The sequence below is a fragment of the Lytechinus pictus genome, chromosome 4 (assembly GCF_037042905.1).
Source record: "Lytechinus pictus isolate F3 Inbred chromosome 4, Lp3.0, whole genome shotgun sequence".
Classification (NCBI taxonomy): Eukaryota; Metazoa; Echinodermata; class Echinoidea; order Temnopleuroida; family Toxopneustidae; genus Lytechinus; species Lytechinus pictus.
In genome coordinates this window covers 11,065,691-11,346,843 of record NC_087248.1, presented here as the reverse complement: position 1 = coordinate 11,346,843, position 281,153 = coordinate 11,065,691, and the positions used below count along the sequence as shown (strand labels likewise).

At 36.7% G+C, this 281,153-nt stretch overlaps 11 protein-coding genes across 17 annotated transcripts; 5 read left to right on the top strand and 6 right to left on the bottom strand.

The window, feature by feature from the left end:
• Positions 1-7,127: 7,127 nt before the first annotated feature.
• On the bottom strand, positions 7,128-11,895 carry LOC129258444 (uncharacterized protein DDB_G0271670-like). The gene is made up of 3 exons (XM_064098969.1): positions 11,881-11,895; positions 11,405-11,660; positions 7,128-10,414 (listed from the first exon to the last, which is right to left on the bottom strand). Exons 1-3 carry the CDS (start codon positions 11,893-11,895, stop codon positions 9,735-9,737), a joined length of 951 nt encoding a protein of 316 aa, XP_063955039.1. The 3' UTR covers positions 7,128-9,734.
• A 3,084-nt stretch (positions 11,896-14,979) lies between these two features.
• On the top strand, positions 14,980-21,199 carry LOC135153874 (uncharacterized). Its single transcript, XM_064098382.1, has 5 exons — positions 14,980-15,462; positions 16,420-16,687; positions 17,281-17,539; positions 18,431-18,581; positions 19,185-21,199. The coding sequence occupies exons 1-5, from the start codon at positions 15,247-15,249 to the stop codon at positions 19,443-19,445; spliced, it is 1,155 nt and encodes a 384-aa protein (XP_063954452.1). The 5' UTR covers positions 14,980-15,246; the 3' UTR covers positions 19,446-21,199.
• Positions 21,200-23,646: 2,447 nt separating this feature from the next.
• LOC129259024 (uncharacterized) lies at positions 23,647-62,446 on the bottom strand. 3 transcript variants are annotated; one of them, XM_064098381.1, is made up of 17 exons: positions 62,296-62,446; positions 61,226-61,384; positions 55,490-55,591; positions 54,650-54,763; positions 51,045-51,136; positions 44,622-44,720; positions 39,843-39,957; positions 38,097-38,462; positions 36,594-36,723; positions 34,103-34,817; positions 32,083-32,292; positions 31,721-31,796; positions 29,143-29,373; positions 27,198-27,779; positions 26,630-26,853; positions 25,270-25,964; positions 23,973-25,011 (listed from the first exon to the last, which is right to left on the bottom strand). In XM_064098381.1, exons 1-17 carry the CDS (start codon positions 62,443-62,445, stop codon positions 24,023-24,025), a joined length of 5,049 nt encoding a protein of 1,682 aa, XP_063954451.1. In that variant the 5' UTR covers position 62,446; the 3' UTR covers positions 23,973-24,022. The 3 variants fall into 3 exon arrangements, with proteins under 3 accessions (XP_063954448.1, XP_063954449.1, XP_063954451.1); XM_064098378.1 differs by having other exon boundaries at positions 23,647-25,964; XM_064098379.1 differs by having other exon boundaries at positions 23,780-25,964; positions 32,083-32,289.
• Positions 62,447-88,035: 25,589 nt separating this feature from the next.
• On the top strand, positions 88,036-110,504 carry LOC129259025 (NADP-dependent malic enzyme-like). Of its 2 annotated transcripts, none has more exons than XM_054897293.2 (12): positions 88,036-88,391; positions 95,349-95,504; positions 96,196-96,396; positions 98,416-98,577; positions 99,170-99,273; positions 100,990-101,099; positions 102,564-102,661; positions 104,167-104,280; positions 104,972-105,083; positions 105,567-105,709; positions 106,359-106,532; positions 107,060-110,504. In XM_054897293.2, exons 1-12 carry the CDS (start codon positions 88,245-88,247, stop codon positions 107,309-107,311), a joined length of 1,773 nt encoding a protein of 590 aa, XP_054753268.2. In that variant the 5' UTR covers positions 88,036-88,244; the 3' UTR covers positions 107,312-110,504. The 2 variants fall into 2 exon arrangements, with proteins under 2 accessions (XP_054753268.2, XP_054753269.2); XM_054897294.2 differs by lacking the exon at positions 88,036-88,391 and adding an exon at positions 91,316-91,590.
• A 4,829-nt stretch (positions 110,505-115,333) lies between these two features.
• On the bottom strand, positions 115,334-135,396 carry LOC129259026 (dehydrodolichyl diphosphate synthase complex subunit DHDDS-like). Its single transcript, XM_054897295.2, has 8 exons — positions 134,587-135,396; positions 133,451-133,664; positions 130,748-130,890; positions 129,413-129,529; positions 124,639-124,740; positions 123,073-123,187; positions 121,424-121,531; positions 115,334-120,310 (listed from the first exon to the last, which is right to left on the bottom strand). The coding sequence occupies exons 1-8, from the start codon at positions 134,619-134,621 to the stop codon at positions 120,035-120,037; spliced, it is 1,110 nt and encodes a 369-aa protein (XP_054753270.2). The 5' UTR covers positions 134,622-135,396; the 3' UTR covers positions 115,334-120,034.
• LOC129259027 (PH-interacting protein-like) lies at positions 135,279-177,293 on the top strand. The gene is made up of 35 exons (XM_064098375.1): positions 135,279-135,517; positions 135,632-135,690; positions 135,779-135,808; positions 136,005-136,064; positions 138,936-139,086; positions 141,398-141,496; positions 142,117-142,277; positions 143,337-143,558; positions 144,237-144,337; positions 144,643-144,713; positions 145,332-145,432; positions 146,382-146,521; positions 147,067-147,226; positions 147,646-147,780; positions 149,211-149,339; positions 149,817-150,042; positions 150,436-150,612; positions 151,365-151,539; positions 152,491-152,587; positions 153,049-153,252; positions 154,822-154,901; positions 155,592-155,760; positions 156,802-157,050; positions 157,594-157,718; positions 158,415-158,609; positions 165,539-165,600; positions 166,149-166,288; positions 167,235-167,494; positions 167,746-167,872; positions 168,311-168,460; positions 168,747-168,899; positions 169,684-169,799; positions 170,541-170,875; positions 171,369-171,752; positions 172,517-177,293. The coding sequence occupies exons 1-35, from the start codon at positions 135,469-135,471 to the stop codon at positions 173,137-173,139; spliced, it is 5,715 nt and encodes a 1,904-aa protein (XP_063954445.1). The 5' UTR covers positions 135,279-135,468; the 3' UTR covers positions 173,140-177,293.
• A 1,099-nt stretch (positions 177,294-178,392) lies between these two features.
• LOC129259558 (guanine nucleotide exchange protein smcr8a-like) lies at positions 178,393-212,619 on the bottom strand. 2 transcript variants are annotated; one of them, XM_064098376.1, is made up of 20 exons: positions 212,506-212,619; positions 207,566-207,635; positions 203,425-203,507; positions 202,503-202,633; positions 201,631-202,019; positions 200,639-200,804; positions 199,603-199,787; positions 198,569-198,693; positions 197,664-197,724; positions 194,709-194,827; positions 193,925-194,088; positions 191,753-192,130; positions 189,823-189,954; positions 189,319-189,427; positions 188,682-188,735; positions 187,922-188,102; positions 186,868-187,028; positions 186,359-186,470; positions 185,508-185,654; positions 178,393-183,425 (listed from the first exon to the last, which is right to left on the bottom strand). In XM_064098376.1, the coding sequence occupies exons 1-19, from the start codon at positions 212,562-212,564 to the stop codon at positions 185,532-185,534; spliced, it is 2,802 nt and encodes a 933-aa protein (XP_063954446.1). In that variant the 5' UTR covers positions 212,565-212,619; the 3' UTR covers positions 178,393-183,425; positions 185,508-185,531. The 2 variants fall into 2 exon arrangements, with proteins under 2 accessions (XP_063954446.1, XP_063954447.1); XM_064098377.1 differs by having other exon boundaries at positions 191,753-192,103; positions 212,506-212,601.
• Positions 212,620-230,626: 18,007 nt separating this feature from the next.
• LOC129259032 (DNA-directed RNA polymerases I, II, and III subunit RPABC2-like) lies at positions 230,627-242,133 on the top strand. Its single transcript, XM_054897300.2, has 5 exons — positions 230,627-230,752; positions 236,206-236,263; positions 236,457-236,590; positions 237,396-237,467; positions 239,153-242,133. Exons 1-5 carry the CDS (start codon positions 230,727-230,729, stop codon positions 239,238-239,240), a joined length of 378 nt encoding a protein of 125 aa, XP_054753275.1. The 5' UTR covers positions 230,627-230,726; the 3' UTR covers positions 239,241-242,133.
• A 3,576-nt stretch (positions 242,134-245,709) lies between these two features.
• On the bottom strand, positions 245,710-254,211 carry LOC129258445 (uncharacterized). Of its 3 annotated transcripts, none has more exons than XM_064098372.1 (4): positions 253,723-254,211; positions 251,227-251,656; positions 249,546-249,686; positions 245,710-247,781 (listed from the first exon to the last, which is right to left on the bottom strand). In XM_064098372.1, the coding sequence occupies exons 2-4, from the start codon at positions 251,596-251,598 to the stop codon at positions 247,620-247,622; spliced, it is 675 nt and encodes a 224-aa protein (XP_063954442.1). In that variant the 5' UTR covers positions 251,599-251,656; positions 253,723-254,211; the 3' UTR covers positions 245,710-247,619. The 3 variants fall into 3 exon arrangements, with proteins under 3 accessions (XP_063954442.1, XP_063954443.1, XP_063954444.1); XM_064098373.1 differs by having other exon boundaries at positions 253,864-254,034; XM_064098374.1 differs by having other exon boundaries at positions 251,227-251,631; positions 253,723-254,015.
• A 3,574-nt stretch (positions 254,212-257,785) lies between these two features.
• Positions 257,786-265,898, top strand: LOC129259028 (large ribosomal subunit protein bL19m-like). Its single transcript, XM_064098369.1, has 5 exons — positions 257,786-258,131; positions 260,452-260,751; positions 261,556-261,690; positions 262,127-262,314; positions 264,426-265,898. The coding sequence occupies exons 1-5, from the start codon at positions 258,032-258,034 to the stop codon at positions 264,681-264,683; spliced, it is 981 nt and encodes a 326-aa protein (XP_063954439.1). The 5' UTR covers positions 257,786-258,031; the 3' UTR covers positions 264,684-265,898.
• A 2,892-nt stretch (positions 265,899-268,790) lies between these two features.
• On the bottom strand, positions 268,791-280,683 carry LOC129259559 (cystatin-A2-like). The gene is made up of 3 exons (XM_064098370.1): positions 280,383-280,683; positions 275,303-275,404; positions 268,791-270,654 (listed from the first exon to the last, which is right to left on the bottom strand). Exons 1-3 carry the CDS (start codon positions 280,596-280,598, stop codon positions 270,526-270,528), a joined length of 447 nt encoding a protein of 148 aa, XP_063954440.1. The 5' UTR covers positions 280,599-280,683; the 3' UTR covers positions 268,791-270,525.
• Between the last annotated feature and the right edge of the window lie 470 nt (positions 280,684-281,153).

The window sequence follows — 281,153 nt, the reverse complement described above, 5'->3', positions numbered from 1 at the left end:
AATTCAAATGAAAATGTGAATGTAAGTGACAAAGAAAAATCACTTTTTTAATCAAAAGATATTGGATTTCTTTCAGTTTGTTTGCAAAAGGGGTTAGGTCCACAATGATAATTTTTTCAAAAATATATAGAAAAAAAAATTGAAGACAGGTAAATTTCTTTTATACCCAATTTTATGTTCATATGATAGAGTAGTACATCATGGCAATTTCGTTTCTCATAAGAATATTGCAAGAAGTGAGAATAAAAAATATGGTTTTTCTCGGAATGGTCCAAAGTGGACCTAAACCCTTTTGCAACTAAACTCTTCATATGATGATGATGATAATATTAACATTATTTATACTAGTAATTTTAGTGGGGTTTTTTGTTTTTCATTTTAATTTAGGGCCGCGGAAGCGGGGGGGGGGGCTGGGGGGCTTCAGCCCCCCACTTTTTTCCAAAACCGTGTACAAAAACGTAAAAATGACCATATGATTGTGATTTTTTGCATATTCATGCAGCCCCGCCCCCCCCCCCCCCATTTTGAAAACAGTTCCGCGGCCCCTCCATTTATAACTTTCGTTTATGATAGTTGGCCTATTCCTTCTTTTTTTTTCTTTATCCCTATATTTTTGTGCTATATTTATAATATTAAATTTATGTCTGAATTCTGTTATCTCTCTTTTATATAAAATTGTCATGTTCATGTGATGTAAATCATTTCCAATTTTCAATAAAATGCAGAACCTCCTGTAAAAAATATAATAGTAACAATAATAATAGTAATCTGGGGAGCGTTTCATCAACATTTTCGTCCGACAAGTTTTTTTTCTTGATTGTGATTGGCTGAGAGAGTGAGAGGCACTGTTACCATAGTAATTAACTCTCGGATAAAACAGTACTTGTCATATAAAACGTCCGACAAGAACTTTCATGAAACGCTCCCCTGGCCGCTTATCGGGTCATGACCATTTGCATTATTTATCATCAAATCTATCTCTAATATAAATTATTTTGCAAAGCAGATACAATTCTTTCAGGAGCAAATTAGCAATCAAGATGCCCCCTTTTTAAAATACTCCTCGGTTGCAAACGTGTCTCCATATCTTTTTTTCTGTTTTTATTGGTTTTCATAAAATAACAATTACAAACAATATAGGCTGACAATAAGTTCAAGACAATTTAAACACATTGACATTAACAAGCTAAATTATCTCAAATTAACTTAATAATCAGCCACAAACATTCATCCTCACACCATACCACTCACACATACACACACACACGCACGTCTTCCCAATGTTAAAAGCTTGCATAAATTCTAACTTTCTTCATACTTTCCTACGTTTAAAAAGAGGACCCTCATTACTGCATAACATGTACAAAATAAGTAAAATAATTGAACCAGGATAAATTTCCTTAAAACTGTATGCTCCATTATTTCTTGAAATGAGCACTCAACTTATTCTTTTTTTTAGCTATCTTATATATTCTACATTTTGTTTTGATTTAACCATTGAGATAAAAACCTCAAACCTCAGTTCTTTCTCCTGAAATTTACATGAGTAAATGTAAAATTTCAAATACAAAAATAGAACATTAATACAAGAGTCATGTTTACTTCCCGTATGTAAACCAAACAAATAATTGAATTTTGAGAATACCTTGTCTCCATATCTTGCTCTCGCTTCGTGTGCGCTTCCACGTTGTCATACAACGTAGTCGCGTGTCAAGCTAGTTTGAGAGTAACCACTCTTCGTTATCAATACTCTTCCTTCAGTGATGATCACTGCTCAAAAAGTGGGTGGTTCCCCGACCCCTCCCCTCCCCCACACACACACCCATGTCACTCAATTTTTTTTTATATTGAATATCCCCCCCAAAAAAATTATAATCCAAAATTGTGGACTTTATAATGGATTATTCCATTATAAAGTCCACAATTTTGGAATACAATAAGGATAAACCAACGAAAAAAGGTGAAAATTGAAATCTAAACATGATAAACGCGCGGCAATAGGCCTATACGATCCTCCAGTTGCTTGCTTACAACATTTTTGCTTTCTTAACAGTCAGGTTAGAACCAAAAACATCACTCCATGGGTGCCGATCCCGGGGGATGGGGATCATATCCCCCCCCCCCCAATATTTCAGGTGGGGATGTCCTGTGGTATAATATATCCCCCCGAAAATTTCAGGTTGAACATTATAATATTTTAATAAAATGAATCATATGACAAGTATATAATAATAATGATAATAATAATGATGAGAATAATAACAATAATAATAATCATGATTATTATGATGATGGTAGTGATATTTATCATATTTACTCATTATGACTATTGAGATAGTTTCCAAAAAAATCATATTTTTATTGCTGTTTTATGAAACCATTCATTTCGGAAGATACAGGCCCTATTACAAACAGGTGGATAGAGAAAAACAAATTTCAGGGTGAAATATAATATATTTTTTTAATTCACCCGAGTCCGCAACCAAGCACATGTGATATGTGGTCCGGTTATTTACCACACTTTTGAATATCACTTCATTTTTGTTAATTTTCTTTATTCAGATTAATGATGATTTTAAAAAAGCGGAGAACATAAAATGATAATTTAATGATCTGTATACTGAAGAGAAATAACCATTAAAACAGATAAGAAACTTCAAAATGGCTCATTTTCCGGCGTGTCATTTTTTTATTAGCTCGCGCGCTTCGCGCTTGCCTTATACTTACGAAGGACCTTGTCTTGTAGATATACTAACATTAATACATTCGGTCATAAGGACTACCAACCCCCCCCCCCCCCGCACCTATAGTGGCGTACAAATGGGGCTTGGGCCATGGTCACTCGGTCAACATATTCCATGGCCAAGCAAGAACTTCAAGGAGAAAAGAAAGAAAGGAAAAGAAAAAGTGTGAAATGTAGGCCTGAAGATTTTGTATTAAATCAAATGAAGGAGAGGAAGAAGAAGAAGAGGAGGAGTAGGAGGAGAAATAATAAGAAGGAGGAGAGGAAGAAGAAGAAGAAGAGGAGGAGTTGGGGGATAAATAATGAGGAGAGGAAGAAGAAGACAGGATGAAGAAATGTGCACCAAATCATATTACCCATGCAAGCCAGACCAATACGTGATTTGTATAATAATAGATTCAATTAAGTCATGTACTTCATAATAATAAAAAACATATAAAATTTTGTAATCCATTATCTTTCTGTTCAAACACTGCAGAATGTTTCTGTCTGTTTCTGTTTATACTATAGTATAGGCCTACTTGACATTTCAGTTTCCAGAAATTGCATATGTGTTTATTTTAGCACTAATTGCAAGGGCGCCATCTTTTGATCGAAATTTTGTGAAAAGTAATGCCCATTCTGATTATGTAATATGATTATGGCAAAGAATAAAAATATAGAAAATCAAACCCGAGGTTTTGATCGAGTAACCTATATCGATTGATCAATCAAACTTGATAAATTTGATCAATACATTAACTTACAACCCACTCAACAAAGGTTTATAAGCAAAATACCCTATATAAGGATGGATCTATATCCCTATATCAAACATGGCCATATGCAGGGGGGGGGGCAGGGGGCAGTCGTCCCCCCCCCCGAAATTTGGAAAACTTACATTTTTTACTGAACATTTTCACAAAATTATCCAAATGGATGCAATCCTTCAATTTTACAAAATGCAAAAGCGCCTCAATGACAAGCTCGACTTTTGAGGTTTTTTTTTAAGTTTACACGTGCTGCCCCCCCCCCCGTGATTTTTTTTTTGTGTAAGGCCATGATATCCAATTTTCCGATCGTCTGCTCCATCGAAAAGCAAAGAGCCTGTTAATGAGAAGGGAGGGGTATTCGTAATAAATGATTGCAGTTAAGTCTTTAACTTCATTTTCACACAACGAAATAAGGTATTCACACAATGGTGGACAGTCAAGCTATACCCGGAACGACGATTATCCCATTTTCAGAGCACCATGCAGCTAATCATTCATTCAATCAACCAAACAATCCATCAATCAACCAACTAATCAATCAATCAATCAGCTAATCAATAAACCAACCAACGTACCAATCAATCATCCAACCAACCAACCGATCGATCAATCAACTATCCAATCAATCAGCTAATCAATAAACCAACTAACCGATCAATCAATCTATCAACCAATCAATCAACTAATCAATCCCCAACCAACCAATCAATCAACTATCCAATCAATCAGCTAATCAATAAACCAACCAACCAATCAATCAATTAACCAACCAATCAATCAATCAACTATCCAATCAATCAACCAACCGATCAACCAACCAATCAATCAACCAATCAATCAATCAACCAACCAATCATTCAACCAACTAACCAACCAATTAATCAATCCATCAATCAACCAACCAATCAACCGATCCATCAATAAACTATCCAATCAATCAGCTAATCAATAAACAAACCAATCAATCAACTAATCAACCAATCGAACCTCAACTAATCAACCAACCAATCAATAAACCGCTTGATCAATCAATCAGCAAATCAATCAACCAATCAATCAACTAATCACATAATCACTTACGCAACCTATAAGGAGAAGAAACCATCCAATCAACCAAATAGAAAATCAATCAACCAACCAAATAGATCAATCAATATTCACACCAATCAACCATCAATCAATCAATAGACCAATGAAGTCATTATAATCAACGTATGAACTATGGTGCATGGTAGGTGTTCTGATCATAGAGGGGGTCAAGAATTGCGAATTAAATGAACCTATTGAAATACCTAATATATAAATAAATCAGGACTTCTGCTCATTAAACCAATATAAAGAGGAGAAACAAACAATAGTTAGGGAGTTGTATAGCTGTTAGAAAAGTTATGTGTAAAGTTTATGAAAAAGAATTGGAAAAAAATACCAAGATATAAAAGAATTTTGATACTTTTTCCAATAATGCATGGCTAATTTCAAGTATTTTGAATCAAATCGTGACAAAGCTATACACTGAATGTGTCTTTGAACTGTAAGCATTTTGTCCATTCAACATCTGCTAATGCAATTTTTTTGTTCTAGTCATTCATAATGTTACTCCTAACTGTATTCTTAATTTAAGGAACAGCTTTATTAAACGCCAGGAACTCGCAAAATCTTGCAATCGCAAGTGTCAATGACTAAAGTCAATGTATAAAAATACAAACACTCGTAACATTTCATTAAATTGGCTTTAATTGTTCAACAATAAACCTCTTTCTCATATTTTAAAGAATACAAATTATCTACATGTACACAACAGAAAATATTGGAGCTCTCAAAAAATAATTTAAACTAGGTAAGGAATGTTCTATTTCATTTCTCTAAATCATACTGCAGTATATTACAAACCAATTCATTCATATGTACAAAATAATAGGTCTGGCAGGGGAGAGGGATACTGAGGCTTGCGAGTAAGACACAGAGTCATCCAGAAGAAAAGGCATGAAGAATGAATACTGAGATTTGTGTGTCCAGACAGTTTATGTACACCTGACCGATTTAGAGATTAGAAACGGCAATGGGAAAATGTTCATATTTCAGAGTATTCTAGGCTGTACATTGTTTACCAGTTCTTTTAATTTTGTTCATCTGGCAGTAAAATTTACATAAAGTATGCCAGTTTAAATCAAAGAGAATAAAAAAATCATGAAGCAGGGTTCATAGGTAGTTAACTCCTTCATTCTTTCTTTGTGGCATGTACTCTTTACATGACATCAAAAATCATCCAATGGTAAACTAAGACATCCATTGGATTTTTTTTACTGTTGTTCTTCTGGGTGACCTTCAAGAAATGTTCACCTTGATATCAACAGTTAAACTCTTAATCAAAGCAGAAATATAAAGTTTATAAACCAGTGAACACTAAGAAAAGGGGGACAAAAGTACAAGTTTCGAATTTTGCAAATTCATGGATCGAATGGCATAGATTTTAATTATTTGGGGCAGTTTTTTCTGGCAAATATTAGTCTTGAGATCTGACACCGAAATCAAACCCCTCACTCTGCTGTACATTTGCAATAAAGTAATAAAAATAGGGTTGATTTCGCTCAAAATAGGAAAGGTATAGCATTTCTCATGAGTACAGAGAGAAATTAACAAGAAGAGTAGGAAAAAAACATTTTTAAACAGAGCTCAGAAAGATAAAATTTAGATTATTTCCTCTAATTCAACTGTTTTGTCTACATGTATCCATGAAATTCATTCATCGTAGAAGACAAGTACACTAGGCCCCCGTAAGATATGGCTTAGCGATTGATTGTGGGGCCAACCTTTAAGTTTGGTGATACACAATGATCAATGAAATCAGCCCCATGATAAGGTCAAGTCCATCCCAGAAAAATCTTGATTTAAATAAATAGAGAAAAATCAGACAAGCAGAATGCTGAAAATTTTATTCAAATCAAATTTAAAATAAGAAAGTTATATTTTACAGTTTCGCTTATTTTTCACAAAACAGCTATTTGCACAACTCAGTGATATGTAAAAGAGGATCGATGATGTCCCTCACTATTTCTTTGTATTTCATTATTTGAATTATACAATATTTCAAATTTTACAGATTTGACAATAAGGAACAACTTGCCTGAACCGTAAAAATAATAATTCCACATGTAAAGGGAAAAATAAAACTTTGTTTCACAAGACAATGAGGACAAAATTATAATATTTCTTATTTCACATAACAAAATACAAAAGAAATAGTGATGCCATCAGTCCCCTCATTTGCATACTGACCAGGATGTGCATATAACTGTTTTATGAAAATTAAGCAAAATTTTAAGATGTCATAACTTTCTTATTTTACATCCGATTTTGATGAAATTTTCAGTGTTGTGCTTGTTAGATTTTTCTCTTTTTATTCAAAACAACAAAACTGTTGGGGTGGACTTGTCCTATAATTATATTACAGGACCAAGGTGAAATGTAAAATAATATTATTATAAAATTGGTTGCAACTTGCAACCTTTTTCCATTTAGAGGGCAAGCAAATTCACTACTGACCTGTATGATAATGTCCTCTTATTCATGTAGCTCTCTTAGTTTTTATTCTAAAACATGTTCCTGATCTGTTTTTCTGATTCTTAGCTTTATTATTTTTTGTTTCATCCAAACTTATTATTGTGGTCCTCCCAATATAACACAAATAATAATATGTGACTTTGAATATATAAAGGCAAGCATTTCTATGCAAATGTAATAAAATCTCAATCATAAATGTACAAACATATTTACAAAATATGGTAAATTATCTAATCTATAATTTATTGCCACATACTATAAATTTACAAATAATTCAACAAATCAATTAAAACACAAGATTTGACAAAGACGTTAGTGACAACAGGACAACAACAAAAAAGGAATATAATTTTGATATTTTCTGAGGCACCATCCATCAAATTTGAAAGCCCATTTAGGTGATCATTTGCATGGTAGTAAAAACAATTCATATCTTTTAACATTGGTGTTCCCAAATGAACGTTCAAATCATTTCCCAATTATTTACATATTATTTTCAAAATGAAAAGTATACAAGATAAGTATTATCAAGATGCTGATGAAACATAATTAATATTGCACTGTAGTTATCACCGAAGACACACACTGGTTTTAAAACACATTTGAAGTATTTGTTTAATGCTGTTGTTGTTCATTTTCATTCTTTTACAGGTACAAATTACAATAACATGCATTTTTTTTTTCAATTTTTGCAGCACGTAACCAGGAGGAGAAATTCAATTTTTTAATGAATGACAACAAGATCAAAACAGGGAATACTGTACACAAGGAAACAAACTAAATGCTTCCTGTAATATTCTAAATCCATAACTTAAAGTGGACGTGAAAATGAATGATTCCAAGAATTTGTAAATGTTTTTAGCCAACTTGAGAATCAACCTCAACTATATGGAAATCCATCAATGACATAATTTATTCTACGGGAAATTTGCACAATGTTCATTTGAAACAAAGAGAAGCACAGTTAATATTCAAGAAAACAATGAATGTATGAATATACACCATATCTAGAAATATTTTCAACAATAATGTATTTAAATGTTGATGTTGCTCGCTTTCCATCGTTGTGATTGATTGGATCAATCGCAACTCAGGGCCCCATCTTACAAATAGTTATGATTGATCTGATCAACCACAAGTCAGCAACATCAACATATAAATGCATGTTTGTTCAAAATATTTTCTAGATATGATGAATATTCATACATTAATTGTTTACTTGACGATTTAGCATGCTCCTCTTTGTTTACAAAAGAACATTGTGCAAATTGTTTGAAGGGAAAGCTACGACATTCATGGATTTCCATATAGTTGACTTTGATTTGATCAACCACAAATCCTTGTAAGACAGGACCCTCATATATGTGAAACTAAGAAAATAATGCATGCTTTGCATTTTCTGGTCTGAAGAATTGCTTTCACTTAGCCAATCATTTGACTGAAAAAGATAACTGTACATTAAACAGTTTTTGAAAAAAGTTATTACACCATTTCCCTACCAAGCTCCCATATGGTATGGTCTAATAATTACTTCCCAAGCTGTATACACTACTGAAGAATGATAAACTACGCAGCATACCAGGTGGGTGTTTCATAAAGCTGTTCATAAGATACAAATGACTTTACGCACCACTGGTAACCCTTTCTCATGCCAAAAGATATATCCCTATATAATTGAGTTAGGACCGAAGATTATGTACCAGTTGTGTGTAAAGGTGTACGTAACTTTACGAACAGCTTTATGAAACGCCCACCAGAAAGAATGGCCCGTATTCTGAAGTCAGGTTTAACTTAGACTCAGGTTTAAAGTTGTGGTTTAAGTATGGGAAGCCAAAAGTATCATTTTTTTTTATTAAGTTGTACGTTTCTTATGTTTACTGTGCTTTTTCCTGATTCATCGATGGTGAATACAATAATCTATATATACTTCCTAGACAATTATGAATGATTTGAGAGCCAAATGAGCTGAAATATGATATCTCTACCATTAGTGATTTATGTAACAATTGGCTGTCCATACTTAAACCACAACTTTAAACCTGAGTTTAAGTTAAACCCGACTTCAGAATACGGGCCTATGAGTTTATCCTATCCATGAATCTCATTGGTACTATCCCAGGGTCCAATTTTACAAAGACTTGCTATCGTTGTAACTACCATGGTAACAGGGTTCAGCAGCCAATCAAAACCAAGTTTTCCATGGTAGTTAGCAACAATTGCATGCAAATTTACTATGAGTCTTCATGAAACAGGCCCAGAACCAGAACGGGAAGTGCACATATTGAAAGACTACACACACCATCAGCCTTCACCTCATGCAAGCACTGTAAATCCCTAAACACTGAGTACATGCATAATTAAACTTTTGATATAAACAAACTTTGCATAGTGTGTATCATGCTAAAGGCATGACTGGTCTCCTTATCATGTCAACGGCACTTGTGGCATAAATTGTACAATTTTGGGAATTACGTACGATTCATAAAACACTAACTGAAGCCTCATTCAGGTGTAAAAAAATCCCCCAACATTGCACCAGGAATAGACATAATGTTTTCACCATATACATGCGAGTACAAACAGACTTTTAAACTTGATAGCTAAAGCTCAATGCATCAAAGTACATGTAGGCACAAAATTATGCTCCCGGTTGGTGAATAATGAAGTTGTCCTCAACATTACAATGGCATATCAGTAGCATCACCACTGTGTAGGGTACTGTTGCTTGAAGTTCCGCTCACGAAGTCATTACAGTTGTTGTTATTATTGGCATTGTCTTCATTATTTTTCAGTTCCTTCTTGTGCAGATTGCGATACATCTTGGCCATCTTGCTCAGTTTCCCAGTGCATTCGTCACTGTTGCTATTATTAGCATTGCTCACACTGCTTGAAGGCATCTTTATCCCTGCAGTTGGAGACATCACCTGTTTGGTCCGCGGTGTCCTACCCGGGCTGATGGCTCGATTTTTGGAAGAAGGGCCAGGACTGGTGCCTCGCTGAGGTTTAGTGGGACCGGGACTGGTGCCACGTTTTGTGGGGCCTGGACTGGTGCCTCGCTTGTTGGTCCTGCCTGGGCTAGTGCCACGCTTGCTTGGGCCGGGGCTGGTGGCTCGTTTGGCTGCAGCGGAAGCGACGGAAGAAGAAGAAGATGAAGAGCTGGAGGAGGATGAGGAACTCCTGGAGGAGCCGTTCATACTGAGGTTTTGGGTGGAGGTGCTGTGTTTAATTGGGAGCTTAGAGGATCCACCTCCAGGAGGGGAGATCCTGTTGGAGCCAGGAGACATCAAACGGGATTGCTTGTTACTGCTAGCCTGTGATCCAGCAGAACCTCTCCGTTGTTTGATTGGAGAACCGCCATCTAGGGGAGAAAACAGAACCAAGAAATTAATTTCTTTTTTAGTGCATACATTAAAATTGTCTTCAAGAACAACTACATGTAACACTAAAAAGCCTTCCTTTCATAACTTTTATACAAGACATGAGGTCATCTTCCAAAAACAGGGGTACTTTTTCTCATCACCCAATATCAAAATAAAAACTGCCCCTTCGTCTATTGATGTATTTTTTTTTCATTTTTGGTGACAGGATTGAACAACAAATTAAACTTGGGGAATCGGCCAATCTTTATCATCAAAAGTAAGGTGGGGAAAGTATTAATCATACATTATTTGCCTCCCCCTTTTGAAAATTGATAATTGTTCGATGTACCAAACTTTCATACAGATTTTAATGCAAGCAAGATGACTACATTGCAGTTAGCAAGACATCAACTTAGGTGTAACCTCCAATTATCTTGTAGAGCATGCAAGTGCTAAGGTCTTTCTTCCAGTTGCATCATACATGTATTTATCATGCTTGCACTAACGCCTTTTTGCCAGGTAGGCAACAATCAGGCAGGCAACAAAGTAAGGACCAACCCTGATATAAAATCTCAATTTTCCAAGAAATAGGAAAAGAAAAAATTTCATGGAATTAGGGAGGTACACAGAAGGAAAAGAATTTCCTGGAAAACAAACACAATTTTTAGTGCCAAAACAATTTGAAATTCATGAATATTATTAAAAAAGCAAAATCCAATAAAAAAAGATGTGCATCAGTGAAATATCTGCTGAACAAACCTGTTTGCAGTGTTCAGCACTTATCTGTCGAGCTTTCCTTGTATATTATGCAGGGTGTACATAATGGCAACTTATACATGTTTCCAAGATTTTTACTGTTTACAACTTCTTTTCTATATTATTTGTTAAGTCATCAGAGAAACACAGGATTTGTTGTTTAGAATACCCCCGAATATAGGATTTGCATTTTTGAAAACTGGGGACCCTATAATACTTCTGAAAAACCCCACCTGCTTCCGATTGCATCTCCAGCTCATCCTCCGCTTCCAGCTGCTTCTGAAGGTAAAGATTAGGCTCGGAGCCACTTCGCTTGATCTGGGGTACCTTGCTGCCCTTCTTCCCGGCCTTGATGCGCCCCTTACAGGCACTCTGCCCCCCTCCGCTGGGGCTAGATAGGGTGGTTCCACCGCTCTTGGAGCGAGACCTGGCAAAGAGAGGCTGTTGAGGCTGGCTGTCAGTGGATGGGGATTCAGGCTTTGTCTTATTCTGAAAGAAAGATCATTAGAGGTACATTAGCCTGAGAGCAAAAGTTCAGCAAACTCTTCACATCGTTTCTCACCAAACGCACAAAATTTGGTATACTATCTGATTTTTTTTTTAAGTCAGACTTCTATCAAAGTCATCCCTTTAAAAAACAACAATAGGTAGGGCTTTTCTTACTTCAGTTTGGGCAGCACAAAATGACATTCGCTAGAGATACACATACTTTTGTGAAATACATATTTATAATCTTAATGTCACATCAGTCATCTTTGTTCTCCAAGGGGAAGCTCACCCTCACTGCAAGTTGATTTTAAATTCAATAAAAGCACAGAAATTACAAAATTCCTGCATAATAGATTTAAAAAAAAAACACCTAAGAATATCAGAGTTACGAATATGATACATATTTTTGCACTGTAATGTCAATGCAGGCATGACTGAAAATATTGTTTCATACTTCTATGCTCAAAAGTTAGTGAACTCCACCACAAAATGCACTCCTTCATGCCGAGTGTTGAATATAGACAACAATGCAACAATGTTCGGTGGGCCCAGAGAAACTCTATTGAATGTAATATTTTATCACCTGACTTCACAATTAAATATCTAAAACATGGCAGAACTTAAACACCTTTGAATTATTTATTTTCTGGTGGGGTTCACTAACTTTTCAGCACCACTGTACATGCAAAAACTGCCATGGGTTTTATAACAAAATGCATGTATTCATAACAAGCATGCAACCAAGTTATTACCGGTCTTTTGTTTAATATGAGTATTTCAAGTGTGAGAAATGAGAACAAAATCAAGGTAATCTGGAGGAAAGGAAATGACTCTGATTGTAATTTGCATTGTACACACATATGTTGTGTTTCAATGCCAAGTACAAATCTGGGATAGGTAGCTTCGTAGTGCATGCATACACTAAATGAATAAGCAGCTGTAAACTTCTACCAGAGGGGTCAGACTCAAGTGGATCCCACACTGGTTTCAAATTTTATAGCCAATTTAAATTGATCAAAACCTGGGGCCAGTTTCATAAAACAGTTAAAACAAGAAGGGAGTAACTTATTCATTAAAGGGATGGTCTAGGCGGAAGATATTTACATGTATATCTAAATAAATAGAGTAAAATTCACAGAGCAAAATGCTGAAAATTTCATCAAAATTGGATAAAAAATAACGAAGTTATTGAATTTTAAAGTTTATCAATATTTTGTGAAAACAGTTATCTGCACATCATCATGAATATTCATTAGGTAGGTTGATGATGTCACATCCCCACTTTCCTTTTTCTTCTGTTATTACATAAAATCATAAATGTTTCATTTTTTCATACATGTGTATATGATGTGTCTCTATTATGATGAAATAAGTTGCAGCAATAAATGACTAATGCACATAATCAGTTGTCAATTAGAATAGTTTTAGTTCTTGATAGAAAAATTTTGAATAAACCTAATTTCATATAATAAAAAAGAAAAAAACAAGTGGGGATGGGACATCATCAGCCCACCTAATAAATATTCCTAAGGACATGCCTAGAACTGTTTCACTGGAATAATGCAAATCTTTGGAATTCAATAACTTTGTTATTTGTCGTCCAATTTCGATCAAATTTTCAGCATTTTGCTTTGTGGATTTTACTCTATTTAATGAGATATAAATATCTCCAGCCTGGACCATCCCTTTAAGACAAGAAATGCATGGAGGCATCTGTACTGTGAATTAGTTCCGACTCTTTAATCAGAGAGGTTTCAGGATTCAAAGACTACTCCTGGAGAGCGTTAAATGAAAGGATTTGTCAGATCCGACAAGTCCTGTTTTATGCGAGTTACCATAGTAACAATGCTTCTCAGCCAATCAAAATCAATGAAAGTTATCAGATCTGAAAACTAGTTTAAACCTTTTTTTTTTGCTTGTCAATTTTTTTTGGTTACGAGATGACGTAATTTTTCTAATTTTTTTGGGGGTAAAAACCTTTTTTTTACATTTGCTTGTCAAATTTTCATTCAACTCTACCCCCCCTTTCAAAAATCCTGTGTACGCTAATGGCACCACCCCTGCAGGCACTGTATTGTTTTCACTGGAAATGGTACTGGTCATATTGATTTTATTTTTCACACGTCACGGCGCTAATCTGACGTAATTTAGCTCACCACAAATTTCCACTTGGGTACTAGTCTCCACTAGTCGCGTACGATTCAACTGGAAAACAATGGCTCTACAAATCTGTTGTTTTAACTCGGCACTACAAAAATGCGACCCTTTACTTTCAGGTTACATACTCATATTAGATGTAGATTCAAGAAGACTACTAATATGGGAGACATTTGTTCATGAAACAATGGCTACGGGCTTTATTTCTTTGCAATAGGGTTTTATGTTAGGTTTAGGGTTTGGGTGTGGTATAGTGATAAATTCAGTGTTGAAGTTTATAGTTATTCAATAAGTGTGTGGAATTTATAGAGGAGCAATTGTCGCTGGAGCAAATGTCATGGAACCACTAGTAAGATATAAATCTGGTCGAGCAGTTTCATAAAAAAAAACTTTATTATGATCTAACAGTGACTAAATATTGCATCAATCTATTATCTTACTATTTATTCAGTTATCACGCATCTTGATATAATTAAGCCATCTTTTTCATTCACATTTAAATCTCAATCCAAGGCCTTGAAAATGTTGGAGGACATGAAAAATTAATATCAAACTAAGATTAAAGTCTCTGGCAAATCACGTACCCCCCAAAAAATGTACAATTGATTATAAATATTAATAGTTCATCATATGGTCATTTTTCCCAACAACTCTGAAATTCCCCAATCAGTATTCTAGGCAACCTTGCCCTTTACATCTGTTCCATCCGACAACACACAAAAAGGGCATAACTGTGTACAAAGGCCAGTCAGAGGATCACGAGAAAAGTGGTCTTCATACCCAGGTTCTACAGCTTGTACTTGCATTCCTTTGGTAAACACCACAAGAAGAACTGCATTGAAGGGGAATAGATAAATGCGGCCTTTAAAACCTGATGGAAGGCTGATGAAAGTATGACTGTATATTTATATCTTTATGCGTAAAGTCTGATGCTACTGCACGACCGCTCTCCCCGGAAGTTCACAGCTTGGGGAAGTGCGGTAAATAGAGAGAAAGATGTTAGGATTATCACAGTATTTGCTGTATGACTATAAGGCTCAAGGACACAGAGCCGACACCTTGCAACACAATGTGGCAAAAATCAATCTCTGCAGCATCCCCTTCAGAAAAATAATCAATAGGAATCCTACAAGTCCTCATAAATATGCTGTATACTGGAAATAATCTATGCTTGGTCAAGGGGCATAATATTTATGATTGTTTCACCTTGCCAAATCTGTGGCTTCATTTGTTGTTTCGTTATAAAGACGGAGCTATATTCAAAGCAAAGGCTTGACTGGAATTATACATTTGTATACTCATAGCACAGTGATGTGGTTGTAGGGATATCAGAGATAATTTGCCGGCTTCTTGGAACTTGAATAGAAAGGTAATTATTCGCATAAGAGGAGAGGAGAGAGATAGGAAAAGTATTGGTCGGGTTGAGGCCATGATGGAGTACAAGGATTTGGGATTTGTCCTTGTCCTCATCCTCTCAATCTGCCATGGTGGGGGGCTGCCGGGGGTCACAGGGCAGCGGACAAACTTTGCACGGGGCAATTTCTTTCAAGATAAGTTCTGCGAAATCTTCTGCCCGAAAGACGACACTCACCCGAGGCTTACGTTGACGGACGAACAGATTGAGACCATTCTCAACAGCGAAGAGGTGAGGTTTAAACAAGTGGGGGCCCGTAACACAAAGCTTAGCAATCGTCATAGAAGAAAATCTGTGTACTTGATTGCATTGACCACAATGTATAATCGATCGTGAAAATGAAGCATGTGATCGATCGTTAACCTTTGTGTTACAGGACCCAGTTCATGGTTCCATTCTGTGCATGATCAGAAAAGGGTTATTGGAACTCAAAGGGCATGGTGGTTTAATATTCAACGACATTAGCGTTATCTATGAGGTCTTGGTTATTCACCTATGCTTTTATATTGTGCTTTTCATTAGATCCACTGTAAAGCATAAACGTGTCCATTAGTGGCTGGTATTTTACAATGCAATCACAACATGCATCCTCAGTAGAAATGCAACAAATAACTTAAACCCCTAAGAGTTTATTGAAATGCGATTCTAGTCACCTGATTTAGGCAAATTCTGAATCCTGCTATGTCAGACATGCTTACCTTACATAATATCTTTCTTCGAAATTTGCCTTTTTATGTGAGAAAACTTGCCAACAAGATAACTCTGAGCTGGTCTATTCAAAGGATAATGTTACTTGAAACCTTTTAATATTTGATCAGATTTCGTCATTTGATTTTTGCCGAAATTTGAATTTTCATTTAATTTTTTCCTTTGAAGTTTAAGCATCATAAATGAATAAAGACTGCTAATGTGTACTAATGTGTACATGTACATAAAACATTACTAATCTCAGGTTTCATATCTTAATTTCATATTCTACTCAATGTAGAATATTGCACTGACTTAATCCTACATTGTAAGTAATAAAATGAAATGTTGACATTCAGAACTTTTTTGCATCCAAGCCTTCAGACAACTGGCTGTAAAAATATAAAGTTGTGGATATATAGAAATTTGTAAAGAATACTTTTATGTCATAGTACGCAAATATCATCCTGGCAACCCTAACTCTATGCCAATCCCATACAGATTATCAAGATGCTGGAGGAGAACCCGGAGCTACTGCATGGTGATGAAGAACTAGAAGGAGCCTGCGTTATCCAATTCAATAACGACCAGAGGGACTCCATACTGGCCCAGTACGGGGGGTTCTTCTCCACCAGCCAAGAGGCAACTGAGCTCGAGGAAACAGCAACACGGGTCAACGTCCCGACAGAGTCACTTTTAGACCCAGTGGATCAAGAGAAACTGGACGAATTCCTGGATAATAATCCGGGAAGAACTGATGATGATGCAGGTGAGCAGGTGCGATAGTGTGGTACCAGAAGTCTGTATAAATTTTCATTGACGGAATTCTCATGACATGCAGTAACACAAAATTTCTTAAAGATGATCATTAAAACCATGATATTGAAAAATGTTAGAATGAAGGCATTTTATGCAAAGGACAATACTAAGGTTTCCTCATGACAAAAAAATAGTGTGTAAAAATGAAGGAATGCACAGGCATACATGAAGGCACTTTTTTTTTGGGGGGGGGGTTGCTTTCTAAATCTCAAAGTGACATGGTTATGTTTTCTTTAATATATCACATTTTTGCTTTAGATTTTTTTATTAATAATTCTTTAGTTTTGTCTTCAAAGATTCTCTTGATGAAGCAGAATGTAAGCGTGCTTGTAAGTTATTCCACAATTTTTGGACTACATCCTGTGAAATCCCTCTTTATTTATAAAACAACTCTTGCAAAATATCAAACGCTCATTAAAACAAGGATGATTTCCACAAATATATGAGATATAAATGTTCTTAAACCTGAATTCTGTAACTACAAAGTCTCTGCTAAATCTTGTTTAAAGCTCTGCGATTCTTTCGATGATTCATCTTCACCAGGTACTTCTGGTGAACAACAGGAAAAGACCCATGACAGTATCTTGAGATATTACGGAGGTAGCAGTAGCAGTAGCAGTGGCAGTCGCAGCTATGAATGGAGAAATTATGGCTCTTCCGGTAGCAGTGGAAGCGACTCAAGGCGGCGGAGAAAGAGACGAGATGCTAATGCTAACACCATTAGGGATTCCCATAGGACACTCAAAGACCAGTCTCGAGATGTGAAGCTGCTAAGTGATATCAGCGTGAAAAATTCAATAAGGTTGGGTTGGTTTAGCATATATGTGCATTCTAAGGTTAATCTTCACCAAGATAAACGGTTCAAGAAGACAACATTTGGGCCCCGTTTCATAAAACTACAAATGAGCAATAACAGTTGAAAGCTACTGAAATTGTTCAATCTGATTGGCTGATAGTAAATTTGTTATAGAAATCATGCATTTGTTAGTATATCAAGTCTTTAAGAAACAGGACCTTTGTTCTTTGCTCAAACTATTCTTTGCACCCATGAGTGCATCGCATTTTCTGCAGCATTCCCGATGGACAGGTCACAGGTCACCCTTGAATTCAAAGAGATACTCTCTCAGAACTTTAATTGGTGGGAGGTGTGCAATAAAACTGCAAACATTTTCTGAAGAGTATGCATATCATTTCAGAAAGAATTCATACAATGTCAGAATCAAAACACACAAACACTGAAAACCAATCTAAATGAAGCATACTTGATTATTCCACCATGGAAAACTCTGCCTGGAATATTCAGAGAAAAATGGATACACCATGTGCAGGAAAGTAAAGATTAAATCAGGGTATTGCAGTAATATACCATTTTGAAAGTCTGCATAAATTGGTCTATTCTTGAGTTGAATAATCGTGTTAGTCCTACTTACAGTATGTAACTTTTTGTGAAACACCCCAAGGTGGCCTTTTCATAAAGCTGTTTGTAAGTTTCAAATGACTTTATCAATATGCTTGACTGGTAACCCTTTCTTCTTCTAAATGATAAATCCCCATGTAGCTGACCTATATGTAGCACCTAAGAACATGTACCTCTCTCTGATATTTGTGGTCACAAGATATTCGGCACTCAACTCGGGCAGAAATTATCATCATCACCACTATTATCAACTATCACCAACTCTCTTTTATTCAGGAAAAGATCCCTACGGGGCAGGACCCGGTCAAATGGTGCAGCTCGAGTCAAGAGGGGCCCTACATCTGCTCCTCTGTGTGAAAGTATAATAGACGCAAAGGCCATTGACATTGCATTGACATCGGACAATAAGCTGGTACAACTTCCTCAGGTAATAGCAAAATCATAAGCTAAAAACATACATAGGGGTGTAAGGAAGGATTCTTTACAGAATAACTTTACACAAGGCTTTGGGTGATATCGCCCTGAAATTCTCAAAAAAGCCAGAGAAAGATATAAAAAGAGCCAAAAAATCCCCATTCCCTACAGTACAATGTTAAAGCTTATAATATCTAATGTTTCAAATTTAGGCAGTAGTCAGTGAAAAGTAGCCCCCCCCCCCCAAATAAAAAAAGGTGGCCCATCTAATTTTACCCCCAAAATGTCAACATGACAACAAATAACCCTTGAGCAATTACAAAAAGGACCCCTATGATTTTCAAAATTTTTATTGTTGATACCATAAGATCATTTACCCCCCAAAAAAACCCTATGAATTGTTGATTTAAGAACGAAACACGGTTCTAGGAATCTTCATGCATTTCAGTGCAAAAACTCTGTATCAATCACATGTAGTTATTACTTCAGAACCCAATGACCGGATAATAATACATCTCTACAGTGCTAAAAAAACCATTCCAATGTGACAAAACGAGATGGATCATCATCATTACAGTCATTTTTATGGTCTTCCAATAATTTTTGCTTTGAACAGTTCAGCGAGATCGGACTGAACCAGTGGTTCCTGACGGAAACCTGTAAATACCCATATTCCCTGGTCCATGAGGACGTGGGCTGCTACAGTACAACCCGCGGCCACAAGGCCCTCGCAGTGGATCTATCAGTGGACCCCACGGAAAACAACTCCACCATCTTTGAGGGCATCATTATGATAGAGAGCTGCAAGGCTTTTATTTCCGGAGCACAGGAAGTAAATGTTGAAGGGAGTACCAGCAGCACTAACAGCACCAGCTAAAGTCCTCAACTTCTTAAATCTAGCCAGGTTCCTACCCCATAATGCAATGTTCTCAGCAGTGTAGTCTTGTAGAATAGGCCCACTTGAATAATAACATGCTAATTCACTACTTAATCCATTCATATCACAGTAATTATATTACCAAGTAGTATTGAAACATGTTCTTCTCATGAACATTTTGGTTTCTCTATACAAATAATGCTAATTTATTCTCTGTATTATAAATGGTTATCTCAAAAGGTATATTCCAAGACTAGCCATTAAAGGTCAAGTCCACCTTTAGAAAAAATTGATTTTAATAAAATTAAAAAAGCATAAAACTGAAAATTTCATCAAAAGTGGATGTAAAATAAGAAAGTTACGACATTTTAAAGTTTTGCTTATTTTTCACAAAACTGTTATATGCACAACCTGGTGACATGCAAATGAGAGTCCATGATATCTCTCACTCACTATTTCTTTTGATTTTACTGTTTGAATTATACAATATTCTAATTATTACAGATTTTACAATTAGGACCAACTTGACTGAACCATAAAATGTTAAAGTACTAGTAATGGTACATGTAGTTTGACATACAATAAGAAAATTATAATATTTCATATTACATATAATAAAATACAAAATAGTGAGTGGGTGATGTCATCAATTCCCTTATTTGCATACCAACCAGTAAGTGCATATAACTGTTTTGTGAAATTAAGCGAAACTTAAAATGTCATAAATTTCTTATTTTGCAATTTGCATCCAATTCTGATGACATTTTCAGTGTTATGCTTCTTAGATTTTTCTCTATTTATTCAAATCAACTTTTTGTTGGGGTGGACTTGTCCTTTAATAACATGCCACCAATGAGAAACCACACAGTGTTGATCAGTTTGCTGTCCCTTTAAGTTGCCCATATATAGATATCCTCTGCTGCAGGCATTCATAGAGGTCTGTTCGAAGGATACAATCATCTTGTAGATTACAACATTGGAATCATTTTGATCATACTGTCGGGAACAGGTGCAATTCTGCAACATGGCCCATTGCATTGGTAACATACAAACCAATCACTGTTAAATTCTAGAGACAAGAACTGCATGAAGAAATAAAACCAATCCTGAAGAGACTGGGGCTGATTTATCCTCCCCCCCCCCTTACAGGTTTTTTAATCAATTTGTGACATGAGAAACTCTTGCCAGGACACTTAAGTACTGTTTTACCCAGATATGTTGTTTCGAATTTACAAATAATATTATATCCTACATTGAGTAAATCCTGTATAGTGATTGGTTCAAGTAGCATCATGTGACCGAATATATTTCAACTATGATGTTGCGTGACGTCAGACCTCGATATATTTTTGGATATATCGAGGTCTGACGTCATTATTTCACAAAACTGGATATCTAGCTAAACCTATGAGCTAAACTCTCGGGCGTACCGGCCAGCGCGCTCTCTCTCCCGGGCAAGTCCAGCATAGTGGGAATTATTAATCCTCGGTTGGACTGGCAAAACTACTATATTTCCCTCGGGGCTTCGCCCCTCGGGAAAAATAGTAATTGCCAGACCAACCTCGAATAAATAATTCCACTATACTTTCTCAAAGCCTGATATATTTGTTTATTGTAACTGTATGAAGGACCAAAAATTAATACATGATGTAATTTAATGCAACACAGGGCCCTCAGATAACATGGGTAAAAAATAAGTTAAAAATTCATGTACAACTCACTATATCAATAAAATATGAAGTGACTTAGGAAGGAAAAATACTAGAGTATTGTGTAATCTTTGAATAAATCAGAATTGAATGAAATGAAATGGAATTAAACTTGACTATGGAGGCCTATTCAAATTTAAATCTTGATAATTTGCATTTGGTAAAGATTTGGATTTGGACTTTGACTTGACTTTGAATATGATTTTGATTTTAATTTGAATAATTGGATATAAATGTAAATTAGAAGTGAAATAGAAATGGAAAATGAAACAAAAATTGATAATGAAAGTAAAATTGATATCAAAATTCAATCAATGTCATTGGCTATAATAGACATCAATTTAAATTGGATAGGGATAATTAACTACATGTATATGACTTGACTCAGTAAGCGGTGTGCTGGTAAACTATGCATCTTCTGTACATCTATTGCAAAAAAGACCTGGGGGCCGTTTCATAAAGCTGTTCGTAAGATAAGAACGACTTTAAGAACGACTGGTGATCCTTTCTTGTGGTAAATGGTATACACCATAGGCGATGGTTTAGCGCGTAAGAAAGGATCACCAGCCGTTCTTAAAGTCGCTCTTAACTTACGAACAGCTTTATGAAACGGCCTCCAGGTGGGTGTTTCATAAAGCTGTTCGTAAAGTTAAGCACAACTTTACGATCGACTGGAACATGATCTTAGGTCCTAACTCAATTACATAGGGATATCACTTGGCATGAGAAAGGGTTACCAGTCATGCGTAAAGTGATTCGTATCTTACGAACAGCTTTATGAAACACTCACCAGGGCCCTGTAACATAGAGCTAGTGACTGACTGTAGGGATGATTACCATGATTAATTGCATTGAGTCATGCTCAACAATATAGCATTCAAATTAGACTCATGCAAAAGATGTTTTCATTCAATCCTAGACTATTCATGCAGCCTACCAAAAGTAAGAGCTACAACTTTCACACAAGAATTCTCCATGCATCTTTTTACTGCCATCCCTTAAAATTCATCATAAACCAAACAAGGAAATGTGGGAATGCCACCTGAAAAGGACATACAGTATAGGCCCGTATTCTGAACTATGGTTTAAATTAAACCCTGGTTTAAAGTTATGGTTTAACTATGGAGAGCCATTGGGCCACCAATCTCTATTTAATGGTACATGTTAAATGTATTAACTATTATGACACACATATCAATTATAACAGTCTCAGAATGACTGAAATACCTTCTTCATTATAAAAACAAAGGGAAGCAAAATAGTAAATATAAGAAATATACAATGTAAGCAGAAATGTTGAGTTTTTGGCTCCCCATAATTTTAGCACAGAATTAGACCATGGTCTAAGTTAAAGCTGACTTCAGAATACGGGCCTCAGGCCTGTGTTCTCAAAAGAGGTTTCAATTGTACCATGGTACAACACCATGGACTATGCAGATTTTGGTGTACATAATGCGGAGGCGCGATAGCTCAGTCGGTAGAGCGGGGGATTCGTATTCCGGTGATCCGGGTTCGATTCACACTTGGTGCGCTAGTGCCCTTTGGTAAGGCATTAATCCTCATTACCAGGTCCTTCGGAGAGGACCTTAAGCCGTCGGTCCTCTGGTTGCTTGCTTACAAGCATTCATGCTTTCTTAGCAATCAGGTAAAAAAATCCCCACTTTCAAACTTTCAAACTAATTACGCTTATCATGTACACTCAGAATAGTCCAAGTATAATTGCGTGCTTTTGGGAGCTAAATTCATGCTTAAATGAAAAGGGATAACTCAAATTTGCATAATCCATGGTTTTGTACCATGGTACAATTCAGTGGATTCACAATATGGTATACCATCTTTCAGTTACCGCAGACAGGCAAATTTCTAACTTTGGGGTTGACATCGTGCGCAGGTGCAGGCAGTGCTAGTGTACTGTATGTGACTGTGATGCTTCAAAACTGAAAGCAATATGGAAAAAGCGCAGAAAAAAATCACCCAAAACGATCTAAATTTCGAAGAGAAATATGCAGCAAATTTCTCTCCCACCCCCTGGACCCTGGTAAACAGCATAATTGCATCCATGAACTAGCACCCGCAACATGTCGACCTTTTCTCACAAGGCATTGCAGATTTCTTCCTGTCCGCTGCAACCGAAAGATGGTGCACCGTATTGTGAATCCACCGAATTGGAAGCTCTTTTATGAATACTGCCCAAAAGGTCTTTATAGCTGGATTCAAAAGGACTGTACATCTCTCACAGCAACATTCTTGCATTTCCCATTGTGTTTTAGAATGAGGATTAGAAATGAATAATACTCCCTTTTCAATTGGTAAGGGGCATTACAGACCATCCTATCCTACTGTTCATCATTTTTTTACATTGATTTGGATCCAGTTGAGAATATTTCGTCAATTTGCATGTTACTGAACGTACATGTCATCTGGTTTATAGCTTTGCTGTAGCAGCGCAGTACATTCTTTAATTCAAAATTAAAAACAAAATTATTTCTTTTCAGTAAGAATTCCTAGAAATCGTGAGCAACTTATAATTTTGAAGCTGCTTTGTAGTCGATTTCTCTCCTTTTATAGCTGTTTTGTCACATAGATGGGGACTTCGTTTACAGCGATTTATCACTCATTTTTTTTAATCAAGCTAGTTTGATCTATTTTCATGCCAAGGTTGAATTCTGTATCACGAAAAGGGAAAATCCAACAGCCACATATGTACATATGTAGCATATCCATGGAATAGTCTACATGTATAATACTGGCTGTGCAGAGATCAATGTGCAAACTTAAGACGAGTTCATAGCTAAATGTAGTACTACATGCACATTCATACAAATGCACTGGGTTTATGATTCCAAATCGTGATACTTCATCATGCATTTATGGCATTACCTGGCCATTGCCATTTCCGTTTGATCCGTTACCCCCAGGACTCTTCAAGATCTCCAAGGACGGGGTACTAGTTGTACGGTGGACACCGCCACCAAGCCTCAAGAAACCTTTGGTTGGAGAGGGTACTCGGACCATCGGAATCCCTGACCCGCCATTACTCCTAGACTTGTGCTGCATCATTGGGGAGTTTATAGGGCTGAGGATTGTCTTGATGTTGGTAGGTCGTGTGGCTCTGCTTGGCCTATCATCAGATTTGTTCTGTTCCGTGCCATCTCCTGCTTTGGAGCGGTTGTTTGTCTTGGCTTCCTCGCTGTGTTTGGCGCATACAGGAGCCTCTTTGGGTTTGGGCTTGTTGGGCTTTGGAGCCAGAGAGAATGAGACAGTCTGCTTGGAAGATTTGTTGGAGGAAGCACTGTGGTCGCTAGGAGATGCTTCATCTGAGGACATTCTGCTGTCTTCAAGGCTTGATGAACTCACCACTCTCTTAGCTTTGCCCTCACCCAACCTCAAATTGACTGTCCTATCATCACTGTCATCACAATCACTCACAGGCAAGGACTCTTCAAAGTCCACTGAAAAAGGATCATGACCTACACTCACCCTGTGTGATTCATCCATTTCGCTTATCTCAGTCATTGTATTTGCACTATTACTGCTGGCTGATTTTGAAGTGAAATTGGCTGCCAGTTTTGACAAACGAGGGCTGGGTTTGGGCTTTGGACTTTTGACAGGAGCATCCTTCTGTTCAGACACAACTAACAACTTTTCTGAGGTGGCAATCTCTGCTATTCCTGTTGGGGATTGAGGGTAGGGGATCCCACCTTGGAAGTCAAAATTAAACACTGTTTCTTCTGTCGCTTTCATGGAGAGCTGTTCAACTCGTTTAGAAGATTCAGCAACGCTCCCTAAACTCTGATTTGGCTCTGACCCATTCCCTGCTGATTCAGGCTGAGGAACGCTTTCTTTCACTTGTGATTCTGAGTTGGAAGGAGAATCAGTGTGTGTATTGTTCTTATTGCAATGTAAAGATTGATTGTTGCCACTACCCTGTGAGTCCCCATTACACAAAAGGTTTACACCTGAGGTATCATCTAAACCCTGAACACCATTACACTTGCTTGCTTCATTTACATTTTCAGTCCCTAAACCGGCTCTACAACCATTACCCTTTTGACACTCACCCGACCCCTCTTTCACTATCTTAGACAAAACCTGCACATCATTTGCTTTCTCACCAATATGTCCGTCTACTACGCTACTTTGGTTAACCACCAGTGGACCTTCCTTTTGGGACGACGCTTCAAGTTTTTGGACAGGGACAACTTCAATTGCTCCACCACCTCCATTTTTCTTGTCTTCCTCAATGGCATTGGCTCCTTCCACATCAGGACCAACATCAATAAGAGCAATGATGGCCATCTGGATAGCAGTGTCAATTATATGTTGACTCATCTCAACTCCAACAGACTTGGCAATGGCCACTTTCAAACCGTCCTCAAGGTCCACAACAGAGGGCTCAGCATCGATGTCTGTTTCTCTTTTTGATTTGACAGAAGCAGGCTGCATAACTTGCTTTCCATTCCCTGCTTTAGTAGACTCTCTTGCTGACTTAGCATCATTCTTTGCATTCTGACTGCCGATGTTGGACTTGTCCTTCAAAGCATCCCCTCTGCTTGAAGAGCCACTGGATTTCTTACTCAAAGACTTCTTGGGGGATTCCTTGGAAGCTTCTGAGGATGTCTTTGAACTGGATTTCTTCTGGTTCTCCTTGCTGCTCCTTGGACTGGCTACTGGACGTTGCTTTGCTGGACTTGTTTTCTGAGTTTCTGCAGGGGATGCCTTCTTGGCCCGTGGAGATTGAGGCAATGTCACCTCGGCTGTATTTGAATCATCAGACTCAGTGTTTGGTCCAACTCCCCGAACAGAAAATCTAAAAATATAAAAAAGTACCAAACAAAAGTCATTTGCAAGTCTGTGTCAATTAAGAGATTGAAGCAATACAACCTTAACGTTTTATCTTTCAAATAAAATAGATGCAGTACTAAATATAAAATAAAGAATTAAGGATATGAAAATATATTTAAAAGTTTATAATAATCAACAAGCTCACAACAGTTCTGAACCTATAATCACAAAGAATTGTTTAAAAAATAATTCAATGGATATATAACATTCAAAATAACATTCCCTATATTTCATGAAGATGAGACCCCCGGCAAATGTAACAGAAAACATTATTTTGTGATAATTTACTGAAATAAATCAAAATGTACAGTCCATGAATATGACTTATTGAAAGGGTTGGTTTAATATTTAGGTTCAAATTTATACATACAATTCTTTTTAAACCATTCAACTGAAAAAAAAAACAGAGAATGATTCCAAAAGATACATTGTTGTCTAAACAAATCAATACAGCAGTTCAAAAATGGGACAGAACTGCAGAGACTTTTGGCCTTCATGACAGATTCCAACTATATATAATGAACAAATACTGTACCTCAAAAACAAATATAATTAACCAAACATAATATAAATGAACACCATGATAGCAACATGTGCAAAAAGGAGGATAGACCATGACATGTTCCTGACCTGTAACATCCTGGAGTAAGTCCCCCCAGGATGGCCTGTGGATAGGGCACATCCATCACTTCTCTGTGATTCTCTCCCAGCTGAATGAAGAGCTTGTAACCCTTGATGGGACTGATGAGCTGCCTTGCCCCACCCTCCTCACCAGGCATGGATGACGGCTTCCACTTCAGGGCAATGCTTGTGTCTGAGCGAGCTGTGGCAACTAGCTCCGTGGGGGCTGTTGGCTGTAGGGAAGAAAGGGAAAAGGTTACACAAGGAACTATCACCCATCATTTTCTGTAACTCTTAACTAAAAAGGAGGAGGTCCAGTAGCAGAAGTGAGCATTGCTATTGAAAGAACAATATTCAGAAATGAACTGCCACTTTCATGGTAATTCATGTATGGATAAAATGTAGGTGGGTTGTAGAAAATGGAACGGTTCATGAGTTATTGTATTCAAACGCAAAGAGAATCCCTTAAGTTCATATCAAAATCAAAAGTTTGGGATATATACATAAAGTAAATAGATCTAAGACATTTTCAACATGTTTTCAAGGGATTGAATAAATACAACAACATGATGATTACTTTTGGTTCAGCGTCTTCCTGGTCCTTCTCATCTGGTAGGAAATGTCCAGCCTGGATGACTGAAGGGGCGGCTTGAGTAGCCTGGCTGGTGGCATCTGCATTACTGCTTCCTCCACCTGCTCCTGCTCCTCCTCCGTTACCTGCAATACCTGCCTGCTCCGACATCCACTTTGCTGCACTGATTAGAAGCTGTTGCACATCTAATGGATGCAGACCTTCTGGAAGGTTGTTCAGCGCCTGGTTGATCATCGCTCCCTCCCATGGTGCAGGCAGGGTGACCCCTTGAGTCGCTCCAACGCTACCAGCAGTAGCTGGTACTGCGTTGTTGGTATTGATATTTCCCTGTGGGCTCTTCTTCCCATCCGAGAATGGCTTGGAGGTGATCTGAGATGGACTTGACTTTGATGCTACCAACGAGGGTTTGTCTTTGGATGCAGCCTGTGATGGTGGCTGGGTGAGCGATTGGTCTTTAGCAGGAAGAGGGGTGGCAGGGAAGGGTGCAGATGGAGTTGAAGGGTTGGTCACATATCCGGAGGTGATGAAGGTTGTGATGCTGTTAATCGACTCCTGCAGGCGACCAACCTGTCTCAAGAACATAGAATTGCTAAGATTAGTTCAATTTGCACACCACATGAATAACATATTGACAGAAATTGCGACAATTTTTTTTTTCTCAAATATCAGATAAAGAGGCAATACTCTCAGTATACAGTTCATCGAATCCATGGTTCATAAATGAAGTAAAAAAAACAAAAGATAAAAGTGATTTAGAGAATATGACTACCAGTTAGTCTGCACTTTTGTAATGCTCAAAGAAGAATTATCAGTTAATTCAATTAATTCCAACTTTTCCTCCATTCCCTGAAAATTTGGGAAATGCTAAAACATTGATCGGATATGGAGCATTTCGTGAAACAAACACTAGTAGATTCTCACTGACTATTTGTTATAAGCTACTAAAATCCTTGCATCTGATTGGCTCAGAGCAAAATAATCCGTGAAAATCACTATTTCTCATGACATATTCCTAAGAATGATCCTACAATATTCCTTGATCGGATTGGTGTTTCATAAAGCTGGCTGTAAGTTAAGAGCGACTTTAAGAACGACTGGTGATCCTTTCTTGTGGTAAATGGTATACACCAAAATGTTCACTTGGCGATGGTTTAGCGCAGAGGAAAGGTGGTTCACCAGTCGTTTGTAAAGTCGCTCCAAACTTACGAACAGCTAGCTTCATGAAACATCCCCTGGTTCATTTATCACAAATGAAAGTGTCATGCCAGAACATCTTTTGTAGTATTGAACTGAACAAGATTCCTCTTCAAGATTTAAGGTCACTGCCCTTGCCTTCTCATCAAAGGAAACCAAAATACAAGGAGAGAATCCATCTTATCAGAAAGAATAAAATGAGAGGAACAATCTAAAACTTGTTTCATCAAAATTGGTTATAGAACAAGCGAGTTATGGAAGTTTGAAAAGTCTTGTACTTTCTATGGGGATCCTCAAATTAGCCACCATGCTTCAAAATGGCTGATTTTGTGGACAACTCTCCATTTATTTTGAACAAAATTTTTCAGATTTTCCCCTTTATTTTACATATTTCACATTATCTCCTCCTGACCTTGACATATGTGGTGTGAATTGTATTTTCTCATGACACATGTTATGCTCAGAAGGAGGCAAGATGCAATTTGAAAGAAAATGGGGTAAATTCTGAAAATTTGTGTACAAAACAAACAGAGAGTTGTCCACAAAATCTGCAATTCTGAAGTATGGTGGCTAATTTGAGGATCCCCATAGAAAGTACAACAAGACTTTTTAAACTTCCATAACTTGCTTATTTCATAACCGATTTTGACGAAACTTGTTTCAAATGGTTCCCCTCATTTTACTCTTTCCAATAAAGTTGGTTCTCTTCTTGGGTTTTGGTTTCCTTGAATAATACCTGCTTCTGTAAACTGCTGCAGGTCTTCTCCAGTTGGACTTCCCTGACGGTCGAGGCAGGCGTGTCAAAGAGATCCTGGGCATCCTTGAACTGGGATCCTGTACCACTGGTATCACCGTGGGAGGGTGAGGGGATGATGGAGGGAGTGGTAGGGGGCACTGGGAGGGGTCCACCGGAGGGGGGTACGTCCCTGCCATCCACGTCTTGCTTCCACTCCTGCAGGGTTTTCACCTACACAATTGAATTTAGATCAGGAGTGAATGAGCATAGCAGGGGGGTGTTTCACAAAAATTTCACTTAAATTCCCAGTTGGGTACAGTATGAAATGCATCACCGCATTGGTCGAATCATGCTCAGAGGAGGCGCACTACTGCATGTTAATCAAGAAATTGTGAGTTAAATATCATCTATTCATAGGCACTTAACTCTTTGTGAAACACCGCTTGGCATGCATAACGAAATTGAAACAAATCACATTACAATTTACCTGTATATTAATCAAGAAAATGTGTATTAAATATCATGTACACATACATGTAGGCACTACATGTAAGTGTGACTTTGTGACTTTAAGTCCCAATTTACATTTTGTGAAACAACCCCCTGGTATGTATGGTGGAATTGAAACAAATCACACTACCCATATGTCTTGTGACTGTTTCAAATTGATTTTAGTTTGATTCACAATTATACATAACCACAATCTGGGGAGAATAACGCCATTCTTGTATAGCACATATCACATTATGACATAACATCTCTATGCGCTTCCAAAGGACTTGGATATAATTACCCTGGCTTTAGCCCGGCAGCCTTTTACAGCGCGGTGGCATTCCAAGGAATTAATTCCTGCCAGGTACCCATTTACCTCACCTGGGTTGAGTGCAGCACATACTGCAAGGTCACCAATAAAATAATGCAATTAATGTTTTATTGCTGCAGAGGCGACAAAATAGTGCGTCTCAAAGAAGTTCAATTGGCTGCTTTTGCATTTTGCAAACTCAACGTGAACAAATAATTTGCAAATTGAAAAGCAAAATTGAGAAGCAAATGTGTATGACAATAGGTACACCATTACACATGTATGAGCATTCTGAATTTCAGAATTATCTTAAAGAGAAAATATAAAAATTGGAACCATTGAGACAATATGATGGAATAATCAAACTCTACAATATCAGTACATTTTTGTAATTGTATTCATAAAAACAATGAGAATTAGGGAGAGAATAAAAGTTGAATTGACAGGATATGATAAAAGTAAACATAAAAGCAGCATTTTTTTAAAATTGAAATCATAAAAATGTTCATACATGTATGGTTCATTAGGATTTGTTGTCTTCAAAACAAAAGATTTTAAAACAGATGAGATTGAAACAGTCAATAAGAACCTGTATGACACTAAACATGAATCTCCATGCCGAATTTGAGAATGATGAAATCAAACACCACAAAATAAGTTATTGAATTCTTTTATTATGTATTACTTCATTCTCAACGATATTTGTGTCCAAGGCAATACCATTGCATGCATGGCAAATATCTTTTATATCTAATATTTTAAGAGTCAAAGAATCAGGACAGCAGCACGTAAGAGTGTATCAATAAGCAGGGCCCTGTCACATATTGCTTACCAATTGATCATAGGGGTGATTGCATAATTGACTATTGAGCATGATCGATCGCAAAAATGAGCCCGATGTTCAGTCACTAAGCTTTATGTTACAGGGTCCGCCAGAATCCCGAAACACAAAGGTTAGTGATTAATCGTACGCTTGATTTTCACGATTGATTGTATATTGTAGTCTATGGAATCAATCGTTGAACAAAGTTCTAAGATCATTGCTAAGCTTTGTGTTACGGGCCCCTGGTAGTACAAGTGTAAATGGCGATGTAAATAGGAGATAATAAACTCCATGTGCACCATATTTATCAAGAGATCACTGCCAGGTATGCTAATTTGATATCACTCTATAGGAAAAGGGGTACTAAATCTAGGTCTAGGTGGGTCCTTGGGGAGTTATTTAAAGGTCATGAGTGCCTAACAAGATTATATCTGCCAGAAATTATAATTAGGGATCGATTATTTATAGATGGACCGCAGTTTGGAGGAGCAGTAAAAATGTTTGTGGCCATTTCCCCCCTGAGAGTGAAGGCATTTCCTGGACAAGAGTCAGCAGTTTTGGGTTAGCACTAAACTCTCTGTTACTCTCCCAATCTCCTTTTCTCTATTTCTCAATTTACATGTATTTTTCCTCTATCTCACTATCTCTATCCATTTCTTCCTACCCAGTTTGGGAATAGGAGTCAACTCTTCATCACTCTCTCCATCTCTCCACCTTCTTTTCTTTATTTCTCCTACATTTCTCTCCTGTCTATCTACCTTCTATCTCTCTCTCTCTCTTCCTCATACTCTATCTTCCTGCTTCTCCTCCTCTAACTCTCATACTGTCACCCTCCCAAATTAGCAAGCAATCCCTCCAAACTCCCCTCCTCCACTCTCTCTCTCTCTCTCTCTATTTATCCAACGAACAACAGCCCCCCACCCTTTCTCTTTACACTTTCTAAAGTGATTTACCTGATTCCAAAGTAGTTTCAGGGCCTCCATTTGCAGTTCTCTTAGATGTTTCTCTTGTTCGTACATCTGACGTGTCCTGCACACATCAACAAAATTCAAAGGGTAATCTTAACATGGTACATCACATTTGGTCTGGTGATGGACTTACAAGTATGTATATTGGTGGGATTGAATATGTAGATGCTTATGTTGATTCTAGCTTAAAAGCACTCAAAGTGAAATAGTGAGTTGGAATCGATATAAGGTTGGCACGGTTATCAAACCTAGAAATCACTTATTATTATCATTATTATTATCACTATCATCCTAAATCAATAGGGCTAATTAGCTTATTAAAACACTTTAAGATCCAAGTGACATACCTATCGAGCTCCATGTTGAGGTACTTGATATGTTCTTCCACCCTCTGTTCTTGCATCTGTTTCTGGGCGCGGCCAGCCTTCTCGTCCCCTTTGCGGCCGTGGTGCCCCCTCCAGCTGGCCTGTATGGTGCTGGCGGCCCCATCCTTGCTCTCCTCTTTACCCCCACCTGCCCATGCCTCCTGAGCGGTCATTTGTTCCGCTTCAGGTCTGCTAGAGAAATTAATGATATTTAAAAAATTAATAAATAAAGAATCAAATAATATTAATATTATTGATATTGTTGACGATGATAATGATCATTGTGATGGTGATATCAATGATCATAATGATGATAATGTAAATGATGATAATTATAATAATTATAAATTACAGATAATGATGTTGATGATGACTATGACGACAATGGCCATTACGATGATTAGGAAAATGAGAATGTATATTACGCAGGCCTACTATTTCAATAATTTAGGGGCAAAGCCACTGAGCCATAGGGCATATTTCTCCATGTACATTAGAGCAGAAATGGGGAAAACAGAAATGAGACAACAAATTTCCAAGGCCAGTCAACAGAGCTTCCACATCAGTGGCCTTCGTGGCTTTGGAAGTTGAATCAATTTTAAACCCTCTGTACATGTATGTATGCTCAAACATGTCGTTTGATAATATTACAGAGGATTCAAATCTTGACACACCAAAATTCAGATATTTGTTGGGAGCAAAGAGATCTTGGAATAGTCATTACATTTTGGTGGAATAAGATACTCTTGCTATTCCATCAGATTTTGGAAGCACCTTCAGAGATGGTTCTTCTAAAATTGAATGCAAGCCGTCATCCTTTTATAATGATTCAGGTTTTTATTCTACTTACTCATGAACTCTAATTTCATTTGATTTCTGATTTACTGATCTTTTTTAATGCAAAAAAGCACAGTGATATGAAATTTCAACAAACAATCTCTCTATCCTCTCCACTTCTTTCTCAATCATAAAGAGACTGTTATTTCAAAGAGAACACACAGTCATCATATGATTAGCTCTCTCTGCTTTCCCTTCCTCTCAAATAAAAAGTGTTATTTCAAAGAGAGCAAAGAGACGTCATGTTATCACAATGTGCTCTTCTCTCATCGCCTGCATCTCAGCAGAGGAACAGAGCGATTAGAGACCGCAAACATCCCGCCGGCCAACAACAACATGGCTTTCAGGGGCATCCTCTCTGTACCATAATCAGGATATACACAAGCTTCCAGTATGGCCAAAGGCGAGGTGGCAGCTATCTTCCTTTTCCAGACCCCCAAAATATCACATTCTCATCTTAGTTTATCATTGAAATTTTTCTGCCAAAGTATAGGGTACACGGACAAGGAAACGAGTCCCTGCTCGCTGATATAATGTGTGTTTGGATTGTACTTATACAGTATACACACTTGAATTGACAAGGATAACACCCTGAACACAGATTTATTCTTTCACTCAAAGAGGATGTTGTATATATGCTTTCTGCAAATCCGACATGGCAGATCTGAAAGTCTAACTAATATACAAGTCTAATTAATAACTTGAAGAAAAGCAAATTAGAACAGAAACAAGTCATTTCTTCTGAAAACAATATCTCCCATTGGTTTTTCTTTTTTTTTTCAAGATTATCATCATGAATTCAAGTATTCTTAGGTATTTTAACACTCATGCATGTAGACAAGAATCTGCATATTCAACTTTTTCTTCACAGAAATGCAAGAGAAAAGTATTGTTTCTTACACTATTCTAACCTGATTGCATTTTTTTCCTCAATTTTATTGCATGATTTGATTAACCAAATAAATAAATACACGTACATTCTTAAAATGAATAAATCATAGCATTCCACATTATTTAAAGCAAAATTTAATAACAATGACTGCTCATGGAAATGTTGCCCCAAATCTTTGTCTTGTTACAAACTGAGTGTTGACCTTGCCCTAAGGCAATTTCTACAGGTAAGTTTATACTCCAGACTGATCTTATCAAGGTCTTGAATACATACCTCTCAAAGTCTGGGTTGCCGTTGACCTCCCAATGTCTACCACTCTGACCTTTCCCCTGCTTCCTGGAGCTGCTTGTGTCTTTGCCATGTTTGCCATCGCTCTTTGATCCTGAGGATGCTCCCCTGAGATCCCCACTGCTTCCTCCTCCCGCTCGCTTCCCGAGATGTCCCCTGCCCTTCTCCCTTCCTGCCTTGGACGAGTGGTGGAAGTCATGTGGGCTGCGAGGCGTGGGGGTACTGGGGAGACTGGAGGATGAGTGTCTCGGGGTCGGGGTAGAGGGGAGGCTCGATGACTGCCGAGGAGTTGGTGTGCTTGCCTTCTTCGTAACCCTCCCGTGGCCGGACCCGTTCCCTTCCAGCTGCATCTTGAGCATGTTTGTTGCCAGAGGTTTAACAGGGCGATCCTCGTATGCCTGGAACTTGGATACGGGGGAGGACGCGTCGCCCCCGCTCTGGGTCTTCTCCAACTGGGTTCTAACATGGGATGCAAAGGATGCTGTGTCTGTGATACCATGAGGCTGCCTCGTCGGGGGTACATCCGTGTATTCTTCCGACACGTTAGCTTTGGCCTTGCTATGCTTGGTAATATGTGGGTGCTGTGCCTGTTGGGCTGAGGCTGTGTTGGGTCTGACCTGTTGGGCTTCTCTGGGCATTGGATGGTGTGGGAGGAAGGATGCCTCGGAGGCAAGGGGTCCCAGCTGATCAACTTCACCATCTACACAGAACACAATCAAGATAATTCATGTGAGAGAGTAATATGTAGAAACTGGTAATTCATTCAAAGAGTTACATTAAAGTAGCGAGAATGCAAATTGATAGCAGTACATACAGCACATCCAATTGAATTTAAAATTGTTCAGTATACTTTGCATGAGCATTTTGACTCTAGTCAAATTTTACATACACTAAACAAGTTAAACTCAGTTCCTGTAACTCAAATAAAAGAATTTGAAGCTTCATTCTTCTCATACAGGATACAAATTCAAATGACAAAACGACAACAAATATAACCTCAACTAATTATAAAATACAACTGCATGCTTCAATGGGTACAACATCTAATGATGGGTGTTTACACTTCATATTAAGTTTATAATATAATCCTCTCTTCATTTCAACTCTGACTGACTGAAGAACAACTTTCATTACTTTATACAAGCATCACGATATGAGGCAACTACATGAATTCATTAATAACAAAAGAAAAAAAAAAGTCCCTCTGCAAATTTAATAAACCCCTCAAAAAAAGTTTGGAAATCTGTGTTTGGCTATTAATTTCTCCCAACTCTCAATTTTACACAATGCATATTTTACATTATTCAAAAGATCATTTAATTCTCTTTAAAATGATACCATGCTTGTTATGATCATGCCATCAGGAAAAGAGCAGGATTCAAAAGTGATGGATGAGGTCTGAATTGAAAAGCTGCAAAACGAGCAGAAATAGTCATGATGGGTCAATACAGAACATGATTCTTTTGTCTGTGTCAATAGAGATGAAAATCCATTCAAATCAAGCCCCAGCTTCTGTAGTGATGCGACTGTGAGATAACATGGTTTGAGTCGTGGTTTGAAATACCCATGCATGTTTGTTTGTTATGTTTTTGCTTGTGCAGAGGTGTGTTTGATTCCATGTTAATGTTGATGTTTAGCTGCATGAAAACAATTAAAAGAAACTGCTGAGAAACTCACTCATCACCACTGAAAAAAGAACAGTGACTTTCAATATTGTGTCATTTTGCAACTTTTGAATTTTGACATTTCAAGGCACTGCACCTCCATGTGAACGATAATCATATCATGTAGGGTATCATTTTAAAGAAAATTAAATGATCTATTCATTGATAATAATTACACATAGATATCTACTAAAACCGATGAGGAATTATCGATCAAAGTAAAAAAAAAAACGCTGAGAAACTCACTCATCACTACGGAAAAACAAACAGTGTAATTTTGCAACTTTTGAATTTTGACCTTGCCCCACATTTCAAGGCACTGCACCTCCAAGTGAACCATAATCATATCATGTAGGGTATCATTTTAAAGAGAATCAAATACTTTATTCATTGCTATTGATTACACATTGATATTTACTAAAACCGAGGAAGGATTATCGATCAAAGTCAGATTTCCAAACTTTTTTTGAGGAGTTTAGATAGAATAAATCCAAAGGTAGAGAATTTTTTTTTTCAGGGGCTATTTCTTTCATTTGAAGGGATATGTTTTTTTCAAATAATGATCGATTCTGTGTCAAATGAAGCATCACCTTTCTGGTGTATGTACAATATTGATTTTTTAAATGTTCTTGATATTCTTGAAGACTGATTGTGGCAGATCTAGGGCAACTCAAGAAACGATAGTCACCCGAAAGCATTTCACTTGGGAAATTTTAGGGACGATTTGGGCTGTGAAATGGGTGAAATCGCCTGTCGCCCTTGTATATTTTCTACTCTGTTAGAGCCTAGAATGGGGCAGAAAAGTGGCATACCTTCAATATCTTGTAGGAAGACATCAGCAGCCCCAGATGGAGGAGAGTTCTCTCCCACCGGTTTGAAGTTACGATGAAGCTGTGAGTTCTCATTCCTGTCGGAAGGCCATGCACTACCGGGGCTCAGCACCTAAAAGATCAATAAAACACACCCACGCTTACTTTAGCATATGTATTGATTATCTACTGGACAATTGAATGGTGAGTTGTTACTGAAAACCTGGCGGATGTTTCATAAAATTGTCTGTACTTGATTTTAAAGGACAAGTCCACCCCAACAAATAGTTGATTTGAATAAAAAGAGAAAAATCCAACAAGCATACCACTGAAAATTTCATCAAAATCGGATATAAAACAAGAAAGTTATGACATTTTAAAGTTTCGCTTAATTACACAAAACAGTTATATGCACATCCTGGTCGCTATGCAAATGAGGAGACTTATGACGTCATCCACTCACTATTTCTTATGTGTTTTATTATATGAAATATGGAATATTCTCATTTTCTCCTCATTGTCAAGTGAAACAATGATTAATTCCTCCCTGAACATGTGGAATTAGCATTGTTTAATACTATATGGCTCAGACAAGTTGGTCCTTATTGCCAAATCTGTAAAAAATGAAATATTGTATAATTCAAAGAATAAATAACAAAAGAAATAGTGAGTGAGGGACATCATCGACTGTCTCATTTGCATGTCACTGAGTTGTACATATCACTGTTTTGTGAAAAATTAGCGAAACTGTAAAATACCATAACTTTCTTATTTTACATCTGATTTTAATGAATTTTTCAGCGTTTTGCTAGTTTGATTTTTCTCTATTTATTCAAATCAACATTTTTCTGGGGTGGACTTGACCTTTAAGTACAAAGAGTGACCCTCTCCTTGTTTGCTAAAATCAGATTTTCATTTTAGATTTCCATCAGCTAAAATCTTTAAAAAAATACAAATTATCTTTGATTAAAAGCATCTGAAATTGAACACATTATATTTTACAAAGTTTACATACTGTCACGTATGTCAGTTTATGGGAAATGCACTCTGATTATATGAACACATGAAAAACTTGGGGTATCTCATTGAGCACAATATAACACTCTATCAGTTGTGAATTCATCTGTGTGTGAAGTTGTGCGCAACTTAAGAACAGCTATAGGAAGTTATCCCAATACTCAGTACCAAAGAGCTCCACAGTTTGCAATTAGTTACTCTCAAGGTATTTCATGAACTTTTATTGAAATTGTGGATGTGCTTCTTTAAACACAAAACAGTCTTTCAAGAACAACTTATTGCATGCTATCTTCTATTAACAGAGTAAATGATAATTATTCTTCAGTTCTAAATTTTCTTCCAGTGCTAAAAAAAAAATCTGAGATGAGATGAGAATACTACACAGAAATCTCTCCTTTCAATCAAAAAGCTAATGAAAACAAGAAGTATCTTCCTTCAAAGTGTGGCTTATATGTGACCAAAATCATGAACAAATCCACAGAAACTCACCTTGGAGGGAGAGGGGCTCCTCAGGGGCGAAGGCATCCTCTTGGTAGGAGACTTCTGACCCCCATTACCACCCTTCTGACCGGGCATTGAGGGGGTCAGTTTGGTAGGCGAGAGCCGGGTGGGGCGCATGGCGGACCCAGCAGGGGCGTTGCCTACCGGTGTTGACGGGAGAGATGATGGGGTGGATGGCGCATGTGCCCCACCCTGGGCCTGGGCTTGGGGTGGGTTTGAAGGGGATGGGGATGGAAGCTGTGCCTGGGCGGAGTCGGGACCACCTATCGCTACTGGGAAGGGGTGTTGCTGTTGTTGGTACTTCTTCTGTTGTTGGAGGATCCTCATCAACCTCTCATCTTCTTTTGCCTGTGTCTGATCAATACAAACAATAAAACAACCATTAAATGCAATATATGACCGCAAAAACTGGAGACATTCGTCTCACCCTTCAATACAGATACAGATACAGATTTCATGCAAAATACACTGTGATACTTTTAGAGGAAAGATCGCTTCCTGGATCAGAACCATTCACAGTTCACAACAGAAAGGGATCTGGACACCCACATTATGAAATGGTTATGTGAACTAGATCCGAAGATTGCTTAAGGAAAAGAATATTAATATGTTTTGTCAGATTCAGTTCAGAGAAGTGACAGTGAACAAGACCAAACATCAAATGTAAAAGATAGGCCTATACTTGCAGATATTCCTTAATACGAAATCAAATCATCATTATCACTAACATCCTTTTAACAAACACTACAATCTTTCCCACTGTCCCACTTGTATCACAACCTTCAGCATACCCATACATCAAACACTGAGGACCATCATCATAACAATCACTCCCAATATCTTTACTATTGTAATAACCACCACTACTTTGACCCACCAACTGATCCCTCTCTATTGCAATCACCACCATCATCATCATTCACTCCAGCTATCTCATTCTCAACCTTCACAATAATTATCGCCACCACCAAAACCATCATCATAACAATTGCTGCCACCTCCAGCATGAGCCATCTGAATCATTACTATTACAATCTCCACAGTAATCATCCCTCCCAATATCTTTACTATTGCAATAGCCACCAACTTTGTCCACCAACTGATCCCTCTCTATTGCCAACACCACCATCATCATCAATCACTCCAGCTATCTCATTCTCAACCTTCACAATAATTATCGCCATCATCACCACCAACAACACCATTACCATTGCTGCCACCTCCAGCATGAACGATCTCCATCATCACTTCTACCATCTTCACAGTAATCATCCCTCCCAAATATCTTTACTATTGCAATAACCACCACTTCTTTGACCACCAACTCTATTGCAATCACCACCATCATCATCATCACTCAAGCAATCTCATTCTTCACAATAATTATCGCCATCATCACCACCACTAACATAACCATTGCTGCAACCTCCAGCATGAACCATCTCCATCATCACTTCTACCATCTCCACAGTAATCATCACTCCCAATATCTTTACTACTGCATGCAATAACCACCACTAGTTTGACCACCGATTGACAAGTCTCTATTGCCAACACCAACATCATCACTCTATCTCACATTCTCAACCTTCACGATAATCATAGACATTTCTGCAATCTCCAGCATGAACCATCCCCATCATCACTTTGACCATCTCCACAGTCACAAAACATCTACTAGTACCAACACCTTCATCGCTACCATCCAGGAAATTCATGAATCTTTCTTAATACCTCAGACACCACTGTGAGAGGGCATGTGTTGCCGAGGTATTGCACAAGTTGTAGGTGTTGTCCTGGGTGGTACCATCTTCCTTTGCCTTGACTGTACAGCCACTCAGCCTTCAAGCTGCGTGATATAGAAGATAACAGTAAACTATGTCAGAAACAAATATTAAAGGCGCATCATGGTAAAATGTAATTGCATAAATAGAGAGTCTGCAACTTCAACCACAACATGTACCAAATTTATAAATTTACATGTAAACAAATACAGATTCCCAAATACATCATCACATTTGTACAAACATCAGGTAATGTACATTAGTCTGAAAAGGATGTCTGAATTTCAATATTGTCCTTGCTCCCAATACTTGAAATGAGCAGAAAAGAACTGCACCTCTACAGAAAATGGAGCTCCAATGGCAGCTGATGCCTTAGTGCGTGACAGAGTTAAGAGGAAAGGGAAGGGGTAATTTGCAATGCCGGTGACAGGCAAATCACCTTAATTATAGCACAAGCTGCAAGAACGTGAGACTCGAAGAGATACGTGTGTTCATACCTGTTTGAATAGTAGAATGGAGAGGTCAATGGTGCACAGTGGTGTGAAACTACAGTGTCAGTGTGAAAAGTATAGCAAATAGACATGAGTATGATGGTACGAGATTTCACATGAGGTGACAGAAACATGATTTATTCCACAAGGCGTAGCCGAATTGAACATAGTGTTTCTATCTTTCACCGAATGAGAAATGAATATTGTACCATTGAAGGAATGAGAATACTCGCTATTTGTGTTGTACAATGCACGATGCAACAGCGCTGAAAGGCAGCTCGTGCTAAAGCCGGGGTAATAATAATAATAACAACGCGCCTCGGAATATATTATATCTAGATAGATGGCGCTATACAAATGCCTATTATTATTATTACAATGCCTTGGAAGTTAGCAAAAATATGATCAATTATCGATTTATGCTATGTTAGTTTATGAAAGTGAGGAAAAATTGAAAGCAAAAAGCAACAGCAGCAGTGCGCATTTTGCAAGTTGGCCCTACGCATGTTGCATCAGCATTTAAAGCACAATGAATTGAAATGCAGATATGGTCTATCACCTAGGGTAGGTGTTGATCTTCTAGAAGGATATGGTAATGTTTCAGTGTGTTATCTTTTGAACTACACAGGATGTAAAATGCTTGAGCTGACGACTTTGAAACAATCAGGGCTCTTGTTTATAGTGTATGTGCTACCTTCAGTTCCTATAAATTCTTGGAGATAATGATTACCGGAAGCAGAGGCAAGTTTGTATATTTGAGGATATTTGTGTTGAATATGGAAAAGGTACATGTACCAGCTAGAATTTAAGGAGTACTAGTATATTAACATTGTAATGCAGATGTACATGTACTGTTATCTTCATGGTTGACATTCTTTCCAACGTGTATGTGTATATATATCCTGAAAAGCTACAACACTGGAACTATCACTGTAATATTTGAGCAACAGAGAGTAGATTAAAGCCTTGTGTGTCCTTGAAAAGAGTAGCATGATGTGATATATAGAGCTTGATTGAATCATGCATACCCTTAATCCCTTCATACACTTTTAGGGCGGAGGATGGGCTTGGTCCCACATACCTAATCCTCTGTGGGTAAGTCTCCCTGAGCCTACTTGCCCACGCTCAATGGCCATGACAGCCACCAGCATTTCTTCGCAAAGTAAAATACATGTACATGTAGATCCACCGTCATTAAAAGTCTCTGTTGCTAGATAGAGCTATCTCTTTTCTATCTATACATGTACTTCTATACTGCATTTACATGTATGTCTGTTTGTATAAGTCTGCATGTTTGTGCTCTCTCTCTCTTTCTCTCTCTCTTCACATGTACGTGGATATTTTCCTTTTGTATTTCCTTTGTCCACATCTCTCTCGCGGAATAACTCCCCCCCCCCCCCCACCACTCTCTATATGTATCTGCCTCTCTCTTTATCTTTCAGAAATTCTCTAACTTTTCATTTACCATTATCTTCTCTGCCATGATCTTTTAATATTATGGTAGCCCTATATTTCTCTCTCACTCTCTTCTACCTCTAACAGTCACTCTGTCTCCCAGTGTCTAGCATGTATATTTTATGTATCTCTCTCTCTCTTTCTCTCTCTCTCTCTCCCTGCTGTTGTCACACTGTCAATTCCCAATGAATCACCCAGTAAATTGGGGTCCCACAGCTCAGAACGATCGCATCAATTGTTTCCTGCATTTGACCGCAAACAACAACAGTCTACGGAGAGAGATTGAGACCGGCAGTGATTGACAGACTGGAACAGGTCTACTGGGATAGGCCTGGCAAAATCGAAATTCTGTCAAACATCAAGGATTCTGTTCAGAGTTGATTGGTATATGCAGAGACTCAATTGAACTGTCACATGCTGATGCTGGTGGATGTTTCATAACGCGGTTCATAAGTTAAATTGACTTTAAGAAAGACTGGTGCCCTTTCTTGTGGTAAATGATAGACATCTGGAGCCCGTTCTACGATTGATTCCATTGACTACAGTGTGCAATCAATCGTAAAAATTGAGTGTACGTTTAATCGCTAACCTTTGTCTTACAGGACCCAGATGTTGATTAAGTTTCTAAGAAAGGGTCACCAGTCGTTTGTATAGTCGCATATAACTTACAAACAGCTTTTTGAGACATCCACCAGGATCAAGTAACTTCTAATTGCATTGAGAGGAAAGCACATTAGCATACTGCAATGCTCCTTAAACATAAAACTACTTCTCTCTACCACATGGCAAACTGATATGTTAATAAATGCCAAATCAAGGGTCAATAACTTTAAATAGTACAGCCAAAGCAAACTTATCAAGGTACCAATGACACCAATTTTTACCAATGATAATCAATTTCATTGCACCCAATATCAATCATAATGGGTAGAACTGTCTATTGTCAGTTTCCTATTAATAGAAAGTCATTTCAGTGCTGTGTACAACGATCAGCAGTCAGTGCAAACATTGTTACAGGTCTGTCTGAAGAAACAGTGACTAATAGGCAATGGTCAGTACGTTCTATGACACATACTCCATGACACCTGTTGGTGACAACTGCTAGCTGTGTAGTTTTCTCATTTACATACAAAGATCTAAGAACAAATGACCAATGACCATTCTGACAGGTGGTTACACACACCAATGTACATTTGTCTAGCAGTCATTGTTAGCAGGAACAGTCACCGTGGTAATAAGGCCTTGAGAAGCATGAAACATGGTCTTCTGTGTCTTCTGATACACATGAACTGTGGCTAATATCTTGAAAACCCATAACCTAGAATGACATATGACTACTTGGAATGTGGTTACACATAAATTAATGCACAGAAGCCACCAAGTCATTGACCAATAAAAAGACTGGAAGCTTTAGATCAGTGCCCATACTCACAAGTCTAGCCGTCACCTACTACATGGGCCACAGTACACATGGGAGCACTAGATTTTTAAAGGTTTTATGAATACTTAAACATACATGTACATGTAGTGGACTAAACCTGTTGACTTCCTCTTAGGACAATGCGCATTCGTCACATCCTCTCATCTTCCACAATTAAAATCTGGAACATTGCAACAAAAATTATATTGCGCGCTGATGTTGCAATTTTGCACATTCATACAATTAAATTCAACAATCGTAGTAATTGGTTTTCTTCCCTACCTTCAAATTAGATAAGCTAATAAAAGGCAATACGGTAGTTCTTGGATGACATCTATACAATAATAATAAGTATTAATGGTGCAAAATGGATATCTTGAATTAAAGAAAAAGACATGGAAACAATTGTCATTATTTTCCCCAAAAAATTAATTCAGCGTGCAAATAGTTAAACATTGTCCTACATATAGATCATGCACCAGTTTTCAATAGGCAACATCATCATAGGCCAACTTTCCATAGCCTAAGTGCGATCTAAGAACTTGTCACTTGTTGTCCATGTAGCCACTGGACTATGTTTCAACTTGGAATCATTGGACTGGAATACAGCTCTCATCCACACAATCTAAAACTCCCTTTTCACTAGTGACATCACTAAAAACGTTCCATGAAAAATTCCTCTTACAAAAAATGGCATTATGTTCAATATCCTTGCAACAATACTCCTCGAGTCCGAAGACCATTAGGTGGTTAAACACACCTACAGTGTATAGGAGCCTCCCAGTCAATGACAAAAGATTGCATAGGAACAACGACAGCAGCGACGTCACCAACACTACTTACTTTGGTTCCATGACACAATCACGTTTTTCAAGCAACTGCCCCGTGGTCAATAACGTAAGTCAAAGAACAAGGTCATTACCCAAATCAAATAAAGCAGGCTCTGTGTCACTGACAAGAGCTTGTCTGCAGAATGATGAAGACATAATGGTGAGTAGCTTCCCTGACATATAGAGTACTGGTACCAAAGTAATCATGTCAATTATGTAGGCCTATTCATTTTTGGCCTGGTCCCAAACAATAGAACCAGGCCAACAGACTTAAATGAGGCTAATTAGGTATTCATCTGGTCATACATGTATCTCAGATCCCCGTTAATCTGATGCCTACCAAATTCGGACTGTGGATGTTTTTCATCATGCTACTCCAAGATATGACTGTAATCTATATTTCTACTACAACAATTTTGCCATTGGAGGGTATCTAGTTCATACCTTCTCAAAGAATAGCATACCATTGCCATCATGAAAGCTGGTATACCTTCCTTGGAACATTCTTGACAAAAAAATATTCTAGTACTTACTTTTCTTTGTGTGTGATTGCATAACCATCTAGGATGTGTAGTGTTGGAGACCAATTGACGATGTAAGGCCTGTAGTCGAACCCGCTGTTGAAAGGCGATCTGAAGTTGGAGTTAAGGAATTCTTTGGAAACTACAAATAATTTCAAAAGATAATACTCGTTTCATACCTGAATTGGTGCATTCATTGTCAAGTCTTAAATTTGACATTGCATCAACGTTCTTACTCTGCAGAGAGTAATAAGGTCGAAGGAAAAAAATAAGAACATCTCCTGACCTGTCCACATGCCATATTAACCCATTCTTAATGGGGCAAAGTCTTAAAAATGAACACAATATGGCATTCACCCTGGCAACATATACCATTTATTTGAACAAGAATGATAAAGGAATTAAAAACAACTCCTACATACATACATGAACATGTAATGGGTCATTGCATGTAAAGTGTCTTGAACTGAATTATACTCTTTGTCTACTTTCTGAAACAGAAATCAAATTATTTCAACCACTGGAGGCACTGATGGTATCTGTCAAGCTGCATTTGTAATGAACCAAAAATAACTACTCCCTTTATTAACTAAATCCATTTAGATGGTTGTGCCTTTCTGGGTTAGGATTTAATCTGCGCTGGTGTGTCTGTAATTGGGATTTCTGGTCTCGCTCGTGAGCACAGACATCTAGACTGGTGAGAGAGATAGACCACGATAAAAACAGACGCAGAAAGATAGAGAGATAGAGAGCAGTTAGAGGGGAGGGGGAGATAAAAGCAAATCAAAATGCAGCAACATTCTGTTGGGCAGAGATGAAAGTTGTCATTACAGAGAATGAAGAGAAATTAAGGAAAGAGTGAGATAGAAACAGAAATGAGAGAAAGAGAGGGGAATAGAAAAAATATAGGGCAGGATAAAACTAAAATAAAATAGAGTTGTAGATAGAGATGTACATGTATGCATCGTCTTTAACATCAATAGTTGTAACAAACTTTAATCAATCACTTGTTTGTAGTTCCCTATCCCAAGAATAATTATAAATTGCAGATTAATAATTTATAATTATAAAATGCAGATTATTAAAGTTGAAATTATCACTAATGTGTATACCAAGAAAGAACCCATTTATACAAAAAGTAATATGGACAGGGAATGATAAAAAACAAAAGTACAAAAGATCATCAAGAGAGAGGCCATGTTGGAAATCCACCAAACTTGTACGTGTGCAACCTGTTTTTTTTTTTTTTTTTTTTTTCTGTATGAATCAAACCCCCCTCATTGTGATATCTCTGCAAACATCACAACTGTTCCAAAAATGAAGACCTCTTCAGCCTAACAGTGCCTTTGGGGCTGTCATAGATACCTAATAAACTCTCCTGTGTGGGTTTGCTTTTTCCGCTGATCAGCTCTCGTAAGTATCAGGTGTAAATATGCATCATATCCATAGCAACAAAATCTCTTGTCTAAATGTTTTCATGACTTTTCCTCTCTGTACCCTCATCGCCTGGTTTCAAACATATGATCTGCATCAGGATTTACCTCCATGTGTTGCTATGGTAACTTTCTTTAAATGATTCTTAAGGGAAGGCAGCAAAGGCAATCTTGTTTCATCTATCTCTTGAATCAGTAAGACTTCACACGTTGAACTAATTTCTTTTGGCTTTTAATAATCATATATATGCAATACCCCCCTTCCACTCACATGACATCAATTTCTGACATGCACCTCCACTCTCTTGTTCCCTTTCTTAACTTTTAAAATCCTTTTTTTGCAGTATTTCTTCTTTTCTTTTATCTGGTACAGATTCAAATGATTATTTGATTCAAATAGCAATTCCTGAAAACAGTAAGTGTTAAAAGTTTTCATATTCCCTTGATTTGTTAAACCTTAGCAACCAATCTCACTATAATCGCAACAATTTCATTAAACTCGAATCTCCACAATAACAGTGTATTACACTATAAAACTAATTTTTTTTTTATATGTAGCACCTCTCTATGGCAAAAAAAAAAATGAAAGTGTGGATTGTTTTTTACATAATCAGCTACATGTACATCTTCTAAAGCTAATTATGTTTAAACTTGGGTATCAAGTTGCATACCAGTACCTATGATAAGACATTAAGTATCAATACAGAAGAAAAAATTATCAAAAACACATGTAAAAACTGAAAAGTTTCACTGAGATTTTCCACAGAATACCTTCCTCCCTACAGCCCTGCTAAAAATAGAAAGACAGTGTGGCGATCAATGCCAAACCTCATTTACGTCATGCAGTGTTGGCTCAAGACTGCGCCCTTGCAAAATCAAGTTTTACACATTGTCTTCCGTTTACATGTCAAAGTTTGAGATAAGACAATGCTGCAATGAGATGAAAATAAGGTCGTCTGTGCAAGGCAGAGTATTCAAAGCCTATTCAAAATGTATTCATATCTCAAAGGCCTGTTCAGACACAGCATTTCAGGGACTCTTTTCTTAGGCATTTCCAGGATGAAATTCATCCCCACTCTGCAGCATTTGTTTTACTCCAGGGCCCCGTCTACAAAGAGTTATGATTGATCCAATCAATTGTAACTCTATGGAAATCCACCAGTGTCATTTTTTTCTACTGGAAATTTGCACAATGTCCTTTGTAAACAAAGAGAAGCACAGTGAATTTTCAAATAAACAATGAATGCATGAACATACATCATAGTTAGAAAATATTTTGAACGAACATGCATAATGGATGTTGACGTTGCTGGCCGTCCATAGTTGTGATTGATCGGATCAATCGCGACTCTTTGTAAGACGGGCCCCTGATGAACATCCCTACATGCACAGTATAAACAGAATACAAAAAGTATCTTCTGGTTAGCAGCCAAGAAGTTCTATCATTCTAGCCTCACAGTTTTATCCCATGAGATGTACATGTAGCATGCTGCCGTCATCTTTTTATCAATCACTTCGACTGCTTCTCCATTTCTTTGTAAAGCAACAAAACGTTGAAGAGATGGCATTCGATGACGTAGCCCTTTTCCAGAGAAAATAATGTTTCATCATATTTTCCTGGGGCCATCCCTAGTTCTGTTACGTGACCAATTGAAATGAAGTCAGGCAGGAATGGAATGAATCATTACAGGCTTGAAAATGGATGAGGAGCATATATGTATGACAATGCACTGTTCCATTATTACTATGAAATGCATATATAGAAACTGAATTATCAATATGTCCAGTGGATCAATTCTCTCTGATTCATCTACCCTATTCACAAAAATCCAGATATATTTGACCAATCTCTTCACCCAAAGGAAATCCATGCAAGCTGTATCATAGCCTATAGTCTAGGCGGAAGCTGCATTTACAGGTGTATGTTTGCTTTTACACTAAACTTAAGCAATGAGTCTGATACATCACGACTACAATGGGTACAACAACTGCCTATATGTACATTTATACACTCTTGTCTTACATCAGCCGTTGTTTTCATCTTATTGACTACTGTATGATGCAGGTTTTTTTCATACAGAAACTGCCATCAGACATTCATAGATAAAAGGAAAACAATGACTAAAGCAAGACAGGAGTGTATAGGCGATGGCTGCTCCACTGTCTGAAGTCTCGCTGAATCACTTTAATACATTTTGTGTGTAACAGCATCAGACTCGTAAAACCAAAGACAATAGTTGCACCCCCTGCCTGCCTGCCTACCATTTAGATTATGAGCTAGCTGTATCATAATAACATGATACATGTAAGACTGAACTCCTGGCATTAGCTAAATTGATTGATTGATTGATAAAAAATTAACGACACTATCAACACATGCGTGTCATATAAGTGTCGGACAGTTAATCTGGAAAGGTTACTTTAATACAGTACAAATTACCCTAATGCAACTTTACAAAGAAACAGGATTATAAATTAGTAATTGTCAGTAATAAATTAATACGTTAACTACTTCCCCGGGATAACTTCCCTACTCTTTACGAAAAGAGGAGTAGGTTTTTTAGCGTGCAAATGGTGTGACTCTCCTTTACACGGGACTGACGGCTTAGAGTCTCCTCCGAAAGACTATCCCAATCACAACAGGTATACCCTTGGGCAAGGTATTTTATTCCAATTAGCTAAATTGAATATAAACCTATTTTGAGAGGGAATGAAGGATGATATTTCCAGTGAACTTGCACTTTACACCTTTTTTTTTTTTATGTAAAAATTTTTGGTTGATATATTTTTTGATGCATTGAATTTCATTATGTTCATAGGATGTCAGCATAACTCTACTCCAATCCAGGCCTCAATACACCTTGATTGAATTGAGGTTGCATTTCACTGCGTGGGATAGGAGTTTACAAGCGGGACGGAACTCCCCTCTAATTAACTCGGGGATGGGGGTGGGGGATGACTTTCCTGTTTCAAGATTGGTTGCTAGGCAACCATCATCTTTGGGGAATAAGCTGGGCCGAGGGAGGGATAGTCATGGAAGATGCAAGATGAATTGAAGGAGGAGGGACTAATTTGCATCTTATGTTGGCATGAAACCCACTCATTCACTTATTCACAACATAAGTTTTTTACCTAATCAAAGGAAAATTAAACAATTATAAAAACCTATTGCCAGTCTCATGAAGAAGTTAGACCATAAAAAGTAAAGGTTATTGCATTAAAGTTATCACAACCAACTTTCCTAGGGTAGGTTTATATTTTTTATGTTACCATGTAGTGGAAAGCCTGTATGAACTTGGTCCTTATGGAGGAAGAAAACAATATTCTTAAAGAAAAAGCCTCGAGCAAATTTATAGACTGTACCCCGGGGGGGGGGGAGGGGCACTCTGTATATAATGCATAGTGGGTATGTGCCGCGGAGGGGACCCCCATTTTTACACTCAAATTTCCATTCCAAGGCATAGCATTTTTGTCTTATTGAGACAAAGAACAAAGAAAGTCGCTCCAAAGCATAGCATTTTCTTCTTATCGAGGAAAAAGAAGAAAGAAATCCGCTCCAAAGCTTCGCATATTTTTCCGTTACGCCGTTCCGGCCGTATTGATCTGCTACGGTGAGCCACAATTTTGGTGAAAAGCGGCCGCAAAGCGCTGTCCGACCATCGCCTCTGCGCTAGCGCACCCGGCGCCCGTGCCGCCGGGTGCACGTATGCCCGTTCCATAGGGGATGAATACGCACTCACGCGAAGGCGACCCGTTCCAAGGACCCCCGTTTTCACAAACATTTGTAGTTCCGAAGTCCGTTCCGAGGACCCTCCTTTTTACAGTTAGCCCGCTCCAAGGCCCCCGTTTTTTGTCTCGCCCGCGGCACAGGCCTACTACTTTTTTGGTCGAGTGCCCCCCCCCGGGGACTGTACAGACTGAAAAACTAGTATGTATACAAATAGCCATATTTTAAATGTAGGTTTGATTTGAAGTCTTATTTTTAATACCTATTATTGGGACATGCTATATGGGAATGATTATAAAAGAACAGATATGGGCAACTGAGGATTTTACCATAGTGAAGGTGATACTTATTTCATTATTCAATTACTATTCAGACTATAGTAGCATAGTGACGATGCCATATTTTTTCCCTCTAAAGTTGGATATCATCTTGTTTTATTTTATATCTCAGTAGAGCATGATGAAATATATCCACAGCCCAAATTCGGTAGGAATCAGCTTAACAGGGCCCAAGATATGACCATATAATTTGCCCCACTGAAATAAATGTACCATTGGCCTGGTTCGAAGCATTTCCTATCACATTTAAAACATGTACATGTAGGCTTTGGATGTTCTTCATCATGCTCCTCCACGATATAAAAAAAACTGGAACTCTGAAAAAATAAAAAGCAAAATCTGTTGTTTTTTAATGACATCACACTTCGGTGCTCTGTATAAGCCAAGTTTATGATCATGCTTACTACTATGTATTTGAATCTAATCACGGTTTAGAATATTTTCGGTCAAACAAGCATATTGTATTCATCTGATATCCACGTCCCCTCTTGAGTAGACTCTTAGTGTACCAAGTGTCTATGACTGGGAGACTCACAGGACATCCTACACTGCCAAACAGATGCAGATGATGATGATGAGTTGATGATGATGACGAGGACGATGAGGATGGCAATGATGATGATGATGATGATGATCATGATCATAAATTGATGATGATCATGAATTGATGATGATGATAATGAAATGATGATGATGATAATGAATTGATGATGAATTGATGATGATGATGATGAAGGTGATGATGATGGTGATGATGGTGATGACGATGGCAATGATGATGACAATGACGATGGTGACGACGATGGCGATGATGGTTACGATGGCGATGATGATGAGGAAGATAATGATAACGATGACATATAGCAAGTTTATAATTATCATCATCATTTCTACCTTTAACTTTTAGCAGTCATAGGACTGAATGTGAAAAGGATACGCATTGGATGAGCAGGGTGTGGCCATGAGAACGCAGGGGTTGTTCATGACAGACAGCTGCTGTAGACTGTTTAGACAGGAGAGATATGACACCTAAGGATGAGATCAAAATGGACAGACAAATAAATTTCAAGATTAAGGTACATTCCTAGGATTGAAGAAGGGCTGTTGGACAGTTTTGTGGCGTGCTGTAACTGTTACTTGCCACCATCTTCATTACAAAGATCATCAAATATAAACTAGACCCCCAGTGTACTGTACATGTATGTCAACTAAATATAAGGCCTGTTGATGTGTTTATGGTGGAGCAACTTTTTATAGGGCAGATTTCTGTTTAAATACACACTTTTTTTTTTTTTTTGGGGGGGGGGGCATTTTATTAAAGGGCATCTCCAAGGCAAATGAGATAAGCACTACTGGTATTGCCAATCAATGGAAAATCTATGGCCATGGGCCATGGGTGACAATAGATTGATTCAATCCAAGAGAAATAAAAGCAGGCCTGCTAAATGCCTTCATAAACATACCATACATGTACACACTATATTGTTCATTGAAAGCTGTGAAAAATAAGCACACATAAACATGTATATTCACATCAGGTTCTTATTACTACATGTGCAGAGCGTGTCAGGAAAAACAAATTATATACTGTATGTTTCTGATCTTCATACTGATTACTGATAGGCCATGAAGGTGACATTAAGGTCAATAAGTACAGAAATCCATATGATGACTAGTATACAATATGCCAAATCATGTAATTATGAATGAGGGGATCTAGATATCAAACAGACTCTTTCAATTAGTAGTGTGTCTAAAAGAGGCCTAGTCTAAAGTAGTATATTTACACCGTACATATGCAGAAGGGACACAATAATGTTCAGGGTTCTTTATTACCAAGTGTCCATTTCTTTGAATACATAAACATACAAGAAATAATTACTTGATTCTTAAATGGCGAAACTGCCATTGTCATCAAGTGATGATCATGATAACAGTGACCCTTTCATTCATAAATACATGCATGTTCATTTTTCTTTCTATAATTGTTTTGATCAATATTTTTCGCTGATTTTTCATGCTGTAAAAGTCAATAATATGATTTGTATGTATAAATAAACTCAAACTGAGTAGTTTGCTTGTCTGCTATGTTTTGAATTTGCTGTTTTTTCTCTCTACACTTCTCAGAATGAATTCCCATACTTTTCTTCTGAACCTTTAATTTGAAATAACTGAACAAGTGATGCAAGCTTGTTTGTTTATCTTTGAACAGGGCCTCATCTTCGCAAGTTACACTTTTCTTGGGGTTATAACTCAAGTTTTTAATGGAAAATTAATGAACTGAACTGAATTACAATGAAAAAGTGTGAATAATAATAGATTAAATTTACGTGACATGTACATGAAGACAAAATCAAGGAAATAAACACAATCATTAAGTCCAAATAATTCCAAGAGATTATGATGATGAGTCACAATCACTGTATGGATTATACTTGAACAATATCTTGGCAAAGAAAGGATATCATGATAATCTCAACTAAATAACATGAAGGTCGCCACGTCATTCAGGTGAGAAATGTATGGAAGGGAGGATTAAAAATGGAAGGTCTGATTTGTAATGTTATTCAATAAAGGTTCAAATTATACGTGCCCAATAGGCCATATCATACTCGGTGAATTAATGTAGTTTCATTTTGTGCCTGGTTGTTTGGTGGGTTTCTTTCAGGAAAAACTTTTATCAAGCTGAACATTATTTTTCTTGGGGGGTGGGGGCAGACATTAGCCAAAAATTATAGTTGGGTATCAGTAAATCTATGCTGTGGAAGATACCTAAATTAAAACAAAAGAATGATATGTTATAAAACACTACACTAGCATGTTATTGATGATTGTGCATTATGTGCAGTTATGAAGTACAGTGTACAATGCTAAAACATACATTCTATCATCTGTAATTACATATATTGCAATTAATTTATGATTTATCAATTCACTTCTCAAAGATTATGATGCACATTGAATATACAGACTCCAAATAATTTTCTTTTCCAAGTACGCACTTCATTCGTGTCATTGATATTTGCATGATTATCCTTATGTTTGTTTATTTTTGCATATTCATGTTTATGTCATTATGTTCACATCTATGTTGTATAATATGTAATTGTCACCCTGTATTGTGTTCGGTATGAACCGATAGCTTGGGTTTTGTTTATTACCATTGTGTATATGATTTTTATGATTGATCAATAAAGAGCTGATTGAAAAAAATATAAATAAAAGGTTCGAGTAGATTTAAAAGCAAAATAATGAGTAAACTTATTTCTAAAGATGACCTTTGAGCTCAAATATCATAGATGTGTGAATGATTAATACATACAACTGAAACATGCATGATGATATCCGGAATTATAATCAAGGCCATCACTAAAACGAGCTTCAGGGCTCTGTAACACAAAACTTAGCAATTGATGGCATAGTTGATTTGGACAACTGATTGCACATAATAATTAATGCAATCAATCATAAATAACAGCCCTATGATAAAGTTCTAAGCTTTGAGTCACCGGGCCCAGAATGGGCTTATTGATCTTGCTAGTTTCTAGGGCAAACAATCTGCCTGCCACTAACAAGTACATGTGTATGATCTTTACAAACTGATATGGGCATACTTAATGTAGCAGCAGTCAGTCAGTCATCAAACATGGATTAGCAGCAATAGACATATTGCACTGTTTCTAACATGCATATGAATGTTTACAAATACAAGTTCAAAAGATAATGTATGCTGCTTTGCATAAATGTCACAAAATTTGTTCTACACTCACATAAAAAGTGTAGATAGTATCTCACACAGATAAATTTTGATGCATTGTGTATATAAAGTAATATAGATTTATGTTTGCATGGGGGTCTAATATCTTAATCACTAATGTGGTTTGGAATTGCATGTTGTGTGTCTCACAATCCTATAAAAGTTAATACATTCATGTAAATCTAAAGGAAGGTTATTAAAACATAAGGGTGCTTATTTAACTCTGGTTTAAGTTAAACTCGGGTCTAAAGTGGCTAAAAGGGATAGCTGATTGTGAGTAGATGTTCCATTGGTCAGCATATACATTTATGATGCTCATTCATTCCTGACTGTCTGGGGATAATGTCTAAAATAGTTTTCCTCACCATAAGAGCATGGGGAAACAATAAAGGAAACATAACAAAAAAAATAAAATATGAACAGAATTTAAATATTTTTCACTTCCCATAATTTCAGGACAGAGATAGTCTCTGGCCTAATTTGAACTGACTTCAGGGCCCCATCTTACAAAGAGTTTTGATTGATCCGATCAATCGCAACTATGGACGGCCAGCAATGTCAACATCTATTATGCATGGGTTTTTTTCAAAATATTTTCTATGATGTATATTCAAAATTCATTGTTTTCTTGAAAGTTCACTGTGCTTCTCTTTGTTTACAAATGGATTTCCATAGAATTACGACTGATTGGATCAATTGTAACTCTTTGTAAGATGGGGGCCTGAATTCAAGCACTGTAATAGCAAAAACGCTTAATCTCACGTTTTATTCTACAGTAACCCTACCTCTGTGAGATCTGATATTTCATTCTCTGCGAGTGAGAGAATCTCAAGTGAGTGCGGTATGCAGCTGGGTATACTGCGTAGCGTCGTCAGGATGTTACCATGGAGAAGCAATGTCTGTAAACAAAATAAGATAAAGGAAACGATTCATTAGAATACAATATCAACAGATAAGTGCATCGATCATTTTACAATGCTATTATAAATGGCAAGCCACCGCAGGCCATATGTTATGATCAACTTCACAATTAAATCTATTCTTCAGCATTAATACTGACAGAGAGTAGCCATTTACAAGTACTGTGAACTATAAAATAGGATTTTCCTTTACATCTGGGAATGCATACGTGTATGGGTTCTGGGGGACAAATTATGGCATGACGGGATTTCTAGAGTTGTGATTAATTTGCATCAACTGAATTTTTTTATAAACTTTACAAGATAGAACCCATTAAATGATTTAATACAGTCCTCTGCTCTCACAACACACAAAAGGAAGAGAATCCCTCGGTGTGTCTGTGGGTGTGTGCGATTGAGTTTCAAGATGAGAATCAAGCATATAATCTTTTACGTTAGGGTCCAACATTTGACGTCACAATCTCTTTGTAACATCCTCATGTAGCTTGGATAACATGAGCATGCCACAAGGCCAAGTTGCCTTTCTACATGTATATTGATATCTTTCTTCACCCAAGAAGAAATGTCTACAACAGTGAACATCCCCCCCCCCCCACCCGGAAAATGATAAAAGTAATTTGGTCTATGCTGTAACAGAGCCAACATATGACCATGTACATAGCCTTTGCAAGTTCCATACTGTAAGGTTAGAGGTTCAATACCCACCTTGAGGTTGCTGAGCATTGAGATGTCCATGATCGAGGAGACGCTGTTGTCCGACAGGTCAAGGTGACGTAGCTTCAGGTTACTGCTGAGATGGTCAATACTCTACGGGTCAAACGTCAGAGAAGAATTATGTAAATAAAAGGGGCTATTCATGTGTTAGTTGGGCAGGTGCCCCAAATATAGGTATCTTGTATAGTAATTGACAGTTTGTGAATAAAAAAGTGCAAATTGTGAGCCGTCTTCATTATCCAGTCAGCAAACAGTTGAAAGTGGTTAGCTTTGGATATCTGTGGCAGTTTATTGCTACTGTGCCTATGATGCTCTTTATCTCAAAACACCTACAACAATGTATGAATGAGTATGGATGCATATCCCTAGAGCTTATACCTGTATTGGGCAATTCCATAGGTTGGTGGACATGAGCTCAATGTGTCTTTGTACATATAGCCCATCTGAACCGTAACGTGAGTAACCACTTTATCTGCACCCCTAGTAAAAACCATGTGTTCTTTATTTTTTGAATTATATACAAATTTGTCTCCCTGATATACTTCTTTGAAATGGATATAATCAACTTTCATAAAAGCCTTGCATGAGGACACTTCACTTATGTCCACTTTTCATTTTATGCATGTCCAAATCATGTAACATGAGTAACCGACACATTTCAAAGATTTGCCAGGAGCATAATGAAATTTCCCAAGTTTTGTTTTTATACAAAGGATAGTCAGACTGCGTACTATGTTGTGATAAAGAGATGTTTAGTTCCTATCAATAATAATGGAGTTACAGCTCCAAGTATGAGTCAAGGTGTCTCCAAATGTAACGTGAGTAACCGTGGAATAGCCCTATTTGATCTTCAAACACTGTACAGAACCTTCAATCAAAGCTTTCAGGTTGATGTGATCAGCTCTTTGTTGAAACTTCACAAGCTTTGCCAATGCTACATAAGTGCAGTGATATAACCCAACACCAGGCAATAAGTTCTAAGAATCTCTGAAAATAATGGCCGTTTCACTTAACTTTGCATTACATTACACAAAGTGAGAGTAGTTAGAGATCATTTGCACATGTTCATGTAATCATTGAGCTTATTTCAATACTAAAGTTCAGTGCTCAACCTTTATTCTTAATGCAGACATACCCCCCCCCCCCCCTCCCCAAATCAGGTGGCACTACAAAGGTGCAAATTGAGTATTGCAGTGTTCCAGGTCACATGCCATACTAGATTTTCAGCTCAATTCTACAGAGCTCCAGCTGGCTTAGCTAATTTCTGTTTCATTCAAGCTCGTACCACAGTTTGCTCTGTGGTCATAGAAAATTGGCAGTAGACGATGTCACAAATTGCAACAATTAGCCTGGGTACAATTTCATAAAGACTTGTTACAATAACAGATTATAAAAAATTTCTAAAACAAGTTTACAATCAGCCAATCAACTTGAACAGTTTTAGTAGCTTTAAACTGTAAATTGCAATTTTTTTATTATAAAAAGTTTGATGAAATAGGCCCATGGAGTTGTAACTGCAGATACTATTCCATTACCAAGTTTGTGCTGTGTACAATTAAATAAATCAGTCATAAAAAATGCAACAACAAAAAGTTTGTGCCATGTGCACAAGATGTACTGGAGATAAGTATGTAAATTGCTACAGGTTTGTACATATGTACGTACAGTACACTAATATCAATTTGTTTATCTGGGCTTCTGAATGAAGAGATAATGAACTTCATTTGGTATGTTTTATCCCTACATCCTTCTCATTGCTCTCCGATTTCCTTTCTACACCAACTTAGTCACTGAATCAATAAAACCCATAATAAAACAACGAATTGTACACTGCATTGTATCATTTGGTACAAGCATTAATCCTTCCCCCAAATCAGGAAAAAAATAATGAAAAGTCAGCAATTGGAAGTTTACATTTTGCTTATATTGTATAACAATATCACACTCTAAGTCCACACTTTCTTACATGAATTTAAAACTTGCAAACATCACTGATCAGCTCACTCATTTGCATTTGATATATAAATCACTGTATCACAAATATTAAACTTTTAATGCGATGGCTGTCATTTGGCATCCGATTCTGAAAGATATTATTTGTTTTGCTGAATTAATTTGTCCTTTTTATATAACCAAGTTGATCTGAAGGAGTATTATTTCCATAGTTACCATAAGATTCCTTTCACTCAGAGAATTTTCCTGGTATCACATTGTAAATTGCTTTGCATTCATTTTTTATTGTTAATACTGGTATTTTTTTTTTTTGTGATTACTACACAGGATTTCTTTTCCAAAAAGATTTAATTTTTATCTAGAACTACATATAATCGTTGAAATTTTTTCTGATATGACCAAAATTGCTAATCTAATTCTAGTAATAAATTGATTAATACCCAAAGCAAAAATACTGCCTTCAATACAGGTATGTAGGATAGACCAAAATAAATCTTAACTTTTCACCCCTTTTCGCTATATAAAAGTGTATCCTTCCTCTTGCCAACATCACTATATACCTCGGAGACAAATTAATTTATACAGCAAATTGCACACTTGCAGGTCATACTGTCAGATAGGGTTTTAGCCTAGGGTTGTTGAGCTCTGCTTCTGACCTCGCCAATTTCCCCCTTCCTTCCTTCAAGGGGCTTCCTAAAAATTCTTATTAAAGTGTAACAATCACCACAAAAATACAGTGCGTAGTAGGCACCTGACTGAATATGGATGAAGGTTTCTGAGAATAGCAGTACTCCCAGATCATATTTCAATTAGCCAGCAGACAGATATAGACAAACTATGTGTAAATGTATCCTTAAATCAACAAAAATAGAGTAGCAGGGTTTGGCTCACTGCTAATGTACATTTAATGCTACATGTATATGTATTCAACTGCTGTATGACGAAGTATCAGGTCACTCTACATGTATTTGTAATATTAAGAAGTTATAAATATGTTTCATAGTCAGGGCTTGCCTTGTCATGACTGGCTTGTCCTGAAAAATTTCAATATCCATGTATCTGATAACAGAATACTGTGGCCCGTATTCTGAAGTGGGGTTTAATATAAACTCTGGTCTGAAGTTGACGTTTAACTATAGATAGCAAATTGTTACATACATGTACCGGTAAATATCGCGAATAGTACAAGCTCATTTGACTCTCAAATCAATAAACCATCTGGGAAGGATAAATGAAGTAATTGTCTTCACCATTAACGAATTAAAGCACAGCAACATATTGAAACATAATTACCATGTGAACAAATTTTGACATGTTTGGATTCCCATAATTTCAGCACAGAGTTGGACCACAGTCTAGGTTAAACCTGAGTTTAGAATACGGGCCTGCATGTACCCAAAAGTTCTTTCCATTCTCTTTTCATAATTGACATTTTCCCACTTTAATCAGCTACAACATAATAAGGTACTGACACAACTTTACGCACAACTGGAACATGGCATAAGAAAGGATCACCAGTTGTGCGTAAAGTCATTCGTATCTTACAAGTTACAAACAGCTTTATGAAACACCCACAAGGTCATATATCTCTCTAACTTGGCTCTACAATGTAGTGTATGTTCATACACTACTAACAACATAAACCTTTGAGTATAATAATGCAGGCCTATATTACATACAGACAAGGGAAAGATGGAGAGGAGGAAGAGACAGAGAAAATGGAGCAAGAGAGAATGAAAGACTGAAAGATACATAGAAATAGGGATATAAGTGGAGGCAAACTGAGAGAGAGATAACAAAACAGTGTGCATGTAAAATGGACAGGAGAAATGGGAGAGGAAGAAATGGAAGGAGAAAGGGAAAAGAGAAAAAAAAGGAAAGATAAAGGGAGAGAGAGAGAGAAAAAGAGATATGGAGCAAAAGAGAAGCAGAGGCTGAGAAATTGGTAGTACAGGAGGGATATTGAGAAAGGAGAGAGAGTGAGAAAAAAGGGAGAGAGGGAGAGAAAGGAGAGAGAGAAAAAAACAGATGGAGGCAGGAAGGAGCCATCACTCAGCTCCTAGCAGGGCTGAGTCTAGCTGATAAGGGGGATCAAGCACAACTCGTCATCTATTCATGCGCTCTTCATGTCGTCATTCCGCACAAACCACATTGCTATCGCTGTAATTTTGCTTGCCAAGTGTTATTCAAATGGATTACAAGAGACAAAGGAGAGTTTGCATGACTACTGTGCATGGAACTGCCATGCAACCATTGCTGAATTATTTCTGCATGTCATCGTCCAGTTATGAACTCTGTCCTTTCCCTGGTGTGGATGCAAGATGGACATGGCCATATATCTTTAAACCGTGTGTAAAACTTCATGCAGACCAAGTTCTGTAGTAGCCCTTAAAATTTTGAAATTGAAAATATTAAGTACAATAAAAAGATGATGAAGACAATTCTTTGCTGCTGGCTTTTAGCATGTTCAACTTTCAAAGAATTCGTGGGATAAGCAATCTTCCCTTATGGAGGACTAGCCCAGTGGAACTTCCTTCATCAGGATTCCAAGTGTAGGCCTTCACAGTATCTCAAAGTCCCATTTCTTTGGAGTATGTCTGAATAACAGATATCATATTTTTCTGGGTTTTTTCCTTCCTTTCAAAGCAAAAATTTAACGAATTTGCCTCATGAAATGTCATAAATATATGAAAAGTACTATCAAAGGTCCTTTCTGCCACGGACAAGGACCTTTTTCCTGGCTAACATCAATGCATTTCTAACTGACTTTATTCAAAGTCATCACAGGCTTGGCATCCAGACTCCTGGACCTGCATGCTTTGTCACCAACAAAGACCCAATTACAAACAGCTTCCTGTATGTATTATACCCAGACAGATTACATCACTAACATTCTGGGAGGCCTCTCAGTCCTCTGACCATCTACATGCTGTAGCCATACATGTGTATTGTAAACTCCATTCAATCTCTGGCAAACCTGCAAACGACAGACCTATAGCTTTAATAGATCGTGATGTCTCAAATAAACCCACATTTTAAGGCAACTTTTCATACATGTAAGTCTGTGCCGCGTCTTCTAATAGCAGGAATCACGCTATAAGGCTGCAATGTGTCTTTACATTGCAGCTTTTATGCAGCCCCCATTGTTTTGTGTACAGTGACTGTGATGATTTGTAATGAAAAGCTTCTTGCAGGATTCCTGCTGAGTGTTTCATAAAGCTGTTCGTAAGTTAAGAGCAACTTTGAGAACGACTGGTGATCCTTTCGTGTGGTAAATGGTGTACACTAAAATGTTCATTGGTGATGGCTTAACGCGTAAGAAAATTTCACCAGTCATTCTTAACTTATGAACAGCTTTATGAAACAGCCCCCTGCACTATGTTAAATACAAAGTGGGATGATTTTGTCAAGAATATTGGTAACCCAAAATTTCAGAGTTCAGAGTTTTAAAGACTGGTAGTAAAATTATTTGCCAAGTACAACGATATTGGTGATCTTAGAGTTGCCCTTGCAAACTGTTTCTACTGTCTTAATTTCCCTAAAGATGTTTAGTGAAGTACTGTGTATGAGGCTGATCGGGTTTGGGGCCATTGCAACGTGGATAGGGGTTGGTGTCAAGGTTTAAGATTCAGCTGTTATAAGTCCATTGATGTGCCAATAGCTAGAGGAGAAATAGCAATTAAACCAAATTTTAATTGAATCATTAAAAGATCTAATATATTTCTTGGTCGTATCCAAGATGAAAGGAAAGAAGTTTTACCACCATTACTGTACCTTGATACTGTTTCCCGACAGATTTAGCCACTCAAGTTCTGGAAGGTCCCTCAGACCTTCTATAGTCTGGATACTGTTGTTCGGCAAGTTGAGGACTCTGATGCTTGGCAGTCTCGAGATTCCGTTCATCCGCACCAAACGATTGTGTCCAATTGACAGCTGCCCAGGAAGACAAGCAACAAGATAAGAATGTACTTGGTCTACAAATTGTTATTTTACTTCATACTGTAGATAGTCTAATACCACATGGGCTAAACCTTTTTGGTCTACTATCATTTTTGTGTAATAGCTGTTAGTTGGGTCTAATACCCACTTTCACATTATCAATTTAAGTCTTATGTCCAAAATGTCTCATTTCCACTTCATTTTTACTTTAATAGTCATTTTGAATCTTGTCAAATCAAAATTTGGGTCATTTACAATTCAACTAACCATATGTAAAGACTAAGTGGTGTTAGGCAAAGTGGATATTTAATCAAATGGGTATAACCTATCAAATTGTAAAATAAACAAAACAGTATGATACTAAATGAATATTAGACCAAATGAAAGGTTGACAAACTGGTTGGAAACGAGGTAGGATTAGTCCATGTGAGATGAGACCAAAAAGAAAGTTGTCGAACAGGGTGTAAACCCATCGGCAGTTGTGATACCAAAGAAACATTCAACATCATGCAGGATTCCCTTTCTTTGAAGACTTGCAGCCAGCAATTTAGAACAAGTGGGTGTATTATCTGCAATATATTCAATTTCACTGAATACAACAAAATTTTGGTTGAGAAATTTTTTTACCAAGCTCCATCGAAACATGGTATCAAAATACAGAAAGGCATACAGAAAATCCTACTGGAGTGTTTCATCAATATCTTTGTCTGACAAATTGTCGGATCTGACAACTTTTCTTAATCTTGAGAAGAACATTTACTATGGTAACTATTGGATTAAACAAGATTTGTCTGATAAGATGTCTTACAAGTCCTTTCATGAAAAGTTTCCCAGAACAACAATCTAAACCTAATTTTCCTGGCTCTGACCTGACAAGTTAATGTACATCAATGTAATGTCCATACCTGTTGAAGGTTCTTGAAATCCTGGAGATTGTCAATGCGTGATAGTCCATTATGATCCAGTATTAGGGTTGTGCATGTTGCGTGGGTCTCTGATGTGGGCAGGGACTCAAGCTTCTTCAGCCCCCTTCCGGCAAGGTCCACAATCACCATGTTTTCTGTTAAGAAATTAGAAGATAATATACAGTCAGAATGGTTATTTGAAACTGTCATCCTGAGGTTGTTCCAATTTATTTCAAATAGAATGGAAAAACATTAATGAGTTGGACTTGTCACTGCCCTGTAATATTAAGAGGTACATGTATATTCAGTTGTAGAATCAATCCTTTTAATTCAGTAGTATATGGTTTGCTAAATGTATCAATTACAAGATTTATCCACAGAGGAGGTCCTAAGATATGACTTACAAATATGATGTGAATTTTGTCCAACAGACAGTTTTTACCAGAAAGGAAAATATATTACAAGTCAAAACACTATCCTCTAGTAAAATAAACAAACAAACAAGTGGAATGCCTCTGGCCGTCTCACCTGCATCACGCGATTCAATATAGCAGCAGTGCTGATTTTGAAAACTACTATAACTCGCACAAGATGTTCAGTGATACTTGGTTACTCTTATTTCCACGTTTTATGAACTAGACCAATACACTTATAGAGATATGATGGCAATTCAACAAATACCCCCAACGTGGCCAAAGTTCTTTGACCTTACATGACCTTTGACCTTGATCATGTGACCTGAAACTCGCACAGGATGTTCAGTGATACTTGATTACTATTATGTCCAAGTTTTATGAACTAGACCAACACACTTTCAAATTTATGGCTGTAATTCAACAAATACCCCAATTTGGCCAAAGTTCATTGACCCTAAATGACCTTTGACCTTGATCATGTGACCTGAAACTTGCACAGGATGTTCAGTAATACTTGATTACTATTATGTCCAAGTTTCATGAATCAGATCCATAAACTTTCAATGTTATGATGTTAATTCAACAGATACCCCCAATTCGGCCAAAGTTCATTGACCCTAAATGACCTTTGACCTTGGTCATGTGATGTGAAACTCATGCAGGATGTTCAGTGATACTTGATTAACCTTATGTATAAGTTTCATGAACTAGGTCCATATATTTTCTAAGTTATGATGACATTTCAAAAACTTAACCTTAGGTTAAGATTTTGATGTTGATTCCCCCAACATGGTCTAAGTTCATTGACCCTAAATGACCTTTGACCTTGGTCATGTGACATGAAACTCAGGCAGGATGTTCAGTAATACTTGATTAACCTTATGGCCAAGTTTCATGAACTAGGTCCATATACTTTCTAAGTTATGCTGTCATTTCAAAAACTTAACCTCAGGTTAAGATTTGGTGTTGACGCCGCCGCCGCCGCCGCCGTCGGAAAAGCGGCGCCTATAGTCTCACTCTGCTATGCAGGTGAGACAAAAATGATTCCAACTGAATTTTGAAAATTCTTCGAGTTTAAATTGAAGGGCTTGTTGCATGAGCAATCATCTCTTACAACTGTACAGGGTACATTAACTTGTAATGTACAAATTAATATATAACTATGTTAATGTTATATGGATAAGCTAAAACTGGGAAAGAACTTTACCTAAACATTAAGTCACAAATGTAGAAACTACACACATACATGTACATGTATACAATGAATAACTTGATCACTGAGAAATATCCCTTATGGCGATAGGCACTATTCAAAAATAGCCCAAGAATGAATGTTTCCTATCATATTAATGCACCTGTCAAACTGTGGCCAAACTACATAACCAGTGGTCACTGACTGATGGAAGGCAAGATTCAAATCACTGGTCATTGACCTACATGTATGATGAGGCATCTGGCAAGTCAATATCATCAATCCAAAATCAGAATGACCAGAATCACAGCTGATCATCAACAAGAATTTTAAGTATCAAATGGGTTCCTGAATCTGTCACATACCTTTAGAACAAATATGATAGCCTGGAGCAAAACAGTGAATCGGGTTTGTTACCAGTTATTTTTTTGTTCTACATTAGCCTCCTTGTAAAAACTGGAAGGAAAGGTGTAATGAAAATCAAAGCCAAAGTCATACAAGTGGAACGCCTCTGGCAGTCTCGCCTGCATTACACGATTCAATATAGCAGCAGTGCTGACTTTGAAAACAGCTATTGAATTATTAATCACAAAGAAAACACTCATACGTCCACTGACCTAACATGACCTTTGACCATAATCATGTGACTTTCAGACATATTCAAAACATACTTGATAACTCTTATGTCTATGTTTCATGAACTACATCCATAAACTTTCTAAGTTATGATGCCAATTCAACAAATACCCCCAACACAGCCAAAGTTCATTGACATTAAATGACCTTTGATCTTGGTCATGCGACCTGAGCGCACACAGAATATTCAGGGATACATGGTTACTCTTATGTCCAAGTTTTATGAACTAGATCCATAAACTTTTAAAGTTATGATGCCAATTCAACAAGTACCCCCAACACAGCCAAACTTCATTGACCTTAAATGACCTTTGATCTTGGTCAAGTGACCTGAAACTCAAGCAGGATCTTTAGTGATACACTATTACCCTTTATAATATGTCTGGTCTATGTTTCATGAACTAGGTCCAATACTAAGTTATGCTATGCAGATGAAACAATAAACTGTAATTGATTTAGTTAGTTTGGGTGATGCTCTTTACATACATTATTTGAAGGCGAATCAAGCCTCACCAGAGATTACTAATTTTAGAATCACATTGTCTTTATACCTAGGAAACCCTCCAGCTACATGGCAGATAAAAGTTGTACATAACCTTAATTTTAAGTTGGATTGGATGCAAGTATAAACTTTGAATACAATATACTTGAATTTAGATAATGGCTATGCAGTAATCAAATTTTAAAAAGAAAAAAGACAAAACAAGAAAAACATTACGTCTTCTGTGGCTAAAATAGAACCTCTCCACAGACACAAACTCCATCATCTTGAAGCACTTTCCAAAAACAGTCAGGCCAAGAAAACCTGATGAAGGACTGCTTACATCAGCTGTTGTCTAGAATTCAGATGACATAGCAAAAATATAAATTCTGCAGCATCTTGACCATGTTCAAGGTGAATAAATGGTTGATTTTCAATATACAGATCAGAGTTTCACGCATCGAATCAATACAGCCTTGTCCCAAGTTATTGGCATTAATTTTGTATACTGTATATGAACGGTCCAACATTCATATAGTAGTTCAGCAAATTTCAGAATCCTAGATGACATAACCTCATTCGCCAATTCATGAAGCAAAGAACTAATATAGTACAAGTAGGTGTGATCCAGAGTTCATAGTTGATGGATGGAAAAGACCTTGATAATTTGTCCAACTCAAGAAGTGAAAAAATTTAGTCTTCTTGACATCATGACTGACATTCAGAGATCTCGCAATGAATTGCTGAATGACTATTTATTTGAAAGTCCTTGTTCAAAGTGTGTCCATTTGTGGCACTTGTCCATCCTGTTGCACTTATCAAAGAGAGAAAAGATTAAGTGTCTTGTACATAACTATTTCGACTACTTTGTTCGCACAATCATCACTTTCTGAGTTTCATGTGTCAAGAATGGCAACGACCCACTTTGATGGCACGAAGCATGACAGAATCTCCAGCACAGATCATCACCTGCTCAACACAAGCAGGAACAACGATAGTCATCACCTGTAAACCTCCATGGACCAACGTCACATCAACATCTTGGTAACGGGTTTCATGTCCCCAGAAAGGTACTACCGATGTCTTTGACCCATGTCTCTGCATGGCATGGAGACGGCTTCCTGGACTGAAGATAGCGATCGATGCAGAGATGATAAACATCTTAATCCCGATTCAGGTAGCAATGGATTGCCCCTTGAGGAATGCAGACCCTGAACTGTTGCCACAAACGGCTTTAAAGGCTACAAACACCAAGTGCGCATACAGCAGTTGAACCCATCTCGGATGTTCCACAATGATGAAACCATCATGTGAAACATAATAGTCTAAACCAACTCGATTTAACCTGTTTTGCTTCTATTTTTGTCATCAAGTGCTGTCATCGTTCAGTGAAACTATTGTGTGGCTAATAATCTTTTCCAACAGCTTCTAAGCATTTCTTGACAGGTGTTAAACTCAGTACTGCCATGGGATATGTTAGAGATGTTTAAAGGCCATGTCTGTCACATGATTATATAGATCCATGTAGGTACCCGAACTACATTTAATAGTAAACAAAACTTTGGCACAATGTACTCCGGGTTCTGCATTTTCAAGAGGAAACACTAAACTTTCTTATCAACTTCGTAAACTATAAGCTGTGCATATTGCTTAAAATATGAGAGAATGTAAATAGGACTCCAAATTATTTTCATTTTTGCGCACTCTGGTAAATTTGCTACTCAATTAAAATCGTTATCCTTTTGATTCCTATATTGCACTTTTAAATAATTTATAAACATCATTATCACCCCCCCCCCCCATTTTCTAATTCACCTGAAGCAATACAGACTTGAAAACCATGGACTTGATGAACCTCTCTCAAATCCCATATTTCCAAGGCAATGTTGAACAAGGTCAAAGGTCATTGATGAATCAACCTCACAGGGAGGACATACACCTGACCTTAGAGGGGGAGAGGGAAATTTGACAGGAGGGGGGTAAATCAAGAATATCCTGAAGAGTAATGGGTGCTAGATACAGTGTCAGGTAAAATAACCCTAATTGGATACCTAAATTGCGATACCAAATATAACATACATGGTTAAATCTAGTTGAATACTGGAGCTACATGTATAATTATTATCAAAATCATAAGTACAAATCTAAGTTGCTGAAGAAATAATCTAAATATATTTCTGGTTTGCAACAAATAGATGTTTGATATTAGTGTAGCTTCCTCATTAAGACTTAACATTTAAATGAATACACAGTATAATCATTAAACCATACAGCAAAATAATCAAACTTGTATAATTGACTCAATATGAAAGCTTGTAATGTAACAGTGAATGACTATTGCATTTACCAGTATATTGATTATATTGAATCCAAAGTACAAGGCGGATTAAAAGATTCAAGGATTGTTGAATAGCTGATTCAATTACAATTGATATTAAAGAATGGATTGAAGCAGCTACAGTTGTTAAGTGTATTTATTGTTAAGTAGTATAATAAGAATTGATTCATTTGGAGGTTGTTTAATAGCAAGAATGTAACGGTAATTCCAGATCATTTATTGAAACAACAAGTGGAATGCCTCTGGCCGTCTCACCTGCATCACGCGATTCAATATAGCAGCAGTGCTGATTTTGAAAACTACTATAACTCGCACAAGATGTTCAGTGATACTTGGTTACTCTTATTTCCACGTTTTATGAACTAGACCAATACACTTATAGAGATATGATGGCAATTCAACAAATACCCCCAACGTGGCCAAAGTTCTTTGACCTTACATGACCTTTGACCTTGATCATGTGACCTGAAACTCGCACAGGATGTTCAGTGATACTTGATTACTATTATGTCCAAGTTTTATGAACTAGACCAACACACTTTCAAATTTATGGCTGTAATTCAACAAATACCCCAATTTGGCCAAAGTTCATTGACCCTAAATGACCTTTGACCTTGATCATGTGACCTGAAACTTGCACAGGATGTTCAGTAATACTTGATTACTATTATGTCCAAGTTTCATGAATCAGATCCATAAACTTTCAAAGTTATGATGGTAATTCAACAGATACCCCCAATTCGGCCAAAGTTCATTGACCCTAAATGACCTTTGACCTTGGTCATGTGACGTGAAACTCATGCAGGATGTTCAGTGATACTTGATTAACCTTATGTATAAGTTTCATGAACTAGGTCCATATATTTTCTAAGTTATGATGACATTTCAAAAACTTAACCTTAGGTTAAGATTTTGATGTTGATTCCCCCAACATGGTCTAAGTTCATTGACCCTAAATGACCTTTGACCTTGGTCATGTGACATGAAACTCAGGCAGGATGTTCAGTAATACTTGATTAACCTTATGGCCAAGTTTCATGAACTAGGTCCATATACTTTTTAAGTTATGCTGTCATTTCAAAAACTTAACCTCAGGTTAAGATTTGGTGTTGACGCCGCCGTCGCCGTCGGAAAAGCGGCGCCTATAGTCTCACTCTGCTATGCAGGTGAGACAAAAAAAGTATTACACTCCATGAACAGTATAATCATAGCAGCACTTGTATTGATATCTACCTGGGTCCCGTAACACAAAGATTAGTGATTAATCGTACGCTTGATTATCACGATTGATTGTACATTGTAGTCAATGGAATCAATCATAGAAAAAGTTCTACGATCATTGCTAAGCTTTGTGTTACGGGCCTCTGGACAAATCATTTTTCACTCCAGAACTCAACTCATTTTTCATTGATTGGATTGTTCCATTTATTTGTTATATAATCATTTATTCATGAATTATTAATTTACCATGTTTAATATCCACCTATTATTTATCCATTGGCTCATCATTTAAATATTTCATTATACATACAGTATCTACATTTACATATTATTGACCTACCTACTATAATTTACATATCATTTTCCAATTCATTGACATATTAAAATGTATCTGTTGACCAACTTATGGATCTACATATTTACTGTGCATACTGTATTTAATTAATTTATTTATTTGTTAATTTCATTTTTATTAACTTGGTCATACATGTACTTTAAAAAAGATAATTTGTCAAGTAATTAATTCATTCATTCAATTATCCACTTTTAGCACTTTTCATCTCATACAATTACAAGCCTCAATCATTTTTTTTTTGGACTGATTAATAGATGAAAACTTCATTTCCCCCCCCCAAAAAAAAGAAGGCTATCGTAACTTGAACTTTATATACATGTACATTGCTTTCTTGTTCTCTCATCAAATTAATACACATGTACTGTACATGTATGTTCTATAATATGCATTTAAACATTTTCATAACATTGGAAATGATAATTTTATTTTGATTTGACCAGATGGACAGATATTTTTCCCCCTTTTCCCTTTCATTTCATATTGAAACAAATACTCTATACTCCACTATATTATCTATACTACCACGCATATATTCCCAAGTATGTGTACTGTCGAAACATATGGATCCTCATTGAAGCCTGTATTGTTCACATGACTGGGATTAATAGTAATGCATACATCTACATATTCAGCATAACACAGCTGAGCGATGCACATCAGGCAGCCACCCACCCCATACAGGAAGTGTTTAATCTCTTGTAAATACCCCTATCCTTGTCAAAGTGGGCGTCGTCCCCACCCCTGTACAAAAAAATTAACAAATACTTGTGTGGAATGCTTCCTGCCATGTAATTAATAGACTCCACTCATGTCAGTACTTGTACATGTACATTTCACTCATTTCTGCCCTGGTAAAATTGCAACAAAAAAAACTGCCCAGGTAAAATTGCATACACGCGTTGCATAAAAATTTACCATTTACATTAACATTGCCGTTTAATGGTAACTTGCGTGGAATCCTTGATTCTGATTGGCTGTTGATCAGCATTACCATGGTAGTTACCTTTTCAGAAGCAATAACACATCCACAGACTCTGACGTGCACTTGTTGGGACAAACTGAAAGTCAAGTATTTCAGACCCGTTAAAGAGTTCATTTGATGGTTAATTTGTCAAATTTTGTCACATTTGGGAAAAGACGTCTGAATTTGTCTCTTAACATTTAGGCACATTAAAAAGTCAAAGTGGACATGTATATAGGCCTACATTGTAAATCCCAACACTTATGAAAGAAGTGAATGATAAGGACATCTAATAGTAGAACAAAACACTTGTTCTCATAATCTCTAATTTGACTTGTGGAATTTATATCAGTTTTGACAAGGGCATGGGTATTTCAATCTAAAGACAAGTGACATGATCAAAGATACAGTGTATACTGATATTTCAACAGTAAATGCCACCCTCCACTGCATAGTTCAGTAATAAATGTTGCTATAAATATTTTATGACAAAGAAGGTGGATAGAAGGCATATATCTATAATGCTTCCATTGAACATTTTTTTCAAGCATATATGCCTTTTGACATTTTCAGTATTGAAACTGCATAATCGGGACTGATGCACACTCTGGATTGCTGTTTTAAGCACATTTTTCAGTCAAAAAGATGGTAAGTTTTTTTTATTACTATTTTTAGAGAGAGTAATTCCTTCCCTGTATGGCCTTGAAAATATGAATATACTGTACAGTAGTGCAGTCCTCATTGTGCACACTTCACACCTATCGAGAACTACCAATTAACAGAGCTGCCAACGTTAATTATGATTTGTGGAAAAAAAAACAGAATTTCTTTTTATCCTATTTTCAAGCCTAAACTCCTATTATTCTTAAGAATTTTGAGAAAAAAAACAAAAATCATCCTTCAACAAGTTCAAAAAATCTAATTTCCAGGGGAAAAATCATATTAAGTGCCACTTTCCCCTTAAAATCCCTAATAATAGAATACAATCCTACTACTTGGCAGTCCTGCATTAATACATTTCTTGCTCAACACAAACCCAAAAAGTCCTCACTGTGCACACCTATCCAAAACTACCATTAATAAATTTCTGGCTAAACAAAAATCCAAAAGGTCTATTTCTTTAAATAAACTGCAATTTTTACTGACTTCTCACACCCTGCATCCTACAGAAAACTCTGTACACCCTCAACTGACACCCCATGTTAAGGAAATGTCAAATTTAAGATGCATTACACATGAGACATGAGAAAATACTCATTGGCAATGTCTCGTGCACATCTGGTAGCTAGAGTCCTCTCATCCTATTCAAATGTACTTCCTTCATGATTCTCAATCCAATCCACCATACATATTGCATCCACACGAGGATATTTTCCTCTCTTTTTTTCAGAGGGATTTTGAGAAGAAAAGGGTGGAAAACGGTGGAAAGTTGAGAAAATCTGCAGCTAAGTCACGGCTTCCTGCTCGTAATCTACCCCAGGAAATCAGGAGCGAGGTGGGGATGCTACTAACCCATGACACTTGACTTGGGCATGTTCACATCGGGTGTGAAATTTTGTAGACCATTCACAGTACATCAGTACCCTGTTTCATACCACTTGTTACAATAACAAATTTGCAATAACCGTTAAAAGCTACTGAAATCCTTCTATCTGATTGGCTGATGGTAACTTGGTAAATTTGTTATAGAAATTGTGCATAGGACAAATCTTTATGAAACATGACCCTGGTCTTAATACCATGTATAACATATGTAACTAGGGTCCTCCATCATGTTATTTTGTTTCTGTGCAGTTTTATATTCTGAGTACATTCACAATACAACCAGGGGAGCCTGGTTGTAAATTTTCCATCTGACAGGTTGTCAAAGCTGACAACTTTCCTTGATTTTGATTGGCTGAGAAGCACATTTACTATGGAAATTGTCAGATAAAACAGGAATATTGGGAAAAATATCTGACGAGTTCTTTCAAGAAATGCTCCCCTGACCACAAACAAAATTGGTTTACATTCATTTGAGGGTTTCGAAATCAAGGGGGAAATTACACAGGGGTTCTGGATGAATTCACCCCTAAAGAGCCCCATTTAAGAGCCCTGAAAAAAAATTAAAAGAATCCCTGAAATTCCCATAATTCCTATTAATAGCAATAATATTTGAAATCTATATTATATAGTGCATTAATTTAGTCAAAAGACTCTCTATAGGCTTCACAAGTATTAACTTACTAAATTATACATTAAAACTAATTAAAATTATCCATTAAAAGTAAACCTCAAACCTTGTCAATGATTGTCAATTGAGCCTTAAAACTTTGATTTTATCAACGATTGTTTCATTGGCTTTAGCTGCATGAAACTGCCAAATGTTATACTAAAGTTAAAGTTTGACCTCGCTGCTATTGTTCTGTCTATCAACCTAAGGTTAAATGAATATAAATCTTTTGACAGTGTTTGAGATATAAGAGTCTGCATGATTCAAGCCAATTATTTGTGTAAGTTTAAAACCCTAAAATGCCTACATGAAATTCCCACATAACTCATAGCTGGCTACTGGTCTGGTCTCAGAGAAAAGTTGGATCTTACAGAAATAATTATTATTTGAAGGAGGTGGAAATAACTAGACTAACATGTAAATGGAGTACACACACTTCAAAACCCAAGCAAACAATAATTAATTGGCTAAACTCCAACTGAAGCTGTTAGATTCATGTGGCTGTTCTGGTTCAAACATATCCTTGTCTTTATCAGATTTGCTTGAAGCTATTATAAAGCAGCTGTCTTGCCAAAATAAAAATAAATATTTTATGTTTCTCTACCCCCTCCCCCCAAAAAATATATATTTTTGGTATTTATATGACAAAAACTATATATCATTACTTTTATGGGATTCCATCATGTCAAATGCCAGATTAGCCTATGCGTCAGGCTAGTGGGCAAACTACTAATGGGCAGTCAGTCTCCTTCACGCAATCAGTAACTTGCCCACTAGCCCGGCGCATATCAGATAAGACTAAATCCAGATATGCAAGTAGGGAGGGGAAGGGGCTTTAGAGGATCTAAAAGTAGTATGTACTGTACCACCAGAATGAGAACACCCAGAAAAATCTTTGAAGAGCCCATAGATTTCAACAATTAAAACAGCTATTGAACCCACATGAAGACCTTTTGCTTCTGAGCGCCCTTCCCAGCAATAGTAACGTTTCACATAAAGAGCATATGAATGGACTGTGTCATACACAGTTCCCACTCAAAGATGAAATGAATTCTTAAACAAATGTTTACAATTTCATTTATCTGCAACATAGTCATTTTGATATAAATTTAGTAAAATAACACTGAGAACAAGTAAAAAATCAAGAAACATTTCCAAGTTCAAAACATCAAAATTGAATGTCTATTAAAGTTGATTTATAGCAAAAATACATGTACAAACACATCTTTGAGGTGTCTCTATTTGGAGTCTCCTTCTTTGAGCTTGATTGAAATAAAAGGACAAACCTTCATTCTCTCCTTTCTCTTCACTTTCCGACCAACGGACGGAATCTGAGTTCATTCCACTGGAAGCTGCTGAATCCATACTGCCGGAACTACAATCCATTATACTTCACAGTTAAAGAAAGAAACTCTCATGACGATTCTAACCCAAACTTTCCCCTTTTCCCCTGAAAGGAAAAGTTTAGCAAATCAAGATGGATTAATAAAGATGAACGGGTTCAACATGTATCACAGTCCAAACATGAAAAGTTTCCAAAGCACAAGAGGTTATTAATAACTTTCAACTGTGCGAACAAAAATCAACAGATGACGATACTATGTTTACACTGTACCGAGTAGATCTACTCCTGCTGCGGTAAAAAAAAACTTAAAAATTTAGAACGCCCCACGAACAAACACTGCAGAATCAAACTGATCGTATCAGCAGCCAAAGGATAAGCTCACTCGACCTCCGTTTGTCTACCCAGCATGCACTTCACTTGCGTGTCCTGTGATTGAATAAGGGGCAGAAGGGAAATCAGACATTACGCGCAGCGATGTTGTCTAGCGCCTTGAAGCACTGCTCCCAGTAGCTGTATAGTTCTTAGAATCAGACCTCAACAGAGAAAGTAAAGTACTTGGAGTTTAATAGATGATCAATCATATTCATTACTCGGACAGGAGCAGGATATTGAATTGTTATAAAAATGTTTAGAATTCAGACAGCACTCTTCTGGTGAAAGACTGAATGCCCGTACCAATTACAAGCATCCACTCTGCACATTTCAATACACAACTTGGAACAGGGTCTTTATAGCAGACTAGCTAGACCTTAGGAAGTTCTTACTCACTGCTGCTTCTCCTCTCATAGGAACTGGCAAATTTTGATGAATCTTTGGCAAGGATTACTTTTCATTTCCCCAAATTTAATTAGCCTTCTGGAATACCTACACACACAAATGCATGGCAAGCATAGTTTTTGTGTGTTTTTTCATAATAATGCAATTAGAGTTGAAAATAGTTTGAACCGTTTACAATGTTCATGTACATGTACAAGAAACGTAGTAAGAAACAACGTTACAGCATCATCATAAAGGAAACTGTGTCTGCCCTACAAGACTACTTGTACCGTATATATTACTTATATTTTGCCATTGCAATCCTGAAAATACAGCCTGAACTGACAAATCTTGTCTCCACTCAAGTCTCAATACTGTGGGAACTTTGAAGCATCATTGTGCTTGAGGTCCATAGTAAGAATATGAAGGAAAATGCAGCTGGCTTAAAAGAGGAAGATGTCTTAAAAGCTGGTCTGGGAGCAATCGGGTTGCAATCAAAAGGAACATAGTAAAGGAATAACACAGTTTCTGTTACCCTTTGGAATGTTTGACAGAGTTGCTTTCTTCCTTTAATATTTTGAAAGACAATGTTGAAAACTCTGCCTTTGAACCGCCTGCAAACAAAAACCAATTAATCTTTATCGAGATCATCTGTTAACAAAGACCACATTTTGGGTCCCTTAATTGAACAATGCAGTTGAGCTGAAATACATGTAGGTTCAGTTTACTCCTTGATGGTCCCCTTGATCATGTGTCACAACATAAAGTAATATCGACTCGGACTGCCTACATGTCATACCTTTAAAATAACCATGTCTTCACTGATTGAGCTTCTTGCCAATGAATAAAGGTTTCACTACAAAATGTATATTAAATAGGATTTACTATGAAATAAACAGCAAGGGACTGAAGGTGATTTAGCCCAGGAAAAATGTCCAAAATAGCCAAGTAGCAAACACCCCTGTACTAAAACTACCATGTTTAAATACCAAAGGAAAAAATATGCTAACTGTAACCAAGTCAGCCACTCTTTGAATATATGGGTATCTCAACCCTAAAGGCTGGATAATTGAATAAATATAGGGATTCAAGATAAAATCATAATAATTTTTTTTTATTGAAATCGGCTTAGCAATGGGTGGAATCGAAGAGATGAGAATTTTTAAAGATATTAGACAAAAACAACAAGAAATTTGCAGTTTTTAGAATACCACTCAAGGGTTCTGGCAACAGACTGTCAACAGCTCCCTCTTTAGTCCATTTACAGAATAGGTTGGGAACTCTCCGCATTTCAGCATAATTGAAGAATTAACTGCGTGAATGTATCTTTTGTTTTCCCATATTTTAAGAACAGGGGTCTTGATATTTTTTCTTGAAGGAGGTAATTTGTGGAGGTACCATTACTGTGAAGGAGCAAAACAACCTAGCTCATGCTCATAGGGTGGACCATTTTCAGCTTTGCTATTTAGCCAATTTCCCCCTCTTATTGTTTCTTCTCCTTTTCTTTTTTCTTCATCCTATCCTCGTTTCCTTCTTATTTTTCTCTTCTCTCCATGATTGCAGTTTAACAGGAGGAGGCTGCTCCTGGATCTGTCTATGGGGGGGGGGGGCAGGTGATTGCACTGACAGATCCAGGCTTTCATCATCAGGGGGTGGGGGAGGGGGTAGCAGACATATCCATTTAAAAAAAAAAAAAATTTAACAACCACAAATGAGGGGGGTATTGAGAATATGGCCCGAGTCTCTTCTCTTATTTAGCCAGGCATTGGCGGAACATCAGACCCCCCCCCCCCCCCCCCCCCCGTTCTCCATTGACAAGATTGAAGAGGTGGCTGAGTTGAGCCAACATGCCCTCTCTATTAATCATGCACGTATATTCCCAGGGGCCTGCCCCCCCCCCTCCCCCCGAAAAAATATGGGAGAGAAGAAAAAAGGAGTGAAAGAAGAAGAAAGGGGAGATAGGGGAAAATGAGAGAAGGGGAAGAGAGAAAGGAGAGAGAGAAACTAGAGAAAGGAACAGAGATTCAGATGTTCATAGGAGGGGGAGGGGGGTAACGATGGTGATTGGACATTATGCGAGTCCATTCATTCATAATTCATACAGAAACACTAGAGAGAGGGAGAGAGAGAGAGAGAGATTGCAATCGAAACTAGAGAAAGGCGGGGAATGTAGCCCATTCATGTATGTACAAGAGTGCGCTCATTCATTCGTTCATGGATGTTGGTGTGACCTTAATTCGCGCGGTACCTAATTTTGCACACGGTCGAATACCTCAATATCAAATCAAAATTTTGAAAAACTTATATCACCAACACAAAAAGCGACCCAAAATTACGCAGTAATTTACGCAGTAATTTTATTTAAAGGAGAATGAAACCCTTGAAACCAGCTGAATCCATATCAAAGAGAAAAATCAAAGAAACATATTGTTGAAAGTTTGAGGAAGATTGAATGAACAATAAGAAAGTTATGAGCATTTGAATATTGAGATCACTAATGCCATGTAGTTCCTCCCATTGGCAATGCGACCAAGATCTGTGATGTCACACACGTACAACTCCCTCATTACTTTAGTACTTATTTCACTTATATTTTCACTTTTATAGAGTCTATCACAAGGTGAGGTGTTCTCTTTATGAGAGGACAAGCACAGAGGTTTCACAACATTATATCATTGATGAATCGTTTGTCATATGATTAGAATGAGCAAAAAGAGATGTTTTGGGGTATATTTTCAGTGTCCAAAAGGGGAGAGTTGTTCATCTGTGACATCATAGATCTTGGTCGCATTGCCAATGGTAGGATCTCCATAGCATTAGTGATCTCGACATTCAAATGCTCATAACTCTTCTATTGCTAGTCCTATTTTACTCAAACTTTTGTTGATCTTATTCTTTGATTTTTCTGCTTTCACAAAAGCTAACTTGCTCCAAGAGTTTCATTCTCCTTTAAGGTAGGGTCTCAATTTGTGAAAATATTGGCAACACATCGGCAAATTTTTTTAACTTTTGTGTCAGCTCCGAGAAAATCTGAACTTATCGACAAACTTCAAGAAATCGCTAGTTTACAAGCAGAGATCTCCAGAACAGTAAGTAAAATGTGATACCAACCGAATTGATGGCATTTTAACTTCCATCTGATACACAATTATCTTACCTTTGTCTGCTTGATTTCTTTTCTACATCTGACTTTGCAAAATGATCGTGCGCAAATTAAGGTTAGATCTAGATCTAACATTACACTTTTTATGATACTTTTTCAGCTGAGCACGCACAAGTCTACGTTAGTCGATCGTCATGGAATTTGAGATCGCGTTACCAGTGAAAACCATTGCATATTGGCATTGCTTGACATAGTCATACTCATAGTCCTAACTTAAGTGAATTTGACTTTGGGATCTTGCCTTCCATTTGGTATTCATGATTTTGATTAATTTTGTGTGAGCTGTGAGAAATTTTTGATTGAAAATCAACTTCATGAATAAAAAAATTTAAATTAAACATTTGTGCACAAATTATGGTCACCATGCCCATGGCATGGTCACCCCATCATTCATAGATCTAGAAGAAAAAGTAGAATCTAGTTAATGTACAACTCCCGACAAGTCCATGCGCCCACTGCGCAGTTTAGTTGTTTTTTAAGCTCAACTTCTGAATAGAATGGCATTATGATTATCCTGGTTTAAAACTTTAAGTCACCTCCATTCACATTTCGTCAGCGCCCAGCCTAGACCAAAAGCTTCGGTCTCTGTTATGTTGGTTGTTCAGCTGAACTCCGTTGGCTTCACTCACCAAATACAGAGACCGAAGTTCTAGCGCGATCTGTACAGGGGACTCAATGGCCATATGTTTATGTACTTAAGATCGGATAAAACGGGGAAGTGAATTTGCGCGACAGCCGAGGTAAGTCACTGTTTTTGTTCCTTTTAACTTGATTTTTCTCCCTTTTTGGGCAATTAATGCCAAGAGGGAATATTAATTTGCATTTTGGTCGCGTTAATTTTCAAAATTTTTATTCATTAAAGTCTAAAGACAAAAATTGAAGAGCCCCGACGGGGGGATTTCGCATTGCAAGTCCCCTAATGGTGGCTGCACGCTAGCGAGCCGTCTGTGTACGAGGAGAATTTTTAAAAAATATGTTTAAAAACTCCTCGAAACAGACGGCTGCCAGCTGTCTACGCCCAGCCATGCCAGCGGTGGTGACTTCTTTCCTCTACTCTAGCCTAGGCTCTAACTTTGTACACAACGAGCGCACACACACTGACACACACGAGAAGAGAGGTGACTTATTTCAGGATAAGGCCGAATAGATCTAATAAACGTTTCCATGTAGGCCTAGACTAGATTCTACGGAAAATATATTCGCCCCCGGCCCCGCGCCCCGGCAAGCGATCGGCTCCGAGTCTGACTTGTGACTCTCGCCCGTACATTCGGCGAAAGATGGGTCAGAGTTGCCGCTGAAAAAATGACAACTGCGGTGCAGCAGACGCCATCTCGGTCTCGATCTCGACGCTCACCCCCAAATTCACACTGTAAAACCGGATTCGAAATAATTGAAAACTAAAAAAAATACCAATAAACAACCAGCAAGGCTGTCCATTAATTAATACTCTTTTCAATCCACGTAAATCACTAAATTTCTTACCCTTTTTCTGATATTGGGTTGAGGTCGCCATTTTGAAAAGCGCGCTGAGGAAATTGTTCGATATCGTTCCGATAATTATCTCGATCGAGATATCCGAAAGAAAGGTTTATGAAGAAAAATGGAAACTATTTTTATGACAAGTGGTGACGAGATGAAAAGGTATGAAAAGATGTAACAATGTTACATTGTATTTTTGCAAGGAAGGGGTATAAAAATACTGAACTTTTAACCCTTGGTCAAGCCAGTCTAATAATGAAAAATGCCCGCTAATTTGTTTACCAAGTAAAATTAGAAAAATGCTGAGGTGCATGGATTAATCCCGGATTAATCCAAATAAAATAGTTTCACATGAATGGAAATAATTAGGAATAAAATCAGTCACTCTCATACACAACGCATTCCAAAAGGGTGCTACAGTGTATTTTAGGGCATACAAAAAAACAAATGATCCAATGTCTCGGGTGTCGCATTGCAAAAGGAGCATAATGCATTGGTTTTCGTTCCTATTTTTGTGAGCCATTTATTCATTTTGTAGGTTAAGTTATTTAAAAATTAGTTATAGTGTGTGATTCGAAGTCTGGTGTCAATAGTGATTCGTAATGGAAGAGTTAACAATTTGGAAGTTTGTTGCCTATCGATGTTGTGAAGTTGATTAAAACGAGTATTGACACCTTTGAGGTTTCGGGGTTATTAATGTTTAAAAAAGTGTGATACTTGTTTTGTCGATATATTCTGAATTTTTCTAAATGCAGATTCACAGAAAAGAGAAGGGAAATACCCAGGATCCTTTACAAGATGGTACGGTAGTTTTGTTAAAAAAAGAGAAAACTTTCAATTTTCCTGGCATTATTTTATAGCACTCTAACAATTTAAAATACTAAAACTTTAACCCCTTTTCTTTCGCGTCCCTCCAGCGTAGTGGGTGTTTAAATTCATCTAACATATAAATAATTTTAGTGAATCCCTTTTCCCTTTTCTTTATGTTTGGTTTATAAATATATTTTCCTTTAAATGTGATATATGGATTGTTAAACTCATTGGTAATATCTATTTTCCTTTCCAATAAACACCATGTTTGTAAAATGTCCATCAACCAATTTGACACTTCAATATTTTTATATTTCATATCAAAATTACAATAAGAAAATGTATTCTCCACCGACACAGGTGATAACAATTCTATATATACATACTTATCTTTCCAGCCCTTCGAAGTTGAGGAGAAAAGTCTCGGAACCCATTTAATTTTCTGAACTTGAATAATCGATTTGATACAAGTAATCTTTAACCCCCCCCCCCCCCCCCGTCATCGTATTTTTAAACAAAAACTTCACGTTTTACTTTATCAGGTCCACCCCATATTCATACACTAGTAATGCATGTGTTCACCTTATGAATTAATGAATAAGGTATAGATACCCTAATTATGCTGACTGCATATAAAAGCTGAGACACTATAGCGTACCTACGGGGGGGGGGGCAGAGGGGCAGACTGCCCCCCTGACGAGTCACAACCCATGCAAGGGACATATCCCTGCCCCCCCCCCCCTGACAAGTCTTTTTTTTTTTTTTTTTTTTTTTTGCTTGTCAATTTTTTTTCTGGTATACGAAATCCTTTATTTATGGTTGTTAAAATATTAAAACATTGTTTTTGTGTATTTTAACATAAATCTTGTCCGTCCCTTTTCCGCAATCTGATTTTTATTATGATTCATGAAGAATTTCATCATAATCATCTTTTTTGGGGGGTTGCTTTGATTTTCGTTGTACATCTAGTTTCTCTATGTTGTTCAATGGACAAATCCACCCAAACAAAAAAATCATCTGAATACAAAGAGAAAAATTGAACAAGCCTATATACACTTAAGTTTCATCAAAATCGGATGTAAAATAATATAGCTTTGACATTTTAAAGTCTCGCTTAATTTCACAAAATGTTTTTATGCATATCCTGGTTGGTATGTAATATGAGGGGACCGATGACATCACCCCCCCCCCCGAAAATTTAACAAGCAAAAAAGTTATCACCCAAAATGTAAGGTCATTTCGTCCAAAATAAATTTGACAGTCAAGCAACAACAAAAAATGGTTATCACTTTCAAAGGAGGGAGCACACTATGAAAAAAAAAAAAATTTCCAATACAAATGTTTAATGATGTATAATAGACCCAGTGGCGTACCGTGGGTCACCATCAAATTTTTTTAATCACTTAGTGAGCGCGCGAAGCGCGCTCAGTAGCCAGATATACTGACCTATTAATAGAGACATTTTAAGGACAGTGTCATTAAGCGAATATGTATCTCACTGATCAAATAATGCGAGCGCGGACCGCGAGCTGAAATTTTTGTATATATTGACCCCCAAACAGGGACATTTTAAGGACTATATTTTTAGGAATACATCTCACCACATAGCTAGCCTATAGTCATCTAATGCGAGTGCCAAGCACTTGCTGATTTTGTTAGGATTACATCTAAAGACATGAAGCACTAAAGTCTTGTATTTATTATAAACATGATTAACATACACATCTCATTAATCAGATATTGCGAGCGCGAAGCGCAAGCTGAAAATTTTGGAAATTCAGATCTAAAGAGTGGCATTTTAAGGCATGTTTGTAGGAATTCATAACGACCACGTGTATTTCACTAACCAGATGATGCGAGCGCAAAGCGCTAGCTGAAAATGTTTGGTATTCAGATCTGAAAAAAGGGACATTTTAAGGACTGACTGAAGAGAAGACAAATCTAACCAATCCACTAATGCGATCGTAAGCACGGACAGGATATGTTTTATATGCAGACCTTAAAATGGGGGCAATCACTTAAAGTAGCCATGAAAACGAAGCATATGCATGTCACTACATTACAACAAGTCTCTTATACACCAATGTCAACCTGCACGCACACTGCGATCATCCCAATCTAGTATTTTATACATATTCCACTATCTAAAAAATCCTGGGGTGATCGAGCCTTTGCTCATGGCCGGACCAGCCCTGTGGAGTTCACTATACCACAGGAGCTGAAGAACTCAAACTCTGAAAATTGCATTTGTTCACCAGCAGGTACTAGGTTTGAAGACAGACATTTTTCCTCATTCGTAATTTACCCTTTCTTGTACTTCTTAAGTTATCTTTACTTTTATGTTTTGCTCTCTTCTAAGCGCCTTGAGCATTTAATCAAAATGGATAAGACGCTATATAAATATGTATTATTATTTATTATCATTACATAAGACAATAATAACTCGAAGTGCGAGGAAATATAATTGGTGTATATTGACTTGAAAACGGGATGTTTTGGTATACAACAGGATTATATATCTCGTTAAACAGACAATGCGAGCATCAGGAACAATGAAGACGTAGGCCCTGAGCAAATTAATTATGTATAAAGTTATGAAAAAAATGTTTCCTTTGTGATATAACACATAACATAACTATAATATAATTAAACATTATAGTGAATTTTGTTTTTCTTCCTTTCTCCCTCTTTTTCTTCTTTCCCCCGTTTATTTTTCTTTTTGCCAGCCGATGGGGGGGGGGGGGCACGTGCCCCCATCCCCCCGTAGTTACACCACTGAATAGACCACAAATAGTAGGGGGAGATTATTTTGATATTGTGTCCCCCCCCCCGTTTAAAATGGTAGGGGGGCGCGTCCCCCTTGGGATTTCCGCCCATGCACCCACTCACTATTTCTTTTGTATTTCATTGTACGGAATATGAAACAATTTAAAGTTTTATTCCTCCCTGAACGGTAGAATTACCATTGTTTTGACATCGGTTCAATAAAAAATAAGGATCCTTATTGTAAAATCTGTTTGTAAAAGTTGAAATATTGCAGCTAGAGCTGCCAACTTTAATTGTGAAAACCCTTCTCTTTATTTATTTTTATTCTATTTTCAAGCCTAAAATCTTGTGTTTCCTTAAAATTTTGAAAAACGTAACGAAAAATCATCATTCTTACAAGTTTAAAAATAGATCTTAAATCCAGGGGGAAATCCTATACCTCTATCACTTTTTCCCTTTAAAAAAATCTCACTTAATGGGATAAACTCTTACCAATTGGCAGCATATTGTATAATGCAAAACTAAGAAACAAGTGAGTGTGTGATATAATCGACTCTCTCATAATTATCTCTGACTTGTGTGTATTATAACAAAAATGTGAAAAATGAGCGGAACTTTAAAATATCATTACTTATTTCACACCCGATTTTGATGAAATTTTCAGTGTTATGCTTCCAATGACATTACTTAATATTAATTTAAATCAACTTTATTTTTAGGGTGGACTTGACCTTTGATAAATAATAATTGAGTAAATTTCACTCACTTGTTACGCTTCTGTGGTGAGTATGTTTTATTTTTTTTCTATGATCGAGACCAATACTATTTTGTAATGATATTCATTCACTGCAATAAGACAGGCTATAAAATAGGCCTACAAGGCAAATTGAGCGATATATCATGAAAATCAACTGACCAATTTATAGAGGTGCATTTATAAATATACACAAAAAAATATGTAGCCATGAAAATCAAATGAGAATTTCATGATTTAACACAGACAAAAATTGTAAAAGAAAAAAACTTACAAAAAGTTTCATATCGCACTGTATGAAAAATAATAATAAACAAAGAGATCAAGTGCCCCCGCAACAACAACAACAACAAAATAGAACAAAAAAAGAATTAAATCACATGGAGAGAGACAGAAACAAAAATAATGGAAGAAAGAAACTGAAAGAAAGAAAGAAAGAAAGAAAGAAAGAAAGAAAGAAAGAAAGAAAGAAAGAAGAAAGACAAAAGGAGAAAGAAAGAAAGAAAGAAAGAAACTAGAAAAGACAAAAAATAATAATAATGAAAGAAATAAAAAAGAAAGAAACTTGGAAGTCGGCATCAAATTGACTCGGGAAATTGACTCCTTAAAGGGGGAAGTCCACCCTGACGAAAACTTTGTGAAGGTTTGAGGAAAATCCAGTAAAGAGAGTTATCAGAATTTCATTTTTTTTTAAATATGTTATGTAAAACAAAATGCATATATTTTATTTTTTAATGGTTTGTGATGACTTATTTTCTTTTTAGGAGTGGGTGTGAAATAATTTGTGTATTGATATACTGGAAGAATAATAAAATGCATTTTCAATATTCTGTGAAAATGACATTTCATTTATTTATTATTATTATTTTCATTTGTTTACTATATACAATATAGTTGGTAAGCTGCTCGCATTATGACCTCAAAAATAAAATAATTAAATTTGTTTAAAAAAAGATGAATTAGTCTTTGATAGATTTCCTCAAACCTTCGCCAACATTTTTTTTGGATATGATTTTTTCTGTTTTTTTACTTTTACAGTAAGCTTTTTGCGGGGCTTTTTGTCAGGGCGAGCTTCTCCCTATGCAAAACACACGGCACTATAAACTGTCCAAACTCGGGCCAATACTTGTTGTTGCTAAAGCAAGGTTTCCACTTTGGCGAGTTAACATCGCGAGTTATGGCGAGTTATAGCGAGTTGCCAAAATGAGGCACTCGCGATAACTCGCATAAAGCTCACCATGAAACTCGGGATAACTCGCGACAACTCGGCATGGCTCGGCGGAGCTCGTTCAAGCTCGGGACAACTCTCCTTGAAATCGTGAGCAGTTTCAAAATTTTTGAACATGTTCAAAAATTTTGCTAACTCGCTGTAACTCGTGCTGAACTCACCTAAACTCGTTATATACTCGCAGTACTCGCAATAACTCGTAAGAAGCTCGAGATAAACTCACAATAACTCGGAATAACTCGCCACATCTGAGTATACGCGAGTGCGTTCCGAGTTTTCAAGAGCGAGATACGAGCATCGCGATCGTTTTACGAGTCAACTGGAGGTGCCCACGAGATTAGCGCGACTTTAGATCGAGCACCCCGAGTTACAGCGAGTTTCGTATGAGTTTATTCCGAGTGCGTTGCAAGTGCTCAGAGGCATGCCAGCTGAATGATACATGTCCAGTGATCTATATTTTCCCCACATATAAACCCCTCAAAAAAAGTTTGGAAATCTGAGTTTGGCCATTAATTTCTCCCAACTCCAAAATTTACACATTGCATATTTGACATCATTTAAAAGGTCATTCAATTCTCTTTACAATGATACCATGCTTGTTATATGATCATGCCATCACGAAAAGAGCAGGATTCAAAAGTGTTGGATGAAGTCTGAATTGAAAAGCTGCAAAACGAGCAAAAAAGTTTGGAAATCTGAGTTTGGCCATTAATTTCTCCCAACTCCAAAATTTACACAATGCATATTTGATATCTTTCAAAAGATCATTTGATTCTCTTTAAAATGATTCCATGCTTGTTATGATCATGCCATCAAAAAAAGAGCAAAATTGAAAAGTGTTGGATGAGGTCTGAAGTAAAAAGCTGCAAAACGAGCAGAAATAATCATGAAGGGTCAATACAGAACATGATTCTTTTGTCTGTGTCAATAAAGATTTCATTTCATTTCAAGGCACTGCACCTCCATGTGAGCCAAAATCATATCATGGAAAGTATCATTTTAAAGAAAATTAAATGATCTATTCATTGATATTAATTCAACATTGATATTTACTAAAACCGAGGCAGGATTACCGATCAAACTCAAAAGAAACCGCTTAAAAAACTCACTCATTACCACGGAAAAAGGAACAGTGACTTTCAATATTGTGTCACTTTGCAACTTAATTTTGAATTTTGACCTTGCCCCACATTTCAAGGCACTGCCCCTCCATGTGAACCATAATCATATCATGTAGGGTATCATTTTAAAGAAAATCGAACGATCTATTCGTTGATATTAATAACAATTGATATTTACTTTAACTGAGGAGGGAGTTTTGATTAAAGTCGGATTTCCAAACTTTTTTGAGGAGTTTATTTTAAAGTGAGAGCACATTTTAACTGACCCACGCAATGTACACGTACTTTTAAAAAGGCTGCTGCCACTGTATTATTACAACTTTCAACAAATAAGGAGAGAAATATGCCTCGATCCAAAAGATCCAAGAGTTGTGGCCATTCAGATAGGGAAACAGCGAAAGGAGATGACATTCAAACAAGGGTAGAAGAAGTGCAGGAAGAGACAATTGAAACGGAAGAGGAGGTCAATGACGAGCAGAGCCAAGGTAAAAGAACAAGACAACAAACTAGACAAGGTCCAAGTGAAGCGCCTCTGGCAGTCTCAACTGCATCACGCTATCCAATATAGTAGCAGTGCTGACTTTAAAAACTACTATAAAATAATTATTTACAAAAACACCATTCATACAATGATACAATACTACGTTCATTGACAATAAATGACATTTGACCTTGATCATGTGACCTAAGACTTGTCAGTGATACTTGATTACCCCTATATCCACATTTTATAAACTGTATCTAAACTTTGAAAGTTATGACAGCAATATAGTATTAATCTCCAAAATGGCCAAAGTTCAATAACCTTAAATGATCTTTGACTTTGGTCATGTGACCTGAAACTGGCATGAGATTTTCGGTGATACTTGACTACTCTTATATCCAAGTTGATGAATCATATCCATAAGCTTTCAAAGTTATGATGGTAATTCAACAAATACCCCCAACATGACCAAAGTTCATTGACCTTAAATGACCTTTGACGTTCGTCATGTGACCTGAAACTCGCACAGGATGTTCAGTAATACTTGATTACTCTTATATCCAAGTTTCATGAATCAGATCTATAAACTTTCAAAGTTATGATGGTAATTCAACCGATCACCCGAACATCACTAAAGTTCATTGACCTTTGACCTTGGACATGTGACCTGAAATTCGCACAGGATGTTTAGTGATACCTGATTACTATTATGTTCAAGTTTCATGAATCAGATTCATAAACTTTCAAAGTTATAATGTTAATTTAACAAATAAGTACCCCAATTGGCCAAAGTCAATTGACCCTAATTGACCTTTGACCTTAGTCATGTGACTTGAAACTCAAGCAGGATGTTTATATACTGTAATAACCTTATGTCCACGTTTCATGAACTAGGTTCATATATTTTCTAAGTTATGATGACATTTCAAAAACTTAACCGTAGGTTAAGATTTTGATGTTGATTCCCTAAACATGGTCTAAGTTCATTGACCATAAATGACCTCTGACCTTGGTCTTGTGACCTGAAACTCAAGAAGGATGTTTAATAATGCTTGATAAACCTTATGGTCAAGTTTCATGAACTAGGTTCATATATTTTCTAAGTTATGATGCCATTAATTTCAAAAACTTAACCTTCGGTTAAGATTTGGTGTTGACGCCGCCGCCGCCGGCATCCATCTTTGAGTGCCAAAAATGTGCATATCCCGCCCCTTGGTCGTATGAAACTCTTATCACTCGTAACAAAATCTGTATAACTCGTTCATAGCTCGCTTTAGGTCGTATAAAGGTCACCGCAACTCATACTAAGCTCGACCTGACTCGTTTCGCGCTCGGTTCACTCGTACAGCGAGCGTAGTGAACTCGATTTTGAGTCTTTTGTCACTGAAGCAAATTCCAGGAAAAAATGTAAATTTCACGCGAGCTTGTGCGAGCTAAGGCGAGTTAAAGCTCGCGCAGCTCGCGTATGACTCGCAACTCCAACTCGCCAAAGTGGAAACCTTGCTTATACTTTTTATCGAATATTGACCAATCACAAGCAGATTAGAAGATAAAGGATTATTAAGGTTATTCTATTTGAGCTAAAAAGGGGGTGTGTTGCAATTACCTCTTGAAACACGCAACAAAAAACCCATTAGCGTAAGAACATTATACCCTGTGAAATTAGATTTTATATTGTATTCAGATCAAATTATGATGGAAAATCATAAACAAGCAGAGACTTTGTACATTCAGTTCACATCTGCAAGTTCACAAGGTAATTTATCACCCTGTCGTGTGTGAGTGATTTTAGGATGAACCATTGATGATTGACAAGGATTGATTGATATAGTTAGTCTGTTTTCCGCAAGTTTAAGTAATATAAAACAGGTCAAACATTTCTTATTTTAGCGTAGCAATCTCAAAACCTTATTAAAATATAATTTTTCTTTGTAAAGTCCACTTTATTCAATATTTGTACTTAAAATTGGGTAATATTCTCAATAATGAGTTTGAAATGTTGAGCATTAAACACTCTCTCTCAAATCGGGACCGGTGTGTCGAGACTACAGTACCGTATAAGGCTCTTGAAATGGCCGTCTCATTCCTTCCGAAATTTCCGTAGTCTATTTCGTTTTCATCTGAATTTGAAGTTTGATTTCTTTGGTGTGCAGGAGAAAGGCTCTTCATAAACCCTTGGATTTATCACTTCAAGCCATTATAATTCTACTTCCTGAATATCTTTCATAAGGATGGAAATTACGGCGAGTGTTAGAACAATGTTTAAATCGAGTCGAGTTCTCGCAGGCTGTTGCCGCCGCTATGCAGCCTCCACCTCTGGAGGTGACCAGGCCAGACTTCAGGGGCTGAAGGCTCTCCGGCTTCCGCAGATGAATAAGGTAGTCTGGCCGTGGAGAAGAATATCTAACGTTAGCCAATTGACCTAATTCATTGATGGCACCCACAGCCAGGCAGGCAAATATTTTGAATAAGAATAAGGAATGGGCCTACATGGACAGTAAATTGGCAGATGAAAAGAGCGAGAACCCAACGGAAGTGAATGGAAGAGAATTTTGACAACTTTTTTGTCTTTTTAGTTTACTTTTATATTATAATTTAGTCATTTTTTGTTCTTCACTTCTTGACTTGAATTGAAAGGACAACTTAAACACCAACGGCCAAGATCACTTTTGTAAAAACTAAAAACAAACAGAAATATTAATAAGAGAATAGAGTAGCCTACGGTCTAAGCCTTTATACTAAGGGATAAAATCAAGCTCTTTTTCATAAAGAGGAGGAAAAGAGGGACTTTAGTTTAAATGTAGGATGGGGGGTCGGGTGTCCGGACAATTTATATTTTGAAGCCTTTTTTGTCTTTGGATTACAATAAAAATGAGAATTCAATAGTTGTAATCATCTTCTATTTTGTTCTTTATATTTCCTAACATTTTGTACTAAAAATTGATGAAACTTCGCATGTAAATTTTTCCAAATGACTTATTAAAATTGATCGTGCGGACAAACAACCTGTCCGGACACACAACAACTGGGTATAAGATCAGGATGTGAATGTTCTGTGAAAATAACATTAATGATTAAGCAAAATTTTATAGCATTTTTACATCCGATTTTGATTGAATTTTCAGTGTGAATTATGTTTGCCCATATTTTTTATCAACTTGTTTAACTTTTTTAGGACTTTTTTCTAATTGTTTGAAGATATACACTTTCCTTCCTTGCCTACGCCCCTCAATATTCCATTTACTATACTTAGTCTTAGATCTACATGTAAACTCCATATAACAGTCATACTCATTGTTGCTTGCTGTAGGGTCGTAGTAACCTTTCACATAATCCTGGCTGTGTGACTCAGTCTCAGTGTGATTGTATTTCCTATGAAAAAATCTTTATGAAACTTTTTTGAGGATGCACTGTTTCAAGAATGAATTCCTTATACCCTCCATAGACCCTCACAATTCATGTAGTATACGACTTGTGCATCTAGAACACTAGCGTACCCAAGGGGGGGGGGGCAGAGGGGGCAGACTGCCCCCCCTGACGAGTCACAACCCATGCAAGGGACATATCCCTGCCCCCCCCTGACAAGTCTTGAAGACCTTTTTTTTTTTTGCTTGTCAAATTTTTATTTGTGGTTGGAGACCTTTTTTTTTTTTGCTTGTCAAATTTTTTGGCGGACGAGATCGTTTATTTGTAGTTGAAGACCTTTTTCTTTTTTTTTTGCTTGTCAAAGGACGAATTTGCCCCCCCCCCCCTGTGGAAAGTCCTAGGTACGCCACTGTTCTAGAATGGTTTTTATGTGATGATGACTTTTTTGTTTATCTTTATTGATTGTCTTGTCTTGGTTTATTGTCTATAAAAAGAGATGAAATCTCATTCTATTGTGAAGCACGATGACCATCCGAGGTTTGGGTTTTCTCAACATACATGTATGCATCATAGAGCAGAAATGAATGTGAAACCATATTTCTTGTAATATTGTTTCACTTTACCATCAGGCAATCTTTGTCCGAACAAACAACATGTCATGTAAGTGTTCATTTCAAGAAATTAGTCTTTGAGTTAACCTTATTTTTTAATAAAATAAAGATTTAAGATTTTTTTTTAAGAAAGTAAATGTCATACCATAAAAAGCTATAATTAAAACCTGCATTTTCATTGGTACTTTTCCCCTTTTCTCCACAATGAAAAATAATTAAAGGAAAAAATTTGAAAAAAATGTTTGCAACATGATACATGAAGCTGGAAAGAAGTGCTAAGTCAAAAAAGCACAAAAAGACCAAACACAAACAAGCAAAGAATATATAAAGTGTATTATAAATAAAATACAATAATAGCAAAGTCATGTTTTGCCATTCAGAGACTCGTTGCAGAGAGGTTATTATTGTTGTTACTTTTTCACCAATTCAATTCAATTCTTTATTCCATTATCATTCAAAACATAATACAAAGTAATAATATAAATCAGATACAATTTTACAGATGAACATTCTTACTTCGTAAAAAAAAACAGTATAAAATTGAGCATAAATGGAAATGAAAGGGTTCGCTAAAAGCAAAGTTTATAAAGTGTCGATCCCCCTTGGAAATGAAAAAAATATTGTTGATTTATTCATATATATATATGCGTATATACAGGAAAGAAAAAAGAGAAGGAAAAAATGTTAACTTCCTTGAAATCATTTAAGTTCATTTTGATAGGCTGTTGAGCATTATTACCGTGGTACATGTAGTTATCATATGAGGGTAAAGTTACCATGATTAAATTTTCATGCAGCAGGTATGGTCTGAATTTTGTGTGACTTACATGGATATTTACTTGATTAGTACTAGTACTTTGGTCTCTGTACATTGGTTGTTCTGCTATAAACTCTGTTGGCTCCTCTCAGAAATTTTAAAAAGTAAAAAAAAATGTTTAAAACTCCTCCAAAATAGACAGTTTTCAGCTGTCCACTTGATTAGGTGCTTGTTTTTATAGGTTATAGACTTGTTTATTTGGTGAAATGTATACAGAAAGCAAGTAGGAATATGTGAATATCAATTATCAAAATTTAAATTTTGTAGACCTAGACCCCTATTAAAAAAATAATAACTGCATCCAAAACACGATCTCTGGTAAAGTGGGAAAAGATGGCAAATCATTATACAAGGGACTGAAAATGTAGACACTATTTAGTACTTTCCAACATTTATTTTTATTCTGCCATTACATATTTATGTTTTTAGTGATTTGACCTGTCGTTTAATACTAGTTTAAAGTCTGATTTTAGAGACTACGTCCCAGGGGCGTGTTCACGCCTATGGTTCACGCGGCATGGCATGGCGCGATCGATCAGCTGTGCTTAAGGTGTGTGCGCACTTTTTGTTTACAATTTGCATTCGAGCTGCATTGCATTACATGTATATCTGGTCGACTGAGTCGAGGACCACTGAGCTAGCGGAGCTGTGCATTGGTTTTACTGACCCAAGAAACTAATTATTTTAACGATGTCTTCGGCACCAAAACATTTCCAAAGGGACCATCTCCAACATTCCAGACATTATGGACCAGATATTTTACGGGATACAAAGTTGAATAAGGTAGATTTACGTACATAGGCTATCCGATTCATTTCGTTTTTCGCCGCTGCGCTGCGTTAGCCAAGGACATTTGATAACACTGCCTTCGCCTCGGATCTGGCTGGGTGGTGGGTGATTGGGACGGGTGAGCCAGTGACACAGCACAGCTTTGACAACACGGACGACATCACACGATGGCCAATGTAAATAATGGTTTTGGCATGCCATGGTTTTCAATTGAGTCGTTCGAACGGTTCGACTTCTAGGCCGAGATAGATCTATATAATTTTATTTTGACTGACAACCTCATGCATGCCTCAGTCAGAAGTCAGAGAGAAAAGCACAGACCAACTTCCAATGACTGGTTTGATAATCGGCACCAACGTTGCGTTGCTATAATTCTTGTATCTTGTCAGTCAACATCTAACTTAGATTATTTATTAACGTTATATCATGTGATTGTACATGTAGATAGATCTAATTGTGAGTCAATTCAGTTGTTTAAACAGGATTACCCCAAAAATATCAATAAATAAAAATAATTAAGATACATGTAGAGTCTAGATCTGTTCCTTTTAAGGTTTTACACTCTCAACTTCAATTCATTTTCACTATATGTTAATGTAATATGAGGAAAAACAGAATATCCAATGCCAACAGTAGGCCTGGATTTATTCAATCTCATAATTTGGTAATGATTTCACTGAAAAAAAAAATGCATAAAATTTAAAATGCAATCTAATGAATGTGGGTATGGCTTGGCAAGCAGATGTGCTTACAATATGTAGGTCAGACTGTGACAGTATCAGATTCAGGTTGTGGCGCAAGGGATCCAAATCCCCTCTCTTTTTTAGAATGGCCCATGGAAGTAAAAGTATCAATAATGTAGCAGAATCCTACAAAATTTATGATTTGCAGCCCCTCTATTCAATAATCTCTATTTCAAAATCCTGGATCCACCTCTTTAGTGATGCATTGCATCCCATGAATTCAAGTCCGTGAACCAAGTCAGGGGGGGGGGGGCATCGTCAAAGATAGCAATTATTATAATTACATGCATGTATGTTTGAAGAGTGTGAAACTGGAAACATGCCCCCCCCCCCCACTGTTTGTATAAAACTTGAAGAAACTACAAGGAATGATTGGCCGACATGTACGTAGATATGTCAAATCCTTTCCATCCTTTCCCTTTCTACTTATGTACAGTAGTCCTTGGTGTAAAGAGTGGCATTTTTGTGATTTATTTTTTTATTTTTTTTACCATAATTTATATTCCTAGCTAGAGATAAACATGCCTATGAACAGATGATTGGTTTATTGCTTCTGGTGCCAGGAAGTAATTAAAGCACAAAGGAAGGTATTGAATGGATTGTGCTGGTAGTCTGATATACAGCATACTTTGATTCTCCATGATATTGCAATTTGTGTCTCTAGAAATATGTACTCTATTAAAAAAGGACAACAAATTCTATTCTTTTATTCAGGTCTGAAATTTTATAGAGTATACTGTTTCAACATTGTAGTGAAGGTGGAGGTTCTGCTACATTAGATGCACGTTAAATGAATCAAAAGTACATGAATAATGAATTGGGAGAGATAAAATGGTGAAATCAGGTGAATACATTAATAATCTAAGAGACATAGTGCATTTTGTTGGCCTTGGACACTTGATATGATTTTGAATGATGACATTTTATAGCTTCATGAAGATTTTGTAAAAGATGGCCCAACATAATTTGTGTAAATGCCAGGCCTGGTAGATGTAGTAGATGAAAAAAATATATAGATTTGTGAACAATTTGTTCTCACTTGGTAGGAACTGAATATTTCATCTTGAGTTTTAATCTTTGTGGAGTGGGTGTGAGCAAATATTTACACATTAACACACACACAGAGTAAAATATAGATACAGAGTTATGTTTTAAACAGAGGTACAGTAGTTTTGAAGAATGGATGGGGGGTGGATTCTGGACTCATACTCAGACAGTATGGCCGGACCATTCCAAAGTCCAGCTTATCTTGAACATGTACTTTATCCAAGACAACAAGTTACTGAAAATCAATTTACAATGGTTTCTTTATTTTTATTTTGCTGACTGTACGTTCATGAATTTAATATTGTGGGCGTAACTACTAAAAACTTATATTTTCATGATATGGCAGAAGAAAAAGAGACATGAAAATGGTGTAGAAATAGAAATTGTTACTTTGTTCAGTTTGTTGCCTACATGTACATGTACAAGCTTTGCAAATTGCCATTAATAAAAACAAATAATTTTGTATTTTCCCTCCTCATCACTGATACCGTAATAGCATCATTACTTGAATCTTTTATCATATTGTATTATTCTGTACATAATTTGAAAAGTGATATTAACAAAGTTATTCATGAAATGTATAAACGGAGCAAAACATCATGGGTACAGACCGTACAGGATCTTTAAAAAAGAAGAAGTTATGGTTTATAATTTGGTGATTATGGGCCACTTTTCATTATATTATGATATAACTGCTGCTATTATAGCACAATTACAATATAAGTGTTGATTGAAAGTTGTAAAATATTTTACAACTTTCAATCAACACTTTGTACTTGTGCTATAATAGCAGTACCAGAGCAGAGTTCCCTAAAAATACTGTAAATACCCCTATATTGGTATTGACATATCATATCAAAGATGCAATAAAACTGCCAAGTCATTGAGCTGATTTGTTTATAGTGCAAAATACATGTACTTGTTATGATCAGCATTTCAGGGGACTGTTTCATATAAAGACATATACTATAATACAGTTTCTATGAGAAGTTTATTATAAGCCAATCAAATAATGATTTCAGTAGCTTTAAACTGTTTGCAAATAACAAGTTTTATGAAACAGGCCCCAGATGACACCGCGGTCCCATTGTGATCCAAAGTCAACCCCTGCTTGATTGTTTTGCAATTTTCTTTTTAGAATGTTTGCAAACCTATATTGTATATTGTAGAAATATTTTAGAAACCAAAGTCATTTGTAATATCTGCTTCAGATAAGCTCACAGTATACAGTACTGTTTTTAATCTTCTGAAATAAATAGACTATTTGTGAATTTGCACAATTTGTTGAAACGAATCCTATTAAATTTTATTAAATTTTGTAAGGTTTGGAAACTCCAGAAAACAACCTTAATTAACATAATCTGCTTTGGTATACTTGATGTTGGGAGCTGAGCACAGATGCACAGATCAGCACATTGATATGATTTATGTTCTGAAATTATTAACTTTATTTTCTTTATGAAAAATCAATGCCTCTTCAGTAACTTGAGTAAGGGCAGAAACCGCAATGCAAGTTACATACAATGCAGGACGAGATGCCCCAAATCCACGCTATTTGTGTACACACTCATGGTGTACATGTAGATATGCGATACCTCCCTTTCTCTTACAAAACCCGAAAAGCAATTCAGACTTCACTCCCAGGGGTCTGGGTCTCTGCGGACAAATTTTAAAGAGTGGGTGCTGGTTTGGAAAAAAATATTGTTAAGCCTCCCAAAAGCTTTTCACTGCAAAATGATGATTTTGGTCAAAGAACATTTTACAAGCAAAAATAAAAAAGGGTTTTCTCTTAAAAAAGAAGTAACATTTCATCATATCAACCTGATTTCCAATGGTACTGCCTACGGTGTATAACATACGCACCGGCCACCCCGTAACAAGATCTTGGGGGGTGCTTCAGCACCCTTGCTTTCAGGGACCATGTTAACTCCTTATTATTACTCTCTTTTATGAATAATACAGGGTACAGCATTCACCTTGAGGGAGCGCCAGGCATTGGGTATCCATGGATTGCTACCACCTGTCATCAGCTCTATGGAGCTACAGGAAGAAAGGATCCTACACAACCTCAAAGATCACAGTCCTCTGGATAAATATGTACAGCTTATGGATCTACAGGTAGGTACATTAGTAAGGCTGTGATGTTTCTCTTTGTAATATTTATAATAATGATAATAATATGTCCATTTATATAGCGCAGTTACTATGTGCATATACTCAACTGCTCTTTGATAGTTGGTATCATATTATTACCCCGGCTGTAGCCGAGCTGCCATATTAATAGGCGCTGAAGCGTTCAAGGAATAAACCCTACCGGGTACCCATTCACCTCACCTGGGTCGAGTGCAGCACAATGTGGATAAATTTCTTGTCGAAGGAATTTATGCAATGGCTGGGATCCGAACCCATGACCCCTGTTTCAAAGTTCGCAGACTAATCCACTGGGCCACAACGCTCCACACAATATTTAATAAAATTTGTAATACTAGTATTTAGTGTGTCATGTGTAAAATATATACCAGTACTCATCTCTTTCATCTTGAACACAAGTACTGGTACATGTATACACTTTTTATTTCCTCTTCGAATATTGACCCCCCCCCCCCCACAGATCGAGGGAAAGGTTTAAAATGGGTAAGTCATTCCTTCAGCTCGCCCTGTAAATAGAGTGTTTTTTGTGTGTTTTTTTGTACTACATATTAAAGCCTACTGATTCATTTTTACAAGTATTTTCATTTTCAAATGCATAATTTGTTACAAAGGACTTGAAACTACACTTTATCAATTTTTTGTATTTTTTTGTCCGTAGGATCGTAATGAGAAGCTTTTCTACAGGGTCTTGTGTAATCACATCACAGACATGATGCCCATCGTGTATACGCCCACTGTTGGGTTGGCATGCCAACGGTATGGCTACATCTTCCGCCGACCGAGGGGGCTCTTCATCACCAAGTACGATAAGGGACATATCCGGGACATCATCGCATCCTGGCCAGAGCAAAACGTGAAGGTAAACACTCTTATTAAGAAAATTACAAAAAGTGTTCAAAACTTTCAAAAATAGTTGAAATGGAAATTGAGAGCAAAAGAGGTACATGTTTATTAAGTGTACCGGTTATCAAGGTAAAGAAAGAAATAGTTATATTTCATAATGCATGATAGCATTACACTGTATGAACGACTTTGAAAGGTCTTTGGATATAATTTCTCTGATGGCGCTTCATGCGTCTCCATCATCCATTTTAAGTACCCAGTTAATAGGTTAATGTACAAATGAAAATCGGTTGGTGCTATCCAGTGTAGATATGAAACCTTTGGGTACTCATAGAACACAGCATGTACATGTGTACATTGTGACCATTTAAGCTGTTGCCTACTAAAGTGCAGATATTATGGGAAGTCAACTTTATAGTTCAGATTACTCCTAGAAACAAGTGTTATAATATCAATACATGTTTGTATGGGATGTCTGCAGAGTGGACGAAGACCCATTACTACTTCATGAAACTGTTCCCTCAATCCTGCTTCGCGGAACTGTCACAAGCTCAGCTCTAGATACCCAATAAAATGTGGGTACTTTCATAAAACTGACACGCATTTCTATTGTCCATGAAAATTTGACAGTTTGGAAAAAAATTTGACCCTTAGACTCTGCAGAGGGATTGCTGCATTATTTTGCCAGGAATCAAAGTTCAAAATAAGGACATAAAATCAAATTTATTAAGGACATCGAGGCACCTTGTTGACATTTGAGCAGTTAGCCGATATGAAGGCTTTAGTAATTAACCATTGTTTTAATGATAACGTGACTATTAATGAGTTTGTCATCCAGCTGTGAGAATACTTGTGTTGACAAGTGATTAACATGTATCTTACAGTACACATAAAGGTGTTTACCTTTTGTGTTGTCAGTCCATACTATTGTACGGCTATGTGGTAATGATTTGTTATGTACAGTAGCCACTACATGTAAATGTAATCTACAACTACTGTATCTATGGTGAAATTTTGAAATGATAAATGTTTTTCCTATAATTTCTTTTTAGGCAGTATTTTTTTTTTAAAGCTCTTGGTAGGCCTATTTACAAAATTATTCTGTTGAGTGTTTCTCTCTCAGGAGTCTGATCAATTGTCAGGTATAGAAAATTCATGATTGATCTAATTGAATTTTTGTATCTAGATCTTTGTGGCAAGGGTCTGTAATTTTAGATTATAATTGAACAGAAAAAGAAAAGTATAGTAAAAAAAAGAAAAGGGTGTACATGTAATAGGTACTGTTTGAAGGAAAAGGTCGAATGGTTTGTAATATCCAGTTCCACCAGTTTTCATTATTTTTCGTTTTTCCTCCTGTTGTTTCCTAAATTCCTATCAATAATCACCTGTTTGACCTCATGCATCCTCTTCTACCACCCACATCAGGCAGCCTCTTCTTGAAAACAGTGATTATTGATAGAAAATAGAACAATGACAGGATATACATGTATGTATTGCCTCAAATTGATTGGAAATAGAGAGGCAAAAACAGGATGCTATATATTGTTGTCCTTCCCCTGGTTCTTCCAACAAATGTACATGACTCCCTCCATTCTGAGCAATTCTTTTATCTGTTTTCTCTAAGATCACTTTCGTTCATTATATATTTTGTATATATCCTGAGCACATGTACATGTAGATACCTGTGTTGATATGCACCTTAGACTAAGAATTCTGCATTAATATCAGCCATTATTTATCATATATGCTCCTCAATGAATAATGTACAATTTAGTTTGCAAGTTGTAATCTAAATTCTTGCCCAGTTTTATGGGATCCTTCAAAAAAAAAAAAAGATGGGCAAACTTTGTTTTAAACATTATTGATCAATATTGATAAAACTGATGGTACGAATATATTTGTTAATTTTGCTTCATCACATTCAACTCGTTCATCTGCGCTGTAGTTAATTTCTACTGGCTCTGAACTGATACTGTGTACTTTCTGATCTTATTAATAAGTTTTGCTTTGTCTTGTCTTCTTCATTCTTTTGCAGGCTATTGTCGTTACTGATGGAGAGAGAATCCTAGGCCTGGGTGATCTAGGCTGTTATGGGATGGGTATTCCTGTGGGTAAATTAGCTCTTTACACAGCCATTGCTGGTGTTCATCCTTCACAATGTCTACCTGTCATGATCGATGTCGGAACAGACCGCCAGGTATTGCATATTTTCGCTTTGCTCGAAATGATGAAATATATACATTATTATGACTTTTAGAAACCTCTTTTGTCTCACGGTCATAGGTGTACTCTGTGAAGGTTTTTTTGTTGTTGTTGTTTTCTTAGTTTTTTCAGTCACTGCTTCCTGTCCCCCCAGAAAAAAAAAGACAGTATACGTAAGAACAGGGACACTAATTACAATGGAAGAGAAGTATGACATACTTTTCTGTAAAAAGTGATCAATGATGATAGTCCAGTTGCCATTGTTAAAGGTTAAGATAGCCATGCCCACTGTTTTTTTTTTTTTTTTTTGGTCAGCTTCACCTTTAAGATATCGCATCAATTATCCCAATTACGGTACATATTTATGATTTTGTATAATAAAATGAGAGGGTTAGAAGGAAGTGGGGATACTCACAAGTGCTAGAAATCCTAGCTATTTTCAAATTTATAATGTCAGCAGCTACATGTATTTCTATTCATTATCATGAAAAATTTGTATGGAATATATTTGATGAATTATTGTAAAGCACATTACACATAATGTATTGCATCATGTAAATGTAATTTCATGCATTACATTACTCCAGTCACTCCTTGACGATCCACTCTACATTGGTTTGAAGGACAAGCGGGATCGATCTGAAAATTATGACCAACTAATTGATGAATTCATGGAGGCAGTGGTTGAAAGGTAAATAACAAGATCTGGGGGGTGTTTCACAAAGATTTAAAGATTTAAGTATGACTTAGAGTCGCACTTAAATGCCTAGTTACGTGCATTACATAAGGCATAACCACATTGGTCAGATCATGCAAAGAGGACGCGCACTACTGCGTATTGATCAATTAGATTGCGCGTTGTATTTTAGATGCACGTCGGCATTTAAGTGTGACTTAAGTCATACTTAAATCTTTGTGAAACACCCCCCTGGCCCCTATAACTCAAAGTTAAGCTATTAATCGCTTATTGAATAATGATAATGATAATAGATGGGATTTTTAATGCACCTAATCCTCTCTGCAGAGTGCCCAAGGTGCAGGTGGCCTATCAAGATCATCGTTGCATGCGCATTTTGCTCAGTAGGCTGACTAGGAACCAATCAGAACTCTTCTTTCAAATTATTGATTAATCGCTAACCTTTGTGTTATGGGGTCCTGGGCCCCACATTAAGCTTAGCGATTGATGGTGTAGCTGATTTCTAGGATTGATTGCATTGAGTATTGTGTATGATCAATCATAAAAACAATGCCATCATTTTATCGCTAAGCTGTATGTTGTGGGGTTCTGGGTGGTGTTTCACAAAGTCGCACATAACTTCACGCACACTGGAACAAGTTCTTAGGTGCTGAGTCAGCTACATGGGGATATATCATTTAGCACGGTAAAGGATCACCAGGGCCCCGCAAATCGCTAATTTGAAAGAACAATTCTGATTGGTTCCTGCTCAGTTTACTGTGAAAAATGTGCATGCAACAATGACCTTGATTGGCCTTTTCATTTAGCGATTAATCGCCAGCCTTTGTGTAACGGGGCCCAGTTGTGTTTTAAAGCAATGTGTATCTTATGAATAGCTTTATGAAATGGTATCCTGTAACATAACGCCTAGCAGTTAATCATGGAACTAATAGTTGCGATTGATTATATGCAATAAAGCAATCAATCATATAAATCAGCCCCGTGATCATTCACTAAGCTGTATAATATGGACCTAGACTATTTGTGCATTAGAATGACTGATTTGATAATTTTCTCCACTTTTTCCATGTAGGACCTTTTTTAGAGCCATTGCAAGGTCATTTTTTGCCGTTTAGGGATTTAGGATAGATTAATCAGTATGTAAATAAGATTCAGTGCCCTGCCTTACAAAGGTTTGCTATAGTTTAAAAATCATCTCAAATTGCAAATGATCAAAATTTCTTGTCTGTTTATTACACACATTTAGATCATTTGCAATTTGAGATTGATTTCAATATCACAACTCTTTGTAAGATGGGGTCCAGTTGAACTAGGTCCAGTTGTAGGCAAAGAATCTCTTCATGATTGGATGTTTAAACAATATAAATAGAGACTCCTTGAAAATGGCTGCAGCGTTAGAATCCATAACCAGAACTAATTTGGTCAATAGAATGATGTAATGGTTTAAATGTTGTATGTCATGAATGAGTTTAATACCCAATGCATGTGTATTACCCTCATTAGTTTCATATTAAACTCGGCTCCAAATAAATCAGGCAATTCAAATATTAACTGAATCATGTCCTTGTTATTATAATACTCAAGGATACATGGGTTTTACTTCTTTATTCCAAATAAATCAGGCAATTCAAATATTTGAAAATCTTATCTGAATCATGTCCTTGTGATTATAGTACTCAAGGATACATGGGTTTTACTTCTTTGTTTCAGGTATGGACAGAACTGTCTGATCCAGTTTGAAGACTTTGCCAACAGCAATGCGTTCAGGCTTCTTGAGAAATACCGCAACAAGTACACGGTTTTCAATGATGATATACAGGGTAAGCTTTGATCGAACACTTGGCTCTTAACGTTATAAACCACCAATGTGCACCACATAACACACATAAATTCCATATATGACATGTGAAGAAGAGTCATTAAAGAGGGTATCTCACTGGCTTCGTAACTCAACTAGTTTGCAACTCCAAATTTTGCTACAATTAGTTCCAGAGATGTCTCCTATAAATTATGGAGTCTCCTAGTTGTTGCAAGAACTTTGAAAGTTCTAAACTTTAATTGCAGACTTCAAGATTATGCACTTGCCCCGGCTGTTTTTTTTGTTGTTGTATTTTTCTATCCCTGTATCTGGTGCAACTATTGCGGAATTCATATCCAGTGTATCCATATTATTGTTGATAAGCTGAATCAGGTAGATTTGATTTGCCACAGTGCTTAGATTTATTGTTTTGCATTGCATGATGCAAATTAGACTGAACTGATCGATCCATTGATTGATTGATTTTATTTCTGCTTTCATATCAGAGATAAGTATACAAGGTAACATATATAAAATGTAATATGTAACAAATCAATAATGCAATAGTCATATAAGCAATAAAAATGAATATCAACAATATGTGTTATTCATTGAACACAATGGCAGTCTCCTGCATTCTGGATTCAGGTGGGTGTTTCATAACCTGTTTATAAGTTACAAATGCCTTTACGCACGACTGGTGATCCTTTCTTACGCCAGCTGATATATCTTTATGTAGCTTATTAAGCACTTATGAAAGAACATGTTCCAGTCGTTCGTAAAGTCATGCATAACTTTATGAACAGCTAATGCCCACCTGGTGGGTGTTTCATAAAGCTGTTCGTAAGATACGAACGACTTTAAGAACGACTGGTGATCCTTTCTTGTGGTAAATACTATATTGAATTGGCGATGGTTTAGCGCATAAGAAAGGATCACCAGTTGTTCTTAAAGTCGCTCTTAACTTACGAACAGCTTTATGAAACGGCCCCCCCCCCCAGCTGATATATCTTTATGTAGCTTATTAAGCACTTATGAAAGAACATGTTCTAGTCGTTCGTAAAGTCATGCATAACTTTACGAACAGCTAATGCCCACCTGTTTCATGAAGGACTTGCAACTGTTGTAACTTTGCCATTGTGGCAACTACCATAGAACCTTGATTCTGATTGGCTGCTGAGCCCTGTTACCATGGTAGTTGCCATAATGGCAAATTTACAATAGTTGCAACTCCTTTATGAAACGGGCCCCAGGTGGGTGTTTCATAAAGCTGTTCGTAAGTTAAGAGCGACTTTAAGAACGACTGGTGATCCTTACGCGCTTAACCATCGCCGATGAATATACCATTTACCACAAGAAAGGATCACCAGTCGTTCTTAAAGTCGCTCTTAACTTACGAAAAGCTTTATGAAACACCCACCTGGTTTGTGAGATTGGCTCAAGCTTATGACTCTTTGATATGTTTTGTTCTATTGGATCTCTACAGGTACAGCATCAGTGGCTGTTGCAGGGTTACTTGCTAGCTTGAGGATCACCAAGACAAAGCTCAGTGAAAATAAATTCCTTTTCCAGGGTGCCGGTGAGGTAAGAGTTCTTAGATCTTCAAATCTAGTTTAGAAATAGTTTGATCATGTATATATCGTGTTACTCTGGTATTCAAATATTCAAACCTTGGAAATCTAATGTGTTCTAAAGGTGTGAATTGATATGATCCTCACATTGGTAACAACATATCTTATTTTTTTCTACTGTATCTTAAATAATGAAAACAAATGATTGAAATAATATGAAAGATTAATCTGAAAATCAATTGTTTGTGAATTCTTGGTGGACTTCACTTGGCCTGAGTTCCCTTCTACCAGAGCTTCACATGTGTTATTAAAAATGTATTTGTAATTTGTTATAAATGCACAAAATCAAACTATAAAAGGGCACGCAAGTCAAAATTGTATGGTCAAAGCCCTGTTTTTTATTGCCATGTTATGAATAAGAAAGTGGAAGATTAACTTTATCTTCAGAATGTACATGACTCTGCCTACGTTGAATCTCTTGTGATCAGAGAAATCTGTTGTACTTAGGCAAAATTTGACTTAGAAGATATTATTAACACACATTTTGCATTTTCTTGGGCCTTTTTCATAAAGAGTTACGACTGTTGTAACTTTGCCAATATGGCAACTACTGTTTTGTTGGGATCGTTCATATCTTAGTTGGGAGCATCAATGATCACACAGGAATGTTCGATGTACAATTCAATCAAGAAACTTTATTAATAATCAATCTTCAGCAATATTACATGTAGAGTTGAAAAGTATATCACAACGTACGTCGATGTAGATCTTAACCCTGTGATGATCTTAACTTATCTAACCTCCACCCTTGGGTGTACACTCTATATTCAAGCTTCTACATAAATTATAGACCAAGGGTTTGGGTATAGGACAAAAGGGGGTTTGATTATTGGGAAGGGGAAGGCAGTTCTTTGTTCTATGATTAGGGGTTGTTTGAACTATTAACAATAGAGTTTTATTGGCGTGGATGAATAAGGGTTCTGAGAAGGGGGTATTTACATTATGATTTCTAGACTATATGTATGTAGTGATTTATACAATCACTACATTACACTACCATGGCAACAGGGCTCAGCAGCCAATCAAAATCAAGGTTACCATGGTAGTTGCCATAATGGCAAAGTTACAACAGTTGTAACTCTTTATGAAACAGGCCCGTGGTCTGAAATAATGCTTCAAGTTAAACAATTGTTCAACTTATGGAAGATTGAATTATGCAGAGTCTACAAGCTCTGCTTCTGCTTTTAGTGCCACATTTCTCATGTTTTCTGTATTATGTGTAATCTAGTTATGAATTTTTATGTATCTATTAGATTTATTGCCAATATGCCTCAATCCTTGTGTACCATTTTTTTGTGATATTGTTATGCTGTATGAACCTTCAACTGTTTTCTTAACACATGAGTGATACAAGCACTTGAACTGAACTGGTTCAGCGTAATGAAGACCGATGTTCTGTGAACTGTGATTTTGCTCATTATTAAAATGCAGAATGAATGATATTTTTTATCCCCACAGGCCTCATTAGGTATAGCTGATCTTATAGTCAATGCCATGCAGGAAGAAGGGCTTAGTGCAGAGAACGCTAGGCAGAGGATCTGGCTTGTAGATTCCAGAGGCCTGATTGTCAAGGTAACCATTCATGTACCATGTTATGGAGGGATTTGGACCTGTAAATACACACAAAGGTCCTTATTCTCAAAAGAGGTTTCAATTGTACCTTGGTACCAAACCATGGACTACACAGATTCTGTGTACACTAAGAAAAGTCCAATTATAAATGAACGCTTTTGGCAAAGGTTGCTAAAGTCATGAGTGATAATGAGAGAAATCTGCGTAGTCCTTGTTTTTGTACCACGGTACAGTTGGAACCTCTTTTGAGAATATGAGCCACAATGAATATACTAATAGTATGTGTTTGGTAAATAGCCACTTGGTCCACACCCACTTTGTCTACTTTCTATATGGTCTCATATCATATTGTCTTATTCTAGTTTCTCTGCTAACCATATTTTGATCTATAAACATTGCCATTTAGCCCATTTACCATTTTTGTCTAATTTCCTTTTGTGCTATACCCATTTTGTCTAATGTATAGATTTTGCTGGTCTATATTTTAAGATAATGTAACATTGTTCTTTGAAATTCTGTATTGGTTATTTTCGTGTACAGATATTTTTGTAAGTGGCTAGGGTCCGGACATTTTCGCAAGTTGCGATCGCGAAAAATGACAGCTTGTACAGTATGTCATGTCTGACTGCAAGTGTGAAAAATCCATTGAGACAAACTAACTTTCTCTTCTTTTTAATGATTGCATGTACAGGGTAGGCCTTCTGGCGGTATCTCGGACCACAAAGCTCGCTACGCCCATGACCACAAACATTTGACAGATCTACCTGAAATAGTCAATGCAGTCAAACCAACTGTACTTATCGGTAAGTTCAGAAAGTCTCAAGACTTTCCTTCATGACCGTCCAAGTGTGCGTTTTATAGGGGTTCTTAGGTCATAGAATTAATTTTTTTAAACAGTCTTGGGTGTTGTTTCATTAAGGATTACAATATCTTCCTGAAAATTTATCTGTAATAAGGTCAGCTGCCCCAAGGTGTTAAAAGCATGCAAAAAAGAAATTCTATCGTTGAGAAATTATTAATACAGCCATTCAAATTGTCAAAATATCTTCAGTGATTAGCACCTTGATGATGGGTCATGTTCTTATCAACATTTTTTTTTTGGGGGGGTAAAACCAGCTTGCTAATAGCAGTCTTTTGGCTGATGCAAGTTTTACATGAAAAAAAATACATCTCATCAATCATTAAACTTTCTCAAGCTCTTTACACTAATTATCCCTATTATTATTTGATTATTGTGATTACCTTCTGATAAGTTTGGGTTTTTACCTTTAACCATTTCATTCTAGGTGCTGCTGCAATCAGCGGCGTCTTCACACCTGATATCCTCAAGGCTATGGCATCCTTTAACAAACGGCCCGTTATCTTTGCGCTGAGCAACCCCACCAGCAAGGCTGAGTGCACTGCAGAACAGGCCTACACTCACACCAATGTAAGTGCACATTTAAACATGGTGTTTCATAAAGCTGTTTGTAAGTTACGAGCGACTTTACTAAAGACTTTACGAATGACTGGTGATCGTTACTAAAGTACTAAATCAACATCAATGAAAATTTGGTGTATATCAATTACCACAAGAAAGGGTCACCAGTCTTTCGTAAAGTTGCTCGTAACCTAAGAAGAGCTTTATGAAACACCTACCAGGGGACTGTTTCATAAAGCTGTTTGTAAGTTAAGAGTGCCTTTAATAACAACTGGTGATCCTTTCTTGTGGTAAATGATATTCACCATTAAATGTTCATTAGTAATTATTTAGTGCATAAGAAGGGCTCACCAGTAGTTCTTCAAGTCACTCATAACTTACAAACTGCTTACTGAAACACGTACCAGTTCTCCTTGTGTAGAAGATCTGCATTTGGTGATTGATTTTTAAATCTGTTCACACGTTCTCTCATCATTTCAGCACATAATTTCATGTACAGTTTCCCTTTCCATACAGGGGCAGCTTGTGTTCTTCTGTACATGGAAGTTCTTGTTGGCAATTCTGTAAAATGTGTACAGCTGGTCTGTATGTCAATTGACATTGTTTTAATCAAGTCATTTACGTGTAAATTGTAATAACCCTATCTCTCCTCGCACAGGGTCAATGTGTGTTTGCCAGTGGAAGCCCCTTTGATCCGTTCACATTACCCAACGGGAAGACACTGGTACCAGGACAAGGCAACAATGCTTACGTCTTTCCCGGCGTAGCTCTTGGTATCATCGCCTTTGGGATAAGGCATGTCAGTGATTCAATCTTCCTTGAGTCGGCAAAGGTAGGAATTCAAACTGTCTTTTGTCCGCCGTTCCCACATCTGTCATTTTATCTACAGTTGACTTTGAAAAAAAATCTTACAAATCACTCTATTCAATGTTTTTGTGACTGTTGACCGAATGGAGGGCTGATTTTGTCCAAAATCCAGAATTCAGATTTTTATTGATACTTAGAAACTACTTGATTAATAATGTTTTTGTCTATAAGAACACTTGTATGTATGCCTCAAACATTGACCCACATCCAATTTTTTTTTCAGACAGTTAATTTCCAATGTTGCCAATTCCATTTCTTTTGAAAAGTGTCCTTTCAGCAAAATTAAGGAATTGACAGCACATGAAGTTAAATGATGGAACTCCTTTAGGGGGTGCTTCAAAATTTAAAAGAAATAATGTTTTGTTTACAACACTCATAAAAATTGAGGAAAAACAAATCAACTTATTTATTAGTCAAATGAGACAGCTTGGTATAACCTGATGGTTGAACAACCCATAATCCTATCTGTTCTATCCAACACATTTATTCCAGTGCATTGCCAATTTAGTGACCGAAGCTCACCTCGGCGAGGGACGTGTCTACCCCCCTCTCGAAGACGTGAGAGAAGTATCCGTCCAAATCGCTGTCCGTGTCGGCGAGTACGCTTACGAGACCGGTATGGCGTCCAAGTACCCCCGGCCAGACGACATGGAGGCGTATGTAAGGAAATGCATATATGACTACGAGTATGAGTCGTTCACGCCTGAATACTACGACTGGCCCACCACCGACTCCAAATACTAGGTGCTATAATCGTAACCTCTGTGATATGAACTAAAAATAAGTTGAAGGAAATACAAATATATATATATATCTATAGATTTATAACTAATTTTATGCCATTTATGCCATAGATGAATCTATTTTGCAATTTGACATTTGCTGGTTATTTAAAGATTATGCAGATATATCCCACCTCATTTGGTTGGCTTATTCTTACACTTTTTTAATTTTCAAAGTGCTCATGTATGTGTGGTGTATGTAGAATGGTGGTGATGAAAGATATAATGAAAATTAGTGTTTATTAATATTATATAAATGTATGTTTTTATTCTTTTGAAAACTCATGCACAAAACTGAGAAGAGTGCAGTGATCATGGGAACGGTTTGTGGATTTTTTTTACCCTTGTGCACTTCATTGTTCCCTGATATGTATATTCTATTTTGCGGAGACCCCTTTCGTCGTTAAAAGACTATTTACTTAGGTATTCAAATGTGGGGATTTTTCTTTTCCTGGAACCCTATTAACAAGACACAGCCTGGTATTAATAAATTAATCAGAATTCTTGTAATTCAATCCATATCTTGTTGATATTTTTGGCACCATTAGTCAGTCTTTCAGATTGACATGTGCTACCTTTGTCTAAGAAGTATTCATACATGTAGATCCGTGTACGTTAGTGAATTGTTCTACTCTTCCATCTGTATTATGTTGTCTATAATATGACTTTTGGGAAAAAATGTACTTACATGTATGCTCCATTGACTTAGTAACACTTTTTTGCTTGTTATGAAGGAGAAGTATTATAAGTAAGGTTTCTATTATATTGAGGGGGGAAATTATTCACCAGCAGGTCTGTTTCACTTAGAATGCGATTGGACACTAATCATTTTGTTTAAAATGTGAATATTGAGCTTTTTAACCTTTCTGTAAGCTACATGCAGACCTATACAAAACTACCGAGGGGCAAATCCCACTCTTGTATATGATTGCTATTTCACTTATGCAATAAAAACAGTGGTCTCTTACATAGAGTGCATCACTGCATGTCTCATTGTTGCAGAATCATCACCCTAGCTTGATGTGGATATTAAAGGACAAGTCCTCCCCAACAAAAAGTTGATTTGAATAAAAAGAGAAAAATCCAACAAGCATAACACTGAAAATTTCCTAAAAATCGGATATAAAATAAGAAAGTTATGACGTTTTTAAGTTTCGCTTAATTTCACAAAACAGTTATATGCACATCCCGGTCGGTATGCAAATGAAGGAACTGAGAAATCACTCACTCACTATTTCTTTTGTATTTTATTATATGAATTATGAAATATTCTAATTTTCTCCTCATTGTCCTGTGAAAGAAAGCTTTATTTCTCACTGAACATGAGGAATGACAATTGTTTAACATTTTATGATTCAGTCAAGTTGGTCGTTATCATCAAATCTGTAAAAATTGAAATAATGTATAATTCAAACAATAAAAAACATAAGAAATAGTGAGTGATGGACATCGATTCTCTCATTTGCATGTGACTAAATTGTGCATATAACTATTTTGTGAAAAATAAGCAGAAATTTTTTAATGTCATAAATTTCTTATTTTACTTCCGATTTTGATGAAACTTTCAGCATTATGCTTGTCTGATTTTTCTCTATTTATTCAAATCAACAATTTTCTGAGGTGGACTTGACCTTTAATACAGTAAACTAGTCGTATTATAAGGAATTTATTCACTAGGTACATACATGTATTTACCTCACCTGGGATGTAGATCCCTGTCTTGCCAAAGAAAATGAATGCTGTGACAGGATTTGAACCTCTGACCTTGTGGTTCACAGCCCTGGTACTTTCCTACTGGACTTTGACACCTTGCCAGATGATGTATCACTTTCAAGTGTCATTGGCCCAAATCAACAAGAGGTTTAAACTCTAAGGGGGTACAAAACCAAGGACTATGCATATTTAGTATAGATAACAAGGAAAGATCCAATAATAAATGGATGATTTTCGCAAAGGGCGCTTTATGCATGCTTGAATTAATTAAGATTGTACAAAAAAAATCTGCAATGTCCATAGTTTTGAACCCTCTCCTAGTTCGAATTTCTCAGTGCCTTGTGAATTTGTGGCCATTGGGTTTGTGAAGTACAGTACTTTTCATCATCATAATATAGGCTGGTAGTTCACCGGACTGAAGGTACCAGGTTCAGTTTTCAACACGGAAATAGTATTAGAAGCGGAATTGTCTCTAAATACGGTTGACGCAATATTTGCTCCGGGCTTAGTATCGTCTAAGGTGTAGGGTTATTTTTAGGGTTGCATTAGGGTTATATGTTACGTTTAGGGTAGGGTATAGTTAAGCTTTTTCGGTATACCGGTATTAGTAATACCGTTCGGTATGAACGGCATACCGGTATGGATACCGCCGTTAAAATTTCAATACCGAAATACCGTCATACCAAAAGTTGAAAATATCATACCGGTATTTTCTTCTGTATTGTCCTCTATGGGTATTTTTACAGTAAAATTAAGCCAAAACAATAAGTTGTTTGGCTCTCTCAACGTATTTAATGAAATCAGAATCCGATAATCTAACCTCGAAATGAATACATCGCCCCTGAACTAATGTCTGAGCTCCGCTAGCCGCTGCATAAGGCCTCGGCCCCACCGCTACGTAGCTAGGCCTACATGGGGTGCATATCGGCTGCATGCACTTGTGCACACAGCTACAGAAAACAAACGAAGTCGATCGAGATGGGGAGCATTTCATGAAGATTTTTCAGTGGTTTCAACAACAGATTTGCTTTCCTCCAATCACATGCGAGGGTTTGTCATAGCTTGTAACATCCCTCTATAAACAAACAAAATCACAGACAAAACTCTTTTTGAAACACTCCCCAGCCTGCCTTTTGACCACGTGGTGTCTTCAACAAAGTATCAACCTTGGGGCGTTGACTGACAAACCACAGGGATTAACACTTGCTTTTTTCTTTATGCAAGTTTTTTTTCTCGGACTGCTCTTAACTTTTTTTTTGGGGGGGGGAGGGAGGGGGTGCTGGGCATCGACAGACAAACCACATGGATTAACACTTTTTTTTTCTTAGTGAAAGTTTTTTTTCTCGGACTGCTCTTAACTTGTTTCAATTATGACAAGTTTACTTTTATGCAGCCTGCTACAAAAGTCGTTTGACACCCCCCCCCCCCAATAATAAATAATACATACATAAATATAAAAAATAATAACAAATAAATAAAAAACATGGAAACAAAATGTTACGCCATCCCTCTTGGTTTATTTTGAAAATGATCTGTGAAGTGATCGTGAATGGAAGAAAATGGCTGGAATATTTGTGTGATTTGTGATGGGTGATGTATCCTTTTTGTGCATGTGCGGTCATGAATAAAATGAAATAAACTATTGGATTGATTTTAATTTAAATTTATGATGGACTGGTGGCGTGATAAGATGATCAACTCAATTTTGGCATGTGTGAAAGATAGAATTGACATTATTAAAATGAAAAAGTATTGATGACCAGGACTTGGGGGGGGGGGGGGGGCAAAAGACAGAATTAGAAAAAAGGGGGGAAGATCGAGACTCGGAGAAGAGGAGGATGTTGATTGTTTGTGGTAAGAGAGGGGTGGTGACGGGGAGAGGAAAGAGAGAGTGAGGAATTAAGGGGCTGGGAGATAAAGAAAAACAAAATCAAGAAAAAAGAGTGAGAAAGAGGCGGCCGCGGGATAAGAAGTCAAGGGGGAGGTTTTTACTGTGGAGATTCACAAGAGGGAGAAAACATGGCCTGAAGGGAGTTAGCTAAGAGGGGGGGGGGGTTCAACACAATGGACATAAGAAAAGTTATTTACGAGATGTCAAAATTTGAGGTCGACAAACTTTGAACCTTCGACGAACACGTGTTGATGTGAGTGGTAAAAAAAGGGGCGTATCTAAATGTGAATGAGTGGGGCCAAATCGGTGAAGGGAAAATCACGCAAATCTCCTTGACTGTTTCAGCAGGGAATTTGGTGCTTGGAACTTGGGGCATGTACACACGTTTAGCAAAATAGCAGTGAGTAGGTGCGGTATAGCATTTGGTAACTTGACTACATCTAATTCATTTCAGCATGGAGATAGGATTAATAAATTGTACCACGTGCTTGCTGAGATAATTTCGCGCACGTGCACAGGTAACTCTCTCTCGCCGTCTCGGTGGGGCCGGGAGAGAGCATGATCGTATAACTTTTTGCTCAGGTCTTTATAATAGTTGGGACTTGAAATACGATAATTTCTCATTTTCTAATCTCTCTTTAATAAACAAATCATGATTATTTCCATTTGAAAATCTAAGGTTAGTGGTGACTTGCAAGGCTCAAGACAAGTCTCAACTTCGTCATTTTTAATTTTTTTTAATCTATGAAAATATGTTTGAGAAAGTTTCTGTCAATGAGAACGGACCATGCTGAGCATTCCTCAGCTGACCGCAAGCATCCACTCTTTATCCGAGGCCATATCAGGGCTAAACAAACATTGGACACTGTTTGCACAATGAATTGGGAATTTACACCGGTATTAGTCGGTATACCGGTATTGAAGCAATTAGTAATACCGGTATTGAAAATATCAATACCGAAAAAGCTTAGGTATAGTGTTAAACCCAGGGTTGAAGTTGGTCATTTGATTAGTGTGTGGAGCGCTGTGGCCCAGTAGATTAGTCTTTTGACTTTGAAACAGAGGGTCGTCGGTTCGAATCCCAGCCATGGCGTAATTTCCTTCGGCAAGAAATTCATCCACATTGTGCTGCACTTGACCCAGGTGAGGTGCATGGGTACCCGGCAGGGTTTATTCCTTGAACGCTTTAGCGCCTATTAATATGGCGGCTTAGCTACAGCCGGGGTAATAATATGATACCAAGTATCAAAGCACAGTTGAGTATATGCACATAGTAACTGCGCTATATAAATGGACATATTATTATTATCATTATTTAGAGCAGAGCAATTGCCGCCAGAGCAAATGTCATGGAACCCAAAATATTGCAGGTAAAAGCGTTATCAAGGTATTTATTGAAGTGGGTAAGCGAGTCAACATGTGCACCCCTGGGCCTAGACAGATAGTCCTCCAGTAAGGGGGTCGAGAAATAGCTTGGTGTTTCGTATAGATTGTATGTTATGCGCGACTTTACAAACAGCTAGTGGCTCTTGTTTAGCACGAAGTCAGATTCTCAATTTTGATTAATCCGCTACAGTTGAAATCACATCTTTGTAGATAATACAATATGTACATGTGAAGAAAAACAGTGTCAGTAGAACTGAAATGAAGCAAATTAGACTTACTGCCAGCTATCTTGCTACCATTGAAATATTAATAATACAATGCAGTATATGTTTCACTGATATTTCCCACCTGCACTATTAAAAAAATGTGTTATTTAATTGTTGTCCTTGATAGTAGCAGTAAGGAACATAAATGTACTTTGAGCAACCCTGGTATAAATTTGTCCTTTGTAAATTCATTATTCTTGGATGTGCTTGAAAGAGGTGGGGGGGGGGGGAAGGGGGGAGGGGAGCAAGTTCCTATCTTAAGCCATTTTTTATTCCATGATGCACAATAGAGAAATATGTGATTGTAAAATTCTAGAAAAATAGATGTATATCTGTTACCTCAATTGTGTAAACTACACATTAAATGTGACCAGTATTGTGTATTATTTGTTGTGAGTATTCATAGTCTTGTATTATGTATGTGAAAACCTATTGCAACCAAATCAGTTGTTGGATAATAGGTTAGGATTACACGATTATGAAATAGTGTAGTTGTGAAATGTAATTATGTACTATCAAACAAAGTGTATTGATAAAGAAATAAATTATATGAAAAAAGAAACTTTTAACAGCATTAATCTTTATTACGCAGATGAAATATTTATGAATTACATGTAAAAGCAAGATATTCTTTATTCATGAATCTAAAAAAATGAAGTTGAACTTGCCAGTGACATTTTAGAATTTATCTGTGGAAGCAATCATTCTCAAAAGCCAAGAAAAAAAATGACATTGAAAGGAATTAATGATCTCAAGCTTATTCTTGCATTGTTTATGTAATTTAATTGGTGGGGTATGTTGGTCCATAATGTGGTTTGTAAGAAATAATTCTGATATAGTGTACTGAATAAACAACATCTGTGGACTGGTATTAAAATGTTCTGTGGGTAACTACATAATTGTGGCTTAAGTCATTTTATTGTTTTGACACCAGTGGCGTGTGGAAAGAAGCATTTGACTGAATACTAGATGGCATATCATAGTTTTTATCAGCAGAAAACTGTAGGAATGAATAAAAACAATTTCTTCGAGATTTGAAAGATTACATGTACCGTATGCCAAAAGTCTAGTAAACACATATCTAAAGGTGTACATAGGGTTTTCACATTTTGGCTACCTACATGTATACCAATAAATGTGTTTTCATCACTGATTTTAATAACTTTGCCTGGCTTGGTGAATCTTGGCCACATTTTTACATAAAATATCCACAGAACAGTGTTCCAAACTATCAGTCCCACTGAAGATACAGGAAAATCTGTTGTACAAGCAAGTGAGCTCCTGCCTGTGTAAAAATGCCAATTATCTATAGCAAGACCATTTGTGACCTCATTTTAACTTCTCCTGTTGGGGGTAGACATGTACTGTACACACTTTAATGAATTTGTCAACATATGTATAGTTATCAGGTACAGTATGTGAAATAATGTCAAGTACTGATATATACAATGTTGTTTAAAAACTATATTGGACAAGTTTACTACCAAAGTCTTTAGTGCTTCCACCATTAGCTTTTGTAATGTGATGGTAGGTCTGTGTGATATTTGCGAGGCAAGTGGATGTGAAAACTTGGAAGGTACATGTAGAATAAAAGAGTAATACCCCATGCCAGAATAATTTGTGTTAATGTCTTGTTTTTTTATTTGTGTGTATGTTATGCTAATTAAAGTATCCTGTCAAATTCACGAAATGTGGGAACATCTGTGGACTGCTGCCATATTTGAGCATTAATTAGTCTATATATCGGTGGATTTTTTTTAACAAGAAAGGAATAATAGGCCTATCTTATAAAATGTTGGTATCACTTCCTTTAATTTGAAGCTACATGTATGTGGCATTTGTTAGAGCCATTTCCCCTCTCACACACTTTTTGCGTGCGTGATTAATTTCAACACTGCACGCTGAATTTATTTTTAAGGGAAAAAAACTAGTTTTGCGCTGGATATTTTCTGTCAACTCTGCTTTCTCTCCAATAGGGCATATCGATGATTAAAAATTAGAATTCCAACACAAGAACATAAAAGATTTCATGATTTCCCCCACAGAAATAAAACTTTGCAAATTATTTGAAGAATGGAGAATGTTCTAACATTTGTCGTCTGTGACAGACAAGTTGTCCGAGCTGACAGCTTAAAGTTGGAAATAGATTTTTTTAATGAAACTGTCAATTGCATTTAATCAAAGAAGCTACTTTGTTCTTGTATGGAAAGAAATAATAAAACTTGTTCTTAATATTGTCTCCTGTGAACCTTTGAATTGACAAGTCTGCAAATCAATTTCATTTTGATGCAGTCGAGTCAATAAGTATAGGAAGACTTCTACGAAGTTATTCTGCTTGAAACCTTAATTTTATTAGAAAGTTATACCATAATACAACATTGGGGAACTTTTTACGGTATGTTCTTGTCTGTTCCATGACATTTTCTCTGACAATTGCTCCGCAGCGGCTCTAGATTCCACCCATTACCTAATCAAATTACTAACATCAACCCTGGGTTTAATACTACCCTACCCTACCCTAAACCTAACATAAAACCCTATTGCAACCCTAACCCTACATCTTAGATGAAATTAAGCCCCGAGCAACTGTCGCTCGAGCAAATGTCGTGTCACCGTTTTTGTCTAATGGAACATGGTAGTGCATCAAATATGAAAGGGGATCATCCTACATCCATCAAGTTCTATGATCACACAGCCATACAAATAAAAGAAACCTGCACACTGAATCTATGTAAAACCATGGCATAAACAATTATTTTATTGGAATTGATATTTGCCAATTGGTACATGTAGGTCAAATTTGTATTCTGACCAATCAAGTTCCCCACTATCCTTTTCCAACATCATCCTATACTTAACTGATGAATCCATTGAGAAGACAAATCTGAGTGAATATCAATCATAAAAATGCTAAAATAAACTCTATAGGAAGCTTTTAATTCTTGTCACATCCATTTTCAATTAGATAAACATTACATGTATTTCAATATGACCAGACCTACAATAGTTGGTTTGTATTGATGAAAAGTCCGCAATATATTGTTACCATTTGTGACAGGAAAATGTCATAAAAGTGCTGCATACAGTATTCCATTTACTAAAATCACAGAAAATTTTATTTTGGGTTACCCTTGGGAACCTCAACAACGTTACTGTTCTTCCACAGCCCCTAAAATGATTGTAAGGTGACAAATATACTTTGGGCGCAACGAAAAATAAAAAGGAGAAAAAAAATGACCCCCCCCCCCAAATATGAATTTGAAGGGGGCTGAGGACAATTTAACCACCAAAACATGAAAAAATAGCCCTCATAATTACAAGAGAGTTAAGAATAAATGACACTTTGGAATAAACAAAAGTAGGAAATACAGAATTTATATTTTTTCCGGCTTGGGTAGAGCGTCAAATGTAGATAAATGCCCACAACATTTTTGTGTTGCACTTGGACGGGAAATAGACACAGGAATGAAAGACTAAACTGGTATAATGGTAGTGATTTTTTACCCGATTGCTAAGGAGGCATGAATGCTTGTACGTAAGTAAGCAACCAGAGGACCATGGCTTATACCTTGGTCACATTTGCTCTACGGCGGCCGTACGGCGAGTCGAAAACAGCCGTTTTATTCATTTTTATTCAACCACCTATGTATAGCTGGTAAAAAAGAAAAATTCAAATGGCTGTTTTCGACTCGCCATACGGCCACCGTAGAGCAAATGAGACCAAGGTATTAAGGTCCTCTCCGAGGGACCAATTAATGGCATAGAGGGTCAATGAGAAGTCCTAGAACTATAAACCATGAGGTCTGGGGTTCAAATCCCATTGCACCACTACTAGCCTCTCAGAGGCATGCTAACCTACATTTGCCACTCTCCATCCAGGCGATAAATGGGTACCAGGTAGGATGCAAACATTGATGAGTTGGCCTGGCAAGTCGAGGGACTCGACTGCTCATTGCTGGAACCGGTATTACTCCCCAAGGAGTGGATATTGTAGATATATTTGAGGAGGCATGATAGCTCAGTTGGTAGAGCCGGGTTTCAAATTCCTGTGACCCAGGTTCGATTCCCACTTGGTGCGCTAGTGCCCTTTGGTAAGGCATTAATCCTCATTACCAGGTCCCCCAGAGAGGACCTTAAGCCATCAGTCCTCTGGTTACTTGCTTACAAGCATTCATGCTTTCTTAGCAATCAGATAAAAAAATCACTACCATTTACACTTTACACCATTTACACTTATTATGAGCAGAAGCCAGAATTTGATGATTGGGATTATTGTTCATCTGTAAAGCACAAGAGACATTGTTCTGATATGTCATTAGTGCAAAGCAAAATTATAACATTAGTATAATACCCTGTTTTGTATGACAATTATTCTATTTCATGATTGTTAATATTATTCTAGATTAGAAGGGAATACCGGTATATTGCATTCTTTAACATTAAACACCATAAGTACCATGATGTTTACATTCCGAACATTTTCCACACCAAAAAAAGAGGAAATTCTTAGTGAGGACTGACTTGCAAAATTAAGAGGAATTAACGACTAGGAAATAATCTTGTACTTATATGTATACATGACTATGTTCGTGAATGGCATAAATGTACATGTATCAAATACATTTTTTAAATACTGTCTTTCAAAGCAGAGGAGTGAGTGGATATTCATAGAATTCTGAACAAAAACATTGTGAAAGCTCAACTTAAACTTAACCTACAATCAAATCTGGGTTCCATTTCATAAAGACTTGTTATAATAACAAATGCACAATCTCTATAACAAGATCACAATCAGCCAATCAACTTGAATGATTTCAGTAGCTTTTAACTGTTATTGTAGATTTGTTATTATAACAAGTTTTATGAAATGTGAGCCTGGAATGCAGGGGATGGAAGTATAAAGCCTACTGATTGCTCATTCATGTAGAAACTGAGATTATACACAATAATCAATGCAATCAATCATAGATTTCAGCGAAGCTTTATGTTACAGGGTCCAGAACAAATCAATAAAAAAATAATAATAATTGGAGATAGCAACAGAAATAATTTTCAGTTAGTTTGATTTTGTAAGCAAGTGAGAACTTACATATCTCAAGCAAAATTTTAATTTACACCCAAACTTTAAGATCTAGTCATGTTGAAATTTCTGTGGATTATGTGATTGTGTTCAATGATCAAGTCAAGTGCATGTATACAAGCATTTGGTATTGATGATATAGGGATGAATATTTTCTTAGATTTTGCATAAAGTGATGGCAAGCCCATACCAAAAATATCCAAGATCTATAATAGAAAATATTCCTCTTGGATTGAATTAATGAAAACTTGTCTTTGATGATAATGGTAGAGGAACTTTCTATTTGAATGACTGCAATGAAATGACTTTGTGCTATTTCATTAAATAAAATGACTATTATTGGAGCAGAATGTAGCAGAGGCCCGTGTCCCGATTCAAACAACTTAATGACATTTGAGACATTAATAAACTAGTGTTACAAACTTTCATTATTGGATAACCTCTGGAGGCTTCCATGGCTTAGAAGAAATCAACATACTCATAGGGGTACACTTTTGTCGAGCATTGTGGCCCAGTTGATGAGTCTCCAGACTTTGAAACAGAGGGTTGTATCTCAACCATGGCATAATTTCCTTCAGCAAGAAATTTATCAAACTGTGCTGCACTCTACCCAGGTGAGGTATACGGGTACGCAGGAAGTTAATTCCTCAGAATAGTGTGAACACAGAATCAGTAGCCTCGCTTGGTCAGGGTAATATAGGAGCACCTTGAGCAACAAACAAGGTGGACATGTGCTCTATACAAATACCCTATATGAATTTTACGATAATAAATTGGACTTGTACTGCCCCAACACCACTCTGTAGAGTGCTCAAGGCGCTTCCCAAGAATGTCAAAGGAAATTAAGAAGAATTGAAAAGAAATGTTTTGTTAATTTGTTATTTTTTATTGTCATTATTGTTATTACATTCTATAACCTTTCTTGGGTAGGTCTTCGATTCTGAAAATCAGTACCCAAAACTCATTTTCAACAAGGAAGTTCTTGTCATCTTCAGGAGCAAGAATTTTTCATAACCATACACACGGCTAAGATAGAAAATTGTTATTTGCTACGGACATCATGGAATTTTATTGGCTGGGAGCAATTGTGATTGATAATCACAAAACGGGAGAGAGAAGAATGGACTTTGGAATGATCTAAATGCAAAGTTGTTACATGTTATCATAAGAATAGAACAAATCGTTGTATGTGAGGTATTATGGCAAAGTCTTTTATACAGTGTAGGGCAGTCCACATATTCTCACATCCTTCTCATGAATATGAACTAAAAGAAGTTCATTGAATTATTTTAATATTGGGTTGCAATTATAAGCATTAATCTTCAAAATGGCAACACTGTGATTGCCGAGCATGATTTTATAATTCAATTTTATACTACATCTGATATGTATTTTAAATTGTCATTTGAAGAAATGAATAAAATCATTGGAAATATATGGATGCAAATACCTCATTCATATTTAAAGGGCAAGTTTAACCAATTTGCAAGTTTAAATGAATAACAAAAATTTCATAAATACTGGAAATGCTTCATCAAATACAGCAAAAATAGGAGTTATGAGGGTGTTTCACAAAGATTTAAGTAAGACTAAAAACACAACACGTAAAATATCAAGTTGCGTTATGAATTTTTGAGATGCCCTCTACATGTATTGTATATTAATCAATGAGATATACTTGTTAAATACCATGTGTATGTTGGCACTTATGCAAATTTTTATGTCAGACTTATCTCTCTGTAAATCACCCCTAGGATTTTCAAAATGTTCTCAACATTGAATTTTATTCAGTAAAAAGATGCATCACATATCCAAACAAGTAATATTGATATTGTTCTCTAACCACTCCCCATGTAATCCAATTCAGAATCTAATCAAAATCCAATTTCAAAACGGTCGTTTCCATGTGTAATCATGATAATCAGTTCTTGTACAGCAGTAATCACATAATGAGTTATGTGCTTCATTAGGAATTTATTACATTAACAAGTCACCAAGTTTGCAAAATTTATTACTTTTCTATGAACAAATAAAGAACAAATGAGAGGATTATCAACTCATTAATTTGACTGCATACGATATGATAACATAGCACCGTTTCAAAAACTTGTGCTTAAAAATTTGAATGAGATTTTCATCATGTTTAGAATTATATTTTCACTTAAACTTACAAAAAGGCCCAAATTGCCCTCTCAGTAGTCAATATTTAATTTCCTCATCAGTACTTGTTCAAAATATAAACACAATATTAAATCTCTCTTATATATTCATTCATAAAATTCTTGGAACAATAAAAAGAAAAAGAAACAAAACAAATTGGAAAGTTGCTGGAATACTCCAATAGCAGAATTAGGATACAAGTTGGCATCGAGTTCTTTCAGGTAATAAACTAATTAAAAAGTCTTCTCTCCTCTTGTGAAGTGATCCTAGAAACTTTGCTATCCTCGACTCACGATCACGCGTGTACTTTGAAAGTCTTTTATGGAATGAATCCTCATTGCTAGGCGTTTCTATATGATCCGAGATCGTTGTTTGATTACTGTTGTTTAATTGATCCAGAACGCATCTGTGGTCCGATTCCAGGACGGCTCTCCTCCTATTGTCCAACATGGCTTCCTTTGCAGTCTGGCGAAAAAAAGAAGAAAAAAATCAAAATTACATGTGAAGACAAATTATCTGTTTTGGTTGTGAGATTAGAATACATTTGATTTGTACTCAATGTTATAGGAACAAATTTATTATGGGCAATTCCACGAGGAACATATGTCCAATCCACTTTAGGGAACTTATCAAAAGTCTGTACCTCGCAGGAATCCCACTATAACAGTGCTAGGCAGCTTTCCCGCATTCACTTTTATGCTGTCCATGATGAATTGTAATGAAAAGCTGCTTGCAAGATTCCTGCAGCAAATCTATGTCTCTGACCGTTTGACAAGGTGCCTTACATGATTGACATTATTCATCTCAGTCTGTTTTCTTAATTGAATCAATAGTAGCAATGCTCTCATATTATCATGATATGACAGCAGTAAATGAAATGAAGGAAGGTCTGCCCTTATAATGCACCTGGGGGCCGTTACATAAAGATGTTTGCAAGAGCGACTTCAAGAATGACTAGTGATCCTTTTTTGTGGTAATTGTATACACCAAAATGTTAATTGGCGATGGTTTAGCGTGTAAGAAAGGTTCACCAGTCGTTCTTAAAGTCACTCGTAACTTACGAACAGCTTTATAAAACGGCCTCCTGGTAAGTATAAGTTCACTGTTTTGACAATCAAGTGTGCTCCTCAGGTACAAATTATTTGTCTACAAAGCCCCAGGGAAATTTGTTTCCTTGGCAATCCCCTTTGTTTAAACAGGTACATCGTGCAAATTTCTTTATGACACATGACAATGATGGATCTCCATAGCTGAGATTGATTGGATCAATCGTGACAAGTGCCATAAACATAAATATAAATATACAATCAATTGTAACTCTACCTCTATGGTAAATAATTGACCAAAAGTTCTATTCAATTTCACTGATTGAATTTCTTTGTTAGAGCCCTTAGGTCCTGTATCATAGAGACTTGTTATAATAATAACAGATACCATATTTCTATGACAAATTTACCATCAACCAATCAAACAACACTATTTCAGTGGCTTTTATAATTGCTAGTATCCTTTTGTTTTGGTAGTTTGCTGAAAGTGGACCTGAGGTGGTAAAAATTTTGTTTGCCTGGCAGAACTTACCTGTACTGCATTATATTTGGTTTGGTAGTGAAGAACTGCTGCAAACAAGTGCCATATGGAGAACTCTGGCCATAACACCTCAACGAAAGACAGTACTGAATAGCCGCTCTAAGGTATACAAGAAAAATATATAAGTTGTGTATTAAAGGAACCAAGTGATCAAGAGTAGATTAAATACATAATCAACATACACTGACTACTATCAAAAGCAGCCTATTTCAGAAGGGACGTTTCTTACCAGGGGCTGTTTCATACATGGATATCTACATATTTGTATTTGTTAAGTTGAACAGGACTTTATAAATAAATGGAACATGTTCTCATGCTAAATGGGACACCAATAAATATCATCCATTGTTTTTAGAAAGGGAGGACTAAATTTTCTGTAGCACATATCAAAGTTTGGTTAAAAAAAACTTTGAATCTAGATTCTTCATAGCGACAGGAATATATTAAAACACCCATTACAAATGCCATATAAACTGTAACTGATTGAAATATTAATATCATAATATACCAGCCAATGATTAGTCAGACATTCTGACAAGCAACTAGGGATCTTTACATGTATTGTAAAGACATTGCTCTACATAAACTCCTAACACCAAACTTCAAGACTGGAGTTGGAAGCGGGTGTTGACATGTTTGGGCAACAGGAACATCACCTTCCAACACCACACTCAAAATTACTCAGTGTCTCATCTGCCATAATTAGAAGTCATTCAACCCGACTTCCCCCAATATTCTAGCAAGTAGTTCAGACCCTTATATTTATTACTAGTACACAGCCATTGCTCTGTAAACTCCTTAACACCACAACTTGAAATATCCTACCTGCCATAATAAGAAGTCACCCTGACTTCCCCCTTGTTCTAACCAGTAGCTCAGAATCTTTATACATCCATTGCTTTATAACTCCTTCACACCAAACACCACTATTGGAGTCGTATTTAGCATCTCTAACACAAGAATTTAACACCAAACTTGAACTTACTCAATATCTTGTGCCATAATAATATGTCACTTAGCCTGATCCTTAAATTTAGTAGTAGTACACAGCCATTGCTCTGGAAACTACTTAGCACCAAACACAAATATTACAGTTGGAAGTGGTGTATTTCACAACTCTAACACCAGAATTTAACACCAAACTTGAACTTACTCAATATCTTATCTGCAATAATAAGAAGTCACTTAACCTGATCCTTACATTAGTAGTACACAGCCATTGGTCTGTAAACTCCTTAAACACCAAACACAAATATTAGAGTTGGAAGTGGTGTATTTGGCAACTCCAGAATTTAACACCAAAGTTGAAATGTCCTATATCTGCCATAAGAAGTCACTTAACCTGATCCTTACATTTATTAGTAGTACACAGTCATTGCTCTGTAAAGCCCTTAGCACCAAACACCAATATTAGAGTTGAAAGTGGTGTATTTGGCAACTCTTACACCAGAATTTAATACCAAACTTGAACTTACTCAATATCTTATCTGCCATATTAAGAAGTAACTTAACCTGATCCTCACATTAGTAGTACACAGCCATTGGTCTGTAAACTCCTTAAACACCAAACACAAATATTAGAGTTGGAAGTGGTGTATTTGGCAACACCACATTTTAACACCAAACGTGGAATGTCCTACCTGCCATAATAAGAAGTCACTTAGCCTGACTTCCCCCGACGTTCTCACCAGTAGTTCAGGATCTTTACATCTATTAGTATACAGACATTGCTCTATTAATTCCTCTGAAACATCACTGCAAAAAAGAAAAAAAAAACAAAACAACAATGATTGAATAGGGGCTAGTAGCATCAAGAGTCACAAAATGCAAATTAAAAGAAAAATGCAAGTCCAAAATACATGTATCTACACTGGATGACAATCTAGTTATATATGGCGATTCAAGTTGCCTTTGTAACTGAACTCTTCCAGCAAATAGCCCACAGAACATGAGTAGGGACAGTGATTTTCCATTTTAAAAAATTGCCTTTTCCGTTTCAGAAAATCTTAAATGTCAGAAAACGGAAATTCCGTTTCCCCATAGACTTTGTGTACAAAAAAATTTGACTATTCCGTTAATATACCCATTGAATAGCAGTATCACAACACTCGCGCTGGTCAAAAATTGTATCTGCCACTGTACCAACAACGAAATAAAATCCGTTCTAATCACATCTATGCGGGTGCACAAAATATTTTGACGAACACATTTAACATGAATACATCCTCACCTTTCACATTATTAGCATTATTTTACGGTCAAATGAAATTTCATCGATAATTTTGGTTTTTTTTTTACATCGTTATCAGCAGTCAATGACTTTCGCCTATCAGCCATTTTGGATTTTAAGACCTCGATATTGTGCTGTTACATCTTTGAACGTAGAGGGCAGCAACACACGACCGTGTTGTTCAAACGATGTGGGCATGTGAAGCCCAACCCGGCGCCCGGCCGGGTACGGGCGTGGGGTACGATCGAGTGTGATGATATCGCGTGCAGTCACGATGTGTGAATTGTCATGATTTTAGCGAAGTGAGATCGCGTTTTCTGGGATTTTGTGGCCATTTAATATTCATATTTTGATGAGATTTTGGAGTAATTTCTGTTGCTTTTCTGTGTATTTTAAGGAAAAATATGTTTTCCGTGATTTTCCGTTTGAAATGCCACTTTCCATTTTAAAAGGCCCTTTCCGTGAATTCCGTCCGTTTTCCAAGATCGCGGAAAATCACTGTCCCTACATGAAGTACATGCACAGGAATATACTGAATACACAATTTATTGCAAAGCAGATCAGTTTGCTATTAGAAGTTTCCATGAGGCAAACTCTCTTAACACTGATCTCTACATCCAGTGGCATATTGGAATATGAGAAGATGATAAACTCTGCCTTTAGAAACCACAGAGTCACATTACAAGTCAAATAATAACCCAGGCTAACATAATTTGTCATATTATATTTAGGGGTGGCTCTTGACAAAAAGTATGAAAATCATAAAAGATGTGATCCTTTTTTTATCTTTATTTCGCTCCTCGTTGCCTTCCAAGCTCAGATTGTTCAAAATGCTGTTAATTCCCTTTTTCTTCACTTTTTCTTTGTTGATTTTTATTTATTACTGTGTTTGCTCTTTAATAATTAAATGTGCAAGGCAATATTTTTTCAGCACGTCACTACTTAGCGCCATTTATGAATTCATTAAAATACATACCTTGGGAAGAGGATTCCTTCTTCTACTCCTAGAGCTACCTCCTTGACTGCATTGGCCATCTCCTGCCTGGAGGTATACGCTAGACATACATTTAGTGTTGCCCTACAAGAACAAGCAAACAAATATAGAATCTGATAACACAGTAACTAGCATTATCCTAGTCATACTCCGATGACCCTTGCGGTTGCTTAAAAGGACATTCCCAAGACATGCTTGTATGCATCCCTTTCTGCGCATATTTTACGCCATGCGCATTGACATCACAATAAGTGAACAGGTAAGTAATCAGCTACGGGTTTCAGCTGAGTTTTCCAGTTATCTGCACTCCAACAGCAAATCTTGATGTGTTATTTCATGAAGCTATTAGCTGAAAAAAAAAAATCTATGGACCAATTTTTTAAACGTCTCTCCTTCAGAATTCTTTACTCTGCAGTGGTGCGAAGTATGACGAATATGACCTCCAGTTTGATTAAATGGGATAGTGGTGTAGAATTTTTCTCTATGTAGATACATGCATCTTGACACATTTTTTGTGTTTTTTAAAGCATATTGGCTCGAAAAAAAGTGCTGATAGTTTGAAAACAAGCACATGAACCCCCATGTTAATCTTTACATATTTGGAATATTTAGGTGCTAAAATAACTCTGTGCAAACTTTGGTGAAAATAAGTATGGATATCAGATTAATTGTGGAACGTGATTTTTTTTTATGTACATGAACATGTATTTTAACAAATGGACAATAGTTTAACAAATGGGCACACTGATGTATACATGTTCATATCACTGTAGGCAGACAGCCAAAAGAAAAGGACAACATACGAAAATCCTGCATTTTATCTATACACATAGCAAAGTAGAGGTGACTGAAAGATAATTTATCACAACCATGTTTTACAAGAAACTCTTTTATATCCAGGGATAAATATCAATTCAAAAGTCTTAATTTCTGACATTCCAAACAGTTATCATTCAGGTAAATCCTACATTATTTCAATGCCGAAAATGACAGAGAAGAAAGGTACAAAGGTCACTAGCTTCATAACAATTGTTTTGATTACTTGTCCAAGATCAGATTCCAAGATCAGAAAGACACCTTCATAGAGAAGATTGGCTGATGAAATAGATGATGATCAAACACTAGACTTGTATATTTCTTTGAGCTTAGGGTTTCTGCTTGGGCATGTACAACATCAATAACAGAACAATACAGTGCGTCCCAGAAAAAACGAAACCGAGATTTAGCGATGATTTATCATAACTAAATCATAAATAAAGTAGACAAATGACCTACCAATGTAGAGCTTAGAATCTCCTCTTTCATCTGATATTACTTAGATTATTCCTCATTCACGCATGAGTGAGCAAAAACAATTTGAAGAAAGGATACCAAAAACTCATTTGGCGGGGGGTGTCTGAATTTCAAAAAGAAAATCACATGCCTAAAAAGTTCAATATCTGCTCTTTTATTTGATACCTTAATCACATAAAATGGTAAAGAAGTAAAAAAATTATGTTCCCTCGAAACAATGCTTGTATTTCCATAATTTCATTAAATAAACGTGTTTTCACCGGTTTCCAACAGAAGCTATCGCACGGTTAACAAAAGACGTAATGCATGGCTGATCGTCAACAAAACAGAGTGTCGAGTGAGTTTGAACGCTAGCCTGTAAAACCTCTTCATTTTATGAAATTATTGAAATTCAAGCCTTATTTCAAATAACCAGAACTTTGTTATTTCTTGACCATTTTCTGTAATTGAGGTATCAAATTAAAGAGCAGATATTGAACTTTTGAAAAATGTGGTTTTCTTTTTGAAACCCAGATAGAGCCCGCCAAGTGACTTTTTGGTATCCCCTCTTCAAATTGTTTTTGCTCACTCATGCGTGAATATAGAATAATCTAAGTAATTTCAGATGAAAGAGGAGATTCTAAGCTTTACAATGATAGGTCATTTGTCTATTGTTTTTGTGATTAAGTTATGATAAATCATCGCTAAATCTCGGTTTCGTTTTTTCTGGGACGCACTGTACATTGTCTGAAGATACAAGTATTAACTCAACCAATCTCAACCAACTCAATCCTGAAATCAAAACATGTGAAGTTTCATAAAAAAATGACTTTCTCATAGATCACTTTCAATATTTTTTGTATCTCATTAATTCTTACTAGTGATTTTTTAACATGGAATTATAGGGCAAATCAGTGTCAACTTATCAGTTTTAAGTTCTTAAGCATATACACAAAGTATCTTTCTTCATTTTCATTTGGGATAACATAATACCTTCAAAAGATTTCCTACTTTGTTTCTTTAGTTTACATTGGACCCTAGCAGAATTTCAGGGACTCTTTAATAGTTTTCTAGTTTTTTTTTTTTTTTTTTTAGCATTTTGGGAAAAATTTGGACTGAGCTCCAGTGTACTAGTATAAATATATGACTGTTCCATTGCCTTGCCAAAAACTACAACAGATTGGCATCATTCTAGTCCCCAAATCATGAAAACCAACATGGAGCATACCATGAAACACAAGTAATTTCATATACTTTGGATTGTAAAGTTGGGCTATTCCACGGTTACTCACGTTACATTTGGAGACACCTTGACTCATACTTGGAGCTGTAACTCCATTATTATTGAATGATAGGAACTAAACATCTCCTTATCACAACAAAGTACACAGTCTGACTATCCTTTGTATAAAAACAAAACTTGGGAAATTTTATTATGCTCCTGGCAAATCTTTGGAATGTGTCGGTTACTCACGTTACATGATTTGGACATGCATAAAATGAAAAGTCGACATAAGTGAAAAGTCTCCTCATACAAGGCTTTTATGAAAGTTGATTATATCCATTTCAAAGAAGTATATTAGGGAGACAAACTTTGTACATAATTAAAAAAATAAAGAACACATGGTTTTTACTTGGGGTGCAGATAATATGGTTACTCACGTTACATTTTGTCCATGTATAGTTAACAACACAAATGTCATTAAAAATTCAATGTGTGTAAAATTCATTGCTAGGAACATCAAAAAGAGAGATTTTATACAAAAAATTGGAACAATTGGAGCTTTATTAGGAAGTAAGAGGGAAAAGTATGATTCTGCTTACTAATTATGCATAAATTAGCATAATTGCTTAATACCAATTTGAATGAAATAAATTACTGTATAGTATTGTAGATTATGTCCAAGACAACCTGCGTGCAAATTTTCGGCGTGATTGTGCAGCCAATGGCCGAGATCTCAAGGGGGGCCTGGGAGGCCCCACCCACCCCCCCCCCCCCCGGGCCATATTAACTCCCAAAATACCCCAGCCTAGATAGGGTTACAGGTAAGGACATTCAATGTGTTGTTCGAACACTCTTTAAAGTTTGGTTAATCGAAACCAAGTCTTACTAATGCACTCTCGCATTGTGAATACTTCTACTAATATTCAAGTTTTTGTGTGATTGTATGACCACTGATATTTTGATGAACAAAGAGTCACATCAAAGAGGTGTACCCTCATTTTGCTTTTAATCAATCAAAAATAACTTCCCAACTCACCATGAGACTTAAAACTTGACATCCCACAGAAAATGTTACCTAACTGCATCATTTTTACTGGTTACTCACATTACTAAGTTACTCACGTTACAGTTTTTCTTCATCATTTTTATAAAAAATTGTACTTTTTAATGATTTTGATAGTCATCACTGTGTCAAAGATTGTTTGAAGGAAGAGAATTTAAAATACCACCAATTAACTGTGAAGATTTTTTCTCTCAGAAAACAAAGTCATTTTTTTCGGTTACTCACGTTACATCACCTGACCAGGTTGCAATATTCATTTTTGAATGAGTACTACAAATTTACTTGAAAAGCTGTTGTGTATTTTAGGTAATTTGACTCTTCTAAACTTCAGAAATATATAAAGTGGTATGTTGTTGCAATAACAAAATGGTAATAAGGCATATTTCATTTTTCAATATTTTTCTTGTATTTTGGTACAGAATGGAAGACACAACTTTTGACCATTTTTTTCCAAAGTATAGATATGAAAATAAACTTTTTATTTTTTGTTCCTGAAACTATCATGTATGAAGGACTTAAAGTATTAAAAAATTCAAGAAAATATTGAATTTGAATTTTTAAGCTCATGTCCACCAACCTGTGGAATTGCCCAGTTGATGAAGCATAGCCAGGAAGCCTTGCTTAACAGTTACATTCATAATTGCTTGACCATTCATAATGAGACAAGCATATCATGGCATACAATTGAGAAGATATGCAAGAACAGGAAGGAAGTACATTGTTCACACTGAGGTGTAAGACCATTGTTGTAATGACCTTGACCAAAGGTGTGAACACGACACCTCTGCATTTGTGATTTAAATACATACAGACTCAGGAAAATTGGACAGAGAATCTAATGCAAGATTCGGGTGATACAGAAAGTAAAAAAGAATTTGTAAAATATTGTGGGCTTGAATTACCCACAATTCTGTGAATCTGTGCCACTGACATGCAAGTGGGTCTTCAATAGCTCAAAGTTATGAGTTTATTCTCACCTTGTGTTATTGTGTGACATAGATATGGCTTTGACAGCTGCAATTTCTTGCCCATCTCTCTATCCTACACTCAACTCTTTGTGACTCGGTTTTCACTGTGAGTAATTGTGTGATATAGACATGGCTTCTGCTATAACTTCTTGCACATTCCTGGAGAAGAGGTTGTGATACCCTATTCATTCCCTGCAGGTATCAATATAATTATGAATCTGTTCTCACCTTGTGTTATTACGTGATATAAACATGGCTTCTGCAACAACTTCTTGCACATCCCTGGGTAGGAGGTTGAGGTCTCCTATAACTTGTACACAGACACCATGCTTCATGATTTGATCTCTGAAAACAATAGAATGTGAAGAGGGAGAGAAAGTGATTACTATTATCAGAAAACACAATGAAAACATAGTATGGAACACAAAGTTTAACCATAACACAGGGATTATTTTCAAAAACATTCTCGGAGGCACATACAAAATCCAAAATCTAACCTTCAGGCAGATCTGTGCAAATTGACAGGGACAAGCTCCTGACATCACCTAACATACAGTGCACTCAGGACATGAGCTTTATCTTAAACATGAGCAAGGAGACTCACTTATTAACCTGTACATTTAACTATGCTCAATACAAAATTACATACCAACAAACAGACATACTCAGAAGGGATAAGATATTACATACTATTCCATTTTCTAAAAAAACAACAACACAGAAATAACAAGTCTCTTCACTGTAACCTTACAAGTGACACCTCCCCCCCCCCAAAAAAAAAAAAAAAAACCCATAGAAATGCCTCCTTCAACTTCAAGGATATTCCAGAAGACTGAAATGGCAGTTAAAGTATTTCACTACTGGTCTTTCATCATATAGATGGATTAGAAGATAACATTATTATTGGATTAAACCAAGAAGAAAGGGGGGGGGGGCAAAGATTATTAGCTTTTCTCTAACAGAGGTACAACGTATCACCTTCAAGCATTGACATACCATGCAATAGACTTGAACAATATCAGAGTAGACATCATAGTAGACTTGAATAATGAAAAATATGAATATTCAGAATAAAAAAATTGCATGCCAAAATGCTGAAGATGAGATGACACATAATTGAAAATTCTCAAATATACATTGTAATCCAGCATCAGAAATAATTGCTCATGTGACTAAATACAGGAGTACTTTGCTTAAACTATTAAGAGCTATTGTTAAGAGAAGTTTGTTGACCTTTGATCTGAATTGTGCCAAGCTATTTATCTCTTTCTCTCTCTCTCTCCCTCTCTCTCTCTTCCTCTTCCTATTGTCACTCTAATTGAATGCTACATACTTGTACATGGAGTACAAACCAAACATGAAACATACATTTCATGCAAAATGTAATTTAAAAAAAAGTATTTGCAACACTCCACCAATACTCCCAAATTTCCAAGATGTTGGTCAGATTGTTAATGTAATAAAAATATAATTTCTCTGATATAAATCTCATTATGTAAAAAAAAAAAGTTTGTACAATACGGTGAAAATCATAAGAAATAAACAAACAAAAATTGAACTTACTTTTCTTCTAATAATCTGAGAAATTTCTTTCTTGCCAATTCCATCAGTCCGTCCACTTCTTGCCTTGATCTCTTGAAGTTTTCTATACTGAATGCATAGACGGTGACTTCTGTAATACCTAGATCTAAACACCATTGTAGAGTCTGAAAATATACCGAAAACATATAATGTGTAGTAATTATAGCGTTTAATGATAATGTGTACTTCATTAAATGTTTTACAATATTTTTTTTTCACTTTACAATGAAATCAATCAATCAACATATCCCAATATTTTTATTTTTTTTAAGGGGGAGGGGGTCATTCTATTTTCACTTTATTTTTCATAGAATAATTCTCCCCTCTTAATGATGTTTTTGTAATGTGTATGAACCTCCAGTGCAATATTTAATCTTACTCTTATGTTCTTATTTGATTTTTTCGTAGGTATATATTCCTTTCAGTTTCATGTAGGCCTATTTTTCTTTTTTCTGTGAACTTTGTAATGTGTCAGTCTTCTGACTGTTTTTACAATGTCTTCATATAATAAACCGAATGGAAGTAAATTATCGAATCATGTCATGGGGTGTGTTTCATAAAGAGCTACAACTATTGAGATTTTGCCATTATTGTAACTAGGTAGTAGGTACCATGGAAAACTTGATTCGGATTGGCTGCTGAGCTCAGTTACCATGGTAATTGCTATTGAGGTTACCATAGTTCAAACTAAAAACAAAATGGGTCCCTAGTGTACCCCAAAGACCACACATGTAAGTTTCCCACTAAAATGATTATTCAGGAATTATCTTTTTCTTTAATGCAGCTATTTTTCAAGTAATCAAAGAGGTTTTATTGACTTGGAAACCAAGAATAAATAAAAGAATTATTTTTTAATGCAATCCCAATTTAGGCCTACCCTTAATGTTCCAAGTACTGTAGGCCTATTATTTTTATTGCATGAATTATAACAATTTGTAAAGTGAGTTGATAAATTCACAAGTGACTTTGCAGCCCACTATTAAAGAAATTGTACATGCAGACTCACACGCGCAGCTCTCTGTATCACTATTAACTTCTCTAAAATGATATTGTACATGAAATGATAATCAACACATTCACTTGGTAACTCCCCCAAACACACATGCTTTCTCTTTTAGTCATTCAGGAAATCCAGTGATAGCATGTGCACTTTAAAGGGACTGGGTGAAAGTCCACATTATCTATCTCTTAGTTTTCATTCATTCCAATTATAAGTAAACATTGTTTTCAAAGTTTCCCATTCTCTGTTGGTGAAAGTGACAGATCTATATTTTTATTGGGAAAAGTAAAAATCACATTATTTTAGGTTTTTATTGCATATTGGTCTATTGAGCATTTATTCATTTGGTAATTAAGAGAATGATCAGTAACAGTTTAAATATAATTTAAAAAAATCAACATTTTGGGTAATCAATGATCACATCTGACCAATATTCACATTTAAACATTCAATGAAGTTCTGTAAATTGTATTGCATTCTGGATGTTCCTTTCAGTGTTTTTTTTTTCAAAGGAAGTCAAGATATTTCTTCTATTAAATTACACTGTACATGCAAGAAAAGGGCTGTGAACACCACATGTAGTACAGATGCATAATTATGCCTGTTATTATTAGATTGAGTGTGAAGAAGAATGGTTGGTGATTCTTTCATTCCCCCTCTACTAATATTCTGCATGATATTATAGAAGGGGGGGGGGGTGGACTGCCCCTCTACCATTTTCAAAGAGAGTACCAAAGTGATGACGTCACAAAAAAACTTTTTTTTTTAGCATTTCAGTGCTTTGATACTATATTTTTTGAGAGCATGATGAAAAACCCCCACTACCAAAATTTGGCTGGAATCGGTCCATGGGGGCCTGAGAAATGACCTCATGAATACATTGACTTCAATGGGGCTAATTACATGTACTGTATGTATTCATGAGGACATTTCTCAGAACTTCAGAAGAGTGTAAAAAAAAAAGAAGTCTGGAAAACTGGGACATGAAAAGAATAGCGCATGTCATTCTTACATGTCTCAAGTGGGGTAAAAAAAAGATGTTACTTTCAGGTTACCTTGCCCCGCCCCACCCCCCCCCCCCCCATCAAGGTACCATGGTATCAACCATGTACTTGAGGGTTTCCTAAAACATAATTTTCCCACCCTATACTTTGAATACAAAAGAAGACATATCCGGAAAGACTGATCTAGCAAACACTGGGTTTGCATATCCCTACACCTTTGTTTGGTTCACCTGTTACCAGAAAGTATCAATGGAAGAATGGACATTTAACCAATTGCGTACTGAATTATTGCGTCGCCATACTATAGACTGGACATCGAGACATGCAGCTGATAGGAAGTACTGATTTTTTTTTCTTCACTGAAGATAGCCAAACATATTTCCAGTGACCCTCCTGTCTAGAATACATTTTTGAAGCTTAAAAATTTCTGCACAATTTCTTTGGAATTTTTTTTTTTTTCATTTATAATATAGAGAATGCAAATATAAAGATCAATAATAAGATCAACTGCATATAACAAAGATATTCCTTTTTCTTCAAGCTGCCTTCATGTAGGCTTACAATTACACTACAATGGCTAGGCTGGCAATTTGCATCTTCCGGAGAAAGTGCAATATCATTATTAACTTGCAAAAGATTTATAAAAAAAACGTGCTTAAATTTTTTGGATTTCACTCTCACCTCCGCTAATTTCTCAAAACCAAGTGAATGCCCATCTAGGGTCTGAAAAGACTTCTTCTTAGCAAATCTGCGATTGCCATCCATGATGAAGGCTACATGCTGAGGCACGGGACCACACTTGAGGACCCGCAGACAGAAGGACTGGAACCATGTCTTCTGGGCCTGGTACTGCTTCTCTGGGAACCATTCTGAAGTAGCTGCTGATGCCTCGATCCTGCAATATAATGAAAAATTTGATTTGATCTAGCCCAGTCTAGAAAAAGAATTTTAAAACTTTTTTTACAATAAGCCATGATTGGGTGAGATCTACATGTAATAAAATGTGAAACATATTGAAAAGGGTAATTCCAGGACTTGATAAAGGGGACCATAATATTCTGGATCTGGATGTATACGATGCAGGGCCCTCCTGGGCATAAACGCATCATCGGGTGACTTGACCTGAATTTTGCCTGGACCGGCGGGTGCAACACACCGGCTGAACACCGTACTCTTTGTCACTTTGACTAGTATTGGTTTTAACGTGCATAGCTAGGTTGTGACTCTCCTATACACGGGACCAATATTTGCATCCTTTCCTACATGTATGCCATGGATGGAGTGTTTTCCAACTACATTCACACCTGCACTGAATACACAATGCTATACTATACTAGTTTTACTACTGTCTATTAGCATCAGATATTTTTTTTACTTTTAGACGCGTTTTAGCATGAGCGGGACGAAGTACGATCATATCTGAAACATGCGCTCTAACCGACCAAGCTACGCTCATAATTTCATAATTTGTTTAAAACCTGATAACTGATAAACTATTCTAAAAACATGAAAAAGTGAAGCCAAGCAGCATAACGTTACTAAGTCGTTAGATTATCTAAGTTAGATCTAGGCCTACACAGTATTGCCTAACTTTAAAGTCTCACTCTAAGTTAGACCTACATGTAGATCTAACTGTCACTGTCTCACTCTCACAAGTCTCAGTCTATTCACATCACCATCACATTCTCAGTCACAGTTCATAAAAAAAAATTCTAGATAATTTTTTTTATTAAAAAAAAAATAATGGCCTAAAATAAATATTGTATTATTATTTATCTAGCTCTTAAAAGAATTAAGTTAGATTTAATAATACTCACCAATGTTCATTAGACTTTCTAAGTTCTGGATCCATGTTACATTATCCAACTCATTAAGGTGAGGTAATTATTCTCCCACTCCCAAGACAGGGCCCTAACCTAAGCGTAACTCGACAATCCAAACACCCGGGACTTTCGGCAAGCAAGCACGTCGAGTTATGGTCGGCGTCGAGCGGTGAAGATCTGATGCAAGACTCGGTGCCACATCGGAGGTTCTAATTCAGGTACCGTAGCACCTAGCTGCATGCACGGGGTTTCGTCGAAAGTCGCTCGCTGAAGTTTCGGCGAAAAATGTTACTGCAAAATCGTTCTCGTGCATCTAGCTAGCGCAGTATGCCGCACAGAACACATGTGTATGGCTTCTCATACGTTACACACACACTTCATATCACACATGCACTGGAAAGTATCGAGCCTGTATGGCGTTGCCCACGTTGCACACATACGTTCAAGACACTGGCAATTTCAATGCATGCAATTCAGTGCATTATGCATGCATTCAATCAAGTCAAAGGTCAGGGAGAGCGGATGAATCATTGACCACAAAATTCTGGACTTTTCTAACTCTAGATTATTTTTTATACAAAGGAGTAATTTAAAGAATATCATAATTGAGTTCTATCCTATTAGGTTGAGTATTTACACTGTCATATCCAGATATTTTCTCACAAAAATGAGATATTTAACGAGCTATATTAGCATTGCGCACTGATACTATGCAAACGCTCGACTAAGTACAGTGCAGGAGCAGCAGGAACAAGGCCGGGAATTTTTACGGTGTTTATTGCGAGGTTGTGAAACACATGTATCTCTTCTGACAAAAAATTATAATTATCTGCTTGTTTTCCATTCGTTTCCTTTCTTGACAGACCATGTTTAGATATGGCTGAAGAGAATGTAGGAAGGGTAAACGACAGTACTGCTGAATCAGGTAATATTTTGCTGTCATTTTCCTCGGGTGCTGTTCACTATTTTATCCGCGCCTTCGCAGCGAAGTGTAACGACAACAAATCTAACGACCCAATTTCTCTCAATTTGTCCACAGAATTGTACTTCTTAATTGCCAAATTTCTGGAAAATGGACCCTGCAAAGAGTCAGCCAATGTAAGTATTACGTCTTCTTAAACATCTCTTGTGTATTTTTTGTGATTTTTCATCAGTTAATATCGTATATTTTCCTTGTCTTTGGCAGGTTCTCCGACGAGAGATCGAGCAAAATGGGGTGAGTGCATTTCATTCGTTTGTGTTTGATGCATGATGACTCGTTTTTGAAAGTGAATTTCGGCCGAAAATTCAACATTTCTTTGGATTTCGACGTCTACATTATAATTTGAATTGATAGAATGTTAGAATAATAGTTGTTTTAAATAATTGAATTAGAAATGATTAATAGAAATTGTTTATCTCCATTTTCTCAGTTATTTTCTGCCAGATTTGATTGGAAAGGCAACCAACATCGACAGAGCATCAAAAACTTGGTAAGAGATGTGAAAAACTTTTTCTATTGGATTTAATTTTTGAATTTCCCTCTAAAATCGTCAAATTTGTTAAATGTGAAAATTTGTGGATAGTTGGTTGTCAAATGGGTGTAGCAATCATTTGATACCAATAATAGGACTCACTTTCCATTTTTTCCCGAAAAAATCAGAAAAATACGTCTGAAAATAGCTTCTTTCCCATCCCCATGAAACGCAGGCATAGGCAAGTGATTTGCATAATGGATCGAGCAACCTGACCCCCCTAGCTATGACATCATTGTATGTGTGATCACCAAGCCAATCAGAGAGCCTGTAAGGGTTGTGAGGTGGCCACCTCATAGTGTTTGCAAAATGAGCTATGATTGGATGAGCTAAAATGCATATTCATAAGGGATTGTTTGCACACGGCACTGAGTTGTGTGCAGTGTGCATCTTCATGTTTTCAATTTCGGTGAAGTGTGTTGAATTGAGGAAACCTTTGGAGAGAGTCTGCTTGTGTCGTGAATGTGTACCCATTTGAGTACAAGAAAATGCGCTGACTTGAGTGATAATGACAACACTATACTAGTACTAGTTACCAATAATAATAATAATTAACAATGACGATGATGGTTATATTATAATAATAAAAGCAATAATTTAGTAATAATAATAATATGATAGTAATAATTTAATGATTAACATGATAATGAATGATATAGTAATAATGATAATTATTTAAATTATGCATAAGTAACTGGTACAAATTAGTACTACTACTACTACTTCTGCTGCTTCTACAACTACTACTATACTTCTACTACTACTGAACTACAACTACTTCTATGACTACTAAGACTAACTGCTGCTACTTTACTACAAGTGCTACAAAGATGCATAGGCTATATGATAAAAGAATAATTTGGTATTTATTATGATGAGGATAAATATGTTAATGAATACATGCATGCTAGTATATTATTTTGTTTTTCTTCCAATAAGTAAAATTACAATGCCCTTCTTGTATATAAACATCAAGTAATAAAATGAATAGGCCTATCGATTATGAGTATGTGACATCCACATTGATTTTCTCGGCTCACTTATTTTTGGGATTGAAATTCCAGAAGAGAAATCTATTTAAAACATGCCTTAACTACTTCAACATTTCATGTCCATTTGTGTTATAAAAAGGTGATTGTAAAAATAAATAGGTGATTCAAAAAACTCATTAGATATGGTAATTTATACACCATGATGTTTTCATAGTTATAATTTCAACTGATTTTTTTTCAGTGGGGGATCACACGTATCTAGTAGAGCTGCAGATGTTTCCCCAAATTCTACACAAATAAAAAATATTGTCAATTATTATTTGAATGCAAATTCATGAAGAGTTTCATTCAAAGACTGCACCAAATAATTTTTATATTTTGTAGAATTATGTATTATATTTTTTTCAGTAGAAATTTACTTTATTTCATCTTGAACAACATGATGTGTTCTTTATGTTTGTTATTGAAGTATACAGTACAATATTGTTTTCTTACATCTTACAAGGTTTTCCTCGAAAGAAGGGCATTTTATAATATAAGTTTATTATTATAATGTTGTAGAGCTCTATGAGTTTCACTAAACTTCTGCACAGAATTTTGATATTTTGCTGTTCTTTTTGCTTAGTTATGTTACAGGGCAAGTTATCCCAAACGATAAAGAATAAATTTTTTATTTCATAAATTCAAAATATAGAAAATTTGAATATGGAATTAAAAAGGCTGAGGAGATGAATAGCAGTATTTTGTCAAAACTCGCTATTCACAAAATCAATATTTTCCAAGTTTACACAACTTTATACAAAATTTATGTTGAGGGGAGGCTTGATATAATTAAAGGGCAAGTCCACCCCAACAGAAAATTGATTTGAATAAAAAGAGAAAAATCCAACAAGCATAACACCGAAAATTTCATTAAAGTTGAATGTAAAATAAGAAAGTTATGACATCTTAAAGTTTTTTTTATTTTACAAAACAGTTATATGTACATCCTAGACGGTATGCAAGTGAGGAGACTGATGACGTCATCCACTCACTATTCCTTTTGTATTCTATTGTATGAAATATTCAAATTTTTCTCATTGTCAAGTGAAACAACTTTGATTTCTACTCTGATCATGTGGAATTAGCATTGTTTAATACTATATGGTTCAGTCAAGTTTGTCCTTATTGTCAAATGTGTAAAAAATGAAATATTGTATAATTCACACAATAAAAAACAAAAGAAATAGTGAAGGACATCACCGACTTTCTCATTTGCATGTCACTGAAATGTGCATATCACTGTTTTGTGAAAAATAAGCAAAACTTCAAAATGTCATAACTTTCTTATTTTACATTAGATTTTGATGAAATTTTCAGCGTTATGCTAGTTTGATTTGTCTGTATTGATTAAAATCACCATTTTGCTGGGGTGGACTTGACCTTTAACTATAAAAGTAATGAAGATGATGAGTAGAAAGGGGAGTATGGTGATGATGAAAGATGGTGATGATGATGAAAGATGGTGATGATGGTGATAATGATGATGATGATGACGATGATGGTGATGATGATGATGATGATGGTGATGGTGATGATGATGATGACGATGATGATGATGATGATGATGATGATGGTGATAATTTTAATAAATGATATGTGGAGGAGTAGGAGGGATGGGAGAGGAGGAGTCACTGTCCACAGAATAAATGTTGTCACCAATGTAGCTTTAGTCATGATGACTCCAAAAGACGTAAGCAATTCAAATGTCTTTCAGGAACTTATCATCCATTGAAACGGAAATTTCAGTGCATTTATTAGGTCCACTAGAATTTTCTTCATCTAAATTTGTTTTCAGGAAAATTGCAACGGTCACATTAAGAATGATCATCTGTTGAAAATTGTTGGTCGTATCGGACATCTCCTGGACAAAGATGTGAAGCCAAGAGTGCATGGTGTAAAGTCACTGCTAGGGGGCGCTAGACAATCCCTTCTACGCACAGCAGCAGGTAAGAAGCTGCTTTGTTTGTTTTTCATTCTAACTTCTTAATCAAAGGTATCCCTTTATGATTTATCAGTTAAAAGCCTCTTTTTAAGTTTTTTTAAATCCCTCCAAAAAAGTTGCCATTTGAAATAAATGAATATTTTACAATATGTGAAACAAAACCTGATTTTTAGGGGTGGTTTTCTGAGATCCATTTTATCTCAGATAAAATTAAATATTTTATCTCTGTTAACATCAGTGAGATAAAATACCCTTAAAATCTCCTCGAATTGGTATTCTGAGAACAATTTTATCTTCATTTTATGGGGTTAATTCACCTAGAAATATTGGTGAAATCAACGCCGCAGAGATAAAATAGCCCCTACCCTCTTTTAAGTCTATTTTATTTTTTCTTCAACATGGGCGCAAGCACACATCCGCGTTGCAATGGCCAGATACGCGATGGGTATGTCTACGCAGGCACTGTTCTTTTGCGTATTCCTTATATAGATACGCAAGATAAAATTTATACGCAAGATATATAATTGTGAATTTTATCTGAGAGATAAAATGTTATCTCAGAATACCAATTTCATTTTAAGAGATAAAATAAAATATTTTAAAGATAAAATGACCTCAGAATACCGCCCCAGGGTTTTTGTCTCGCCTGCATAGCACAGCGAGACTATAAGCGCCGCTTTTCCGATGGCGGTGGCGTCAACATCAAATCTTAATTAACCGAAGGTTAAGTTTTTGAAATGATATCAAACTTGGACATAAGGTTAATCAAGTATTACTGAATATCATGCTTGAGATTCAGGTCACATGACCAAGGTCAAATGTCATTTAGGGTCAATGAACATAGTATTTCATTATCATATGAATTGTGGGGTTTTTGTAAATAAGTATTCAATAGTTGTTTTTCAATGTCAGCACTGCTGCTATATTGAATGGCGTAATGCAGGCGAGCAATGGCCAGATATGGGATGGGTATGTCTACGCAGGCACTGTTCTGTTGCGTATTCTTCTATAGATACGCAAGATAAAATTGTGAATTTTATCTGAGAGATAAAATGTTATCTCAGAATACCAATTTCATTTTAAGAGATAAAATAAAATATTTTAAAGATAAAATGACCTAAGAATACCGCCCCAGGGTTTTTTGTCTCGCCTGCATAGCACAGCGAGACTAGGCGCCGCTTTTCCGATGGCGGTGGCGTCAGCATCAATCTTAATTAACTGAAGGTTGAGTTTTTGAAATGATATCAAACTTGGACATAAGGTTAATCAAGTATTACTGAATATCATGCTTGAGATTCAGGTCACATGACCAAGGTCAAATGTCATTTAGGGTCAATGAACATAGTATTTCATTATCATATGAATTGTGGGTTTTTTTGTAAATAAGTATTCAATAGTTGTTTTTCAATGTCAGCACTGCTGCTATATTGAATGGCGTAATGCAGGCGAGACTGCCAAAGGCGTTCCACTTGTTGACTGTTAAACGCCAAGCAGGCATATAACCTAGGAAACATCAAAATCTTAACCGAAGGTTAAGTTTTTGATATGTCATCATAACTTCGGAAGTTGATGGATCTAGTCCATAAAACTTAGACATAAGAGTAATCAAGTATTACTAAACATCACGTGTGAGTTTCAGGTCACATGATCAAGGTCAAAGGTCATTTTGGGTCAATGAACTTTGGCCAAGTTGAGGTATTTGTTGAATTATTATTATAACTTAAAGTTTATGGATCTAGTCCATAAAACTTGGACATGAGAGTAATCAAGGATCCCTGAACATCCCCTGCAAGTTTCAGGTCACATGACCAAGGTCAAAGGTCATTTAAGGTCAATGAACTTTGGCCATGTTAGGGGTATTTGTTAAATTACCATCAGAACTCTGAAAGTTTATGGATCTAGTCCATAAAACTTGGACATGAGAGTAATCAAGGATCCCTGAACATCCCCTGGAAGTTTCGGGTCACATGACCACGGTCAAAGGTAATTTAAGGTCGATGAACTTTGGCCATGTTGGCGGTATTTGTTTAATTACCATTTATTTATGGATATATTTTATGAAATGTGGACATATGGATAATAAAGTATCACTGACAAGACTTGGATCACATGATCAAGGTCAAATGTCATTTAGGGTAAATGAACGTAGTATTATATCATATGAATGGTGTTTTTTGTGAATACATGTAGTTATTCTATATTAGTTTTCAAAGTCAGCACTGCTGCTATATTCAGTTTCATAATGCAGGTGAGACCGCCAGAGGCGCTCCACTTGTTTTATTTTTCTCACAATATAACATTTTTTTATACCCTAGATGTGAAGCCCCCTCTATGGAGTCCGTCTGTACATGCAGCACTTTACCACCAACGGCCCATAGCTCCACCAAATAAACTTTCTCAGGTGCCAAATGTCTGTGAGTATCAATGCTTTTCATTTAAATCATCTGTAGCAATAATTCAGCAGGCATCGTATTTTGAATCTGATCTGTGATATTATAATGCAAATTAATTATTGTTGTTCGTTTTTAAAAAGCACAACTGGAGTTGTAGTGAGCAGAAATTTGAGAAAAAAGCTTTTAAATCCTTGTCCAGCTCAACAGGAGTTGTGTGCAGAGAGAGAAAATTTTGAAGTCATTGTTTGATTATTGTACCAACATAGACACTATATAATTCTATGGAGTTCTGTGATATTTTAGTAAACCAAATGTTGTAAAATGAAGGAGTATAGATTGAATACTGATTACACAATGAAAGTCACCTACACAGAAACATGCATATGTGGGCACAGAATAATACTATTTCTTGGAAAAAGACCCATTTATCTTATAGAATAGCATGCTTTTAATAGCAACTTTGCTTGTTGCTCAACAGTATAACCATTTTACTACCAGAATCGTTTGACACATTCAATTTTTTTTCATGCATCTTATCAGATTATGTTCAAATTCAAATTATCGTTGTACAAGTAGAATTCATTTCAACTTCAATCATTTGTTTGTAACTTTTTTTTCACTGTATTATATCCATCTGTTAGACAATGTTATCCGAGGGAGACAACTAGCTGGCGTAGCTCGCCTTGATCACGTAATGCCTGGGGAGAGGTATGGCCGGACGAACCTTCACATTCGAACCCTGGGTCATCTGTCTTCAGCTTACTGTGTTCTGTTTGATCAGACAGGTCGCAGGATAATCACAGTAAGAATATTTGAATGCTTATGTCTAGTGGTGATCCCAGGGCCCCGTCTTACAAAGAGTTACGATTGATCCAGTCAATCGTAACTCTATGGAAATCCATCAGTGTCATAATTTTTTCTATAGGAAATTTGCAAAATGTCCTTTGAAAACAAAGGAGAACACAACAAATTGTCAAGAAATCAATGAATTTATGGATATACATTCATATCTAGAATTTTTTTGGAACAAACATGCATTTAACATGTTGACTTTGCTGGCTTTCCATAGTTGCGATTGGATCAATCGCAACTCTTCGTGAGATGGGCCCCATGTTACATTCAATCTATGTCTGAAGCTAGGATTGCAAACATGAGGCATGAATGAAAACTTGGTTACTGCGAGGTAGAATTCAAGCAATTTTTCATCAATGCTAATACACTTATTCTCCCTCATGTCGAGCTCAGCTGCTTGACACAAAAGGTAGAGGTCAGTTCACACTGGAACAAGGTCTGTCATAAAATCATGATAGAGATTTTCCTATTGTGTTCAAGCCATTTGTAACGACCCTGGATCTGCAGAGGCTTTTAATTGCATCAAATAAAGTAGAGGTCACTTTGAAATATACGCAGTACGCATGTCCAAACTTGGAGGACCGACAAAGAAACATATATCGATTGCATTCAAGTGATTTTGGCAAAGTTCATTTTTTTCTGTAGAATCAACTTTCAAGGTTTTATGTAAACGTTTTGAATGATTTCTGTTTTAGGACGAGTAGAAAATTGCTTGAATGTAGCTGTGGTTTGAAATATGCTTCTTATAAAACCTTTGTTTCCAAGGTTTGAAAAATTGTTAATAGAAATCAATTTAGGTCTTCCACATCAGTGCACTCATGCATTATAATGTTTGAGAAAGTACAAATAAAAGTATACCTGTTTTTTTCCTGAAATGGATTGAAATAGATTCTGTGCAGAAAAAAAATGGTTAAGGAAATGATGATCCACAATAGACCAATAGGAATTCACTCAGGAATAGAGAGGGTTTTTTTCCTCACAAACAATTTTGCCTTTATTTGTCTTACAGGGTGCAGACGACCACTTGGTCAAAATATGGAACGTTGATGACGGCCGACTTCTGGCCACTCTGAGAGGGCATGCTGCCGAGATCGTGGACATGAACGTGAACTACGAGAACACGCTGATTGCTGCAGCAAGCAATGATAAAGTGATTAGGGTTTGGAACCTTCAGTCACTCACTCCTGTGGCTGTACTGATGGGTCACACAGCTATGATTACGTCATTGGAGGTAAGCTGTATGTGGTCTTCCCACAAGGCCGAGGGTCGACTCGGCCGAGGATTTGCATTCTGCTTTAGCCTTTTATTAAAAACCTTGCTTTCTGTTACTAAACATCATCGACGGTGCATAGTTTACTTTGTGGTTAAAATGACTGTAGTGTTTTCTAGATTGTATAATTCAGTTTAAATTGAAGATCAGGCCAAGCAGAAAATCTCTTGATGCATATGTAGACAGGCGTACGTAACACTCAGTCTCATAGACCCCCCCCCCATCTGTTTATATATGATCGTAGTCATAGATGCATAATATGCACTGCTTTATTCTTTGAAAGAAAAATAAATACATATTTTGACTAAGAGTGAAGGAAGGCAAGACATAATTTGTTAAATGTGTCGGGAACTTAACTGCATTGGTAACAAAATACAGCATACTGTAAGTTCCTCACATAAGGCTGCCATGAAAGGGCAGGGATGTTAATCACTTTCACTGATACTTGTAGTTATTTCACATTTAATTCACATAAAGCTATGTCAGAACAAACAATATCTTTAATATCAATTATATTGCCCCAGTTAATGTTTGATTGGAATCAGCTTTCATGGAAATGGATTATTATTTGCTGATGCCAGACTTTGCTCAATATGACCTCTCTACTGACGAGTTTTCTATATATTTTGTCTTGTCTAGTTCTCTCCATACGCCAGGGGATCAGCTCGTTACATGGCTTCTACAGGTGCAGATGGATGTGTGTGTATCTGGGTATGGGAGAAAAACACTCTCAAATTCAAGTAAGTTTTTTTTTTTTCATTCAATTTGCTTTTCTCTCTCTCTCTCTCTCTTCTTTTTTCTTCTTCTCCTCCTCCTCCTGCTTCTTCTTCTTCTTCTTTGTCTTCTTCGTCTTTGTTTTCTTCTTCTTTGTCTTCTCCTTCTCCTCCTCCTTCTTCTTCTCATTCTCCTTCTCTTCCATCTGCTTTTCCTCCCCCCATCCACATCCTCCTTCTAATTATTCCAGTTGTATTTAATTTTTTTTAATTGAATGTAGCTTTGTTATATGTTTTGTACTTATTCTCTCTGTTTCCTTTTTTGTGTGTAGTAACAAGCCAATCAAATTCCAAGAGCGAAACAGACCTGGCTCACAGATGCTTTGTCTGTCTTTCAGTCCTGGTAAGTCTTCTACAGTGTAACTTTTACCCTCAAAGGTGTTTTTTTTCTTCCCCTCTCAGAAAGGTTTATGCAAAAAAATATGTATGTATGTACTTAAAAATGCTGGTAAAATAAGTACATTTTTGTAATAGTTGATAATAGACAACAAACTACACCAAATAGGAAAGAGCAATATATATGTGACAATATAAATGCATTCAAAAGCGTAAAATGGTAGGTTTTTTTATTATCTTGTGACGGATTTTAATCAAACTTTAATTGATTTGTTCATTTTACTACTTTTATTTCACCAATTTGATATCATGGTAGGCTTTCCTTTCAAGTTGATGTAATGCAAACATTCTTATACACAGGTTTTCTTTACATGGCTGTACCAAACAAAACATACTTTGGGGAATCTTGTAGATTGATATGCATTATGCAAGCAGGGAAGAATTAAACGGGGGCCTGGCTCAGGGCAATTTTGAACCAAAGTCCCCATCAATTGCAATTAATCTGCAATGTCCAAATTTGCATATTTTGGCAATCAGATGCAACACAAAATATTTTACCTTTATGCAAGTTTCTTTTTTCAGCGTCATGGTCACTGATGTCATTCTTATTGATTTTTTTTCATAGGTGGTACATTCCTGGTTGCCGGTGGCACAGATAATGCCATTAGAGTCTACAATTTCAACACTATCCCTCCTGAGAAAGTAACAGAGCTTGAGGCACATACAGTAAGGAAAATCATTTCAAACTCAATCAGACAATCTTGTATCAATCTGATATATTTTATTGAGACGTCAGTGAAACATGTTTGACAGACACACAGGTAACTTTGCTGAAGGCAAATCGAGTTGTACCACAGATATCTGTTGAAATTTGACTTAAAAGAGGTATATAGCACTTTTTTTGCATGTATCTGGTCTAAAAAAATTGCTTTGACTGCTTTGAATTTTCCACTTATTTAACATCAACTCCTGCAAGTTTGTCTGTAAAAGAGGGTTACCTGAAATTAAGAAATGTATGAAAGCATTGATTTAAATTTGAAGTTGAGGTTCATGATATTTTCAAAATGGTTATGCTTTCCAAAATAGGAGGAAAAACATGAACACACTGGTACTCTAATGGAGCGTTGCAAGAAACTTACAATTAATTGCACGTCTGTTTTCAGTCCCTTAATCAATGTTTAACATGTTTCCCTGACGTCTCCCTTAATGAGGCCGCCATCGATACCAAGCTTAACCGCTCACTGTGGCGGTCTCCTGCATTAATTAATTAATGTTTTATTATTATTATTATTAAAAATGAACACTTTTATTTTGCATTCATTATGTATCATGATTATATACTTAATAGTATGGATTATTTTGTATATTGCATATGTAAACACATTATATTGTATTATTTTCAATGCAGTAATGAAAGTAGAATAAAAACAAATTTGTGATTTATTGCTGAACTGCTTCTTGCAAGAACTAGTGTAATCTGATTTGCCACAGCTAAAATTGATAATTGATATTAAAATTGCCGCAGAAAATTTGTGATCGATTGCAAACATTTTCTTGCAAAACCCCCTAAAGCTAATTCTATGAAATTCTAACGACAAGTCATTTCAAAATCATAAAATTTCCTTGACAGTTTTGCAAGGGTTACCATGGATACTGTGATTCTTTTGTTATCTAGGATCGAGTGGATAGCATCGGATTCTGCCATTCTGGGTCTCGCTTCATCAGCGGTAGCAAAGATGGTACGGCCAGGGTGTGGCGATATGAGAGGCAAGGCTGGAAGAGCATCCTCCTCAACATGAATTCGAGATTACCAGGGTAAGTTGTGATTGCAGATCATGTGATGAAGATTATAATAAGATCATAGTGATGATGATGATGACGGTGGTGATTGTAATAGTAGCACCAATGATAATGATGATTATTATGATTGCCATGCAAATGATAATAATGAAGATTGTTAAAACTACATGTATAATAATGGTGATGATGAAGGAAAAGACGTTGGGACCAGAAGTAGATGCAAAGCTGAGATTGCTGTCTTTGCTTATCATCAATGTATACCCTGTATATCCTGTTTAAATTCTTAATAGATAATCTCATCATATTACAGGTAAAAAAAACATCTAAAAAAATACCAATTTGTCTTTGAAATGTTAAAAAAATCAAAGAACATGGATAATAAATGATGAATAAAGATAGTAATTACAAATACAGAAGATGAAAAATGAGTGAAATAGATGAATGAATTGAGAATGAAAATGATGAAAATTATAATGAAAATTTAAAAATGAAAATTCTTTAAAAGTTTTGAGTGGGATTTGTTATTTATTGAGCATGTTGTTTCGATTCCCTCCTCTTAGTTCCAAAGCACCAGGTCTTGACGAGGGCAACAAGATAGTGAAACATCGGGTAACAATGGTTGGATGGGATAAGAATGATTACTACGTGGTCACTGCCGTCAATGATCATTCCTTGCGCGTCTGGAACTCCAACAGTGGCAAACTGGTCTATGAGCTATATGTGAGTAAAGTAGCTATGTCCCAGGCGCTACTTCTTAGCTTTCCCTATGTATTTTAACCATTTGTATGAAGCCCAGAGTACTGCCTGAATGATATGAAAAGTTCAGTCCTGTATAATACAAGCATTTCCTGTGTGCATTTTGTGCCCATATTGTGTTCTCTCCAGCCCATTAATCATATGAGATGGTTTGCCAACTATGAACTACTCTAAATCAACATGTTATAATGTTTACTGTATTTTTTTACTCTTTTTTATTATTTGGTATTACATTTGTAACTTGTATGTATTTTTTTCTATCTTGTATTATTTCTTATGATCCTTAAAATTAAGTGTTTCTTTGAAAATATGAATGTTGTGATGATATGTCTACCAAACTCACAATTTATTTTTGTTTCACTGTCTATTTGTTTCTACCGTAGGGTCACACAGATGAGGTATATGTCCTAGAAGGTCACCCTAAAGATGTTAGGATATTCCTGAGTGGGGGTCACGATGGTCTAATCTTCCTATGGGATCTGACTATTGGTCAGCAGCTCTACCGGTTCCTCAACACGGTAAGTTAGTTAATGAGTCTGTCGCAGATATTAATTTTTTTTTCTTGTTACTCTGAATTCATAATGATATTAATGGTCTGCTAAATTAGGATGTCATCAGAAATTTTTTTTTTTATATTTTAGCATTAAATTACGACTTCATCAGAAAACCTCTATTATATTTCAGCATTTACATGACCATATCATGACATGGTAGTGTGTGATGAAAAGCCTTCATACTCCAAATTTGACATGAAGAGTTTCACCAAGGTACATATGTGAATGCTGGTTCAAACTGTCTATCCAGGCAAATTTTCTCTGATATCAATGGGGCTATTAGGTGTTCATGTGGCAACATCTAGGTCCCCCATGAACCTGACCAAGCTTGGGCTGTGGATGTATTTACACCACGCTCCAAGGAGACATGGTATCCAAAATGCTGAGGTCAGAACTTCATAGGGATAATATTGTATATTGCACGAAACAGAAAACGTTCAAGGTGCTGGCAATATCAAGACCTTGGCTTAAGCATTGCTACCATGATAGAGCGCATTCAAGGAATTCCTTCAATGGGCTACCCACTACATCACCTGGATGTAGAGTGGCAAATGTAGATAAATGTAATACCAAGTTTTTTATGTGGTGGGATGCATACCTCAGAGTGAGTGGTTTAAAGTCAACTTATGTATACAATACTCTATATGGTATTCAGTGTCTATCCAAAGATATTCCTTCTGTAATGGGATCCAGCTCATTTGAATGAAAATAAACCCGGTTTTAAGAAAATATTGTGCAGAAAATTCTGTTGGCAAACTTTGTTTTCTATTAGCAATGCTCTTTATCTATTGCATAGAATTGTATTTCCTATGCTTGGAAGACATATCCCTCCCCATGAAACTATAAATGGCATGATTAAAGGGGAGTTCACCCTGGCAAAGGTTTAATGTAAAAATAGGATAAAAGATGATAAAAACTATTGCCGAAGTTTTGAGAAAAATCCATCAGAGAATGAATTTTTTTAAAGACTTTTCATCATTTGATTTGTGACGTCATATGCGAGCAGCTTTCCTACATATTGTATGGCAAAAAAATCAAAGAAATGTCATTTTCTCAAAAAATTGAAAATGATTTTTACTGTACCTTCAGTATATAATTAGTCAAAAAACAAGTTATCACAAAACATTATGCACTTTATATTACATAACATATGGGGCAGCAGCTCGTTTATGACGTGACAAATCCCAAACATAAAATTCTAATAAACTTAATCTTTAATGGATTTTCCTGAAACCTTCACTAATATTTTTTTCTACTATTTTTACATCAAACATTTTTTCAGGGTGAACTTCCCCTTTAACATTGTTTGAAATTGAATATTTCTAGATTTTATATCCTTTTTTTTTCCTTTCACTTTCATTAATCTGTATCTTTGCCAATTGTTTTACTTTTAGATTGAGGGCCAGGGGTACGGGTCTATCTACGATTGCAAATTCTCCCCAACCGGAGAGCAATTTGTAGCCACTGATTCACATGGTCATTTCAGCATCTTTGGCATGGGCTCAAGCAAACCTTATGACAAGGTTAGTTCTCACAATCATTAATTCTTTAAACTTTGCTGTTATTCGTTTGAGTTGGAGCTACATTTGATTGATATTGTTTGATGGTTCAGGAGGCCTTGTCCATAAAGCTGTTTGTAAGTCACGCATGACTCTCCACGCAACTGGTGAACCTTTCCTTTGCTAAATCATAAACCCAGATGTACCTGACTTGCACCTAAGAACATTTTTCCGTTGTGCGTAAATTTACAATCAGCTTTATGAAACATCACCCAGACTTCAAAAAAGCAAAGCATATCTTCGAAGCAATCAAGCAGGCAAATACACAGCAGAAAAAAATACATTGACAGATCTGATTCCAAAAATCCTTTGTCATGATGAAATATAGTCCTTTGACCTTTTTTCTATTTCTTTTCCCCTCGTTACTAAGGTCTTAAAATGCAAATACTTAAATTTTGAGATAGTTGATGAGAAATCGTGCTATTAAATTTCTCTTTGTAGGTTCCCAGAGAGCAGTTCTTCCACACCGACTACCGCCCTCTAGTCCGTGATGCCAATAATTATGTCCTTGATGAGCAGACACAGCAGGCACCACACCTCATGCCCCCGCCCTTCCTGGTTGATATCGATGGGAACCCCCATCCTCCTAGGTACCAGAGGCTTGTTCCGGGTCGGGAGAACTGCACGGACAATGCGCTGGTTCCCCAGATTGGTGTGGCCGAAAATGGTTAGTTGTGATCACAAGATGCCATTGTTTTACAGAATTGGTGTAGGTTTTTACACATGAGCTATTTTTGTAGTTTTTGTATCGATATACTTTTTTATATATTAGCTATTTTTTTTAGTTTTTCTATAACGCGCATGTCTGTGTAAGAGATTTATGTTATGATTTATTTCTGGGGGTTGCTTCCTAAATCTGTTTGTATTAAAGTTATGCACAATTTCAAAATGACTGGTGATCCTTTCTTGCATTAATTGAGATACTACTCCATATTTTTCTTGTTTTAACATAAGGTAACCACTGGGGTAATGATATGAAAGAAATATGATACTAAGTACTAAAAACACTATGGAAGTATTTTCCAACTATTGTGATATGCCCGCTGTTCCCTTCTTTCAGGTAACAATGAAGTGATTGGGGAAGGAGAAATGAGGGAGCCGGAGCCTCTGAATGAGGAGAACGAGGCCAATCAAGCCGCTAGTCTCCTGGATGAACTGATTCATCGGATGCAGCAGGAGCAGGATGGGGAGAGGGGGGAGCCCCAGCAGGAGGGCCCTCGTACTCCTGGTAGATCAGGTACAGTGAAGACAATCTTTCAAGAGTTGGTCTATATAGAGTGGCAGAGAAGGGCTCTAGTTTAAGACATTTTTTAATATGACAGAGGTGTTATTAAAAAATCCTGAACTTTAATGCGTGTTGTATTAAGTATTTTTTTTAAAGGATCAACTACCTCCATCCCCAAAGCCCCCAAAACACCTAGGAAGAAAAGAAAATCATCCAGACACTTTCAGGATGTCTATGATCAACAAATCATCAATTTCTTCAACAGTGATTATCATTCCTAACACATATAGTGTAAGGAATGAGGTTGGAATGGTGTTTTTGGATTATTGTAGAAGCATTTGAAGCACTGGGTAATGGTTTTCAGGTGTAATTTTTTCAGAGCTTCATTTTCGTCTCGCCTGCATAACACAGCAAGACTTTAGGCGGAGTTGTATCCAACAGCAGCAGCAGCGTTATCAACATTGAAATCTTAACCTAAGGTTAAGTTTTTGAAATGTCATCATAACTTGTTCATGAAACTTCGACATGAGGGTAATCAAGTATCACTGATCATATAATATGGCAAGAATTTAAGGTCACATGATTAAGCTCTAAGGTCATTTAAGGGTTAATTAAACCTTGATCATTTTGGGGGTATTAACAATGAGAACATACCAAGGTCAAGTTCTTAAAATGTCAGAAGTTAGAAAGTTATGGATCTAGTTCATTAAACTTGGACATTTGAATGTTGAAAAATTAACTTCATTTCTTCCATTCTTCCAAAGCAAATGGTCCACTATCCCCGTCCATGTCCCCAAGAGGATTACGGAGAGCAGGAGAGATAGAGGGCGTTCGTCAGGCCACTGGAAACGTTCCCGTCAGCCAGCGGGCATCTCAGGCGGAACTGCTGTCGTTCAAAACGAGGATGGTTGTGCCGGCATTGTCGTATGCTGTGGCAAGGTAATTAATATTGTATCATCTGTTTGTTTATAGTTAGTGCATATGAGACACATCGAGGCCCTGTCTTACAAAGAGTTATGATTGATCCGATAAATCACAACTACGGACAGCCAACAACGTTGACATCTTTTATGCATGTTTGTTCAAAGTATTTTCTATGATGTATATTCATGCATTCTTTGTTTTCTTAAAAATTCACCGTGCTTCTCTTTGGTTACAAACGACATTGTGCAAATTTCCTGTAGAAGAATATTAGGACACTGATGGATTTCCATAGAGTTACGATTGATTGGATCAATCATAACTCTTTGTAAAGCGGGATCCTGGGCACTGTCTTACGTAGAGTTATGATTGATCTGATCAATCTTTAACTGCATGGAAAGCCATCAATTTCACAATTTCTTCTACTGAAATTTTGCACAATGTCCTTTGTAAGCAAAGAGAAGCACAATGAATTTTCAAGAAAATGATGAATGTATGGATACATAACATATGTTGAAATTATTTTGAACAAACATGTCTTAGATGTTGGCGTTGCTGGCTTTCCATAGTTGTGGTTGATTGGATTAATCGTAACTCTTCTTAAGACAGGGCCCTTGTCTGCTTGTCACATGGTCTGCAAGGAGAATCCAGCTGTAGCTAGCAATAACTATACCCAGCGAAACAAATTACAGAGGGATTATTAAATACTGATAATAATGTATTATAGCATATGAGTTCATCCCTTGTGGTGATTGTTCCCCCTCCTCAAATTTTGCGCTTGAGATTTGGCATACACATTTGGCTTGGGATGGAGATGTGTGCAACACTTCTTATGATTGTTTAGTGGCGTTTATGTTTTATTTGAGCCAGACAGTATAAAGGTTTTTGTTGCTTGGGTGTCTTATAGACATATAAATTGTGTTTTCCTTGTTATTATCAAATGCCCCATTTTATATGATTTTTGTTTAGGTTCCGGGAAGAGTTCAGGAGAAAGTTAGATGAGGAAGCTTCTGGGCGGTTCAAGGCAGAAAGGAAAAAGAAGGTGATGCCCTCTCCAGTTGAAACGGTGAGTCTATCGAAATGCATGAACTGCCCAATTCATGATAATTTGAAAGTAAAGGAACTTTTGATATGAACTAAAAAGAATGTAGACATATCTTTTCAGGGAGGTCCCACATATAGGGGTTTATTGAAGTTTCCCTAACTGTATTACCTTGAGTTTTTGCAAGAAAATTACAGGGTTTTTCCACAAAATCATGCCTCTTAAGCTTACAGAATCCTCCAGCAATGGGATACATTTCATAAATGACTTAGAATTACAGTAACTTGCCCATTCTTGTATAACTAACATGGTAAGGGGGCTCAACAGCCAATCAAAATAAAAGTTTTCATCACAGTAAATCGTAAGTCTGTTAAACAGCCCCCTGTTTGGAATGTAGGCATCCTTGTATGAGGGATAATCTAATCTATGAAATTTGGTTACACAAGAAACATGAAATGTTTATTAACTCACATTTTACCTTGCAGACTGATTCTGGCGACTCTTATGAGAGATTGAGGAGAAGGAAGAAGCCGAAGAAGACGGCAAACCACAACTACAGGACCAGAGCCAACCAGGATGGGACTCCCCTCCAGGAGGGTATTGGGATGGAGGAGGAGAGGAGGAGGAGAATGAGGGTGGAGGAAATGGTAGCAGATGAAGGGGATGATACGCTCACCGATGTGGATGAGGTACGGTTTAGGGAATGGGAAGAGGGAGGAGGAGGGGGTGCTGGATGAGAAGCAGGATGGGGGAATGAGGGTAGATTAAGAGGACCGATGGTCGAGGAAGTGGTGAAAGGAGATGAATGGGATGATACGTTCACTGATGAAGATGAGATAAGGTGTATGGAATGGGAAGGGGGAGATGTAGAGGGAGGAAGTGTAGGGGAAGAACTAGTTGGATGGAGGAGGAGGAAGAGAAGAGGGCATTTGGATGGAGGAGAGACAGGAACATGAGGGTGGAGGAAATAGTAGCAGATGAAGGTGATGATACGCTCACTGATGTGGATGAGGTAAGGTTTAGGGAATGGGAAGAGGGGTGAGGCGGGGAATGAGAGGGAGGAGGGGTGGGGGAGGAACAGGATGGGGGAATGAGGGTAGGAGGTTGAGGGTGGAGGAAATATACATGTACATGTAGTAGGAGAGGGAGGGGATCATATGCTCGCTGATGTAGATGAGATAAGGTTTATGGAATACATAGGGGGTGGAGAATGAAGGGGGAGGAGGGGTGGGGAGAAGCAGGATGAAGGAATAAGGGTAGATGGAGAGGACCGATGGTCGTGGAAGTGGTGAAAGGGGATTATGCGTTCCCTGATGTAGATGAGATAAGGTGTATGGAATATGTAGGGGGTGATGTAGAGAGAGGAGGTGTAGGTTAGGAACTAGTGGGATGGGGGAGGAGGAAGAGCAGATGGCATTTGGTTGGAGAAGAGACAGGAGAATGAGGGTGGAGGAAATAGAAGCAGATGAAGGTGAAGGTGAAGGTTTGGGAATGGGAAGAGGGGTGAGATGGGGAATGAGAGGGAGGAGGGGTGGGGAGGAACAGGATGGGGGAATGAGGGTATTGGGTTGAGGGTGGAGGATAAAGTAGGAGAGGGAGGGGATGATACAGTTACTAATGTGGATGAGGTAAAGTTTAGGGAACGGGAAGTGAGGAGGTGGAGATGGAGGGGGAGGAGGAGGGGTGGGGAGAAGCAGGATGGAGGAAATGAGGGTAGACGGAGAGGTCTGAGGGTTGAGGAAGTTGTGAAAGGAGATGAAAGGGGTGATACACTCACTGATGTGGATGAGGTAAGGTTAGGGAATACATAGGGGGTGGAGAAAGAAGGGAGGAGGAGGAGAAGCAGGATGGAGGAAATGAGGGTAGACAGAGAGGTCTGAGGGTTGAGGAAGTGGTAGAAGGGGGAAGTAGATGATACGCTCACGAATGTGGATGAGGTAAGGTTTAGGGAAGGGGGGGGGGCTGGAGACGAGGAGAGAGAGAGTGAGTGAGTGAATGAGGGTAGAGGATGTGGTTGCAAAAACGACAGGCAAAAGGGATGAGTGAAGTGAACAGAGGATAGGGAAACTGTGGAAATATATTGACTGAAAGCGTCTGTATATATTTAGAGACCATTTTCAACAGCTCTTTATTTTTTATTAAAATGATGTGTAGAAAGAGCAATGCATTGCATCATAAAATGTGTAGATTAGAGATATTGCCTGGATGTCAGCTTGGAAAACTGACCAAACAATGGAGGTATTCCTTTTATCTTTCAGCCTGCGGATGAAGGAGCAATGACTGGAGCAGAGACGTCTGAGGAGGAGGTTGAATGGCGTAGTACAAGTGAACATGAAAGGTGAGACAGAAACGATGTTAAAACTGTGTTCAGCTGTCCAACATAGGCCAATTCCATAGAATAATAAATCTCTCTTTTACACTGGACTCCCACTTTTTTCTGTCCCTACTTCCCTTCACAGACTGCTCAAGGCACTGTAAATAATAACTAGAAAATTAGAGACCTAAAATTTCAGGACGGTTCTACATAAAGGGAATGGGATATGACCCCATTATAAATCTATCTGACCCAATATTTTCTGTAATTCCCAGTGTTTATTATCAGACGAGGACAGTCGGCTTTGTCATCCATGACATATATATCCCTAATGTTATTGTTGCTATAATTAGTATCATTGATATTTTTTATGGTTATGATGATGATGATGATGTGGAACTTCCCTCCAGTCTAAAAAGAGCGGATGAATTAAACAAGAAAGAGAGAGTGTATGTGAGAGATGATGATGGTGGTGATGATGATCATGGTGGTGGTGATGATGATTGATGTGATGAAAATTAAGATGATGATGAAGAGGATGATGGTGATGATGATGGTGACATTGTTGACAATGTTGATGGTAATTATTGCATCATGCCCCTGTAGAATGAGAAAATTTTTGCAAATGAAATGTGTGTTTATGAAAACATGAGATTGTATATCGGGCAGGAGATTTCGATAATGAAAATTGAATCCTTAAAAATCCTTTTTCAGTGAATCCAGCGAGTATTCTGATTGGACGGCTGATGCGGGCATCAACCTCCAACCACCAAAGAGGAAGACGAGAAGGAGAGAAATGCCCTGGGAGTCTGGAGGGGAGTCTAGCTCTTCACCCATGAAGACTCCATCAGCAACCCCTGTGAAATCAAAGAGGAAAAGAAGGGTAAGATCCTTATCATTCGACTGGCATTCTACTCAAAAGAACTGTTGTAGGAAAGATGTAAATGTAAAATCAAGTGTAACTTAATTTTAAATGTAAAATCAAATGTGACTCCATTGGAAACCTTGTAAAAAAGATAAGTGGAAATATTAACTCTGTGTTACAATTACCCAAGTTGAATTATTAAGTCTTTCATTCATATTGGGCTCACTTGGATTAAGTTATATAAGGAATGACGTCAGAACTCTTGTATCAAAATTTGTTATTGACCTGTATCATAAATTGTCAAATATTTCTTTTGCTCAAGCTGTTGTGTGAGTCAATCACCCCGGTGACAAGACATGGAAGGATTTTCCCTTGTGTCATCAAGGTGGTTGGGAAGTTTTTAATAAATAGTGGACGTTTTTAGTATATTTCCATTTGTACAACGCCTACTTAGCTTGTTGTACGCGAGCAAATGGGAGGCTGAATGTCAAACATTCGTACCGTTGCACAAAAGACGTACCATCCAAAATGTACCGTTGCACGGCTTTAGGAGGTGACGTCACAATACGATTCAATTCATTGCGCTCAGTAAAAATGCAGGTGCAATACGCGTATAGCCTGCTGGCTAAATGTGCAATGCTGCCCGAGGTGTTCGCTTGTGGGATTTTGCTTTTCGCTTTCCATATTTTTGCTCCCTTTTCATAAATTACTGCAGGAAAAACTCTTTGTTTTTTCATAAATTCGCTAAACTCCGAGGCCTTGTACAACACAAATAGTGAATATTCTTTGAATAGTTGAATAGAGCATCTTTCTTTCACCTCATGCAAAATCTCGCACCATCGCACTCATGCCTATTCGCTATTTGTATATTGTCCTGTTTTCTTGTGATAACTTAAGATAATTTGACGGAACATCTTCAAACATTAAATAGCTCACTTATTTGGTCAGGCTTTGCGGTATTGAGTTCACAGAATTCATACCTGAAAATGCCTAAATAATATTAATATTAATAACTTGTAAAATACTGTAGTCATTAATCCTGTAAGTTTCTTATTTCAGCCCCCGAAGGCCCTTATCGATGACATGGAGATGGACGACACAGAACCGATGGCAGAGCTCCCAGAGGAGATGAAGCCTCCTCTCTGGATCACCGACGCTACCCCAAGGCGCACCCCCTACGTGCCGCAGATGGGTGATGAGGTGATGTACTTTCGGCAGGGTCATGAGGCGTATGTTGCTGCAGTCAAGAAGAGGAAGGTATACCACATAGAACCCAAGAAACAGCACTGGACCAAAATTAATCTCAGGGTGAGTTGGATTAGTGTTTGAGAGAATGAGAGGGAAGAAGGAGGAAGGGGGAGCTAGAGAAGGGGTATGAGGAAAGAGGAAGGAGGAGGGAAGAAGAGGAGGAGGTATAGATGAAGAAGAGGGTAAGGGAGGAGGAGAGGGGCAGGTGGAAGAGAGGTGGATTAGGAGGAGGAGGATGAGGAGAGGAAGAGGGAGAGAAGTATGGGGGTGGAGAAGAGGAGTAGGGGGGAGAGTAGGGGATGGGGACAGGAATGGGAGGAGGAAGGAGAAGGAGAGGAGAGGGGAGGGGAAGTGAGAAGGAGGATGGGGGAAGGTAGGGGAGGAGGAGATGGGGGTGGTGGGAGTAGGAGGAAGGGGAGGGACTAGGGAAGGGAGAGGAAGAAGATGGACCTGTAGCATAATAGTATGGTAGTAGATTTGACAATGGTAATCATGATGATGAACACCTTAAATAGATGATGATTGAAATAATGATATTAGTATGTGTAAGAAACTCAGCCAATGTAACAAATAGTCTCCATTTCTTGCTTCTTTTATTTTTAGGACCATGAGTTAGTACGTGTGATGGGTATCAAGTACCAAGTCGGACCCCCTACACTGTGTGGTCTGAAACTTGCTTTCATGGATCCAGAGACGAGGAAATCAACTGGAGGAAGCTTCTCCATCAAGTAAATAACAGTTTCTCATGTCTTCAATCCATGTAGAAACCAATTATATGCAGACATTCAGACAGACACACCCTCACACACACTAACCCACACCCTCATGTAATAATACCCATAACAGGCCATAAATTTGTATATTTTTAGGGTAAGGCCACTTTTAGATAAAGCACAAATGAGAAAAAATTTAAAAGGGCACAAAAATCTCCAAGGCAAATGAGTTGGACATTGAGGCCACTCAATAGGGCATCCAAGTCCATGGCCTTGATGGCCTCCTGGATCACTTCAAACCCTGCCATAAAATGTTTGATGAAAAAATGTCACATAATTAATAAATGAAGGCTAGGTATTGCAATTTCAAAACTTTTGTTCATTTTTATTACGTCAAAGGTAATGATGTTGAAGCCATTAAAAAAGGATTATGTTTGGAAGGAAATTGTATCAATGAAAATCAGATTGGTTCTAAAATTATAGACCTTCAGATTCTCTTATATCTGTTTCCAAATTAAAGGTCTTTCTGAAATAAGTCCATTCCATTTATTCATAAATTCTCTCTTTTTTTGTTTTGTTGAAGGTGTTTCAATTTCATTTCTTGCCAATAATGAAAATGTGTTGAACACTAATGGCGAAGGAAGAGCCTGAATTCTGTGTATTTTTCTTTATATGTAACTGCACTTTTTTCTTATTATTGTTACCTCACAGATACCATGACATGCCGGACGTCATTGATTTCCTAGTTCTTCGTCAACACTTCGACCAATCAGTTGCCATGAAGTGGAAGCTGAAAGATCGCTTCAGGGCGATGATCGATGATGCCTGGTGGCAGGGGACTATCGTTGCACACAGTCCGCTAGACCCAGAACATCCTGATAGTCTGTTCCAGTGTTATCTTGTAGAGTAAGTCACCATATGAATTTATGTTCCTTGATGGCAAGGGACTATCCTTGCACACAGTCCGCTAGACCCAGAACATCCCGATAGTCTGTTCCAGTGTTATCTTGTAGAGTAAGTCACCATATGAATTTATGTCCCTTGATGGCAAGGGACTATCCTTGCACACAGTCCGCTAGACCCAGAACATCCCGATAGTCTGTTCCAGTGTTATCTTGTTGAGTAAGTCACCATATGAATTTATGTCCCTTGATGGCAAGGGACTATCGTTGCACACAGTCCGCTAGACCCAGAACATCCCGATAGTCTGTTCCAGTGTTATCTTGTTGAGTAAGTCACCATATGAATTTATGTCCCTTGATGGCAAGGGACTATCCTTGCACACAGTCCGCTAGACCAGAACATCCCAATAGTCTGTTCCAGTGTTATCTTGTTGAGTAAGTCACCATATGAATTTATGTCCCTTGATGGCAAGGGACTATCCTTGCACACAGTCCGCTAGACCCAGAACATCCCGATAGTCTGTTCCAGTGTTATCTTGTAGAGTATGTCACCATATGAATTTATGTTCCTTGATGGCAAGGGACTATCCTTGCACATAGTCCGCTAGACCCAGAACATCCCGATAGTCTGTTCCAGTGTTATCTTGTAGAGTAAGTCACCATATGAATTTATGTCCCCTGATGGCAAGGGACTATCCTTGCACACAGTCCACTAGACCCAGAACATCCTGATAGTCTGTTCCAGTGTTATCTTGTTGAGTAAGTCACCATATGAATTTATGTTCCTTGATGGCAAGGGACTATCCTTGCACACAGTCCGCTAGACCAGAACATCCCAATAGTCTGTTCCAGTGTTATCTTGTTGAGTAAGTCACCATATGAATTTATGTCCCTTGATGGCAAGGGACTATCCTTGCACACAGTCCGCTAGACCCAGAACATCCCGATAGTCTGTTCCAGTGTTATCTTGTAGAGTAAGTCACCATATGAATTTATGTCCCTTGATGGCAAGGGACTATCCTTGCACACAGTCCACTAGACCCAGAACATCCCGATAGTCTGTTCCAGTGTTATCTTGTTGAGTAAGTCACCATATGAATTTATGTTCCTTGATGGCAAGGGACTATCCTTGCACACAGTCCGCTAGACCCAGAACATCCCAATAGTCTGTTCCAGTGTTATCTTGTTGAGTAAGTCACCATATGAATTTATGTCCCTTGATGGCAAGGGACTATCCTTGCACACAGTCCGCTAGACCCAGAACATCCCGATAGTCTGTTCCAGTGTTATCTTGTAGAGTAAGTCACCATATGAATTTATGTCCCTTGATGGCAAGGGACTATCCTTACACACAGTCCGCTAGACCCAGAACATCCCGATAGTCTGTTCCAGTGTTATCTTGTTGAGTAAGTCACCATATGAATTTATGTCCCTTGATGGCAAGGGACTATCCTTGCACACAGTCCGCTAGACCCAGAACATCCCGATAGTCTGTTCCAGTGTTATCTTGTAGAGTAAGTCACCAAATGAATTTATGTCCCTCAATGGCAAGGGACTATCCTTGCACACAGTCCGCTAGACCCAGAACATCCCGATAGTCTGTTCCAGTGTTATCTTGTAGAGTAAGTCACCAAATGAATTTATGTCCCTCAATGGCAAGGGACTATCGTTGCACACAGTCCGCTAGACCCAGAACATCCAGATAGTCTGTTCCAGTGTTATCTTGTATAGTAAGTCACCATATGAATTTATGTCCCTGATGGCAAGGGACTATCCTTGCACACAGTCCACTAGACCCAGAACATCCCAATAGTCTGTTCCAGTGTTATCTTGTTGAGTAAGTCACCATATGAATTTATGTTCCTTGATGGCAAGGGACTATCCTTGCACACAGTCCGCTAGACCCAGAACATCCCAATAGTCTGTTCCAGTGTTATCTTGTTGAGTAAGTCACCATATGAATTTATGTCCCTTGATGGCAAGGGACTATCCTTGCACACAGTCCGCTAGACCCAGAACATCCCGATAGTCTGTTCCAGTGTTATCTTGTAGAGTAAGTCACCATATGAATTTATGTCCCTTGATGGCAAGGGACTATCGTTGCACACAGTCCGCTAGACCCAGAACATCCCGATACTCTGTTCCAGTGTTATCTTGTTGAGTAAGTCACCATATGAATTTATGTCCCTTGATGGCAAGGGACTATCCTTGCACACAGTCTGCTAGACCCAGAACATCCCAATAGTCTGTTCCAGTGTTATCTTGTTGAGTAAGTCACCATATGAATTTATGTCCCTTGATGGCAAGGGACTATCCTTGCACACAGTCCGCTAGACCCAGAACATCCCGATAGTCTGTTCCAGTGTTATCTTGTTGAGTAAGTCACCATATGAATTTATGTCCCTTGATGGCAAGGGACTATCCTTGCACACAGTCCGCTAGACCCAGAACATCCAGAAAGTCTGTTCCAGTGTTATCTTGTATAGTAAGTCACCATATGAATTTATGTCCCTTGATGGCAAGGGACTATCGTTGCACACAGTCCGCTAGACCCAGAACATCCCGATAGTCTGTTCCAGTGTTATCTTGTTGAGTAAGTCACCATATGAATTTATGTCCCTTGATGGCAAGGGACTATCCTTGCACACAGTCCGCTAGACCCAGAACATCCCGATAGTCTGTTCCAGTGTTATCTTGTTGAGTAAGTCACCATATGAATTTATGTTCCTTGATGGCAAGGGACTATCCTTGCACACAGTCTGCTAGACCCAGAACATCCCAATAGTCTGTTCCAGTGTTATCTTGTTGAGTAAGTCACCATATGAATTTATGTCCCTTGATGGCAAGGGACTATCCTTGCACACAGTCCGCTAGACCCAGAACATCCCGATAGTCTGTTCCAGTGTTATCTTGTAGAGTAAGTCACCATATGAATTTATGTCCCTTGATGGCAAGGGACTATCGTTGCACACAGTCCGCTAGACCCAGAACATCCCGATAGTCTGTTCCAGTGTTATCTTGTAGAGTAAGTCACCAAATGAATTTATGTCCCTCAATGGCAAGGGACTATCGTTGCACACAGTCCGCTAGACCCAGAACATCCAGAAAGTCTGTTCCAGTGTTATCTTGTATAGTAAGTCACCATATGAATTTATGTCCCTCAATGGCAAGGGACTATTGTAGCACACAGTCCGCTAGACCCAGAACATCCAGATAGTCTGTTCCAGTGTTATCTTGTAGAGTAAGTCACCATATGAATTTATGTCCCTCAATGGCAAGGGACTATTGTTGCACACAGTCCGCTAGACCCAGAACATCCAGATAGTCTGTTCCAGTGTTATTTTGTAGAGTAAGTCACCATATGAATTTATGTCCCTCAATGGCAAGGGACTATCCTTGCACACAGTCCGCTAGACCCAGAACATCCAGATAGTCTGTTCCAGTGTTATCTTGTAGAGTAAGTCACCATATGAATTTATGTCCCTTGATGGCAAGGGACTATTGTAGCACACAGTCCGCTAGACCCAGAACATCCCGATAGTCTGTTCCAGTGTTATCTTGTAGAGTAAGTCACCATATGAATTTATGTCCCTTGATGGCAAGGGACTATCGTTGCACACAGTCCGCTAGACCCAGAACATCCCGATAGTCTGTTCCAGTGTTATCTTGTAGAGTAAGTCACCATATGAATTTATGTCCCTTGATGGCAAGGGACTATCCTTGCACACAGTCCACTAGACCCAGAACATCCCGATAGTCTGTTCCAGTGTTATCTTGTTGAGTAAGTCACCATATGAATTTATGTTCCTTGATGGCAAGGGACTATCCTTGCACACAGTCCGCTAGACCCAGAACATCCCAATAGTCTGTTCCAGTGTTATCTTGTTGAGTAAGTCACCATATGAATTTATGTCCCTTGATGGCAAGGGACTATCCTTGCACACAGTCCGCTAGACCCAGAACATCCCGATAGTCTGTTCCAGTGTTATCTTGTAGAGTAAGTCACCATATGAATTTATGTCCCTTGATGGCAAGGGACTATCCTTACACACAGTCCGCTAGACCCAGAACATCCCGATAGTCTGTTCCAGTGTTATCTTGTAGAGTAAGTCACCATATGAATTTATGTCCCTTGATGGCAAGGGACTATCCTTGCACACAGTCCTCTAGACCCAGAACATCCCAATAGTCTGTTCCAGTGTTATCTTGTTGAGTAAGTCACCATATGAATTTATGTCCCTTGATGGCAAGGGACTATCCTTGCACACAGTCCGCTAGACCCAGAACATCCCGATAGTCTGTTCCAGTGTTATCTTGTAGAGTAAGTCACCAAATGAATTTATGTCCCTCAATGGCAAGGGACTATCGTTGCACACAGTCCGCTAGACCCAGAACATCCAGATAGTCTGTTCCAGTGTTATCTTGTATAGTAAGTCACCATATGAATTTATGTCCCTGATGGCAAGGGACTATCCTTGCACACAGTCCACTAGACCCAGAACATCCCGATAGTCTGTTCCAGTGTTATCTTGTTGAGTAAGTCACCATATGAATTTATGTTCCTTGATGGCAAGGGACTATCCTTGCACACAGTCCGCTAGACCCAGAACATCCCAATAGTCTGTTCCAGTGTTATCTTGTTGAGTAAGTCACCATATGAATTTATGTCCCTTGATGGCAAGGGACTATCCTTGCACACAGTCCGCTAGACCCAGAACATCCCGATAGTCTGTTCCAGTGTTATCTTGTAGAGTAAGTCACCATATGAATTTATGTCCCTCAATGGCAAGGGACTATCCTTGCACACAGTCCGCTAGACCCAGAACATCCAGATAGTCTGTTCCAGTGTTATCTTGTAGAGTAAGTCACCATATGAATTTATGTCCCTTGATGGCAAGGGACTATTGTAGCACACAGTCCGCTAGACCCAGAACATCCAGATAGTCTGTTCCAGTGTTATCTTGTTGAGTAAGTCACCATATGAATTTATGTCCCTTGATGGCAAGGGACTATCCTTGCACACAGTCCGCTAGACCCAGAACATCCAGATAGTCTGTTCCAGTGTTATCTTGTAGAGTAAGTCACCATATGAATTTATGTCCCTTGATGGCAAGGGACTATCCTTGCACACAGTCCGCTAGACCCAGAACATCCCGATAGTCTGTTCCAGTGTTATCTTGTAGAGTAAGTCACCATATGAATTTATGTCCCTGATGGCAAGGGACTATCGTTGCACACAGTCCGCTAGACCCAGAACATCCCGATAGTCTGTTCCAGTGTTATCTTGTAGAGTAAGTCACCATATGAATTTATGTCCCTGATGGCAAGGGACTATCCTTGCACACAGTCCGCTAGACCCAGAACATCCCGATAGTCTGTTCCAGTGTTATCTTGTAGAGTAAGTCACCATATGAATTTATGTCCCTGATGGCAAGGGACTATCCTTGCACACAGTCCGCTAGACCCAGAACATCCCGATAGTCTGTTCCAGTGTTATCTTGTAGAGTAAGTCACCATATGAATTTATGTCCCTGATGGCAAGGGACTATCGTTGCACACAGTCCGCTAGACCCAGAACATCCCGATAGTCTGTTCCAGTGTTATCTTGTAGAGTAAGTCACCATATGAATTTATGTCCCTGATGGCAAGGGACTATCCTTGCACACAGTCCGCTAGACCCAGAACATCCCGATAGTCTGTTCCAGTGTTATCTTGTAGAGTAAGTCACCATATGAATTTATGTCCCTGATGGCAAGGGACTATCGTTGCACACAGTCCGCTAGACCCAGAACATCCAGATAGTCTGTTCCAGTGTTATCTTGTTGAGTAAGTCACCATATGAATTTATGTTCCTTGATGGCAAGGGACTATCGTTGCACACAGTCCGCTAGACCCAGAACATCCCGATAGTCTGTTCCAGTGTTATCTTGTAGAGTAAGTCACCATATGAATTTATGTCCCTTAATGGCAAGGGACTATCCTTGCACACAGTCCGCTAGACCCAGAACATCCTGATAGTCTGTTCCAGTGTTATCTTGTAGAGTAAGTCACCATATGAATTTATGTCCCTTGATGGCAAGGGACTATCCTTGCACACAGTCCGCTAGACCCAGAACATCCCGATAGTCTGTTCCAGTGTTATCTTGTAGAGTAAGTCACCATATGAATTTATGTCCCTTGATGGCAAGGGACTATCGTTGCACACAGTCCGCTAGACCCAGAACATCCCGATAGTCTGTTCCAGTGTTATCTTGTAGAGTAAGTCACCATATGAATTTATGTTCCTTGATGGCAAGGGACTATCCGTGCACACAGTCCGCTAGACCCAGAATATCCTGATGGTCGGTGTAACCTAGTAGTGTTAGTTACCATATAATTTTCAGTCCCTTGGATATGGCTCGAGGCTGCAGGACCTCTTGACACTGGCCTTAAAGCATGTATTTTTTTATTTTTATGCATCATACTTATTTATGTTTTGCGTAAAACTTTGTAGAATCAACAAAGGTTCAAGAGAAAAGACCTTAGATAGTCCATAGTCATGGTCTTAGGTACATTAACAACAATCTGAGCTGCTTTTCATGGGATCATTCAGGAATCCTGAATGTGTCTGTTTATTTTTGTTCTGTATTTAGTCATTATATTTTTATTTTGTAAAAATAAAAGCTCTGTAGAATCAACAACTGTTTAAGAGAAATAGATTTAGATAATTTCATAGTCACTGGCCTTTGGCACCTTAACGACAGTCCGAGCTGCTTTGGTTTCATCTTTCAACAAGAACCCGCTCATGGTAGCTCCCTATCTCATACTCCTATTCATGCATAGAAAATAAATAAGGGTTGGGGAAAAGCTTCTTTCGATAATGATAATCTCTGCTAATTCTACTCTTCTTTCATGAAATGCAATACTAATTTTATTGACTTTTTTCAATTTCAGCTGGGATAATGGAGAATGTGAGCGAATGAGCCCGTGGGATCTTGAGCCAATCGACGAAGAGAGTGAGTATATTACTTCATTAAATTTACTATTTGTATTACATTACTTAATTAATTATTCTAATGATGATGATTTCTTTTGTTATTCCGGTGTGAAACTTGCCTATAAAGACCATTTAATGGAGACAACGAAGTGGGGACTAAAGAAGATTAAATTGTAGTTTTGTTGGTTTGTGGGATGAATGCATACCAATTGATAGTAATGCTGACATTCTATTTTGAACTAAGAGATATGTATCTGCGGGATTGACTTTTCCAATACTTAACTTTATTTTTTGAGGTTAGTAACTCCAATGTATATTCATTACTAACAAGCTCTTTCTTATTAAATGCAAATAGCATTTTTCATGTACTTGATTATATACCTGTACCTGTCATAAACCATAGGCCTTCTTACAATATATTATGATGAATTTGCCTACCTCATACTGTACATGTAGGTGATCATGTTTTGCATATTCATGTATCAGAATGCATGTATGGTTTCTCTGGTGAAATAGACTTCAATTTGGTTACTTTATTTGATGTTCTCACACTTTCCATCGTATCAGATATGCCAGATAATAAAGGAGGCAGTATACCTGTAACAGACGCTGAGCTATTTGCCAGGCTTTATGTTCCAGGTCCAGGGGAGTGGGGAGATATAGACAGGGATACTTGCTGCGATAGACTTCTCAAATGCTTACAGCAGGTAAGATACCAGGGCCTCATTTTACACAATGAGTTGTTTGATTTGATCGACCTCAACTGTATGGAAATCCATCAATGTCGTAAATTATTTCTACAGGAAATTCGCACAATGTCCTTTGTAAACAAAGATAAGCACACTGAATTTTTGAGAAAGCGATGAATGTATGAATATACGTCATATCTAGAAAATATATTGAACAAACATGCACTTTAGATGTTGACCTTGCTGGCTTTCCATAGTTGTGGTTGATCGGATCAATTGCAATTCTTTGTAAGATGGGGCCCAGGTCTCCATGTCCAAGATGATATAAAGATCTTGATTCTGAAAGTTCCTACACCTGTATGTTTACTTTTGATGATAATTGAGTCAATGATAACTGTTATATAAATGTTTCTAAGCACTGAATTCTTTTACCCCAGCTTTAGCCCCGCTACCCGGATTGGGCTCTCAAGCATTCAAGGAAATCCTACTTACTGGGTACCCATTTAATACACCACAGAGGAGGGAGACAAATATAGATAAAATGGCTTTGCCAAAGGATGAACCCTGGACCTTCCAGAGACTTATCCAAATCACAACACATGATATCTAATGACGTCAGACTACTATTGAAGAGGGGGACCTGTCAACGATATGTATTGCAAGATATTAGTCATAGGGACCACATGCAGTGTCTTTTCTCTTAAGTGTCAATGCCTTTTTAGGGGGGGTTGTGGTCTAGTGGTTCCAACTCGTCTTTCAGAAAGAAATTTATCCACATTATGCTGAACACATCCCAGTTGAGGTGCATGGGTACCCGCCAGGATTTAATTCCTTGAATGCACAGAGCACTGGAAGGCAGCTCAAGCTAAAGCTGGGGTAATAACAGTGCACCACGGAATACATTATTTCTAGATAGATGGCACGATGTAAATGCCAGTATTATTATTCATTATTTTTATTCTAGGTGATGGAGCTTCGTATTGCGGAGCAATTCAACACCCCGGTTGACCTGAGCCGTTACCCCTTGTATGCCTCCATGGTGCCTTACCCTACAGACCTCAGCACCATCATGCGCCGCCTTGAGCGCCGCTTCTACCGCCGTATCACCGCGCTCCAGTGGGAGGTCAGGAAACTAGAGCAGAACGCCCTCCAGTTCAACGAGAAAGACAGCATCATCGTCCAGTGGGCCGAGACTCTGGTCAAGATTTTTATGGAGGTCATCAAGTGAGTATGGAGGAATGAGGAGGAAGATGATGATAGTGAGGATGATGATGGTGATAAGGATAATAATGACGACGACAATGATGATGATGATGGTGATAAGGATAATAATGACGACGACAATGATGATGATGATCATCATCATCATCATCTTCATGGTGGTGATTGTGATTTTGATTATAATTATGATAACAATGTTGCGTCATGTTAGTTTCAATTCAATCAATTCCATCTCATCATTTCCTACTCAACAGGGACGATCACTGCGACGACGCCATGGACATCTACAACCGCATCACAAAGGATAGTGATGTTGATGTCTGCGTGGATGACTCTCATTCAGGGAGCGAGGATAAACGTGGCAGATCAAAAGGCAAGAAGGTAAGTTATTTGTCATCATAATTTTCTAATTCTAAAGTGAACCAGAGTCCACAGGGAAAAATAAAAGGTAAAACTAGCATAGGCATCCTATCACTACATGTTAGCTTTTTCCTTGGCCTAATCGGTGGTTCACAGAAACAAAGAGATACTGAAGCAAAGTCTATGAAAGCCTTAGATGCATGAGATGAGATTTTGCATATATCGATCCATTAAACAATTCACAAATACATGTAGGTTTAATTTGCAAAATGCAATGAATATTTATTCCAGTACAGATTCATTTTGATTTATTGAATTAATCACAGTTCACAGATGTCCACTTCCCCAAAATCATAAATAGTAACGATGACTACATTACTTTTGATTTTAGTAGGAATAATGATGAATGAAATGAATAAAATGAATGAATTATACCATAATTATTATCCATTTTCTTAGGGATCACCATCCAAGAAGCAGAAGCGTAAGAACCGAGCCTGCTATAACTCCAAGGCATGGGTAGAGCAATGTAAGACACTCATCAAAGACATGTGGGATTGCCATGACTCGGAGCCATTCAGGACACCGGTTGATGAAAGGGCTTATCCTGTAAGTAAATTCCGACAGATGTCACAAGAAATGGTTTTTATAGGTGCCAGCTTCTCCATAAATTCGATATCCCTTCTCATTTTCATATTCGACTATTTCTGGTAAAGAGTCGGGAGTCATCCTGATAAAGGAGTTGATATATTAGATTATTAGTCTTTTAAATTCAGCTAATATATTTTGTAAATTGTGGGGGTCACTAACTTTTTAGCACCACTGTATATACATGATATTTTATGCACCCTAATCATAAACATTTGATATTTTTCACTATTGCCCCGTCATGCAGGAGTATAGAGTAATTATTGACCACCCAATGGACATGTCAACAATCAGACAGCAGTTTGCCAGCGGGAGTTACCGGGATCCTATGGACCTTGGTAAAGACATCAGGCTGATGTTCACCAACTCCAAGAGCTTCACTCCGAACAAAAAATCGAGAGTAAGTCAGAGTGTTGTGTGTCTACAGTAAAAAAACAAAATAATATAATATGTTGCTGAGAAAAATAAGAGGGGTTGTTCAGTGAAAGTTGAACAAAGTCTAACTAATAATGAGAATGTTTGGATTTTTTAATGTTGCAAAAGTTTCCGTATTATTCAAGGGGAATTTGAAGTGATTTAATTTGCAGGTACTGGCATTGCAATGTAGGGTGGGGACCACTCTTCCGTTTGCTCCACTAGACAGAAATTACTGAGGCATCATCATTTTAAAAATCCATCTTTTAACATTCATTAAAACATACGTTTATGGTTTTGGACCGGTGTTTTGTTAACGTGCAATAACCAGTGGTAGAATTATGTGACAATTGGCCAATATCTGCCAATCAGTTGGCACTATATCAGTAGCTTGTAACTTGCTATCAATTATAATTGCTATTAATTACAAGGTTTGATGATATTGGGCCCAGAACTCCCTAATAGATTTGAAGTGGTATACATGAAAAGCGTATTAACTCTTTGTGCGCTGGCCATGACCACCTCTATGCTGTAATATCTTCAGGGAGGGATATAATGCATTGTTTGCTTGAGCATGAAATGCGAAGTTCGCGCGGCACCGAGTGTGCGTTGGTGTGAAGTACGCATGGAAAGAGTTCACAGAGTCTCACCCCCAGTATATGACAATCTTGCTCATATCTTGGTCAATGTTACCCTCATTTGTTTGAATAATGACCCAAATCTCTCTTGTGTATCATTTTCTTTTCCATTCGTTTTTTTTTTTTTTCTAGATTTATGGCATGACTCTGAGGTTGTCGGCTGTCTTTGAAGAACGCTTCTTGAAGATAATCGGCAACTATCGCTCAGCCCTCAATTACGAGAGGCAGGTCAAAACGGGATTGAAAAAGTAGGTTATTTATGTTCATACTTGTTACACATTGTAATTCTGATTTTCAAAATATAAACAAATGGTATATATTTGTGTAGGTTATGTTAAATGTTGCATGATTGTTCTGAAATGTGAATAGTGCTGTAAGAAAGTAGTTGATAAGTGTGAGTTATTCAGAAGTAAACTTGACCTTCTAGGGAGTTATGAAAATGATTGGGACTGAAGAAACAGCCAGGGGACTAGTCTATACCAGGGGCTGATTTTTTTGGTTATAGATACTGTTTATTTGTTACTATAACAATTCTTTATGAAACAGCACCTAGGGCATTTGGTCATGAGGACTGGGACCCGATGCCGAAAGAGCTGCGATTAATCGCAAGTGGAAATACCAAGCGCAAGTCCCAAATGTGCATATTCAATTGGGTGAAAATCAAGTTGTGTTTGATTGAAACTCTTTCTGCAACAGCTCCAGATCATTATCTTGTGTGCTTTTACAAAAGTCTTTGCTGAGCTCTGTAGAAGGAATGTTGCTCAGTGTCTTATGCATTAGTTTCCTGGATGCCCCATTCTTTTGTCAGTGTTGAAATTGGTAGATTGGAGAGGAATGAAGTTGAGCAGGATGTCTGCTGAATGACATGGATCAAGACATTAAGGTGCCTTCTCAACCGTATTTCTGAGGAACCTCTTAAAAACTCCCGTCTAACCTCAGATTATCACTATTTCGATGACTGTGTAAAGATTAATTTTGTGTCATCCCAGGAGGAAGCAACTGCTGTCTAGTCCGGAGGATCGCCACAAATCACCGCAGAAGCGCCATGTGAGGCGGTTGAAGGTCAAAAGGTCACTGACAATGGGTCACTCGATGGACGGCGATGACGACGCCAGCGACATCGACGCCCCCGGCCCCTCTGTCATCCAGAGACGATTGGCAAGGTCTACCAAGAAGAGGAGGAAAGAGGAGAGCGAGGAAGAGGAGGAGGAGGATACGGACAAGCCAGGACCAAGTGGTTGTCATGGAAACTCTTCCAGGGTAACTCATAAAAAGCAGCTGAATGGTGTCGCTCAAGATGAAGATGATTCCGATACCGATATTGGTGAGTAGTTAACTGAAGTGTTCAGACTTCCCAGCCATCTTGATTTTTGGAAATAATCTGAGTCAGTCTAGACCATTACAAGCTCTCATTTCAAAGGGATATTACTCCTTTTTTTTAAATTTAATGGATGTTTGCATGGAAAATGCCATTTTTCTATTACAGAGCGGAATCATTGGACTATATATATATCAGTTGGAAAGCTTTAATGTCCTTTGATCAAGTAGCAGTGTAGCCAAGAAGACCTGATGGCTTCAACTTTAGAAGCGGGTTGTGTTAGGCAACCACTTCTGGTCAGTGTCTAGCCTTCCCTTGTAGATGATAAACACACATAAGAAGAATACTGTCAACCTTCCAGCTGAATACTTGACCTTGGTGTCTTGTCATTAGATTTTTTTCAAGCTACTGTACTTTTGAATATTATTGGATTGGCATTATTTGACTTAAATGTTACATGAACAATTCCAATTTTACTTTCTTGCTTCTTTCTTTTCAGAACCTCAAGCTAATGTGAAATTAGAAGCAGTTCCGAACAAACCATCAAAGGCTGAATCCAAGGGTGGAAAGAAAGGCGGAAAAGGAAAAGCAAAGGGAAAGAAGTCTTCTGCCAAGCCAGTCATTGAGGAAGAAGTAGAAGAGGAAGAAGAGGAGGAGGAGGTGGAAAAAGAAGATTCCGGTGAAGAAACCGAGATCGAGGAACAGAATGTAAAGAAGGAAAAGGAAGAAGATGATACTGAGGTGGAAGAGGACGAAGAGGAGGAGGTGGGGGTAGAAGAATCAGGAGAAGAAGACGAAGAAGAGGAAGAGGAGGAGGAAGAAGAAGAGGAGGAGGAGGAAGAAGAGGCAGAGGAAGAGCCTGTTAGAAAGACAAGGTTAAGATGTAAGTGGAACTGCAGATTCAAATCAATATTTCTTAAAAGCAAAAGTATGACAAACAGTATAATAACCTTACCATGCTTTTTTTCCTTAGAAACAAATAGTTCTGGTTGGTAGACTCATCGGAACCATTAATTTCATCTTTCTCTTTATGGACTTTAGGAAAATGGCTTTGCTTTAACACAAGATTATCTTAGTTTTCCAATAACCTTACTTTTATTATTGATTTTTAAATTGACTGTGTCTTTCGTTTTACAGATCTCCTGAGGCCTAACTTATAGATTGCACTTTTCAAAAGTAATCCCAATTTTGATCATAGATTAAAGACAAATCGATTTATCACCATGTCCGCAATTTGTCCCATTAGGCCCAAATCAATTAAATATATAAAAAAGAATTTCATGTATATTTGAACTGGACTATTGAAAGTCTTATTAGTTCTATTGATTTCTTAGATATTGTGCTATCAAGCCAGGTATATAGGAAATGAATTCCAACACATGCATTTTTGCCAGCCACAAATAAAAAACTACCACCATTGCCCCACCAACACCACCACCAACATCAACTCCATCATCACTACCATCATTATCATCATCACGACTATCATCATCATCAACAACTCCATCTTTATCAAAAACACCATCATCATCGGCATCAACAACCCCATCAATACCACCACCACCATCATTAACTTTTTACTATTGGAAATGTGTTTGATGAAACAGGCCCCTGATCTTAAAAAGCTTCTTTTTTTTTCAATCACAGCGAGGATGAACTTAACTAATGGCTACGGTTCAAGACAGAAGAAGGTAGACGCCTCCAATAGTGAAGGGGAGGATAAAGAAGAAGAAGAGGAGGAAGATGGCGATGGTGGCGATAGTGAACACAGCAACTATGAAGCCGGCTCCGGCGTCAACTCTAACGAGGAATCTGAATCATCAACAGAGGAAAGCGAGAGCGAAAGTTCTGATTCAGACATTGATAGCCATTACAAAACTAGGCGGAGGACCCAAGGTAGAACTAAAAAACCCACGAAAAGAAGTAAAAGAGGGCAAAAAATTGGCAAGAAGCGAAAAGCAAAATCAAAACACTCGTTGCGTGTGTCGCCGAAGAAGCGTTCCAAGGTGGATTACAGCGACGAAGACGACGCTTACGTTCCCTCGCACAAGGTTAAGTTTCAGACGGAAAGACGGACACGGAACCAAGGCAGGCACATGCAGTATTACGGGGACTTTGATGAAAGTGATAATCAGAGCGACAATCAAAGCGATAACCAGAGCTTCAATCAGAGTGAGGAGGAGGAGGAGGAGGATGGGAAGAGCGTTTCCAGTCGCGGACGGGTCAGAAAACTGACGGCGAGGGCACGTGCGAGATTGCTCGGAACATGACACAAACATGAGATGCTGCAACCGAATCCAGCATGTTTTCAGGGATGTTTACAATCTTAAGTACTTCAATTCATTCTGTTGAATAGGCACAACTGATGAAAGGTATCATCTATAATGAGTATGATTAACAAAGAGACAACGTTGTACCAAAATTACAGAATCAGGGCTGTATATCTAAGATTAATTTCCAAGTCTATTCTGGAATTGTACCTTTATGTCACAAAATCTGCTTAAACGGTATTTTTATCTTTCAGACTATTCTTTAATAGTTGATTTCAAATTGCTTGAAAAAGGACTTTTAGTTCATGAATGCATGTTGCATTTTCTCAATTCTATAGAGTAACTTTTAACTCAAATAAAAGGAGTGCATTATGTTTTTCTTTTTGAAAGAAAAAGACAAAATTCATCGTTACAGAAATTGGAAATGTAATTGCCCATTGTGTTTTATACATTGGGGTCTGAAATTGTGATAAGTGTGTGCGAAATCCTCCATATGCACATGTCAAATGCTGCAATTTAAGATATGTTTCGAACAGGAATACATAACTAAGTGAATAAGAATGGTTTGATCAACAAATGGAATTTCTAGCTTGAATGTCAAACAGTGTGAGAGAAAGAGAGAGAGAGAGACACACACAAATTGATGTGCGACAAACAAATTCAAATTGTCTTGATAACTCAACATTCCTTTATTCCATCCCAGTTTAGTATCACTGTTTGGATACATGTTTTTATTTTTTTCTTTGTTTGGAAGTTATTTTGGGAGAAAATAACATTATTTTTATATCAATTGCTTGTTCTGGGAGCTGTACACCTATGGAAGAAAGAAAGTCTAATTTTGAAGAAAAAAAAAGGGGGAAACAATTAAGAAGCAATATTCTCTGACAGGGTTACTGTTTTTAATTTCCTTCACTCTCTGTTTTATGAATTTTCATTGAAAGAATTAGTTTTGTAGCAAACTGAAAGATGAGGAACTAAACTGTTATGGGATAAAGCATGAAGGTAGGGATTTAGTTTATGAAAGAAAGAAACTTGGCCCTATTATTTAGGCAAGAGATGTGATATATTCCAATGAAACTAAAATATTGTCATTGAATGAGAAATTTTGTTAGTAAGAGATAGAAGTGTGAGATCAATCTCTCTTTGTTTTCGATTTGACACAGGATATGGTCCAATCGTATGCAAGAGAGCTTATAGAGAGTGCTGGTGCATTCATGTAGTTTGCCATCATGAGCTCAAATAGAGGGTGCTGTTAGCCTTCTTGTTGATAAACTATTAAAGGGTGCATTTATATTCAATTATTCAAGGCACAATGAGTGTTTTAAAATGCAGATTCTAAACTTGGACCGGTAATGCTGTTCATGAATACAGCCATTCATTCGCCATTGTGGGAAACGAAATGAGGATGATGCTTTCCTTTTTTCTTGGAGGAACGGTGCACCATATCATTGTGTATGTTATGGATGCTGCCTATACAGTATTGAGTAAAACATCATAATTGTGCATAGTATCTCCAAGTAAATAGCAAGGTGTCGTGGCCGAGTGGTCTGAGGCGTCCGACTACACCATGAAAGTGTGGTGTTTGAATTCCAGCATGGCCCTTCACCAAGGCATTTATATCCACATTGATCTTTTATCTTGCGTCAAATTAATGATAATGCTCTATCCATTATTGATACCATCCTGTGCACGTGTTTTAAACCCCAAAAAATCATCTGAATAAGTGTCTAAATACACACATTTCCACATTTCAAGTCAATTTAAATGATCAAAATTTTTTTAATTGAAAAACAAGGATGTATGCAACCTGTCATTAAACTCTGATGCTGCCTTCAAAATCTGACTATAAATGCACCCTTGCACGAAGCGAAAAGAAAGTCAAATCTTCTTTTGTTGATTGTCTTCCACTGACAGCTGACGAGGTACTTTGTTTACATTTCATGATATAAATACAATTTCTTTTCACTTTCGTACTTCAAACATGTATATATATTATCAAAGAGAAAGAGAGCTGTTTACCGATATCTTTATGTGATATCTACATGTATGCGCTGTAGAAAATAATGTTCATTCTGTGATTTATCGATTGAGTTTGCCTCGTATGATTTTGTGCTTACTTTTCAAACTTATTATCTCAGGAATCTAAGATATGTGTGTTTTGTTGTTTCTTAGCGACAGGACGTTCGATTTTATTGAGGGTGCTATCAAAATTTTCAAGTACTTTTGCATCAAAGACTTATCACTCAGTTATGTCTTAAGGTTACAGAAAATGTATCATTTAGCACTGTACTGACCTCAATAATATTCCTTTTCTTAGGGATGATTTTTCCAGATGGGAATCTTGTCAGGCATCCCTTTAAATGGGAAAATTTGAAACCAAGTTTAAAAAAAAAAAAATAGGTGTTAATGCTTCGACTAGTATTCACTCCATCAATCTTGGGAGAATGAGTTGTATGTCCAATCTTAGCTGTCCATTTTTTTCCTTCTTGCCTCATACATGTTGTTAGTCTTTATTCCACTCCTGATCTGATTTTAGCAAAGTAAAAGATATGGCTGTGATTAGATTCGATGATAGAGTGTAATTTGCTGAGCTGCAAGGATATAGCTGCACCACATGGATTTTTTTTGCTTCTCATAAAGTCTGATGTCCGCGAATTGCAATGTACCTTCATTCATAAGATGAACTGACTAAATATTTTGTAAATGATTTGTTTTGGGGGGCAATATCAAGGAATATTGCTATGCATATTTATGCAAAGCCTCATGATAAAGTCCTTAAGACACCTCGATCAGAGTCACCTCCTTCATCAGTGGCCCCATTACACAAAGGTTAGCGATTAATCATACGCTTGATTTTGACAATGAACTGTACATTGTAGTCAATGGAATCATTCATAAGAAATGTTTTACGATGATTGCTTAGCTTTGTGTTTCTGGCCCTAGGAATCCAGCAAGTATCTTCCATCGGTCGCATGACCTTTGCTCTGGCGACAATTGCTCCAATTGTAAATCAGCACGTGAAGCCAAACCTAAAATCTAACCTCCAACACTAAGTAAACCCTAATCCTAATCTTTACATTATTCTGTACCAAAAACTCTTATTACAGTCCTAATTCTAGTCTGATGCACTCTAAGATATTAAGATCGCTGCAAATGTCACAGGAGCGAATGTTGTCACCGATTAACCATACGCTTGATTTTGATGATTGTCCATTGTAGTCAATGCAGTCAATTGTAAAAAGGAGTTTTACGGTGATTGCTAAGCTTTGTTTAATTGGCCCCAGGAATTGAGTTTATTCTCATTCATCACCAATCCCCTCATATCACCAGAGATAACACAATGGGGATTTGTGAAAAAGCTTGCTGTAAAAGATGCTGAGCCGGATTCCCGCCCAAAAAATATGCTAGACTTTTGTTTAGCTCCCTAATATCCTCTGCATGTGCAGTCAAACTGAAGTTTAAAAATTCACTGTATGCAGTGAAATATGTTGACCTGGAAAACTTTCAACCCACCAGACTCTGAAAGATAGTGGTCTTTTGATTTCCTTCGATTGTGGTGAATTTCTCACTTTTCTAAAGTTGACTTCTGTAAATGCAATGTTCATGTCTAGTCAAGCTCATATTAAAGTCTTCAAAGAAAAAAATAAATCATGGGATGAAATTCAATTTACATGGGTAAATTCAATTTATACAGTGAACCATGTAAACCAAATGATGTATCAGATCAAAGCAATTTATGCAAAACAAGTTCAGGGTTCCCACAGTCATGGAATATCCTGGAAAAAATTTGTGGTCATGAAAAGTGAGGGAATTTGAAAATTTTGTGAAAAGTCATGCAAAAATCATGGAATTGCATTTACCTCTTGGCTATGGCCGCTTTCCAGTTTGTCTTGCAGCTCTCATACTCTGCTATTATAATTGGTGTTCATGATTTCCATTTTTCCCAGTTTTGTGACTTCCTAAATTCTACATATCTCCCGTGATGTCACAGGAAGCCATGGAAAGCAACAATTTAGTCAAGGAAAAGTCATGGAATTCTGTTTTCAAATTTCCGTGGGAACCCTGATGTTATATCTTCGAAGACAATTTTTGTTTTTCCAAATTAAGCAGATTTCCCAGGTCCTATGAGATATAACATCAACAAAGTTAATCTGTATTGCTTCTGTATGAGCCCTTGCTTACTTTGAAAACATTGCAGTGCGGAGATATTTGTTTGACTATGACATCTTAAAGTGGCATTCTTACTTAAATATTGGACAGTATACTATGGGCCTGTTTGGGGGATTTTCACATGGTTGTAAAGCCAAGAGCATATTTCCGCCACTTTTCCCCCCATGTACATTTCATGTTATGTTTTCCAGCATTATCAAAGTGCAATATTTTCTACAGAATAATGCAGATGTTCAAGATGTGATTGGCATCGTACCCTTCATGTTTGTTCCTTTCCATAATAAAAGAGAAAGTCCTCAGTTTACAATGAAAATTGATTGTTTATTCTATTTTTTTGTTGTTGATGCATTATTTTGTTAACGACGTCAGTTTGACTGGCTTTTAATTTTCGCTTGTTACTGATGTTACTGCAAAAATATGCCAATCGCTTATGTTTACAAATTAACATAATTAAACTCTGGACTTGTAGTAACCTCTGTAGCAAGTGTCAATTGAGTCACTGTATACAAAATTTAGATGGAGTGATCAGCTCACAAAGTTCATTGGCATAAATTGGATTGCATCAGCACAAGACAAGCACCTTTGGCACCAACTTGAGGAGGCCTTCGCCTTGCAGTGGGCTGAACATGGCTGATATGATGATTAAAAGTGAAATTTATTATTGGACTCTGAATTGATAATCTGCATAACCATAGTTTCAAACTATGGAATCAAAACCACGTCGTAAATATGATTGTATAAATGCTTTGCCATTCCCTTGAGGAACCCAATCATAAGTTGGGGCCCCATTTCATAAAGCTGTTCGTAAGTTAGCGACGTTAAGAACGACTGGTGAACCTTTCTTACGTGCTAAACCATCTCCATTGAGCATTTTGGTGTATACCATTTATGACAAGAAAGGATCACCCGTTATCTCTTATCTTACGAACAGCTTTATGAAACACCCACCAGGACTCGAGAGGGTAATTTATTGTTTAATAAGAACATATTCCTATTCGACTTTGTCTCAAGAAATTACAGTTGACAGTCATGAAAAACTTCAATAAAAGACTAAAAAAGACATATACACCAAAGACAGACCACTTCATAGAAATCATCTCACTTTTTATTCATGAAAACAAAAAGTAAATTAAGTTAAATTTGAATTGCACTGGAACATTCGATGATATGAATAAACAAATGACACTTGTACAACAATATTAGTCTGTGTATATATGTGGTACACTTATAAACAGTTCAATTTGTGCCCATTTCAATAATGCCATCACAAATCACATCGTTTAACATCTGTGCCAAATAGTCATCTTTTCACAAACGCCTTAAGGCCCTGTCACATCCTTACGTGCAATCCTTGCAGGTGAGTTGCAGGCAACAACCCGCAACTCACCCAACACAAAGTTTTGAGCATGTTCAAAACTTTTCTGCATGCAAATCAGACCTGCGTGCACTTCTGCAGGTGAGATGCGTGCGAGATACTGTCCGTGCGGGCGTCCTAAGGGGAGAAAAAAAGTTTCCCGCAAGTCACACGCAAAGCTTGCACGGAATGATGTGACAGCACCTTTACAATCTGTGCAAATATTCAACTCTCATTTGCAACCTGTCCTACATGTACGTCTTAGGAAAAAAAATGTTCGAACTACAAGTCTCTCAACATAATGAACATTGGCACATGCATCATGAAAAACAAATTTTCTGTGGGTCTTACTGTTCGTGGCTATTTAGTACTACCGGTATTCCAATTCTGTCAAAGCTGTTTGTGGTTGATGTTTCAACAATATCTACATTCATCCACTGCTCTGAGTGATAAAATTTGCACACAATTGACGAGTATCTACAGCATATCAAGAAAGAATAGCTATGTGCATAGTGTCATTTTGTGCTGTCATTTTTAGTCATCATAACACAATTCCCATTTCTTATATGACCTTTGACCTACATGTGTATACATCTTGAATATTCATGCATAAAAATGATTACGAGAATGAGATAATAATTTGTGTGACCTTTGACATCAAAATATTGCAACCCCTTCAATCAAATCAACTCCTTACAGATATAGTTTTACATAGCACTGGCAGGATGAACAAAACAACATTGGCATACAAATGGAATATACATGTATCTTTCTCATTATTACATACAACTCAACACAACATGTAAATCTTTTATGAAAGACAAAAATGTTATAATCTCTCCTTAGCAATGCACATCGTCAGTGGGCGGTCAAAGCCGAGTATCTCGGCTCAGACAAAGCTCTATCTTTTGTTTTCAATTCTAAGATACAAGGTTTTAACAGCTCACAGACGACATGCATTAATTGAAAGCATACAGAACCTTTAAATTTAAATTTAATACTCTAGTAAATGTATACATATTGGTAGTTATAACTTGTACATAACTTGGCATACAGGTTAAGAAACGCACAAGAACAGAAGCTTAACATTTTGGTATTTTCAACCTATACAGATGATCTGTCATGACCATAATAAGTGCCATCTATTATCAATTGTATTTTTGTATAATTTAATTTGAATAAAAGCTTGAGTACCAGGAAAGCAGACCTGCCAACCTCTGGGAATGAAAAACTGTATTCTGTGATTAAAAAAACTCATCGCGGCGCTCAAGCTGCATGCAAGCTAAAATGCGCACTGCTCTTGCAGATGGAAAAAAAATATATTAAAACATGTGTATATCTTCACCCTGGTTTTAACAAAATGATTGAAAAAAAAACAAGTTACCTGAAATTACATTGATCTAATAACCATATTTGTGACGTTTTATGAAAAAGAGACATATAGAGATTATTTTTCTCAATAAATTACGATTTAGTAATTTTTTACAAAAATCATATTTTTCAAAGAAAAAACGTACTGCCGTATTTTGGTTGCAAAAACGTACTAAATACGGCTAAACGTACTGGTTGGCAGGTCTGGGAAAGGTGAGAATAGTATATGAGAGCAATTCCATAAAATAATCAAACATTTTGTATGTCCAACCCCATTTTTTGCTAGCACATTTGCTCCGGTCTAATTATCTCAGCAGTTCAAGGGCAAGAGTTAGGATTGTAATATAGTTTTTGGTTCAGAATAATGTAAAGATGAGGATTAAGGTTTATTTAGCTATGGAGGTTAGGTTTTATGTTTGGTTTAAAGCACATATTTTCCACCGGAGCAAATGACATGGAACCTTTTTTTTCATGAACTGCTCAAGCCACTATGATTTGAGAGAATTAAGCCTTTCATATGAATGAGAAAGCAGAGGTAAGCCACTTCATGACAAAACCATATATATAAGGAGTAGGACAAACATTCTTTATGGAATTGTCCATGAGAAATCTCAGTCTTTCATTAAAATTGTTGAGAATGTTTAAAAAGATTAAAGATTAAAAAGTCCCCTAATATGAATTGCACATTAAGTGTGTACATATTAGCAATACATGAACGCTTTTAAAGAGATGTCTTGTTAAAAACAGTTTGGGTAGATCATTTATTACAGCTTTAACGTTTGGTCTCATTTTTGTGTGCAGTGCAAGTACTTTAGTAACTGTTTGATATCTATCCAAATGATTGGGACAAATATATATTATGATGTGATATTTATAGAATATTGAACTGATAAGAAATTCACACCCCCCCCCCCTACTCCAAAAAAAAATGTATTACATACATAGCATGTAGAAACACCAGAAGCATCTAACGGGTAGTCGGGTACCCAACATTTTTTAATGAATCTCTGGCCCAAACTGTTAGAATATTTCTTGTCCATGGTAATGTATTTCCTATATTAGGGCATATGAAAGGCAATCTTTTCAGTGGAATTTCCTTCTTTATTCCAAAATGACTTGAAAATTGAAAAATTTCATTCCAGAAAAAAAGCTGTAAACCCAACAATCAATAGCCTAGCTTTAATAGCTGGGGTAATATAAGCGCCTTGAGCACCTAACAAAATGGATATATAAACACCTATAGCGTTGTAACTTGGATATGTGCGCATTATAATCAATATTAGTGATATTATAAAATTTGAATCATTCCAGAACTGAATTTATCTTTAATTGCCAAAATAATTAATCATACACAACCTGAGATGAAAGTTAAATACACATTCAAATATCACATATACAAGAAAATCAATACTTTAACAGCTAATACAAAGTACAATGCTGATATATTCCAAGAAGTACATAATAATTTCATAAATAGCATATTATTTCATTAATTTACATATTTCTTAATTTAAATCTGTGTAAGTAACATGACATATTGACAACACTTACATTAATAGATATATCACAATGAATAAGAGAACTTCAATGGATTATATAAGATTTATGATACTGGTTTATGTATTATGGAATTAAAATATATGTCAATTACGTATCACAAGGATTAATTTTACTTCTGATTTACTTTTGATTACCACTTTAAGTTGAAGGAACAAGGTTCGGTATAGTCATATGTTAAAAAAAACCCTGCTACATAAGTATTTTATTGAAGTATTTTATAATAGTCAATCAAAATGCAAAGTAATGCAATACAATAGCAGGGGGTGTTCCACAAATCATGCTTTAAAAAAATGTGAATATGACATAATAATAATCCGCTTTTATATAGCACTTAATATATCGGAAAGATGTGTCTAAGCGCTTTACAGATATATCATTACCCCGGTCATTCCCAATCAGTCATTCCCGCGCACAATGTGTGCACATCCTCCACTCCCTCAGCAGTATAACGTGCAATCTAGTAGCGCGCGCCCTCTAAGCATGGTTTGACCAATGCGGTGAACCATTTCATCCTGAAGCCCATTTGGGAACTTAAATGCGACTCTAAGTCACACTGAAAAATCTTTGTGAAACACCCCCCTGAACAGCATTCCTCATATCAGCCAGTATTACAAGGAGATTAATCTTTGATTCAAAAGAAAATAATGACTTTGTTGATGATATACATGAAAATTTTGGAAAATTAAACCACTGTGAATAATCCTTCAGCTGGCAGAGAGTTAAGGGTACGCTCTCCTTTCATTGGGCAAGAAAATAAGGGTTTATAACGTTGTATAAAATCGAAATATTTAAATATCAAGATCAAGAAATGATATGAAGTGAATAAAGGCATTAGAATTTGATCGGTGACAGGGTGTTTAAGAAAATATATAATTTTGTGAAAAAAATCCCTTACCCAAAGTACAAAACATAAAAAATATAACATATACAGTCACATAGATTAGAGCACATGTGATATAATCAACTTAAATGCAATACCCGGGCCACATTCCACAAAACATAGAGATTGATTGTAAATTTGATTTATATGATAGATTGCATGTAATGATCAATGCAATCAATCATAAAAATCAGCCTATTTATCAATCATAAAGCTTTGTGTTACAGGGTCAAGGAAGAATTGGGAAAAACATCAATGTAAAATTGAAAGTTTGAACAATCATTGCTAGACAAGGCAAGAAGTATGCAATTAATCTTTGGAAGAAATTAAGCCACCCCCTCCCCTTCTATCCGTACATCAAATGATTTTGGTCTGCTATACCAAGGAAAATCAGCACATACACGTGTATATGCAATTTTTGTGGTCATGTACTAGTCGTGCAGAGTGTCACAAAACATTTCCTTTGATGAATTTGAGTACGAATTCCCCATATAACAACCTGAATAACAATTTAAATCAATATTTCATAGAGGCTAAGGCCCGTATTCTGAAGTCGGGTTTAATCTTAACTCCGGTTTGAAGTTGTTGTTTAACTATATGGATAGCCAATGTTGACATAAATCTCTAACACCATAATTGCAATGTATCAGCTCGTTTTTCTCTCAAATCATTCTAAACTACTTTGGAAGGAGAAATATGATTGCTTTCATCACCCTTCACGAGTTAGGACAGAGCACAGTAAACATAAGAATCATACAATGTAAGGAAAATTTTGACATTTTTGGCTTTCCATAATTTTAGCACAGAGTTAGACCTGACTTCTGAATACAGGCCTGAGAGTTGACAAATTTCAATCATTGGAATATCAAGCCAAGTATATTCATAGAACCATACACCTTTACATTTGGTTATGATGTAATTAGTTTCCAGAAGCGATAGACAAGACTACACCTGGGATTCAAACACACAAAAATGAATACACGGTTTAGACTGAAATGTCAATTTAAAATGGCCAAGTAAACACAATTTAGGTGTATATGACCATGCATAGCGGTGCCAAGAGATGGTACACAATGACACATATCAGTGCCTCAATATATCTGATCCCTGTCTTACAAAGAGCTACGACTGATCCGATCGACCTCGACTATATGGAAATCCATCATTGTCATAATTGTTCTCACAGAAAATTTGCACAATGTCCCGAAAACTAATAATGTATGTACCTAGGAATATTCTTACTTTGTTGTATAATACACTTGTCTTGCCTTATTTAAGTTATGGAAACATTTTCTGGGGAAATACATATCTATCAAAGTTAGACAAACTTCTAAAACTACAAAAGAGAGTACTTAGATACTGTACTTTATCTGATTTTCATGCCCACTCTAAACCTTTGTTTCTCAAATTGAATGTAATTGATATATATAAGCTTAATAAATTTCTAATAGGATTAATCCTCTTCAGACATGTAAACACATCTTTACCTGAAAATATTCAATTATTATTATCATTCAATAATGAGATCCATAATTACAATACTCGTCATAAAGAGAAATTTCATATATTCAGATGTACTAAAACATTTGTTTCATTTATTGTTAAACATACTGCACCCCTTATTTGGAACGCACTTCCTCAAGAGATACGTCAAACTAGTAATTTCAATGGTTATAAAAGGAAATTAAAGTCATATCTGTTAAAGTTTACACATACCTAATCCCTATTTATATACTTTTTCATACGATAATAATTCAACTTTTCACTCCCTCTTCACTTCACTTTATGTTTATTTTGTAAAATTTCTTATTTTTGTATTGTTTTTTATCATTATTTACCTTAAACTATCCATTGCAACAATGTTTAATTCCAGTTTGGGACACAGCCTTGACAAGTTCAAGTCTCTTTTGAACTTTTGCAGTGACCCATTTCCATTTGATTTTTTCTGTATATGTGAAATCAATACCATTTCTGTGTTTGTATAAATTGTATTGTATTCAAATGTAAATCTTGTAAATGTGTATGTATATGTAAATCTTGTAAATTTGTATGTATGAATTGTATCTTTTTATCGAATGGAATGAATAAATCTTGAATCTTGAATATACAACATATCTAGAAAACATGTGGACAGTGCTTCCACTTTTCAAAATGAAACCTCCTGGAATCTACTCTGAAAGTTCCTGGAATTTTACAAAATATCTCGGAATTTTACCAATGTTCTCCAGTCTTTCACAAGATGATATACTTCTCTTCTATACACAAAAAAGATGAAATATAGGGCGCAGTGCCGTAATGAGCCAACAATTTTGAGGGGCGAAATATGACCAAAGACATATATCGGGCAAAAAATTGCAAGCGAGCAAACATTTTGACATTTTCATTACAAGGATCCAATTTGAGATAGATTTTGACATAATATTCAGAAAATAATATCATTCTTGGAAATGATAACTTCCCAGAAAACTTCCCGGAATTTCGTGGATTTTGGGAAGAGTGGAAGCACTGCATATGGAACTAGCATGCTTTCAGATGATGACATTGCTGGCTTTCCATAGTTGTGGTTGATTGGATCAATTCTAGCTCTTTGTAAGATGGGGTCCTGAACTCTGATGACCCAACTTTTAACATGTATCTTATAATAATGTAATAATGAAGTTGTATAGTAATGGAGGGTATATTGTGGTACATAGTATCAGACACTGGTACCCTTTGAACTATATATATTGGGTACCTGCTACACATCTGATGACCCAGTCATACACTAGTGGACGGTATGGTTTTACAAACCATCACATAGTGATAACCTTTGAAATACAAATTGTACCTGCTATAGACCTGGGGCCCGTTGCAGAAAAAGTTGCAATCAAACGCAACTCTAAAAATCAAGCGCAAGTCTCAAATGCGCGCTGTTGATTGGTTGAAAATCAAGTTGCGCATGATTTTTAGAGTTGCGATTGATTGCAACTCTTTCTGCAACGGGCCCCTGGTGATATAGTCATATACGAGGCGAGGGTATAGCACATTACATACCATCACATAGCGGTACCGTTTGAACTACATCTGGTACCGGCTACAGACCCGATGATCCAGTCGTATACTAGGGGAGGGTATATCGGCATAGCCCTGTTGATGCATGATCTCATCTAGCTGCTGTCGCTTTATTAGTTCCACCCAGTACTGGAGGTTTTCAAAACAAATAAAAATAATCAAATATTCGTTACAGATGGGTTACTAGCAGACAGAACAAGGAATGAGGGAGAAAGAAAAAGAGAAAGAGAAAAAGAGAGAGAAAAAGAAAGAAAGAAAATGATAACGCGAGTGAGAGAGAACAATGGCTATCAATCAATATTGTAGACAATTACACTTCATTCAGCATCTTAATACATGAGTACAATGGTCATTCCAAATATAATTCAATTAAATTCAGTATCATTTTATTGTCTACATGGAAATTCATTTTGCTCACATCACAAACATTTGTAATAAAACATTACATATCACATGCATAGATACAATTATACATAATTGCATTAGAAAGCGACAAATACAAAGGAAATTGTTTTCAGGATTGTCTTCAGGATAATGTTAATGTTTCTCCAATAATTCATAGTTAATGATATATTACATATAATTTCAGGAATTCTAAAAGGTAAATAAGCATTGACACCCCAAATTGGTATCAAATTTCAAAACTGAAAGTTTGCAATTGATATTCATAAACAAGGCCATTTCATACATATTCATCTCTCATAGTATTACAAACTGACAACATATTATGGTGCGGTATTAAAGGATTAAGGGTTATTGCCAAATTGAAGAATATTATGTAATTAATATAGTTTTACCCTGAAAGAGACAAGAAACAATACCCATGTACTTACCTCTACAATTTTGCAATCCCCATCCACAAGACCAAGCTTTGAAAGAAATGATGCAGAATTAACCCTCGCAGGTGAGCTGTTCTGGCGTATAGTGCTGTCTGCACTTGAAGTACTTTTAAAAAAAATCAAGAACACCGTTGTTTAATTCATTGTAATGAATCTTAAAGTTGATTTATATCCAGTAAAAATATGCTAAATACCTAAGGGTGCCTTATACATGTAAATGATTTATACATTTCTAGTATTTTCATTTATCTAAAATGAATTACATGATTGATTAATAATCTAATCTATCAAATAAATCTTTTAAAAATACACACTAAAACATCACATCCCCACATCATCATCACCCTTCTCCTCCTGCTCATCACTATCACCATCATCATTAGCAGCACCATCCTCATCATCATCATCATCATCATCATCACCACCACCACCACCACATCATCATCTTCCTCATTATCACTAACATCACCATGTATTAAAGATTCAGAAGCAAGGATACTGACCTGTTAATTAGATGTGAGTTTGGTGAATTCAGGCAGTAGGAATGGTAGTATAGGAATGCTTTTGAAGCTAACTGTAGTAGAGTGCTCTGTATATGTGCAAGGTAACATTGGTCCGTCTGGAAGTGCTTGTTCCGACTTACAATGGAGTCAAGAACATTGCCCTGAACAGGAAAAAACATACAAGAGAAGAAATTAACAACCTGTATAAAAAAAAATATCTGAAGAAAACTCCTGGGCCCCGTCTTACAAAGAGTAACGACTGATCCGATCAATCTCAAGTATATGGCAAATCCATCAATTTCATAATTTTTTCTTTTGGGAATTTGCTCAAGGTCCATTGAAAACAACGAGAAGCATACTGAATTGTAAGAAAACAGTGAATGTATGAATATACGTCATTTCTAGAAAAAGTTTTGAACAAATGCTGCTGGCTTTCCATAGTTGGGATTGATCAGATCAATCGCAACTCTTTGTAAGATGAACCCCAGAACTCCACTTAATGATGTATATTTCAGAAGTATTTCATTACAACCCACCTTTACTGCAAATTAAATTTATAAAACAACATTGAGTTAGCAGTTAAAACATTTATTAGTTTTACCAAGTAATATGTTGTGATGTATACAGATAGCTTGAAAGCAAGAAAACAGAAATGCCTCCATTAAAAAGTTGACCATCCTAAAAAACAATGACTAGTAATCTGAAATTCGGAGATTGATACTGGATACAGAAATGCCATCTTCCTCCCTTCTAAAAAAATAACAGAAGTCCTCAAAAACACACAATATTAATTCAATAATTTCGAGATTTCGGTACTAGATACATAGTAAAAAGAACTCTAAAACACTATTCACTTTGAAATTATACCTGTATGTTCTAAATGTATAGATAGCTTGAAAGCAAAAAAAATCAAATGCCCCTTGCCCTTTCCAAAAAGGACCAAAGTCCTTAAAAAAGGCAGGATATAAATCCAGAATTTGGAGATGGGTCCTAGATGCATAGTTATTATAAAATATTATTCACTTAGTATTTAATTGCAAAATTATTCATGTACCTTGTACGCTGGTGTCCAAAGAGTTTGTTGGTCATAGTCGAACAAGGTGACATATCTGCGTACTGACGATGGCAAGACTCTTGCTAAAGACTTTGGTTTTGAGAGGCCCACAAGTTTCATCCTGGCGAGGTCTGTCATGCATAGCGGCTTCGTATGCCATGGCACAACAAGGTGGTAGCGACTACAAGACAAATTCAAAAAGAAATTTTATTTGATGCCATGATGTGTTATATTGTAATAACACTAAAATTACAAATATAAAAATAAAATCTTCTTTTTTTTATAAAATCTTCTTTTAAATCACATTCCATATTGCAATTTGATAACATTAAAAATACAATAACATGTATATTTATTACAAAGAAATGCATCACATAAATACAGTTACAGCTTCATTAAATTGAAATTAATTGATTTTCCACTTTCAATAAATGAAGACCCCGATAAACAATGATGAAGGGTCTGTGAGTGATAAAAAAAATACATAGTTGACAAAAAGCTGATATTGAAAGTTCCGATACTTCTTTCCAAAGGAAATTTTAAAAAAAAGTTTAAAATATGAAACAAAATATCTGAAAGCATCTTCAGAGCTGGTTTAATTATTCCATGACAATTAACATGTAAAATGGGATGTGTGCAAACTTAACATGTCTCTTTAGCTTCCAACAAGTTTGATCACATTCAGTGATGTTGATCTGCTAAAGAAGTAAATAGTATTTGAAAGGGATGTTAACAAAATCAAGAAGATTGAGTTGGCTACCTTGAGTGCCCGGGGACGAACAGCCAAAGAGTCCTGACCAGTGAATTGACCTCTCTGCATAAAGGTGAAAGGTCAAAGGGTGATTTACAAATTAATTATCACAATTGCAATATAGTTCAAAGAACATAATATGAAGGTTCATTTGTTGCATAAATAAGAGAAATCACAGACATCTTTATGAGCAACGAACCCTTATTGCCGTACTGGGCCTGAATCAATTGAGAATCACTTAGGGATTGAAGCTAATGAAAGTTTGGAGGTATTTCACAAAAAAGGACGACTTTCAGAATAAAATATTCCATATCAATGATTCTACTAAAATCTTACAATTTTCAACTTTTTGAACAAATACATTATTACCATGTCATGAACTCTGGATGCATTATAATCTACTGTACAAATTGAGTAGTGAATGGATAAGTGTTGTTGCCAATATAAGAATATTATATGATCAGCAGATATCTTGTCCTAAAAGATATAACATATTTCACAGTAAATTCAAGAGTTAAAATAAATCCCGACATCTGAGTGCAAGAAGCAAATGAAAAAGCAATAACATCATATCCTCTCTTGAATTTTCCCTATTGATGAGATTTTGCAAAAATATTTGATGTATGAAATGTACAAGATGATGTACCTTTCTTTGGTGGGTGAGGCAGCAATAACGACAGTCCTCCCTGATAGAAGTGCATAGATGAGATGAATGGCAAAGACATAACGACTGATGAATTCTTTGATTCCTGAGCCTATTAAACAAAAACAAAAATTGATAATAATATAACAATTCTAACGATTATGTTTAATTTGATACACACAAATTAAATCAAATCATACCAAACCAAACCAGACCAAATCAATCCAGTCCAATTCAATTCAATTAAAATCAAATCAAATCAATTCAAATGAAATCAAATCAAATGAAATTAAATCAAATCAAATCAATTCAATTCAAATAAAATAAAATCAAACCAAACCAAACCAAATCAATCCAATTAAAATCAAATTGAATCACATTAAATTAAATCAAATTAAATGAAATCAAATAAAATCAATTAAAAACCAAATCAAATCAAATAGAATAAAAAACAAACCAATTCAAATCAAATCAAATCAATTCAAATCAAATCAAATGAAATGTTACCTGGTAGATCAGAGTTAGTGCTAGCTAGCCTAGATGCATAGCACCCTACTGGTACTTTAGTATTCCTACGTAGTACTGGTTCCTGCCCTGAAGGCACTAGGTGATACTTGTCTAGACTCTCCCCACTGCTCGCTGTCAAAGGAAATCAACAAGAGAAAATCCTTTTTACATCATGAACAGTGGCTCCATAATAATAATAGTGATAATGATGATAATGATAATGATAATAATAATAACAATAATTATTATTTATTATTATTAATAATAATATGCAACCTTTATGTAGCGCTTAATACAAATGTTTCAAAGTGCTGCATACTATTACCCCGGCTTTAGCACGGCTATCCTGATCGGACGCTTGACCATTCACAGAATTCCTTCCTACCGGGTACCCATTTAATACACCTGGGTGGAGAGTGGTGAATCTAGACCAGCACTTTGACAAAGGACGCGAGTCCTGCGGTGGGATTTGAACCCCAGACCTTGTGGTTTGAAGTCCGGAGACTTATCCACTGAGCCACAACACCTCTACATGAGCCTTGGGCTTCCTAAAAATAATAAAACAGGAGTGCGGGATCAAAACTCCAACACCTTTATTTACAAGAGGCATGCAAGCAGAACAGTGGAAGATCTACGGAAGGAGGGGGGGGGGGGTAGGACGCATTACATCGCAGTTCATCGTTATTGGGTAAAACAAACTTGTCAAATCCCTCCCCCCTCTCAGCAAAAAGCTAGATCCGCCACTGATGTAGCTGCCAAGAAAGCATTTCAAAGGAAAAATAACTTATGAAGTACATGTATTCAACAACAATAAATGCAATATCCATAATACACTGCATCCCCTTCTTGCAGTCAAAGTAATGTAATTTCACTGATTTGACTACATTGAATTATTCACTTATATATCACATCTACATTTCAATCCCTAACCTGCATTTAACCTAAAATGTGACCTACATGTATGACCCCTATTAGACAAACAGGGTCATGTGGTCCAGTGGTTAGAACATAGGACTCATGATAGGGAGATTGTGAGTACAAATCCTCGCTTAGCCGCTATCTCCACTTTAACCAAAAATGCCCAAGAGTAATTTCTGTCGTCTATATGGTCAACCATAAAATGTTTCCAGTGTAAATGGTTATTCCAGCTTGGCGTTAACATGGCAGAAACAACGCTCCTGAGTTCCTACAGGAGTTACTTCAACAAAAAGTTACAGAAATATCTCTGAAGGTCAGGATTTCTCATCTTGTTGTAAAAAGGAGAAAAAGGGAGTAAATTTCATTGAGCATCATAGAAAAAAAAGTGGCTGGTATTCATTCATTATAACTATGTTCAAGATTTAAGTACAAAGGATAATAAACGGGTTTACACTTGGATCCTCTCACCAACTGCAATGGAGCAAAGTCATTTTGATTAATAAAGTGTAAGATGGAGATGTGAAAATGGAGGGAAAACCATCATCAGAGTCAAACGTGAGAGTGCACTTTACCCAAGCATGATAATATTTTGTTTTACCCATGAAATGAGTTCATCAGTTGCATAAGGAAAGAGAAAGCAATTACATTTTTTTTATGTAATTAAAAAAAAACTTAATGCTTGCTTGCCAGCAGTATTTTTTTTTCCTTGTCATACTCACCTTTGTATATATTATAAGTTTTATGCTTTTTTGCATTACTCGTTCTTTTTTTTTGTAAAAAGTGATTTGTATGATGATTGATCTTATTTAAGATGCTATCAAACTGTTGGTATCATTATTATTGTTATTATTATTATCATTCTTATTGCACACATATATGATTTTTATGAATAAATGTAGTTTTTAAATGAGATGCTTCAATGACTAAATATGGGGTATATTCAAGCATATAAAGAGACGTGGTATTACAAATACTGACAAGACCATGAAGTTTTGACCCTGCATATTATCACCTTTATGTCTCAGCTTCCCCTCTTCTTTGCTTGATGTGGTTTCCATGGACACACCATCCTCCTCCCCCGATGACAGCTTGAGTGGGTGTGGTCGATAAGAGGGGTGTGGCTCACCATCAGATGGCATCTCCAAGGCAACCGCATCCCTCTCCTCTTCCGGTGGTAAAGCATTGGAGGTATCAATGGATGACGGTGATGATGGAGGATGGGGATGCACGTCACATAACACCTTCGATGAGAAAACATCGCCATTCTCCAGCCCGCCCCCATCCTCCTCCTCTTCCCCTGGTGGGTGCGGCTGGCAGTGGTTGTTGTGGGCGGGGAAGGGGTGTGTCCCGGGATCGGAGGAGGCTGATTGGAAAGAGCAAGTCGAGGAAGCTGGAGAAATCAACTCAAATAGCATGCAGGTTGGAAGGCAGTGAGTAGAAAAGCATGCAGTGGCAATGATGGTCATGATTAGGATTAGACGATGGTGATGATCGTGGTGCAGTTGTGGTAGTAGTTATGGTGATGAAAATTTAGTGCGTTGCAAAAATATCACAAGCCATTTAATCCATCACATAGCCATGCACAATGAACCAAATAGAAACAAGACATACAAAAACATTAATATCAAAAGACATAAGAGCACATGGCATAAATACATGAAATGCAAAAAATACATCTCATGCAAGAGTTAATAAGCAACACAAAAAGGGTTAGTACCAACATTCAAGCATGCCCAATTTTCGATTCATATATTTTTTTTGTGTGTGTGTAGTATCAAAACATGTTTGGATCGTAAATTACATGAAAGACAACAAATGGAAGACATTATGAAGTAACAGCAGACCAACATAAAATAAAAAGATAAATAAAAGTGACATGAATACAACAGAAAACATGTACAATGAAATCAGAGAAACCATGATTCAAAAGAAATATTCACATGGTCAAATATTGAAGGGTTTTATACATGTATGCATACATAAATGAAGTAAAGATGACAATAAACACATTCAACATGACAAATAAGGTACAAGTACATGTATGTGACATAAAAACAAATAATGGATATAACCAAGTTGAAGACAAAATAAAAATAGGATGAACATTTAAAAATGACATATTGAGACAAAAGAATAAAAACAGAAGTGCAGGTAAGATGATGAAGAGGAAGACAGGGAAATGAAAAATGAAAAGAATGGAAATGCCTTATTAGTTTACATGAGCAAAATCAATCCATGAATTAACAATAGGCATGTCAGCATGATTTACATTGTTTGAGGCCATTAATTTTCAATTCATGGAATAAGTTCATTCTTCAAGCACGATACACCTGGGCCCTGTCTTACAAAGACTTATGACTGATCCAATCAAACTATGGAAAGCCAGTAACGTCAACATCTAAAATACATGTTGTTTGAAATATTTTCTAGATATAATGTATAATCATACATTCACGGTTTCTTGACGATTCAGTGTGCTTCTCTTTGTTTTCAAAGGACATTGTGCAAATTTCTGACAGAAAAAAATTATGACATTGATGGATTTCCATACACTTGAGGTTGATCGGATCAATGGTAACTCTTTGTAAGACGGGCCCAGTTCAGGGAAACATAATTCAATTTCAAGACTTGGTAACCTGCTTCTAACACTGTTAAGGCTAAACCAAATTGCTGATTAAATTTGAAATACTGTATTGCAAACGTTGTAACATATTTGTAAACTAAAAAAATAATCTTCTTGAAGAATGGGGGGTGGAGGGGCTCCCTTAGACAAACTCTGACCAATTTGATATACATTTTATTTTCCCTCTGTGCAATTTAATTATGGGATATACATGTACGTGTAGAAAGGGGAGGTCTTATTATTGAAAATTGAAACATCTAATCATTGTTCAATGTGAAATAAAATATAATCAATTATCATCATCATCAACATCCTACTTCTCCCCCTCCTCCTCATCACCATCGCCATCTTCCTCCTCCTCATCTTCATCATCATAGTCTTCATCATTATCATCACCACCATCATCATCATCATCATCATCATCATCATCAGCATCATCATCATCATATTATCATCAACTATCATCATCTTCATCACCATCATCATTGTCTACAGTTTAATCATTTTAATTGCAATCATCATTATAGTGCTTGCTGATTTATTTTAGAAATAGAAGCTTACCTGATGACGATCTTTGCGGATCTGTCAGCGAGGAACGGGAGATATCAACCCAGCTACCAAAATTTTCTTCAGTGAAAAGGCCATCCTTGTCTAGTAATGGGGTAATAGGGTCTGGACATAAGAATAGCTCCTCCATGCTCTCATCTACCTCATAGTAAAGAGATCTAAGGAGAGAGAGAAAGAGAGAGAGAAAAAAAAAAGAGAGAGATAACTGGAAAGGTTTTGTTGGGGACAGGGAGGGGTGAGGGAAAGAAATGAAAGGGGAGAGTAAGAAAGAAATGAGATGGGAGAATGAAAGATATGGAGAAGAGCAAAAGAGAAGAGACAGAGATAGTTGAAGACAAAGCACAAGAAAGAATGAGCTCCAGCAGATGACACACATTTTAGATTTTATATTTTTCATAATGTGGTATAGCATAATTAAACATAAACTCAACAAGTAAAGAACACAAATAAACAAGAGTAACTTTAATAGACATCCTTCATGAAGAACATTTTGCAATTTTTTTCAATATATGCAACCTTGTAACTAAAGAAAACAAATCTTCGTCATTAGTATTCCTTTATCAGTAACAAACTGTTTTCAAGTTTTTTTTTTCTAATATCATAAAAAAACTCTGGACATTTAGACACGATCGTAAAGGAATATCTTGTGAATCAAAACTAATGTTTGGGTGTACATGTGTGTGTGTGTATTTGTAACCAACTGAACATTGTATCTTTTTTTTAAAGATGACAAAAAAACATGTATTGAATGAAACTGTACCTTGGCAAAGATACTCACTCTAAAGATGCATAGGTTGACCCCATGACAAAGCGAGCTTCATAGCTGGGTGGCAGCGAGTCAAAGACGGAGGAATCTTCCTGGCAGGATGAGAAACTCTCCATGGAAACGGATGCAGACTAGATAGTGATGCATTCCAGGATGGTTAGACCATGCAGAGCAGCAGGGATGGGTTAGATAGAGGGAGGAGAATGGAAGAGAGTAAGCATTGGAGTTTTTTAGACAGATATTTACAATTAAGCAGAAGGCACGGTAGAAGAGGGGGAGATGGGGGCGTGAGGAAGAAAAGATGGGGGAATCATGAGGGAGAGGGGAAAACAAAAAGGAAGGAAACAGAGGAAGAGGAGGTGAAAGAGAAATTGGGTAAATGGAATGGGGGTAGGATGAGATGCACCATGGGGGCGGGTGTCAGGGAGGAAGGGAATGGAAAGGTGTGTAGAGGAAAAAGAAGGAAGTGAAAGAGGAATGGGGTAGAGATGGAATGGAAAAGGAAGGAGACAGAGAAAGGGGAATGGGGAGGGTGGCGGGAACAGGCGTGAAATGATGGGGTGGTGCAGAGACAGAGAATAGTGGAAATGGGTGCAAAGGAGACAGAAGAAGAGGAAGAATAAAGAGGTGAAAACAGAAAGGAGCAAGGGGAAGGAGCAAATGGAATGGATAGGGGAAGGGAGGAGAGATGAAAGGTGAGAGAGAGAAAGGGGATGGCAAAAAGGGTGGAAAATAAAGGAGACAGAGTAAGAGGAAGAAGAAAGAGGTGAAAACAGAAAGGGGGACAGGGAAGAAACTTATTGGGAGGGGAGATGCAAGATGAGGGGGGATGGAGATGGTGGAAGGGGGAAGGGGGAGAGAAAGGGAGGAGATATAGGAAGAGGTACAAACAAATTATGGGAAAATGGGGAATGAGAAAGTTTAAACAAAGAGACAAAGAATGGAATATGGTGGTAACAATAGACAAAAGTGAAAGGAAACACAAAATCACAAAGAGAAAGAGATACATTTACACAAACCAATAAGAGGAAATGGATTACAAATCAAAAGACAAAGCAACAAAACAAAAACAAACAGAAAATTAGGAAAATGATGTACATTGTAGATAAAAGAGAAAATACAGAAAAAAGGATAGTTAAAGGAGATATAGAAGCTAAACATAAACATACACAATTGAACAAGAGGATAAAGAATTCAACATTGTGTTGAGGGAAAAACAAAACAAAGTGGAATGAAGACAAGGTATGAGAAAACAAGGAAGAGGAAATAGCAAGGGAGAGTTATAAACATCTTGATCTAGCATTTTAACAAACATTTGGTTTCACATTTGGTTCATTAAAAATGCATTATTCTCAAGCCAATTATTCATTACATACAAGCTTTGCTTCAATAAACCATGTCAGTGTTTCCATGCTGTTTAATATTACAAGGAAATGGCAGGACATTTTTTTAGATGTATAATGTGGTTTGAAAACATAATAAGTACCAGTAAAAGTTTCTCTGATCTACTGCACAGTGAAAATTAATCTTTAATGTTATTTCCTGCTTTCATTTCTTTGTATTAGGTTGCAATTGCATATAGAAACAAAAGCAGTTAGAATTTATTCAAAGGTGTAACCCTCTAAAGCACAGAAGAATGTTAATATCATTTCATGCAATGATTGACAAATCCCTCAAATGAGTAAATTTCAATAGTAAAATAACTGCAAAACACTACAACTAACAATTAAAAGTTGTAACAAAGAATTATATACAGATTTGACACACTGTAACAAAGATCATTTTGTCACCACTGTGGGCTGAAGTGAAAAACAGTCAACTGGACTTACTGGAGAACTTTCTACATACATTAACTATGAAAAACAAGATATATCCCTTTCACCTAATAGTTTCCCTGCTATTACTGTTTCGTAATACTGTCAAAAATATAATTTGGAAAAGAATGTTTCAGGTGATCTCCTCTTTCAAGATCAACCCAGTTGGCAGTTAAGTACTTTTTTGCATGAACACTTCATTCAAATAATGGCATAATTAAACATAACTAGAAAATAAATTTGCTGAATTTAATCTGCCTTGCAAAGCATACCCCTGCATTATTTTCTTCATTTTGTGAAAATGTTTGTATTGTGATCTATGTGACAAAGCTAATATTCACAAAACCTGTGTCAAGTTAAACCATAGTCTAAATCTGGGATATATATGGAAAGCCAATGTGACAACCCATATTTGGCTAAAATGTTCCATTTCATTAAAGGTCAAGTCCATCCGAGAAAGATGTTTATATAAATCAAGAGGAAAATCAAACAAGCATAACAATGAAGATTTCATCAAAATTTGATGTAAATAAGAAAGTTATGACATTTTAGATTTTCCAATCTTTTGTTGTTTTTCTCTTTTTTGCTGTTGCTTTTGTGTCCCTTACGACAATGTACTATTGTTCATTTCAATTGTAAATATGTAAGCGAGTCAAGATAAGTCTTGGTTCTTGTTCCCCCTTCTGGTACTACTTAAGAGTTCAGATCAAATCAAGTAAATATTCTTTTATTTTTGTGTCAATAAGGTGTAAATTATTGTCATATTGTCACATACGACACAGCATGGAATTGCCCCCCAAATTTCATTGAAACTGCCAGGTCTGACGATCAAGTTGCCATTTATCTGGCGGTTACCATAGTAACAGTCAAATACAGGGCTACTTAGCAAATCAAAACCTTATGAATTTGCAGAAATTGTTAGATTGTTGAAAGTCTGGTGCAATGAAATACTTCAAAATTAATGGAAAATGGAATACTTATTATTCCCATGAACTTATTAATCACTTTAGTCAAAAATCTGCACATAAATTGAACATTTGTTATTACAGATTGAAGTCACATTTAGCTTTCCATAGTAAGTGAATACTGTAGGTTTGTACCATAGGTCAACTCTGCGCATGTTTGTGGATACAGGCCTATATCATGTACTTACCATGCCCTGGGATCTCTTGCCTAGACCATGGAGTTCCCACTGACAGTTTGCTATACATTGCCTACATAGGGAAGATAGGATGAGAAATATGATGAATACGATATATGTTAGAAAGGAATGCATCCAAATTTATTTTGAAAATAGTCTATTATAATTTACTGAATGGTATTCATACATTACTGAGCTAATTAATGACAAGCAAACCAATAAATTTTCAATTATTTTTCTAGATTTTTTGTTGTTGTTTGCATCTAAGCAATGTATATATGAAGGTGGTTTCTGTACAAATTTGATCTGTTTTCATGTGGATGTAAGCTCTCTGGGAGTGCAAATGAAGATACTGACTTAAAATAAAATCTATTTAATCATACAAAACAGAAATATAGAAATGATGATGTCGATGATGGTGATGATGATGATGATTATAATGATGTTGATGATGATGATGTTGATGATAGTGATGATGATGGTATGTCTTCCCTAAAGACATACTTTTTTCCGCCAAAATTGATTTCCCTTTTTATCTCGAATGACTGATTGTAATTTTAAAGTTAAATTATTATTCATACATTGGACGCACTATGGTACTTTTTGTTTTTAATGCCTCTAAATATCCATTATTATTATTATTATTATCATTATTATTATGATGATGATGATGATGATGATGATGAAGATGATAGATTGATATGGTGGTAGTGGTGATGGTGTTGGTGGAGGTAGTGATGGTAAAAATAGTTATGGCAATGAGAAGATGGTGGTGGTAGTGATTATAATCATGACAATGAAGATGATAATGGTGGTGGTGATGACAATGATGATGATAATGTTGATGAAGATTGAAAAGGATGACAAAGATGATGATGATGAAGACTTCTAAAAGAAGTTCCAGTTAGAATACTTACAAGTTAATTGCATTGAGGAAGTTAAGAGTGACAGTTCTCCCTATAGTGAGGAGGGAGACTGATGGCTCCACAAGAGGTGACTCCTGCTTCTCCAGGTGGAGAATATTACCATCTCGGCAGTAAAACTAGTAAAGAATAATGATAAAAAGAAATAGTCCACGCTCCTTATTTCTCTATAGAAAATGAATTCACCAAGATTCTCTACATGTATGTCATTTAACTTTTAGATTTACAACACAGTATAGCTCTAGTCTACAATTGTAGACCCACATCTGCAGTGTGTGTATCACAGCTGATTCAAGGAGTCTGCATAGCAGACTAGGTCTACTAGAGCCTGCAGATCTGGCTTCGCTCGCCCTTTCAGGCTGGTTTGCTTCGCAAACCAGCTGCAGATCCCACTTCACGAGCCATTCAGAGTCTGCATAGCAGACTAGTATAGCTCTTTCTCTCTTCCCGGACAACATATACATCACTCACAGTGAAAGACAGTAAAGCAATCCGAGATGACTAGTATTCTTACCAGTTCCTTGGCTCTAGCCGCTACCATCCATTTTTTGCATTTCATCTGGTTTACAGTACTGTCATTTCAGAATTTCACCAAATTTCTAGATAAAACATTCCTATCTCTCTTGATCCATCTTTCTTGCCTTTATATTCATCTCCAATCATTTCCCCCCACTCAATCTCTACACAGCCTGCAAGTTCTTTTAGGGCCTGGTGACACAAACATTAGCGAGTGATTGTGCAGCTGATTTCCATGACTGATTCCATTGACATATGGTCAATCATAAAAACAGGGGTGTGTGTGGTAACAAATATAAAGATCTGAAAAAATCTTAAACTTGTAGAAAAAGTCTGAATTAGAAAGAGCTCCCATACTTTTGTACAGAGGAAAGCCAAAAATAAGCTGAAATTAAGCTGAAAATCAAAACGAAAAAAATCGGAAATCAGATAAAAATCTGAACTCTCACACCCCTGTAAAAATCAGCCTTGCGACCAATCACTAAGCTTTACGATACAGGGCCCAGACCTACCTTTAGTAGTTTTCTTAACCGGTTGAGCCCCTCCTTAGCCCCATAGCTGCATAGTTCGTGTAGGGTTCGAAGACTGCGATCGAACCTACGAGGGTTGATGGCTCCGACTATCTGGGGTTGGTAAGGGGCGTTGGGGTCGTTGTTGGAATCGGTATCTTCTGTCATCTCGGAGTGGCTGGAACTTCCTTCGGGAGAGGAAATTAAAATAAAGCCATGGTAATGAATTTACACAATCATTATTAGTTGAATTATTGTATTCTTAAATAGAATGGAGTTTATTTTTGTTTTGTCTTTGCTTTTAGAAAAGATTTGTATTTATGTTTTTTCTGAGTTTCAGTGTTGGTTGTACTCCATTGTAGTGAAGAAGTTTGTTTAAAGCTAAATTACAGTAGTTGCAGTAAAACACTAATTTCGTGAGAAAGTCTGTAAAACCAAGGTTAAGTATGACTTTATCATCGTGGATCTAGATCTGGTACAGTTACATAAACTGAACTTTGTGAAATCATAAAATCTAAGCTGAAATACGATCACACTGAAGATCGCCAACACAGATAGGCACACGTGGGACAGTGTATTATTATTGCTGGAATAAAGACCCGACGGAAGTGACCGAATCCGCGCTTATTTTGCTTATTTCTCAGCAATTACACAATTTCTTCCAGAATCCTTTGGCAAATATTTTTTATTCATACAAACAGACACTTGGGAGGTCATTATATTAGATTCTGTAAAAAGTCATTTTGAGATCGTTACCAGAACTGGAATTTACCTTTAAAGGTTAATACATACAGTACATGTAGCTACATGTACTTATCATACTGTTTCTCAGTCTCGACTTTTGTGGTTGCCTAACAGTAGTGGACATCATGTGAAAAGATCAACAGAATCTTTAAAAAAATTAAAGTTCTTCTTTAAAGACACATTTTCTGAGGTTACCTTTTCTGTGCATTGGTTTTTGTTGCTGCCAAACTGTTGGTTTATCGTTAGAATTATTCGTGTAATCACTTCATTGGAGAGAGAAAGGGGCTTATCTTACTTTTTCTGAGTCTTGATTTTGATGGTTGCCTAACTGTATCTTCATCACTGCAGTAACCCTCTTGGTGAATGTTCTGTGCAGAGACTGGTTTGGACTTGCTGCTCTGGGGATCAGAGTACCTCTCCTTTAGACGACGATACCTCATCTCCATCTTCTTGTTCTTTTTCTGTAATGTTAAGTGATAGGAGGGATGTAGAGAAATTGTTAACATATCACAATGGTCATCTTTATTAAGCAAGGCAAGTGTCAAATTTCAAGGTATTTTAGGAACAGAGCAAGAAACAATTATTGTATTGGTGAACTGGAGCATAATCATGATCAATATCACCTCAGCATCATTATTACCATCACCAATATCATCTTCATAATCACCATCATCACCATCACCATTATCATTATCATCATCACCATTATCATTATCATCATCACCATTATCATTATCATCACCATTATCATCATCATCACCATCACCATTATCATTATCATCACCATTATCATCACCATTATCATTATCATCACCATCACCATCATCATCACCATTATCATTATCATCACCATTATCATTATCATCACCATCACCATTATCATCACCATTATCATCACCATCATCACCATTATCATCATCATCACCATCACCATTATCATTATCATCACCATCACCATTATCATCATCATCATCACCATTATCATTATCATCACCATCACCATTATCATCACCATTATCATCATCATCATCACCATTATCATTATCATCACCATCACCAATATCATCATTATCATCATCATAATCACCATCACCACTTTCATCATCGTCGTTGTCATCATCACCTTCATCATCATCATCATCATCATCATCATCATCCTCCTCCTCCTCCTCCTCCTCATCATCACCATCATCATCATCATCATCGTGTAAATATATCACCACCCTGCATTGAAACATACATTTTCTTACAAAAAAGGGCACAAAGTCTTCAATCTTCAATATTTACCAGAGCTGGGGTAACGGCCTCCAGGATGACCTCAATCTCCCTGATTGCCTTCTCCACAGCCTCCAGCTCCTCCCGCTTCCTGGCGTACTCCTTCAGCTCCGCCACAATCTCCTGTTCCTGCTCCTCCGCATCCCCCACCAACTCCTCCTTGGGGCCCGACTCTTCTACCTCCTCCTTCTCCTTCTCCCCTCCTTTCTTCTCTCCATCGTCTTCATCTTCCCCTTCACTGCCACTCCTACCATTAGTGGTGGGGGTGGTGGTAGTGGTGGTGGTGGAGGTGGTGGAGTTGGAACGTGAGATGTGGTTCTTTTTATGGATGTGTAATCTGGCACATTGCACCCTAGACTCCTGCTTAACTTCCATCTCCTCGAGCTGTGTCTTAATGCTCTCTGTGGAAAAGGGCAAGATGAGGATTATTGCAACAATGACTTTTAACTTTGGTATCATATACACTGTATACTGTTTATATGAGTATTTGTCAGAGTAGTACAATAACAATGAAAGTGATCCTTCCCTTGTTAATCACCCTCGAGTGAATCGAGTGCTGTGTTTTCTCTTTCTCCCATCTGCCCCCCCCCCCTCCTCAAACCTATCAATGCTATTCTTACTAAACTCTTTATAATGCCATTCCCTTGTCAAGTTGTTTGTTATCATTTCAACAATGATTTCTTTTACAATTCTATTATGCACTGCTCCCTTTATCCCTCTCCTATCTCACCTTCTCCTGTCTCTCTCTCTCTTTCTCTCCTTTATTCCGTCACTCTTTATCTCTTTCCCCTCATTTTGTCAATTTCTATATCACTCTGCCCCCCCCCCTGTGTTTATGTGTGTGGTAGTACATCTCTATCTCTCTCTCTCGAGAGTTGCCGTACCTTTAGTGAAGATAAGATCCGCCAATCGTCTGATCATCTCTTCCCTAAAGATGACATAGTTTCCATAGCGATAGTACTGACTGACTTGGTGGAAGGAGGCTATAATGTGCTGGAGATTGGAGCGGAGTTTGCTGCAGGGGAAAAAAAAGCAAAACCAAGATCAAGGTCAGATTGATTCAATAACAATAGCAGGTTAACAGGAAAGATGATATGATAAAAACAAATTTGCATAACAGACTTCAAAACAAGGCACAGGATGCCACATCAACAACTTCAGTATATACCATTATGCCACGTAACCTTAGAACACAACATATTCCATCAATGTACACTATACATGTATATTGAACCCCATTTCTCCTGCAAATGGTTATTTATTATGATTTTCTTTTTTTATAATCCTTTTCTCTTAAATTATTGCCTATTTTCAATTTAGCCTTTAAACTATGTATACAATGTATATCCAAATTATAATGAACCACTTTTCTTCTGCAAAATTAAATAGTTTCATTTGCAAGGTTGTGATTTTCTGTGCACAATTTGTTTTCTTACATAAATTTTCCTTTAACCTTTAAAAGACCCATTTATATACATGTATCCATCTACAGTTCCCTTATAATAACTGAGTCCAGAAGAACACAGAAATCATGTATTTTCATAGTAGGATCTTTGTAATGTATTGTTTAAAAAATAAACAGAACTAGAACAATAATTAGCTTGTTAACTTGATGACAAAAATGTAACATTATCTATCCATCCAACTTCATATTCTGCTGATCTGTAAGAGCTTTTTATATCACAATCTTGCAAATGTGGTGGTTCCTAACAATTTATATTATTTTTGTTCACTATTTTACCCAACCTATAATTATGCCTATTTTGACTTAAAATAAGTCCTTTTGAAAGTTTCTCCAATACTCACTTTTTATCAGCACTGATATAAGCCATGCAGAACGGTCTGACAAATCCTCTGGCATGGATGTCGTACAACGTAAAATGGTGGATCTATGCATGCCGCAAAACCAAAGAAAGAACAAAATATAATATACATCTGTACCCTCAATAAATAAGTTGTGATGAAATTATAACAGCAACTTACATACGAACAGTGCACTTTGGATTAACAGCCAGCGACATTTAATGTACAAAGTGTAAATGATTTGTAGGGACAGTATAAATATTCCATTTAAAAATCTTGTCTATTCCGTTTCTGAAACCCTGTAATGCAGTTTCAAACTTGACCTAAAATAAAAATTTCTGACCTGTCATAGGAAATGTACAGGACAAAAACATAAATTCTGCTTTGCAAAGGTAAATACCTGCCAATTCTAAAAGCAAAGAAATAGAAACAAATTACTCAGAAATTGCCAGAAATAGGAATGACAATTTTCTTTTTCCCCAAATAGGAATATTCATTATATAATAGGAACACTTTAGTAGGTATAGCCATGTATGAAAAAAAAAACAGAAAAAAAGCAGTCTGTGGGGTCATGCTGTTTCTGAAGTAATCACAGGAATATAATTATAATCTTGGATTCTCCTTACCAGCTCATATAACAACTGCTTTCCGCAAACCCATTATGACTGCAGGATATCTTTAATCAATTCATGCTATAACCTCATTACCATGGTAACGTGATCCTGCTGACTGCTACTAAACTCACGATCAGCATATAAGTACTTTCTAAAAAACAAATCATATAACCTGCAGACAATAGGAAGATTCCATTTCCATATGGGGGGTATGCTCACATTGGATAAATTTCTTTCTGGCAATTTGGCACTGTGTACTTTTTTTACAGGGAATTTTATTTTATTTGTTAAGTTTTTTATTTTCAGGGACTTCTTTTCACAAAATACTGCATGAATCTGCAAACATTGGATAAACTGTAACATTGCAGTGAATGGGGGTTTTTCAGGGCACTTTTGAGCATTTCAGGGCTGAAATCGCCCCCAAGCCCCTGTGCAGAATTTCATTGTTATGTTATTAATGGGCAGGGGTGCGTGCGTACAATGGCTGATGACAACCTAGTGTGTTTCACAAGTTCTTGGAAAAAAATAAGAGATACATGTATCTCGCAATTCAATTTCCCTCCCATTGTAATACATCCTGTTTCTGTTTGAAGATCCTATCCAATTTTGGCAACAAATAGAAATAACAATCTAGGGAGCTTTTCATGAAAAGGGGGGTTGTTGCAAGAAAATACTTGCAATCAATTGCAAATAGTGATAAGTGATAGATCGATTTTAACCATAACCCTATAAACCAAATCAATTTATATTTGATGATGCAAGAAGCAGACCATCAGTCAATCGCAAAATTTGCAATGAAACGCATGACTTTCAATTGATTTTGAGACCTAAAATCGATAGCATGTTTCGGTTTTATCCACAAAATTCTACACACAATCAGACACATGTGTTTCTCAGACATTTCAAAATCATTTAAAGTTGTCGGAAATGTTGTTAAAATGCTCTCCTGAAAGTCATTTGATTGTTACGTGCATGAAAAGTAGTGTCAAATATCTTCTTTTAACCCTATCTAGGCCGGGGGGGGGGGGGGGGGGGCCTCGGAGGCCCCCCCCTCGGAGGCCCCCCCCTCAACGATTCGCGCGATATTTTTGCCGCGCGGAATTTTTTTTTGAACGCGCCGCTTGCATGTGGTTCCGAAATTACGCAACATTATGTAAGTGCATGTCAGACCAAAAATTGCTCAAAAACGTGATTTTGTGTACAGTCAATGCAAATTGTGTTTTCAACCAAAAATCATAAATGTATGATTATTTTTAGTTTTGCTGGTCTAAATGTATTGATTTTATGCTTTTTATGATCTAAGAAGAGTCCCCAACAAATTTCATTGAAAAAACAATGAAAAACAAAAGGTCCCAAAAACAAGGAAATACATAAGAAATTGCAAAAAACAATATAATACATAAGAAAATTATTTGATATCGGAATTTTTTTAATGAACACTTGCTAAGAACACCACAAAGAGTTTCTATACCAAAAATTAGAACATTTGGAGCTTTATTTAGGGATTTAGAGGAAAAAGTATGATTTCGCATACTAATTACGCATAAATTAGCATAATCACTTAATAGCAATTTGCATGAAATAAATTACTATACAATTTTGTAGATTATGTCCTAGACAACACGCGTGCCAATTTTTAGCGTGATCGCGCGGTTGACGGCCGAGATCTCAAGGGGGGCCTGGGAGGCCCCCCCCCCCCCCCCCCCCAGCCATATGAACTCCCAAAATACCCCGGCCTAGATAGGTTTAAAGTATACAGAGCGATACTCTTGATTTCGGGAAAATTTCAAAGTTTTTTTAGAAAGAAATGTGAGCAAAACGTGTGCATTAATGATCAATTTTGACCTCCACATTTGGGTGGATAACAAACATCAAACATTCTGCAAACGAGCCCTAAGCACTTCACGCAATCTCTGCAGGCCAAGGGGGCTCTTACTAGTAATTGTGGACTTTTTTTACCAGGATATCAACAGCAAAAGAGAAGTCTATTATATTGACTTTATTCTGCCTCTTTCAGTTAAATATGGGTAAAAATTTATCTGTGCTTTGTATCTTTATACCTATTTTCGCCTTTACCAGGCTACTATTTGATATAAGGATCAAGAAAGTAAGGGGAAAAAGAATGTGAGTGTTGCATGCCTCAACACAATGAGACTGAATCCATAGCTCAGTTGATATAGCACTGATCATGCACGCCCAGGTCTTGGTTTCAAATCCTCGTCAGGGCAGTATATTTTTTTTCTAACTTTCTATCAAGAAAGTATAATATTCTGGGACAAATCTCTGAAGAGATTCTACCTTAACTAGGTTTGGGATTCTTGTTTTATAAAAAGGAAAGGAAATAACAAGAACATGAATCCTGCTTCCCAGCTGATCTTTTGGATTTTGACCCCTTCATGTCATTATGGGAAACAACAGTGAGTCTACATTTAAAAGATAAATTCCAGTTGTGGAAACAATTTCAAAATGAGATTGTAGAGAATCCAATCAAATGACCAGCCAGTCTGGATAAATAAAAAAATATACATATATGTGCCGGAGGATTCTGGGGAATTTTGTAATTGCTGAGAAATTAGCAAAACAAGCATGAAATTGTCAGGTTTTTATCCAAGCAATAAAAATACACTGTCCCATGTGCGCTTATTTGTGTTGGCGGTCTTCAGTGTGATCGTTTTTCAGCTTAGATTTCATCTTAGATCTGTACTGATCATCTAGATCTGTACTGATATAGTGACAATTTACCTTGATTTACAGACTTTCACATGAAATCTCTGTTTACTGCAAGTACATGTACATTCGTTTTAACTTTAATAGTATTTTTATAGATTCTTGATTCTTGACTATATCCATTTTGAAATAAGGAAATATCAAACATTGATTAAGTCACGCGCAGTGGGGGGAGTGGTTATAAATATAATACATAAATCATCTCCAAAACATATTTTCTGTATCTACTTTTGTAATCTTGCAGCTCGGGGTTTTGATTGAATCACATGTTGCTAGCCAATGACTTTCAATTTCTAGAATTTATTTATAGTAATCATTACTGGGACATGATTTTGCTTTACCAAATTCAATTAGCATTTTTGGTCATTAAGAGGAAAGCTCTCAACTACATTCTGAAAACTTCTATGTCAAAAAATCTAGATAAAAGAGTTTTTGTGTAGTGCTCAGTCTTTTAAAATATGTGCGATGTAAAACAAAGGGTATGTGATACCAGGAAAATGTATAACCACTGCTAGAATCTATCTTGAATTGCCTTTTAAAGACCTAGACCTGTATTATGAAGTCAGGTTAAGACCATGGTTTAACTCTGTGTCAAAATTATGGAATGCTGAAGAAAACTATCTTATTTATTTATCATTCCAAAACAGTTAGAATGATTTGAGAGAAAAATGATATGATGCATTGAAATCATACTGTTAGAGATTTTAACTATTGGCTATCCATGGTTAAACCACAACTTTAAACCAGAGTTTAAATAAAATCCGACTTCAGAATACGGCGCTTGCATTATAACCATGTCTTACATAGGAATAAGTGTTATCTTTCTTATCCTCTAGCATCACTGAGGTGTCTTCTGAAAGCTTGAAGGTGTTCCTGTGGAGAGGGAGAAAGAAAACAAAAGTGAAAGTCAGAACTCAGAGAAGCAAGGCATGAAAATCACCTACTTCAAACATCAGTCCTGGGATGGTATTCAATTTGATACTTAAACCAGAATTTAATAGGTATTTTACTCAGTATTTTGTTTAAGTCAAATACTTAACAACTTTGGTATTCAATTGCATATTTTGGGAAAATTATTTTGCTTTATAAATCTAAGTCAGCTGCCTACCAGACTTACATGCAAGTCTGGCTTGTGTGCAGTGTACAAACGTGATACGCGCAGTCATACATTCTCTGCATAGATAGATACATAAATTGCGCACTATTTGGCTCAAACTTTATGACGTCACAACGGTTATCTAGTATATTACTTATATTTGGATGGACAAAGTAAAAAACTTAGATGTAATCTGAATATGAGTTTAAGCATTTTCTTCTAAAGCCAACTGTACAATGCTATCAAAACGTAAAATACTGGGCAAAATTAATACTTCCAATTGAATACCGACCCTGTACTGCAGTATTATCATGAAATAAATAGTTGGTGATTTTTCACTGACAGAGCTGCAGTTACAAGCTAAGTGAATACAGCAGCGAATTTCCAATCCTCTTGCCAGCACTTCTCATTAAATTTTAATCCAATAGATTTTGTAAAATCAACAAGGAAATCATTGAAATGGGTTTCATTGCAATTCCTGAGCTGAATAGCTGCCAACAAAAGATTAGTATTGAACTGGCATACATGCACCCCTTCTCTTTGCATTTTAATTTTTTGAAACAAAATGAATACATGTAGACAGTTTCTCTATAAGGGGGCCAGTCAAATGTATTGCTGTTCACATGCGTGACCAAGTTATTTCCAAACACCCCCTACAACCGATTTTTTTTCTGTGTGCAAAATAACCCCTAAAAAAGTTTTTCGCAGGCTTTATTTACACAATTTGGCCCCTAAACAAGTTGTCGCCAGAATATGACCTCAGGGAAAAAGCTTGGGGAAAAAACATACCCTAAACAAGTTTGGCTAGTCTTTAAAAAAAAAAGCTTTGGAAAAAAAACCATACCCTAAAATTTATACGTTTGACCCCGCGATTGATTATTGACCAACCAGTCTTTCAAAACCACCCTTTTCTCGAAAACTTAACGAGTGCACGCGCAGCCCGCGTCCAAAACTGAAAAAAAAACACCCCTTCAAACATGCTTTTTTTTTTTGGTCAGGCATGTGTACAACAATATATTTGACTGCCCCCCCCCCCCCCCCGGGCCTACGGCCTACAGTAGGTCCATGCATACTATACACTGTACATCAGATTGTAAAAATTGTTGTCAGAGTCCATTCACTTTATTTCTAAATCATTAAAAGCCAATCTTTCTGAAAGCATGTACATGTCATACCGCACGTGTCATAAAGGACCCTCTGGTTTTTCATGAGATGCAAACTTGCAATACTGTACATGTACAGTACAAGTTTAACTGTGATCCAGTTCTTTTTTTTATAATCATGTTTATTAAAATGGTTTCACATTTTTTATACATGTGTAATTTGCATGTATTGTCTCTGTATTTGAGATAATTAAAGGTAAATGACAGTAGTTGCAGTAAAATATTTATTTCGTGAGAAAGTCTGTAAAACCAAGGTTAAGTATTACTATATCATCGTGGATCTAGATCTGGTACAGGTACATAAACTGAACTTTTTGAAATCATAATATCTAAGCTAAAAAACGATCATACTGAAGATCGCCAACACAGATAGGCACACGTGGGACAGTGTATTATTATTGCAGGAATAAAGACCCGACGGAAGTGACAGAATCCGCGCTTATTTTGCTTATTTCTCAGCAATTACACAATTTCTTCCAGAATCCTTTGGCACATATTTTTTATTCATGAATACAAACAGACACTTTGGTGATCATTATATTAAATTCTGTAAAAAGTCATTTTGAGATCGTCCCCACAACTGGAATTTATCTTTAAATACAACATTCAAATTTATTAAAAACTCTAGTTTTCTTGCTACTAGTATTTTGAAAACACAAAAATAAACGTAAAACATACAATTTAAACCTCTTTTTTTTATATACACCCTATACTGTACATGTCCAGGGTATTCAACATGTACATGTGTGTAAAAATTAGCAAACCTTTACAGTACCCCGGTAGTAATAAATTCAGACTTTAATGTACATGTAGTGTAGGCCTGTGGCATTTAAAGAAACGAGGCCCCAGATGGAGAAGAAATAATGAGAGAGAGAGAGAGAGAGAGGAGGAATGGAGGAATGCTGCCTCCATACTCGTCAGGTGATTGATAAAACATTTAAGTCATGTGACCAATTTTAACTATTCCTTGTCAGCACCTACACTTTATATCAACTCTGGCATCACAATCAAAAAGCCTGGAAATGTCACTACGAACTAATGCACGAGAAGGAATAGGAAAGGTTGGGCAAATGCGGGGGAGATAATCATGAGCACTCTTAAAACCCTCTCAATTAACCCTTTTATTTCTTCTGTTACTTTTCTCCTTTTAATTTTGATAAGGAAGACACATAATTCAAGGGTGCCCCTTAAGAAATGTGGCAAACCAGAGAAAATATGTAGTAGGATGATCCACGTCAAGTATCAAGAGACCATTTTTATTTGCTTTGGCCATGGAGATACAGACTGCTTCATGAGGCACTTTTGATGAAGGGTGTGTTGAATTTTCTGATGCTAGACTCCACACTAGGTGGTTTCAAACCGCCTCGATCACAAGAATCCCCGTTAAATTACGAGAACTTTTTTAGGCTGAAAAATACCCATTAATTATTCCTGCATTCACACCGCCCTGAAACATACACTTCGGGATAAGTTCCTGAAGTTACGAGCATGCGCAGTATGGTCTGATAAGCAGCAAGGCGCGAAATTCAAAATCACTAGCCCAGCAGCAACCCATGCACGGCGCCGCACCCAACGACACGCTGGGCTAAAAGTTCCCGTAATTTGCTTTCAGACCGCCAAAATACCCACGACCTTGGAAAAATCCCCGCGAAAGTTCTCGTAATTTCGCCAAGTACCTACTATTTATCGGGTATTTTCTTTCGGGGATATTACGCGTAGTTTGCTTTCACACCGCCAAAATACCTGGTATTTTCTGATCGGGGTAAATTTCCCGATCAGAGAATACCTGGAACTGGCGAACTTCGAGGCGGTCTGAAACCACCTAATCACAAAGCGGAAGATCTTCACTGTGGGCTAACTTTTATGCAACATTTCTGCATCATACTCAATTGATTTTTTTCCTCATTTAAAACCCACCCACTGCCAAACCAGGCCAAGGAGCTATAATGTGCAGTGTAAGTCGACATGCTTGCAGTGCATATATATGAACTTTTAAAAACACTACCGGTATATTATATTAGGCAAAGGGTAAAACCAAGATTAAGATCTTTGCTGTGTTCGATCAAACTCCAATATCCAATCACATTTTTCATCAATTACAAGACACCCTTTTCAGCATTTTACACTTGTTTTGAAAAACAATTATTTTTTATGATCAATGAAACATTGCTTCATTATAAAGGCAACTGTGGTCTGAACTACACAGCGACAACAAAAATAAATTAATAAAATAAAGTGCATACTTGTACATGTAATAAACAACCCCAAATTATATTTTTAGGACTGTATTTTTCCATAACAAAATATAAATAAAAAATCTTTATCTCACTGGATGGCATAACAAACCTCTTCATACTCCTTGCATATTATTAAGGGTACTAGGAACAGAATTGTGCATAATTAGGGACGAGTACTGCTCTTTCCGTGAGCTCCATTTGAAAGTGATTATCATTATGATTGCTAATGGTCTCAGCAGCCAAATGGACTGGCAATAGGGATATTCTCGTACATACATACTGTACATACACAGCAAGTGCATAACATTTCTCTGTCCATATACACCATGGCCCGTATTCTGAAGTCGGGTTTAACTCAGGTTTAAAGTTGTGGTTTAAGTATGGATAGCCAATTGTTACATAAATACAGTAGAGATATCATATTTCAGCTCATTTGGCTCTCAAATCATTCATACTTGTCTAGAGAGTATAAATATATGTAGATGATCGTCTTCACCATAGAAGAATCAGGAGAGCACAGTAAACATAAGAAACATACAACTTAATACAAATTTTGACACTTTTGGCTTCCCATAATTTTAGCACAGAGTTTAGACCATGGTCTAAGTTAAACCTGACTTCAGAATACGGGCCCATGTAAATATTCTCACAATTATGTTCACAAAGGATGATCAGTTTTATTGGTATTGTTCGAGATGAAACATTAAAAAGCAAAATACATAAAACCTGTACAATGGAAAACAAACCCAGAAAGAAGAATGACCAAAGTCTCATTTATGAAGACTTGTTATAATAACAAATACATAATGTCTATAACAAGTTTACTATTGATCAGCCAATCAAATTGAATGATTTCAGTAGCTTTAAACTATTATTGCAAATTTTTTAATATAAATATATTTTATGACATGGGCCCCAGTACAAAGGAGTCTTCCTATGAGACCGAGACCGAGTATCCATGAGGCCAATTTTTCTCAAATTTGTTTTTCTTTCATAATTGTTGAAACTCAAACTGCAAAGTAATGGTGAAGGGCATATTTCAGTTTACAATTGAAGAATCTACATGTAACAGTAGGTTATTATTAACAGAGAGTCTTCAATTAATGTAAACAATCATCTTGATAAAAAAAGAGAGAAAATCGGCCTTGTAGACCCTCCCCCATTATCATGTAATGTAAAATGCATACAGCACACAAAGCTGTGGAATCTCAAAGAAACACAATAGAAATTGTATTATTTATTCTTACGTTGTTCTAGCATAGTTGGTTGCGTTATAATCCACGGCCATGATCTTGACAGCGTACATGTTCTTGTCGAAGCTGCTGCCCCCATCTTTGGGGATCGTTATCTGCAAAGAGGATGAGAGAGGTACTGTACACATCAGAAAAAATTTGCAAAGAAACATGGTGTGGCTTCAGAGTGACAATCTTTTTCTGCATCCTATGCAGATATTTTTAAGAAGAGGTCCAAGGGGAAAAGACTCTGAACAGTATTTACACTTTAAATAGAGCCCTACATAAGAACTACTATACCAAAGTGTTAAAACAACAAAAAATACAGATTTTCAGACCTGCCAACCTCTGGGAATGAAAAAGTGTACTCTGTGATAAAAAAACTAAAGTTTTCCCCCCAAAACTGTATTTTATTATAAAATGCGTGGTGCGCATGCTCAAGCTACATGCAAGCTAAATTGCACACTGCTCTTGCAGATGAAAAAAACAACATTGAAACATATCTCACCCTGGTTTTTAACAAAATGATTGAAAAAAAACAAGTTACCTGAAATTACATTGATCCAATATCCATATTTGTGTAAGTTTTATGAAATAGAGACATATAGAGATGATTTTTCTCAATAAATTACGATTTTGTAAAAAAATAAAATAAAATAAAATTATTATTATCAATTTTTTTAAAACAAAATCGCATTTTAAAAAGAAACACGTGGAATGCCTCTGGCGGTCTCACCTGCATCACCTGATTCAATATAGAACAGCAGTGCTGACTTTGAAAACTACTGTAACTCGCACAAGATGTTCAGTGATACTTGGTTACTCTTATGTCCACGTTTTATGAACTAGACCAATACACTTACAGATATATGATGGTAATTCAACAAATACCCCCAATTTGGCCAAAGTTCATTGACCCTAAATGACCTTTGACCTTGGTCATGTGATGTGAAACTCATGCAGGATGTTCAGTGATACTTGATTAACTTTATGTCCAATTTTCATGAACTAGGTCCATATATTTTCTAAGTTATGATGACATTTCAAAAACTTAACCTTAGGTTAAAATTTTGATGTTGATTCCCCAACATGGTCTAAGTTCATTGACCCTAAACGACCTTTGACCTTGGTCATGTGACATGAAACTCAGGCAGAATGTTCAGTGATACTCGATTAACCTTATGGCCAAGTTTCATGAACTAGGTCCATATACTTTCTAAGTTATGCTGTCATTTCAAAAACTTAACCTTTGGTTAAGATTTGGTGTTGACGCCGCCGTCGGAAAAGCGGCGCCTATAGTCTCACTCTGCTACATGTATGCAGGTGAGACAAAAACGTAGTCGTATTTTGGTTGCAAAACGTACTAAATACGCCAAAGACATACTGGTTGGCAGCTCTGGATTTTGCATTTCTCACATACAGTGCGTATAAAAAAAAACGGGACAGTTTTGAAAAGTCTATAAACAATTTGTTTCAAATCATCTATATTTTGATGTTAATAGATGCTCTGAGATCTTATCTTTGAAATGCCATTTAAAAAAATAAATTCTGTTCATGCTTGAGCGAACACGGGACGTCTTTGTCGAGGGTTTAAAAAGAGGCTTGCGCCAAAATGGCAGAAATGAGAAATTTGATGATATGATTTTTGGCTAATCAGCAGACTTCCTCTTAATCTTTTCATTATTTTGCCATAATGTTCGAATTATGCTGTCAAATTTCATTTACAAATTTATTTATTTACCTGAATTATTTTGTTTTTCATTTTAACTTCTTTTATTTCCTTCATAAGTGAGAAAAGAAGACTTTTTGTCAACCCAAGTAAGAAGATTTGCATTATTAATTGGGAGAATTTGTAATTATTCAAATCCTTTTATTATGTGAAACAAATTATGTCATGGTACCTATAAAAGATATTAATTTCAAGGGGTTATTGAATCCTTCACCAAGTTTAATTATGTGCTTGACAGGACAAACAGGAAAGGATTCATGTCTTTCAATGGCAATGGTGTATTGAGTCAATTTTGAAGGAGCAAGATATGGCAGATCTGGTAAAATGTATTAAAAAGTTGTGAAGCGAGCAAGCAAAAAATTCCACTTTTTTATTAAAAGATCAATTTGTTTTAATTCAGAAAATGATATCATATTTTACTTACTATGTTTTCTGTTAGTTTTCTTTCCATCTTTTTTTTCTTGGTCACGAAAATTATGGCAAAGATAATGAAAACGTTAAGAGGAAGTCTGTTCATTAGCAAGAAGTCCGACCATCATATTTATCATTTTATGCCATTTTAGCGCAAGCCTCCTTTTTAACCCCAGACAAAAACATTCCGTGTTCGCTCAAGTATGAACGAAACTAAATTATTTTAATGGCTTTTGAAGGATAAGACCTCAGTGCACCTATTTACACCAAAATATAGAGATCATAATTCGAAACAAAAATTTTATAGACTTTTCAAATCTGTCCAGTTTTTTTTATACGCATTGTAGATCATGTACATGTACAGTATCTCTGACAGGCATATTGAAAAACATTGACATCCGAAATTTGGTATGGAATTAATTCAACAAGGCCCAATGATTGAATGAACATAATTGTACATGTAGTCTGACACTACACATATGTATGTAGAACCAGGCCAGAATATGTACATTAAAAAGCGTATGAGACCAATAATGTACATGAAAATTTTGGTTATAAGTGAAAGTTTCAACACCATCGGCAGAATATTGCGAATAAATTAGCCTTAATTCCAAATGTTTGTTCCAATCTTTTCAGTTAAGTACTCCTGAGGTCTGAAATGGCAAACTAACCTACATACTTTTCTGTTCCAATTCCTCTCAACTACCCACCCATTTGTCTAGTGGTTATAAGTTATTTATGATTAATTACAAATTGATGGGATTTTTCTCAATTATTCATCATGCTTTATTGCATAATGAATTCCATTACTCTACAGTTGGACTCTACAAGAGGATGTACACTAATAATGCATGCAAGCTAGCCAATACAGAATATGGTACAATAGAGAATTTGTGTGAAAAAATACAAATTATTAAAGTCAACCCTGCAAAAAAGTTGATTTGAATGAAAAGAGAAATTACATGTTTATCAAACTAGCAATTGTATTTCATCAAAATCAAATGAATAATAAAGGAAGTTATGACATTTTAAAATTTTGCTTGTTTTTAATACCCAAATCAGTTATACAAGTATACATGAAGCACAACACAGTGATGAAAAAAGAGTTGATAATTTCATTATGCTATTACTCACTATTTCTTTTGTATTTTATTGTTTGAATCATTGATTAATTTTTTGCAGATATGACAAAAATGAGACTTTGATTTTAATCAAAGTATGTATTGCAATTCCAGAAATAAACTCCACAACCAATTGCTATGTTTTATATTATTACAGGCAACTGGAGTCAGTTTTGCTGGTGTTACTGGTAAGTATTACAATGTTTTACAAAAGAGAGAGAAAATCAAGCCCTTCCTTTGCATTCCTTCCCATTTATTGTATATTATTATTAAGTGTTTTATAATCCATTTTGTGAAATTAAGCAAATTAAAAGTAATTCCCTTTGATGAAATTTTCAGTGTTATGCTTGCTTATAAATTTCTCTAAATTATGAACTTGTTGCTGGAGCCTGAAAGGTCCTTTAAATTATAAATCTTTCTTTAAACCATTCAAAAGCAATAATTTTATCCATGGATCCATGGAGTACTTTCAAACCCTCATTTGAACAGAGTCTATAAAACTTAAGTTTAAAGGACAAGTCTACCCCACCAAAAGTTGATTTGAATAAAAAAAGAAAAATCCAACAAGCATAACACTGAAAATTTCATCAAAATCGGATGTAAAATAAGAAAGTTATGACATTTTCAAGTTTCACTTGATTTTCACAAAACAGTTATATCATGGACCTATGTCCATGGTTATATGCACATCCTGGCTGGTATGCAAATGAGGAGACTATGGCGTCATCCACTCACTATTTCTTTTACGGTATGTTATTATATGAAATATGACATACTCTAATTTTCTCCTCATTGTCAAGTGATACAACAATTAATTCCTCCCTGAACATGTGGAATTAGCATTGATGAATCAATCCTATATGGTTCAGTCAAGTTGGTCCTTATTGTCAAATTTATTTAAAAAATGAAAAAATTTAAACAATAAAAAACAAAAGAAATAGTGAGTGATGGACATCATCGACTGACTCACCTAGTTGTGCATATCACTGTTTTGTGAAGAATAACTTAAAGTTGAATTAAGAAGGGGGTGAGTTTCCATAAATATAGGTTCTACATACAATATATAGTATATATAAGTTGTTCAAACACATAGCATGTCACAATAATCCTCTGCCTTCTCGATATTTTGCTTTGAAAGTCTATGAAATTAGCCACCTGTCAGAGCCCGAGAGACGAGTGTACAGAAAAGTCACTCGGAGTGTGACGTCACCGGGGGGAATTTAGTATAAGAGGTGCCTGAATGTCATACAGAAATGCTATGCAGAGAGAGAAAGATATTTTACAATTTTTTTTCAAAGCAACTCAAATCAAACAAATAGGACTGATATGTACAAATCTTTACTTTCCCTGTATAAAAAAACAGTATGAATAACCACCATGAACACTTCAGTCATGATGTAAGATAGCAAACAGTGAGTTATTGAATGATATTTTCACTATTTCTCATTTATTTTATCACGATGTTCAATCAAGTGAGTAGCTGGAAAGTAATTCCGGCGGCTAGCTCAGCGCGCGCTGAATGCATAATACTAGTACACACAACACCCAGGCATTGAGTGTACTGTTATGGTCTGGTATGTCGACTTAGTTCATGGCCGTGCAGCGATCCCCTGACGTTTTTTCTTCTTTTCTTTTGTCTTTGACTCCACTTTTATATCCTCCGGATCATTTCCACTCATAGCTCATTCCACAGAACAATCTTGAACCAAACGTATAGTATTCTTTCTCGGCCTTCTGAGTTGTTTTCTATATTTAATTACGCTAGGGGTCACCGTCATGCACACATACAAACGCAATTCGGAAGTGAGTTGAAGACAGAAAGATATATAGTAATTAGTATACATCTCTATGGTTGAAGACAACAAGAACGGTACGGTAGCTCGACAGCTAGCTGCGCCGGAGCGGGCGGCCGGTCGGCACAAAGCAATTCCGCAACCAACTGTGTTTTTTTGCAAGAGCCGCGTCACACGCGGATAAATATGTCATAATAACACGTCTGCTACGTTATCGACTGGTGAGAAGATCTCGATCAAATTTCATATTATTCACCTTGAAATTATTCCTTTAGGGTCTATGGTATCATTCTGAGGGAATTCACATATTTGGAATAATAGTACGGCCACAAATATTTTAATCATTTCCTCTTTGCAAGTTCTATGGCTCGCAGATACAACTTCAACTGCAGTTATTCCATATGAAGGAGTACGTGCATAGTACACAAAACGGCACTGCCTTGTTTACTACACCGGGACCGAATACCCCCGGTGACGTCACACTCAAAGAACACCCGTCTCGGTAGGCATTGCAGGAGCGAACTCAGGGGAAATGGGTAGGGATAAATCGTTCAAATTCACTATTTTGAAAAAAGAAAATGGGGGGTCGAATCACCTATTAGTGTTTGGGGGGTTGTAAGGTTGCTATTAATGTAAATATCTCAATATTTGGAATCGTCTTCTTAATTCAACTTTAAGCGAAACTTTAAAATGTCATAACTTTCTTATTTTACATCCGATTTTGATTAAATTTTCAGCACTATGCTAGTTTGATTTTTCTCAATTTATTCAAGTCAGCATTTTCCTGGAGTGGACTTGACCTTTAAAAGGCCCAAAACAGAACAACAGTACATTAGCAACAATTAGTCTGCAGGCACAGACCCTTGGTTTTCGCAATTCGCATAGTGCATAATGCAGAGTCTGAAGCAATGAGACTAGATTCACTACATGTACATGTACATGTAGTACAGTGGCTGGCTCTATTTGACACAAACTGAGGCCTTTGGCATTTAGTCTTTACTCTAGACTTGATATTGGTTGAAGTGTCAGAAATGAGTCTGTGCTTGCAGACTAAAAGCAATGATAGTCAATAGAATGGTATTAATATTGAAGAAAAAAACTCTTTGGTACAAAACATGTTTTAAAAAGACAAGGCCATCAAGGAAATTCAGTATATCTTCGTATAAACCTCCATTTCTTGGTACTTTTCGATTAACTTTTGCTGATTTCTTGTTTGCTTCAATTTCACAACATATGATAATCAGATCGTCAACATATCTATACTTGTACGTATAATTTTACAAAGTTGTTCAGGGACTACCACTTACATGTATATGTGAGATTCAAGGACCTGGGGCCCATCTTACAAAGACTTGTGATTCATATCATGATTCTGCAGAATCACGATTGCATTTAGTCAAAAGCAAAAATAAACATTAAAATCACAAACATGAAACACAGAAAAAGGGGCGTTTCTGTAGAATCACCAACGAAAAAGGTTGTACGTGTAAACGCAATCGTGATTTGAATCATGATTTTATGACGTCACTGTGTCGGCTACATGTACTTTGGGTTTGACTCTTGCCATTTTGCCAAGCTCAAGGCACGCGCTATGCTCAGTGTGTGAACATAATGTGATTTGCATGCACTTCTTTTCACGTGCATTTAACTTCAAGTTCTGTGTTGGTCATCACATCGTCCACCGCTTTTCTTTTTTTTTTCCATGTCTTCAACTAAATGTAAAATAAACTGGACAATGATCTCAGTTGTTGGTGAGAAAACAGTGTCAAAATTGGATCTACTGTACGCTGAAATTCACTTCCGAACACCATTTTCAATAAACTGACAAGATGAATACAAGTAAACAAAATTAGGTATAATATACTGAATTCTGGAAGCAAAAGATTGATCACGTGCGAAAAAGTTCACCTTCCTCGGTCTAACTGCGCACTGTGAGTCTGTGATGTGCACCGGATCGGCCCGAATCCGAGGAGAAACAGCATTAGAATGAAGGTTGTCTAAACGCTGATTGTGATTCATATTTATGTTTTGAATCATGATTTAAATCATGATTCTGGCTTGAGGTCACATAAACGCAGCCTAAAAATGTTATGGAGATCCTCCATATGTTTCAAGGCCAAAATAGTCCCGTCAGACCTGTACTTCATGTATACGTACATGTATGTGGGGTTAGCCCTCTTGGCAAAAATGTCTTACAAAGAGAAAATGGGCTAGGCTTCACCCTGCACTGTGAGTGGGGCTAACTTGCAATTTAGAACCACCTACATACATGGTCAAGGAAAATTACATCCATGAGAAACAGTAATGTGTATCATCAATGTTGGATTCCCATTTAAAGTTCCTATAGATACATAATAAAGATCTTGGGACTGTTTCATCTTTGTAAAGGACAATTACAATCGTGGTTTACAGAATTCCCATAGTAAAAAAAAGGTATGATTTTATAATTGTAGTGTTTTAGCTAAAGTGGACAGCAGTCGCCGGGCCCAATCGACACGGAAGATTTCTGACCACGTCTCATCATGAAAAACACTGTTTCCGTCCACCACTTATTTCAAATGAAAAGTGTATGAGACACAACTCCTTGCAAAGAAGAATTGCACTTGCGTCAATGTCAATCTTTAATCTTGTTTTATTTGCATAATTTACAATAATTATATTTGGCTCTAAAGGCGACCGCACACCTTACGATCGGTCTGCGACCCAATTTTGGAATAACACGTAGTATAATTTTATGCTAATATTGAGACATGGAATATCTTACTGTGTAATGTTCGAAATCATTATACGAATACATATGTTCAAATCTGTGACTATGCTATCATCCTTCTTAGAATAAAAGCAAATTTGATATCTAGTCGTAATGACGTCATAGCAGGCGTACGATTGGCTACGATTTGAAACTAATTTGGCCTTTACTCCAAAATAAAGGCTTGCAATCTTTCAAAATGGTTGTATTAGTATTCTTTCAATTAATTTCAACCTCTAATAATTTTCTCAGAAAATTAGCAAAATGCGATTTGTTCCAAAATCGGATCGCGAGCAGTCATAAGGTGTGCGGTGGCCTTAAGACCACTAACTGCCTGGGAAAAAAATGTGTAATACCATTAAATAGGGACCACCACTAAAATGGGGTCTAGCTAGAACACAGGGCCAATAAGTACATTTTATTGACAATTTTACCAGGTCCCTGCATCATAAAGAATTATTTATTTACACAGTCTGTACCAACTTGTATTATAGGTAATTTATAGAGAGCAAAGTTAATACATTCAATCCATAAAATATCAGAGCCAACACAGTACAGTATGTATCTGTTAAATTCTTTTGTATCAGGACAATTTCATAAAATATGTATGTGTGACCCCCTATATGTGGGGCCTTCATGAAATTGTCTGTCTCTGCTTTCTTGTTCTTTTGACAGTCTGTAATGCTCTCAAATGACCATGACTTGGTCTTTTTATAAAGTGAAGTAAGACTTGAAAAAAATGGGGGTCGGACAGGAAAGGTTGATCAAATGGAATTCCCAATCAATGGTGGAATATGATGTTCAACCTTTTTCAATACTAAATATGCCTATTTAAAGCATTTGAAAAAGAGTAATTCCAAGAATTAATTCATCTTTGACCATCAACTCTACAATGTGGTTTTAGATGGGGGAAATTCCTAAAGAATATGAAGTTTCTTCATGAATACACAGGGCGCAACAAACCCGCTTGCCCGGGGCAAGTGAAAATGACGGGCGGGCAAGCATTTCTCAAAGTCAATTGCCCGATCGGGCAAGTGGTTGTTTTGAAAATAGCATAATAAAATGTCAGTTATAATCACAACTATCTCTCATATATTGTCAAACCAGTAAAAAAACAGTGCAAACTGATGTAAAATCAGCGCCAAATACAGATAATTTATCGCCAGGTACCTCGTTCGAAGAACCGTGCCATCTCATCTTACATTCTAGGTGCGCATGCGCTACTATCTTGCGCAATTTGCCGATGCAACCCCCACCAAAAAAAAGAGGCAAAAGTGGCTAAAATTTCACATTTTTAATCGTTAAATACATGAAATGGACGTCTGTTTTCCATATTACCTTGGGATTGTTTTGATCTAGTTGGAAACAACCGGAAAAAATGAAGAATATTCAACTCTTTCTTGACTCTGATTTTGATGATGTTACACTCGGTAAATGTTTTTTCTTATTGTTGTCCCACATGTAGACTTTCATGGTGTTGACCAAGTGTTAATTTTGCAACACCATGAAAGTCTACATGTGGGACCACAATATAAAAAAATATTGACCGAGTGTAACATCATAATACGATGATGAAAAGTCAAGAGAGAGGTGAATATTCTTAATTTTCTTGATAGTTTCCAACTAAATCAAAACAATTTCAAGGAAATATGGAAAAATGGCATGGATTTAAAGATACAAAATGTGAAATTTTAGCCACTCCAGTTGGTGCACGGTGAAGGCTTTTTTTTTTTTTTTTTTTTTTTTTTACATCATAAAATGATCTTTTCCAGACTGAGAGTCAAGAAAGAGCTGAATATTCTTCATTTTCTTAATAGTTTCCAACTAAATCAAAACAATTCCCAGGAAATGTGGCAAACAGATGACCATTCATGGATTTAAAGATGCAAAATATGAAATTTTAGCAACTTTTGGGGAAGGTTTTTTTTTTTTACCTTAAACGCCCATTTAGATCTACTAGTACTATAGCAATAAAAAAATTCTTCAAAATAAACGTAATGACTCAGGCCTACTTTGCTGAAAATATACTTATTAATGTGTGTTCTTTACTGTACATGATTCTCAATTGTTTTTATTTTATATGACCTTCATAAATAATAGTACCGTCGTAAAAAAATGATGAAAGAAAATAATAAAACAAATTGGGCAAGCAGTTTTTCTATCGGGCAAGCAAATTTTTTTGTAGAGGCCTGGAATACAGGTCAATCAGTCAAGCAATAGAATCAATTTTTTCGCTCTCACTTTTAAAATTTAGGAATCAAAATTCCACATAATCAATTAACACATATAAACAAGTACATGTACACGCAATATCAAGTCACATGGATGCCAGGAAGGGAAAAAATATATTAAACGAAGGTCTTCCTTTCCAATCCATTTAACTTTACTCTTTTAAAAACAATTTTTGTCGTGAATGATAAAACAAAACCACAATAAAAGTTCACAAAAGAATGGAACAAGCAGTTGAACAATAAAAGAAATATATCAAGTATGCATGCACCCCCCCCCCTCCCCTAAGTCAGGATAAATTATGGATGAATGTAGCCAAATACTTAGGGCTCCAATAAATAAAACAAACTATTCTTACCAGTGGCTTTGGTCCCTCAAGCTCCGAAAACTCACAGACTAGAATGAAATCCTTGTTGCAGGTGGGACTGACAGGCCAAGGGTTAGGAGGCCTGTAGCTCTGGGCCAGGTCGCTGGGTAAGGGTGGCCTGGACCGGACAAACGCAGCCTCGTCCTTGGAAGCGTCAAAGTAGTTCATCTCCGGAGACTGGCTGTAGAGCTGAGCCACCTGGGGGATCCCTCCCAACATGGTGCTAAATTTAGGGTGTTCAGCACCAGAAGATGAAATATGGAATCTGTGTGAGGAAATTAAAATGAACACCAAATATTATTGGGGTACCTCCCTGGTGAAATGATAATCTATAGTGTTCAGCACCAGTCCAGAAGATAGACATGGAATCTGTGTGAGAAAATTAAAATGAACACCAAATATTATTGGGGTACCTCCCTAGTGCTAATGATAATCTATGGTTTTCAGCACCAGTCCAGAAGATAGACATGGAATCTGTGTGAGAAAATTAAAATGAACACCAAATATTATTGGGGTACCTCCCTGGTGCTAATGATAATCTATGGTGTTCAGCACCAGGCCGGAAGTTAAAGTATGGAATCTGTGTGAGAAAATTAAAATGAACACCAAATATTATTGGGGTACCTCCCTGGTCCTAATGATAATCTATGGTGTTCAGCACCAGTCCAGAAGTTAAAGTATGGAATCTGTGTGAGAAAATTAAAATGAACACCAAATATTAATGGGGTACCTCCCTGGTCCTAATGATAATCTATAGTGTTCAGCACCAGTCCAGAAGATAGACATGGAATCTGTGTGCGAAAATTAAAATGAACACCAAATATTATTGGGTACCTCCCTGGTGCTAATGATAATCTAAATGGTGTTTAGCACCAGTCCAGAAGATAGACATGGAATCTGTGTGAGGAAATTAAAATGAACACCAAATATCAATAGGGATCCCTCTCAGAATATAGCGTCAAGGTTTATCACAATTAAGAAGATGAAGTTGTGATCTGCAGCCCGTTTCTCGAATCATTCATTTGTCTAACTTCTTCACTTTATAATCAGAGATACATTACATGTAGTGAGCTATTTGTCTGCTATTATTTCACAAAGCACTCTTTGCCAAGATCTAGGACAACAACCTGAATAAATATTTGACACCTCCGACCCCGTCATAACTTTTTTACATAGTGCCATCACGTGGGTAGGCTATGAGATGAAAAGTGCCTCAAAATTTGACAATAATACGTAATCAATCATGGAAGATGAAATTGCATTGCAAAGAAACTTGGGCGAGATCGATATTTTTATGCTCAGAAACTAGAAAAACTCTTTGCCAAATGGCACAAAAGTGTAATAATATCATTTTACCATTTTTAGGGTTCACCAGGTTGGGGTTTACATTGTACTTCTGTAAATTAATGAAATTTAATATCCCGGAGGACCCATCTCAACATCCAAATGTGACTATTGAGTCATGATTTCAATGAATTAAAGCGAGATTACATTGACAAATCATGGGGAAATCAAGGCTAATCTAAAAAAACAGAGAAGGGATTCAAGTCTTTCACTCAGCTGCATGCCTGGGGTGTTACGTAATAGACGCCGGCGTGTCTGGGAGGTCTAATCTTAGGAGAGCAATAGTTAGTAGACTAACCAACCAGAAGTAAACTGTATGTTTTCACTTTGAAACATGTAACTCCACAGAGGTTATTTATTTTGCTTTAGCAATCAAGAGACCTGCTATGAGTCTAGGAATTGCGATTGTTGGAAGCTAGAACTGCGACAACCTGAAGTAAATAACCATCGGTCAAATTCTTGTGCTGTCCGAATTTTATTGCATTAGTCCGACGGGCGCTCATGACGGACGGATTATATTATGCAAGTCAATTGGCCTTTTGCAAATTTTGTATTGATTCAATTTCCCCATGATTTGTCAGTTGCCAGGCCCTTTAATCATAATTTAATTTTCTCAGCAATTGAATGCTCTGCATGTAGTCTTCATGGTTTAAGACTATGTTTGAATGCATATTTTGCCATCATTTTATTAGATTATTTCCCAATTCATCACAATTGCAGAATTATCACGGTTTCGTTTTTTGAAAAACAGGAAATATTGGACTTCTTAAGACTATGCATGCCTCGTCTGATCTTTCTGCCATTAGTATCCATCAAGGGATTCTAGTTAGAAAGCTTTTCATGAAACAGGTTTGGAATTGGAGCTATAGTATGTCACAAAAGTGGATGGCAGATAATTTAATTTAATTTTATTTGTCAATGTTTTCAGAAACCTGCCCCTGCAAAATCAACACCAAATTTCTGCTTACTTATAGGTCAAGTCCACCCCAGAAAAATGATGATTTGAATAAATAGAGAAAAATCCAACGAGAAAAAGGCTAAAAATTTCATCAAAATCGGATGTAAAATAAGACAGTTATGACATTTTAAAGTTTCGCTTATTTTTCACAAAACAGTTATTATGCACATCTCAGTGACATGCAAATGAGACAGTCGATGATGTCCATCACTCACTATTTCTTTTGTTTTTTATTGTTTGAATTATACAATATTTCATTTTTTACAGATTTGACAATAAGGACCAACTTGACTGAACCATATATTATTAAAACAATGCTAATTCGACATGTTCAGGGAGGAATTAATCTATGTTTCACTTGACAATGAGGAGAAAATCAGAATATTTCATAATATGAAATACAAAAGAAATAGTGAGTGGATGACGTCATCAGTCACCTCATTTGCATACCGACCAGGATGTACATATAACTGTTTTGTGAAATTAAGCAAAACTTTAAAATGTCATAACTTTCTTATTTTACATCCGATTTTGTTGAAATTTTCAGTGTTATGCTTGTTGGATTTTTCTCTATTTATTCAAATCAACTAATGGTTGGGGTGGACTTGTCCTTTAATGAGCACAAAGCCACAAAGAAGATTCAAGAACATTAGAATCAATTTGATAAAATCAACAACATACATGTATGTGAGGAAGGAATTGAAGGATGTAGGGGCAGATCCAGGATTTTCCAAAAGGGGGGGGGGGGCACAATTTCCCGAATACAAATTTGACAGGCCAAAAATAAGAATTTTTGAATTTTTACCCAAAAATATGGACATTTCTTCCACGAAAAAATTTTGACAAGCAAAAAAAAGAGGTCTTCATTTTCAAAAGGGAGGGGGGGGCACACCTTAAGTTTTGTTTTGTTTAAACAGCATACAATTACAAATTCATATGACATAGGCCAGCTGTGCCCCCCGGGCCCCCCCCCCCCCTGGATCCGCCAGTGGATGGATGTTATTTCGGAACAACTAGTGAACTACCGGGCACACACACATAAATCTCCTGAGCTGACCATGTTTCAGCCTTCACCTTCACTGCTTCAGCATTGGCTTCGTTCAGGCTCAACTTCAGCCCGCTGGACCAGCGGCAAATTTATAACAGCGTGCGCTTCATTGGCATGTTCATTCATTACAAGATCAAGCACGGAAAACGCCCACACTCCACCACAGCTCAGTCAATACGATAACGATACCTTGGTCTTTTGGATTTGGAACACGAACGACGGAAACAGAACAGTAAAATTTCTCATCATCTTAGAATGTTCACTTTCAATGCTTACCTTTCCAGCAATGAATTTAAGATTAGCGTCCAAGTTATATTTTCACCAGATGCTCCAATCACTAGTGATACCCTTTTTGCCTCTCATTATTGTGAGTGAGAATCGTTCAAGAGTCGGAATCACATCGACTTCGACTTGTATTGGAAATGTCATTAAGGTATTCTTCTAATATATATCGGATACCTTTTTCAAGGGTTGAGTGGCGGTTCATGGTGCCGGTGGTGTGCGCGTGCAGGGGCGAATCTTGGCCAACCGGGGTGACAATTTTGAAATCATGTACTCCAATATTTGTTTGGTGAGGTACATTATGATACCAGGCAATGGATGACGGATACATCTTCCATTCCCTCACTTGTGCATATTCATAACGTAATTTTTTTCATAGCGGGGGGGGGGGGGGGTGGCAGGCGGGGCAAGACGTGTAAAAAATACTGATGGAGCCACCCTACTAAAAAAGACTTATAAATATATAGATAGATAGGCCTAGATAAATAGATGGTGGATGGATAGATAGATAGATGAATAAATAAATGAATAGATAGATAGATAAACAAATAAATAAATTAATTAATTAATTAATAGATTAAACGAAGGAGCGAAGTAACCGAGCCTGTAATTGGAATGTTTTTGCATTTTCTAAAGTGAAATTCAGGATTTCATGCACACTCTTGGTAAATTTTTTGAAAATTTTCAGTAAAAAAATTCAAAATTTCTGGGAGGGCACCCCCCCCCCCCCCCCCCCCCGCTGCGTACGGTTATCATGCCTTATCCTCACACAACACAGACTGAGACTATACGTAGGCACCGTTTGGGGCCCACATGCAGGAGACCGGGTATATAGATACATAATGGGACATGGGGAGAAATGGGACACTCATGTGACCTTGAAAGATAATCAGCCAATCAAAATGGGGGTACGTCAGTTAAAAGATGTTCCTATAGTATACGCACAACTTTCAAATGAAATGTCAGCAAAAAAAAAATGTTACTCCTCCTTTTATGGTGGGTCCTATCCCGGGCCGGGGTCCTATATGTTATGCTTATTCGATCGTGATAGACATATAGGTTACAAAAAGTTGCCCCAATTTATACAGGCCTATTTTGTGGTTACCCTGGGGAGGGGGGGGGGGGGTGAGACCCAATGTTAAAGTTGAACCAATTTTAAAACAAAACAAAAATGTGGGTAGGGCCAGGGAGGCGGCTTATGGCGGGGACGGGGGAGGGGGGTGTGGTTGGGACGAAGGAGACAAGGATTGATTTTGTGTGTGTGGAACGTGAGGGGTGGTAATTTTTTTCTGTATTATTTCTTGAATTTCTTTCAGTGCATTGGGATGGACCAGTTGAATTGATTTATAAATTTGTGCATAAGGTTTCTGAATTACTTATTGATCTGGTACCTTGATGTATTATTCATAAAGCAAGTTTTGAAATCAGTTTATGTTTGCATTTCACTGCTGTTTGTTAAATGTCACTGGAAGAAGCAATAAAAATACTTTAAAACAAACACACACAAAAAAAGATGGCGTAGCTAATTATGCTTATGAAAACTCCAAAATGTTCTACAATAATTATTCAGTGTTTAAGGAATTTCCGAATCCGAGAGAATCCCATGACAAATTCCTTTGTTTTATATTTTCATAAAAAAGGTGTTAATTCAGTTTTTGTCTCGCCTGCATAGCAGAGCGAGACTATAAGCGCCGCTTTTCCGACGGCGACGGCGGCGGCGGCGTCAACATCAAATCTTAACCTAAGGTTAAGTTTTTGAAATGACATCATAACTTAGAAAGTATATGGACCTAGTTCATGAAACTTGGCCATAAGGATAATCAAATATTACTGAACATCCTACCTGAGTTTCAGGTCACATGACCAAGGTCAAAGGTCATTTAGGGTCAATGAACTTAGACCATGTTGGGTGAATTATTTTCAAAATCTTAACCGAAGGTTAAGTTTTTGAAATGACATCATAACTTAGAAAGTATATGAACCTAGTTCATGAAACTTGGGCATAAGGTTAATCAAGTATTAGTAAACATCCTGCTCGAGTTTCAGGTCACGTGACTAAGGTCAAAGAACATTTAGGGTCAATGAACTTTGGTCAAGTTGGGGGTATTTGTTGAATTACTATCATAACTTTAAAAATTTATAGATCTAGTTCATAAAACTTGGGATATAAGAGTAATCAAGTATCACTGAACACTCCCCTGTGAGTTTCAGGTCACAAAACCAAGGTCAAAGGTCAGTTAAGGTCAATAAACTTAGGCCATGTTGGGGTAATTGTTGAATTGCCATCATAACTTTGAAAGTTTATGGATAGAGTGAATGAAATGTGGACATGGGTGTAGTTGACAAGTCTTAAGTCACCGTTCAAATGTCATTTATACCTTGGTCACATTTGCTCTACGGCGGCCGTACGGCGAGTCGAAAACAGCCGTTTTTATTAATTTTAAGTCAAACCACCTATATATAGTTGGACAAAAAAATGTTAAAACGGCTGTTCTCGACTCGCCGTACGGCCGCCGTAGAACAAATGTGACCAAGGTATTATGGTCAATGAACGTGGCATTATGTCATTATATATTTTTGTGAGTGATTATTTTATTGTAGTTTTCAAAGTTAGCACTGCTGCTATATTAAATCGCGTAATGCAGGCGAGACTGCCAGAGGCGTTCCACTTGTTTATTATCAATCACTTTGTGAGCAGTATTTCTAATACCAGTAGGTCCATGGTGATACTTATACGTCTTAGTCCAATTTAACCCAGAGGTCTCCAATGTTTCACCAAATTAATTGAAAATCAATTTTATATATATATATATCTAAAAATCTAAAAACTATAATGAACAGGGATATCATTAAAGGGTTAACCCGGGCTGAAAATATAAATATAGTGATATTCACCGAGCAAAATGCTGAAAATTTCATCAAAATCCGATAACAATTAATAACGAGGTTATTTAATTTTAAAGTTTAGCAATATTTTGTGATAACAATTATGCACGTCATCATGAATATTTATTGGGTGGGCTGATGGTGTCACATCCCCACGTTCCTAAATTTTCTTATGTTATTACATGAAATCGGAAATAATTTATTTCTTCATACAAGTGTGAATGATATGTCTACCTATGATAAGTTGCATGCAGCAATGCATTAAATCAGTTGTCGATCCAACTTTTTTTAGTTCTTGGCGGAAAATTGAATAAACATAATTTCATATAATAAAATACAAAACAACAAGTGGGGTTATGACATCATCTGTTTGTTCATTGAATATTCATGAAGACACATTTCCAGAACTGTTGTTTGACCGAAATAATGCAAAATCATTAAAATGTCATAACTTTGTTATTCCTTGTCTGATTTTGATAAAAATGTCATGTTTTTTTTGTCTGATATTTCTTTATCTATTCAAATCATGTTTTGGCAGACTTAATAATAAACTTCAGTATCTATAGTAGGCCTATATGCCTATATTTACGTGATAATCATGCATGACCCTGCTTGACAGATCAGACTGCTACGCAAAAATGTCCCATTTCAGCCCAGCCTCGAGCGCAAAGCGCGAACTTATAGGCGTATCATAACACTTACTTTCAACATGTTCAAAGGGGAAAACAAATTTCGTAGCAATTATATACACGTTTATTATATATAGAGGCAGGTGCTCATGGCCACTTTTGACTCATATGGGCATATTTTTTTATAGAACAATACATCATTGAACAAAATGCGACTATGCATAAACCTATTCTATCTTCTTCTTCTCCGCCTCCAAGCTCCGTCTTCTTCTTCTTCTTCTCCGTCCTCCTCTTCTTCTTCTTCTTCTCCTTCCTCTTCTTCTCCTTGCATGATATCCTTCTTCTTCGTCTAATATATGATAAGCACAAAAGCAAAAAAAAAATGTACCTGGTATATAATATATATAATATAATGATGATCATATATGAATTCTTTATGTCATTGTTAACATAATTATTATTTGTGTTGTGGTTATTATCAATATTATCATTATTTTCATCCTGATCTTCTGAATTTTAACTGACAAAATAATGTCTTTAATATCTCCCTGTATTATTTCTGACGGACGGACGGGTGGCGCTGGCGTCAGTTGGCTCATATTTTCTCATCCGAAGTATACTAGCGTAATACGTTTGGACTTCGGAGATCACTCACGTTTGCCAAGCAAGCTATAAAAGGCCGACAAAACAATGGCTGACGACGAAGATATCGAGAAGTAAGAACATCATTAAATTGTATTCCATATGAAATTATGTGACTGATATAACTGTGTTACTTATCGTGATAGTATCTCGTACTTTGTAGCTTTATTTACCCATGCACATGCGGCTGAATTAAGCATTATTGTAATCATGTTAAATACAGTCCCGTATATTTAATTTGGTGTGTGGTTTTTCTGCGTATCCACTGGATCCTCCAGAGTCGAGGGGCCGATTGCACGAAAGGGTCTTTCGGCTTAACTGCAGAATACCCCGACACTGCTCACTACCCAATCGTTGGTCAGCCAACACAACGATGTCAAGACCTATAGCTATATACTAATTCAATGGTATATAGCCTAGATATATCCATACTATTATATACGTACATGCATTACTGGTACTACTACTACTACTATACTACGTACGTACGTACGTATTGGGTTTCGGAAAGGTTTCTCATGCATGCTAACATCTCTGTGCCTTGAACTTATTCTGGAACTCAATACTGCTTCGAGACTTCCGACATACACCGCTTATCTTGACGCGGAGAAAGCATTCGATTGTGTGTGGCATGAAGGCTTAATTGATAAGTTGCAGTCCATTGGGATAAGCATCTCCCTTGTTCGTCTCATACAAAATCTACACTCAAGGATGGAAAGCCATGTTCTTTGGGATGGAGATGTGTCAGATCCCATTCCTATCACTCAAGGGGTCAGGCAGGGTGGTATCCTCTCTCCCACCTTATATACCGTATTCGTTGATGGCCTCATAAAACATCTAAAGTCACTTGGGCTCGGCACCTTCATACGATCGGAATACGCAGGTGTGATTGCACTGGCTGATGACATCACTCTCCTAAGCAACTCCCCTTCAGAATTACAACAAATGCTTGAAGTGACGTTCCAATATGCTTCTTGTTGGCATTATCGTATCAACCCATCTAAGAGTGCTATCGTGGTCACCAATCCCCGCAAAGCCAGTAACCAGGATAGTTGGACAGTAGGGAATGATGCAATCTTGCGGACAGATTCACACACCCATCTAGGAATTCTCAAGACCAGTACGAAATCAGACCAATCTGATATGATCGCTACAAGAGGTCTGAACACCTTCTATGCAATGGTAGGAACTGGTGCATACTCGGAGGGTCTTGTGCCTTTAGTGACTGCCCGCCTATGGACGTCTTACTGCATCCCACGTATGCTCTATGGCTGTGCTACTCTGAAGTTCACCCAGGCAATGCTAAAGAAACTGAACAAAACACAACTTCAGCTATTCAAAAGGATCCTAGGAGTACCAATCACTTCAGCCGATGAAATTGTGTATCTTCTCACAGACTTGATTCCAGTGTCTGCTCAGATAGAACTGGACAGACTCCTCCTCCTTGGGTCAATTCTTTCTATTGATCGCTGTCGGTTCGAGTTTAGAATCTTTCTTCATGCCTCAGAGAAAACAACTCCAACCATCCGGATGTTTGCTGATACTCTGTCCAAATATCATCTCCCACCACTTGTAGATCTAATTACAGATCCACCTCAATACAACACTTGGAAGCGCACCATCAACATAGCAACGAGGAGAAATGTCAATGAGGATCTAGAGCAAACCATCCCTTTGAAAGCCAGTCTTTCAGTCTGGGCAGGTAATCTGCCTATGGACGTCAAGGACCTCTACCCAAGAAACCCTCCATCCTCCTTGATTAGAAAGGCCTTGACAGTGAGAGCACAGCTTCTTTCTTCCACCTACCTTCTTCAAACCAGACTGAAAAAAATTGCTAAGACCGCTGACTCAACCTGCCAGCACTGTCATAGTGCAGACGAAACAGTAGAACACTTTATCGCCACATGTCCCCATTCCAACTCAATTCGCTTTGAGTTTATTTCTTTACTCAATGAATCTCTGAAAGACTACCCAGATGTGATCTCTTCTTATAACTCAGCAAACCCTACTCTGTTCACTTGTGTTGTACTTCTTCCTCCTGTATCTGATCCACCAGTCTCTATCAAAGACTGCCTGCTTCTTAAGACATTATTTTTTATCTATAAACTTCATATGTGTCGATTGAAACATATTGATACATGCTCAGAACCTGCATATAACCATAATTAAACTGCATGAACTATATCTTTACGACTTGTCCTGTCTACTCTTAACCCTGGATGATTATTTATTATGGATACTATTGCCTTCATAGGGCTGATCTCCGAAAGCAGCGGAGGGAGAAAACCAGGAAGGAAGGTACGTACGAGCAATGCATCCAGGCCATACGTAATGACCTTTGCCCTTTGACTACTACTAGAGCTATAATTAAACATCGTTGGGTGCGCTGCTAGCCAACGACCCACGTTGTGACGGTACGGACGGTGCAATATAATATTCAAAACATCGCTAGCCAACGACCAACGATGTGACGGTGCCATGTAACATTTAAAACATCGTTGGCTAACCAACGACCCACGATGTGAAGGTGCAATAGTACAAGATTAATACACTCTTTTAAATTACCTACTACTACTAGCTATTGCTATACATCGTTGGGTGCGCCGCTAGCCAACGACCAACGATGTGACCGTGCAATGCAACATTCAAAACATCGTTGGCAAGCGTTTCAAAGTATGGTTTCACAAAACAGTTTAATATATGCATATCCTGGTTAGTGAGGTGATCGATGTCATTCACTCTCTATTTCTTTTGTATTTTTTATACATGAAATATTTTCATTTTTTCTTCATTAAAATATGAAATAAAGTTTTAATTCCCATTGAAGGAATTCAATGGGAATTGAATTCAATTAGGGTTAGGGTTAGGGTTAGGGTTAGGGTTTAGGGTTAGGGTTAGGGTTAGGGTTAGGGTTAGGGTTAGGGTTAGGGTTAGGGTTAGGGTTTATGGTTAGGGTTAGGGTTTAGGGTTAGGGTTAGGGTTAGGGTTAGGGTTTAGGGTTTAGGGTTAGGGTTAGGGTCAGGGTTAGGGTTAGGGTTAGGGTTAGGGTTTAGGTTTAGGGTTAGGGTTTAGGGTTAGGGTTAGGGTTAGGGTTAGGGTTAGGGTTAGGGTTAGGGTTAGGGTTATATTCACATCGTTGGCATCGCCGGCAATGTTGGCCTCTACAACAGGCATATTCACATCGTTGGCATCGCCGGCAATGTTGGCCTATGTAAGATACATTCACATCGTTGGCACTGTTGGCATCTACTACAGGCACCAACACATCGTTGGCATCGCGGGCGCTGTTGGTATATACATACTAAACATACATTCACATCGTTGGCATCGCCGGCAAAGTTGGCCTATACTTACTAAAGATACATTCACATCGTTGGCATCGCCGGCAATGTTGGCCTCTACTACAGGCATATTCACATCGTTGGCATCGCCGGCAATGTTGGCCTCTACTACAGGCATATTCACATCGTTGGCATCGCCGGCAATGTTGGCCTATGTAAGATACATTCACATCGTTGGCACTGTTGGCATCTACTACAGGCACCAACACATCGTTGGCATCGCGGGCGCTGTTGGTATATACATACTAAACATACGTTCACATCGTTGGCATCGCCGGCAAAGTTGGCCTATACTTACTAAAGATACATTCACATCGTTGGCATCGATGGCAAGGTTGGCCTGTACTACAGACACCAACACATCGTTGGCATCCTGGCCGGCGCTGTTGGCCTATACGTACTAAAGATACATTTACATTGTTGGCATCGTTGGCACTGTTGGCATCTACTACAGGCACCAACACATCGTTGGCATCGCGGGCGCTGTTGGCCTATACATACAAAAGATACATTCACATCGTTGGCATCGCAGGCAAGGTTGGCCTATACTACAGACACCAACACATCGTTGGCATCCTGGCCGGCGCTGTTGGCCTATACGTACTAAAGATACATTTACATTGTTGGCATCGTTGGCACTGTTGGCATCTACTACAGGCACCAACACATCGTTGGCATCGCGGGCGCTGTTGGCCTATACCTACTAAAGATACATTCACATCGTTGGCATCGAGGGCAATGTTAGCCTGTACTCTACAGTACAGACACCAACACATCGTTGGCATCGCGGGCAATGTTGGTCTACATAGGAAACTACAGATATGATCGCATCGTTGGCATCGCGGGCACTGTTGGCATGTACTACAGACACCAACACATCGTTGCCATGGCGGGCAATGTTGGTTTACATAGGCAACTACAGATATGATCGCATCGTTGGCATCGAGGGCAATGTTGGCCTGTACTACAGACACCAACACATCGTTGGCATCGCGGGCAATGTTGGTCTACACATACTACGGAAATATACACATCGTTGGCATCGCGGACACTGTTGGTCTACATACTACAGAACACAGATATAGATCGTTGGCATCGAGGGCAGTGTTGGCCTGTACCGACTACAGACACCAACACACCGCTACCATCGCGGACTGTGTTGGCCTACACGTACTACGAAAATATACACATCGTTGGCATCGCGGGCAATGTCGGCCTACATACTACAGATGCACACAGATATATATATAGATCGTTGGCATCGCGGGCAGTGTTGGCCTGTACTACGGACACCAACGCACCGCTAGCATCGCGGACTGTGTTGGCCTACACGTACTACGAAAATATACACATCGTTGGCATCGCGGACACTGTTGGTCTACATACTAATCGCGCGCGCTCGCATCGTTAGCGTTACAGTGCAGTCTGAACACTTAGAATCTATTCAAAAAATACTTGTAAGTTGTAAATCATTCAATTATTTATTATAGCTGATTTTCTGATTTGATAGCTTAAGTACATCGTTGTGCGTTGGCTCTCCAACGATAAGGTAACGCAGTGTCCGGGTATTCTGCAGTTGTTCCGGTCTTTCCAAGGACCGTCTTTCGTGTCGCCCATCTTTTATGATGCGCTATAAGCGGGGTGTTTCTGAAATTTATAATAAACAAATAAAATTTGTCCCTTTATTATATATGAATAGTGATCTGTTATAGCAAACACATTCATACAGTATAATCTAGTAATGAATCAATTGAAAATTTGAAATAGTGACATGCACTCTTGGGGACATTTACCAAAACTTGAATAAGGTATTTACTGAATTTTGAATATTGTTCATGCTTTTGATGTGTGCTCACTCAACCATGTTTTGGCAATATGGCATTCTTTTAATTCTTCAAATGGATTTGATAATTGACCATAAGAAAAAGAGTGAAAACCATAAAAAGATAATGAGAATGATGTGTGACTTTTTTAAAGTAACAATTGTGATATAAAATTTTGATAGCTCAATAGTATTCAACTAAGTTATTTACAAAAAAGTTGGTCAATAAATGTAAGTACACTTCAATAAAGTTCTTGCTTGAAACCATGTTTTGTTAAAAAAAAGTTGCACTGTGGTGATCTAATCTAGTGGATTTTTTTATATTTTGTTTGATATGACCATGAATTTTTGTTTTTCTCTGTAGCTTTGATGAGGACTTTGATGATGGAGACGAACAACTTGATGATCTGCCAAACGAAGAGGTAAAACCTAATACAATAAAAATACAATTGACCTTAGATTTAAAAACAATTGTCTCCATTTGATCTGATATATCATACAACACCATGATGATTCACTATCAATTTGGTCTTATTGCCAAAGACTTATCCCCCATTTCCATGTTCACTGATTCATCTATTTTCCATCTCCATTTTTGCACTTTTTGGTTTATAGGAAGCCGATGATGGAGACCACATTGACGTGTTACCGGCTGGAGAGGGCGTGCAGCAAACAGAGAGAATTACAACACCATACATGACGAAATATGAGCGGGCGAGAGTGTTGGGAACAAGAGCATTACAGATAGCGTAAGTGCACTCTTCCTATGGAATAACGCTCTGATAATTCAGAAGTTAATCATATATGTATCTGTCTTCACACATGTCTTGGAGCTGAAAAGCAAACAATTTTGAGCAGACTAAAATAGTGTTATGTCTGAAAAGCACAGGATTATTATAATGTTATTAACATCATGAAGAGGTCATGTAGACTTATCATTATCTGTACTGAGTAGATTTTAAGTACTCCTAATAGGATGATCCCATGCTAGAAAAATTTGCCAATTTTTGCAACATTTTTCAACCTGCTGTCCAAACAAACAAGGAATTTCAATTTATTTTGTGGTCATAAGAAAGGACTACTGGGTAGTCATATAAAAAAATGACAACCAACAGAAATATGTTGTCCATTGATGAATTAGAGGTGAAAAACATTGCGTGTCGTACAGGACATTTCTGAGTTCTGTATGGCACAACATTTTCACCTTTGATTCACCCATAACATTTTTTTTGTTGTTCATCACTTTTTCACATGACTACCCATTATAATTTTATTATTGACAAAAACTAAGTTGTCATTGCTCAAGCAATTAGCTAAGAGACTTGAAATTGTTGTCAAAATGTCCCGTACGACACGTATGGAATAGCCAAATAAATGGAGTGAAGCAGTATAAGTCATGATAAGGACACGCTGACCCAGATTATCGTGAAATTGGCATCAGTCGCTAAGCAATGTCGCAAGCACTAAGGATTAAGATTGTTTCAGTGAAAAAATGATGGGATTTCAATATTCAGCAATTTATATATTTCTTTGAATGGTATCTTTGTACTTCAGGATGAATGCTCCTGTTATGGTGGAACTTGAAGGGGAAACTGATCCTCTACAGATTGCTATGAAAGAACTCAAGTAAGTTACACCAGGATCCCCATATCACAAAGTCTAGTCATTGATCTTTGGGGCTGAATACAGTGATTGATTGCATTCATTGCATGAATTGTGATCAAGTGTAAACACCAGCCCCACGATCAATCACTAAGTTTATACCTCAGTCACATTTGCTCTATGGCGGCTGTACGGCTAGTTGAAAACAGCCATTTAAAACTTTTTTGTGATAGCTACATAGTAATATATAGCATTTATCTAGTTTCCTATTCAATGGTGCACTATATATTACCCCAGCTGTAGCTCTAGCTGCTAAAGGCACTAAGTGCATTCAAGAAATAAATCCTTGAGTGCAGCACAATGTGGATAGTTTTTTGCTGAAGGAAAACGCCGTGGCTGAGATTCGAACTCGCGACTCTCTCATTGAAAGACCAGATTCATAACCACTCGACCACAACGCCCCCACGTGTAGGTTGTTTGAACAAAAATGAATAAAACGGCTGTTTTTGACTCGCCGTACGGCCGCCGTAGAGCAAATGTGACTGAGGTATTATGTTACGAGGCACTTAACTTAAAATTAATATGTTTTAAAGGAATATCTTGTTTAGATTCTTTATTGTCTATTAAAAACAGTCCTTAGTAAAGTGTGGAATTCTCTTAACTTTATCAGAGACTAATTGGTGTAACACTTAATTGGGTCAACACCTTTATGTAACACCCTAGTAACTAAACACGCTAAATGATGCTATACCTTACCAAGTAACATATTACTGGGTAAATACACATACAAAGGGGTACTTCAGGCTGGAAAAATATAAAAATAGTAAAGTTCACCGAGCAAAATGCAGAAACTTTGATCAAAATCTGATACCATATAACAAAATTATTGAATTTTAAAATTTAGCAATACCAGTAGTCAATCCCATTTTTTTTTTGTTCTTGGAGGTCATAATATGAATAAATGAAATATGATAAAATACAAAAGAGTAAATGGGGATGTGACATCATCAGCTTGCTCATTGCTTATTCATGAAGGCATGCATTGAACATTTTGACCAAAACAATACACATTTCTTTGGAATTAAGGATTCTCATCAAATTCATCATCTTCCTACAATATTTATGACAAAGATAATCTAATCTACCAAAGGCTTTATACAGTTTATTCATTTCATATCTATTTCATACTTTTATTCTTCTCCCTCCCTTATCGCCAAATCAAATGTTTTGACACTTTCCATTGGAACATTAAAATGGTAAATTCAATAGCAATCTAAGTGTAGATAAGCCAAGGTTTACCTGGTGTGTGAAAGTGGATCTACTTTACATTCACTTGCATAGCACTTGTACCAAACTTTTATGATTACAAGTTCACTAAAGTTTGTATTATAACAACTAAGTAGCTAGCGGCAAGTATGTGGACATATGAAGGTGTTTTTTTAACTTGCAGTTATCATAGTGCAGGATTTTTTTACACCCTTTATTTCCTTTTAGCTTCCATTTTCCTCTGTAAGACTCTTTCATGTGGTCCACCATACATTTTCTTTGAAAAAAATATTTTTAAAAGCACTTCAGCTGTTCATTTTTTTTACTTAAGCACTAATTTATAACTCGTTTAAAAAAACATTCACAAAGGATAAATCCCAGAGTTTTGTATCTGTGTCTGTTAATCTTTCATTTCTGTTTTCCTCATTTCGTTTAAATTTCAGAGCAAGAAAGATCCCTATCATCGTCCGGCGTTACCTCCCCGATGGAAGCTATGAGGATTGGGGGTGCGATGAACTTGTTATCGACTGAGACCATTGGTGATCTATAAAAACAATTAAATTAAAATATACTCCAGCATTGACAGTGGTATTTGAAGTGGTGAAACTTTGCCATGTCAAGGAGTATGATACCTATATTGCCGGATTTTGGGAGAAAATGTTGATGGAATTGGATGAAAAAGGAGACATCTGCAGAAATTTCTGTCTATCTTTTTTTTTATCATGACGATAACTTCGCACTGCTTTCATCAGCCAACTTCCATTTGGAATCCCAGCAACGTTTACTTCATGAGAATTCACATCTGCTTCATTCACATCGGCTCCAGAGGGGAGTAGGGAGACCAAGATTTTGTACCCTGGCTTGCCCCATATCTGTCAATCACAAACCGTAAAATCATATTTCACTTTTCATGTTGTTACAGAAGTTGGAGATACACTGTACTTGAGGTAATTATAAGCTATTTTATTTCTTGTAACTGGTGTGTTGTACATTTTGACTGAACATTCTGATATATTTTCGTGGTATTTGGTGATCATCTCTCCCTCAAGAAGATGAAAGAAGATGTAACATAAAACTTTTCACCTGAATTTAGAGCTGATTTGTATGCTGGATTGAATTTATCATCATGTGCAATCAAGTATACTAATCAACTTTACGATCAATCGTTCAAGGTTGTTTAATATACCATGTCAAGATATTCTGTAGCCACTCTCGATTTAACAAATTTTATTGATACATAATTTTTTTTGCCCTGGAATGAAAAATGTCACTTGTCTCTGCATCGTTTATTTGTTGCCTTGGTTACACCCTGTTGATTTTATTCATGTAAATGCTGCTAACCCATTGCTAATTGTCATACCATATCTGGGGCCCGTCTTACAAAGAGTTGCGAATGATATGATCTATCGCAACTATGGAAAGCCACCATCGTCAACATCTAAAACACATTTGTTCAAAATAATTACTAGAAATGATGTATATTCATGCATTATCTGTTTTATTCTTTTTGTTTTCAAAGGATATCAAATAAATTTCCAAAAGAAAAAATTATGACATTGTTGGATTTCCATAGAGTTACGATCGATCGGATCAATCGTAACTCTTTGTAAGGCGGGGCCCTGAATGATCTTTTACTCAAGAAAATCCAAGGTCAAGCTACAATTTACAATCTTCAATGAGTTGTCCATTCACATATGAGGTCTATTTTAATAAATGTTGTACTTCAAACCTAAAATATATGTACATATATATTCAAGCTGCATTTGATTTGTGATTTTGTTAATTTTTTTTAACAACAATGAAAATTTCCCCCTGTAACAGGTGTACTGTATACGTAGAATTTTAGATTTGCTTCAACTTATACCTCAGTCACATTTGCTCTACGGCCATGGGCAGAAATCCCAGGGGGGACAGTTGGATGTGTCCCCCTACCTAAAATAGTAGGGGGGGACACAATATCAAATGTCTTCCTACTATCTTTGGTCTTTTATGATGGAAAGAAATACATCATTCAAAATCGAAATAAAACATGTATTTAGGACGAGATGACCATAATATTTGGGAGATAACCTTTTTATTTCCTTTTTTTTTTCTTTGCTTGTCAAATTTATATTGGTCGAAATTATCTTACATTTGGGGTGATAACCTTTTTTTTTTCTTGTCAAATTTTCCAGTCCCTGGTCCCCCCTATTGTGGGGGAGAGATTTCTGCCCTTGTCTACGGCAAGTCGAAAATGGCCTTTTTAACATTTTTTGTACCAGCTATGTGTAGGCGGTTTGAATAAAAATGAATAATACAGCTGTTTTCGATTCACTGTATGGCTGCCTTGGGGGATATTTGACTGTAGCATTACTTGTATGCTGAAAAGTGATTGAAATAAAATTCCTTTCATACTTTCAAGTTCATACAGTTGCTAATTTATGTCTTACAGATCACATCTTCAAAAATTCATACCATATATGATTTTTTTCTTTCAATATGAAATTTGTCAAAATGTCACTGTTCTTGGTTCTGTTGCAGAAAGAGTTGCAATTAAAAGCATTTAAACAAATCAAACCCAGCTTGGTTTTCAGCCAATCACAAGTGCTGATTCGGGAATTGTGTTTATTTCTTTCTGCCAACAGGCTTCTGATCCTCCCATTTGCTTCTAGCGACAAGGCCCCACTTCACCTCCCTGGCCTTTATTTTCAGGTTGTAAACCCTTTTCCCTCTTTGATATGATTTAGGCATCACAATTTTGTATCATCAATATTGGTCCAATTAGCAGTAAATAGGCACCAATCATGCAGCCAGAGCTCATGAATATTCATATCAATTATTTTTACATGTATGTTTAATTAAATTGATAATTATGTGGAACCAAGCATATAATCAATCACTAACATTTGTGCTACAGGCCCTCGGCTGCCCGTTGTCATTGAATGCAAAATTATCAGTATCAAAATATAATCATATTGTTGATGGTATTTTAGAACCTCATATCTCACAAGAAATAGAATGAGTGCAGCTCAGAAAAAGTTTCATTTTAGAGATATATGACATAAAGAGGAAACCTTGTTTTTTTTGCTGAGGACAAATTTTCTACATGAATTAGGGGACTATTTTCAGACAAAATGAGGTTGCCACCATTTTCAATATTTCTAAAATACAGCTTTTTCTTAATTTCCCTCATTTTTTTTTCAATTTTGAGATAAATTTTAACACCCGAAGGCACTTGTAATTGGTTGAAAATCAAGTTGTGTTTGATTTGTGGAGTTGCAATTGATTGCAAAGATTTCTGCAGCAGGCTCTTTAATTGGCTGATCTGTATAATGTTATCAATCAGTAAAACCCCGACATCATGTCTTTTGTGCATTAATGGCAGGATAGTCTCCATGTTTGTATTGAATGCTCTTTTAGTAATAAAACAACGAAAATAGCTTTATATTGTTATTGGAGTGTCTTATTTTTAATGTACAGTAGTAAGCAGTGTGACAAACGTTAAGATGCACCCGACTGACTACCAGTCTAGTCACTGACGGACTTGTTCTTGGAGCTTTCTCTTAAAAGCATTGTTGTATCCATGGAGATATTAATAACTCCATGGTTATATCCATGTACTACATGTAAATACTTCAGGGAGGTAAATGCATCCTACATGTATGGTGGCAAAAAGGAACTCCTCCCCCCCCCCCCCCCCATTCAAGAAAATGAAAATGGAAAAAATTATGAATAATCATATCAAATCAACAAAATTGAAAAACGGAAGACTAGATAATTAGATGAATATTAAAGTGAATACTTAAAAAGAATGAATAAATATTGTATACACAGTAGAGACATAAATAAATGATGCCAAATTTAACTATGTAAATTTTACTACTGGATTGAATTAAAAGGAAAATAATGGAGAATCATCAGAACTATGGAAAATAGTCCATGTACAGAAGTAATGGCACCCCTGGGCTCATTAACATTTTTTCACCCCATTCCTTTATTGTGTAAACTTTTCTGTCAGGTCAGAATATTATCACAATCAACATGTTTTAAACAATTATTGTGTATGCCATATATGCATATTTCAGTGTAAGCACATTATGGGATCATAATGGTCCTCTTGTGAAGAGTGTAGAACATATGGCAGCATTTCTGCATAAAAAATGCAAACACTGCAATCTGTTCCATTTAGATGTTCCACAAATAATAGTGGGGCCATAGACAATGCTCATATTTGACTGGGCATTGATTATTTTTAATTGAACAGTTGTAGGATAGTTCCCGGCCCCACACGCTCCTCCAATTCAAATAAATATTTACCCATTAATTCTCCTGGCCTTACTCGTCTCCTCTCCAATTTCACCCTAATACAACCCATTTAGCCCTACCGTTAGGATGGTGGATGGAGGATGTGTGTTGTGGGGGGGGGGGGGGGTAGTCTGCTGTGCAAACACTTCGCTCAAGTTACAGTGTCTGAATGCAAAGCCTACGATGACTAGCATACTAATTCCTCAGTCACATAAAAATGAACAAAATGACTGTTTTCGACTCGCCGTAAGGCCGTCGTAGGGGAAATGTGACCGAGAGCAAGTTTTATATGAGATAGTCTTGTGTGAAGACCCACTTTTTGATAAAGTTTCAATCAGGGTCTGTGTCTGCAGACTACAATGGCCTGGGCAGCAGAAATCGTGATATTAATGTGATGTAATAAAGTTATTATTATTTCAGTGGCGTCACCAGTGCCTGGGAGGCAAAAAAGCGAACTGAATCACTGTGACCCGCAGGTCTCTCCTCCCGATATAACTGATTGGGGGGAGTGCAGGTGGACCACTATACCGGGGATTCCCCCTACTCTCACACAAATAGTGCAGTGGGTTCTAAACGTGCAAAGGTGATGACTCTCCTCTACACGGTACCTCCATTTAACGTCCTATTTAAAGGACAAGTCCACCCCCAACAAAAAGTTGATTTGAATAAAAAGAGAAAAATCTAACAAGCATAACACTGAAAATTTCATTAAAATCAGATGTAAAATAAGTTATGATATTTTTAAATTTAGCTTAATTTCACAAAACAGTTATATATGCACATCCTCATGGTCGATAAGCAAATAAGGCAACTGATGACATCCACTCTATTTATTTCGTATTATTATTTTATTAAATGAAATGTGAAATATTCTAATTTCTCCTCCCTGGATGTGGAATGCATTGTTTTAACATTTTGTGGTTCAATCAAGTTGGTCTTTCTTGTCAAAGTTGTAAAAATTGAAAAATTATATATTTCGAAAAAAAAGAAAAGAAATAGTGAGTGAGGGACATCATCGACTATCTCATTTGCATGTCATTGAGTGGTGCACCATTTTGTGAAAAATAAGCGAAACCTTAAAACGTCATAACTTTCTTATTTTACATCCAGATTTATGAAGTTTTCAGTGTTGTTTTGTTTTATTTTTCTCTATTGATTCACATCAACAGTTTTCTGGGATGGACTTGACCTTTAAGGAACGGAGTGTTTTCCACTGCAACATAACCTGCACACATAACGCAGGCTTCAGTCATCTGTCCGTCCGGCCGCTGGGTGGACTTGAACCCTAGACATTTGGTTCGACAGGCAGATGCTTTACCGACTGAGCCAACTTTGCTCTCAAAATCAATAACTACCTCGTAATATGAAAAAAAATGTACATGTATGAATTGATTAAATCCTACATGCTTTAATCAATAGTATATTTTTAAACAACATTGGGCGATTCCATGCTAGAAAAATCAGCCATTTTCACAACATTTTTGAACCTGCTGTCCAAACGAACGAAGGACTTTAATTTGCTTTGTGGTAATATCAAAGTACTACTGGGTAGACATGCAAAAAACTGACAACGAACAAAAATATGTTGTCCATAGGTGAATTAGAGCTTAAAATGTTGCGTGTCGTACGGGACATTTCTGCGTCCCGCGTACGTCACGCAACATTTTCACCTATAATTTACCCATAATCAATTTTTTTTGTGTTGGTTATTAGTTTTCACATGACTACCCACTATAGCTTTATCATTGACAAAAATAATATTTTATTGCCCAAGCATTCGGCTAGGAAACTAGAAAATGTTCCGTATATACGACACGTATGGAATCGCCCATTGACGTATTCATTTGAAAATTAAAGGGAGAAAACCTGATCACTTTGCTGTTCGCCTCCCATCAGGCACAGGTGATGCCAAAATATAATGATAATTGATAGAATTTGTGAAGGACGTTTACACAGGTGCAGTTGTACAAAATTTTATTTATTTTTTATTCAGTGCTAGTACACATGGAAATCTGTTTGTAATTATGCACCCATTCGATATTAAAGGGGCCATATCAGCTGTAGCCTATGTATGTGCTTTCACAAAATATATCATAACGATAATTTTCATAATACTGGAACTTGAAACATTATTACCTATATTACCATCGGTCAATTATATTGGTTTAAAGGGGATAACCATCCTGACGATAAAGCCTTAAAGATGTTGTAATGAAAGCAGGAAAAAATAAAGAATAGTATTTGGTGAAGATTTGACAAAAATACATCAAAGAATGAGAGAGTTATGATTTTGTTTTTTAAGATTTAAATTGAGCAGCTGCTCGATATGTCGTGTCCTGTAAATTCCATGAATTCCCCCTTTTCATGGTTCTTAATTACTGAAAAGTATATATTCTTTCTTATAGGTGGAACGAAATGATGAATCCGAAGATATAATTAATGCACAAATAAAAGGATTGAGAAAATGCCATTTGTGTCACATACCCAAATTCTTAAGGATCCGTATATTAACTCTGTTGATCTTTGCTGGAATTTCGCCAAATTTTCATCAATATGTTTCTTTTCCTTTTCTGATTTAATTACAACCCACTTCACGTCAGTGTTCACTATAGGCCTATCCATCTGATAAGTATGCTTTTTATGCAGATGAAAAAATACAACTGCAAAAGAAAAACAACAAAAACAAACAAATAAATAAAACTGACATATTTGATGATTCAAGGTACAATATCGTTTGTATTATTGTAATATTATTTAGCACACAATATCACATAAATATAGGCCTACGTTTTGATACAGTATCTTAGGTCATAACTTCTTTTGATACCACAAACAGCAAGATCCAACACTATTCTCAGTAGGCCTATAATACAAAGATAAAAATATTGATGAATGCGATACTATAAACCTCCCATATAATGTCGGAAGCTGAAAGTGTATATCCCTTAATAATAAAAGGCACACATCTTCTGTTTTTCCTGATTGTTATCACTTTCTTTTTTTAAGTCAAAATTTAATCAGTCTTATACCTAGTGGCGCAATGAGTCAAAATTTGAGGGGTATACACAATACAGTTTATGATCGACGCAAACATTGTCATAATTTCAAAATGAATACTATATACATGTAAGTTTACATAAGTGTAGAAGAGAGTATGATATTTCACTCCTCTTTTTCCTTTCATTTTCTCTCTTTTTGTTCCTAGTGGATTTTTTAGGACGGTGCCCCCAGCCCTCCACGTATATGCTGAGTATACTGCATTCCTTAGAAAAACTATAGTGATACATATCACATGGAAGACAACAGATTGAAAGACAATATCATCTATATCAATAACACGAAAATGTATGTTTGTTTTCTATTGCAGAAAGATTTAGATTTAAAAAAATAGGAAGGCATCAAAATCTGTTAAGGCATCTTATTTCAAGGAGATTAAACTTTGAAAATTTCACTGAAATTCAGTCAACGATTTATAATAACAGAGAAGAGCATAATTAAAAATATGAACCAATTTGCTATATATTTTTTTTTATTGATGGACATTTGTCATCCATTTCCACGATGAATGCCTGTATCAATGATACAACGGTTACGAGAAAACAATGTTTGAAATACAGTTATATCAAAACATATAGACCATTTAGCCGGGCCGTTTAGAAGCATACAGTATTAAATCCAATATTTTATATGACACATCAGATAAATATACTTACAAATCGATACATCACCATAAATTATCAAAGAATATTACGAAAATAATTTTATCATACGCACCCTTATATCCATAAGTTAACAAACAAACACACGATATCACAATTTTTTTTAGTGCTTGCTCAGAAAAATATTCAACACGTTCTACAAGAAAATGACGTATTTTCCGTTGAAACTCGAAGAAGAGTAATGCGATTGAATTAAGGCATACTCAGTTATAAGTGCATTACAAGTACAGTGAATGTCCACACCGACGACTATTTTGGTTCATAAAACAGATAAAATAAAAATATGAATGAAGTTTTGGCGAATAAAAATCCTGTAAACTTTGCTATTATTGGCATTTAAATACAAACTTTACGTCAAGTTGGACTACCTCCTTTAAATTGGATCAGTCAACGAAAAGTGTACTACCCATACATCTCTATGGTCCTACCCTATTTTGATATCCACATTTCCTATAGAATGATTATAATCAGCTCGATATGCAACTTTATTTCTAAGCATTCCATGCTTTTGTGTCGCAGGTCAAATCGATGCCAATAGTTGTTGCAATATTTAAACAGACTCAGCAAGATATATGTAAATGCAAATATGCACACAAAATATATAATTGTCTATACTGATATTTAATAAATGATATACATTAGATTTGATAATTTATTACATGATAATGTTGAGAGATACTGACTGTCCATGTAACCAGTTGATTGAACGTCGAGGGGGCAGCGCCAATCAAAGTATATCCATTCGGTCTTTCAAGTAATTAAAAAAAATATTAAGAAAAGTAAAGACAAGTCTAGAAAGAGAATTGGAAATAGAAGCACTGGTCGTGGAATTTTATAATACCATGCGGAGAAAAAAGGACGTCAATATCAGATGCCCCATCATTACACTGGCGCCGCCCCCATGGGTTTAAGATTTTTGTTGGGCTTGTGGTTGCTGTTGTTGTTGTGGTTGTTGCTGCTGTGGTTGAGCAGCCTCCTTCCCAGCTTGTTGCTGCTGTTGTGGCTGGGCTTGAGGTTGCTGTGCTTGTGGTTGCTGATTTGCCTGTGCCGCCGCTACATCTGCGTTTAACTGGTCGGGTGAAAAAATTATTGTTAAGTTAAGAGTAAGGGACGCAGAGATTCGAAGGGGTGGGGAGAAAAAAGAAAGAACGAGAGAGAGAGTGAGGGTGGTCAAATTCAATTCAAATTAAAAAACAAAACAAAATTAGTACATGTGTATAATTACATTCAGTGATATAAATAACAAAGAAATTTACAAGCATTGATCATTGAATTTTTAGTTCTAAATACATGAAAAATACAGCAATTTGAGCTCGCGCGCTTCGCGCTTGCAATATTTAGTCCTTATGAAATACCTTATCTTGACTTGCTTGTAAGAATAAACAAAACGTTAGTATTCAGTTAGGACTGCTCCTCTAAAAAAACCCAACGAAAATCAGCATTTAGCAGCCGATCCGGTAAAATGTGGATGAAAATATATTTTCCGCCTCCCTCCCATTGGCGAAATACATGAATATATACAAATGGGAATTCACTCAAAGGCATAGCTTGTATATAAAGATAAACATGTATTGAGAGGGAGATCGAGTGGGTGGAGGGCACTGCCAATGCTCACCCCAAACCCATAAGGCACACATTCGAATTAACCTGACTATACGTATTGGGTAATGCATTTGGGCATTATTCAAGTATTAAAAACAACGTTTAGCTATCAATACATTACCCTTTGCATGCTTATAGACTTATAATTTAAGATTTCATTTGAACAGGTGATTTGTTATAGGCCTTGTAATGTTTAACTTGTTATCCAGATGTGATATCACACTTCAAAATCGATGTCGAATCGACATGACTCTCTCCCCGTTCCGTCTGTCCCTCTCCCTCCCCACCCCCTCTCCCTCTCTGCCTTCTCTCTTTTACTATTTCGCTATTACCCACTAGATGCAAATCCCCATCTTTCTCTTGCTGTCTCCTCCCCGGGGCCCCGTCTTACAAAGAGTTACGATTGATCCAATCAATCTCAAATGTATGGAAATCCATGCACACCGTAATTTTTTTCTACAGGAAATTTGTACAATCTCCGTACTAAACAGAGAATCACACTGAATTTTCAAGAGAATGATAATTGTATACATATACATCATATCTAGAAAATATTTTGAACAATCATACATTTTAGATGTTGATGTTGCTGGCTTTCTATAATTATTGTTGATTGGATCAATCACAACTCCTTGTAAGACGGGGCCCAGGGGTCCGTTGCAGAAAGAGTTGCGTTTAAACGCAAGTCAAAAAATCAATCGCAAGTAACAAATGCGCGCTGTTGATTGGTTGAAAATCAAGCTGCACATGATTTTTAGAGTTGTGATTGATTGCAACTCTTTCTGCAATGGGCCCCTGGGGCCCGTTGATCTCTCCCTTTCTCTCTTACCCCCCTCTCTCTCTTTCTTTATCCTACTACTCCCTCTCTCCCAATCTCTTCTTATTTCCCCATCTCTCCCTCTTGCTTAATTTCTTAAACGAAATAAAATTAAAACCATTTACAATGTTGATGGTCTTACACTTCTTACAATTCTTGAACGCTGACGAGTCAAACCATAATTATTCCAATAAACAAGAAATAAAAATGAATTTTCAAGTGTTACGGATCGATTTGTAGTCATTCCATACAAAGTATTTCATGCAAGGGTATAGGTAGATACGGACCATATCGACTTGCTTTATAAAATACCCCAAAACAATATCGCTCAGAGGTGTTTGGAATATCAAAATAATAATGACTGAATAATGATGATGATCAAGTTTAAGAAAATCGACTACTTTATAGGCGTACCTTCTCGACTTGACTCCGTAAATTGGCACTTTGCTCTTCCAGTTCATGCACTCTGTTTTCTGCGTTTTGCTGGTCTTCTTTTGCTTTATTTGCTTCATCGTGCGCAGTTTGTAATTCACTTCTCACACTATCTATCTCGGTCTAATTGTGGGGGAAAAAGACATTAATCAAATAAATGATTGAATTCTAATCAACACTGCATGCCAATTTAATGACTCAACAATTTAGTGATTTTATTTCTTACTTTCGATGATGCCTCACAAATCCCCAATTTAAGGAAACATTATGTCATGAACACATCATTATTACATATTATGGCCTGAAAGAGTACTCTCCCAAATAATTATATACCATATTTATGTGCTATGTGTCCAGGTTACACAAAGGTTTGCGATTAATTGCAAATATGAAAGAGCCGCACTGATTGGTCCCTTGTCAGTATTTTAAATCTAATGCCCGTGTAACATTGATATTGATTGGTCAGTTCATTTAGCGATTGATCGCTGATCTTTGTGTTACGGAGGTATTCTTTGCAGTGAAGAAACTTTTAATTTGCGCCAAAGTGAGTCATACTGCAATGAATGAATCCAGATGTCATTGATGTCATAATCCTATAAGGATTGCATTAAAATCCATTTCAAAACACCTTTTCAATCATTTACATTATAATTGTTAAATAAACATGTTTTAGTATCAATTCTCAAGTAAATTTCAATGACAACGGATTTGCAAGGGTGTTTACTAACTCATGCAGGATAATGACATCATTGGCATCTGAATTCATTCATTGCAGTCATGCCTTACTTTGGCGCAAGTCAAAATTTACATCACTGCAAAGAATACCTACTAATTATCCAAGCGTTAACACATACCACATAAATAAGTATCAAATTAATAAGGAGAAGATACGCTTTCCAGCTATATAAAATGATTATGCGTTCACGCCATCCCCCCCCTCAGAATGTGGATTTGTGAGGTGTCTTGTTTTTTTTTACTCACACGATATATTAGACATGTTAAATATAAGCTTTATGCCCTTGTCTAACTTCTGTTTAAAGCAATACCAATATTTAATTCACTGCATCTGTTGTTGTATAAATAATTTCCTGCTGCAATGAATAGATTACGAGTATGATAATTATTTTACTGTTAACCCTTGACCCGGACCCTTGATTTTTTTCTAATGCTTGAAAATGTTATGCACAAAATGCAATTTGCAATTAAGGGAAAGGAAAGTTTTCTTTTTAAAAATCAATATAAAGAAACCGAATGCTTGGAATCATTTTTTTAAATATTGTATTTCCAAACAGGGGCGGCGCCAGGGCATTTTGAGGGGAAGTGGCATGACGACTCATAAACAAAATTCTTGAATTACAGGGCGTTGTTCTTCGTTTCTTCTCTTTCTCCCCCCCCCCCCCTTCCCGGTAGCGCCGCCCCTTGGCCTGAACCTACAGATCTTAAAAACATAACAACGATGTATAGCTGAATTAGCATTGACAAATTTAAAGATATGACATTGTACATGTAAAATATTGCTTCCATTAACAAAAAAAATCTTCATGAGAGTACAAATCATCACGGATGAATTATTTGAGCTGGCTAAACATTCTTTTCTAGTTTTTAACATTATTTTTCCACAATGAAGTAGAAAAAATAAAATATGATAACAGTATATAATTACCTCTTTCTTTTCTATGTTTGTCGTTAATTCCTTAATCTTTTCGTCTTTTTCAATCACAGTCTGATCTGTTAATTTCTTCTCTTCTTCATGTTCTTTCCTTATATTTGCTACCTCTTCCTCTTTCTGCTTGACCAATGTATCACTGTTGCTCTTGGCTTCGGTGATGATCTTGAAGCGGTCGGCGAGCTTCTTAAGCTCGTCGCCGATGAGCTCGCGGTCGTTTGCCACGGCTGCAAGGCGTTCCTGGAGGTCGGTGTTGAGTTCGACCAGGGCGTTCGCCTTGCGTTGTGTTTCAATGGTGATCATGACCGATATGGCTATGAGCACGAAAGAGAGGAGGATGATGATTTTGGTCTGCGTGGCGTCCTTCATCTTCGTTCACAAGCGATTCGAATCTAGGACCTTCTGATGGGTTATATGAGAAATATGTCTGCAATAAATGAAAACATGATTTGATAGTAGTGATTTATCCCAAGCTAACATGTGAAGGCGTATTTTTGGTTGGCCTATACAGTGCGAATCAAAAAAAGTTTACACTTGGGAATTAAAAAATATACAACATGAGGGTAATTTTTTCACATCTAATCTTGGGTTTGGGTCTCATCTATCCAATGAAAGTAAAAGTTTTGACAGAATGTTACACTTGAGTGAGCACTGTCCATTTTTGTAAAGCTCGCATAAATCTGTTAGCGCAGAAATGCTCGTTTTCACGCTGTGTCAAGGAGAAAGGGTGATATCATACATTTCCCTTGCTTTTTTAGTCAATTGAAATAAAACGGATACATCCGAGCATTTTGTAACAATTTTGCCACCCAAATTGAAATTTCAACACTTAGTAAGCACAACCTTTACCCTTTTTGTGCCAGCTGGATCTGAGGACATAACTGAATCTGAACAAAAGTTTATAATTATCAGACATCTCCAGCATTTTTTCACTAAGTTTTTATCATTCAAAGTGGGTTTACATTTCATTTTTCATTTAATACTTGTTTCTCCACCCTTTTCCCAAGCTTGACAATGATTAACAAAATGAAAATCAAGCCTAAACCATTACATGTAAACACAGATCAGTGTAAAGCAAATATCGTCACGATGGCCTCGGTGTGTGGGGGAGTGGGGTGGGGCGCAATGCACTCTTCGAGGTGTTTTGGGCAAGGAAACAAGTTTTAAACAGTAAAAGATATCTTCAAATCAATTTTACTAGCTAGATTCCACGTGTTCTTCATGATTATAAAGGTCTACTTTTATTCGCATAACTATTTCAAAGTTTTGCGCAAATCATTTTCACTAACTTTTCAAAAGTCAGTGGTGCTCACTCAAGCGGACATATTTTTCGACAGTTATATCGTCATTTGCTTAAATGGATCTGTACAAATCTTAAAATGTGGAAAAATCTTCAGGATATTACAAATATATTATTTTACAGGATTTTTTCTAAGTGTAAACTTTTTATTTGATACGCACTGTATAGGCCTATAATACAAAGTTTCCAAATTATTTTCGCAAATGGTTAACAGGGTTAAAAACCCACACACAAAAAAACTCATACCAATTTCATAGTATACGCCTATATAATAGAGCAAAATATTTGTTTATAAACTGAAAGTTTATCATGCGGTCCGTATGGTTGACTCTTATTAATATTAGCAAAGATTGATTATGACAGTCTCTCTCGATCATTAAAGTAACAAAATCAAATAATCATATTCATGTGATTTGCAAGTGTTGCAAAACCAATACTGGCAATACTGCATGTGTATATATATATATATATATATATATATATATATATATATAAATGTGTGAACTTATACATATACAATAGCTTTGGCAACTCTTATATTTAAATATTTTGTGAAAGAAATGCATGGATGAAGAGAACAATGGTAGGCGTAGCTTAAATCAAGGTATATACAGTATATATATATATATATATATATATATATATGTGTGTGTGTGTGTGTGAAATTATACACGTACAACAGCTTTGGCAACTCTTTTATTTAAATATTTTGTGAAAGAAATGGATGAAGAGAACAATGATAGGCGTAGCTTAAATCAAGGTTCCCCCGAGCTATCTACCCTTAGGAAAAATTGGTGATGCCGAAAAAATATCTCTGCCATTAAAGTGTCGAAAATCTGTCTATCTGACGGTCAACCGGATCGGGGTCGCCCTAGCCACTAACCCGTCTCTGTGGTCTAGTGGTTAAGGCACTGGCGTTCAAAGCTGGGGGCCCGGGTTCGATTCCTGGCAGAAATATTTTTCGGCATCACCAATTTTTCCTAAGGGTAGAAAGCTCTGGGGAACCTTGATTTAAGCTACGCCTATCATTGTTCTCTTCATCCATTTCTTTCACAATATATATATATATATGTATATATAGCTCATATAAGCCCACATAATTTATCTAGAGGAAACTAGAAACTATATTATAGCTGACTACCAGGCTCTGCATGTGTATATGCCTATAGGCCCTCAGCATTCAATAGACTTACCTAGATTGCATATCAGCCAGGAGAGTTATTCCTCTATATAATCACAAGATAACAATGCCATGAATATACTCTGGTATGACATATAGTTTCCAATAACGAGCAAGTATCGGAAAAACTATCCCAAAATCACTGAATAATTACCACACTTGTCTGCTGCAGTCCCTAGATGCCACGTCAATAGTAATTGTATAAAGCATTTAGCAATGCATGTTAACGCCACTCGTCCACTGACATACACACCCAACGAAAGCGAGAGAGAGCATGTAGAGTAAGACAACAATGATTTAGATGTTGACTCTTCTCCAGAGTGGGACAAATGAGAAATAGAGGACAAGAGGTGTATTTAAGCAGGGATTAGGTCTACCAAAAGAAGAGAAATGGTTTATTCGCGAGTTATTGGGAAGCATGATTTACGAAGGACGATATGGAGATTGAGAAGGGAAAGGGGGGGGGGGCTTTGGAGGGTGCAGGGAGGCGATTGAGAGAGAGACATGAGAGTTAAGGGGGAGTTAAGAGAGAGAGAGGGGAGATGGACAAAGAGAGAGAGGGGAGAAAAGGTGGAGGAGAGAAAGATCGAGAGAGGTATATGAATATATATATATATATATATGTGTGTGTTAATTTAGTTTTAATTATTGGTTTTTGCTAAATTTTCATAACCAAAACAATGAAAATCTAGACAAGAAAATACAAATCTAAAATTTGACATTAGATATTAAAGGGGAATGAAACCTTTGGAACAAGTAGGCTTGTGTCAAAGCAGAAAAATCAAAGAATAAGAACAAAGAAAGTTTGAGAAAAATCGGACAAATAATGAGAAAGATATGAACATTTTGAATATTGCAATCACTAATGCCATGGAGATCCTCCCATTGGCAATGCGACAAGGATGTGTGATGTCACATGTGAACAACTTTCCCTTTGATAGACTGTAAACTTTCCCCAAAATGTATATTTTTGATTTTTCTTATGGTGATACAAACTCTTTATCCATGATGTATTCTTCAAAAATCTGTATTACATGCCCTACTATAGAAAGAACACATGATCTACTGATAGATGTGATAAAAGAGGCAGTTTAAGTGAAATATATACTAAAGTAATGGGGAGAGTTGTTCACAAGTGACATCACACATCTTTGTCGCATTGCCAATAGGAGGATCTCGATCTATGGCATTAGTGATCGCAATTTTCAAATGCTCATAACTTTCTCATTATTTGTCCGATTTTTCTCAAACTTTCGTTGATCTGTTTCCTTGATTTTTCTGTTTTCACACAATCTATCTTGTTCCAAAGGTTTCATCCTCCTGTAATGAACAAAATTTAATAATTTCGGATGTAAATCATCGATGTATATCATTCATTTAACAATTCAAGTGGTAATTAATTTGTTGTGGGTAAGGTGTATATCGGGCGAGCGTTGGGTGTGTGTGTGTGTGTGTTTGTGTGGGTGTGCGTGAGAAAGAAAGGGAGAGAGGGAGGGGATCGAGGGAGGGAGGGAGGGTGGAGAGGGATGAGGGAGAGAGAAAAAACAAGAGAGGGACGAATGGAATTGAGGGATAAAGAAATGCATGTTTTCACAATCAAGAGAATAGAATGGGCAAACAGACAACTGTTGATCTTGTTCTATTATTACATTACGCAATTCAGTACTTCAATGACCGATCTACACAATGGCTTGGATATAACACGTTTACACACAAACACACCCGAAAATAAATCAACCCATGAAATGGGGTATTCCCTTCCTTCTCACGTGTATCACAGACCAGTGGCTTAATTATAAAATGCTACTCTCGATTTCTCCTGGATCACATGACGTTATACACTCTATGAAAACTATACAGAAGCAAAAAACTTAAGTACAGGATTCAATAATAGTGATTTATATAAAAAAGAATGTACTGAGTTCTTTTAGCATCGGTTGATAGGATTGAATTGAATTGGATTCGTTTTTTTAAATGTACGGTTTTAGGCCAGTAAATGGCGTCGCTATTCCGACGGCGGCGTCGTCAACATTTTTTTTAATGTCATCATTAAAAAAAAAGTATGTGGACTTAGTGACTAGGCATAATGGTTATAAAGTATTACTGAACATCCTGCTAGGGGACGACACATGACCAAGGTCAAATTTAGGGTCAATGAACTTGATTAGACCCTGTTGGGGTATAAATATCAAAATCTTAACCGGAGGTTAAGTTTTTGAAATGTCATCATAACTTAGGAAGTATATGAGCCTAGTTCATGGAACTTGGACTTAAGGGTAATCAAGTATTACTAAACACCCTGAAGTTCAGGTCACATGATCATGGTCAAAGGTCATTTAGGGTCAATGAACTTAGACCATGTTGGGGAATCAATATCAACATCTTAACCGAAGGGTTAACTTTTTGAAATGTCATCCGATAACTTTGAAAGTTTCAATGGATCTGGTTCCTAGCTGAAACTTGGACAAAAAAGTATAGAGCCTATAATCAAGTATTACTGAACACCCTGCCTGAGATCAGGTCACATGACCATAAGGTCAATGAACTTTGGCCATATTTTGGGGGTCACATGACCAAGGTCAAAGGTCATTTAGGGTCTATGAACTTAGATTATGTTGGGGGAATCAAAACAAAATCTCAACTAAGATTAAGTTTTTTTTTAAATATCATAACTCTGCAAGTATATGGATCTAGTTCATGAATCTTGGACCGTGAAGCATATGAGCATCCTGCGTGAATTTCAGGTCACATGACCAAGGTCAATGAACTTTGGCCGTGTTGGGGTTATTTGTTGAACTGCCATCATAATTTTAAAGTTTATGGATCTAGTTCACGAAATGTGGACATAAGTGTAATCAAGTATAACTGATCGTATAGTTGCACAAGTCTTTGGTCACACGATCAAGGTCAAATGTCATTTAGGGTCAGTGAACATGATATTTTATCATCGTATTAATATGAATGGTGTTTTTGTGAATGATTATTCTATAGTCGATCAAAACAAAGTCAGCACGGCTTTCCTCATTGAATCGTGTAGTGCAGCTAGGTGAGACTGCCAGAGGCGCTCTACTTATTTATATACTTATTCATTTATTTATTTTTATTTTTATTTTTTTATTTATTTACTTATTTATTTATTTATCTATCTATCTATCTATTCATTATTTATTTATTTTTTTATTTTTTTATTTTTATTTATTCATGCATGTTCACAATGCCACAATGTAAATATAATGTATGAGATTACATAGATAATATGTAAAAGTATTTTACATGAAAAGTACATAATGAACATATACAAAGGTGCGAAAAGATAAGCAAGCATAGCCAGATTGGTTGAAACACCGTAGCTTATGTTAGTTTAATTTTGTTTCATCTAAGTCAACTCTTCGATATAAATTCCTACTTATATAAGTCTTTGCCGATTTCATGCCATTTCTCTTCGGTATGTGCCATGGGTGTCGATCAGTATTCATGGTTAGGGGGATGACCATGGCTGTATGCATATTTTTTTTCGGAGGGGGGGGGGGGGAAAGACAAATTTTCCACGAAACTCGAAAGCAAGGGAGAGAACAACTAAGCTTGCATGCCAATGGGGCACTTTTGCATTTTCTAAAGTGAAATGCACACTTTGGTTATTTTGTGTTGTAAAGTTTTCAATATAAAAATGTTATTTCTAAAAGATTCTGGGGAGATATGACGTAAAAGGCCAAATTTAGATTTTTTACATGAGAGAGGGCAACGCGAGCGAAAACTTTTTTGACCTCTTTATGCAAAAATCTAATTTTCAGTGCAATAGATTTTGACATTAAAACTTATATATTTGCGGATCCAGGGGGGCACAGCCGGCCGGTGCCCCCCCCCCCTTTTGAGAAGCAAAATTAAAATTTGTAATGTAAAAATGCCGTTATAACTGTAACAGAAGTGTGATGAAGACCTTCTTTTTTTTGCTTGTCAAATTTTCCTCGAAAAATGCGCCCATGGACCTGTCCACGGAGGATTATTCTATTGTTACTGGGGATACGTGCTGAGCATTGTCACAGCACGTACCCCATGCAGTATAATCATCCGTGGATATAGGTCCATGAATGTGTCCCCCCCCCCCCTGGAAAATCTTGGATCCGCCCCTGGTGGGGTATCATACTTTGCAAAAACGGAATAGAAAGTGGAGTAAACCCCGAGTAATATTAACCTGGAGCGGTCCGTGAGAAAGCCCCCCCCCCCCCCCCCCCATGAATCGGGAATATACTACGTATAAAAACGTTGCCTTTCCTTGTTGCCCGATATTTTTCCCCTAGGATACTTTGCTCCGGTTATCAAAGATGGCATGCTTCAGGATTTTTAGAGGACGGCCTGTTCTAATATTTCAGAAACAATCATGTATTGGGACACGAATTCCTTGCAGTGTTCGTGAAATAAACGGTAAGATGTGATTGTTACAGACCCTTTTATTGATTTACAATTAGCAGAAAATCGTCAGGTTATCTCAATTTTTCTTGTAAAAAATACCTGGGAAACGGGTTCATTGTCCCACATGTACACTTTCATGTAGGCTGCTGGCATGTTGCAAATGCAAAATTGAAATGCGGGCTTCATTTAACCATATTAACAACAAGTAGATCTATCTAGAGCACTCAAATAATAAATTGTAATTTTATATGGAGAAAGTGTCAAGGCTGATGAGTTGAAGAAGGGGAAAAGAAGAAGAAAAGTTTTAAACCAGGCAAGGATAGAGTGAGACAATCGTGTTGTGAACATGCATTGTGACTGTGTGAGTGTGACAATTCATGCATGGCGATTGTGACATTGTCTTGCTGGGCTGCTGGCCACTTGCAGTCTGCAACCACCCTGTCTGTATTGAGTGGAGTCCATGCAACATACAAAACACACATCATAAAAGTCTTTAAAACATCACTTGTGTCATTTGTAAAAATATGTTGATGAAGTCAAGATTTAAGCGAAATCCATCATGTAGAGTGTCTGTGTAGATTAAGAAAATTAATAGAATTCTTAGTTATTTATAAAGTATGATTAAAAACCATTTTCAATTTTTTAATAGAAAATGACATTTGATTGATTTTTTTTTACTACATGTCAAATGGGGAAGTTGCTGGCATATGACGTCACAATTTAAAAAATTTAAATGCTTGTAATTTCCAAGTCTTTGACTTTTATCAAACCCTCAACAATATATTTCTTTTTTTTTCTATTTTAACAAAAAAATTTGTTAACAGGGTGAACTTGCCCTTTGATTTCTTTCATTTATGATCCATTTTTCATTATACATCTTTGACTGGATTTTTCTTCACCAGAGCCTTCAAAATCTGTAATTTTTTAGTGTATTTTTTGTAAGTTCTTCTATTGGTGGTAAGTCAAAAGTATGGCCCACATATTCTCTTAATTTCGAAAAAAATAATTCAAACAAACCAATTTAGTTTTTGGCCAAGGCATTTGAGGATTAACTAGTATGATGGGGGGACCTAAAGCTACGCACTTTGTTTTCAAACGATGAAAACTATGCCGATTTTAATATTTCAACAAATATCTTTCACTAATTTGTGGCAAACATTCTAAAGATCATTAACCAAGAAGAAAATATCGCAAAACTCACTAATACGAAAATCCCGCCGTGTTTTCTGAACACCTCTTGATTTCGCCGCCCGATGTAGAAGGGGTCCTAAAGCTACGCACTCGATTTATCATGCAAAAAAATAGTATTTCCTGTACCTAAATTTCTAAAATATATTCAAATTATTATGGGATAAAATGAAATTAAAGCGAATATAACTCCAAAATTCCAAACAGTTGTTTGTTTTCTCTGCATTTAGAGATTTACTTCAGCCTCTGTAGAAAAAATTGAATAGGAATCGTTCGTCACTCTGCAGTCACAGTTCCACACACAGAGTGCGCATTTGCCATAAAACTGCATGCGCGATGAGTGGTGCGTAGCTTTAGGACCCGCGCAGCTTTAGGACCCCCTACCATACTGACTGTCCCCAACAGCAAGAATTTATCCACCAGATAGAGAGAAAACAAGCCAAATATTACTGGTCAACATTATTTTAGCACACTTGGGGTAATGGGGTTACTAATCCAGGACATCATTAGTGACTTGTGCCAGACATAGAATCTTCATCAGAGAGCTACAATAGAGCTTGACTTTGTTGTTCTATGTCCTATTTCATTTGGTAAAAAAGGATATCCTCTTGTATTTGACGAATCTAGATATTTCTCATAATGAAAAGGATTCAATTTACTTCTGAAGTTCTGATTGAACCCCTAGGTTGTTACATTTGATTAAGCCCACCCCCTTGGTCCCCCAAATTTCTTACTGCTCTGGTGCATGGGTATTGCTTTCAGTGCCTAAATTAATTTAAGGCAATGGAAGGCCACAGCATTGGATGCTCTTTGATAGGTCCCTATACCCCTCTTGTGACATTGGCCTTTGATATTTTTGTGCCCTGTTTTATTTTTCCCATTTGTGCGGAAAAAAGAAGTGCTCTATAAAATGTTAAAAGTGGTCTTGCCCTAGAAATATTGAAATTTAAGTCCTGAGATTTACAGATATGTTTCACTGTGCAAAAAATGTGTTTTTGCCAAGGCTTTGATGTCATCCTTGCTTTGCTTGGTAAAAGTAATACTTTATTACAATTTCCTATTTACTGTTTGAAATTTTACCAGTAAAATAACAGTGTTGAAAAACTTGCAATATGAATTCAAATTTCTCTTCATGACTCTACAGGCTCAAAATCAGCTTATGCTAGTTCAGATGACTCGGGCAAAAGTGATCATTCACCGACTGATGCCAACCAGCCTGAAGACTCCACCCAACCTACAACAAAACCACTCCCCTCCCAGCACGCACCTGCCACCACCCGAGGACCGCGGCGGAAGAAGGTTGGTGAGGCCCTGCAGGAGAGGAAGTATTTCAGCCCTGAGTTTATGCCTCCCATGGGGCAGAGGAGTACGCTGAAAGACTTTCTGGAGAGGGAAGATTGTTACAATAGACGAGAGGTCCTGGATATTCCAGAGTTTTATCAAGGTAGAGTTATGTTGTAATCAATATATATTTGTGTTATTTATTTTGTTATATTGATAATATTTTGTATTAAAAAGGGAAAGATAAATTCACTGTATAAGTTTTCATGCAAATTTGTTGATTTTTTAATGAAATGTATGAAAAAAATAGAAATAAACAACTACTATAAATCTTAGGGTTAATCTCCATCGGCTGAGGTTTCTTTTTGGATAACATATAAGCAGATTCATCATCAATCATCATCATTTATTACGGTCAGCATTTTCTGTCTAATGAAGACTCTAACCCCGACTCTTACACCATGATGACACTCCCTGCTTCCGCTTCTTTCTGTCTTGAGCATCTTCCTTGCTCAGACCAACCTTACTGTGGTCCATCCCTTCTGTCTTTTTCCTTCAGTCTCTGTGTCCATCACTTTCTTCCTGCAGCTTCCTTCCTCCATCTTCACTGTCTTATTCAGATCTCTCATACCTTCTCATTGATATCAAATCTATTCCCTGCCCAACTGCAGCCCACCCCTCCCCACCCCCCCAAAAATAAAATTAGAATAGCTCTCTTTAGGAGGCCAAGAAGTTTCCCTCTGCCAAATTGTTTAAAAGCAAAATTAAAGATGTGTTTAAGAATCAATTTATAGCTATTTCAAGCATATCTGGAGCTCCTTTGGCAAAGAAGATACGAATATTACTTTCTGCTTAAAACAGTTTGGTTTCTTACTTGGAAAGTTTGTATCATACCTAAGGCTTAAAGTATTATGATGAGTACTGTGTAACACACAAGTCCATGATTTTCTCTCTCCCCTCAATGAAGGTTCAATCCTAGCCGTAACAGTGTCTGACCCGTATGCTCCAGGAAAGGAAAATCGTTTTGTTGGCATCTGTATTGAAAGGAAAAACTACGGACTTGGTGCCAGTTTTAAGCTACGGAATTGCATAGATGATCAAGGTTAGTATTTCATCAGGAATTATAGAATTTTACAGACAGTGGTGTAGGAAGTAACTGATATTAATTTAAATGTAAATGTTTATTCTCCAGATCTATGTAACAAAAGTGTATTTAGACTGTATTGTGGGGACTCAAAAATAATGCATTTTTTTAAAAGTCTTTATATCAAGAAGGTTTATAGTTCATTATGTTTTTCAATGTATCTGTATTCAGTTTTAAGAAAAAGGAACTTAAGATAATATTTTGCTTAGTTGTGGTCCAAGTTCTTCCAAAATGGGAAATTCTTGAATCAAACTCACCACTCAAAAGTATTTACAGTTAAGTCAAATTAATGAAATGATAGAAAATTAGAAATCATATTCTTAATCATCAAAATGTATACATTCACTTGTCACTATACCGTTACAACACAATAATTGTATCATCTGATATCCAGGTATTGAGATCAACTATGAACTGTACAACCCCCTCATCAAAAAGATTGAGGTTATCAAACTTGAGAAGAGGCTAGATCGCAACCTCCTCTACCTGCGAGATGCCTTGCCTGAGTACAGCACCATAGATCCTGACATGACAACAATCAAACATCCTCCGGGCAAACCAGTTCCTGTCAACGATGTGAAGGTAAATGAAGGATTTGTGCTCAAGCCAATTATTTCCCAAACACTTAAATCTTTTAGCACATTCTTACAAAAATATGTGAACAACCACCCCAAAACTACCAATAAGTCATCAGGGAAATAAAAACAAATAGTAAATTGGTCTTCAAAAAGCCAAAATTCAAATTTTAGCTTATCTGAAGAAGTGTTTCTTCATCTTTGTACTCTAAAAATTTCAAGTTGTAAATTTGAATAGAAAATAAGTTTCTTTGACACATGAAACATGGAACAGACTCACCGGGCAGCAGTCAAACTTGAGAGGAGAATGGCTAGCAAGAGGAGCAGTCCAGTGGTCCAACAAAAGCTGGTTGTCCAAAACATCCAACATCACTGCGGGACTTGTCGAAAAGAGGCGTAAGCCAATACATATGAAGGTTGCCACAAGGAAAGAACATGAAGGCCTGGGGTAGCTCATTTCGATAGAGAATATGCAAGCAATGCACAGAATGCAGAGAAGATGCAAGGCAATGCAAAAAAGTTGAGATAAATGTGGAGTGAATGCTGATTTAAAAGTAGATCTATTTGACTTGTTAAAATAATTGTTGTTGCAAAGTTTAAAAATGGCCGCCAACATGTGCCAGACACACCCCAAAATACCACAAATTCCACAACCTTACAAAGATATTCCAATACACAAACACTCTAAATATCCAGTAAAATCACTTCAAAAAACATTATCACCACACTGAAGACTGATACAATATAAATGTACACCTTAAAAATGTAGAAAACCTATTATAAAATCAGACCGTAATAGGCCTAGGCCTACGTTATAACCAATGCTGGGAAAAACTCCCCAATCAACACACGAACCACTAGGAAAAACCACCCCGACTGTAGTGGGGAGTAGTTCGCGAGCGCCTCGTCTGAGGTGTGGCACAATACGTGTGAAAATGTAAAATATTTTGGCGATAGAATTTCACCTTTGGCGAGTGAAATATATAAAAATACGGTAATCTACAGTTTCTAAAAGGGTTTGCAGCCCGTTTGAACTAGAAATTAATTAAAATTAGAAAAATCAAGACAGAAAAATAAGCAAAAAATGGAGCTAAAAAGAAGCGACGTCAGCGCACGTCAGTCAGGTAGAAAGGTGCATAAATGAAGACTGTTTATTTTTTCTTATTGTAAATCTATGATCAAAGAATAAACAAATATTCCCCTCCTCGAGTTTGCAGGAAACATAAGCAGGTGTGATGAGCATAATGATTTATCTGACCTTATAATCAGCCATGCCTTATTGATGCAAAGCCTTTGTAATCATTACTGCATTTTTCCATTAAAAACTTTAATTCTAGAATACTTTTCTTCAAATGGCTTTACCCAGCCATCTGCCATGATGTATTTAAATTTCAGATTGTCTTATTTATAAATTAAACTTATCCTAGATATCAACAAGTTTTTTTCTGAAAAGTCATTGATGAATCTGTGCAAATTAAGACAATCCCTTAATTTAGATGGTCCTAGACTTTGGCATTCTTTTCCTCTCAACATTGGAAACTTGCACCCTCCCTCTTCCTATCGAGAAAAAATATGTAAAGATCTTTTATATAAAGATAAGTTCTTGCTCACTCATATAATTTCCCTTTCTATATTTACTGTATTTGTTAAGGGTTCGGTTAATTCCATGCCAGAAAAATGTTGATTTGAATCAAAAGAGAAAAATCAAACAAGCATAATGCTCAAAATTTCATCAAAATCAGATTTGAAATAAGGAAGTTATGACATTGTAAAGTTTCATTTTAATATGTTTCATGAAACAGTTGTGCACACAACTCAGTGATATACAAATGTATGTTTACCGTGGTCTTTCCTAACTTGTGAATGGTGAAGAAATCTATCTTATTTATCCTTACGAAACAGTTAATGTTTTGAGAGACAAAAATGCGATGATACATTGGAATTCTACTGTTAGAGATTTATGCCACTATTGGCTATCCATACTTAAACCACATCTTCAAACCAGAGTTTGAATTAAACCCAACTTCAGAATACAGGTCTATGGGATTTCAGTTTTATTTAAGTAAAGTTACAATCGTCTGATCACCTGTTTTTTTTCTGACCCATCTCCTTGCATAGGTGAAGATGAAACCCAAGCCATGGCACAAGCGATGGGAGCGGTATGGTTTCCAAGGAATCGACATGACGGAGGTGCTCTCCGAGGAGAGGATAGAGGAGGGCAAGAAGTGGTGGACTCCAGATTATGAGAAGATGGATCTTCTTAATCTATACAGGTCAAGTTCCCATAGCAACAAGGAGAGGGCGATGATCAAGGAGGAGTTTGAGAGGCATGTCCAGAGCCTGAAGCGGAAGAAGAAGTCTAGTGCTGGCTCATAGCAGTTTGCGAGTGGAATGGATTAATTTGGACTCTCATGCTCTAGTGGGGATTTGAGGTGGATGCCAAAGTCCCTAATTGACATTCTGAACCAACTGATGGGTATCATATGCATGGATCAGGAAGGAATATGATTGAATGACTGGATTGTTAAAAAAAATGATGCAGAGGAGATTAAAGAGGTAGGAGGTATATTTCTTAGGGCAATCCCGTCGCCTAGTGTGCGCCAGGTGTAAGTTTGCTTTTAGAGATCTTGTATCAGTTTGCCGGGCGGAGTGGACTGGTATACATGTAGACTGTAAAGCTCCGGTGGGAATTATTGTAGTTGTGGACACTGTAACCCCTCTTTGACTCTCAGTCAGGATGTGTTGGAGAGATCATTTGGATGAGTGGATTGTGAAAAACCCAAATAAAAATCAAGCAGTCAGATTTAAAGGGGAAGAAAAGTATTTTTTTTTAATCTAGGGCTAGTGCTACTTTCTGTCATTGAAGGGAGGGGGGGGGTACCATCCACTCCAGGCCATTTTATTTGAAATGTCAGAATATAAATTTGTTCTCATGGAAAGATAGAAGCATACCTGTATGGTGAAAAGCACACTTTGCTTTTACGAATTCAGAAATCTTGCATTATTTCATATAACTTTAAAGAGAAAAAAAAATTATGACACTTGTCCATCGACAAGTGCTCTTAAGAATCTACAACACCTAAAAACTTACCCTAATCCTAATCCTTTGATAGCAGTGGTCTCATTAACATGGAGTCCCGGGTTCAATACCATGTTGATGTGTTAAAATAAATATCCTCTTAAAAGTTATTATCCCTCAATCACAAGGTCCCTCTGAGAGGACATAGAGTCGCTGGTCCTTCGGCTCTTTTCTTTGAGGTGATCATCGTTGATAGATGCTCAGAAAAAAAATGTCAAAGGGTGCAAATAAATGTATTTTGTACTCTAAAATTCACTTCATACATCTGTGTTTTGACTCAGGGTAGTCCAAAATGTCTCAACATTGATTATGCTTTTATTTCCCTGTACTATTTACTCTTATTCTGATTCATGCAGCAAGGCCAAATTCACCCGAGAGCAAGTGGATTTGAATAAAAAAGGACAATTTGCATGTATTCAAATGTATCCCGATTACTGATTATATCTCTGTGCATACATAGGCATTCGTATTGGATACGTTATGACAAATAAAAATAACTTTGTAATATACAACCATTCAATGTTCATGTATTTACCTTGTGTCCTACTATTTTTTATTGTTTTGTTTAACCCTAAAATGGCCGGGGGGGGGGTTGAATCAACCCCCCCCTCAACATTTTCTGCGATCATTCTGCCGCGCGAAATTTTTTGACCGCGCCACTCGCAGAGTTTATACTTTTAAGTCTCGCGCATCTTTTGAGACCAAATTTACGACGCCCGGGTACGCGGTTCCGAAATTACGCAACATTTTGTAAGTGCATGTCAAACCAAAAATTGTTCCAAAACGTGATTTTGTGTTCAAAGTCAATGCAAATTGAGTTTTCTCATCTTATTCATAAAGATATGATTATTTTTACTTTAAACAGCTGAAAGCAATTGATTTTAGCATAATTATGCTTCAAAAAGGTTGTGCAATAAATCTGGTGAAAAAAACAAAGAAAAACAAAAGGTTGAAAAACAAAGAAATACATAAGAAATTCATAAAACAATAAAATACATAAGAAATTGATTTCCAAACCGAAGTTTTTTTCAATTGCCATTGTTAAGAATGCTACAAAGAATATTTTTACCAAAAATTAGCATTCTAGGAGCTTTATTTAGTGAATTAGAGCAAAAAGTATGATTTATGCATAAATTAGCATAATTAATTCATATAAAATAAAATCTCATTATTTTGGAAAATTTTACCATACAGCCTTGTAGATTATACCGCGCACTACCAGCATGCAAATTTTTGCGGCGCTCGCGCGATCGGCGGCCGAGATCTCAGGGGGGGGGTTGAATCAACCCCCCCCCCCCCCCGGCCACAGAACAGCCAAAAAAGCCCGGCCTAGTTAGGGTTAATGGTTCGCTATTAGTTTTGGTAATTTGTTATTCAAAAGGAGTGATCTCATTCCGACAAAAAGATGCAACTTGTTGAAGTCTTTGAGTAGGAATCCCGTAGTCTGCAAGCACAGACTCATGTTGTTTGACACTTCAACCAATGACAGGTCTAGAGTGAAGACTAGACTCCAAGGACTCTGTCTGTGTCAGCCACAGTACATAGTGAATCTAGTCTTACTACTTCAGACTCTGCATTATGCACTTTGCCAAAACCAGGGGTCTGTGCCTGCAGCTATAAGGATTCCATGCGTCTTTCCATTGCAGTTTTCCTGCAGTCCCCATTATTTTGTCAATGGTGATTGTGATGATCTATAATAGGTGCTTGCTGGAATCCTACAGGAAAGATGCATCTCTGAATTATGACATGGCGCTTTAATTAAAATATGGGAACTGAGAGAAACGGATTCTGGAAGTTCGAGCAGATTTTGATTATACCGTGCATCCCCCCCAAAAAAAGAAATTGGGAATTATTAATTATTTATGGTACTTAAATCAGAAATGAAGTTCACACATTGTTAACCCTGGATCATCTTCTTTCATCTTCACATGTGCATAATGCATGCATGGATGAACAAAAAAAATTTAGGCCCGAATTCACAAAGGTGATTTTGAAAACCCACGGTTGAGTCCATGGTTTATGCAGATTTCCTGCATAAATTACGCTTATTTTACCGCGTATATTAAAAAATGTCCAATGCTGATGCGCGTTTTTGTCAGTGCGCCAAATTGACGCCCATTGCCCGATTGCCGTGGTTATCCACGCTATTTTATTCCACTCTTCAAACAGTAGACTCCTGAATAAAATATTGTATCTAACCATGGTAACAGGCTTCAATTTGCCGCAATGTGACCAAAACGCGCATCAGCATTGGAATTTTGTATACACGCGCCCAATATGCGCTAAAATAAGCGTCATTTATGCAGGATATCTGCATAAACCATGGACTCAACCATAGGTTTTGAAAACCACCCTCGTGAATTCGGTATCTGAGTTTATACGAGAAAATCACACATTCAGAAAGTCTATTTTCTGCAGTGATTTCATTTTCATAATGCCCATGAAACAAACTCATTTTCACTGGCTGCCTGCAATAGCATTTAGTTACTGTGCTAAAGATTTGATGCAGGGCTTATCTTGGCAAATCAGGAGTCCTGATTGAGAACTGACTAACTGCAGTGACAAATATCTTCATTTTGAAACATAATTTAAATGCAAGCATTACTTTAAACTGATGGAGCTTTAATTACCCTTGGTCATTTTTTTTCATTGAAGTGTCATGTCGAAAGGCAGAAAATGAACTTACTCGAAAAGTGCTTTTATTCAGATACCCCAGTCAAATTAGTTGTTCCTATTCTCACTTTATTATATTTAAATGCCATAATTTGCATATTATGCATGCAATACAGATTTAATTTTTCATGATTAGAGAATGAACAGTTTTTCAAAAACAATAAATGGCTAATGAAAAAGGGGAATATGTGTTATCAAATTTACGAAAAAAAAAATATTCTCAAATGTTTTTTTTTTACTGGGATGCATTATAAATGTAGGAGAGGTTGTTGAGAAATAAATGTACACAACATATTCCCACAAAATTTATTTTCAAGTTAATAGCAGATTGGGTAGTCAAGATTGGATGTTGAGGGCAGTGGCATTCAGATGGTGGGGGGGGGGGTTGGGGTCATGGCCCCAACATTTTTACGAAGAAAGAAAGAGGGAAAAGAAAGAAAAGTAGTGAAATATATCATTTTCTGAATATTCTTTCAACAACAAAAAAATTATTAAAGAGGTATAAAATTTGTCTTGATTACTTCGCCCACTTGCATTTTTTTCCTCCATCAGCCGATTCTGGCCCTCAAAAGTTTTGGCACATTATACCACAGATAGAAGGAAGCTAGACGGACCAGCTCCCAATTTCCCTCGTGCCAATCCTTTCCTCGTGCTGATACACGGTAGGTAGCTTGTGTAAAACATGATGTACACACAAGTAAAAAAATAAAAAATAACAATGAAAACTGGTATAAAGCTGAAATAAGTTTATTGTATCCATATAAGAAGATTCTATACATTTAAAATTAAAAACAAAGTTGTACTTTTTTCAACAACAAGAACAGAAGACAACAATCAAATTCTATTCTTTTGACCAATCACGGAGATAATACAGTGCATATATGGAAATGGTATGAAAGTTGAGAGTATAAAATATATAGAAATTTCTTTTTTTTCCATCATGCATTCATTTTGACATATTGCATATTGATTTATTCAAGAGAATAGACATATACCTGAAAAATAGTTTTCACAACAGAGACATGCTAACCTGATTCAAAATTACCAGAGTATATTGGTTTAAATTACTATGTAATGGCTCTAAAGATTTCAAAACTATGTAGAAAATGGGATATGGAAGCTCTTTGTAGATTAAAGTTCAGATGGTTTTATGATTTTATTATTGACTACAGTAGGGTGACACGAGGCCATCATATTTTTATCTAAACAGCCCACTTTGCAATCATATGCTGAGGGATACAAAAAATGGTTTCAGTTTTATTTCATGTAACTACTATATAATCCAGGTTTTTATTTATGCTAAATTGTCAACTCCTGTTGAATATGATTGAAATCATCATATTCACAAACAGCATACCTTGCCATGTATATGTGGGGAGTTGCTTGTTTCACTTTCATTTTAGATGTATATTAAATATTGAAATATAGTTCAGCATGCGACAAATCCAAGCGTTGGAAACCCTAAATAAAAACTGTACAAATACATGTACAGTACACTGTACATGTACGCAATTTTGAACATACATGAGCAGAAGTAGATCAAGTTGTAGAGAGAAATTCATAAACAAAGATAAAAATTACTGAATGAAGATAACCATCAATCTTAAGTGCATACATGTATGTCAGTTATCATGCTTTGGTAAAAATAATCCTGATTCTCAATGTCTGATGAAAAGAGATGTGGTCAGCCCGAATGAAAAAGCAGCAAAGCCAGCGAAACATATTGTACTTGCAGTTGAAAAACAGATGGTAGATTATAAAACACTTAGAGTACCTTGCTGCCCCCCCCCCTCTTGCCACAAGCCCTTGACACATACTAAAATGCATGCAATGCCATCCTTGCTTTAGATGTAAAATGTAATATGAGAAGTTGAAAACATTCCCACAATCTTATCTACCAGGAAATCACATTTATCAAATTACAACAGTGATGACATACAAATGTAAATCCACAACAGACACAGCTTAAATGTTATTAGAGGTAAATGTATGTAGTAGTTAACACAATGAATGTGTTATTTTGATATACTTGATCATATTTGAAAAGGGTCTTGGTCAAGAAAGCACAATTTAGAGACGATTAAAACTGCATAAGTTTTCTGAAATATTCCAATGGATCATGGATCGCTTTTATTATGAATATTTGGAGGAAATCACCCAATATAATCATTTTAATAATACAAGACAGATATAGAGGTATTTTGAAAAACCGTACAACAGATTCACATAAAAACTTCTCTGCAATAGATTTTGATTTCTACTACTGCTTAATATAACCCTATGATGGCCATAATTCAATGGAAAAAGATTCCATAGGCTTTTTGTGTGTGTGTTGTGCAATGCTTATTAACATATTGACAGCAAAATTAACAATTTATGATTTAGGCAATTGAAGTTTGTTGGTATTTAAAACATGCTGGAGATATTGATGAGTCTGAATATTAATGAAGAATATAATTTAAGAATCTAGAAATATGTAATAGGATCCGCCTCTGTCTTATCGACCTGGATACTGTGGACAGTCACATCACCACCGAATGACTTGTGCAGGCGAATGACAACATATCTTTTGTCACCAGTGCCACCGGTGTTGGCCTGGGGAGGGAGAGAGAGATGGGGGTAGTAGAGAGAGGGAAGAAGAGCATAGAATGACACAAAAAATACTCATTAAAAAAATTACATGACAATTTTTTTTTTAATAACAAAAAAAGAACTACATTTAAAAAAGGACTGAAAAAAATCAGATGAATTCAAACTAAGAAATGAAAATTATGTGCAGATAAATAATGAGAATAGTTACTTCAACAATACTACATGAATTACCCTAAAAATACCAAGCATTTTTTTTCATTGCGGTATATTATTCACTGCTTTTCCAGACTAGCTATATACATGTATATTCCTACAAAATGGTGTTTCACTCTGAATGAAAATAATGAATGAATAGTTTAGTAAAGTATGGGAACTTGGGAAGAATATTTAAATAAGGAAACTACTGAGCTAATATTTATTATTCTGTAAAATCTTCTGATTCTTTTTTCATACAGTGTGAATTATAGCTTTAGAAGATACATTGCATCCACATGAAAATGCCTCATGGGAAATATTTTCAGCTCTAGAGTGAAAATCTGAACCAATGTTTTAAAGCAATACTATAGGACAGATTCTTCTATTAACCACCATTTTGAATTAAAGAAGTTCTCCAGACCGAAAATTAAGTGATTTTTATGTCATTTTATTATATGCCATCGTAAATTTGGAATATCTATCTGCAGATCTAATATCTGACTTGAACAAAACACTGAAAATTTAATTAAAATCAGAAAAAGAATAACAAATTACATTGTAAAAATTTGCATTATGAAATCATAATTATTGATTTACACCTTCAAGTTCTTGACTACTAATTTCCTGTGTTAAACAATCATTGTTGAAATTATTTCATGACAGGGGAGACATGTTTTACACACATGTACCTAGAATAGTAGACTTGTTAACTGCAAAAAAAGGGGTGAACGCTGCATTTTTTAGTACAAATGTCCCACTTGGCACAAATGTTCATTGAGTCAAAAGAAAAGGATTCATCCAAAGAGACACGCTGTATCTATGCAAATAAGCAAGTAATTTGCATAAATTTGCATAATAGGTCGATATAGTGAAAACAAGTATTTGAGAATATATATTTAACCAGAACTGCCCTAAAATTGGAAATAAAGACTTAGGGTAAGAAAGAGAAGAAAATTGACATAAAATGATTGGGATATCCTTGTTAATTATTACCTAATTTACATGAATTATGCAAATTATAATTTATAACACAGTATTTTTTTCATGAATCCTGAACTGTTTTATAAATAACAGCAATTAATACACAATGTCAACATTCTACATGAAAGACAATATATTAGCGAAAACATCGATATGCTTCATGACAGTATTAGTGTCTTAATTTGCTTAGAAAGAGGGCAAATATGTCAAAATGTATGACGTGATATTGCGCTAAAACGAGACCAAAACAAGCTCTATGTCACAGTCACACTCACGAATCGAACAATAAAGCGATCAATGGTACGTCATTTGAAATAACACAATCCCAACACAATAGCTTCCATCGGCTTCTCGTATCGCTTTTGTTGATGTGTCCGCCACACCGTAATCTATGGTATATACGGGCAAAATGCATTTCGGTATCGGTAAAACACTATTAATTTTGTTTTATTTGTTTCTCTTGGAAAATTTACAGGAGACATTGCTTTGCAGGTTACTGCTTTAATGAAGCTCTGGCACATGAATCATGACGAATGTACCCCCACCTCAATCCATATTTTAACTTTGTTAAAATATATATCTTTTGGAGACCCCGAAGTGGCAAAACTGCATTCCCCGCGGCATTCCCGCTACTTTACAAAACCAGTTTGACTTGTATTATCGACATGGAAAAGACAGATGTATGAGACATCAGTTAACATGTTTCCTGAAGATAGTTTTTTTTTGTTTATTTAAGCCTATGTCCACGGGAGCCCTCCGAATTTACCCCATCCCCTCTCTGTATTTCGACACTAAATAAAAAATATCGTGTTTTAAAGCCACCGGCAAGGCAAATTGCGTTTTTGGTATAATAAAGCAACTTTTATATCTTCGTTTCATATTTATCTATATTAATATTATTATTATTATTAATATTATTATTATTATTATTATTGTTGTTGTTCTGCAGTTTGTAATAATGCTCTAGCACAGTAAAGGCTATAACCCAACAGGAGCATGCCTATAGGATACACTTTCCCTTTTGGTTCTATGTATTCAAAAATAGTTTATTGTCTTTAGAACTCTTAAAAGATTACTTTTGTTTGTATTGATATCTTGGAATATATTGAGGAGAAAATAATCTACAATTGACATGTAGAAGAGATGTGGTACATTGAAGAAAAGCCACACGTAAGCTCTAAAATACTCAAACCCCTTTTTTGATTCCACTCTATGTTAAATTTAAATATTTTTAGAGCCCATTCGGAAGAAAGATACATTTCTACTACACACAGTGAAGCCTCTTTACTTTCTCCTCTTGAAAAAAAAAAACATAGAAGGCATTGTTTTATATCGCATAAAATAAGTTCTTGTACATGACGGTGGCCTGTCGAAGTTGCCCAACCCTTTATTTTGTTTTGACAAGATATATTTAGAATATCGTCTAAATGAAGCCCTCATCTGGAAAAGGGCACTTATTAAAGGCAGCATCTACATTATATAGAGGAGGCCCTGGTACTTGGAAGCGGGGCTGAAGCACCCGCAAGATTTTCCGGAAGGGGGGGGGGTGTGCTGCGTGTGTTATTATCCATAGACAGCACCCCCTGGAATTCCGGCAGATGTGACAAAACGAAAAAAAAGAAACGTTACCAAAAAACATCATTTTTTAGTGCAATCCATTTTGTTTATTTGCTTGTTAAATTTCTTGATGTAAATTTGAAAAGCAAAAAAGGTTCAATGTAAAATGTTGGTCCCAAGAAATTTAACAAGCTTCAGCCCCTTCTTCCCAGTGCCAGAGCCTCCTCTATATAATGTAGATGCTGCCTTTAATAAGTGCCCTTTCCAGATGAGGGCTTCATTTAGACGATATTCTAAATATATATTGTCAAAACAAAATAAAGGGTTGGGCAACTTCGACGGGCCACCGTCACGTACACGAACTTATTTTATGAGATATAAAACGATGCCTTCTATGTTTTTTTTTTTTCAAGAGGAGAACTGTCTGTCTTTTCCAAGTCGATTAAACAAGTCAAACTGGTTTTATAAAGTGGCGGGAATGCCAGGGGGATGCAGTTTTGCCACTTCGGGGTCTCCAAAAGATATATATTTTAATAAAGTTAAAATATGGATTGAGGTAGGATACATTCGTCATGATTCATGTGCCAGAGTTTCATTAAAGCAGTAACCTGCAAAGCAATGTCTCCTGTAAATTTTCCAAGAGAAACAAATTAGAAACAAATAAAACAAAATTAATAGTGTTTTACCGATACCGAAATGCATTTTGTCCGTATGTATCATAGATTACGGTGTGGCAGACACACCAACAAAAGCGATGCGAGAAGCCGATGGAAGCTATTGTGTTGGGATTGTGTTATTTCGAATGACGTACCATTGATCGCTTTATTGTTCGATTCGTGAGTGTGACTGTGACATAGAGCTTGTTTTGGTCTCGTTTTAGCGCAATATCACGTCATACATTTTGACATATTTGCCCTCTTTCTAAGCAAATTAAGACACTAATACTGTCATGAAGCATATCGATATTTTCGCTAATATATTCTCTTTCATGTAGAATGTAGACATTGTGTATTAATTGCTGTTATTTATAAAACAATTCAGGATTCATGGAACAATACTCTGTTTTAAATTATAATTTGCATAATTTATGTAAATTAGGTAATAATATACAAGGATATCCCAATTATTTTATGACAATTTTCTTCCCTTTCTTACCCTAACTCTTTATTTCCAATTTTAGGGCAGTTCTGGTTAAATATATATTCTGAAATACTTGTTTTTACTATATCGACATAATATGCAAATTTATGCAAATTACTTGCTTATTTGCATAGATACAGCGTGTCTCTTTGGATAAATCTTTTTCTTTTGACTCAAAGAACATTTGTGCCAAGTGGGACATTTGTACTAAAAAATGCAGCGTTCAACCTCTTAACAAGTCTACTAGAAGAAACAATTATGATTTTATGTAAAATTTAAAAGAAAACTGGAAGGGGGGACTCGACACCATCAGCCCACATAAAATAGACATACATGTACCGTACATTATTCAAGATGGCATATAACTATTTTCACAAAATATTGCTGAACTTTAAAATCTCATATCAAACTTCATTATATTTCATCAGCTTTTGATGAAGTTCTCTGCATTTTGCTTGTTGAATTTTATTTAATACATGCAGCTATTATTTTCATCTCGAGTACCCCTTAATCTCTCTGAGGCTCCGAAACATAAACTTGAAGTTATACATGTAATGCGGCTAATCTTTATGATTGATCACAGATCTAATGCACCCTCAAATGTACATGTAGAAGTCAGTGCCAAGATAAATCACAAAGTTTTATGTTATAGGACAGGGCTTTGGTGAGAAAAAAAAAATCGAAATTTCTGATTCGGCAATGTCTTTCATAAAAAAATGTTGCCATCTGTTTTTTTTTATACTTCATAATCATTCCTATATACATGTTTGACACATACCTTTATGAAATAGTTGACTCCATTCACAAGTTGGGTTGCATAGGCTACAGGTGTCAATTCCTCGAATTTCCTTCTTGCCTCTAGCTCTGCATCGGGCTTTACCTGCATGGAAACAATAGAGATTTGGGGTTGGCTTGGTTACATCATAGCTCTATGGTTACATCTTGGGGTTACCTCCATACATACACATTTTACAACCATTTACAATCAAAGAAGAAAAGGTTAACAATAATCAGAAAACAAATGGTGTTATCAATAATTGTAGACATTTTTTTTTGTAACCCCCCCAATACAATGGCCCGTATTCTGAAGTCAAGTTTGACTTAGACTGTGGTCTAACTCTGTGCTAAAATTATGGGAAGCCAAAAGTGTCAAAATTTGTATGTTTCTTATGTTTACTGTGCTCTTTCCTGATTCATCGATTGTGAAGACAATCATTCATTTATACTTCCTACACAATTATGAATGATTTGAGAGCCAAATGAGCTTAAATATTAACTATACTGTTAGTGATTTATGTAACAATTGGCTGTCCATACTTAAACCACAACTTTAAACCCAAGTTTATTAAGTTAAACCGACTTCAGAATACGGGCCAATGTAAGTACATGAATTTATGAAAAAAATGCAGGCCTGTTGAGACCATCAACTCAAGCTAAAATTTAATTCATTATTGATTATGATTTACTGATGATTATCAATAAACAATTTACAAAAGGTTGTTCACCTTTTGTGTCAATATCAGACAACAAAGTAGTAATCCGAAATCCTAATGAAGACATTGTTTGTCATTTATACTGAGAATAACAGAATTAATTATGAAATTAAATGGAGACCACCATCTCAAAATCAATCTCAAAGCATGAAACTGAAGAGAATCAAATAAATGTTATCACAATATCTTCATGTCAAATGCATTCATATGATTGTATGTGATGTACAGTGTACATCACATAATAATACACCCATAATTTTGGTAATTGGAGCTAATATTAAAGCACCGTGCTATTTAAATTGAGGTTATCCCCACATGAATAAGAAAAATATAAATGTCATGAGCACAGTGTACGTGTAAACAATAATTTCATGAATTTCTTGAAAGCAAATTATAGGGTACAAAAGTACAAGTAGAATGAAATAGAAGCTTGCATCAAGGTGCATACAAATATATTTTATTGCACAAGAATGATCCGACTATACTGTGTCTGTGCTATCTCAATTGTCAATTTGGGGAAGATAGGAGAATAATGTTAATGAACAGATGGTGACCTTACAGCTAAATGTACTGGTGATTGAAGTCAATGGTCTATGGAAGATCATCACAAAGTCATTAATATACTTCCTTTTATATTATACTACCCATATAGCGGTACAAAGCTTTCATTAGGTCAAGATTTAAATCTGTTTTTACTCCTGAAAATGCGTCAATCATTAATTTTCTTTAATACTAATACCGGTAATAAAGATGATGATGATGATAATAAATTAATAATGATAATGGTGATGATGATAATGATAATAATAAATAATAAAATAACATAGCAAAAGGTTGGAAATTTACACTTTTGAGCAGTGATTTATATATTTTTTTTTCATCGCAGTGCAAATTCATATGTACACGTATAGTGTGTGCTGTTTAATCCATACAGGTACAGTAACATGTACTTGTCTAAGTTATATCATGCTCACATTTTGCCATTACTCTTTATCTTGGATCAAATTGAATGATTAGAAAGAGAATGATACTGAAAAACAATACCCTATATCCATAGTAGATCATGTACATGTACATGCAGTACAGTCAGGCAAAATATTATTTTTCTTGTTTATATTTGGAGGCTACTTTTCACAACTTACCGTACTGCCTAAATCTGCAACATTGAATAAGCTTTCACATTGCGATGAATGGGAATTTTCAGTGCTCTCATTTTTATTTATTTATTTATTTTTGTTGGGGGGGGGGGGGGGTAAATTATCCCCAGCCCCCATGTAATTTTTGCCCCTGTATACTTCCCTGAGTAATTTGATATAGACTATTTGGTCTGTATTCTAAACTAGTATTTATGACTTAAAACAAGGGAAAGTCACTGCTTAAACCATGTCCCAAACATGTATGTAGGCTATATGGTTCAAGTGTGAGTGCCATATTGTCTTTAATATTAGTTGTAGTCAATTTTACAATCCAGTTTCTAAAAGCAAATGAAATTAACAAGAGAAATGCACAAATACTGTACATATGTGTACAATGCATTGAGTGCAACGATGCTCTAATACGAAAATCTATGTTTTATTAAAAAAATATTTTATTGAAATCTACATGTATCTTAAATAATCCTATCACAATGTTGAGAAATACTTCCAAAATTAATTTTGCCCAATTGATTGTGGGCCTGGCAGCCACTGTGCAGTGCCAGAAATTTATTGGATGTGAAACAGGTCCCATCCCATCTTTTAACGTCTTTTTGGTCTGATGCAGCCGGGGACTGACCTCCCGGTTGGCGGTTGCACTTTTGTGAGATGGACACTCTACCAACTGAGCCAACACACTGGTTTGGCTTCTCATTATTTTAGCAGACTTAGACCCCGTTCTCATTACCATTATAAAACTAGTTTTACTGGAAAGTGGAAACTAATCATGGAAACTAGTAATGAGAACCGCCGAAGTGGTCTTGGAAGCTACATGTATCTTCCAAACCGGTTCGGAAAACCACCTCGCGATGTAGTTTTCAAGAACATTCTGACTCATTAAACTGGTTTCAGTGTAAGTGAGGTGACAAGCATTCCTCAGGAAGCAATTTTCACACATTTTGAGTGCGCTACTCAACATACTGTGTGTAGAATGTTTACACTGCGGGTCTGTGTTTTGAATTTCGCGCGAAACATGTCATCCCACTGAGAGCGTTCCCGGAGCAACAAGTCAAGATCGCTTTACGTCAAGTGTTTTTTTCCAAACTGGTTTCCTTAACCGGTTTCAGTAAACTAGTTATGAGAACAGGGTAGATCTACACTGTACATACATGTAAAACAGACTCTAGCCCTGGCATGCCTGGGGAGCGTTTCATGAAAGGACTTGTCGCACGTTTTATCCGACAGTTTACATAGTCGTAGTTAGTAACACTAACACTGCCGAACCTAAGCCTTGATCTTGGCTATTAAAGGACAAGTCCACCCCAACAAACAAATAATTTGAATAAAAAGAGAAAAATCCAACAAGAATAACACTGAAAATTTCATCAAAATCGGATGTAAAATAAGAAAGTTTTGACATTTTGAAGATTTGCTTATTTTCACAAAACAGTTATATATATGCACATCCTGGTCGGTATGCAAATGAGGAGACTGATGACGTCATCCACTCACTTTTTCTTTTGTATTTTATTATATGAAATATGAAATATTCAAATTTTCTCCTTATTGTCAAGTGAAACAGTGATTAATTCCTCTCTATACATGTGGAATTAGCATTGTTTAATACTATATGGTTCAGTCAAGTCGGTCCCTATATGGTCAAATCTGTAAAAATTGAAATATTGTATAATTCAAACAATAAAGAACAAAAGAAATAGTGAGTGATGGACATCATCGACTGACTCATTTGCATGTCACTGAGTTGTGCATATCACTGTTTTGTGAAAAATAAGCGAAATCTTAAAATGCCATTACTTTCTTATTTTACATCCGATTTTGATGAAATTTTCGGTGTTATGCTAGTTTGATTTTTCTCTATTTATTCAAATCAACATTTTGCTGGGGTGGACTTGAGCTTTAATTTTTTTTAAAGCCAATCAAAATCAAGGAAAGTTGTTGTCGGATCTGACAACTTGTTGTCAGACAAAAAATAATGCCCCCCTTAATATCACATCTTTTTTTTTTTTGGAAGGTTGGTCCCAGATGTAAATAATCATTTCTGATTGTTACAAAACTCCATTGGGGTCTACCGTACATTAAACACACACACGCAGAATTTAGTTTTCAATCAATGAAAAGTCCTTGATCAGTTGGTAGTACATTACTGTACCAATTTTCAATGATTTTAATTGACTAAAAACAAAAAAAAAGTTGAAGAAATTACTTAGTATTGGATAGAGGCGCACGGCAAATATGGGAGACTCTCTCCAATAGGGGAGACAATCTCCCATATTGGAGACTTGCTTTGCAAAAGAACAAAGGAAACAACACCAACAAAAGCGTTATTTTTCCACCCAAAATTTTGTCTCACTTAGTTAAGTCTTAGGTCAGAAGCCCATTTGTTTTGTGTGTGGATGACAACAAAAATCCTTATCAAAACAAAACTCAAAAGTAGACAGTGAATTTTTAAAGTAACGGTGAAAAGGGGTAATTTTTCATGAGGAATCTGCCAATCACATTTTTATTTGCCGCCGAGGTAAACCTTTTGCAGCAAATGTAAACAAAGGAAATTGGTCTCCCAAACTGGAGACCGTCTCTGAAATTGGATACCCAAATTATTTACAAATACAACAAGTCTGTGAGTGTGAGTTAGACCAAAAGCTTCGGTCTCTGTTATGTTGGTTGTTCAGCTGAACTCCGTTGGCTTCACTCACCAAATACAGAGACCGAAGTTCTAGCGCGATCTGTACAGGGGACTCAATGGCCATATGTTTATGTACTTAAGATCGGATAAAACGGGGAAGTGAATTTGCGCGACAGCCGAGGTAAGTCACTGTTTTTGTTCCTTTTAACTCGATTTTTCTCCGTTTCTTGGCAATTAATGCCAAGAGGGAATATCAATTTGCATTTTGGTCGCATTAATTTTCAAAATTTTTATTGATTAAAGACAAAAATTGAAGAGCCCCGACGGGGGGATTTTGCATTGCAAGTCCCCTAATGGTGGCTGCACGCTAGCGAGCCGTCTGTGTATGAGGAGAACTTTAAAAAAAAAATGTTAAAAAACTCCTCAAAACAGACGGCTGCCAGCTGTCTAAGACTAAGTGTGACTGTGAGTCTGATATTGAAGATAATCTCTCTCGGGAGACAGTCTCCCATATTGGCCGTGCGCCTCTACTGTTGGAGCGGCCAGAATTGGAATGTTAATTCACTATCTTTTTTAAAGTATACTTGCCTTATCAAGCAATCCCTGAATTAGATTCTTTTCTTCGTCGCTAACTAAACCATTATCAAGCGACGTCACGCCTGTCATCCCACCCATTCGCTTCTTTTCCGCCGCCATAGATGCCCCGATGATCCCAAGCAAAAGAACCCCTAACAACACCAGCTTGTTGGCTGTGATATGATAGAAAGAAGATCGAAATAAAGACTCGTTCGATGAGGTGGTCATTGCACGAATATTCTTCACTGAAACTCGGAATGAAACGTTGACCTAGTTGGGCTTTATTGTTTGTGTTTCTTCGACTTCGAACAGGAATTACATTAGTAGGGACCCCAATGAAGACAAACAAAAAAAAATCTCCTTCGTTTTATAATATTAAAATCACTTACTTGATTAAAATAAGTGGTACTAAACCATTCAGACAAGTCTTGTTATTCCAACATGTAAATGAAATTAGAAAAAAAGGGTTCAAACTTGGCCCAAAACGTTCAATTTCCCCATTGACTCCGTCCGCGCTGCTTTGTGTCAATAAAGCTTTGCGGCCAGTTTCAGACAGTTTGGGACGGAGACAGCTGCGCGAAAATATCAGGTGATCGCTGGCGCATCGCGTAAGTCCGATGACCCCAAAATATAGTCTTGTAAAAGACGTCGCTGTCCCGCGCCGTTATTCAATAAATGATCTCGGTCCCGAAATATTTCCACCCAGTTAAAGTCACTTTTAATGTACGTCCATCGAACATTGATAGAACAGAAAGAAAGCGTGAGTGAGTCAAGGAAATGAGA

Excerpts from the sequence above, each read along its gene's own strand:
- LOC129259028 (XM_064098369.1), top strand. The coding sequence starts at position 258,032 with ATGGCATGCTTCAGGATTTTTAGAGGACGGCCTGTTCTAATATTTCAG. Across the intron at positions 258,132-260,451 it reads CAGTGTTCGTGAAATAAACG|GCTCAAAATCAGCTTATGCT; the intron begins GTAAGATGTGAT and ends ATGACTCTACAG. Across the intron at positions 260,752-261,555 it reads TATTCCAGAGTTTTATCAAG|GTTCAATCCTAGCCGTAACA; the intron begins GTAGAGTTATGT and ends CCCTCAATGAAG.
- LOC129259025 (XM_054897293.2), top strand. The coding sequence starts at position 88,245 with ATGGAAATTACGGCGAGTGTTAGAACAATGTTTAAATCGAGTCGAGTT. Across the intron at positions 101,100-102,563 it reads TTTCAATGATGATATACAGG|GTACAGCATCAGTGGCTGTT; the intron begins GTAAGCTTTGAT and ends GGATCTCTACAG. Across the intron at positions 104,281-104,971 it reads CCAGAGGCCTGATTGTCAAG|GGTAGGCCTTCTGGCGGTAT; the intron begins GTAACCATTCAT and ends TTGCATGTACAG.
- LOC129258444 (XM_064098969.1), bottom strand. Across the intron at positions 10,415-11,404 it reads GGAGATGCAATCGGAAGCAG|ATGGCGGTTCTCCAATCAAA; the intron begins GTGGGGTTTTTC and ends TTTCTCCCCTAG.
- LOC135153874 (XM_064098382.1), top strand. The coding sequence starts at position 15,247 with ATGATGGAGTACAAGGATTTGGGATTTGTCCTTGTCCTCATCCTCTCA. Across the intron at positions 16,688-17,280 it reads AAGAACTGATGATGATGCAG|GTACTTCTGGTGAACAACAG; the intron begins GTGAGCAGGTGC and ends CATCTTCACCAG. Across the intron at positions 17,540-18,430 it reads AGCGTGAAAAATTCAATAAG|GAAAAGATCCCTACGGGGCA; the intron begins GTTGGGTTGGTT and ends TCTTTTATTCAG.
- LOC129259559 (XM_064098370.1), bottom strand. The coding sequence starts at position 280,598 with ATGACCACCTCATCGAACGAGTCTTTATTTCGATCTTCTTTCTATCAT. Across the intron at positions 275,405-280,382 it reads TTCAGGGATTGCTTGATAAG|GTAAAGCCCGATGCAGAGCT; the intron begins GCAAGTATACTT and ends GTTTCCATGCAG. Across the intron at positions 270,655-275,302 it reads GAGTCAACTATTTCATAAAG|GCCAACACCGGTGGCACTGG; the intron begins GTATGTGTCAAA and ends CTCCCTCCCCAG.
- LOC129259032 (XM_054897300.2), top strand. The coding sequence starts at position 230,727 with ATGGCTGACGACGAAGATATCGAGAA. Across the intron at positions 230,753-236,205 it reads GACGACGAAGATATCGAGAA|CTTTGATGAGGACTTTGATG; the intron begins GTAAGAACATCA and ends TTTTCTCTGTAG. Across the intron at positions 236,264-236,456 it reads ATGATCTGCCAAACGAAGAG|GAAGCCGATGATGGAGACCA; the intron begins GTAAAACCTAAT and ends TTTGGTTTATAG.
- LOC129258445 (XM_064098372.1), bottom strand. The coding sequence starts at position 251,598 with ATGAAGGACGCCACGCAGACCAAAATCATCATCCTCCTCTCTTTCGTG. Across the intron at positions 249,687-251,226 it reads CAAACATAGAAAAGAAAGAG|ACCGAGATAGATAGTGTGAG; the intron begins GTAATTATATAC and ends CCCCACAATTAG. Across the intron at positions 247,782-249,545 it reads TACGGAGTCAAGTCGAGAAG|TTAAACGCAGATGTAGCGGC; the intron begins GTACGCCTATAA and ends TCACCCGACCAG.
- LOC129259024 (XM_064098378.1), bottom strand. The coding sequence starts at position 62,445 with ATGGTGATTGTGGACCTTGCCGGAAGGGGGCTGAAGAAGCTTGAGTCC. Across the intron at positions 34,818-36,593 it reads CTTCCTACAAGATATTGAAG|ATGGTGAAGTTGATCAGCTG; the intron begins GTATGCCACTTT and ends TGTTCTGTGTAG. Across the intron at positions 32,293-34,102 it reads GGCAACCCAGACTTTGAGAG|CAGACCTGAAGCGGAACAAA; the intron begins GTATGTATTCAA and ends TAATTTCTCTAG.
- LOC129259027 (XM_064098375.1), top strand. The coding sequence starts at position 135,469 with ATGGCTGAAGAGAATGTAGGAAGGGTAAACGACAGTACTGCTGAATCA. Across the intron at positions 143,559-144,236 it reads CTATGATTACGTCATTGGAG|TTCTCTCCATACGCCAGGGG; the intron begins GTAAGCTGTATG and ends TGTCTTGTCTAG. Across the intron at positions 166,289-167,234 it reads TTCTCAAATGCTTACAGCAG|GTGATGGAGCTTCGTATTGC; the intron begins GTAAGATACCAG and ends TTTTTATTCTAG.
- LOC129259026 (XM_054897295.2), bottom strand. The coding sequence starts at position 134,621 with ATGGATCCAGAACTTAGAAAGTCTAATGAACATTG. Across the intron at positions 124,741-129,412 it reads ATATCACGTAATAACACAAG|GGCAACACTAAATGTATGTC; the intron begins GTGAGAACAGAT and ends TTGTTCTTGTAG. Across the intron at positions 121,532-123,072 it reads GTGACTTCTTATTATGGCAG|AGCGGCTATTCAGTACTGTC; the intron begins GTAGGACATTCC and ends TGTATACCTTAG.
- LOC129259558 (XM_064098376.1), bottom strand. The coding sequence starts at position 212,564 with ATGTACGCTGTCAAGATCATGGCCGTGGATTATAACGCAACCAACTAT. Across the intron at positions 202,020-202,502 it reads GGATCTTATCTTCACTAAAG|AGAGCATTAAGACACAGCTC; the intron begins GTACGGCAACTC and ends CCTTTTCCACAG. Across the intron at positions 188,736-189,318 it reads GCCTCACCCACCAAAGAAAG|AGAGGTCAATTCACTGGTCA; the intron begins GTACATCATCTT and ends ACCTTTATGCAG.